Source organism: Pan troglodytes, chromosome 11 (assembly GCF_028858775.2).
Source record: "Pan troglodytes isolate AG18354 chromosome 11, NHGRI_mPanTro3-v2.0_pri, whole genome shotgun sequence".
In the NCBI taxonomy this organism is placed as follows: domain Eukaryota; kingdom Metazoa; phylum Chordata; class Mammalia; order Primates; family Hominidae; genus Pan; species Pan troglodytes.
This window is the reverse complement of record NC_072409.2, coordinates 65198788-65421357: the sequence shown is the minus strand read 5'-3', so window position 1 is coordinate 65421357 and position 222570 is coordinate 65198788. Positions and strand designations below refer to the sequence as shown.

At 40.5% G+C, this 222570-nt stretch overlaps 1 protein-coding gene and 1 non-coding gene across 9 annotated transcripts; one reads left to right on the top strand and one right to left on the bottom strand.

Annotated features, from left to right (window-relative positions):
* The first annotated feature begins 48060 nt into the window (after positions 1-48060).
* On the top strand, positions 48061-211798 carry TRPM6 (transient receptor potential cation channel subfamily M member 6). 8 transcript variants are annotated; one of them, XM_063787773.1, is made up of 39 exons: positions 48061-48163; positions 77268-77347; positions 80462-80500; positions 93651-93828; positions 95764-95977; positions 101838-101962; positions 108008-108179; positions 114085-114253; positions 115494-115617; positions 118960-119032; positions 119155-119255; positions 123483-123617; positions 125048-125101; positions 127746-127886; positions 132037-132129; positions 133751-134028; positions 135438-135666; positions 139016-139168; positions 143152-143298; positions 147177-147305; positions 149797-150048; positions 153071-153245; positions 153448-153562; positions 159846-160039; positions 164097-164229; positions 172854-173989; positions 174180-174292; positions 180524-180644; positions 183631-183722; positions 185277-185335; positions 188075-188100; positions 191844-191894; positions 193363-193428; positions 195979-196262; positions 196536-196618; positions 197373-197578; positions 203247-203298; positions 207614-207720; positions 211214-211798. In XM_063787773.1, exons 1-39 carry the CDS (start codon positions 48131-48133, stop codon positions 211345-211347), a joined length of 6066 nt encoding a protein of 2021 aa, XP_063643843.1. In that variant the 5' UTR covers positions 48061-48130; the 3' UTR covers positions 211348-211798. The 8 variants fall into 8 exon arrangements, with proteins under 8 accessions (XP_063643843.1, XP_003312158.2, XP_009455011.2 ...); XM_003312110.7 differs by having other exon boundaries at positions 195976-196262; XM_003312111.6 differs by lacking the exon at positions 48061-48163 and adding an exon at positions 48268-48356 and having other exon boundaries at positions 195976-196262.
* LOC112204524 (U6 spliceosomal RNA) lies at positions 78251-78357 on the bottom strand. The gene has a single exon (XR_002938156.1). It is a non-coding gene; the product is annotated as a U6 spliceosomal RNA (small nuclear RNA).
* Positions 211799-222570: the final 10772 nt, after the last annotated feature.

Below are 222570 nucleotides of genomic sequence, written 5' to 3'. Positions count from 1 at the left end.
TGGTATTCCATGGTGTATATGTACCACATTTTCTTTATCCAAGTCACTATTGATGGGCACCTAGGTTGATTCTGTGTCTTTGCTATTGTGAATAGTCCTGCAAAGAACATGCAAGTGTATGTGTCTGTTTGGTAGACAGATTTGTTTTCTTTTGGATATATACCCTAATGAGATTGCTCGGCTGATTGGTAGTTTCGAGTTCTTTGAGAAATCTCCAAATTGCTTTCTACACTGGCTGAACTAATTTACATTCCCACCAGCAATGTATATGTGTTCCTTTTTCTTTGCAGCCTTGCCAAGCATCTGTTGTTTTTTGACTTTGTGTGTGTGTGTGTGTGTGTGTGTGTGTGTGTAGACAGAGTCTCGCTCTGTCTGTCGCCCAGGCTGGAGTGCAGTGGCACGATCTCAGCTCACTGTAACCTCCCAGGTTCAAGCAGTTCTTGTGCCTCAGCCTCCCGAGTAGCTGGGACTACAGGCATGTGCCACTATGCCTGCCTAATTTTTTGTATTTTTAGTAGAGACAGGGTTTCGCCATGTTGCCCAGGCTAGTCTCAAACTCCTGAGCTCAGGCAATCCACCCACCTTGGCCTCCTGAAGTGCTAGGATTACAGGCGTGAGCCACTGCGCCAGGTCGTTTTTTGACTTTTTTTTTTTTTTTTTTTTTTTGAGACGGAGTCTCTGTGTCGCCAGGCTGGAGTACAGTGGTGTGCTCTCGGCTCACTGCAACCTGTGCCTCCCAGCTTCAAGTGATTCTCCTGCCTCAGCCTCCCAAGTAGCTGGGACTACAGCTGCGTGCCACCACACCCAGCTAATTTTTGTATTTTTAGTAGAGACAGGGTTTCACCATGTTGGCCAGGATGGTCTCGATCTCTTGACCTCGTGATCCACCTGCCTTGGCCTCCCAAAGTGCTGGGACTACAGGTGTGAGCCACTGAACTTGACCTTGACTTTTTAATAGTAGCCATACTGACTGGCATGAGATGGTATCTCATTGTGGTTTTGATTTGAATTTCTCTGATGATTAGTGATGTGGAGCATTTTTTCATGTTTGTTGGCCACTTGTGTGTCTTCTTTTGAGAAACGTCTGTTCATGTCTTTTGCACATTTTTAAATGGGTTTATTTGTTTTTTGTTTGTTCAATTAAGTTCCTTATAGATTCTGGATATTACACCTCTGTTGGATGCATAGTTTGTGAATATTTTGTCCCATTCAGTAGGTTGTCTGTTTACTCTGTTGATAGCTTCTTTTGCTCTGCAGAAGCTCTTTAGTTTAATTAGGTTCCACCTGTCAATTTTTGTTTTTGTTGCAATTGCTTTTGAAGACTTAGTCACCATAAATTCTTTCCCAAGGCTGATGTCTAGAATGGTGTTTCCTATGTTTTTTTCTAGGATTCTTATAGTTTGAGGTCTTACATTTAAATCTTAATCTATCTTGAGTTAATTTTTGTATATGGTAAAAGGTAGGGGTCCAGTTTCATTCTGCATGTAGCTAGCCCACTATCCCAGCACCATTTATTAAATAGGAAGTCCTTTCCCCGTTGCTTATTTTGGTCAGCTTTATCAAAGATCCAATGTTGTGGCTTTATTTCTAGGTTTTCTATGCTGTTCAATTGGTCTATGTGTCTGTTTTTGTACCAGTACCACGCTGTTTTGTTTACCTAATCCTTATAGTGTACTTTGAAGATGGGTAATGTGATGCCTCCAGCTTTGTTCTTTTTGCTTAGGATTGCTATGGTTATTTGGGGACTTTTTTGGTTCCTTGTGAATTTGAGAATAGTTTTTTCTAGTTCTGCAAAAAGACGTTGGTAGTTTGACAGGAATAGTGTTGAATTTGTAGATTGCTCTGGGCAATACAGCTATTTTAATGATACTAATTCTTCCAATTCATTAGAAATGAAGTGTTTTTCCATTTGTTTATGCCACGTTTTACATCTTTCAGCAGTGTTTTCTAGTTCTCCTTGGAGAGATCTTTCACCTCCTTGGTTAGATGTGTCCCTAGGTATTTTATTTTGTGCCTGTGGCTATTTTAAATGGGATTGCATTCTTCCTCTTGCTCTCAGCTTGAATGTAACTGGTATATAGAAATGCTATTTATTTTGTACATTGATTTTGTATCCTGAAACTTTACTGAAGTTTTTTTCAGTTCCAGGAGCCTTTTGGCAGAATCTTCAGGATTTTCTAGTTATAGGATCACATTTTCCATAAAGAGAGATGGTTTGACTTCTTTTCCTATTTGAATGCCTTTTATCTTTCTCTTGCCTTATTGCTCTGGCTAGCACTTCTAGTACTACTTGAAATAGGAGTGATGAGAGTGGGCATCCTTGCCTTGTTCCAGTTCTCAGGTGGAATGCTTCCAGTTTTTGCCTGTTCAGTATGACGTTGTTTAGAACACTCTTGTATTGTTTTAACATACTCTTGTGACCTTTTGTGAGCTTGAAATCTCTTAATATTTTAAAATAAAATGGCTTTGACTTTACTGAAAAGAAACATACTTGTAAAAATTTAAGCAACACAGATAAATACAAAAAAGAATTTTATGATATCACTGTAATTTAGAAGTAATGTTTAGTAACACTAGATGAGCATCACATCTAGAACTTCTTGATGGACAGAGGGATTGGTGAATTGAAATATATAGATGCATAGAGGAAAGGTACATAGAAAGAATTTTGTAAAATGCTTATTGGCTTATCATGCAATAAGCCACTTAAAATAAAAGGTATTACATGCAATTTTACTTGAATTTAATAGAAGGTAAGAAATTGAAATAAAATAGAAGAAACTGCTAAACCTCAAGATGTTTCTCTTTTAAATTTGTATTTATTTCTTATTTTCCAATGCCCTCTAGTGTTCCAAGGATGTTTCTTTTTTTTTGTGTGTGTATAGTGTCATTCTTTATTGATGATTGTAAGTTTTTTTTTTAATTTATTTATTTTTATTGATCATTCTTGGGTGTTTCTCACAGGGGGGGATTTGGCAGGGTCATAGGACAATAGTGGAGGGAGGGTCAGCAGATAAACAAGTGAACAAAGGTCTCTGGTTTTCCTATGCAGAGGACCCTGCGGCCTTCCGTAGTGTTTGTGTCCCTGGGTACTTGAGATTAGGGAGTGGTGATGACTCTTAACGAGCATGCTGCCTTCAAGCATTTGTTTAACAAAGCACATCTTGCACCACCCTTAATCCATTTAACCCTGAGTGGACACAGCACATGTTTCAGAGAGCACAGAGTTGGGGGTAAGGTCACCGATCAACAGGATCACAAGGCAGAAGAATTTTTCCTAGTACAGAACAAAATGAAAAGTCTCCCGTGTCTACCTCCCTCTACACAGACATGGCAACCATCCGATCTCTCAATCCCTTCCCCGCCTTTCCCGCCTTTCTATTCCACAAAACCGCCATTGTCATCATGGCCCATTCCCAGTGAGCTGCCGGGTACACCTCCCAGACGGGGCGGTGGCCGGGCAGAGGGGCTCCTCACTTCCCAGTAGGGGCGGCCGGGCAGAGGCGCCCCTCATCTCCCGGACCGGGCGGCTGGCCGGGCGGAGGGCTGACCCCCCCACCTCCCTCCCAGACAGGGCGGCTGGCCAGGCAGAGGGGCTCCTCACTTCCCAGTAGGGGCGGCCGGGCAGAGGCGCCCCTCACCTCCCAGACGGGGCGGCTGGCCGGGCGGGGGGCTGACCCCCCCACCTCCCTCCTGGACAGGGCGGCTGGCCAGGCGGGGGGCTGACCCCCCCATCTCCCTCCCGGATGGGGCGGCTGGCCGGGCGGGGGGCTGACCCCCCACCTCCCTCCTGGACCGGGCGGCTGGCCGGGCAGAGGGGCTCCTCACTTCCCAGTAGGGGCGGCCGGGCAGAGGCGCCCCTCACCTCCCGGATGGGGCGGCTGGCCGGGTGGGGGGCTGACCCCCCCACCTCCCTCCCGGTCGGGGCGGTTGCCCTGGCGGGGGGCTGACGCCCCCACCTCCCTCCCGGACAGGGCAGCGGGCCAGGCGGGGGGCTGATCCCCCCACCTCCCTCCCGGATGGGGCGGCTGGCCGGGCGGGGGGCTGACCCCCCCACCTCCTTCCCGGACGGGGCGGCTGGCCGGGCAGAGGGCCTCCTCACTTCCCAGTAGGGGCGGCCAGGCAGAGGCGCCCCTCACCTCCCGGATGGGGCGGCTGGCCGGGCAGGGGGCTGACCCCCCCACCTCCCTCCCGGATGGGGCGGCTGGCCGGGCAGAGGGGCTCCTCACTTCCCAGTAGGGGCGGCCGGGCAGAGGCGCCCCTCACCTCCCGGACGGGGCGGCTGGCCTGGCGGGGGACTGACTCCCCCACCTCCCTCCCGGATGGGGCGGCTGGCCAGGTGGGGGGCTGACCCCCCCACCTCCCTCCCGGACGGGGTGGCTGGCCGGGCGGGGGGCTGACCCCCCCCACCTCCTTCCCGGATGGGGCGGCTGGCTGGGCAGAGGGGCTCCTCACTTCCCAGTAGGGGCGGCCGGGCAGAGGCGCCCCTCACCTCCCAGACGGGGCGGCTGGCCGGGCAGGGGGCTGACCCCCCCCACCTCTCTCCCAGATGGGGCGGCTGGCCAGGTGGGGGGCTGACCCCCCCACCTCCCTCCCGGACGGGGCGGCTGGCCGGGCGGGGGGCTGACCCCCCCCACCTCCCTCCCGGACGGGGCGGCTGGCCTGGTGGGGGCTCACCCCCACCTCCCTCCTGGATGGGGTGGCTGCCGGGCAGAGACGCTCCTCACTTCCCAGACGGGGTGGCTGCCGGGCGGAGGGGCTCCTCACTTCTCATATGGGGTGGTTGCCAGGCGGAGGGTCTCCTCACTTCTCAGACGGGGCGGCTGGGCAGAGATGCTCCTTACCTCTCAGACGGAGTTGCGGCCGGGCAGAGGCGCTCCTCACTTCCCAGACGGGGCGGCGGGGCAGAGGCGCTCCCCACATCTCAGACGATGGGCGGCTGGGCAGAGACGCTCCTCACCTCCTAGATGGGATGGTGGCCGGGAAGAGGCGCTCCTCACTTCCTAGATGGGATGGCGGCCGGGCAGAGACGCTCCTCACTTTCCAGACTGGGTAGCCAGGCAGAGGGGCTCTTCACGTCCCAGATGATGGGCGGCCAGGCAGAGACGCTCCTCACTTCCCAGACTGGGTGGCGGCAGGGCAGAGGCTGCAATCTCGGCACTTTGGGAGGCCAAGGCAGGCGGCATGCTTCGCCGGGTGGTCAGAGCTATTTGCCCATAGTCCGTAGCCCGGAGCCGGGGCTGCTCGGGTCTCTGTCCCGGGGGGCCGGGGCCGGGCTGGAGGCGTGCGAGCCTCTCACCGCCGCCTCCCAGCGCAGCCACCCGAGCCGCCGCCGCCGCCGCCGCCGCCGCCGCCTCCCTCCATGGCTGCGGCCTAGATTGTTCATTAACATTTGACAAGGATGTTTCTTTTTTAAACACCTTTTTTTTTTTTTTTTTTTTTTTTTTGAGACAGAGTCTTACTCTGTCGCCCAGGCTGGAGTGCAGCGGTGTGATCTTGGCTCACTGCAACCTCCTCCTCCTGGGTTCAAATCATTCTCCTGCCTCAGCCTCCCGAGTAGCTGGGATTACAGGCATGCACCACCATGCCTGACTAATTTTGTATTTTTAGTAAAGATGGGATTTCTCCATGTTGGTCAGACTGGTCTCAAACTCCTGATCTCAGATGATCCACCCACCTTGGCCTCCCAAAGTGCTGGGATTACAGGCGTGAGCCACCACACCCGGCCCACAATTTTAAAAAATTCATCTCCTGGCTGGCTGATTTCATTGCTGTGTAGTTTTTTTTTGTTTGTTTGTTTTTTGAGACGGAGTCTCACTCTGTCACCAGGCTGGAGTGCAGTGGTGCAATCTTGGCTCACTGCAATCTCTGCCTCCCGGGTTCAAGTGATTCTCCTGCCTCAGCTTCCCGAGTAGCTGGGACTACAGGCACTTGCCACCACGCCCGGCTAATTTTTGTGTTTTCAGTAGAGACGGGGTTTCACCATTTTGGCCAGGATGGTCTCAATCTCTTGACCTCGTGATCCACTTGCCTCAGCCTCCCAAAGTGCTGGGATTACAGGCGTGAGCCACTGCACCCGGCCCACTGTTATTTTTTAAAGTTCATTTTTATATGTGTTGCTTGGCTTGTTCAAGGTTCAATTCCTTCAGCTGATTATTTTATTTTATGGCTCTATATCCCTCAATAACATGTTTTTATTGTTATTTCTTGGTTAGCTTTAGGTATTTTGTTTTGATAACTCACCATGGAAGCTGAGAATTTAGCTCCTTTTGCCACCCCCACCACACATACGCACACATACATTTCTCCATATAGATATATTGTAGCCTTGGCTAGTTCCGTATTCAGGATTTTCAGTATTATGAAAATGCTACTCACAGGAGAATATGTAGTATACTAAGATTCCTTATCTGCACAGAATAGGAAATTGTAATATACTATGTGTATTAGTCTGTTATCATGCTGTTACAGACATACCTGAGGCTGGGTAATTTATAAAAGAAAGAGGTTTAATTGACTCACAGTTCCACAGAGCTGGGGAGGTCTCAGGAAACTCACTATCATGGTGGAAGGGAAGCAAACATGTCCTTCTTCACATGGTGGCAGCAAGAAGTGCCAAGCAAAAGAGGGGAAAACCCTTATAAAACCATCAGATCTTGTGAGAACCCACTCACTCTCACAAGAACACCATGGAGGTAACCGACCCCGTAATTCAATTATCTCCCACTGTGTCCCTCCCACGATATGTGGGGATTATGGGAACTACAATTCAAGATGAGATTTGGGTGGGGACACAGCCAATCCATATCACCATGATTATTCCTTTCCTGGAATTAGTTTTTTTTTTTTAACTTGCTTAGTTGTCTATGTATTTTCTAGTATTTCAAGCCCAATCTCCCCCCATCCCGATTAGTAAATTATTTTCAACATGTTCTAGGTATTTTATCATTTGCAACTTATTGAAGAAAATCTCCCCACATTCTCCATGCCTGCTCAATTCTGTCTAGTTGCTCATTGCACCTACTGCACAGCCCTTGTTTTGGGGCCTCCTTTCCCTCTCACCCTGTGGATTCTTTTTACTTTTTCTCATATTGGCTCCCCTGTTCCCTGAACACCATACTTTCCATTTTCAGTTTATTCCATTGTTTTTGTGGAGCCAGTCCTCTAGTAGCTCTTAAGAGGTGAGCATGTTAGGAAAATCTCAGGTTCTGAACACCTGAAAATATTTTTATTCACTTTTGCATTTTATTGTCTAGCTGAATGTGTTACTCTACATTGGAAATAATTTTTCCTCAAACTTTTGATGCCACTGGACCATTGTCTCCTAGTTTCCAATGTTGCCATTGAGTTATCCAATACTTTTCTGATTCTTCAGTTTTGTATGACATTTTTATCACAAAAGCTTATAGGGGCTTTTATTTTTTTCCCACTGTTGTAGACTTTCACAATAATTTGAATTCCTTTTCATCCATTGTGATGGATGCTCAATTTAGAATTTAGACTTATATGCTGGGAAATTTTCTTGAATCAATTTACTGATAATATCCTTGACTCTGTTTTTTCCCTTCTCTCTATCTTAGGACTCTTGGGCTGGTCTACAAGTTTTCATAGCTTTTCCATTTATTTTTCAAATTATTGTCTTTTGCCCTACTTTCTGGAAGATTTTTCTGGAAGATTAATTAATTAAATTAATTAATTTTTTTTTAAGACAGGGTCATGCCATCACCCAGGCTAAAGTGCAATGGCACAATCATAGCTCACGGCAACCTTGAACTCCTGGACTCAAGCAGTCCTCCTGCCTCAGCCTGCTGAGTAGCTAGGACTACAGGTGCAAACCACCATGTCTGGCTAATTTTTTCATTATCTGTGGAGACAGGAGTCTCGCTATGTTGCCCAGGCTAGTCTCGAATTCCTGGCCTCAAGTAAGCCTTTCACCTTGGCCTCCCAAAGCACTGGGAATACAGGTGCAAGCCACTGTGCAGCTCACAGAACTTAAACACTGCAATTACTTTTGCACCAGCCTAATATGTATATATGTTTTCATCCACAGTTTCTGGCTCATAACTCCCATAGCCCTTGTTACAGTCTTTTGTTAAGACTCAGAAGTAGGCCTCAAGTGACAGAATCACTCCCTCTGACCTTCTCCTGCCCTCTTTTCATTAGAGTCCCAAGGCAGCACTCGAATCTGATTGTGGGTCGTAAGACCCTCATTCCAGATACGGTCTTGCTGCATACTCTGGAGGAAGGAATGCTGCACGGAGAGCAAGAAGAATCTGAACTGAACAGACAGACCTTGCTGGGTTTAGATCACACCCTTTTTGTGCAATCAATTATTTTTATTTTTTAATTTTTTTTTTTTTTTAGACGAAATCTTGCTTTGTTGCTGGGCTGGAGTGCAGTGGCGTGGTCTCAGCTCACTACAACCTCTGCTTCCCGGGTTCAAGCGATTCTCCTGCCTCAGCCTCCCGAGTAGCTGGGATTACAGGCGCCAGCCACTATGCCCAGCTAATTTTTATATTTTTAGTTGAGACAGGGTTTCACCATGTTAGGCCAGTTTCAAACTACTCACCTCAAGCAATCCACCCGCCTCGGCCTCACAAAGTGCTGGGATTACAGGCCTGAGCCACCGCGCCCGGCTATCCAATCACATTTCGCCACGATTGTTCGTGCTTCAACCATGAACAACCAATGAAGTCTCCGTAATAGGCCCAAACGAGGGAGTTCAGAGAGCTTCCGAGGAACTGAACACTTGGAGGCCAACAGGAAGGTGAAGAAGAACTCATTCGTGTGCTGGGAGGGTGGCACACCCCAACTCCACAGGGACAGAAGCTCTTGCACTCAGGACCCTTTCAGAGCTGGCCCTGTGTATGTCGTTATCTGGCTGTTTATTTGTATCTTTTAAAATCTACTTTGTAATAAACTGGTGAAGGTAAGTGTTTCCCTGAGTTCTGTGAGTCGCTCTAGCAAATTAACCCAAAGAGGGACTCATAGGAACTCCAACTTGAAGCTAGTCAGTCAGAAGTTCCGAAGGCCCGGACTTGTAACTGGAGGGAAGGAGGGGACGGACAGTCTTGCGGGGAGAGCCCTCAACCTGTGGGATCTGACGCTATCTCCAGGAAGACCGTGTCAGAACTCAACTGGGGGACACCCAGCTGGTGTCTGCTGCTGAAATGATTGCTTGCTTGCTTGCTTGCTTCCTTGCTTGCTTGCTTGCTTGCAGGTGGGGAGAAATCTCCGCATGTTTTGGGGTCACAGAACTCGTCTGTGTTGATCGTTGTCGGGGGAGAGCAGAGGGAAAACCGGTTCGGGAGTGTTTTCAAAACAATCGACATCACCCTATTTCCAGTCTACCTCCTCTGCCCCTGGGAACCACCGTTCTACTCTGTGTTTCTATGTATTCAACTCTTTTAAGATTCCACACAGGCTGAGCACTTGGCTCATGCCTCCAATCCTAACACGTTGGGATGCAGAAGTGAGAAGATCCCTTGAGGACGGGAGTTTGAAACAAGCCTGGGCAACATAGTGAGATCGAGTCTCTACAAAACTACTTAAAAATTTACATTTTTACATTTTTATGTAAAATGTAAAAATTTACATTTTTACAGTTTACATTCTTATCAACAGTGTGGAAGCGGTCCCTTACTTCCTCATCCTCACCAACACTTGTTATCTTTTGCCTTTTTGGTAATGACCATCTTAACAGGTGTGAAGTGATATCTCATTGTGGTTTTGATTTGCATTTTCCTACCTGTTGGACATTTTTACGTCTTCATTGGAGAAATGTCTATTCAGGTCTTTGCCCATTTTTAAATTAGGTTATGATTATTATTATTTTGCTATTGAGTTGTGTGGGTTCCTTATATATTTTGGATATTAACTCATCAGATATATGGTTCACACATATTTTCTCCTGATCAATAGGTTACCTTTTCATTTTGTTGATTGTTTCCTTTGCTCTGCAGAAGCTTTTTGTTTGATGTAGTCTCACAGGAATGATGTATTTTTTGACAATTTTTTCCTCCCTGCTTTGTTTTCTTTACTTCATATTAAATTTTTTCTAAAATATCCAGTAGCCTTTGGCTATCTGAGCATGTTTAAGATTTGCACATTAAAAAGCAAATTATTTGGAAGGCCAAGGTGGGTGGATCACTTGAGGCCAGGAGTTCGAGACCAGCCTGGCCAACATTGCAAAACCCCGTCTCTACTAAAAATACAAAAAAAAAAAAAAAAAAATTAGCCCGGTGTGGTGGTGCATTCCTATAGTCCTAGCTACTCCGGAGGCTGAGGCACAAGACTCACCTGGACCTGGGAGACAGAGGTTGCATTAAGCTGAGATCACCCCACTCAAGCACTCCAGCCTGGGCAACAGAGTGAGTCTGTGTCAAAAAAGCAAAAACAGAAAACAAAAAACAAAAGCTAATTAATGCTGTGTGCATGTGTGAGGCTTGTCAGCTGGAGCCTTCATTACAGAGTGATCTGCTAAGCCTTATGTTGGAGAACTCCTCTCCTAATATCAAGTCTTTTTATTTTTTTTTTTGAGACAGAGTCTTGCTCTTGTTGCCCAGGCTGGAGTGCAATGGCGCGATCTCAGCTCACTGCAACCTCTGCCTCCTGGGTTCAAGCAATTCTCCTGTCTCAGCCTCCCGAGTAGCTGGGATTATAGGTGCCTGCCACCATGCCTGACTAATGTTTGTATTTTTAGTAGAGATGGGGTTTCACCATGTTGGCTGAGTTGGTCTCAAACTCCTGACCTCAGGTGATCCGCCCACCTCGGCCTCCCAAAGCGCTGGGATTACAGGTGTGAGCCACAGCGCCTGACCGTAATATCAAGTCTTTTTTCCTAGTTTGTCAAAGTCTCCAGAGAAGAATCACCTAACCTGTCTGGAGGGGAAAGCCCTGGCTGACTAAGTTCTGGGATTCAAGTAAAAGGAAGCCTGGGCCGGGCGCGGTGGCTCACGCCTGTAATCCCTGCACTTTGGGAGGCTGAGGCGGGCAGATCACGAGGTCAGGAAATCAAGACCATCCTGACTAACATGGTGAAACCTCGTCTCCACTAAAAATACAAAAAATTAGCTGGGCGTAATGGCATGCGCCTGTGTCCCAGCTACTCGGGAGGCTGAAGCAGGAGGATCTCTTGAACCCAGGAGGCGGAGGTTGCAGTGAGCCAAGATTGCACCGCTGCACCCCAGCCTGGGTAACAGGGTGAGACTCCATTTAAAGAAAAAAAAAAAAAGGAAGACTGGTAGTTTTGACATTTATTACATAAACTTTCAATTAATTTCTCTCTCCTCAATTATGCTTAGTGCTTCCTAGCATAAAGACCATTTTCTCATTTTTAAAGAAAACATTTTAATTGAAATATAATGTATACACAAAAAGCATACAAATCATGGGTATATAATTCAATGAATTCTTAAGCAGTGAAAATGTTGTGTAAGCACCACCCAGATTAAGTAATTGAACATTTGAGCACCCCAGATGCCGGCTTCGTGCATTCTCTCACTCTCCTCCCACCTACAAAGGTAATTAATATTCTGATGTCCATTGGTCTAGATTAGTTTTTGTGTGTTAAATATATACATATACTCATACACACACACAAATATATATATATAATTTTATTTTGCATTGCTTCTTTTACCCAACATTATGTTACTGAGATGTATCCATATTAATTCACATAAATATTTATTTCCACGGCTTCATAGAATTCTACAGTATGAATTTACCACAATGTATTCATCCATCTTATTATTGAAAAATAACTAAATTAGAATCAAATAATTTTGGTGCTTTATTTAAAGTACTGTGTTAAATGCTTTATGTGTGCTATCTTATTATCCTCATAATAATCATTTGAGGTAGGTATTATTCTTCATTTATTTCTCAGTTAACAAACATTTATTTATGTACCAGGCACTTTTCTAGTTCTTGAGGGATCAGCTAAATAAAACAAATGGAAATGTATGAATAACTAAATGAAACAAGAATCTGTGCCCTCCTGGAGCTTACATTCTCTAAGCAAAATATTTGCTATATTGGATATGGATAAATGTTACCGAGAAAAATAAAGCAAGGAAGAGGATGTGAGGACCTGGTGGTGAAGGAGGGATGTTTGCAGTTTTAGATAGCATGGCTAAGGAAGATATGACTGAGAAAATGACCTTCAAGTCCAAGTTTAAAGAAAGTGAGGGAGCATACCATGCAACTATCTGGAGGAAGAGCATTTTAGACATAATAAAAGGCAAGAGGAAACCCTAAAGGAAGAAGCTTGTTGTTGTTTTAAAAACAGCAAAGAAGGCAGTGAGGGTGGAGTGGAATAAGCAAGAAGGAGGATGTTAGGAGTTGCAGTCAGGGAGGTAAAGGATAGATCAGATCGTATAGGCCTTGCAGGCCAAAGTACTTCGCTTTACTTGAGTGAGAATGAAGGCACTGGGAGTCTTTGATCAGAGGAGGGACATGACCAGACTTACACATTAACAAAATCATTCTATCTGCTATATTGAGAATAGATTGAATGACAGCAAAGGTGAGGGCAAGAGGCCTGTTATCAGCTATTGTTCTCCCCATTTGATAGATGAGGAAAACGAGACTTGAACATGACCAAGGTCATAAATCTTCAACACGTGGCCCATAACCAGCAGTAGCAACATCACCCCCACCCCCCACCCCCATGGAGCTGGGAATGCAGACCCTCAGGACTCACCACAGGCCAGTGGAATCCCAATCTGCATTTTAGGAAGAGCCCCAGCTGACTTGTATCCGTGTTAAAATGTGAGAAGCCCCAGTCTAAACCTTTATGATAATACTGTCGTTGAAGCTTATGGATCAGAGGAAGGATACTATCAAAGTGGTGCTCTAAGGAAATTGCATTTGGTAACAACAAACAAACAAAAAAAATAGAGAAAAGCAAAGGATGCCATCTACGAGAAAATAATGGTAACCCAGAAATTTTGGGCTGAATGGCAGAAGTAGGATAACTAGAATAGGAATGAAAAAAAAAATGAAAATGAAGGAATGCAAGAAAAGCCTTTTTTTTTTCTTTTCTTTTTGTTTCTCCTTCTCCTTCTCCTTTGGCAGGGTCTCTTGTCACTCGGGCTGGAGTGCAGTGGTGCAATCTTGGCTCACTGTAACCTCCGCCTCCCAGGCTTAAGTGTTCCTCGTGTCTCAGCCTCCCCACTAGCTGGGACCACGGGCACATAACACCATGCTCTGCTAATTTTTTAAGGTTTTTGTGGAGACAAGGTCTCACTATATTGCCCAGGCTGTATCTTGAACTCCTGGGCTCAAGAGATCCTCCTGCTTCTCCCTCCCAAAGTGCTGGGATTACAGGTGTGAATCACCATGCCTGGCAAGAAAAGGCTTTCTAATGCAGGAAAAAAAAACATTGAAGTTTGGCAATGATTATTAGTAGATATACTAGGAAGGGTGTGATGGCTCTCACCTGTAATCCCAGCACTTTGGGAGGTCAAGGCTGGCGGATCACCTGAGGTCAGGAGTTCGAGACCAGCCTGACCAACATGGCGAAAACCCATCTCTACTAAAAACATAAAAATTAGCCAGGTGTGGTGGTGGGCGCCTGTAATTCCACCTACTCGGGAGGCTGAGGCAGGGGAATCGCTTGAACCTGGGAGGTGGAGGTTACAGTGAGCTGAGATCGTGCCATTGCACTCCAGCCTGGGCGACAGCGTGAGACTCCGTCTAAAAAAAAAAAAAGATATGCTAGTGATTGGGAAGGGGCCATGACACAGAGAGTTGAATAAAATATGATATTGAAGTTTCAAGTTTTGGTAAGATGGTGGGTAATTGGATCATTACTAGAAATAGGGACACGAGAATGGGAAGATAATTTGGTGAGAATAATCATAGGCAAGCTTAGAATTATTGAACTGGACTCAGTGGTTGTTGCAAATGTTTAGCACATAGGACTCTCAGGCTGGAGAAGTCTTGGGGCTGAAATAATATATTTATTTTAGAGTTATTAGCCTGGACATGTCCACTGAAGCAAGGGGAGTTTTTGAGTTATTAAAGGAGAAGAGAGAAAGAAAACTATTATCACATACCTAGGACCAATACCTCATTTAAGTTACAGAAATGGTAGGAGGCAGAAGAGTGGTCAGAGAGGAAAGAAGAGAGGGCAGCATCTCTAAAACCAAGGTGCGGGGGTGCAGGGGGAGAATTTCTACTTGGACACATGTCATAGAGGTCAAGAGAAATCAAGGAAGATTGGAAAGATTTGTCCTAGCAAAAGTCAAATTAAGTTATTGATTTTAAGAATGACTTTTCTGTATTTCAATAATGATTTTTTCTTTTTTCTTTATTTGTTTTTATTGGCTTATTTCTCCAAGAAAAAAAGGAATGATTTTTTTTTTTTTTTTTTTTTTTCTAGAATGAAAGCCAGAGGTTCATAGAGATAGGTGATCAGGAAACAGAATCCTCACTCTTAGGTATGTCTCAACCACCGATTCATATTCGTTTTTGTGTTTAACCCATCAACATATTATATTGATATATGCATGGTTCTAAGATTTGAAAATTCTAGAGAAAAGTCAAACTTGAGACCAGATATAGTCCTATTTGTTTTTTTCACAAAATATTATGAGAATTTTATTTGTCACATTTTCTCTGACCTGTGCACAATGTTGCTATGGATCTTGTTTTATTATTTTAATTGCTGGTCATTAAGTGTAAGAGAATTTTTTTAAAGCTCATCTTTGCTGTTTATCAAGTGTTACTCCGCCTATGACTCCATTACTGTGGAGTACTGATAGTGCTATGAAACAAACTATCCCTCAGAAAATGGCCATCACATGACAGTGTTTATGGCCTCATTGGACCAAATGTCACTCAGTGATGCCAAGTCATAAGAAGGCTTCTAGAGCAGTCTTCCTGGCAGGAAAAATCACTCATGTGTTACAGTCAGCCATAATCACAATCATAGTAGATTTAAGTTATTCTAAGTAAGTAGTTGACAACATTCAATGTGTTCTAAAGATTAAACATGCCAAAACACATTTTCCCTTTTAAAAACCTGAAAATTTGACTGAAAATATGAATGAAGCATGAGTATTAGAGTGTTCTCAATCCCAGTTTTTTGTATTAAGCTACAGAAGTGTTTGTTTTTGTCTACTCCAACCCCTTGCAGCAGTGGTGAGGCCTCTAGGCTGGCTCACCTTATGCTTCAGTGGCTCTGTGTGGAGGATGAGGATGAATTGGATGTACATGATGGAGGATAGAAGACCAGGTAGGCACAGTCTAGTAGTTCAGAAGTGAAGAAATAAAGATTTACACCAAAGGAGGATAAATAAGAACTTATAGATGAGTCATTAAGATTGACTCATAAAAATTACAGAGCTCTAGTGTAGTTCTCTTCAAACTGCACTACTTTTGAGCCTGAGAAGATACAGCCTATTAAATGGGAATAATCATAGTGCCTACCTTATAGTGTTGTTGTGAGGATTAAATAAGAAAACGAAGGTAAAGCAAGTGCCCCATGTTTACTAGCTGCTCAATAAATGATGGTGATTAGGCTCTTCATACAGATTCTCCCCTTTGCAACATGTGCTGGGGAGGACCACACCTGCTTTCTTTTCTGTTGGAGGAATTTTGGGTGTGTGCAGGTAGGTGGAAGCTGATAAACCTGATGGAGTCTCTCTAGGAAGGGAGGGAGGACATGAGAGAAGAAACACTCCCTACCCTCTTCCAGACACCCCGTTCCACAAGGATCTGTGGTTACCCAGCCACTGTAGGGGTACATGGAGCAGTGTTTGTTCTAGCACAAGACATTCCCTGCTTAAGTTTTGTCTGCCAGCTCCAGGCCTCCATTCCCTGTCCTGATGTTCTGCCCTCCCTGGATAATCTTTTGGACCCGGAAGGAATTCCTTCCTCTCCTTAAATACCAGGTATATAGAGTTCTTTTCTTTGGGACTTCTCTGCTCCCTGACACCAATTTCCCTGTCTGGGTGAGGACAACATCATCTTAGGTAGGACTGTTGGCATTAGGGTTACCTGCAGCTATTACAAAAATTAAAGTATGAAGAGCGATATCTGATTCGACCATGTAAAAGTAACAGAGGTTTCAGGCATTTACATTTTATTATCCTCTCTGTCTAATTACCTTGTAACACTGTGAGTGTGGCTATCATTAATTGACTCTGATTCAGTTAAACATGCACCACGATCATCTGTTCATGTGTGTTTATTATGCTATAACACTAGTCACCTTATAATGTTTGTAATTGGAAAAAAAAAAAAACAGGCCATGCGCGGTGGCTCACGCCTGTAATCCCCAGCACTTTGGGAGGCCGAGGCGGCCAGATCACCTGAGGTCAGGAGTTCAAGACCAGCCTGACCAACGTGGTGAAACTCTGTCTCTACTAAAAATACAAAATTAGCCGGGCTTGGTGGCACAAGCCTGTAATCCCAGCTATTCCGGAGGCTGAGGCAGGAGAATCGCTTGAATCCTGGAGGCAGAGGTTGCAGTGAGCCGAGATCGCGCCATTGCACTCCGGCCTAGGCAGCAAGAGTGAAACTCCATCTCAAAACAAAACAAAACAAAACAAAAAGCAGAAGAGTAATATTGCACTCAAAATAGTTAATATTGATCTTTGCCATATTATGGAGATAATATATAATCTTTCCCTGAAAGTTGCAATCCAAGTCTAGAGTGTACTTCCCAAGCTTATCCCCAGGGACTACATAATTTTTTAAAATTTAAAAAAAATTTTTTTTTCTTGAGACGGAGTCTCGCTCTGTCACCCAGGCTGGAGTGCAGTGGCTCAATCTCAGCTCACTGTAACCTCCACCTCCCGGGTTCCAGACATTCTTCTGCCTCAGCCTCCCAAGTAGCTGGGACTACAGGCTTGCACCACCACATCCAGCTAATTTTTATATTTTTAGTAGAGACAGGGTTTCACCATGTTGGCCAGGCTGATCTGGAACTCCTGGCCTCAAGTGATCTGCCCACCTCGGCCTCCGAAAGTGTTGGGATTACAGGTGTGAGCCACCGCACTTGGCCACAAGCACATATTTTACATACAATTTCAGGGTGTTCACAGAACCCTTGGTCCCCTTAAAATCTAGATTGAAAACTCCCTTTCCAGAAAATTTTATTTTTTTGCTTTTTTTCATGTGCTTATGTAGACACCAACCTTTAGATAACTGAATAATTAAATTGGCCCTCCGTATCCACAGGATCCTTGTTCATAGATTCAACCAATCACAGATTGAAAATGTTAAAAAAAGAAAAAATAAGACAAAAAATAGTACAGATAACACAGTATAACAACTACTACATAGCACTTACATTGTATTAAGTATTATAAGTAATCTAGAGATAATTTAAAGTATATGGGCAAATGTGCATGGATTTTATGCAAACACAATGCCGTTTTATATAGGGGACCTTAGCATAAAAGGATTTTGGTATCCGTGGGAGTTCCTGTAACTTATCCCTTGTAGATTTGGAGGGACAACTGTAATGGAAACTGATTATTCAGTGCCTACAATGTGCCAGACACTTATAACGTTGAACAATGAGGTTGACTTAAAGCTCCTGTGTGTGTGTGTGTGTGTGTGACTTTTCTCAAACTTTTTAGCTAATTGACGTAGCCCAACAAAAAGAAATGAGAACATAGTTACATGTATAAAGTACCCCCGTTTTTATTGATACATAATAATTGTACATATTTTGGGGTCCATATGATATTTTGATACATGCATCTGATGTGTATTGCTCAAACCAGAGTAATTAGGATATACATCACCTCAAACATCTATTACTTTTTTTGTATTAGGAACATTTCAAATATTTTTTCTTGTTCTATTAATATACACAAGAAATTACTTTCGTCATCTTACTGTGTTAACAAATGCCAGAATGTATTTCTTCTATTTAACCGTATTTTTGTACCCATTAACCAACTTCCCCCTCTCTCTCTCTTTTTTTTTTTTTTTTTTGTTTCTTTTTTGTTTGAGACAGGGTCTCTCTCTGTCGCCCAGGGTGGAGTGCAGTGGCGCCATCTTGGCTCACTGGAACCTCCACCTCCTGGGCTCAAGTGATTATCTTACCTCAGCCTGCCAAGTAGCCGGGATTACAGGTACACACCACCATGCCAAGCTAATTTTTGTATTTTTTTGTAGACATAGGGTTTTGCCATGTTGTCTAGGCTGGTCTCAAACTGCTGAGCTCAAGTGATCCACCCACCTTGGTCTCAAAAAGTGCTGGGATTACAGGCGTGAGCCACTGCTTCCAGCCAACCAGCCTCTCTTCACCCTCTCCCCACCTACCTTTCCAAGCCTCTGATAACCACCATTCTACTCTCTATCTCCATGAGATCAGCTTTTTAATGAAATTGATGTGAGTGAGAACATGTGATATTTGCCTAGCTTATTTCACTATATAATGACCTCTGATTCCATCCACGTTGTGGCAAATGACAGGATTTCATTTTTGCGAATTAATTCATGACTGAATTAATCTGTCGATGGACACTTAGTTTGATTTGGCTATTGTGAATGGTGCTGCAATAAACATGGTTGTGCAGATATCTCTTCAATATACTGATTTCCGTTCTTTTGGATATAACCCAGTAGTGGATTGCTAGATCATGTAATAGATTTATTGTCAGGTTTTTTTTTTTTGTTTTTTTTTTTTTTCCGAGACTGAGTCTTGCTCTATCGCCCAGGCTGGAGTCCGGTGGTGCGATCTTGGCTCACTGCAACCTCCCGCCTCCCAGGTTCAAGTGATTCCCCTGCCTCAGCCTCCTGAGTAGCTGGGATCACAGGCATGCACCACCACACCCAGCTAACTTTTTTTTTTTTTCTATATTTAGTAGAGACAAGGTTTCACCATGTTGGCCAGGCTGGTGTCGAACTCCCGACCTCAGATGATCTGCCTGCCTCTGCCTCCCAGAGTGCTGGGATTACAGGCATAAGCCATCGCCCCCGGCCCTATTTTTAGTTTTTTGGGGAACCTCCATACTATTTTCCATAGTGGCTATACTAATTTATCTTCCCATCAGCAGTGAATGGGGGTTCCCCTTTCTCTGCAGTATTTATTTTTTGTCATTTTTGTTTGGTTTTAGTTTATTTATTTAGATATTGCAGTGAAATGCATACTTTTTGTCTTTTTGATGATAGCTATTTTAACTGGAGTGAGATAATATCTCATTGTGGTTTTGATTTGCATTTCCCTGATGATTATTGATGTTGAGCATTTTTTCATAGGCCTATTGGCCATTTGTATGTCTTTTGAGAAATGTCTGTTGAGATCATTTGCCCATTAATTTTTTTTAATTTTAAAAATTTATTTAAAAGACAGGGTCTCGCTCTGTTGCCTAGGTTGGAGTGCAGTGGTGTGATCATGGCTCACTGCAACCTCGAACTCATTGGCTCAAGTGATCCTGCCACCTCAGCCTCCTGAGTAGTTGGGACTACAGGCACTTGCCACCATGCCTGACTAATTTTTTAATTTTAATTTTTAGTAGAGACAAAGCCTCATTATGTTGCCCTAGGCTGGTCTCAAACCCCTGGGCTCAAGCAGTCTTCCCTCTTTGGCCTCCCAAATTCTTGGGATCACAGGTGTGAGCCAGTGAGACTGACCTTTTGCCTGTTTTTAAATTGAATTGTTTTCCTAATGAGTTGAGTTCTTTATATTTTCTGGTTATTAATCCCCTGTTGGATAGATAGTTTACATACATTTTCTCCCATTCTGTAGGTTGTCTCTTCACTCTCCTTTGTGGTGCATAAGCTTTTTAGCCTGATGTAATCCCATTTGTCTATTTTTGCTTTTGTTGCCATGCTTTTCAGCTATTACCCAAAAATCTTTGCCCAGATCAAAGTCTTGAAGCATTTCCTTGATGTTTTCTTCTAGTAGTTTCACAGTTTCAGGTCTTACATATAAGTGTTTTATTTCATTTTTGTATATGGTGAGAGATAGGAATCTAGTTTCATTTTTCTGCATATGGCCATCCAGTTTTCCTGGCACCATTTATTGAAGAAACTATCCCTTACCACTGAATGTTCTTGGCACCTTTGTCGAAAATCAGTTGGCTGTAAATATGTGAATTTATTTATGTGTCTTTTATCTTGTTCCACTGGTCTATGTGTCTGTTTTTATGCCAGTAAGATGCTGTTTTGGCTACTATGCCTTTCTCATGTATTTTGAAGTCAAGTAGTGTGATGCTCCCAGATTTGTTCTTTTGCTCAGTATTTCTTTGGCTGTTCAGGGGTCTTCTATAATTCCATTTGAATTTCAGGATTTTTTTTTATATTCTTGTGAAGAATATCACTGATATTTTGATAGGAATTACATTGAATCCATAGATTGCTTTTGGTAGTATGGTCACTTTCATAACATTAATTATTTCAAGCTATGAACATGGAACATCTTCATTTTTTTGTGAACTCTTCAATTTCTTTCATCAGTGTCTTATAGTTTTCCTCATAGAGATTTTTCACCTCCTTGGTTAAATTTATTCCAAGGTATTTTTTTTTAAGCTATCACAAATGGGATTGCTTTCTTGATTTATTTTTCCAGTAGTTCATTGTTGATGTATAAATATGCTACTGATTTTTCAATTTGTTTGTAGAGATGTGATCTCATTATGTTGCCCAGCCTGGTCTCAAACTTCTGGCCTCAAGTGATCCTCCTCCTTTGGCCTCCCAAAGTACTGGGGTTACATAAGTAAGCCACTGTGCCCAGCCAGATGCTACTAATTTTTGCATGTTTATTTTGTACCCTGAAACTTTACTAAATTTCTTTATCAGTTCTAAGAGTTTTTTGATGGTGCTTTTAGAGTTTTCTACATATAAGAGCATGCCATATGCAAATAGGGACATATGCAAATACGACTTCTTCCTATCCAATTTGGAGCCCCTTTTTTTCTTTCTCTTGCCTAATTACTCTGGCTAGAACTTCCAGTACTATGTTGAATAAAAGCGGTGGAAGTGGGCATCCTTCTCTTGTTCCAGTTCTTAGAGGAAAAGCTTTTAGCTTTCCCACATTTAGTATAATGCTAGCTAGCTGAGGGTTTGTCCTACATGGCTTTTATTGTGTTGAGGTATGTTCCTTCTATACCTAGTTGGTGAAGACATTTTATCATGAAGGTATGTTGAATTGTATCAAATGCTTTTTCTGTGTTTGTTGACATGATCATGTGGTTTTTGTCCTTCGTTCTGTTGTTGTGATGTATCACATTTTTTGATTTGTGTGTGTTATACCATTCTTGCATCTCTGAGATAAATCCCACTTGACCATGGTGAGTGATCTTTTTAATGTGCTGCTGGATTTGATTTGCTAGTATGTTTTTGTGGATTTTTTTTTCAATCTATGTTCACCAGGAATATTGACCTATAGATTTCTCTTTTTGTTATGTCCTTATCTGGTTTTGGTATCAGGGTTATGCTGGCCTTGTAGAATGAGTATAGAAGAATTCCCGCCGGGTGTGGTGGCTCATGCCTGTAATCCCAGCACTCTGGGAGGCCGAGGCGGGCGGATCACGAGGCCAAGAGATCGAGACCATCCTGGCTAACACGGTGAAACCCCATCTCTACTAAAAATATTTAAAAATTAGCCGGGCGTGGTGGCTGGCGCCTGTAGTCCTAGCTACCCAGGAGGCTGAGGCAGGAGAATGGCGTGAACCCGGGAGGCGGAGCTTGCAGTGAGCCGAGATCGCGCCATTGCACTCCAGCCTGGGCGAGAGAGCAAGACTCTCTCTCAGAAAAAAGAATCCTCTCTTCTTCAATTTCCTGGGAGAGTTTGAGACTAATTGGTATTAATAGTTATTTTTAAAATGTTTGGCAGTTAAACCATCAGGTCCTGGGTTTTAAAAAAAAATTATGGGAGACTTTTCATTACTGATTCAATTTTTTTACTCATTATTTGTCTGTTCTGGTTTTCTACTTTTTCTTGGCTCAATCTTGGTAGGTTGTATATGTCTGGGAATTTATCTATTACCACTAAGTTTTCCAATTTGTTGGCATATAGTTGTTCGTAATAGTCTCTAATGAATCTTTGTATGTCTGTGGTATCAGTTGCAATGTCTACTTTTTCATATCTGATTTTATTTACTCGGATTTTTTTCTTGGTTAGTCCAGCTAATGGTTTGTTTTGATTATCTTTTCAAAAAACTAACTTTTCATTTCATTGTTTTTTTTCTGCTCTTATCTTTATTATTTCTTTCCTTTTACTGATTTTGGGTTTGATTTGTTCTTGCTTTCCTAGTTCCTTGAGATGCATTTTTATGTTGCTTATTTGAAATCTTTTTTTTTTTTGAGATGGAGTTTCACTCTTGTTGCCCACGCTGGAGTACAGTGGTGTGATCTCAGCTCACTGCAACCTCCGCCTCCAGGGTTCAAGCGATTCTCCTGCCTCAGCCTCCCGAGTAGCTGGGATTACAGGCATGTGCTACCACCCCCGACTAATTTTTGTATTTTTAGTAGAGACAGGGTTTCTTCGTGTTGGTCAGGCTGGGAACTCCTGACCTCAGGAGATCCGCCCGCCTTTGTCTCCCAAAGTGCTGGGATTACGGGTGTAAGCCACCACGCCCAGACTTGAATATTTTTCATGTAGGTATTTATTGCTGTAAACTTCTCTCTAATACTGCTTTTGCTGTATCCCATAACTTTTGGTAGGCTGTGTTTCTATTTTCGTTTAAGAAATTTTTAAATCTCCTTCTTATTTTTATTTTTGAGTCAGAGGTGCACCCTGTCGCCCATGCTGGAGTGCTGTGGCATGATCAGGGTTCACTGTGGCCTCAACCTCCTAGGCTCAAGTGATCCTCCCACTTCAGCCCTTCAAGTAGCTGGGACCACAGGCTTGCACCACCACACTTGGCTAAATTTTTTTGAATTTTAGTACAGATGAGGTCTCATTATGTTTCCCAGGCTATTCTCGAACGTCTGAGCTCAAGCAATTTTCTTGCCTTGGCCTCCCAAAGTGCTGGGATTACAAGTGTGAGCCACCACACCTGGCCAAAATTTCCTTCTTAATGTTTTCATTGATTCATTGGTTGTTCAAAAACATGATGTTTAATTTTTATGTGTTTGTACCATTTCAAAACTTTTTCTTGTTGTTTATTTCTAGTATTATTCCAGTAAGAATAAGAATTCCTTTCTAGTCAGAAAAAATACTTGATGTGATATTAATTATATTAAATTTGATGAGTCTTATTTTGTGGCCTAACATGATCTATCCCAGAGAATGTCTCATGTGCTACTGAAAAGAATATGTATTCTGCAGCTGTCAGATGAAATGTTCTATAAATGTTTGTTAGGTCAATTTGTTCTAAAGTGCAGTTTAAATCCAATGGTTTTTGCTGATTTTTCTGTCTAGATAATCTGTTAAATGTTGAGAGTAGGGTGTTAAAGTGTCCAACTATTGGTGTATTGGAGTCTATACTTCCCTTTAAATATAATAATATTGGCTTTTCTATATGTGGGTGCTCCAACGTTGGGTCATATATGTTTACAATTGTTATATCCTATTGCTGAATTTATGCCTTTATCATTATAATGGCCTTATTTGTCTCTTTTTACAATTTTTGACTTAAAGTCTGTTTTATCTGATATAAATATAGTTATTCCTGCTTGCTTTTGGTTTCTGTTTGTGTGGAATTTCTTTTTCCCATCCCTCCACTTTCAGTCTATATGTCTTTAAAAGTGAAAAATTAGTTTCTTGTAGACAGCAAGTAGTTGGGTTATTTAAAAAAAAATCTATTCAGCCAGTCTATATCTTTTTATTAAATTAATTAATTGATTGATTAATTTGGAGACAGGATCTTGCTATGTTGCCCAAGCTGGCCTCAAACTCCTGGGCTCAAGAAATCCTCCTGCCTCAGTCTCCCAAGTAGCTGGGACTACAGGCATGCAACACTGTACCTTGATTAGGCTATATCTTTTAAATGGAGAATCTAATCCACTTCCATTCAAAGTTGTTTATTATTATTATTATTTTGAGATGGGATCTCAGTCTGCCACTCAGGCTGAAGTGCAGTGGTGCAGTCTTGGCTTACTGCAACCTCTGCATCTCAGGCTCAATCGATCCTCCCATTTCAGCCTCCTGTGTAGCTGGGACTACAGGCACACACTACCACATCTGGCTAATTTTTGTATTTTTAGTAGAAATGGGGTTTTGCCATGTTTCCAGGCTGGTTTCAAACTCTTAGGCTCAAGCAATTCACCCACCTTGGCTTCCCAAAGTGCTGGGATTACAGGCGTGAGCCACTGCACCTGGCCCAAGGTTATTATTGAGAGGTAAATACTTATTTCATTTTGTTAATTGTTTTCTAGTTGTTTTGTATATTCTTTGTTTCTTTCTTCCTCTCTTAATTTTTATAATTTCAGTTTGGTAGTTTTCTACAGTGATAAGGTTTGATTCTTTTCTCTTTCTCCTTTGTGTATTGACTCTACCAGTGAGTTTTATACTTTTTCACATTTTTATGATGGTTATTATCTTTTTACTTCTAGATGCAGGCCTCCCTTGAACATTTGTCGTAAGTCCAATCTAGTGGTGATGAATTCTCTCAGTTCTTGCTTATGTGGGAAAGAGTATTTCTCCCCAATTTCTGAAGAGTAGCTTTGCTGGGTATAGTATTCATGACTAGCAAAGTTTTTCTTTCAATACTTTGAATATCTCTCTTTTTTGCCTGGCCTGAAGGTTTCTGCTGAGAATTCTGCTGTTAGTTGAATGGGAATTCTCTCATATGTGATTTAACACTTTCCTATTGCTGTTTTTAGAATTACCTCCTTGTCTTTGACTTTTAACCACTGACTATTAATATGTCTGAAGTTGGGGGACCCTTTGAGTTGAATTTATTTGAGACTTTTTAGATTTCTGGATGTAGACATCCATATTGTTCCCTAGACTTGGGAAGTGTTCAGCTATTAATTCTTTAAATTGGTTTTCTATGGCTTTTCCCATATTTTCTCCCTCTGGAATACACAAAATTTGAATATTTGTTCACTTAATAATAGTGTCCTATAAGTCCTATAAGTAGCCTTTCTTCACTCTCTTTTTCTCTTATTTCTTTTTTGATTCTCTAACTGGATAATTTTATTTTATTTATTTATTTTTTAGAGATGAGGTCTCATTATATTGCCCAGGCTGATCTTGAACTCCTGGGCTCAAGCAATCCTCTCACCTTGGTCTCCCAAAGTGCCGGTATTACAGGTGTGAACCACTGCGCCCAGTAATTTTAAACAACCCATCTTCAAATTCAGAGATTCTTTCTTCTCCTTGATTAGGTCTGCTATTGGAGCTCTGTATTGTATTTTTATTTCATTCATTGAATTCTTCAGTTACAGGATTTCTGAGGTTTTTTTTTTTAATGATATCTATCTCTTTGCTGAATTTCTCATTCATACCCATGAATTGTTTTCCAGATTTCATTGAATTGTCTATCTGTATTTCCTTGTATTACATTGATTTTCCTCAAGACCATTACTTTGAGTTCCTTTTGTAGCAATTTATTGATTTCCATTTCATTGGGATCTGTAACTAGAGAGTTATTATGTTCCCTTGGTAGTGTCACATTTCCTTGCTTTTTTATGTTTCTTGTGTTCCTGAATCGATGGCTGTGCATCTGGTGGAAGAATTACTTCTTCCCAACTTTCCAGAGTGGCTTTTGTAGGGGAAGAGTTTCACCTGCAATTGGGTCTCAGTGTGTCAGTTGGGAAGGGTGTGGTGACTCTGTTTATGGGTAGGTGCAGTGGTATAGTCTCCATGCAGATTTTCAGCTGCATTCAATGTCACTAACAACTGTGGGTGCCTCTGAAGACTAGGCTGCAGAAGTTTTTGTAGGGTAATCATTATCATCACTATAGGTAGTTAATGTCCTTGGTGGCAAGGACTTTTGGGATTCTCCTATTCTCATTTTCCCCACAATAGGGAGATTTAGCTAAGGCGATCCCTCTTGGTATTAGGTCTGCCATTGTTTACAAGCAGCTGCTGTGGCGCTCTGTTCTAGGTGCAAGGTGCTTAGGGTGGCTGTGGGGTCCTAGACTCAGGGTCTCATGAACCTATTGTGTCACCTGGGTCTTGGTAGGTTTGTGTTCTGTGCAGGGTTGGATGTAGGTAAACAGCACCAGGATCTATGTCTTTGAGGCACATCCCCTTGTTGGGCATCCCAACAAGGAAAACTGTAGGTATCCAAGATATTGGTGAGAGCTACTGGGATCCTCTTGCCTCCCTTTTTGCTTTAGGGAGAAGTTCCTCCTGATTCCTGGCTGATCCTGGCTGGAGAATGGGGTGGTGGGGTCCAGTGCATCCTTCCATTCTCTATGTGGATATCATGAGCTTCTATGCTCTCCAAGGTTTCTCTTGCTGTTTTGACATATTCCAGCACGCTCCTTTGATTATTTTTCTTAAAATGTAGTTGTTTATTTGTTGTTTTGTCTCTCTTTGTGGAAGGGATGAATGCTAGGGGCTTCTAGTCAGTCATATCACTCAGTTTCTCCTTCTAGTGCCCACCATTTTAGGCACTGCATAGAACATTGGAAACTGACCCAGAACACTTGTTGTATTTTACAGACAAAAGCAGTATGTGGGTGTAGAGAGAGGAACTAGCTGATTTACTTAGAATAGTTTTACAACACTAAAATAGTTAAAATTTGTTTTCTTTGATGAGGGGAGGTGAGGTAGGGAAGGAAAGATCCATTGATTTTTTTCTTTTTCTTCTTTTTTTTGGGGGGAGACAGAATCTTGCTCTATTGCACAGGCTGGAGTGCAGTGGCGTGATCTCAGCTCACTGCAACCTCCGCCTTCCAGGTTCAAGCGATTCTCATGTCTCAGCCTCCTGAGTAGTTGGGATTAAAGGCACATACCACCATGCCCAGCTAATTTTTGTATTTTTAGTTGAGACGGGGTTTCACCATGTTGGCCAGGATAGTCTTGAACTTCTGGCCTCAAGTGATTTGCCTGCATTGGCCTCCCAAAGTGCCCCAAAGTGCTGGGAATACAGGCATGAGCCACCGCACCTGCCACACATTGATTTCTTAAAATTAACTTGGCAATTCATGGTGAATATCTCAGGAAGGATGATAAGAACTCTGAATCATCAATCTACTTCTAAACTAGCAATCTAAGGGCGATCAGGAAAGTGATGTTTAAAAGTTTATAGCATAATAAACACAACTGACAACTAGCTCTTAAGTTCTTTTTACAGCACAGTATTTTAGACCTAGTTTTGACTCTCATTGGCTGCTTGGCAGGAAATGCACAATCCACTTCACCCTATTGGTGGCGTGGAACGCCACGGTATGTCCTAAGATAAGCCATGTATTTACAATATCATCTCAAGCTCCTGTTCACAGGGTGCTAGACAGAAATTTATCTAAATACAATAAATCTGCCATTCCTCTGTCCTGGGTGAGTTTTCTTTTCTTTGAGATGCATTTATGAAGAACTGATGGTGTAGTATAATAATTGCTATTCATAACAACCATTTAAAGAAAAAATAATAATCCTTTGATGACTTTTTAGTGCCTCCAAGTTATGTATACCCATTAATTTGTCCTTCCCCTTTTTTTCATACCCTTGGTCTGCAGAAGAGTACTTACTCGCAATTCAAAAGAGCATTGAAGTTTTTAGAAATGAGCATAGTTGGGAAGACAAAGAAGGCTGAGGGAACACAGAGATCCTGCTAATATTACTTATAAACCTCTGGAATTTTAAGAAAGTGTGTAAGTGATAATCCATCTTTTAATGTGAGGCTCAGAAGTGAAAGGTAAAAATAGAACATTTTATGACAAAATATTCTGCAACACATGAGCCCCACATGAGGTGAAGGTGTTGTTTGGTGAAATGGGAATTGTTCCTGCTTGGCAGGGATGGATACTGACATTCAAGAAGGTTAGGAATGTGCTAAAGGTTGCATGAATCCTAAAGTCAGTTCTCAAATTCAGATCTTGATTTGTTTATTTATTTATTTATTTGAGATGGAGTCTCACTCTGTTGCTCAGGCTGGAATGCAGTGGCACAATCTTGGCTCACTGCAACCTCCACCTCGTGGGTTCAAGTGATTCTCGTGCTTCAGCCTCCCGAATAGCTGGGACTACAGGTGCGCACCACCACCCCCGGCTAATTTTTTTGGTATTTTTAGTAGAGATGGAGTTTCACCATGTTGGCCAGGCTGGTCTCAAACTCCTGACCTCAGGAGAGGTGGCTCACGCCTGTAATCCTGGGCGCGGTGGCTCACGCCTGTAATCCCAGCACTTTGCAAGGCAGATGGATCATCTGAGGTGAGGAGTTCGAGACCAGCCTGGCCAACATGGTGAAACCCTGTCTCTACTTTTTGCAACATGTTCCCTCCCTTTTCTTTCTTTTTTCTTTCTTTGTCTCGTTTTTTTTTTTTTTTTTTTTTTTTGAGGCAGAGTCTCCCTCTGTCGCCCAGGCTGGAGTGCAGTGGCGCAATCTCGGCTCACTGTAACCTCACCTCCCAGGTTCAAGTGATTCTCTTGTCTCAGCCTCTTGAGTAGCTGGGATTACAGGCACCCGCCACCATGCCTGCCTAATGTTTCTATTTTTAGTAGAGACGAGGTTTCACCATGTTGGCCAGTCTGGTCTCGAACTCCTAACCTCAGGTGATCCACCCGCCTCGGCCTCCCAAAGTGCTGGGATTACAGTTGTGAGCCACTGAGCTTGGCCCATCCACTTTTTTTAGACATGGAATCAATGCTGCCTCGGACGATTTTGAAATGTTTCCTGGATTAATGCTTTGCATCCACCGTTACATTGTAGGTTCCCAGAAATAGGGATCATAAGACATTTCCTTCATATCCTCTTAGTCCCCAGAATAATACTTTATGTACACTTAATATTTGAGTAAACACTTAAGCACTTATTGAATAAATGAATGAATGAGTCAGATGAATAAAATGTTATAAGATTGAAAACACTGCTGAAAAAGGAAGTCAGAAAATGGAAAATAAATAGAGAAGATGCTAATAGGACAGGGAAGATAATTTTCACTTTGCAGTTAGAGATATTCCAAAAAGTTAAGTTTTAAGGAAAATATTTAAAGTAGGAACTCAGATGTGGACAAGTGAGTTAACTACTTCTGAGTTTAGGGCACTTCATGTTCATTGATCTTTGCAATTTATCTTCTTGATCTTTGCAATTTATCTTCTTGTTTTTATTTGTGTATCTTTTTGTTCATTTGTTTATAAAATCCTCTTTATCTTTATTCTCTATTGTCATTCCTTCTTATTCCCACAGCAACCATTCTAATGTGGTTAATGTGCATCCTCTTCGTGTATGTGGTTTTGTAAAATCTGTAGCTTTGTTTTTTTAGCAGGTATTGTACAATTTGTATAAATATGTTCATATGTTATAGATCTTAATCTGCTTTTTACTTTTTTCACTAAACATTAAGGATTTTAGGATCTATATATATTGCTGTGGTATAGATCTATTATTTTGAATTGCTACATAATGTATACACTCCACGGTGTGAATTCATTCATTGTACCTATTTACACCTCCAGTGATAGAAATTAATATTACCTCCACTTCCCTGTACTACAAACTATGATGAACTTCCTCATACTGTCTCTTCATAGATCTAGTGTGAGAATTTATTTGGACTCTAGATCCAGGAATGGCATTGCTGGATCACAGAGCATATGTTTGTTTACTATGAGTAAGAGGTACCATGTTCCTCTGCTGAATGGAAGTGCTAGTCTACACACATATTTTACTTCTCTGCTCCCCAACCCCTGCAACCAACCAAAAAGTGCCTATAAACTACAATCACCAACGATCACAGGCTGAATGTTATTATCATCTATTTGGGACACAGCAGAAGGAAGCAATGGGGTGTCAGGTGGACTGAGAACAGGAGAGACTCAAAGGGGCCAACAGGTGGCTAGCTCCTCCTGCACCCTGGAGTGGAATCTGAGAGCCTGGAGGCTCTGGCTTTGCAAGGTAAGGGTGGGCCAGGGCTGGGCAGCAGGAGACCCCAGACCTGACCATGGGAGCTTACCTGAGCCGTGGCTCAGACACCCAACAGGTGTGCTTTCCTCACTGCCTGCACTTACCAGTGCTGACCCGGCCGCCTTCCAGGGTATCCTGCCACCCAGCGGCTGCCTCCTGCTCTTCTTATCCATGTTGGCCTAGTGGGGCCCTCCTGTCTCCAGGTCCCTTTGTCTCCCTTACACCGCTCCTCCCCTAACCTGGTGACACAGAGACTACCAGAATTTGAATAGATTGCAAGGAAACTGGAGGGAAGTCCAGGCAGGGCCACCTCCCCAGATTCTCCATGGGGCACCATCTTGCCCCCATTTCGGAATCTGTTCACTCCCAGCCTGCATCCAACCCCAGCTCAGACCCTTGTGCTCAGCCCCACGCACTTCTCCAGCTCTCTGGGTCCTGGGGCAGCCCTCTTTGTCACTGGCATCCAGAACCAGGCCAGGTCTTCTGGTAAGACCCTAAGGCTGGTGACCTGTTGACCTCGCTTGTCCTTTATTGCTGAGAACTGAGCTCTTGACTGTGACAATGTCATGGCGCCATATTCTTTGACCTCTGAGAAGTCCTTGCCACAGTGACTCTCTCCATGCTCCCTTGAGGGGAGTTGCTCTGCCATTCGGGATGGCAAGAGGCACCATCAGGTTGTATTCCTGAGACCTCAGTACCACTGGGCCTCCAGGGCCAGCCACTTCGCCCAGCCTCAGAAGACAATTTGAAAAGGCTCCCACTGACCAGAGATGGGACAAATCACATTTCAATAACAATGAGAATTGCAACAGACTGTCAATTAGTTATCTATTGCTGTATAACAAATTACCACAGGGCTTTGCTTAAAGCCAGCAACACGTTTATTGTATTACACAGTTTCTGAGAATCAGGAACCTAGGAGCAGCTTAACTGGTGGTTCTGTCTCAAGGTCTCTAATGACACTGTAGTTAGGCTGCCAGCTGGGGATACATTAATCTGAATCTGGGTCTGAAAGATCTGCTTTCAAACTCACTTATGTAGCTTTTGGCAGGAGACTTTGGTTCCTTATGATGTGTGCTTCTTCACATGGCTGTTTATAACATGGTTCCCCGCAGAGTGGGTATACAGAGAAAGTGGGAGTTGTCCAGCGAGTGCGCACCTAATCTCAGAAGTGACACGCCATCATTTCTGCTATATTTTACTGGTTATACAGACCAATGCTTGTACAATGTGGGAGGGAACTCTATAACTGTGAATATTATAAGACAGGGGTCACTGGGGACCATCTTGGAAACTGACTCTCACAGTCCGAAACCCTTCAGATATGCTTTAATCTATGAGTTCACAATAATATTTAAAACAAACAGCTGGGCACGGTGGCCAGCGCCTATAGTCCCAGCTATTCAGGAGGTTGAGGAAGGAGGATTCTTTGAGCCCAGGGGTTTGGGGCTGTAGTGTGCTATGATGGTGCCTGTAAATAGCCATTGCACTCCTGCCTGGGCAATATAGCAGACTCCATCTCTAAAAACAAACAAACAAACAAACAAGCAAAGTTGTTCTTCTAACGATGACAGAGAACCATATGTTATCTTAAAAACTGGGGAAATAGTGCGGTGGCTCACGCCTGTAATCCCAGCACTTTGGGAGGCCGAGGCGGGCGGATCACGAGGTCAGGAGAATGAGACCATCCTAGCTAACACGGTGAAACCCCGTCTCTACTAAAAATACAAAAATATTAGCCAGGCGTGGTGGTGGGCGCCTGTAATCCCAGCTACTCGGGAGGCTGAGGCAGGAGAATGGCGTGAATCCGGGAGGCAGAGCTTGCAGTGAGCTGAGATCGTGCCACCGCACTCCAGCCTGGGAGACTGAGCAAGACTCCGTCTCAAACAAACAAACAAACAAACAAAAAACCTGGGGAAATAGGCTGGGCGCAGCTTACGCCTGTAATCTCAGCACTTTGGGCAGGCAGATCATGAGGTCAGGAGTTCAAGACCAGCCTGACCAACATGGTGAAATCCCATCTGTAGTAAAGATACAAAAAATTAGCCAGGCATGATGGTGCGCACCTGTGATCCCAGCTCCTCGGGAGGCTGAGGCAAGAGAATCGCTTGAACCCGGGAGGCGGAGGTTGCAGTGAGCCGAGATTGTGCCATTGCACTCCAGCCTGGGCAACGGAGTGAGACTTCGTCTCAAAAAAACAAAAACAAAAAAAACCAACAACAGCAAAAACCAAAGAATAGATGAGTAAAAGTTTCTCTTGGTAAAATTATTTCAGCTAGGCTGGGCACGGTGGCTCACACCTGTAATCTCAGCACTTTGGGAGGCCGAGGTGGGTAGATCACGAGGTCAGGAGATGGAGACCATCCTGGCTAACACGCTGAAACCCTGTCTCTACTAAAAATACAAAAAATGAGCTGGGCATGGTGGCATGCACCTGTAGTCCCAGCTACCCAGGAGGCTGAGGCAGGAGAATCGCTTGAACCTGGGAGGCGGAGGTTGCAGTGAGCCAAAATTGTGCCATTGCACTCCAGCCTGGGCAACAGAGTGAGACTTTATCTCAAAAAAACAAAAAACAAAACAACAACAGCAAAAACCAAATAATAGATGAGTAAACGTTTCTCTTTATAAAATTATCTCAGCTGGGCCAGGCATGGTGGCTCACGCCTGTAATCTCAGCACTTTGGGAGGCCGAGGTGGGCAGATCACAAGGTAAGGAGATTGAGATCATCCTGGCTAACACGGTGAAACCCCATCTCTACTTAAAAAAAAATACAAAAACAAAACAAAACAAAAAATTAGCTGGGCATGGTGGCATGCACCTGCAGTCCCAGCTACCTGGGAGGCTGAGGCAGGAGAATCGCTTGAACCCGGGAGGCAGAGGTTGCAGTGAGCCGAGATTGCACCACTGCACTCCAGCCTGGGTGACAGAGTGAGATTCCATCTCAAAAAAAAAAAAAAAAAAAAAAAAAAAAAAAAAAAAAGGCTGTCCTCGTTAGTATGGTGGTGAGTATCCCTGCCTGTCACGCGGGAGACCGGGGTTCGATTCCCCAACGGGGAGGCTAATAATGTTTGGCCAGGTACGGTGGCTCACGCCTGTAATCCCAGCACTTTGGGAGGCTGAGGTGGGTGGATCACGAGGTCAGGAGATCGAGACCATCCTGGCTAACACGGTGAAACCCCTGTCTCTACTAAAAATACAAAAAAATTAGCTGGGCCTGGTGGCAGGCGCCTGTAGTCCCAGTTACTTGGGAGACTGAGGCAGGAGAATGGTGTGAACCCGGGAGGCGGAGCTTGCAGTGAGCCGAGATCGCGCCACTGCACTCCAGCCTGGGTGACAGAGCAAGACTCCGTCTCAAAAAAAAAAAAAAAAAAATTATTTCAGCTAATGAAAATTAAATAACAGTATTAGAATTTCCTATTACAAGCCACCTATAAATTAATGAATCTAGGTACTAAGCATCAAATGTTGTTGATAATGATAAGGAACAGAAACCAGACATTAAGTGCCATCTGATGAAAGAACAGATCACCCACTAGATCCTGCCAAACAGACTGAACTTGTCTGATGAAGCCTCTGGATTCAGTTGTCAACTTGCAGGAAGAGAGGTAGGAGGAACGTATTGCACTATTCCCCAAATGTGCAATCAGCAAAATCCATACTGGAGAGAATCTCTATAGGCCAAATGGCTTGGGTTATTCAATAGAAAAAGTGTAAGGATGGAGGGAACCCGGACATTAAAAGAAACAGAAAAGACCAATTTTTTTCTTTTCTTTTTTTTTTTCTTTTTAGATGGAGTCTCACTCTATTGCCCAGGCTGGAGTGCAGTGGCGCTATCTCGGCTCACTGCAACCTCTGCTGCCGGGGTTCAAGCAATTCTCCTGCCTCAGCCTCCTGGGTAGCCCGGATTACAGGCGCTTGCCACTGCGCGTGGCTAATTTTTGCAGTTCTTAGCAAAGACAGGGTTTCACCATCTTGGCCAGGCTGGTCTTGAACTCCTGAACTCGTGATCCACCTGCCTCGGCTTCCCAAAGTGCTGGGATTACAGGCGTGAACCACTGCGCCTGGCCCCAATTAAAAAAAAAAAATAGTCAAGACTAATTCCAGAAGCGAGGAGTGTACACTTGGTTGATACAATCATAAAGAAATGCAAGGAAGGTATAAAAGTCTGAATAGTGGAAGGAAATTATTTCTATAAAAGTCAAGATCATGGTTACTTTTTGAGGGATGGACAAGACAGTGATTGAGATGTGGCACATGGAGAGAGGCTTCTGGGTGGCTGGCAGTTTTATTTCTCGGCCTGGTAGATAGTTACAAGAGTGTTTACCTGGCAATAATTCACTAAGACGTTAATTAGAATTATGGGATTTTTCTGGATCTGTGTTTTAGTTTTACAATAAAAAATAAAAAACAACATATCTGAAGATAATACATGAATGTAGTAAAATATTCAAGGTGTGTGTGTATAAAATTCCCTCTCTCATTTCAAAAGCATGAATGGTAGAATTACAATACCATGCATATAGTCTGTTCTTTGCTTATTTTACTGAATATTTTATTTTGTAGATCATTCTGTACCAAATAGGGCCAAATGGGATAAGAATTCAGTCTCAATTTCTAGGTTAAAACCAATATATTTTAACTTACATCTAACAGTTTAAATAAGTGGGTACTTTTTCCTAAGAATATATTCCATTAAATCAGAAGATGTCTCAATATAGAGATAGCATGCACGTTCATTTTGAAGGTACCCATTTCTCATAAAATTTAAAATTTACCTGTTCTTTTTCCTCCCCAAGTTCTCAGCTTAAACAAACCTGCTCACACTTTGATTCAGACAAGATTACCTGGGGGAAGGGTGGATGGTAGAGTTAGTAAACTGCTTTTTCAGCATTTCCCTGGATGAACTCTTAGAGATATTTTATGGCAAGTGTTAAAACAACACACTGGTGACTAACCTTTGTGCTTCTTTGTTGATAATGGCCTGTTTCTGATAATAATTAGGATTAAAGGAGACACATGTACAGGCTTCTACAGCCTTTAAACTGTAATCTTGGGCCAGTAAATATTTTCTAGGCACCAGATTATATTGAGTTTTTTTAAAAAACCAACTTGGCCAAGTGTTTTAACTATCTCTTTATTTCCTTTAATATTGCTTACTTTTTCAGGTACCTGAATAGTATTTTCTGAGTACCTACCAGGAGTTAGCAATGCTCAGTGCCCTGGGATACAAAGGAAGGAAGTACAAAGATTTAGTGCTTACAGTCTTAGGAGATTCAACATATGTACCCATATCACACAGTTAGAAAACAAGACAGTATTATATATGTCTGTGGGTTTAAGTCACAATGTATGTAGAACATATATTGACTGGGGGTGAGGGATAAAAGACTACCAGTCGGGTTAAGTGTATACTGCTTGTGTGATGGGTGCACCAAAACCTCACAAATCACCACTAAAGAACTTACTCAGCTGGGCACGATGGCTCACATCTGTAATCCCAGCACTTTGGGAGGCCGAGGCAGGCAGATCACCTGATGTTGGGAGTTTGAGACCAGCCTGACCAATATGGAGAAACTCCGTCTCTACTAAAAATACAAAATTAGCTGGGCATGGTGGCACATGCCTGTAATCCCAGCTCCTCGGGAGGCTGAGGGAGGAGAATCGCTTGAACCTGGGAGGTGGAAGTTGTGGTGAGCCGAGATTGCGCCATTGCACTCCAGCGTGGGCAACAAGAGTGAAACTCTCTGTCTCAAAAAAAAAAAGAAAAGAAAGAAAGAACTTACTTGTGTAACCAAATACCACCTGTTCCCCGAAAAGCCTATGGAAAAAACAACAACAACATTTATTGACATATGCAATATATATATATAAATACACCAGCCGTGGCGAGACCTCCCGTGCCTTTAATCCCAGCTACTCGGGAGGCTGAGGCAGGAGAATTGCTTGAACCCAGGAGGCAGAGGCTGTAGTGAACCAAGACCATGCCACTGCACTCCAGCCTGAGTGACAGAGACTCTGTTTCAAAAACAAACAAACAAAAAACCCAAAAAATAAAGTGACTTTCCTTGTAAAGTTAAAGCAGAAGAAACATCCTTATCATGCCCACTAAAATTGGCTTGTTTGGGGATTTGGCTATTATCTTTCACTGTCCTAATTTCTTGGAAGGAAGGATAAACAACTTAGTTTCAGCTTGGTGGTATGGAACTTTAGCATGAGTGACTCGATTTTGGTTTGGTCTATTAGGTCTAGTGCAGGAGCTCAGTCCAAACCAATGGCCTCCTATACATTTCATTTAACATCACAAAATAAAATTTCTCCCAATTAAAGCATTTACATATTTAACTATCAATTCTATTAAAAACATGACATTAAAAGTGCAAGACAGGGAACCGATGAGAAGTGGGCAAAGAAATACTGAAAAGAGAGCTTCTAGAAGGAAATACACTAGAATAATGACAGTTGTTATCTGGAAGAGGCAGAATTACCAGTGATTCACTTTCTCTCTCTCTCCCTCTGTGGTGGGAGGCCACTCTTTCTCCCTTTCCCGTGTACCCTTTTGAATTTCCCCAGTTCTCTACAACCAAGGTGTACTTATTTATTTATTCTTTTAGAGACAGAGTCTTGCTTTGTTGTCCAGGCTGGTGTGCAGTGCCATGATTATAGCTCACTGCAGCCTCAAACTCTTGGGCTCCTGAAATCCTCCTGCCGCATCCTCCTGAGTAGCTAGGACTAGAGGTGCGTACCACCATTCCAGCTTTTTTTTTTTTTTTTTTTTTTTTTTTTTTTTTGCAGAGATGGGAGTCTTGCTATGTTGCCCAGGCTGAACTGTTGCCCTGGTCTTGAACTCCTGGCCTCAAGCAATCCTCCTGCCTTAGCCTCGTAAACTGTTGGCATTACAGGCATGATCTACCACGTGGGGGCATTTTGCTTTTTTTTTTTTTTTTTGAGATGGAGTTTCACTCTTGTTACTTTTTGCTTTTTGCTGGTCCATTTTGCTTTTATAATCAGAAAAATAAGAATGCTGGCTGGGAGTGGTGGCTCACGCTTGTAATGCCAGCACTTTGGGAGACTGAGGCAGGCGGATCACCTGAAGTCAGGAGTTCGAGACCAGCCTGGCCGACATGGTGAAACCCCTTCTCTACTAAACATAGAAAAATTAGCCCGGCGTAGTGGCAGCCCCCTGTAATCCCAGGTACCTGGGAGGCTGAGGCAGGAGAATTGCTTGAACCTCCTAGGAGGTGGAGGTTGCAGTGAGCTGAGATGACGCCACTGCACTCCAGCCTGGGTGACAGAGTGAGACTGTGTCTCAAAACAAACAAACAAAGAAATAAAAAACAAAAAAAGAAAAATAAGAATGCTTCTGGAATGACGGAGACACATGCAACTTTGCAACTTTTTGGAAGCAGTTTCTAGTACTAGTTGAAGGCGGGGAGGTGGAATATGGAGCAATGTGCTCCTTCACAGTAGAGGTGAGGTTGTTGCTAGGTCCAGCAGCATCATAGGAGAACCTTCTGAGTGCAGCAGACACACACGCACACATTCAGAACTTCACAGAGAAGGAGTATCTATGTAGCGACAGAACCAATTCTGCCCTTTGCTTGTTTCCCGCAAAGTCACCACTGACACCCTCAGACAGTGTCTTGCCAGAGTCAAAAAAAGAACCCAATTCCTTATGGACCACAAATCCTTTAAACTCTTGGATTATATTACTATTCCAGAAGAAGTTATACTGAAAACTTTGCCCTCTGTTAAGGGAATGATGACAAATATCCAGTTCTCCTCCTTCTTGAACCAGACCTGATATTAAATGCTCATTCTCAACAAGGGGAAAAAGAAGGGAAGTATCCGGATATCTCTGAATAATGTCTTCCTGAAATACATTTGCTTTCCTAGTGGTACTGATTGTGAACTTGGTCCTATGATCATAGTCACAGAACCATTTCCATTTCTGTCCTGAGCTTGACACAGCAGTGACTTGGTTTCCTGGGTCCTGTGTTGTTCTAGGTGGGACTTTAAGACTATAAATACTTACAAATACTTACTCTGTGTCATTTAGATAGCGTTTACAGCCCAAATAAGAGTGTTTGTCTTCTAATCTCTGCTTATCTTGATCATGAGTTGCATTATTTGCAGTAATCATTTTCTCCTTTTGTGGTTTTTGATTTTCCCATGCTATACAACTTTGTAAAATACTTTAGAGAAATTTGATACGAATCCATGTGCAATATGTCCTTTTTCTCCCTGTAGATACAATCATGCTGGCCTAAGTGTACTAATGCCATAGAAAACTACAATGCTTCAGATTGCTTATTCTTCATGCTTTTTTTTTTTTTTTAAATAAGAATTTCTGGCAGGGCATGGTGGCTCATGCCTGTATCCCAGCACTTTGGGAGGCTGAGGTGAGAGGATCATTTGAGCATAGGAGTTCTAGACCAGACTGGGCAACATGGAGACACCCCTCATCTCTACAAAAAATTAAAGAAAAATTAGCCAGCCATGGTGGTGAGTGCCTGTAGTACCAGCTACTTGGGAGCCTGAGGTGGGGGGATCATATGAGCCCAGGAAGCTGAAGCTGCCATGACCCGTGTTCACACCTCTGCACTCCAGCCTTGGTGACAGAGCGAGACCTTGTTTCAAAATAAATAAATAAATAAATTCCTGAGCTCTATTAAATATAAATGCTTAGCACTTTGCCTCCATTTTTGGTAACTTTTTTTTTTAATTTTAATTTTTTTTTGAGATGGAGTCTTGCTCTGTCACCCAGGCTGGAGTGCAGTGGCATGATCTCAGCTCACTGCAACCTCTGCCTCCCAGGTTCAAGTGATTCTTCTGCCTCAGCCTCCTGAGTAGCTGGGACTACAGGCGAGCACCACCACACCTGGCTAATTTTTGTATTATTATTATTTTTTTTTAGTAGAGATGGGGTTTCACCATATTGGCCAGGCTGGTCTTGAACTCCTGACCTCATGATCTGCCCGCCTTGGCCTCCCAAACTGCTGGGATTACAGGCATAAGCCACCATGCCCGACCCATTTTTGGTAACTTTTAAAGTAAGAGATTATAATTTTGAACAGGTATGATAGTTCGTTAAAGATAAAGATATCAAGGTTTTTAGAATTTGGGGAGAAAAATGTAAAGATAATAAGGCTACTACTTCAATTTAATTGGGCTTAGTAAACATTTCTTGCATGCTGGACCTTGTAAATGCTGGGTAAGGCAAAAATGGGAAATGGAAGGAAGGCTGAAGCTGCAGGGGCTGCCTGAGGTTTAGGCTCAGAAACTTAAACCATGTCACTTTTGCCAGTTTTATTGGCCACAAATCCAGCTGAGGCTCAAGTGAGTGAATAGAAACTCTGCCTTTGCATGGGAGGGCTGTTGCAAATTGGTGTGCCAACTGGCATGGGAAAAGTTTGTGGCCATTAAACAATCTACATTGTCAATTTTGATTTAAAAGAGCTGAAGAAGATGGTTATCTATCAGCTTGTCTAGCGCTTTGTTGGTGGCAGTTATCTAATTTTAATGACCCTCCTTTCTGCCCTTTAGGAATCATTCAAAGCTGAATATGGGCTGGGCACAGTGGCTCACGCCTGTAATCCCAGCAGTTTGGGAGGCTGAGGCAGGGGAATTGCTTGAACCTGGGAGGCGAAGTTTGCGGTGAGCCGAGATCACGCCACTGCACTCCAGCCTGGCTGACAGAGCGAGACTCCATTTCAAAAAATAAATAAATAAATAAATAAATAAATAAAATAAAGAAGCTTAGGTTTGGTGTCAAAGCAAAGCACCCACAGCTGTCTGAAGCTACCAATCTAGGCTTGCATAACAATCTTGTGTGACCGGGATGTGAAATTTGGGGCTGGATTAAAAAAAAAAAAGACAAGATGCTCCGTTAAATTTGAATTGCAGATAAGCAACAAATAATGTATTTATTATAAGTATGTCTTCCCTTGTTAACAGTTCAATTCTGCATATTTTCTTCTACAACCTTCCTGTGAATATTCCATCCTACATATGTAAATTTTTAAAAATGGGATTGTATTTACTTTTACTAGTTGCTATTTTCCCCTTTCCATGTCAGTAAATTTCAATCTAACTCATTTATCTCTGCTGTGATCTTTATTATTTCTTTTCTTCTACTAATTTCGGGTTTGGTTTGCTCTTACTTTTCTAGTTCTTTAGATGCATCATCAGGCTGTTTATGTGAAGTGTTTCTCTTTTCTGATACAGAAGCTTATAGCTATAAACTTCCCTCTTAGTACCTCTTTTGCTGTATCCCATAGGTTTTGGTATGTTATGTTTCCATGATCATTTGTTTCAAGAAATTTTTCAATTGTTTTTCTTAATGTTTTCATTGACTCACTAGTCATTCAGGAGCATATTGTTTAATCTCCATGTGTTTGTATAGTTTCCAAAATTCCTCGTTTATTGATTTCTAGTTTTATTCCACTGTGGCCAGAGAAGATGCTTAATTCAGTTTTTTGAATGTTTGAAGACTTGCTTTGTGACCGAACATATGATCTATCCCTGAGAATAATCCATATGCTGAAGAAAAGAATGTGTATTGTGTAGCTGTTGGATGAAATGTTCTGTAAATATCTACTAGGTCCATTTGGTTTATACTGTGGATTAAGTCTGATGTTTCCTTGATGAATTTCTGTCTGGAATATCTTTCCAGTGCTGAAAGTGGGGTGTTAAAGTCTCCAGCTATTATTGTATTGGAGTCTAAGTCTTTCATTAGCTCTAATAATATTTGCTTTATGTATCTGGATGCTCCAGTGTTGAGTGCATATATATTTACAACTGTTATATCCTCTTGCTGAGTTGACTCTTTTATTATTATATAATGACTTTCTTTGTATCTTCTTGTAGTTTCTTTCTTGAAGTCTATTTGTTCTAATATAAGTATAGCTACTCTTGCTCTTTTTTTGTATCCATTGGCGTGGGATATTTTCAGTCTATGTGTGTCTTTATGGGTGAAGTTTGCTTCTTGGAGGCAACAAATCCTTGAGTCTTTTTGTTTTATCCATTCAGCCACTCTAAGTCTTTTAATGGGGGAGTTTAGTTCATTTACAGCCAATGTGATTGTTGATATGTAAGGACTTACTCCTTCCATTTTGTTATTTATTTTCTGGTCTTCTTTTCTTTCCTTCCTGTCCTCCTTTTAGTGAAGGTGATTTTCTCTGGTGGTATAATTTAATTTCTTGCTTTTTGTTTTTTGTGTACCATATACACACACATATATATATGTACACTTTTTTTTTTTTTTTTTGAGACATAGTCTCACTCTGTTGCCAAGGCTGGAGTGCAATGGTGCAATCGTGGCTTACTGCAACCTCCATCTCCCAGATTCAAGCAATTCTCATGGCTCAGCCTTCCAAGTAGCTGGGATTACAGGCATGTGCCACCATGTCTGGCTAATTTTTGTATTTTTGTAGAGATTGGAGATTGGGTTTCGCTATGTTCGCCAGGCTGGTCTCGTACTTCTGACCTCAGGAGATCCACCCACCTTGGCCTCCCAAAGCGCTGGGATTACAGGCGTGCGCCACCATGCCTGGCCTGCTTTTACACTTTTTGTTGTTTCTGTTTATATGTTATTGTACTGACTATGTCTTGAAAAGTTGTTGTAGTTAATATTTTGAATGGGTTCACTTTCAGTGTTTCTACTTAAGAAAGGGTAGTTTGTACACCACAATTACAGTAATACAATATTCTGTGTTTTTCTGTATACTTTCTATTGCCAATGAGTTTTGTACCTTCAGATGATGTCTTATTGCACGTTAATGTCCTTTTCTTTCTGATTGAAGTACTCCTTTTACCATTTCTTGTAGGACAAACCTGATGTTGATGAAATTCCTCTGCTATTGTTTGGGAATGTCTTCATTTCTCCTTTTTGCTAGATATACTATCATAGAGTAAAAGTTTTTTCCTTCAGCACTTTCAATATGTCATGACTCTCTTTCCCAATCTCTAAGGTTTCCACTGAAAAGTCTACTGCCCGATGTATTGGAGCTCCATAGTATGTTATTTGTTTCTTTTCTCTGGCTGCTTTTAGGATCCTTTCTTTATCTTTCACTTTTGGGAGCTTGCTTATTAAATGCCTTGTGGTAGTCTTGTTTGGGTTAAATCTGCTTGGTGCTCTATAACCTTCTTGTACTTGGATACTGATATCTTTCTCTAGGTTTGGGAAGTTCTCTAATATTATTCCTTTTAATAAACTTTTTACCCACATCTCTTTCTCTACCTTCTCTTCACGTCAAATAACTCTTAGATTTACCCTTCTGAGGCTATTTTCTAGATCTTGTAGGCATGCTTCATTGTTTTTTATTCTTATTTCTTTTGTCTTCTCTGACTGTATTTTCAAGTAGTCTGTCTTCAAGCTCACTAATTTTTCTGCTTAATCAGTTCTGCTATTAAGTGATTTTCGTGCATTCTTCAGTATGTCAATTGCATTTTCAACTTCACAATTTCTGCTTTTTTTTGAGACAAGGTGTCATGTTGTCATTCAGGCTGGAGTGCAGTGGTATGATCGCAGCTCACTGCAGCCTTGACTTCCCAGGCTCAGGCAATCTCCCACCTCAGCCTCCTGGGTAGCTGGGACTACAGGCATGCACACTATGCCTGGCTAATTTCTTGCATTTATTGTAGAGACAGGGTTTTGTTATGTTGCCCAGGCTAGTCTCGAACTCCTGAGCTCAAGCAATATGTCCATCTTGGCCTCTCAAAGTGCTAGAATTACAGGCATGAGCTACTGCAGTCAGTGATTTTTTAAAAATTATTTCAATCTCTTTGTTAAATTTATCTGACAGAATTCTAAATTACTTCTGTGTGTTATCTTGAATTTCTTTGAGTTTCCCAGAATAGCTATTTTGAATTCTCTGTCTGAAAACTCACATATCTCTGTTTTCCCAGGATTGGTTGTTGGTGCCTTAGTTAATTTGGTGAGGTCATGTTTTCCTGGATGGTCTTGATGCCTGTGGATGATATTCGTCAGTGTCTGGGCATTGAAGAGTTAAGTATTTATTGTAGTCTTCACAGTCTGGGCTTGTTTGTATTTGTCCTTGGGAAGGCTTTCCAGGAATTCAAAAGGATTTGGGTGTTATAATCTAAGCTGTATTTGCATTAGGGGGCACTCAAGGCCCAGTAATGCTGTGGTTCTTGCAGACTCCTAACAGTACTGCCTTGGTGGTCTTGGATAAGATCTGGAAGAATTCTCTGGATTACCAGGTAGAGACTCCTGTTAGCTTCTCTTACTTTCTCCCAAAGAAATGGAGTCTCTCTATCTCTGTGCTGAGCTACCTGGAGCTGGGTATGGAGTGATGTAAGCACCCTTGTGGCCACCACCACTGGGACTGCTCTGGGTCAGACCAGAAGCCAGCACAGCACTGGGTCTTGCCCGAGTCCCACTGTAACCACTACCTGGCTACTGCTTATGTTTACTCATGATCCTAGGGCTGTGCAATCAGCAGGTGATGAAGCCAGCCAGGGTTGTGTCCTTCCTTTCAGGGTGGTGAATTCCCCCAGGCCTTGGGTGGGTCCAGAGATGCTGACTGGCAGCTAGAGACTAGAGTCGAAAACCTTAGAAGTTTACCTGGTGTTCTATTCTACTGTGGCTAAGCTGGGCCTCAAACCATGAGACACAGTCCTTCTCATTCTTCCTTCACCTTGCCACAGGCAGAGGAGCTTCATCCCATGGCCACCACCACCGCAAGCCCATGAGGAGTATTGCCAGGTTACTGCTGATGTTCACTTAAGGCCCAAGGTCTCTGAAGTCAGCTTGTGGTGAATGCTGCCAGGCCTGGGACTCATACTTCAGGGCAGTGGGCTCTCCTCTGGTCCAGGGCAGGTCCAGAAATGCTGTCCAAGAGCCAAGGTCTGGAATTAGGGACCCCAAGAGCCTGCCTGGTGCTCTACCCTACTGTGGCTAGCTGGTGCCTAAGGTGCAAGACAAAGTCCCCTTTACTTTTCCCTCTGCTTTTCTCAAGTAGATGGAGTCTCTCACTGTAGCCACCAGAGCTGGGAATGTGCTGGATCTCACCTGAAGCCAGCACCTCTCAGAGTCTCACCCAAGGTCCATGGCATACTGCCTAGGTATCATTGCTGGCTACTCAGGACCCAAACACTCTTTAGCCAGCAGGTGATGGTTCCTGCCAGGATTGGGTCCCTCCCTTCAAGGGAGTAGGTTCCTTTCTGGCCCAGGGTGTGTCTGGAAATGTCATCTGGGACCTAGGGCCCGGAATGGGGGCCTCATGACTCTGACCAGTGCCCTGTCTTACTGTGGTTGAGCTGGTATCCAAGGTGCAAGACAAAGCCCTCTTTACTCTTCCTTCTCCTCTCCTCAAGTGGAAGAAGGAGGTCTCTTTTGGCAGGAGCTGTGTTGCCTGGGGATGGGGGAGGGGTGGCGCAAGCACCCCCTTAGCTGTCCTAGCTTGTGTCTCAGTAGGTAACACGCCCCCCAAGTCCACTTGGTCTGAGCCTAGCTCAGCACTAGGATTTACAGTTCCCGTGGCCTAAACTGCCTTTCAAGAATATTTAGAGCCTCAGAGCACTCCAGTCTGTGGTGTGGCGAGGCTTGCTGGAACTTGAGTTCTGACTGCTGAGATGGATGATTCCTCTCTATCTAGAGCTGGTCTAAATGTTCTCTCAGTGGGCAGGCGTTGGCTGAGTTCAGCCTGGTTTTGCTTTCTGCTGTGACAAGGCAGCACTGAGTTCAATGCAAAGCCTCACAACCGCTGCTTTCTCCCTCTCCCAATCACACAGATTTCTCCATGCCAAGTGGCTGCTGTGGATGGGTGGGGAAGGGGTAGCATCCACAATTCAATACTGTCTTTCCTCTTATAGACTGTTGGTAGGAGTGTAAATTAGTTCAGCCATTGTGGAAAGCAGTGTGGTGGTTCCTCAAAGAGCTAAAAACAGAACAATCACTAAACCCAGCAATCCCATTACTGGGTATATATCCAAAGAAACATAAATTGTTGTGCCATAAAGACACAAGCACACGTATGTTCACTCCAGCATTATTCACAATAGCAAAGACATAGAATCAACCTAAATCTCATCAATGGCAGATTGGATTTAAAAAGTGTGGTACATATACACCAGGGAATACCATACAGCCATAAAAAAGAACAAGATCATATATTTTGCAAGAAATGGATGGAGCTGGAGGCCATTATCCTTAGCAAATGCAGGAACAGAAAACCAGATATGGCATGTTCTCACTTACAAGCTCACTGTGAGCTAAATGATGAGAACACATGGACACAAAGAGGGAAGAACAGACCCTAGGGCCTCCTTGAGAGTGGAGGGTGGGATGAGGGAGAGGATCAGAAAAAATAACTATTGGCTATTGTTATGACATGACTTTACCTATAAAACAAACCTGCACTGTACCCCTGAACCTGAAATAAAAGTTAAAAATAAAAAAGACTCTCTTTCCTACCTCTTCAGTGCCTCTTCCAGTAATATGAAGTTAAAACCAGTTACTGTGAGTGCTCACCTGATTTTTGGTTCTTAGAAAGGTGCTTTTTTTGTGCGTACATAGTTGTTGAATTTGGTTTTCCTACAGAGGGGATGATCGGGGCCTTCTATTCCACCTTCTTGCTCCACCTCTTCCCAGTTTCATTTTTTATTGTTCATCTTCCTCTTATAAACTTGAGCTACTTGTAGACTGGACAATGTCTTATTCATCTTTGTTTTCCTGGTGCCCAGCATGATGCCTGACAAACAGTCTATGTTCAGGAAATATTTGTTGGCCTGAATCAAACCACACTAGACTACTAATGAATATTTTAAAATTTAATTTTCACAGCTACCCTGGGCATAGGTATGTTTGTGCCCAGAATAGTTTTCTTTTTATTTATTTATTTTTTGAGATATGTTCTTACTCTGTTGCCCAATCTGGAGTGCAGTGGTGCCATTATAGCTCACTGCAGCCCCGACCTCCTGGGCTCAAGCAATCCTCTCACCTCAGCCATCCAAGTAGCTGGCACCACAAGTGTAAGCCACCACGCCTGGCTAATTTTTGTATTTTTTTTTGTACAGATGGGGTTTTGCCATGTTGACCAGGCTGGTCTCGAAATCATGAGTTCAAGTGATTCTCCTGCCTCGGCCTCCCTAAATGCTGGGATTACAGGCATGAGCCACCATGCCCGGACAAGAAGTTTTATATACAAGTTTGACAACTGATTAAAGTGCTTGTGAAAGATACAGATTCCTGGGCCCCACCCTATAAATCCTGATATAAGAGATCTGGGTAGGGTGGTTGGTGCCTGGGAATCTGCACTTTTGACAAATGCCTCAGGTGTTTCTGATACAGCTTGGGAACCAAAGGCAGCTTGTAAACTAGTGCATTCAATGCTTTAAGCACTTCACATTGCCCTTGTATTTCAGGCTCTAAATGCCTTGAAGCTTGATCTGAAAAGAATATATGATCATCCTAACATGTAGGTTTACCAAAGATGGTAAACTAGAAGATGGTAGACTTCTTACAAATCTTGGGTTCCAAATGGCTACTCTTCTTGGTGGGTCTGAAGATTTCTGAGAACTCTCTGACCCAGTCACTGTAAGAGACCTAACAAAGAAATTGTATGGAAGACAGAGATCGAGAAGGATTTACTTGCCTTAGAAGAGCTTTCAGAACCTGTTAACTGTTTACAGATTAACGCTTTAAAGAAGATGGGTTAAGGAGAGGAAAGGAGATTAAATGTGTTTATAGAAGAACAACAAATGCCTAGCACTTAGGGAGGCTGAAGTGGGTGGATTGCTTGAGTTCAGAAGATCGAGACCAGCCTGGGCAACATGGTGAAACTCCGTATCTACAAAAATTACAAAAATTAGCCAGGTGTAGTGGCTTGCACATGTAGTCCTAGCTACTTGCGGGGGCTGAGGCTGGAGGATTGCTTGAGCCCAGGAGGTGGAGGTTGCAGTGAGCCGACATAGTGCCACTGCACTCCAGCCTGGGTGACAGAGCGAGACCCTGGCTCAACAACAACAGCAACAACAACAAAAAGAAAAACAACAAAATGCCAATACACATATGAGAGATTACAATTTTCCAATAAACAAAGAAATGCTCATTAAAACCACATTGAGAAATGAGGGGAAAAAACCTGTAAACTGTCTGCAAATGTGAATTCACCAGGCAAAAATTCATAATAAACTAAATGAGTAGGTGTCCCTAATTTTAAGTCGGTTGTCAGGGATGAATGACTAGCATTGTTAATTACACTTGTAATAATGTGAGCATCATTTTGCCTGTGTGCTTTGTGCCACCTCTGCCAACACCCTGGGATCCACCCCAAATCACTGACCACAACCTTAATCAAGACTGCCTAGGCCGGGCATGGTGGCTCACGCCTGTAATCCTAGCACTCTGGAAGGCTAAGGCATGAAGATCGCTTGAGTCCAGAGTTTGAGACCAGCCTGGGCAACATAGTGAGACCCCATTTCTAAAATAAATAAATAAATAAATAAATAAAATTAGCCAGGCACTGTGGTGTGTGCCTGTAGTCCCAACTACTCTCTGGAGCCTGAAGTGGAAGGATCACTTGAGCCTGGGAGGTCAAGGATGCAGTGAGCCATGATCCTGCCACTGCACTCCAGCCTGGGCAACAGAGCAAGACTCCATCTCTAAAAAAAGAAGAAAGAAAGAAAGAAAGAAAAAAAAAAGATGCCTATCCAGAGGAATCCACCAAAACAAAACAAAACAAACAAAAAAATGAAAAAAAACCCAGAAATAACAAAACATTTATATTGTATGTTACACATGAAGCACATTAAGTGATTTCCTTTGTTCATTGTAACCTTGTGAGGGAACTGGATTTTTGTCCCTATTATTCCCATTGCATAGATAAATAAACTGAGGCTTGACATGCCCAATAAGTCACAGGTAGTAAAAGCAGTGCGTTAGCTTAAATCTCTGATCTCCTCACGCCCCACACTGACTCAACAGTAACAATACATTACTACAAAGGATGTCTGTGATGACAGTGGCCATCCCATTTGATCCTCGTTATTCTTCTTTTATCGAAGGAACGTGGGAGTCACCTTCTTTTCTAGGCAGTTAGGTAACTGAAGCCGAAAGGTATTGTGACAGATCCACTGGGCTGTAAAAGGCAGCGTGTGGAGGTGGAGCCCAGAGTTTCTGCCTCCACAGTTAAAAGCTCAGACAGGGCTTTGGGAGCAGGGCCTGCAAATCAAAGATGAAAGAACAACCTGTCTTGGAGCGCTTGCAGGTAAGCTCAGGCTGCTCGACTGGCGGGGAACAAGGACCTTAGGCGATTCGCTAGATCTGCGCCCCAGGCCTTAGATAGAAGTGGGTGGGGCCAGGGACACTACATCTAACGAGGATCTAGAATAGCTAGGATTTATGAAACACCGGCTTTCAAGTTCTCTGGTCTCCACCCAAAGATGATTATCCTATCTAAGGTAGTGTACGCTACTACAGGGCAGGTCCCGCAGCCCCCGTTTCAAGAGCTGGGATGCGGCCATAGCGGAGGTGGTGTCAGAGCGGAAACCTAGCGGGGGTCGGGGGTTCAGCTCGGGGCAGTGGGAAACACCCCGGGAGAGGAGGCAGCTCTGTGGTTCCGCTCCGGGCCGGAGGGAGAGGAGTTCGGAGGTGGCTTGAGCTGAGAATCCGGAGGAGAGAAGGCGCATTTTGAGCTGCCACGGGCACAGATCTCAGACCCAGACGCTGACTAGCCGGGGGTCGCGGCTTTCCGAGGCGGCTGGAGAAGTGCCCAGACGGCCGTCCCTCCGCGCCCCTGCGCGTCCCCGTGCGCCCAGTGTTCCCCGTGCCGGAGTCCCGGAGCGATGACAGCGCCGGTTACGGTAAACGCCCGCCCCGCCGCAGTCCGCTTCCTTCCCCAACGCGGCGCCGCCCGGACTTGCAACCTCAGGAGTCCCCGCTGGCTCCTCTCCACCGCTGGCATATGGCGCAACAGGAAGTTCTGGGGGCTTGGAGAGGGAGGGTGCTCCTGGCTGTTGGGAGAGCACTGGAGACGCTTGGGAGAGTAGTGGAGATCCTGGTAATTTCTTGGTCTCGCCTATTTTGTCTGGACTTTCTCACACTGTGTATGAAAAATAAGTATCATTGAGCACATTGTATTTCAGGAATAGTCCAGGCAGCTTAGCAAACGTTAGCTCATTTCAGCCTGCTCTGATAAGAACATATGTTCTGGAGCCAGGTAGCCTGAATTAGCATCCCAGCTGCATCACTACCTGTGATTTTGGGCGAGTTAACATCTGTTCTTCGGCTTTCTCATCTGGAAAATGGGATAATACGATTTGTAGTTTCAAGATGAAATGAAATGCTACATGCCATTTGCACTTAGAATAATGCCTGACGTATTTAGCAGGTTGTAAGAGTTTGGGATTCTTAACTATTTCATCCTGGCAGTAATCCTATAAAGTCCAAGTATCCTGTCTCTCCCATCCCCACCGGTTTACAGGTGAGGAAAATGAAACCAAAGGAGAAAAGCAGATTTGAGATTTGAACTCAGGTCAGTGCTTTAAGACACGGAGAACATAAAAAAGAAAAAAAAAGACACTGAGAACATAGATGTTCTAGTCATACACATCATTTGTGATTATTTGTTCTAGGGAGAAATGATCACCTTTAATTGTTAAAGTGGGAAACGAGTTATTCAATTTCTTTCCCCCTGTATACCGATTTTGATGTTTCACTGTCATCTGCTTTGGGTTCTTACAGGACTGATAAAGCGTTAGCTATTTTGGCCAGACTGGAATCTGGGCTTGACTTTAAGAATCTGGTTGTTTCTTATGTTTCCCACCAGGAGTGGTAACCATCTAGGGTAGGAGTTAGCATGAGTTTTGTTTTTTGGGCCAAAACTGGAGACTAGTACCCTTTGGTAGTGTTAAACTTGTCTTGATAGACAAGGGCATGAATAGCATTTGAGATCATTATACCAGAGATGAAGGGAAAGAATCGTGCAATATGTTGCAATTTGTCACAAATTTTGGTCTTATCTTGCCTGTTTACAATTATCTATCATAGTTAATTTTTTGGATAGGACATCTATGCCAAAACTATCAAGCATTTGGTAAATACTGTGCCTGAAATATGGCTTCTCTCTTTTTCCTTCTTTTTCAAATTTCTCACTTTTTATTTTATTTTATTTTTTTGAGACAGAGTCTCGCTGTGTTGCCCAGACTGGTCTTGAACTCCTGGGCTCAAGCAATCCTCTTTGGCCTCCCAAAGTGCCAAGATTACAGGCCTGAGCCACTGTGCCTGGCCTCACTGTGTTTTAAATCATGAGTTTTCAGTATAAACAGCCCAAATAATCTGAGTGATTTTCATTATACTTCTGGTAGAATCAATACCATGCTGGAACTGAAAGTGACCATCCTACCTATAACTCAGTTATTCCTTTGTGACACATCAGAAGTCTACATGGCAACTATTTTCTGTAAAATCCATCACTGTTAGGTAAGATATTATGATGTGAGTCTCACTAGTGCCTTTTTTCTTTACTTCTTAGTTTTATTGAAGTTTTACGTTCTCATTGTTCAGAATCAATTAATTCCATAGGGTTAATATCTATGGAATTATTAACAGTAGAACCCTCCATCACTTCCTGCTTTTTAAGAGAAGTAATCATGTTCATCTCTTTTAACTAGTTACTATTTGTCTGTATCTGTAGATATTCCTTATAATTGCTCCTTCTTGGTTTTTGAGGTTTAGTCATCATGCATTGACTTTCCTGCAAGAAATGTGTGGATTTAACTCTTTTCTGTTTTCCTGCCACTACCACTTACATGCATCCTACCTATTCCTTCCATAGATCCTCTGAATATAGTTATCTCATAATTTTTGGTTAGGTCAATATTTAGTTAGGTCAACATTATTATGCCTCCCTACATGCTATTAAAAGCTTTCTTCCTTGTTTTTTTCCAGAGTTGTCTCTCTGTGTTTGCAAAGTTTTCACCAATTTAACCACAAGTTCTTTGCTAGTTGTCTAAATCTTCCCTCAAGATGTCCAATGCAACAGCTATTTGAATCAATTTTATTTCTATCACAGCTTTCTTACCTGCTTTGCCAGTCCAGACTGGTTGCTCTTGATGTTTGATGCACAGCTATTACCTTGGGCTCTCTCTTCACCATCATTTGGGGACTGATTCACTTTGCATCTCTGTTATGCTGGCTCCTGTTTCCTATATCCCACACCTTAGTCTTTTTTGATTTCTTCTATCATTTTGATGGAGCACATTCTCCAGTAGCTTTCTAAGAAAAGGTACATGTAAGGTAAACAGAATTGAATATGTTTTTTTCCTTGATTGTGTATCACAGAAAATAATTCTCCAGATGTTTTTCCCTTAAAAACTTTGTCACTAACAATATAAAAATAATTTCTTGTTGTAAATAATTCAAATACTACAAATAGAAATCCAAATAGAAAGTTCCCTTTCTACCCCTCAACTACTCCCCCTCTGACCCAGAGGTAATCAAACTGTTGATTTGGAGCATATTATTTAGATGTGCTTTTATATACGTATGTATGTATGTATGTATGTATGTATGTATGTATTTATTTATTTATTTTTGAGACAGAGTCTCGCTCTGTCTCCCAGGCTGGAGTGCAGTGGCACGATCTCAGCTCACTGCAAGCTCCGCCTGCCGGGTTCACACCATTCTCCTGCCTCAGCCTCCCGAGTAGCTGGGACTACAGGCACCCGCCACCATGCCCAGCTCATTTTTTGTATTTTTAGTAGAGACGGGGTTTCACCGTGTTATGCAGGATGGTCTTGATTTCTTGACCTCATGATCTGCCCGCCTCAGCCTCCCAGAGTGCTGGGATTATAGGCGTGAGCCACTGTGCCTGGCCATACATATGTATTTATTATTTTGATTTGTGCATTTATTTATTTATGTACTTTATTTTTTGAGATGGAGTTTTGCTCTTGTTGCCCAGGCTGGAGTGCAATGGCACAATCTTGGCTCACCACAACCTCTGCGTCCCAGGTTCAAGCGATTCTCCTGCCTCAGCCTCCCAAGTAGCTGGGATTACAGGCATGTGCCACCATGCCCAGCTAATTTTGTACTTTTAGTAGAGACAGGGTTTCTCCATGTTGGTGAGGATGGTCTCGAACTCCCGACCTCAGGTGATCCACCCACCTCGGCCTTCCAAAGTGCTGGGATTACAGGCATGAGCCACTGCACCCGATCTATTTATTTTAATTTAATTTTATTTTATTGAGATGGAATCTTACTATGTTGCCCACGCTAGTCTTGAACTCCTGAGCTCAAAGGATCCTCTTACCTCAACCTCTCAAGTATCTGGGATTACAGGCACATGACACCGTGCCTGGCTTTGCATGTGTTTTTAAATAAATTGAATCATATTGTATATATTGAACTGTAACTTGTTTCACTTAACAGTTGTTCCCGTAGATTTTTCCATGTCAATACACATTAGTGCCTTCTTGAATAGTATGTTCAGATGAACTGGAGTGATCAAGATCATAGGTATAGCATTTTCTCTTCACAATCAGTCACAAATACTGACCGAGTGTTATGTGCCAAACTGTGTTCCAGAATCTGGGAATATACAGTGAATAAAACTTTTATTTTTGAGATAGAAAGGGATAGTGAGATGCTTCTCGATGAAACTGAGCTCAGTTTCAGCTTTAGTTTGGTTTTCCTTTCCTAGAGTGCAAATATACAATCACATCTCTTTTTCTCTTGGTATAAAATCACAATCATTAAAAATTGAGCTAAATACCTGTTGTGCCACCAGACCAACAGAACAGTACCACTGACGTAGAAATAGATTTTCTGGATGGATAAACAAAATATGGCATATATACACAAGGGAATATTATTCAGCCTTAAAATGGAGGGAAATTCTGACACATGCTACAACATGGATGAACCTTGAGGACATAATGCTAAGTAAAATAAACCAGTCACAAAAAGATAAATACTGTATGATTCCACTTATGAGGCATCTATAGAAATCAAATTCATACAAACAAAAAGTGGAATTATGGTTGGCAGGGCTAGGGGAGGGGAAATGTTTAGTTGTTTAATGGGTATAGAGTTTCAGTTTTTCAAGATGAAAAAGTTCTGGAGATCGGCCGCACAACAATGTGAATATACTTAGCAAAACTGAGCTACACACTTAAAAATGGTTAGGATGGTAAATTTTACATTATATATTTTACCACAATTAAAACAAAAATGGAAAAAGAGATTCTCACACAGACTCCTTTGTAGTGGGCTTTGTCTTATACTTTGAATAGGTGGTTGAATCTGCTTTCAGCTGGATGAATACTCAGTAGTGGGATTGCAGAATTGAATGGTAATTCCATTTTTAGTTTTTGGAGGAACCTCCATTACTGTTTTCCATAATGGCTGTACTAAATTACATTCCTATCAACAGTGTACGAGGGTCTCCTTTCTCTGCATCCTTGCCAGTATTTGTTAATTTTTGTCTTCTTTATGATAACCATTTTAACTGGAGCGAGATGATATCTCACTGTGGTTTTGATTTGCATTTTACTGCTGATTAGTGATGTTGAGCATATTTTCATATGCATGTTGGCTGTTTGTATGTATTCGTTTGAGAAACGTTGATTCATGTCCTTTGCCCACTCTTCAGTGGGCTTATTTGTTTTGTGTTTACTGTTGAGTTGTTTGAGTTCTTTTAATATTCTGGAGATTAGTCCCCTGTCAAATAAATAGTTTGCAGATATTTTCTCCAACTCAACAGATTGTCTCTTCATTTTATGGATTGTTTCCTTCACTGTGCAGAAACTTTTTAGTTTAACATGGTCTCATTTGTGTATTTTTGTTTCTCTTTTTTCTTTTTAACCAACCAAGAAGCACTGAATCAGTTGTGTACTTTTGTTTTTGTTGTCTGTGCTTATGAGGTCTTAGCTGCAAAATCTTTGCTTAGATCAATGTCCTGAAGTGTTTCCGTTATATTTTCTTCTAGTATCTTTATCTTTATAGTTGAAGTCTTGCATTTATGTCTTTAATGCATCTTGAGTTGATTTTTGTATATGGTGAGAGATAGGAGTTCAGTTTCATTCTGCTGCATATAAATATCCAGTTTTCCCAGCATGATTTATTGAAGATGATGTCCTGTAACCAATGTATGTTCTTGATACCTTTGTCAAAATTCAGTTAGCTGTAAAAATGTGGAATTACTTCTGTGTTCTCTATTTTGTTCAATGGTCTATGTGTCTTTTTATACCAATAGCATGCTGTTTTGGTTACTATAGCTATAAGAATACTTTTGTACAGTTTCCAAAGTTCCTCTTATTATTGATTTCTAGTTTTACTTTATCTTGTGGTCTGAGAAGATACATGATATGATTTTGATTTTTAAAAATTAGTTGAGATGTGTTTTGTGTTTTACCATATAGTCTATTCTGGAGAATGTTCCACATGCTGATAAAAATGTGTATTCTGGAACTGTTGGATGAGATGTTCTGTCAATATTTATTAGGTCCATTTGGTCTAAAGTACAATTTAAATATTATTTTAATTTTCTGTTTAGATAATCTGTGTAATGCTGAGAGTGGGGTGTTGAAGTCCCCAACCGTTACTGTATTGGAGTCTATTTGTCCTGTTTGATCGAATAATATTTGCTTTATATATTGGGGTGCATGCTTTGTTAGGTGCATATATGTTTAGAATTGTTATACTTTCTTGCTGAATTGATTGCCTTATATAATTATAATTATATAATTACATTTTTTGTCTCTTTTAACTTTTTTTTTACTTAAAGTTTGTTTCATCTGATATAAGTATAGTTATTTATGCTTGCGTTTGGTTTCTGTTTGCATGGAATATCTTTTTCCATTCCTTTACTTTCAGTCTATATCTGTCTTTATAGGTGAGATGAGTTTCTTACAGGTAGCATATAGTTGGGTCTTTTTTTTTAATTAAAAAAATTTTTTTATAGAGATGGGATCTCGCTGCGTTGACCAGGCTGGTCTTGAACTCCTGGCCTCAAGTGTTCCTCCCATTTGGGCCTCCCAAAGTGCTAGGATTACAGGTGCAAGCTACCACGCCCGGCCAGGGTCATTGTTTTTTTCCAATCCATTCAGCCAATCTATATGTTTTAAGTAGAAAATTTAATCCATTTAGTTTCACGGTTATTATTGATCTGGGAGCACTTATTCTTGCCATTTTATTAATTGATGTCTGGTTGTTTTGTATATCCTTGGTTCTTTTCTTTCTCTCTTATTGTTTATCATTGTGGTTTGGTGGTATTCTGTAGTGGTAACATTTAAGCACTTTTACTTCCTTATTTTTGTGTTTGTCCTATTAGTGGGTTTTATACTTTTGTGTATTTTCATGATGGTAGATACTGTCTTTTTGCTTCTATGTGCAGGACTTGCTGAAACATTTCTTATAGGACTGGTTTAGTGGTGATGAATTTCTTCAGCTTTTGCTTCTCTGGGAAAGACTTCACTTCTCATTTATTTATGAAGGATAACATTGCTAGGAATAGTATCCTTGGATGGCAGTGCTTTTTTTTTTCGGTATTTTGAATATATCATTGCATTCTCTCCTGGCTTGTAAAGTTTCTGTTGAGAAATTTGCTGTTAGTCTGACGGAGGTTCCTGTATAAATCACTGGACATTTTTCTTTTGCTGTTTTTAGAATTTAGAATTCTTTCAGTTTGACTATAATGTGCTCTGGAAAAGATCTTTTTGAATTGTATCTTTCTGGCAATCTCTGAGCTTCCTGTTTCCGGATGTCTACATCTCTTGCTAGACCTGGGAGGTTTTCAGTTATTATTTCATTAAATAGGTTTTCTGTTCCTTTTGTTTTCTCTTCACCTTCCAGAGCACCAAAATTTTGAATATTTGGCTTCTTTATGGTGCCTCATATGTCACGTAGACTTTATTCTTTAAATTATTTTTTCTTTATTTTTGTCTGTGTCAGGAAAAATCCTCATTTCTCCTCTACTTTTACACCACAACAATCAGCACAGAGGACTCCTGTGACAAATATGTGTGTGGGAGTTTTCCCATCACATCAAGCAGCGGATGCCAGGTAGGTGTCTTCCAATTCAGTTCTGACACTATCTACCTGAAGATAGTGCCAGATCACACAAGTTGGGGACTCATTCCCCAAGACTACACCTGCCTCCTTCAGATGGAACTTCTAACTGACTGGCTTCAAGTTGGGGTTCCCATGACCTCCTCTTTGGATTTCATTAATTTTGCTGGGGCGGCTCACAGAACTTAGGGAAACACATTTGCTGGTTAATTATAAAGGATACTACAAAGGATATAGATGAAGAGATGCACAGGGCTAGGTATGGGGGAAGGGTTGCACAGCTTCCATGCCTCCCTGGGCATATCACCCTTCAGGAACCTCTATGTGTTCAGCTATCCAGGAACTCACCAAACCTGGTCCTCTTGGATTTTTATGGAAGCTTCATGATGTCAGAATTTCTTCTCCCAGGGTATAGGGTGGGACCCTCTCTGGGAAGGGACTTAAGGCCCACAATCAGAAAGGAGCAGAAAGATTAGAATCCTGCATTGGGCCAGGTATAAGAAAGGCAGGAGACAAATTCTGTTTCCTCAGAACTTCCCCTGAGGCCTAACACACCTGACATTATAACAAAAGACTCAAAGAAAGGATATGGGAGTTATTAACAAGGAACCATGGGTAAAACCCTATATATATCCATGGTTCCTTTATATATATAAAATGGTTCCTTGTTATATATATATATGTATATATGTATATAAATCATATATATATAAATCATATACAAATATATGTATTTAAATCATTACACCACATTGACTGGGTTATTTCATCACACTTGTTTTCAAGTTCTCAAATTCTTTCTGCTTGATTGAGTCTATTGTTGAAGCTTTCTAATATATTTTGTATTTCATTCAGAGAATTCTTTAATTCTAGAATTTCTTTTGGTTCTTTTTTAATGATATTTATGTCTTTTGTCAATTTTTCATTTGTATCCTGAATTTTCTGATTTCTTTGTATTGTATTTTCAAGTTCTCTTGTATCTCACTGAGCTTTTTAAATAAAACTTTTTTAAAATTAAAAAGAAATTTTTTTTGAGATGAGGTTTCACTCTGTTGCCAAGGCTGGATTCCAGTGGTACAATCATAGCTCAATGGCAGATTGAACTCCTGAACTCCTGAGGTTGAGTGGTCCTCCTGCATCAGCTTCTCAAGTAACTAAGATTACAGGAATGAGCCACCACACCTGGCTGAGCTTCTTTAATGTCATTAGTTTGATTTCTTTTTTCTGGGTTTTATGAATTTCTTCATTGAAATCTATTGCTGGAGAATTATTATGTTCCTTTGGAGGTATCATATTTCCTTGCTTTTTCATGTTTCTCGTGTCCTTACATTGATATCTGTGCATGTGGCATAACCATTGCTTCTTCCAATCTTTTGAATTTGCTTGCACGGGCGGGATTGTATTCTGAAGACGTTTATGTGGCGGTGTTTAGGTAGGGCACTTTGGCTTTGATTCTGGGTGTGTGCAGTAGTATAGTCTCGTTATGATTTCTTCAGCTATAAACAGTGTCAGTAGTGTCTGAGATTTGCTCAGTGGCTTCAGGTGTGATTGTTAGTGGAGGCTTTGGTGAGGTTTTGCTGGGGATGGGGACATAAGATGGGCCAGTCCTTGGGCCCTAGTGGTGATAGCAGTGAGCTGAATGTGCCAGTCTTTGGGCCCTTGGGTGGCATATGCTGACACTGGTGTTAGTAGGGCCAGGTGAGCTGATTCTTGGGCCTGCAGGTGACTTTCTTGGGTGCTGTCAGTGGCAATGGTGGGAAGGGCAGGCAGGTGTGTCCTTGAGCCCCTGGACAGTGGGTGTGGTGTGAATGATGACAGTAGCAGTGGTGAGACAATCCTCTGGTTCCCAAGTGATCCATGCTGGTGTTGAAATTGGCTGTGATGGACTAGGTGGTTCAGTCCCCAGGCCTGCAGGTGGTGTGCGTGTGGGTGCCAGCTGTGGTGTTGGTGGCAGGTTGGGTGAGCCCATTCTCAGGTTTCTGGGAGGAGTGCTCAGGTGCCAACTGTGGTGGGTGGGGCAGGTGATCCCTAGGCCCCTGGATGGTGTGCTCCAGCACTGGGTGGGATGGAGTTGGACAGGGTGGGCTTCTCCTCAGGCCTCTCATGGTGCATGTAGCCACTGGCTGTGGTAGGAGGGGTGAGGTGATCCCCAGGCCCCTGGTGGAATGCCTGAGTTGGAGTGGCAGCGGCTGCATTGTGGCCCTGCTGCTGGGGAGGGCAGAGTTGTTTCAGTGGCAGAAGCTGTAAACAGGCAGCAGGGGAAAGCTAGCTTGGCTCCAGCTGGTGGCTTTAAATGAGGCTGCCTTTCCTCAGGGCATTTTTAAATGTGTGGTGACCCCAATATGGAGCACGGTGGGGTCACTGCCAATGGCTCATGGTTTGGCCCTGTAGGCAGCAGCAAACAGTGGAGGTGGGCTGTGGGCAGGGGATATCAATGGGACTCCAGGGATATGGAGATGTGGGGCTGTTGGGTCCCAGGATAGGATGCAGTCTGGTGGGGGCTGGGCTCTAAAAATGGCACCTTGCTGTAGCTGCTTAGAATTCATAGTGTGCGTGGAACTCAGTGTGAGCTCCCTCCCTGGAGCAATGCCATCACATGGTCTCCAGGGAGCTCCCTGTTAGTCTCAGGGCCCACTGGAGTCCAGGTGCTTTTTTCCTGTGGCTGCATTGTATATTATTTGTCCATTAATCAGTTGATGGATATTTGTGTTGTTTCTACTTTTTGACAATTATGAATAATGCTGGTATGAACATTTGTATACAAGTTTTTGTATAGACATATGTTTTCATTTCTTTTGGGGCGATACCTAGGAGTGGAATTTCTGGGTCATATGATAACTCTTGTGTTTGTCCTTTTGAGGAACTGCCAGAATTTGTTTCAAAGCAACTGTATCATTTTACATAATCACCAGCAATCCATGATAATTCCAGTTTCTCCCTATTTTTTTATTGTCTGACTTTTTGATTGCAGCCATCCTAGCGGGTATGAAGACTGCATGGTTTTGCATTTCCCTTATGACTAATGATTTTGAGCATCTTTTCATGGGTTTATTCGACATTTGTTCTTTGGAGGACTATTTAGATCCTTTGTGTGGCACTTATTTTTGATCCAGTGCTTCAGATTTTCTTCCGGAAAATGTGCACATCCACACAAAAGTTAGTATACAGTTTCTAAGGGTTCATGACCCTCCCAGTATCTGTAAGGGCCTGAGGCTTCTCACATGCTATGTGGCAGATGTTTTTCAGGGTGTTTTATATGCTTAGTCTCACCCATAATTATTATGTACCAGATTTGTGTGATGATCAGATATTCAGGAAAGTGACTGGCCAGCCCTAAAACACTATAGTGCTTCAGGGATTGGTATAAGCACAAGTGTTGTGGGTAAGCGATAGTAAAGTGAAGTTGCTAAGGGAATGAACTCAAGTCAGACTGCCTGTATATGAATCCTAGTGTCACTTTTATGAGCTGTTGTGTTCCTTAGGGAAATGACTCAGCCTCTCTAAGATTCAGTATCCTCTTTCATAAAATGAGTTTAATAACTGCACCCAGGTACTCTTGAGCAATTTAAGTGAGTTAATAAACAAAATGTTTTGCATTGTCCAGGTGGGCACACAGAAAGTGCTGAATAAATTGTTACCCTGGCTGGGTGCGGTGGCTCACACCTGTAATCCCAGCACTTGGGAGGCTGAGGTGGGTGGATCACGTGAGGTCAGGAGTTTGAGACCAGCCTGACCAGCATGATGAAACCCCGTCTCTACTAAAAATATGAAATTTGACCAGGCATGGTGGCGCATGCCTGTAATTCCAACTACTTGGGAAGCTGAGGCAAGAGAATTGCTTGAACCTGAGAGGTGGAGGTTGCAGTGAGCTGTGATCATGCCATTGCATTCCAGCCTGGGCGACAAGAGCGAAAATCCATCTCCAAAAATAAGTAAATAAATAAATTGTTACCCTGCAGTTAATATTATATGACAGACCAGGTTGACCTTTGAATATGAAAACATCTTTCTTTTCTTGGGGGATGTAGATATCTTCTATTGATCTTTAAAAGGGCCAAGAAGTTTCTGCAAATTGAATCTTGTAATCTTCTCAGGAAAGAGAATTATCTTCTTAGATAAGCTTAAGTTTACAGGGTACTTTACAGATCCTTGGCCTGTTTAAGTTAATCCTTTCTAACCTTTGTCACCACTGTTAGTGTCTGCTTTAGAGGGATTTTAAAACAAAAGAAAACATATTTTAGCCTTTGTCCTTATCTGGCCCAGAGAAACAACCTTCCAAATAGGCAGTTTTTGCTCTTTCACCCCAAGGTCAAGCAAGGGGAGAGAATGGGGTCCAAAGTCCTCAAATTTTAAAATCTTTCTAAAATTAACTATCATTTTTAGGACAGCCTTAAGAAAGGCAAACTAGGAGGGAATAATGAATTGACATAAGGCTTTATAGACTGCATCTTTATTATTATTATTATTTTTTTAAATTTTTTGAGGTGGAGTCAAGCTCTGTCGCCCAGGCTGGAGTGCAGTGGCACGATCTTGGCTCACTGCAACCTCCACTTCCCAGGTTTGAGCAATTCTCCTGCCTCAGCCTCCTGAGTAGTTGTAACTATAGGCGTGCGCCACCACGTCTGGCTAATTTTTGTATTTTTAGTAGAGACAGGGTTTTACCTTGTTGGCCAGGCTGGTCTCGAACTCCTGACCTGAGGCGATCCACCCACCTCGGTCTCCCAAACTGCTGGGATTATAGGCGTGAGTCACCACACCCAGCCCTCCTTCAAGTTTAATGGAATGGAAGAGTTGCTGTAAGGTGCAGGCCAACATCTCTGAATTCCAGTGTTTTATCAGTTTTGTTGTCTGACCTGCAGATGATGATGGTGGTTTTAAAAATTATTTACTTATTTGGTGGCCTGGGTTTGCAACTGGAAGAGGCTAAGATAAAATATTCCTTCTTATAATACAATTACAGGCCAGGCATGGTGGCTTATGCCTGTAATCCCAGCATTTTGGGAGGCTGAGGTGGGCAGATCACCTGAGGTCAGGAGTTTGAGACCAGCCTGGCCAATATGGCAAAACTTGTCTCTACTAAAAGTAGCAAAAAAAAAAAAAAATTAGCTGGGCATGGTGGTGCATGCCTGTAATCCCAGCTACTCTGGAGGCTGAGGCAGGAGAATCACTTGAACTCGGGAGGTGGAGGTTGCAGTGAGCTAAGATTGCACCACTACACTCTGGCCTGGGTGACACAGTGAGACATTGTCTCAAAAAAAAAAAAAAAATACAATTACAAAATGTTATGAGCATTTGAGTGACACATTCTTAAAAAAAAAAGAAAAAGAAAAACTGCTTTGCTTTTGTTTAATCCCTCTTTTATGATTGCCTTTTTGGGTCATTTCAAAGTCTCTTTCTATGGATAAAATATATTTCTTCTCACTTTACAATATCAGAAGAAATTAAATACTGAAGAAACATCTTCAGCATCAAAACCCAGTGAAAATGGAAACCTGTTCCGGAGTTGCGGTCCTCAGTGACTTAAAGAAAGGCATTATATGGGTAACTGTGCTCTCCTTTCCTTCCTGAATTGCACTGAAAGTACAGGCAGTCTCTAAACAACAACGCTGGAACTTTTAATATCATGTGTTCCAGCAAGAAAGAGAAGTTGGGAAATTTCAGCCTAGCAAATGATAGTGTCCTATCTGCCAACCTCTGTTAACTCGTAAGATTCTTGGTATCCCACTGACAGACTTCTGAGTCTCAATTTCCTGGACAACTCTAATTCTTGTTTTTTTTTTTTTTGTTTTTAAGACAGATTCTCACTCTGTCACCCAGGCTGGAGTGCAGTGGCACAATCTCAGCTAATGGCAATCTCTGCCTCCTAGGTTCAAGTGATTCTTCTCACTCAGCCTTCTGAGTAGCTGGAATTACAGGCATATACCACCATGCCCGGCTAATTTTTGTATTTTTAGTAGAGGCAGGGTTTCTCCATGTTGTCCAGGCTGGTCTTGAACCCCTGACCTCAGGTGATCTGCCTGCCCCAGCCTCCCAACGTGCTAGCATTACAGTTGTGAGCCACCATGCCCAGCCTGGACTGCCCTAATTCTATTAAAACATCTTTTTCCTCCTAAAAATTTTAGGGGAATCAGTTATTTTGAATGTGAGGGTTTTTTTTTTTTCTGAATAAAAAACTTGTCTGTACCCTACCCTAAATCTTTAAGTTACAGTAAAAGTCTCAAAGATTTTTAAGATCTTTTAAATTAAAAGATTTTTTTCTGTTAAAAAGTTAAAAATTCTAAATGTTAAGGTAAAAAATCTTTATAATTTAAGATGAGTCCCTCAAAGATTAAAATAAGAATCTTAAGGTAAATGATTTAGGGGAGGGGATATTCTTAATTGATAATTGTTGGAAATCTCTTAGAAAAGAGTCTCCCGAAATTGCATCCTGTGGAAACAAGTCTGTAATATCCTCAGAGAAAATTCTTGATCAAATATATTTTGGGAAACAGACAGTGTTTCCCTTCTGGACAATCATAATTCTCGTATGTGCTTATACAGCCACAAAACATTTTCCTTTCCAATTTTAGTATATGTGCTGCCCAGGAAAGCACATTTTGTTTTTCTTCCATGAAATACAGTATCTTCTTCAGGCTGTACTTCAGACAGTTCCCTGTCTTTGGAGACATAGAGTACAGTGGGTCTAACTAGGTCATGATAGTACAGTGCAGGGGATAAGCACAGAAGGCTCAGGCTGAGAGAGCATGGGGAAGGAGGTCCTCATTCAGACTTGAGAGTTTCCAGAAGTTTTCTAGGAGGCATGATGTCTAAGTTGGCGGAGAAAGGAAGGGAGTGGAGAGTATTCTAGGTGGAGAGAACAGTGTGTAGAGAATACCTGTAGGTGAATTCAGACAATTCAAAATTGCTCAGTATATTTAGAATGTAGAGATGGAGGCAGGGAGGGGCAAGAGATCAGGTAGGAGCTGGAGCACCCAAGATGTGGCAGGCAATGCTCTGTAAAGCATGTGAAGGACTTTACAACTTTATCTTGAGGATAATGACGAGCCCTTGGAAGGTTTTATGTGATAATGACTTGTTCAGTTTATTTATTTTAAAAGATTATAAGCTTTATTATAGAGAATGGATTGAAGAGAAAATTAGAGGTAGAAAGGCCTGGGAGGCAATGTAGGCAAAAGTTTATGGTGACTTTAACTAGGGCAGTGGCAATATAGATGCAGAGAGGTAGGCAGATACAAGAGATGTTTAAGAGATAGAATCAGGTTCCGCGCAGTGGCTCACGCCTGTAATTCCAGCACTTTGAGAGGCTGAGGCTGGCGGATCACTTGAGGTCAGGAGTTTGAAATCAGCCTGGCCAACACAGGGAAACCCTGTCTCTGCAAAACATGTACACACGTGCGCGCATGCATGCACACACACACACACACACACAAAATTTGCTGGGCGCGGTGGTGTGCACCTGTGGTCCCAGCTACTTGGGAGGATAAGGCAGGAGAATTGCTTGAGCATTGCGAGGCGGAGGTTGCAGTAAGCCAAGATTGTGCCACTGCACTCCAGCTTGGGCACAGGAATGAGAAACCCTGTCTCAAAAAGAGCTCACAGGCATGGCAGCTCATGCCTGCAACCCCAGCTACTTGGGAGGCTGCAGTGGGAGGATTGCTTGAGGCCAGGGGTTTGAGAACAGCCTGGCCAACAAAGCAAGATCCCATCTCAGTGTATTCCTTAATGCTTAAAAACTGCTACTGTTGGCTGAGTGTGGTGGCTCATGCCTGTAATTCCAGCACTTTGGGAGGACAAGGCAGGATGATTGCTTGAGGCCAGGAGTTCAAGGCTACCCTGGCCAACATAACAAGACTCTGTCACTATTTTTAAAAAGTTGCAGCCAGGCATGGTGGCTGACACCTGTAATCCTAGCACTTTAGGAGGCCAGGGCAGGTGGATCACTTGAGGTCAGGAGTTTGAGATCAGCCTGGCCAACATAGTGAAACTCTGTCTCTACTAAAAATACAAAAATTAGCTGGGCATGGTGGCGCACACCAGTAATCCCAGCTACTCAGGAGGCTGAGGCAGGAGAATTGCTGGAACCCAGGAGGCAGAGGTTGCAGTGAGCCGAGATTGTGCCACTTCACTCCAGTCTGGGCAAAAGAGCAAAACTCTGTCTCAAAAAAAAAAAAAAAAGTTACTACTGAGTTGGGTATGGTCGCACATGCTTGTAATCCCAGATACTCGGGAGGTGAGGGTGGGAGGGCTGCTTGAGCCCAAGAGTTCAAGGCCAACCTGGGCAATATAGTGAGACCCCCTCTCAAAAAAAAAGTTGCTCGTAAGTCATCTATTGTGCTTATAAATTGGTACCTCTCTATGGAGGGGAATGTGGAAATCTGAGTTGACTTAGAAATTTTACTTGCAGGTGTATATTCTGAAGATCTACATGAACATGAAAGCTATGCTGTATGTATGTTGTGTAAGATGAAAAAATAACATATATATACATGACCAGGTGCTTAGCTAAGTCAATTATGGGACTTCCATATTAGGGAATACTGGTCAGCCTCATAAAATGAAGCAATTCTATATATAAGGTTATTACATATCATTATTAATCAGAATAAAAACAAGGTGCAGAACAGCATGTATAATTTCCCTATATCTATGTAAGAATTTTTTGGGGGATATACCTGTAAACACATTGACTATCTTTAGAGGAATGCACAACAAACTGTAATAGAGGTTAACTTTTGAGAGGGAAACTGGATGGCTGGGGAACAGGGGTGGGAGGGAAATTTAACTTTTCCCTGTATCACCTGATGTACTTCCCGGATTTTATACCATTTGCAATATTATCTATTAGAAAAAAATTGCCAGGAGCTGGTTTAGCATATCCCATGGATGATACAGTGAGGACCTAGATAAGAACTAAGTGCAGCTTTGTCACAGTTATAACATTGTAACTATCTGTTTTGGTTGTTTTTTGCTATTTGGCAATTTAGGCACACAGTTATAGAGGGTTTACTTGAAGCTATTGTAATTATTATTATTTTTTAAAAATAGAAGTGGAATGCCTATTTCTTTTCTTTTCTTTTTCTTTTTCTTTTTTTTTTTTTTTGAGATGGAGTATCTCTCTGTCACCTAGGCTGGAGTGCCGTGGCACGATCTTGGCTCACTGCAACCTCCCAAATTCAAGCCTCCCGAATTCAAGCAAGTCTCCTGCCTCAGCCTCCTGAGTAGCTGGGATTACAGGCACACACCACCACACCCAGCTAATTTTTGTATTTTTAGTAGAGATGGGGTTTCACCATGTTGGCCAGGCTTGTCTTGAACTCCTGACCTCAGGTGATCCACCCACCTCGGCCTCCCAAAGTGCAGGAATTACAGGCGTGAGCCACTGCGCCCCGCCCGTGGAGTGCCTATTTCTAAGTGCAGCTAAAGGAATGTTCATGAAACTTTATAGCTGGACAGCTGGAAATTAACAATTCCTGGGGTCACTCACCCAGGGAGAACAAGATTTCTCTAGTTTGCTGGTAGAGATTACCTACAGGCTACAGAAGAAAACAGTGTTATCTTGTTTTTCCTCCCTTTCTTTTTTCCTTTCATTATAGCTTGACATGATTTATTGAATGCCCATGATCCCCAGTTACATTTACTCTTATCCTTTATCCCAAACTCCTATTCCCTTAGTGTAGATGTCTGCAGACCCACGTATTCAAAGGTACATGTTTTTAGGTTATTAGCTTATTAGGGAAATTCCTGCAATGTTGTGTTTTAGGAATATTATATTCCCCATGGGGCATCCAATGAGATACTATAGGTGTATCCTAGGTATTTAATTGAATTCATTATTTTTTTCAACTATTTTAAATTTAGCAGATACTTTGGTGAGAGAGGATTTCATATGCTTTGTGATCCGTAGAACCTACTTTGGGAAATGTCCTATACTGTGCTGCTATACTGAGAAGTGTGGGTAATAAAAAGGGGGTCTGTGAATGCACATGGGTGTTTCCTACCATCCTTTCTCTCTGGGTAAGAGGGGCAAAAATAAATGCTGAAGTTGGCAACCTCCAGAGCTAAACGGGCTATCAGTTTCTATAGAACATGGATAATAAGGTCTTGGGCAAAATTACCAAGAAGGAAAATTTGTCATTCTTTCTGATATCTATCAGAGATATAAGATTACTTCAAGGCAGAGCCTTCCTCTTCAGCTGTCCATACCATTTCCTTCCTTCCTTCCCTCCCCACCGCTCTCCGAGATCTCTACAGTCATTTCCATTCGCTCATTGCATCTTCATTCTCTCTCTTTTTGTTGACTTCTCCCTTAGTCTACAAAGTCCTGTTTTCTCAACATAAAATAAATTGTGCCTATAAAACGTCATGTAAAAGATCTCTGGCACTAGCATTAGAACCTGCTCCTTCTCGGTGAAGAGGGAATAAATAGTACTGTGATGAGCCACAGAATTGTGAATATTGCTTTAGCTAAAGCACCTAAGACATTTAGCCCTCCCAGCCTTTGGCAGATACGACAGACTACTTTAGTGTTGGCTTTTGCTTTATATCGTCCATTTATGACAGTTTTTTTTTTTTTTTTGAGATGGAGTCTCACTCTGTTGCCCAGGCTGGAGTGCAGTGGCGTTATCTCGGTTCACTGCAACCTCTGCCTCCTGGGTTCAAGTGATTCTCCTGCCTCAGCCTCCCGAGTAGCTGGGACTACAGGTGCGTGCCACCACACCTGGCTAATTTTTTGTATTTTTAGTAGTGACGGGGTTTCACCATGTTAGTCAGGATGGTCTCGATCTCCTGACCTTGTGATCTGCCTGCCTTGGCCTCCCAAAGTGCTGGGATTACAGGCCGGCCCTGACTGTTGTTTTTAGTATTGCCTCTCTGAAGAGAATCTTACACTAACTACCTATCTCCTCTGTTTTACAACCTTTTTCCTGAATCTCTTGAAATTGATTTGTTCATCGTGGACAAAATTGCCATTCTTCTTATCTTCTTTTTAGTATTAAGTATGTCTTATCAGTTTGTCTCTGAAATTTTCTACTTTGGTAATGATGCAAACATTTTACTAAACTGAGAAACTTTCTCCCTTCCCTAATTCAGGTATCAAACCACCATCCTGGCTAGTAAGTCTCTATTCTCTATCCCCCAAACTCTTTCTTCTGCATCCTTGTTTAGATGTTTCTGAAAGTTCTTGACCCTTTGATCGTCTCTATTATCTGTCCTTCAGTGACCTCATGGCTTTTGTCATCACCTTAAAGTGAACCTCTTCTAAATTTTCCTCTAGGCTGAAATCTCCACATTTCTAACCACCATGGACACCCTCGCCACCTTTTAAAACCTTTGTTGTCTTTCAAGAACTTTCATAAATTCCATGTCTTCCATGAAAACATCTCAAGTATCTACAGGCAGAAGGAATTTCTCCTTCACTAGTGTCCTGTTGCCTACGATTGTGACATTTATGACCCACTTCCTTACTTAGTATCCATTTGTTAACATAAGTGCTTCTCATTTGCTGGTGGCATTTGGGACACTTTTTATTTTATTTTATTTTATTTTATTTTTTGAGATGGAGTCTCGCTCTGTCAACCAGGCTGGAGTGCAGTGGCATGATCTCAGCTCACTGCAACCTCCACCTCCTGGGTTCAAATGATTCTTCTGCCTCAGCCTCCCGAGTAGCTGGGATTACAGGCATGCACCACCATGCCCAGCTAATTTTTGTATTTTCAGTAGAGATGGGGTTTCATCATGTTGACCAGGCTGGTCTCAAACTCCTGACCTCAGGTGATCCACCTGCCTCGGCCTCCCTAAGTGTTGGGATTACAGGCGTGAGCCACCACACCCGGCGGGACACTTTTTTGTTTTATTTATTTTAATTAGAATAACATGAGGTGTCAAAGTTTTTTTTTTTTTTTTGTGGAGTCTCGCTCTGTCAGGCTGGAGTACAGGGGCGCAATCTCAGCCTACTGCAACCTCTGTCTCCCGGATTCAAGTGATTCTCCTGCCTCAGCCTCCTGAGTAGCTGGGATTACAGGCCTGTGCCACCATGCCCAGCTAATTTTTTTTTGTTTTTAATAGAGTTGGGGTTTCGCCATGTTGGCCAGGCTGGTCTGGAACTCCTGACCTCACGTGACCCTGTGCATCGGCCTCCCAAAGTGCTGGGATTACAGGCGTGAGCCACTGCATCTGGCCATCAAAGTATTTTATTTTTAAATGAATGAATAAACCTATTATTCTTAGAGGTATCAATTTTTCTTTTCATTTGTTTCTTCCTTTCGAGGTTTCAATGTTTTAAAAGAGGTGGATAAACTGATAGGATGTATCCTGCCTATGGATTGTAAAAGGCTGGTTCCACACTTCGCAAGCTTCCCAAGGTCACTGAATTTAACGACATCTTCCGGAGGGTGGGTGTGGTAGGCATTAAAGTTGGCTGTAAGTTTAGAAATTGAATGCATTCCAAACTACCCTTGAAAAGTCCCTTTCATTGAGCATAAAATACAGTACATGAAGATTTTATCTTGTGTTGGAACTTTCTTCAGTTGAGTACCAGATTAAACAGGGGATCTAGAATCTACTCATTAAGATGAGGTATGCAGACTAAGATATGCATGTGGGAACTGAGACCATCTGGGGAATGGTATATTCTTGCTCTCACAGACTCCACTCTAGTGTCTACACACAGTCACTTGTGTGCAGTAGTTCTCTGTATGTGGTCCAAGGACTCCTAGAGGTCTCTAAGACCTTTTCAGAGGGTCCTCAGAGTCAAAATTATTTTCATAATGGTACTAAGATGCTATTTGCCCTTTTGACATATTCTCTCATGAGTGTACAGTGGAGTTTTCCCAAAGGTACATGATGAATACACAATGATCTAAAAAGGCCATTAAAATACTCTCCCTTTTCAACTACATGTCTCTGTGAGGCAGATTTTCTTTGTATACTTCAAGCAAAACCACTTATTGCAAAGGATTGAGTGCAGAAGCAAACATGAGAATCTAGCCATCTTTAGCCAGACATGAAAGAGATTTGCAAAAACATAAGACAGTGCTCTGTTTATGAACTTTTTTGGAAAATTTTTGTGTTAGCATGTAACAGGTTAAAATGAACTAATGAGTAAATATTTTTAAATGTCTCAGTTTTAATTTCATATGTGGTAAATATTGGTAGACATAATTTAAATAAACAAAATACTTTTTGGAGTACTTGGTAGTTTTTATGATTATGAAAGGATCCTAAGCTCAAGAAGTTTCAGAACTGCTGCTTTTGGAAATAAGATACTCCTGAGGCTGGATGCGGTGGCTCACGCCTGTAATCCCTGCACTTTGGGAGACTGAGGTGGGTGTATCACCTGAGGTCAGGAGTTCAAGACCAGCCTGGCCAACATGGTAAAACCCTGTCTCTACTGAAAATACAAAATTAGCCGGGTGTGGTGGGGCATGCCTGTAATCCCAGCTACTCAAGAGGCTGAGGCAGGAGAATCGCTTGAATCTGGGAGGTTGAGGTTGCAGTGAGCCGAGATCACGCCATTGCACTCTAGCCTGGGCAACAAGAGTGAAACTCTGTCTCAAAAACAAAAAAACAAAAAACCCCCCCAAAAAAATCAAACCTACTGATAGTGGAATGACAGTGAAAGTGCCCACACTATTAAAACTGTTTTTCTCTCTGTCTTATTTTTCACCTTCTAGCCTTCTCTCATTCTTTTAGCAAAGCTTTTGAATTTGTCTAAGTTACACATGCGGTATGAGTGTCCACCAAATTTTAAGGAGCAAAATCCAGTTGTGTCTTCTTTGTGCTGTGCTATACTGAAAAAAATAAGACAAATAATCTCCATTGTCTATATAAACCTTACTATGAATGTCATAAATAAAATTTAACCTGTAACTTCTTTTTAAAAATGTTTCTATTTTTTATATTATTGGACGTAGACACGGAGTCTCGATATGTTGCCCAGGCTGGCCTTGATCTCCTGGGCTCAATGATTCTCTAGCCATGGCCTCCCAAAGTGCTGGGATTCTAGGCATGAGCCACCATGCCTGGCCAAACATGTAACTTCTAATAAAGGCTTTATTGTCTGAGAGGTTGGTAAGTTTCCTAAAAGTCAATTATTTAACAGTATATTTTCCCCAGTCATGGTGGTACATATCTGTAGTCCCAGATTCTCAGGGGGCTGAGGCAGGAGTATCACTTGATCCTAGGAGTTCAAGGCCACAGTGTGCTGTGATTACGCCTGTGAATAGCCACTGCACTTCAGCCTGGGCAACATAGCAAGACTCTGTATTAAAACAAAAATAAAAGCATAGTTTCATGAGCCACTCCAAAAAAGACTTTATTTTAGGTCATGTAGTTCATTTGCATGTAGTACTAGTAAAGTTTTGGATAATTTAACAAGATATTTGGAGCATAAATGAAGACCATCTGTGTACATAGATAACAAATTTGTGAGCATTTTGGAGCTTGGAAATTGGAGAGAATTGAGTGCATGTAGGTGGAAAATCTAACCAGATTAGAGTGGTTGTACTACAAATAGGCCCAGCATTTGGTTAAATCTCTGTATTTTACTATCGAGGGACAGTTGTAAAGTACACTCATAAAGGAGGCTTCCATTTCCTCTTCCCTTTTTATCAGAATGATTTAACAAGATCTGAAATTACAAATGTTTCATTTGCATGTTTTATTCCCCAGGAGACTGGTTAAACCCTGAAGCGTGAGTGACAACTGAGGAAAAGGATGTCTTTTGCTGCTATTTTGAAATTGGGTTTTGGGGCTGAAATAATGAGGGCTTCAACCAATTTGGAAAGAGGAAGGAAGGGGTATGATATCACTTCACTTTTCACCTTTCTGATGCACTTTACTTGGAAGGTTACTGTTGAGTTCCTCTAATCCCCTATTTGGCTCCAGGAAGATTTATAAATGTTTTACTCCTTTACTCTTGAGTTTATATAATCTAGAAATTCATTCTGACGTTCCATTTTTTTTTTTTTTTGAGAGGGAATTTCTCTCTCGTTGCCCAGGCTGGAGTGCAGTGGCACGATCTCAGCCCACTGCAACTTCCACCTCCTGGGTTCAAGCGATTCTCTTGCCTCAGCCTCCTGAGTAGTGGGATTACAGGCGCCCACCACTGCGCGTGGCTAATTTTTTGTATTTTTAGTAGAGACAGGGTTTCATCATGTTGGCCAGGCTGGTCTCGAACTCCTGACCTCAGGTGATCCACCCACCTCGGCCTCCCAAAGTACAGGGATTCAGGCATGAGCCACTGCACCAGGCCTCATTCCAAGGTTCTAAATGCCTTTGCTTAGCAAAGCACTATGTGAAAATGTTAGTAAAATTTCTCAACTACTCAGGAGAAATGGCGTTTTAGGGAATTGTGAATTATTTAGTTGACATTCAATTTTTAGAGATGTTACCAAAAATAAATTACTACCAGCTAAATAGTGCTCACCTTTTACCACCAAAGTGAGATGAAGGTGTAAGGTTACTTTGTGTTCTCTGCCTCCTGGACAGAGTATTTAGTGGAAAATCAGTCAACACACTTTCTGGTAGTGTTGGTGGAACAGGAACTTGGTTTTTAGATATTTTTAGCTTGGATGCTGTTTTTCTGAGACTGCCCCTCTTGGATCAAGTGTCAGGTAGGTATCCTTGCAGAATTTGGACAGAACCTGATAGAAGGCCCTGAGCTGACACTTGAAAGTGGATGGGCTGGCTTTGCACTGATGGATTCCCTGAGCCAACAGATTGATTGATGGTACATCCTGATGTCCATCTACCTGGCACTTTGAAGGGATTCTTGCTTCAAGGGAGGCACTCTGAAGAAAAAATAACAAATGTTGATCTGGAGTCTGAAAATATTGTCTATTTGACCCATTCTAGTGTTGTGAATTCCAAGATAAATAAAATAATGCCCTCTTTTGAAGTGGATTACAATAAGGTTAAGAGAGAGAGAGAGATGGTCCAGTGAATGCAAGCAAACATTATTAGTGCTGTGATGTGTGTAAGAGAGAATGCAGGAAATCAAAATGGGAGTCAGTTATCAGTTCCACTGAAGAAGTAGTTGTTAGATGATAGATTTTTTTTAAGGTGCAAAAAAGTTGTAGAAAGAAAACAAATGACCTGTTATCTTTGTCTCCCTTTACCTCCAATCATGCAAACTTGTGGATGTTTTTAAAAAAAAAAAAAGGTTGCCGGGCGCGGTGGCTCATGCCTGTAATCCCAGCACTTTGGGAGGCCGAGGTGGGCGGATCACAAGGTCAGGAGTTCGAGACCACCCTGGCTAACACGGTGAAACCCCATCTCTACCAAAAATACAAAAAAAAATTAGCCGGGCGTAGGTGGTGCATGCCTGTAGTCCCAGCTACTCGGGAGGCTGAGGCAGGAGAATGGCGTAAAACCCGGGAGGCGGAGCTCGCAGTGAGCCGAGATCGCGCCATTGCACTCCAGCCTGGGAGACAGAGCGAGACTCCGTCTCAAAAAAAAAAGTCACTTTTTTGAAGATTAAGGAACATCTGTGAAATTATGCCTTCTCAGAGAGTACCCCAAGATAATTTATCTGGGAACCCTAAAAAGCCATAAAGCGGAAATACAGTTTGAACATCCCCAATCTGAAAATCTGAAATGTGAAATGCTCTAAAATCTGAAACTTTTTGAGTGCCATGAGTGGGAAATTTCACATCTGACTTCATGTGGCAGGTGGCAGTTGAAATGCAGTTAAAACTTTGTTTCAGTCATGCACAGTGGCTCACACCTGTAATCCTAGCACTTTGGGAGGCCGAGGCGGGTGGATCACTTGAGGTCAGGAGTTTGAGACCAGCCTGGCCAACATGGTGAAACCCCATCTCTACTAAAAATACAAAAATTAGCTCGATGTGATGGCAGGAACCTGTAATCCCAGCTACCTGGGAGACTGAGGCAGGAGAATCACTTGAACCTGGGAGGCAGAGGTTGCAGTGAGCCGAGATCGTGCCATTGCACTCCAGTCTGGGTAACGAGAGAAACTCCGTCTCAAAAAAACAAAACAAAACCAAACAAAAAACAAAACAAAACAAAAAAACTTTGTTTCACACATAAAACTATTTATTTATTTATTTAGAGACAGAGTCCTGTTCTGTCACCCAGGCTGGAGTGCAGTGGCATGATCTCGGCTCACTGCAACCTCTGCCTCCTGGGTTCAAGTGATTCTCATGCCTCAGCCTCCTGAGTAACTGGGACTATAGGCGCCCGCCACCACGTCAGCTAATTTTTGTATCTTTAGTAGAGATGGGGTTTTGCCATGTTGTCCGGGCTGGTCTCGAACTCCTGACCTCAAGTGACTTGCTCGCCTTGGCCTCCCAAAGTGCTGGGATTATAGGCGTTAGCCACCACACCCGGACAATTTTATGTATAAATTTTTAAAAAATATTGTGTAAAATTACCTTTTGTCTGTGCATATAAGATGTATATGAAACATAAATGAATTTCACATTCAGACTTGGATCCCTCCCCAAGATATCTCACTATGTTAGTCTGTGAACATTTCTTTGCAATTCCCCAGCCTGACCTCAGGCCAAAGATTAGATATAAAATCTGATTATGTTTTAGGATGACACAAATTGAGACCAACACACCATTTCCCTTCTTTCTCCTTTGCCTTTCCCTCCCCTAAATCACAACAATTAAAAAGCAAAAAACATCCAGTCGATGAAGACTGCCATGATAGCTGCAGAAATGTCAAAATCCTTACTCTCAACTACCACGACCACAACAAATTTGCTGCTCTAGTGGCAGAAGCTAGCACACTTGGTGTTTGTCCTATCAGAACCAACAAACATTTGGTTCTCTGTTGAACTGAACATGGAGGCCTCTCGGAAGTGTGCTGGAGAGTATATTGCAAAGGAACTATTACGAGGTTGGCAGGGTGGGAAGTAAAGTTCTAAATTGAGAATTATTTGAAACATTTTCAAGCTAAAGGCTGCTTTTTTTTTTTTTTTTTTTTTTCTGGTAGTTTTGAGATAAGATAACCGGAGTTGAAGGAGGAAAGTTTCCACATTCTTGTTATGACACGGGCTTCCTGTTTACACCTTTGGAGGGAAAATGGTATACATGGGTTCCTGAAGTTCTATTTTCAGCATGTTTGTTGCTCATTCAACAATCATTGGGTTAGGCCCTGGGGCAATAGAAATGACTGGCATGGGGCCTATAGGAGTTGGAGTCCAGGGAAGATGTGAGCCTGTAAAGGTCATTAAATCATAGTATGAGAGGAACTGTGAGGGAAATTTGGAGGTCAGGAGGCATTATTCTATGAAAAAAAAAAAAAAACATCAAAGTTAAGTTCCCAGACCATTAACCCAAAGCCAGTTTTTACTTTTAATATTGCTAGTAATAATACCTGAGCTTTATTCAGACTTAATAAGTCCCAGGAAGAATTCTAAACCTTTATCTAATCCTTTCAATAGTTCTATGAGGTACTATTATTATCCCCATTTTGATAGACAAACAGGCATGAAGAAATCGAATAATTTGTTCAGGTAGTCCTACTACAAAGCTGCCATTCAGCATTTTGAAAGAAGTGAATGGTTGAGCACAGCTTGCCTATTTTGTCTATACAGGCTTCTACATTAGATACCCTTTTAGCATCTGTTTTTAATAGTTAATTGGCCTTGAACTTGTCTCAGAGGCATGAAAAATACAAAAAATTAAAAAAATAGTTAATTGGTGCACATAAAGTTTAATGATATCAGTTTCTTATCTGTTTCCTCCTTTTTATTCTAACTTCCTTGAGAGCAGGAACTTTGTCTCGTTTGCAATAGAAGTCCCAGCATGCAGCGTGGGGGCCTATTCAAAATATTTGTTGAATGAATTCATAGATTCAGGTATTTTGAAATTCAGAATGAAGAATTCTTTGAGGACATACTGACTTTTTGTAACATGTTTGTCAGTGCTTTGCAAAAATTAGGTATTTAATAAATGTTTGGAGAATGAATAAATGAAATTGTTAACGTTTTTGAATAGGGGACAGGGCTGACTGATTCAAAAAGACAGTGTCATTTCTTTCTTTCTTTCTTTTTTTTGTGACAAGGTCTCACTCTGTCGCCCAGGCTAGAGTGCAGTGGCACAATCATGGCTCACTGCAGCCTCGACTTCCCTGGGCTTAAGCAATCCTCCCACCTCAGCCTTCTGGGTTGCTGGGAATTATAGGCACATGCCACCATGCACGGCTGTTTTTATTCCTGTATTTTGCAGAGACAGGGTTTCACCATGTTGCCCAGGCTGGTCTGGAAGTCCTGGGCTCAAGTGATCCACCTGCCTCGGCCTCACAAAGTGCTGGGATTACAGGTGTGGGCCACTGCGCTCAGCCAGATTGTGTCATTTCTTATTGAAATATAGATTTTGAATTCCCTGTTCATTTAGTTCCTTTTAAATTCTATGATTCTGGGTTGGGTGTGGTGGCTCATGCCTGTTATCCCAGCACTTTGGGAGGCCAAGGCAAGCAGACAACTTGAGTTCAGGAGTTTGAGACCAGTCTGACCAACGTGGTGAAACCCTGTTGCTACTAAAAATACAAAAATTAGCCAGGCATGCTGGTGCACGCCTATCATCCCACCTACTCAGAAGGCTGAGGCAGGAGAATCGCTTGAAACCTAGAGGCAGTGGTTTCAGTGAGCTGAGATTGCGCCAGATTGCAGTGAGCCAGGCTGGAATGCCTGGGCAACAGAGCAAGACTCCGTCTCAAAAAAAATTAAAAAAAAATAATAAATAAATAAATAATTAAATTGTATGATTCTGGGTTTTCCCAAGTTTTTTAGTGTTTTGCCAATTTAGTGAATGTCTTTTAATACATAGAAAATGCTGCTGAGCATGCAAAAAGAATAAGAGAGTAAAATGATTTAAGATGACTCTGGCCTTGATCTGGGAAGTTTTCCTTGTTTATAGATAAGATTTAAATACACAGGAACCCATCAACTAATCTCTGTTTTTCTCCTTTCTATTTTACTTAAAAAAGTCTGGACTTCCATTATCTACAGTTCTGTTCAGTGATGAACACTTACGTTTAGGATTGGTGCATGTTGGACAAGATCCACTGAGCTTTTTTTGAGGATAGTGTGATAATGAGGTACCACAGCTGGATTTGTAGCATATTTTCTGGCCCAGTGCATTTCCTTCCACAGTAGAATGGGAGTAGATATAAGAGTGAGGTGGGGACTGCACTGATGTGGAGTTTGAAAAAGCTCCCTTTTAGAAAGCCTTCCTTTCATCTCTGTTCTAATATCTATGTGTGTATAAAGTAATATGGACACATATTCTTTTTTTTTTTTTTTTTTTGAGACAGAGTCTCGCTCTGCCACCCAGGCCAGAGTGCAGTGGTGCAATCTCGGCTCACTGCAATCTCTGCCTGCCAGGTTCAAGCGATTCTCATGCCTCAGCCTCCTGAGTAGCTGGGATTATAGTTGCCTGCCACCATGCCCAGCTAATTTTTTGTATTTTTAGTAGAGACGGGGTTTCACTATGTTGGCCAGGCTGGTCTCGAACTCCTGACTTCAAGTGGTCCACCCGCCTTGGCCTCCCAAAGTGTTGGGATTTACAGGCATGAGCCACCGCGCCCGGCTAGGACACGTATTCTTATACCATTTACAGCCAAAATATTTTTATATTAGAACTACTCACAAGTAGCTGGGATGTATAGTCCATCCAGTGTCCTCTGCCACTGGACTTGTAACATAGCTTATGGAGGAGCTTGGCTATGATATGGATTCTGTAGAATGGGAGAGAGTTTATTAGGAGGAAGAGTGAGTATCAACATCTCACTTGGATTTAGGGACAGTTCTAGGCTGTGCAACCTGAAACAACACACCCAGTGGTAAAACTATGCTTGCAGAATGTGTATCGAATCTTGCTGAGTCACATCTCTTCTCTGACACTCTTTCCAGCTTCCTGTGAAATCTTGTCAAAATGGGACTTGATGGGTAAAAATTTTGAAGTTTTGGTAGCTTGGTATTTATTCCATAGGATTATGGTACAAGATATAAAAGTGACTTTTGGCAGATTTAAGAGGATATATCAGTTACATCTTTACTTCCTTGCTAGGGGTTTGTTCATGTAGGGCTTTTGTTACTCAAAGTGAGATTATGGGCATATTCACTTTGCGTGTTGTTTAATGTTCACATTTGGCTTATTTGTGCCTATGTTATCTGTAATAGAAACTGGTAAATGCTTAGCCTGTGTGGGGTTGGTCTTGGCATTTTAATTAGCATTTATGATACTTGAGTATTTCCTACCTGCGGGAACTACTATGGTTACATCGTTTTGTCACATAATTAGAGTATAAAATAATGACACTTTCTTTTTAGTCCCAGAAATCCTGGATTAAAGGAGTATTTGACAAGAGAGAATGTAGCACAATCATACCCAGCTCAAAAAATCCTCACAGGTAAAATTTTCAATTACATTCTTCTTTTAAAAGCAACACTACCTGATGGACTATTTATAGAAACTTAGAAATATGACTTGTTTCGAAGTTTTGATCATATCTATAAAGTTAGAATTTTCAATGTTTATTTCTTTCACTTTATAAAAATAATACATGATTATTGTAGAAAATCTGGGAAGAACAGGGACCTTGTCAATTTTTACCTTACTCTTACTCCAGTGTCTGTGACAGTGCCTGCCACATAGTAGGCTCTTGATAAATATCTGTGTTTTTGTTTTTGTTTTTTTTTGTTTTTTTGAGACGAAGTCTCGCTCTTGTCCTCCAGGCTGGAGTGCAATGGCGCAATCTCAGCTCACTGCAACCTCCACCTCCTGGGTTCAAGCGATTCTCCTGCCTCAGCCTCCCGAGTAGCTGGGATTACAGGCACCTGCCACCACGTCCTTCTAATTTTAGTATTTTTAGTAGAGACAGGGTTTCACCGTGTTAGCCAGGATGGTCTCAATCTCCTGACCTCGTGATCCACCCACCTCGGCCTCCCAAAGTGCTGGGATTACAGGCGTGAGCCACCGAGCGATAAACATCTGTTTAAGGAATTTAATGAAGTATAAAGAAGTTATTCTTAATGCCGTCACTGTTAATATTGTCGTGGATTTCATTCTACTTGATTCTTCTGTTCCTCTTGATGGGGGGATAGACGTTACAGAAATATCTAGTGTTACATCCATTTCACTGGGTTGGAATCAATAAATTACATTTTCTGAATACTGAATATTCAAAATATTGTGAATGTTTCTCATCCCCAACTAAAGTATCTGTGGAAAATAGTGACTGGTATATTTCAGTACACTGTGCCCAGATTAGATGAACAGGTAATTTCAGTTCCGTTTTCCTTCCATAGACTTTATTTTTATGGAATGCTTTATGAATTTGCATGTCATCCTTGAGCAGGGGCCATGCTAATCTTCTCTGTATCATTCCAATTTTAGTATGTGTGCTGCCGAAGCGAGCGCCCATAGGCTTTTGGATTGAGCAGATAATCGGTAGCAGAATGGAATAATTTGAGTTTGACTACTGAGTTCTTGACAATGCTTTGAAAGCTCTACTTGTAAAACAAAGGTCAAAAAAGCAACTAGTGAAAGATAGGGGAAGAAAGGGCTACGGAAAATTCCTCTGGGTAATCAGGTCTGTGAAATTAAGATTGACATTGCCCTTGGAAAAATAAATTAAAAGGAAAATAGTAGAGTAATATTTTAAGTAAAGGAACCAACCTATTTTTAGATTTTTTTGGGCATTTGTCCTTATATGCCTTTAAGGTTTAGAACTCATAACTATGTGTTATGAAGGGTAGCATGGTAAGGTTTTTGAAATTCTAGTTCTTTGGAGATGACTGAAATAGTGTTCCTTGCCTTTGTTAAATATTTACTAGTCCCACCCTTATTGAATTACCTATGATTTGTAAGTCTTGTGATTGGAAATTCTCTTTTTACCTGCTTAAGAAAGGTTTATAGTATGCCAAGATAACCTTGTTTTTCCCCTTCATTTTTTATGACATCATGTGGTGGTGACTGCAATGGAATGCAAGTTGATTCAGGTGGCTCATTTTGTGTCTGTGAATAAAAAAATCATTTTTACAATAATCTTGAATCTCAAAAAAAAGTGATGAAATTACTGAGTCTTTTACTAGCCCATAGACTCAAGAAGAGTATCAACGATTGTAATTCCATGAATGTTCCAAGGCATGATGTACTTTTAGCAAGTGAAAAAACTGTCTCTATATTGTGGGATTGTAGATAAAAGTTAATGTATGATTATGGCTATTTCTTCTAGCCAGCCTTTTTTTTAGATCCTAGTAAAATTCTCAGAATTGAGGCTTTTTTGCAGTTTTCTTCATTATTGGTGCACAGGAAGTGGGTGATAATTCACTTTTTAAAATATCGATAAAAGTTTGTTTTATTATTTTTGTAGCTCCCAATAAGAAACAAATCTGATACACTTGATTATAACATCTTTTTCCTTCTCATTTTCAATTTACTGTTGAAGGAAAGCTTCTGAGAAAAGGCATTCCCAAAAGGCTGGGACAGGAAGAAATAAAAGTCCTGAATATTAGTTTCTGAATAACTTAGAGCGGCCCTTATTTTAGGAACATTACCTTTTCTTCCATTATTTTAACCAGACTTCCCTGTTAATACTTCTTCACACACACACACACACACACAGACACACATACACACACATATTTTGAGACAGGATCTTGCTGTGTCTCCCACGTTGCCGTACAGTGGCATGATCTTGGCTTACTGAAGCCTCGACCTCCTGGACTCAAACAACCCTCCCATCTTAGCCTCCCAAGTAGCTGGGACCACAGGCACATATCAGCACACAGGGCTAATTTTTTGAATTTTTATAAGAGTCAAGGTCTCATTATGTTGCCCAGGCTAGTCTTGGACTCCTGAACTCAAGCAATCCTCTCACCTCAGCCTCACAAAGTGCTGGGATTACAGGCATAAGCCACTGTGCCTGGCCCAAAAATATAATTGATGACAACAGTGCTAACCCCTAAATCTATAAGGTTCTTCTGAATAATAAAAAAGAAAGATTAATAAAGGATAATTTGTAATTATACCAAATGTCCCTTATTTGATAGTGCTTTATGGTTTTAAAGTGGTTTACATATATCTATTTTCTTGATTCTCAAGAAATCTGTGTTATCTTCATAGTTTAATAATAATAGTAGCTACCATTATTGTACACACTGTCTTTACCAGGTACCATAAGACACATTACATATTATTATCTCTGATAATTATTTTAATAACCTTATGAAGCAGATATTATTTTCAGATATAAAAACTGGGGCTTAGAGTAATTGTTAAATCAATGAGATTTAAATTGAGGTATTTTGGTTCTAAACTGAATGTTGTATTAATTAGATCACAGTTTCTGCAGTAATTATATGTGGTAAATGCCATAATGGAATATTTGGAACATGATATATGAATTTCAGCAAACCTTGATTTCTAGATCACGGAAAATAATAGATATTTACTGTACAAGCATTAAATGTATTTTCAGATACACCAACAAACTAACAGAGGTTTTATTTCTTTAATTTAGATGTACTCCAGTATGCCAAGTCTGCCAGAATTTAATCAGGTAAGACTTAGATAAGCAAGATTCCTTTTAGCTTTTAGGCACCCTATTTAAAATTCACTGGGACAGTTTCCTCATATCTTGAATGTACTCAGTAAATGGTGCATGCCATTTACCTTTCCAAGGGAAGTTTTAAAAAGATGTTTTTGATGGAGAGTAAGTATTCGAACGTAATAGACTACTTGAATTACTGAGACATGTAAATTGGCTAAGGGCCTTCGACAAGAATTTCTACCAAGGGAAACACTTGTAAAGCATTACATTTTAGTTTTATGATCACATTTGGATAATGAAGACGCTGCATGTGCATACGGGACTGTAATTGATGTATGACTTGCAGGTACCTTGTATGCATACTAAGCTTATGGGCAAAAAGCTGTTTAGTGCAATACAAATTTTAACAGTGATTTGCATTTTAAACTATGTGACCGTTTTTACCTTTCTCTTTTGTAAGTAGAAGGAAATGAAATTTTCTTAATTCTGATCATAGCCTGAAGTTTATATAATGGATTGAACCAAAGTTAAATTTATTCTTGGAAAAAAACATTTGGGACTAGGCACGGTCACTCACACCTGTTATCCCAGGATTCTGGGAGGCCAAGGCGGATGGACTGCTTGAGCTCTGATTTGAGACCAGTTTGGACAACATGGTAAAACCCTGTCTCGACGTACAAAAGCAAAAACAAAACCCCAAAAATTGTAGCGGGACTTGTTGGTGTGTGCCTGTATACTCAGCTACTCGGAAAGCTGAGGTGAGAGGATTGCTTGAACTTGGGAGGTCAAGGCTTCAGTGAGCTGTGATTACGCCACTGCACTCCCACCTGGGTGGCAGAGTAGGACCCTGTCTCAAATAAAAAATAAAATAAAATAAAAAATTGGAACCCTCAGTTTAGCAAATCATGGGGAGAGGAAACCAGCATCCACAGATATGGAACGAGAAGAAGGAGGAGGTTGCTGGAGGAAGAGTTTCTACTTGGCTGACCTCTCACTTTTTCCTCAATTTTTTTCTTTCCTTTTAGTAATTATTTAAAATTTTGCTCTTAGCTTGGTGCAAACGTAATTGCGGTGTTTGCTACTGAAAGTAATGGTGAAGACCACAATTAATTTTGCATAAACCTAATAAAATGCAAAGCAAAATAAGAATATAATGAAAAGACCTCATATATTCTACCTAGTTTCTACTATATTCTTTAGAAACTCTCCTTCTCAATGTCCTCCAAAATCTTAACCCCACAACCTTCAGAGACAACTAACGTGAACATATTGGAAAAGCATCTACTTTTATACCTCTCAGAAATTAAAAATGGTTAAAAACTAGTCATTTTTGCACATAGATGAGACTAGTTTTATTTTTTTGATAGGGAGAGCCAAATGTCCTAATACGAGTTACTGAGCAGTCTCTCCTAGTCTCACTCATTTCTGATGCTGTCTGTGTTATATACCACATTTCCATCCATCTATAGCTTTGTTTCTGAGCTTTCTTTTCAGTATTTTGATCTACTTCTATGCTTGTCAAATGCCACTCTGTTTCATTATTATAGTTTTGTAATATATGTCTTGATATCTGATAGGGTAAGTTTCCTATACTTTATTTATCTTTTAAAAATTGTTTTTACTTTTCAAAACACTTTTATGCATTTATTTTATTTTATTTATTTTATTTTTTTTAGTATTTATTGATCATTCTTGGGTGTTTCTCGGAGAGGGGGATTTGGCAGGGTCATAGGACAATAGTGGAGGGAAGCTCAGCAGATAAACATGTGAACAAGGGTCTCTGGTTTTCCTAGGCAGAGGACCCTGCGGCCTTCCGCAGTGTTTGTGTCCCTGGGTACTTGAGATTAGGGAGTGGTGATGACTCTTAACGAGCATACTGCCTTCAAGCATCTGTTTAACAAAGCACATCTTGCACCGCCCTTAATCCATTTAACCCTGAGTGGACACAGCACATGTTTCAGAGAGCACGGGGTTGGGGGTAAGGTTATAGATTAACAGCATCCCAAGGCAGAAGAATTTTTCTTAGTACAGAACAAAATGGAGTCTCCTATGTCTACTTATTTCCGCACAGACACGGTAACAATCTGATTTCTCTTCCTTTTCCCCACATTTCCCCCTTTTTCTATTTGACAAAACCGCCATCGTCATCATGGCCCGCCCTCAATGAGCTGTTGGGTACGCCTCCCAGACGGGGTGGCGGCTGGGCAGAGGCGCCCCCCACCTCCCGGACGGGGCGGCTGCCAGGCGGAGATGCTCCTCACTTCCCGGACGGGGCGGCTGCCGGGCGGAGGGGCTCCTCACTTCCCCGACAGGGCGGCCGGGCAGAGACGCTGCTCACCTCCCAGATGGGGTGGCGGTCGAGCAGAGACACTCCTCAGTTCCCAGACGGGGTCGCGGCGGGGCAGAGGCGCTCCTCACATCCCAGACGGGGTGGCGGGGCAGAGGCGCTCCCCACATCTCAGACGACGGGTGGCCAGGCAGAGACGCTCCTCACTTCCCAGACTGGGCCGCCGGGCAGAGGGGCTTCTCACATCCCAGATGATGGGCGGCCAGGCAGAGACGCTCCTCACTTCCCAGACGGGGTGGCGGCTGGGCAGAGGCTGCAATCTCGGCACTTTGGGAGGCCAAGGCAGGCGGCTGGGAGGTGGAGGTTGTAGCGAGCCGAGATCACGCCACTGCACTCCAGCCTGGGCAACGTTGAGCACTGAGTGAGCGAGACTCCGTCTGCAATCCCGGCACCTCGGGAGGCCGAGGCGGGCAGATCACTCACGGTCAGGAGCTGGAGACAAGTCCGGCCAACACTGCGAAACCCCGTCTCCACCAAAAAATACAAAAACCAGTCAGGCTTGGCGGCGCGCACCTGCAATCCCAGGCACTCGGCAGGCTGAGGCAGGAGAATCAGGCAGGGAGGTTGCAGTGAGCCGAGATGGCGGCGGCACAGTCCAGCCTTGGCTAGGCATCAGAGGGAGACCGTGGAGAGAGGGGGAGAGGGAGACCGTGGAGACGGAGAGGGAGTGGGAGAGGGAGGAGGGGGAGCGGGAGCGGGAGAGGGAGCGGGACACTTTTATGCATTTATACAAGTTTTTTTTTTTTTTAATTGAAAGAAAATTTTAGCCAAGTGTGGTGGGCACATGCTTGTAGTCCTAGCTACTCAGGAGATTGAGGATGGGGGATAGCTTGCGCCAAGGAGTTCACATTCAGCCTGGGCAACGCAGCAAGATCCTGCTCAAAAAGAAAAAGAAAAAGTAAACATTTTCTTTAAAATAGTATGTTTTAAAAAGTAGTTCCGCTACATTGCAATGCTATCATTAAAAAAAAAAATTCTAATTTTTAAAGGCAAGGTCTTGCTCCTTCTCCCAGGCTGAAGTGCGGTGGTACAGTCATAGCTCATTGCAACCTCAAACTCTTGGATTCAAGTGATCCCCACTCTTCAGCCTCCTGAGTAGCTACCCCCCTCCTGGCATGTACCACTGTGTCTGGCTGATTTTTTTTGTTTTTTATTTTTTATAGAGATGGGTTCTTGCTATGTTGCCCAGGCTGTTCTAGAACTCCTGGCCTTGAGTGATCCTCCTGCCTCGGCCTCCCAAAGTGCTGGGAGCCACCGCACCTGGACTGTATTGCAATACTTAAAAATAATCCTAAATCTCCTTGTCAATAAGTGACTGTAATATATATATAATATATATATGTATTATATATATAATACATATATATATATTTTTGAGACAGAGTCTAGCTCTGTCACCCAAGCTGGAGCGCAGTGGCGCAATCTTGGCTCACCACAACCTCCACCTCCCAGGTTCAAGCGATTCTCGTGCCTCAGCCTCCCGAGTAGCTGGGATTACAGGCGCCCACCACCACGCCTGGCTAATTTGTTGTATTTTTAGCAGAGATGGGGTTTCACCATGTTGGTCAGTGTGATTTTGAACTCCCGACCTTAAATGTTCCGCCCTCCTCGGCCTCCCAAAGTGCTGGGATTACAGGCGTGAACCACCGTGCCCGGCCGATTTAATATAAATTTTAGAATCACATTGTCGTGTTCCCTGAAATATATTTTGAGATTTTGATTTTTTTTTCTTTTTAAATTTATTTTATTCTTTGTTTCTAACATGGCTGTGAAATGCTCTGAGTGATGGGTATTTTACTGAATTTATAAAACAATTTGAGAGGGAATTGACATTTTTTTAACCCCCCTGCTGGAATTGACATTTATATAAAGTGAGCTTTTAGTACTTGTTAGTGATATGTTCTTTGAGACTTCAAAAGTTGTAATTAAAGAGACAAACATGAATATATATTTTTTAATTTTGGAGGTCTGTTTCTTCTATGGGACCTTGCTACAATTTAATGAACTAGAAAAAAAAAGAATAAAATGTCAACTCAAATCAAATAGATAATCAGAATAGAAATATACTTAAGCTGAACGTTGGTTTGCACTAAAGAACTGCCTTATAAAAGCATAATGAGTTATCTCTCCAGATGAGGTTACCTCAATTTATGTTCTGTGTAGAAAAAGCCAGGCAGATGAATCATTATTTGTCTTGTGTTTGAATAGATGCTGCTTCATTTTGAAGGGTGACCCTTGTTCCAAAAGATGATCAGATGTCACCATTCTAACTAGTAGATCCTGATTATGTATATTTGGTACATTTGGGATTACTGTGCCTCCCTTTACATTAAGAACCTTTCCATATGGAACCCCAATATTCTTACTTTGTCTTTTTTTTGTTTGTTTTTTTGTTTTTTTTTGAGACGAAGTTTTGCTCTTGTTACCCAGGGTGAAGTGCAATGGTGTGATCTCGGCTCACAGTAACCTCTGCCTTCTAGGTTCAAGCAATTCTCCTTCCTCAGCCTCCCGAGAAGCTGGGATTACAGGCACTTGCCACCACACCTGGATAATTTTTGTATTTTTAGTGGAGACAGGGTTTCACCATGTTGGCCAGGCTGGTCTTGAACTCCCGACCTCATGTGATCCACCCACCTCAGCCTCCCAAAGTGGTGGGAATACAGGCGTGAGCCACCGCGCCCGGCCTTACGTTGGTTTTTACATACACAGAAGTTTTCATCACCTGCGCTTGTTCTGGTTATCTTTTTTTTTGAGACAGAGTCTCCCTCTGTCGCCCAGGCTGGAGCGCAATGGCTCAATCTCGCCTCACTATAACTTCCGCTTCCCGGGTTCAAGCGATTCTCGTGCTTCAGCCTCCTGAGTAACTGAGATTACAGGCACGTGCCACCACGCTCAGCTGATTTTTGTATTTTTAGTAGAGATGGGGTTTCACCATGTTGGCCAGGCTGGTCTTGAATGCCTGACCTCAAGTGATCCGCCCGCCTTGGCCTCCCAAAGTGCTGGCATTACAGGCGTGAGCCACCGCGCCCAGCCCTGTTCTAGTTCTCTGAAGAGATTGTAAGTTGTAGACACTTCTGTTTCCCCTGTAACTTCTCACCATGTGCTACCTGACATGCTGCTCAATACAGTAGATGCACAATAAGTATCCTTAGCCCACTGATCACCTCTTTCAGAGCAGGGTCCTGCAACACTGAGCATTGCTACAGGTTCTCAGTTACACAATGAAAGGAAATGGAAGGCATTAGAGACCACCTTGTCCAACCAATCCTTACATTACTGCAGTTGAAGAAATAGAGGCTTTGGGAGAGTAGAGATTTGCATGGCGTTGGCCATCTCCTGGTCCAGTGCTTTTGCTCCAGGACACATCACTTCCTAGATGCTTCCTGTTTATGGCCTAGGCTGCCTGCACTTCAGCTCTTGTTTTTGGTTCCCCTGCTTGTCAGGTACAATCCACTGTTCTATAGCCAGGATTTTAGTCATCTAGAGCTACCATAACAAAATACCACAAACTAGGTGGCTTAAACAACAGAAATGAACTTTTCACAGTTCTGGAGGTCAGAAATCCAAGACCAAGTTGTTTGCAGGGTTGGTTTCTCTTGTGATCTCTCCTTGGCTTGCAGATGGCCACCTTCTTATTGTGTCTTCAGATGGTTTTTCTCTGTGTGCACACATCCTGGGGATCTCTCCTTCTTCTAAGGACATCATTTCTATCAAATTAATCCTTCATCCTTATGACTTAATTTAACTTTTTTTTTTTTTTTTTTTTTGAGATGAAGTTTCACTCTTATTTCCCAGGCTGGAGTGCAATGGTGCAATCTCAGTTCACTGCAACCTCCGCCTCCTGGGTTCAAGCGATTCTCCTGTGTTAGCCTCCCGAGTAGCTGGGATTACAGGCACCTGCCACCACACCTGGCTAATTTTTTGTATTTTTAGTAGAGATGAGGTTTCACCATGTTGGCCAGGCTGGTCTCGAACTCCTGACCTCAGGTGATCTGCCCACCTCGGCCTCCCGAAGTGCTGGGATGAAAGGCGTGAGACACTGTGCCCTGCTGAATTTAACTAAACTTTAAGGAGGTAATTAATGCAGTCACATTAGGGGTCAGAGCTTCAGCATATGAATTTTGTCGGAAAACAATTCAGTCCATAACAGCTAGCCACATTTCTCCACCATGTACTCAAATGTATTTGTCTCTATTGTCTCTTTGGAACATTTTGGAAATTGAGCTCTGGCCCTGTCTAGATTTCTTTACGTTTTTTTCTTCTCACTGTATGTATTTGTCATCAGATAAGCAGATATATAGAAGTTAAATATAACATTTACTAATGTATACTGCACCTTACGTAGTCCATGGAATTAATTGTGCATCAGAATATAGACACAGAAATTTAGAATGAAAAGCTGTCAAGAAGAATATTGACTCTTTCAGGCGGGGCATTGCAGGCATTACTATCTAGCTGGAGGCAGGGCAGTTGAGGAAAACTGTGGACCAGGATGCAATTTTTAATTAAAGAAGGTTTAGAAATTTGGAAGGAGTAGTCCCCCCTTTTCTGCCATTTTACCTTCCATTGTTTCAGTTTCTCATGGGCCAAAAAGATGAAATAGAAAATCCCAGAAAAAAAGCAATTTATGGGTTTAAAATTGCGTGCCATTCAGAGTGGCATGATAAAATCTCTTGCCATTTGCTTTGTCCAACCTAGGACATGAATCATTCCTTTGTCCAGCCTAGCCATGCTACAGACGCTCCCCACCCGTTAGTGGCTTAGTAGCTGTCAGGGTTATCTGATTGACTGTCTTGGTATTGCAGTACTTGAATCCAAGTAACCCTTCATAATGGCTCCAAAGTGCAAGAGTAGTGATGCAGGCAATTTGGACATGCCAAAGAGCCATAAAGTGCTTTCTTTAAGTGAAAAGGTGAAAGTTCTCAGCTTAATAAGCTAAGAATAAAAGTTAGCTGAGGTTGCTAAGATCTGTGGTACAAATCCATCTTCTATCCATGAAATTGTGAAGAAAGAAAAAGAAATTCATGCCAGTTTTACTGCTGTACCTTCAGTTGCAAAATTATGGCCACAGGGCCATAATTTTGATAAATGCTTAGTTAAAATGAAACAGTCGTTGCATTCGTGGGTGGAAGACATGAACAGAAACCTGTTCTGACTGACAGCAATTAGGTTTGGTACTATCTGCGGTTTTGGGCACCCGCTGGAGGTCTTGGAACATATGCCCTGAAGGTAAGGGAGAACTACTGCTACATATATATTTTTTCTTGAGACGGGCTTCATAACTTCATTATTTATCTATTTTTCAGAATTCCTGAGTGTAGGCTTCATAACTTTAATCAGAGACACAAAGTTACTTATGGGTCTTAAAATCAAGAATGACAATGGTTTAGAGTATACTTTGTCTTTGACTATATATGACTATATATATATAACTTTGACTATATATGACTATATATATGACTATATATATGACTATATATGACTATATATGACTGTATATGACTATACATATGACTGTATATATGACTATATATATATTAAAGCCAGTCAAATTTAGCAGTGGGGGGTTGTATACCAACTTTAGTGACACTAATGTTAGTAAGTTGTGATAACCTACTACCATCAGAGCAGCCTGCCTTTGGCAATATTGAATGCAAATTAACATCTTAAAATAATGATTAAAAATCCCAGCACTTTAGGAGACTGAGGGAGAAGGATTGCTGGAGCCCAGGAGTTCAAGACCAGCTTGGGCAACATGGCAAAACCCCAAATTAGCCGGACGTGATAGTCGTTGCCTGTAATTCCAGCTGCATGGGAGGCTGAGGTGGGAGAATTGATTGAGCACGGGAAGTTGAGGCTGCAGTGAGCCATGGTCACACCACTGCACTCCAGCCTGGGTGACAGAGTAAGACCTTATCTCAAACTAAACAGTGAAAAAAGTGAGAATGTTATAATAATTTAAAAAAATTTTTTTACAAAGGAAATGTGTCCTTGCTAGTACTTGACATTGTCAGCCATTTTCAGTTAAAACTTGATGGTGTGTGAATAGCAGCACCTAATTGTGAAAAGACCATTGTTGGCTTGCAGAACACCTCGTCTGTGTACTCAAGGTAGCAAAGGAATAACGTCATGGTGGATTAGTGCATGGAGCCATGTGTGGTTTGTAGACTCATAGGACTGATGACTAGGCTTTTTGGAACGTGTAAACAAACCCAAGTCTGAAGATTTTAATAGATGAAGATAATTTCTTAAAAGTGTGCATTTTAGAAAAATATTGTAAAATAGCCGGGAGCAGTGGCTCACGACTGTAATCCCAGCACGTTGGAAGGCCGAAGTGGGTGGATCACCTGAGGTCAGCAGTTCAAGGCCAGCCTGGGCAACATGGTGAAACCCTGTCTCTACTAAAAATACAAACAAGTTATCCAGGCGTGGTGACACACCCCTGTAATCCCAGCTACTTGGGAGGCTGAGGCAGGAGAATTGCTTGAATCCAGGAGGTGGAGGTGGCAGTGAGCAGAGATCGTGTCACACTGCATTCCAGCCTGGGCAACACAGAGAGAGACTCTGTTTCAAAAAAAAAAAAAAAAAAAAAAAAAAATTCTAAAATATCGATAAGAAAAATGTTTTCAGTTTTTAAAGTTCCTGCTATACCTATCTAATTCTCATATAAAATGTGTCACTGAAGTTCATACCAGAAAACAATATAATTGTTTTAAATGAGAATTAGGTATAGCAAGAACTTTAAAATAATATGATAGGGCCCTTCTTGCAAAGGAGGTACATAAATGTAGAAATATGAATTTCCCTTTAAGAAGAGAATAAGCTTTAATTATAGGGGAAAAAAAGAAGCAAACAATTTGCGCCTTAAATGTCTGTTCATGTACTGGGCCATAAATTGACTTGTTTGTATTGACAAGAAATCTAAAGAAAACAGAAATTTAATATCTAGGCAGCTAAGCAGAATCAACTTACCTGATCAACTTATCTGTTGATTAATCAAGGTTAGGTGAAAGTCACAGTAGGAACTGTACTCAATTATTTATAATAAATGACAAATTTTCTCTGCTTCTTGATATTCATTTTGAAGAGATAAGAACTCTCTTGATGTCAAATTGATTTCCTAGGGAGGATCTTTTTGTTTATTTTTTACGTAAATTTTTTTAAAATCATCCATCCCAAAATGTCAGAGAGGCTCTTATTACTCATCTAAATTATAACTCTTTCCCTCTACATTTGTATTTTTGTTAATTTTATTCAACATGTTGTAGATAATGCATAAAATGATAAATTATTCTTACTTTTTGTTTTGTTTTGAGACAGAGTTTTGCTTTGTTGCCCAGGCTGGAGTGCAGTGATGTAATTTCGGCTCACTGCAGCCTCTGCCTCCCAGGCTCAAGTGATTTTCCTGCCTCCCTAGTAGCTGAGATTACAGACTTGCTCCACCACACGGGGCTAATTTTTATATTTTTTTGTAGAGACAGGGTTTTGCTATGTTGCCCAGGCTGGTCATGAACTCTTGGCCTCAAGCGATTCTCCCACCTCACCCTCCCAATGTGCTGGAATTACGGGCGTGAGCCACTACCCTTGGCCTGTTTATCTTTTTGTGATTGGCTTCTTTTAATTAGCATAATGTCTTCAATGTTTTTCCATGTTATAGCATATGTCAGAATTTTCTTCCTTTTTAAGGCTGAATCATATACCATGGTATTTATATACCACATTTTGTTTGTCCACTTCTCCACTGATGCACATTTGGGTTGCTTCCACTTTGTGGATATTCAGAATAATGCTGCTATGAACATGAGTATGCAAGAGATTTTTAGTACAGGCATACCTCATGTGTGTTACTTTATTGTGCTTTACTGATACTGCATTTTTTATAATGTGGAGGTTTGTGGGAACCTTGCATTAAGCAAGTCTGTCAGTGCCATTTTTCCAGTGGCACATGTTCATTTCTTGTCTCTGCATCACATTTTAATAATTCTCGCAATATTTCAAACTTTTTTATTTTATCATTATTGTATCTGTTATGACAATCTTTAATCGGCGATCTTTGATGTCACTATTGTAATTGTTTTGGAGTGTCATGAACTGCACCCATATAAGATGGGGCAAACCAATTAGATAAATGTTATATATGTTCTGACTATTCCACTGACCGATCCTGTCTCTCTCCCTCTCCTTGTGCCTCCCTCTACCTTGAGATGCCACAGTGTTGAAATTAGGCCAATTAATAATCCTATAATGGCCACTTAGTGAAACAAAATGAAATAAAGAGTCTTGCATATCTCAGTTTAAATCAAAAGCTAGAAATAATTAAGCTTAGTGAGGAAGGCATGTTGAAAGCTGAGATAGGTTGAAAGCTAGGCCTCTTGTGCCAAACAGTTAGCCAAATTGTGAATGCAAAGGAAAGGTGCTTGATGGAAATTATAAGTGCTACTCCAGTGAACACACAAATGATAAAAAAAGAAACAGCTTTATTGCTGATATGAAGAAAGTTTGAGTGGTCTGGATAGAAGATCAAACCAGCCACAGCATTCCCCTAAATGAAAGACTAATCCAGAATAAGGTCCTAACTCTTTTCAATTATATGAAGTCTGAGAGAGGTGAGAAAGCTTCAGAAGAAAAGTTTGAACCTAGCAGATGTTGGTTCATGAGGTTTAAAGAAAGAAGCAGTCTCTGTAATATAAAAGTTCAGGGTGAAGCAATAAATGCTAACAGAGGAGCTGCAGCAAGTTATTTAGAAGATCTAGCTAAGATTATTGATGAGGTACCTACACTAAACAAAGATTTTCAATGTAGACCAACAGCCTTATGTTGGAAGAAGATGCCATCTGAGACTTTCATAGCTAGAGAGAAGTCAATGTCTGGCTTCAAAACTTCAAAGGACAGGCTGACTCTCTTGTTAGGAGACAGTTGGAGGTTTGTGGGAACCTTGGATCGAGCAAGTCTATCAGTATCTGTGCTGGTGACTTTGTGTTAAAGCCAGCCCTCATTTACCATGCCAAAATTTTAGGTCCCTTAATAATTATGCTAAATGTACTCCACTTGTGCTCTATAAATAGAACAACAAAGCCTGAATCTCAGTACATTTGTCTTTAGTATGGTTTACTGAATATTTTAAGCCCACTGTTGAGATCTACTGCTTTAAAAAAGAAAGATTCCTTTAAACTTATTTCTGCTCATTGACCACACACCTGGTCACCCAAGAGCTCTTATGGAAATATTACAAGGAGATGAATGTTGTTTTCATGCCTGCTAACACAACATCCATTCTGCAGCCCCAGCCCATGGATCAAGAAATAACTTTAAATTTCAACTCTTTTTTTTTTTTTTTTTTTGAGACGAAGTCTTGCTTTGTCGCCCAGGCTGAAGTGCAGTGGCGCTATCTCGGCTCACTGCAAGCTCCACCTCCTGAGTTCATGCCATTTTCCCGCCTCAGCCTCCCAAGTAGCTGGGATTACAGGCGCCTGCCACCATGCCCGGCTAATTTTTTTTTTTTGTATTTTTTAGTAGAGACGGGGTTTCACCATGTTAGCCAGGATGGTCTCGATCTCCTGACCTCATGATCCACCCACCTCGGCCTCCCAAAGTGCTGGGATTACAGGCGTGAGCCACCGCACCTGGCCTTCAACTCTTATTATTTAAGAAATACATTTGGTATGACTTTAGCTGCTGTAGGTAGTGATTCCTCTGATGGATCTGGACAAAGTAAACTGAAAACTTTCTGGAAAGGATTCACCATTCTAGATGCCATTAAGAACATTCATGATTCATGGGAGGAGGTCAAAATGCAACATTAATGAGAGTTTTAGAGACGCTGATCCCAACTTTCATGGATGACTTTGAGGGGTTCAAGACTTCAGTGGAGGAAGTCACTGTAGAAGGTGCTGGAAATAGCAAGACATCTAGGATTAAAACTGGAGCTTGAAGGGTGTGACTGAATCTCATTAAAAAACTTGATTAGATGAGGAGGTGCTTCTTATGGATGAATAAAGAAAATGGTTCATTGAAATGGAATCTACTGGTGAAGATAGACCATTATAGAAATGACAACAAAGGATTTAGAATATGACATAAACCTAGTTGATAAAACAGTGGCAGAGTTTGAGAGGATTGACTCCAGTTTTGAAAGTAGTTCTACTGTGGGTAAAATGCTATCAAATAGCATCACATGCTACAGAGAAATCTCTTGTGAAACGAAGAGTTAATCAATGTGGCAAACTTCATCATTGTCTTATTTTAAGACATAGCCCCAGCCACCTTAACCTTCAGCAACCACCATTCTGATCAGTTAGCAACCATCAACATTGAGAGAAGACCCTTCACCAGCACATAGATTACAACTCACTGAAGGCTCAGATGGTTGGTAGCGTTTTTTAGCAATAAATTATTTTAATTAAGTTATGTACGTTGTTTTTTAGATGTAATGCTATTGAACACTTAATACACTTAATAGTGTCAGCATAACTACTATATGCATTAGGAAACCAAACTATTTGTGTGACTAGCTTTATTGCCATATTCACTTTATTGTAGTGGACTGGAACCAAACTTTCAATGTCTCCAAGGTATTCCTGCCTTTAAAGAAAAAATATTCTCCAAATTATCCTAATGTGCAGCCAAGAGAGAGAACCACTAATAGTGTTTCTAAACTTAGAAGACAGTCCTATGTTAGAAATTTAATATAAACCTTAATGTGAAGTTTTAAGAAATAGTATATGGCATCTATACATTACTTTAGAAAAAGGTAGACATATTGCACCTATTTTCTATTTTGAAGTTGAGTTTTTTTTTGGTCTTGAATTTAAGGTGTTACTGTGGCCGACTGATTGGAGACCATGCTGGGATAGATTATTCCTGGACCATCTCAGCTGCCAAGGGTAAAGAAAGTGAACAATGGTCTGTTGAAAAGCACACAACGAAAAGCCCAACAGATACTTTTGGCACGATTAATTTCCAAGATGGAGAGCACACCCATCATGCCAAGGTTTGCTAGTAACCCAAATTGTTTTGCTGGTTTCTTTCTTTTTTTTTTTTTTTGAGACGGGGTTTTGCTCTTGTTGCCCAGGCTGGAGTGCAATGGCACAATCTCGGCGCACTGCAACCTCTGCCTCCCGGGTTCAAGTGATTCTCCTGCCTCAACCTCCTGAGTAGCTGGGACTACAGGCATGGGCCACCACTCCTGGCTAATTTTGTATTTTTAGTAGAGACGGGGTTTCTACTAACAGGTTTCTGCCTGTTTGAAGTATTTGTGCCTTCACATTTTTCAATAGCTGCACCGTTCCTGATGTTCAGAAATTTTAATATTTTAATTTTGGAATAAAGGAATTATGTATCAAGAAGTTCAGGCTGGGCACGTTGGCTCACACCTGTAACCCCAGAACTCTGGGAGGCCAAGGCAGGTGGATCACCTGAGGTCAGGAGTTTGAGACCAGCCTGGCCAACATGGCGAAACCCCATCTCTACTAAAAAATACAAAATTTAGCTGGTGTGGTGGCACAGGCCTGTAATCCCAGCTACTTGGGAGGCTGAGGCTGGAGAATCACTTGAACCTGGGAGGCAGAGGTTGCAGTGAGCCAAGATTGCACCACTGCACTCCAGCCTGGGCGACAGCATAAGACTTCATCTCAAAAAGAAAAAAAAAAAGAAGTTCAAAGATGAATTGGAAATTGTTTTAAATTACTGTCATGTTCTGGAGGATCATGTGTTAACTCCTATTTGCATGTATGGAGATCTTTGCCTGTGGTTTTGTTTCATAATTCATGGTTTCTTATTGTCCTTACTTCTTCCTATAAATCCGGCTTATTCTTGCTGTTGGTTCGCGTAAGTTTGAGGGAGGCAAATTCATCTCAATATCCTTTGAGTGATCTGCATTTGCTGGAAAAAGCCAGCCAGCTGTGCAATACAATATTAGGTAAAATAAAAAATGATTCTGGGGCTACCTGCTGGCTTTGATTTCCCTCATCTTTTCTTTTGCTTACATTGACGATTAAAGAGATGACTGTTTTTGTGAAAAGTATTTGTTTCAGAACAAAAGTGTTTTCAGAGGGATAATGGTTAGAAGGTAAAATTTACAATTTTAATTAGAAGGTAAAATTTACAATAAATTAAATGTCCATGCTCTAGAATCTTAATTTAAATTATGCAAATCTGTGAAATGATTAAGTAAACAGAAAGCCATAGCATTTATGAAAAATCCCATTTCACCTATTTGTTATAGCTTCTGATGAAAAGGTTTGCTGACATAGTGATTTTGGCCAGTTGTTCGAAATATTTCTTTTTCTTTTCTTTTTTTTTTTTCTTTCTTTCTTTCTTTTTCTTTTTTTTTTTGAGACAGAGTCCTGCTCTGTCACCCAGGCTGGAGTGCAGTGGCGTGAGTGGAGTGAATGATCTCAGCTCACTGCAACCTCCGCCTCCTGGGCTCAAGCAATTCTCCTGCCTCAGTCACCTGGGTAGCTGGGATTACAGACGTGTGCCACCATGCCTGGCTAATTTTTTTGTATTTTTAGTAGAGATGGGGTTTCACCATGTTGGCCAGGCTGGTCTTGAACTCCTGACCTCAGGTGTTCCGCCCGCCTCGGCCTCCCGAAGTGCTGGAATTACAGGCGTGAGCCACCGCACCCTGCCTGTTTGAAGTATTTCTGCCTCACCCCAGGTTCTCTGGAGAGCATTGGTGGGCCAGCCTTGAAAACCAGAGGAAGCTTTCCTACAGTGACTTGTAATTCCCAGAAGGAACTTAATGGGAGTGTGGAATCTTTTAAAAGTAAATATTTCCATTACATGAAGATGAACTTTAAAGAGATCCCACATACTTCCTTTTAGATTTTGGCCATTTTAGTTGCCCTGCTGTGTGCTCATTGTTTCTGTGCCTGGCATAACTTTTTTACAATGTTCTATTCACCTACATGTGCTTTTCTTGCAGTATATTAGAACTTCTTATGATACAAAACTGGATCATCTGTTACATTTAATGTTGAAAGAGTGGAAAATGGAACTGCCCAAGCTTGTGATCTCAGTCCATGGGGGCATCCAGAACTTTACTATGCCCTCTAAATTTAAAGAGATTTTCAGCCAAGGTTTGGTTAAAGCTGCAGAGACAACAGGAGCGTGGATAATAACTGAAGGCATCAATACAGGTAAAGCTCCCTCCCTCCGTTTCTCCCACCCTCTCTTCCACCCTCCCTCTCTCCCTCTTTTCTTTTTTCCTTTCTCTTTCTTTTCTTTTCTTTCCCTCCCTCCCTCTCTCCCTCCCTCCTTCCTTCCTTCCTTCCTTCCTCTCTCTCTTCTCTTTTTCTTTTTTCTTTCTAACTGTGAATCAGGTAGTGTGCCACATAATCTCTGCTCTGTAGCATTCCTAGGATATGTGGTGCTGTGAGGAAGAAAGATGAAAATCCTAGTGACTAGAAAATAAACCCAGAAGAATCATAGGTTTTTCCTGGAATGTGTTTTTACCATTGTCAGAATATACTATTTTAATGTAACTTCAGATAAACCTCTGGAAAAGAAAATAGTCTTTCCTGAGCTCCCAACTACAGCAAGGCTAGAAGGGACATCGAATCCATGCAAGTGCGTAGTGTGTGTGGGCCTGGACTTTCACTAAACTCATATAATCATTGTCAGATTCTCAGATTTGGGAAATCAGTGATGTGGGTAAAACTTGCATTGCGTGTTTTGGGCATGAGTAGATACTTTTTTTTTTTTAACTACATGATTGCCAAAACACTCACCGTCTCAATCACTGACTCTTCTACACTTCTTAAAATCTGAAATTCCAGAATTGTATATGGTGGGCTCTGACCTTATTTCTTTGCTTCAGTGTTTGTGAACTGTCTGCACATAAGGACAACCTGGGGAGCTTTTAAAATACAAATGTACAGGCTCTTCCCCAGATGAATTAGAAGCTTTTAGTCCGGAGCTTCTGAAGTATGTCAGCCAGGATTGAGAACTAGTGATTCCATAAACTCTTGTCTCTTACCAGTTTGTTACTAACCTGTGGTTTTCTTTTTCTTTTTCTTTTTTTTTTTTTGAGATGAAGTCTCGCTCTTGTCACCCAGGCTGGAGTGCAATGGTGCAATCTTGGCTCACTGCGACCTCCGCCTCCCAGGTTCAAGCGATTCTCCTGCCTCAGCCTCCCAAGTAGCTGGGATTACAGGTGCCTGTCACCACACCTGGCTAATTTTTGTATTTTTAGTAGAGACCGGGTTTCACCATATTGGCCAGGCTGGCCTCGAACTCCTGACCTCAGGCGATCTGCCCACCTTGGCCTCCCAAAGTGCTGGGATTACAGGCATGAGCCACCGTGTCTGGCCTAACCTGTGGTTTTCTATCTTCCCTTTACTTTTCTCTCTTTTGATTTGGCATGCCCTGCCCAGTGTCTCCTATCAAATTTTGCCCATGTTTTAAGATCTACACGAGATGCCAACGCACTCATCAAACAGCTTCTTGAATATCTCAACTAGAGCTACTCACTTTTGTCTTTTAATTTCTACAGCATTTACTGCCTGTAGCACTTGTAGAATGTTGGTATTTTGCCTTACAGGCTAGGATGAGTCAGTGTGTTAGCTCTCCTTCTGGTTGTGTACTAGAGGCAAGGGCCTGAGCATCTGCCTAAGCATTTAGCACCTTGTACTGACATAACAAAGTTCCTTTTGACTGAAAAGGAATGAAGGAAGTGAATGACTGAAAAAACAAAGTAAAATAAAACCAAGGGATTTGGCCCATCACAAATAGGTAACGCACACTTTATCATACATATTTTATAGAGATTGTTTCACATTCTTGGAAGAAACTGAAGTTGGCAGAGTTCTAAGTCCATTGTATAGTTCTTATTTGATTTCCAGTGAAGTGGGTGGGTAGGGAAGTTTCACATCATTCATTGAAAAGACAGGCTTGGGCAAGGCTTTTTCTTTGAATAACTAACTGCATGTCATGCTTCATTTTACTTAATGCCTTAAAAAGATCACTGAGTTTATGGCCAGTTAACCTAAAGAAACACAAATAGAGTAGTGTGGAGATGATTGAAATACTTCATATAAACAAAAGAAATGGGACATGAGAAATACTTGGATCTCCACTAAACAACAGTCAGGCCAGATGCAGTGGTTCATGCCTATAATCCCAGGCTTTCGGGAAGCTGAGGGCTGGTGAATTGCCTGAGCTCAGGAGTTCGAGACCACCCTGGGCAATGTGGCAAAACCCTATCTCTAAAAAATTGCAGAAATTAGCTGGATGTGGTGGTGTGCACCTGTAGACCCAGCTACTGGGGAGGCTGAGGTGGGAGGTTTACTTGAGCCTGGGAGGTCAAGGCTGCAATGAGCTATGATCATGTCACTCTACCCAGCCTGGGTGGCAAAGCAAGACCCTGTCTTAAAAAAAAAAAAAAAAAGGGCCGGGCGTGGTGGCTCACGCCTGTAATCCCAACACTTTGGGAGCCCGAGGTGGGTGGATCACAAGGTCAGGAGATCGAGACCAACCTGGCCAACACGGTGAAACCCCGTCTCTACTAAAAATACAAAAAATTAGCTGGGTGTGGTGGCGGGCACCTGTAGTCCCAGCTTCTTGGGAGGCTGAGGCAGGAGAATGGCATGAACCCAGGAGGCGGAGGTTGCAGCGAGCCGAGATCGTGCCACTGCACTCCAGCCTGGGCTACGAGCGAGACTCCGTCTCAAAAAAAAAAAAAGAAAACAACAACAACATAAAACAATCAGGCTAACCTGATTCAACCACAGCTCCTCTATGGCCTGGCTACTTAAGGATTAGTCCCTGGACCAGCAGCATCAGCATCAGCTGAGAGCTTGCTGAAAGTGCCTATTTCAGGCCCCACCCCAGACCTGCAGAATCAGAACCTGCATTTTAACAACATCCCCAGATGATTCCCGTGCACATTTAAATTTGAACTCTGCTTATGAGCTCCCGTCTATTCTTGACAGGCTTCTCAACCATAGTTGAATATAATTTCGCATGAATCTTTGACATTTACTTAAATTGAATGCCACAAGCCTTAAGAATCTACTATGTGAAAAGCATTTGGATAGGTGTTAGGAATGAAAGAGGAGTAACACGGACCCTGAATTTAGTGATGGGTTGGGCTGTGACAGACAAAAAGCAACTAGTGAGAAATTGATGCTGAGTGGGTTATAGTTGAGATTCAAAGGAAGTGTTTTGAGAATACAAGGAAGAGGGACATGAATTCTAGTTTCAACTGAGGGCACCTTGGAAGTCTTGGGAAGGATATAGCACTTGGCATTGGTGTTGTGGTAAAGGTAGGAAGCGGCATTAGTAAGAAGTGGCAGCTCAGGGTTAGGCACACAGCTAGAGGTGAAGGCATGTGTAGAAAGAAGTGATAAAGCTCCTGGCTGGAGTGTGTGCCATGTGGCAGGGGACAGGGACTGCAAAGGAGACTGGAGCCAGATTGGGTGCCATGCTGAAGTCTTATTCTCTACATAGCAAGGAGCCCTGAAAGGAATTTGAACAGCAGGATGAATAGGGGAATAACATGGTCAAATTGGGTTTTACGGAGAGTCTCAAACAACGATATGTGTTAGGATCACATGTAAGGTGCTTAAAACAACAACAGTGTTGGCACACCATGCCAAACCATGGAATCAGAATCTCTACTGGGGTGGATGGCTCCACACTTGATATTGATGTGTGCCTGTGATCCAGATCCCAGGTTCTAGAGATGGCTCTGGGAGAGGGTCAGAAAATGAGTTGGAAGGGAAGATGCCAGGAACGAGGAAGTGATTTAGCTGCTAAGCCTCAGATCCATGCCATATGCAGGTTATTTTTCCTTCTGTGCTAATGACACATATAAGGTCAGTACCACACATAGGAAGAATAGGAAGAATAAGTCTTACAATGCAGTATTGTGATTTAAAGGTCAGATCAAGCCAATCTCAAAGGCTACTTACTGTATGATTCCAACTACAGTATATGACATTCTGGATAAGGCAAATCTATGGAGACAGTAGAAAGATCAGCAGTTGCCAGGAGCTGAGGGGAGAGAGGGATGAGTAGGCAGAGCACAGAATATTTTCAGGGCAGTGATACTAACATGGTGGATATACATCATTGTATCTTTGTCAAAACTCATAGAATGTACAGCAGCAAGAGTGAACCCTAATGTAAACTGATGTAAACTGTGGACTATGGAGAATAGTGATATTCTATTGTCATGACCCTATAATGTAGGGTCATCAATTGTAACAGATGTACCAGTCTCCTGGGGGATGCTGATAGTCGGGGAGGCTGTGTTTGTGTGGGAGCAGGGCATGGCGTGGGAACTTTCTGTACTTTTCATTCAATTTTGCTGTGAACCCAAAACTACTCTAAAAAATAAAGTCTATTCTTGAAAAAGGTCAAATTGCCTAAATTGGAATCCAATCTCTACAAAATCCAAGCTCTAAATAAATTGTCCAAAGCTCTACAAACCTTGGACAATTTATTTAAACTCCCAGTGCCACAATTTTTTGCCTATAAAGTGGACTAAAAACATTCCTACTTAAAGTGTAAATACATACAAAGGTAGCCAACACTTACTGAAATCTTACTGTAGGCCAGTAAGTGTTGGCTACTGTACTAATTACTAGTATTAATTCCAGAAGGGCGAACATTAACATATTACTCCTCAATGTATTAGCTTTGAAATATTTGTGCATATAAAGCTATTAAATTAGTTTGCCTTAATGAGCAAGGGACATATCTGCAGGATGTTGTGCTGGGACATTGGGTAAGATTAGGGATAAAAAAAACATTCATAATAGGAGAAAATTTTTGCAGTCTACCCATCTGTCAAAGGGCTAATATCCAAACTCTACAAAGAACTTAAACAAATTTACAAGAAGAAATCAAACAACCCCATCAAAAAGTGGGCAAAGTATGAACAGACACTTTTCATTAGAAGACATTTATGCAGCCAACAGACACATGAAAAAATGCTCATCAGCACTGGCCATCAGAGAAATGCAAATCAAAACCACAATGAGATACCATCTCATACCAGTTAGAATGGTGATTATTAAAAAGTCAGGAAACAAGTGCTGGAGAGGACGTGGAGAAATAGGAACACTTTTACACTGTTGGTGGGACTGTAAACTAGTTCAACCATTGTGGAAGACAGTGTGGCGATTCCTCAAGGATCTAGTACTGGAAATACCATTTGACCCAGCAATCCTATTACTGGGTATATACCCAAAGGATTATAAATCATGCTACTATAAAGACACATGCACACGTACGTTTATTGCGGCACTATTCACAATAGCAAAGACTTGGAACCAACCCAAATGTCCATCAGGGATAGATTGGATTAAGAAAATGTGGCACATATACACCATGGAATACTATGCAGCCATAAAAGGGATGAGTTCATGTCCCTTGTAGGGACATAGATGAGCAAACTATCGCAAGGACAGAAAACCAGACACCGCATGTTCTCACTCATAGGTGGGAATTGAACAATGAGAACACTTGGACATAGGGTGGGGAACATCACACACCAGGGCCTGTCAGGGGGTGGGGGGCTGGGGGAGGGCTAACATTAGGAGAAATACCTAAAGGAGGAGTTAATGGGTGCAGCAAACCAACATGGCACATGTATACATATGTAACAAACCCACTCATTGTGCGCATGTACCCTAGAACTTAAAGTATAATAATAATAAGCATTCATAATGTTAGGGCTGGGCTTGCTGAGGAAGGACAGTGCACAGCATTTTGCTTAGGCAAGAGTAGGATCGGATCTGAAGTTGTAGGCAGAAATTGCCCAAAGGGCTCAGAGGAACATTGTTCAGGTAGAGAGAGGTAATGATAAGAGGAAGATGTGTCTAGAAAGAATAGAGGAAGCCAAGGTATCAGAAACTAATTCGACTGTGCCAGCAACTCTCCCTAAGAATAGCCCTTGCATATGCTTGCCTATTTATTTGTCTGTTTCTGGCAGTCTCTTTGTTTTGCACGATTTGTGAATTAAAGTTTGACTTCTAAACTGGTTGTTCATAGGAGTGTCCAAGCATGTTGGGGATGCCTTGAAATCCCATTCCTCTCATTCCTTGAGAAAAATCTGGACAGTTGGAATCCCTCCTTGGGGTGTCATTGAGAACCAGAGAGACCTTATTGGAAAAGATGTAAGTAGACAATCCTTTCATAACAAAAGCAAATGAACACGTGTGCAAATTGCCAGCTTAACACTGTACCTGGATGTCTAATGAATGAACATTACAGATGTAATATATTCACTACCAAATCCTGACTCTCTGCTGCTTCCCTCACCCTGTCTTAGAAGATGACAGTCCCACCCTTGCAGTTGCTCAAGTCAAAAGCCTTGGACTAATCCTGGAATGATCTCTTTGTCTCACACTCAAACTTGATCTATCAGTTCCACTTTAAAAATATATCTAAAATCTGATTTCTTCTTCTCACTGCCCTTACTGTTACTGAGTGAATCCGAGCCACCATTATCTGTTGCCTGAATGATTGCAATAGCCATCTTTACTCTTACCTTTGTCTCCTAACAGCATAGTCTCAACATAGTAGCCAGAATGATTCTTTAAAAATATACAAATCAGATCATGCCATTCCTCTGTGTAAAACACTTCAAGGACTTCTGTCTCACTTAAGGTAGTAGCCAAGGTTCTTGAAGTGGTTTGCCCGTAGTGAAACAAGGGACATTCTTAATTTGGCCCTCCTAGTTCTCATCTGTTATCTTGTATTACTCTGCTTCATTCCTTCTTGTGTATTGATTCTTTGTTCTTATGTATTCTTTCAAAGGGAACGGACTTGTCTCAGTCTCTTTGTAAGACTAATATAATTTTTTGGTAAAATATTAGATATAAGAAAATGTTCTAAAGAAGAAAGATGACTACTGTTAATATTTCTGTCAGGATCATTTCAGAATTTTTTCTATGTATGTGTGTATATGTACAGCAAAAAAAGTGTGTATTTTAAAATAGTAACAGAACTGATTGCTATAAATGTGCTTTTTTTCAGCTTACCTATTTGCCGTAGTTATTTCTCCATGTCGATTAATACAGACATGATTATGGGTTGTTTAAAATTTTTTTTTTTTCCTGAGACGGAGTCTCGCTCTCTTGCCCAGGCTGGTGTGTAGTGGCGCAGTCTCGGCTCACTGCAATCTCCACCTCCTGGGTTCAAGCAATTCTCTTGCCTTAGCCTCCCAAGTAGCTGGGATTACAGGCACCCACCACCAGGCCCGGCAAATTTTTGTATTTTTAGTAGAGACAGGGTTTCACCATGTTGGCTAGGCTGGTCTCAAACTCCTGACCTCAGATGATCTGCCTGCCTCGGCTTCCCAAAGTGCTGGGATTACAGGCGTGAGCCACTGCACCCAGCCTGTTTTAACTTTGATTTTGGAAAACTTGCAACATATTAGGCAGTAGAGAAGTTAGAAAAATGAACTCTTTTCTATGTACCTATCTCCAGCTTCAACAGTTACCAGCTCATAGCCAATTTTGTTTCGCCTCTTCCCTTATCCATTCAGCCGACACCCTCCGTTATTTTGAAGCAAATTTGAGACATCAAATAATTTCATCTATAAATATTTTAGTAGTTCTTTCTAAAATATATGGACAATGAAAATATATAATCACAATGAAGTTATTATATCTAAAAAATTACCAGGAATTTCTGAGTATCACTGACTATCCAGTCTAGTCAAGTTTTTCATTGCCTCATAATGTTTTTTTCAAAAACAGGATTTCTTAAGTCTTCATTATTTAGTGATTTGATTTCATTATCCAAAAAAGTTTCATATATTGTGATGTGTTGTTATATCTCTTGACTTGCTTTTATTTTTGTCACTTTTAATCTATGGATTTTACCTCCATCTCATTTTTTTATGTGTGTGTAATTTATTTATTGAGGAAACTGGGTCATTTGTTCTGAAGAGTTTCCTCCAGCTTGGATTTTCCAGATTTAATCTTTTGTAGTGGTGTTTAGCATGTTTCTTTGCTTCTTTTCTGTAAATTGGTAGTTTGATTGAGAGGTATGATCAGGTTCAGGTTTTCTGTGTAAGTTTATGCCATAGGAGGAGGTATGTCTTTCCCTTGTAATATATGGGGGTCTCTCTTTTTATAATGTTAGCAGTCGTTGCATAGATTCATTATTTCAACAGAGTTCCAACATGATGACATTTAATTATAATGTCCTTTGTTTATTAGTTTACATGCTCTATGTACTTAACACTCTAATACTTAAATACTCCATATAGATAAACGTTTTCTCACCAATCACTTGGTTTACCTTGTGGTACAGTTGTATAGGAAGGGCTGAATAAATGCTTGACTCTTTTCTTTTTATTTGCCAGTTTTCAAAATAATGAAAGGTGAATGATGAGTTTTCTTAACTCATAAATGTAAACATCTTTGTCATATTTCAATCCATTAATCAATACAGTTATTATTCTTAATAATGTTCAAATTATCCCATTTTGGCCGGTGGAGTGTTTTCAAGATGTCTCCTCCTCTTTTCATACAATTCCATTGTCTATCATGACTTCCTTGCTTTTTAGTATGAAAAAATATTCCAGGCTCATTGTGTATATTTTTTGTTTCCCAGAGTAAAGGCTGTTTGCTTTTAGTGGGACATAGCTTTTTATTTTTATTTTTTTCCCAGAGATGGAGTCTTGCTGTGTTGCCCAGGCTGGAGTGTGGTGGCACGATCTCAGCTCACTGCAACCTCCGCCTCCTGGGTTCAAGCGATTCTCCTGCCTCAGCCTCCCAAGTAGCTGGGATAACAGGCACCCGCTACCACACCCAGCTAATTTTTTTATTGTTGGTAAAGATGGGGTTTCACCATATTGGCCGGGCTGGTCTCGAATTCATGACCTTGTGATCCACCCACTTCGGCCTCCCAAAGTGCTGGGATTACAGGCGGGAGCCACTGTGCCTGGTCAGTGGGACATAGTATTAGCAGAGCACATCTGGAGGCCAAGGAAACATTTTGATTTTTCATGTCAGCTAGTATCATACTGTACTGTATTGAATCAATGATTCCTCTATTATTGTCCATTTAGGTCATGTTCTGTTTTTCACTTTTGAGGATAATAATAATAATATTGTGATAAGATATGTAAATCTTTGATACTAGCTTGCTTATTTCCCTAGAATTAATTCTCAAAGTGGAATGCTTGGACCAGTCTGTATAACTGTTTAAAATGTGACACATTGCCTCTGGAAGGGTGGTAACAATTCACATTCTTGGCTGGGCATGGTGGCTCATGCCTATAACCCCAGTACTTTGGGAGGCCGAGGCCGAGGCTGGCGGATTGCTTGAGCTCACGAGTTTGAGACTAGCCTGAGGAACATGGTGAAACCCTTGTCTACAAAAAAAAAAACAAAAACAAAAAAACAAAAATTAGCTGGGCATGGTGGTGCGCGCCTATAGTCTCAGCTACTTGGGGGGCTGAGGTGGAAGGATTGCTTGAACCTGGGAAGTTGAGGTTGTGGTGAGCTGTGATTGCACCACTGCACTCCAGCCTGGGCAACAGAGTGAGACCCTGTCTCAAACAAACAAACCAAACAACAACAAAAACAAAAATAGCCAGCATGGCAGCATGTGCCTGTGATCTTAGCTACTCAGGAGGCTGAGGTGGGAGGATCGCTTGAGCCCGGGAGGCAGAGGTTGCAGTGATCCCAGATGGGCACTACTGTACTCCAGCCTGGGTGACAGAATTAGACCTTGTCTAAAAGAAAAAAACAAAACAAACAAACAAACAAAAAAACCCCAAAACAAAACAATTCATATTATTTTCAATGGGGTATGTGGATGCCCATTGAGTTCTGAGTATTCTGTTTTTTTTTCACGCTATACCCTTCTGTTAAGATATAAAATAATACCTAATTTTTCTTATTTACATTTCCCTGATTGCTAGTGAGGTTCAACATCTCTTCATCTGGTTTTTGTACATTTTCAAGCAGGGATTTTAGACTTCTTAACCTTCAAGTTTTTTTTGTTTTGTTTTGTTTTTTTAAGATAAAATTTGCTCTGTTGCCAAGGCTGAAGTACAATGGCATGATCATAGCTCACTGCAGTCTTGAACTCTTGGGCTCAAGTGATCCTCCCATGTCAGCCTCCAGAGTAGTTGGTACTACATGCATGCACCGCCACACCCAACTAATTCTTAAAAATTTTTTTCTTTTAGAGATGGGGCCTTGCTGTGTTGCTCAGACTGGTCTTGAACCCTTGGCCTCAAGTGATCTTCCTGCCTTGGCCTCCCAAAGTGTTGGGATTATAGGAATGAGCCTCTCTCTGTGCCTAGCCTTGAAAGATCCTATAATTCAGCCTAGTAACAATTTTGTTTGTCAAGTATGCTGCATTTCTCATAGTTTTTATTTTATATTATTTCTTATCTTTTTAAAATAAATACAAAATATGTATTAAATCTCTCAATTATTTTCCTTTTGGTTTCTTGCCTCAGTGTCATGCTTCGAAATTATAAAGGTAACATTTAAAGCCTAATGTTTATAAAGTTCATAGTGCCTTTTGCATCCATTATTTCTTTGAAGCCTCACAACAACCCTCTGAATAAAAATTATCAGTATCATCATCCTTACTTATACCTGAGGAAAATAAGCCTGAGAAAGAAAGCAAGAATTACTCAGAGTTAAGGTTAGTAAGTAGAAGAGCCTTGACTTAAACTTGGGCTTTCTTACTCTAAATATTGTGCTTTTGCCTCTAAAAGCAAATACGAAGTGGAGCAGCTTAAGAAAATGTCCATTAATGTAATAAAGATTTTGATGTTTTATAATGAATGAAATGCTGTTTGGCTGGTTGGCTGTTCCACTGTTTTATTTATTTATTTATTTTTGAGACGGGGTCTCACTATGTCGCCCAGGCTGGAGTGCAGTGGCGAGATCTTGGCTCACTGCAACCTCCACCTCCCAGGTTCAAGTGATTCTTGTGCTTCAGCCTTCTGAGTAGCTGGACTACAGGCGCATGCCACCATGCCTGGCTAATTTTTGTATTTTTGGTAGAGATAGGGTTTTACCATGTTGGCCAGGCTGGTTTCGAACTCCTAACCTCAACTGATCCACTAGCTTCGGCCTCCTAAAGTGCTGGTATTACAGGCGTAACCGCTCCTGGCCAGCTGTTACTCTTTATTTTGTTTGAAATACTAGAGAAAAGTCAGTGTCAAAATATTATTCTGGAATAAATCTATAAAAAGACACTATTTTTGAATAATGGTGTGGTCTATGTACTGGTGCCAGTCCTTGAACTGTTTTTTAATGATTTGAAACAAGGTAAGCACAGAAATGAAAATGAAGGCTGGGCGTGAAACCCCGTCTCTACTAAAAATACAAAAATTAGCCAAGCGTGGAGATGTGTGCCTGTAGTCCCAGCTACTCGGGAGGCTGAAGCAGGAGAATCGCTTGAATTTGGGAGGCTAAGATTGCAGTGAGCTGAGATCATGCCACTGCACTCCAGCCTGGGCAATAGAGCAAGACTCCATCTCAAAAAAAAAAAAAAAAAAGAAAGAAAGGAAAAAAAAATATTTAGAACCACTGCCAGCAATGTGACCATGCTGTGTCATTCAAGCACGTGGAAAGCAGGCTAATCTTGCTGAACAGGGTTTGTTTCAATACTGTTGAACTTGTGTTGTGAATCTCATGTACCACAAGCTGCCTACTAGTTATTCATAGTAGGATCACATATCGGTCCATTAAAACATGGGAAATTTAAAAAATTGATACCACAGATAGTTTGAGAAGCACTGCTCTAAATTGCAAGTAATACTTTTTTTTTTTCTTTTTGAGATGGAGTCTCGTTTTGTTGCACTGGAGTGCAGTGGCGCGATCTCACCTCACTGCAACCTCTGCCTGCCGGGTTCAAGCAATTCTCCTGCCTCAGCCTCCCAAGTAGCTGGGACTACAGGCACCCGCCACCATGCCTGGCCAATTTTTTTGTGTATTTTTAGTAGAGATGGGGTTTCACCGTGTTAGTAAGGATGGTCTCTATCTCCTGACCTTGTGATCCGCCCACCTTGGCTTCCCAAAGTGCTGGGATTACAGGCATGAGCCACCATGCCTGGCCGCAAGTAGTACTTTTTAAACTAGACAGGAACTCTGTTAGCACATAAAGATAGGCCTTTGGAGCAGGTGAGCCTGGGGAAGGATCTAGAGCTCTGACCCTCCCTTGTCCTTGCTGTCTCTCAGGTGGTGTGCCTGTACCAGACTCTGGATAACCCCCTCAGCAAGCTCACAACACTCAACAGCATGCACTCGCACTTCATCCTGTCTGATGACGGGACCGTGGGCAAGTATGGAAATGAAATGAAGCTCAGAAGGAACCTGGAGAAGTACCTCTCTCTGCAGAAAATACACTGCCGTGAGTATCACAGGGGCTCAGTCACCCAGTCTGGTTGCAGGCCTGCTGAGGTCTTTCATGGTCTTCCCTGACCATCAAAGCTCACACCCCTAGTCCCCTCAAGCTAGCCTCCTTAATACTCTTCAGCCACCCCCCTTCCCACATGGGTATCTCCCCTCCTCTCTCCCTCCATGTATCCAATCCAAATGACACTTCGAGGATCCACTAAAGTCTTCATCCTTCCATGATCCCCCCAAAGATTTCTTCCTCTCTCTCAACTGTCATCCACAAGTCTGCACCGTCTGATATCCTGTGTTCTTCCGGCTGTGGGTTCACCGTGGTCAAGGTGCTCACTTATCACCTGCACAGAGTAGAGGCCGAAGTTGGCCCCTGCCTTAGAGCAGCCAGAGGGATTAAGTTAACATAGTGAACCCGAAGCCAGAAGAAAGCAGGATATAAGACCGTGCAGACTTGTGGGTGACAGTTGAGAGAGAGGAAGAAATGTTTGGGGGATGATGGAGGGATGAAGACTTTAGTGGATCCTCAAAGAGTCATTTGGGTTGGATAGATGGAGGGAGAGAGGAGGGGAGATACCCATGTGGGAAGGGGGGTGGCTGAAGAGCATTAAGGAGGCTAGCTTGAGGGGACTAGGGGTGTGAGCTTTGATGGTCAGGGAAGATGACATTTCATGTGTGGGTGGGGTGGCCCTAGGCAGGGAAGGGGTTAAGACCAGACAGGATTTTTAGAAATAGGGACCTTGGGGCTGGGTGTGGTGGCTCACGCCTGTAATCCCAGCACTTTGGGAGGCCGAGGCGGGTGGATCACCTGAAGTCAGGAGTCGAGACCAGCCTGGCCAACATGGTGAAACCCTGTCTCTGCTAAAAATACAAAAATTAGCCAGGTGTGGTGGTGCATGCCTGTAATCCCAGCTACTCAGGAGGCTGAGGCAGGAGAATGACTTGAACCTGGGATGTAGAGGTTACAGTGAGCTGAGATCGCACCACTGCACTTCAGCCCGGGTGACAGAGCAAGACTCTGTCTCAAAAAAAAAAAAAAAAAGAAAAAGAAAAAGAAATAGGGACCTTGGAAAGTGTCAAGTTTGTGTCATGCTCACAGTGGTGCTTCAAGAGGGCCATTTTGGTAGTTTTATCTGGAGGAGGGCAAGGAGAAGGGAGGGCCAGAATCAGCATGCACCACTGGGCAGGGAAGTGTGAATCCTTTACAGAGAGCAGGAGGGCTGAGTGCTGCCTGGAAAACTGTAGACTTTTGGTTCAAGGCAACAGAAAGTCGATCCCTGCCTCTTGTGCCAAATTAAATCTTCCACAAAATACTTCCTTGGGACAAAGCGCCAGGGAGTGGGAATGCCTTCAGGAGGCTCAAGTCCTCTTCAGCCTTTGAGCATTGGGCTGAAAAAATGAAAGACTGGAAGTCCATTTAGTTTTTGGCCTTGATCCCTGGAGGCAGCAGAATGTAGTGAGGTCAGACAGATTGAAGCGCTGTCATTTTGTGCCTGTGACCTTGGCCAGATGGCATTAACATCTGTCAACTGTTTTCTTATTATAAAATGGAAAGAACTATCTACGTCTAACGTTTGTTGTGACAATTAATTGAGAAGATGTATATTAGGGATGTCTAGAATTGTGTTGGGTGCACGGTGTGTCTTTAATAAATGTCTGTTTCTTTCCTTCCTTTTTCCCTCCTTTGGTACAGTGATCATCTCATGGTTGTAGGGTAGGAGGACGGGAGGGACTCTGGGGATTGTGGTCGTTCACTTAACTCTTAGTGTGAATAAGGATTCTAAGGCTTATGCAGGTCAGGAAAAGGGGAGAGAGGATCAGATATGTGGTCTTCTGCAGGGTAGGAATGGCTGGGAGAAGGGAGACCAGCAGAGCAGAGGGAAGGAAGAGAGGTCAGAGAAGGACCTTGAAGAAGAATCCGTATAGAGAGGGATCCATTAGGGGCCTGAAATATTACCTGAAATGTCCTGTTGCCTCTGTTGACCTTCGCCCACCACCTAAATTGCGTGGGGTTCTGTGCAGCGCTATAATGTATGCTCCACGGGAGGTATGAGAGTCTTTGTCTTTCTTATTCCCTGCTGATTGCCCATTTTAGTAAGAATGCAACAACCCTGAGCTTGCTTATAGTAGCAGATGACATTTCTACTTTCAAAGACCTTGAAACCTAGGATTTATCTGGAGGCTTTTGCTGACTATGGAGTCAATTCCAGTGGACTGGTAACATTTATTATTCTAAGGAGAACCCATATAAAAACAGCAAAAACAAGAAGCCACCTATACACACACACACACACACACACACACACGGAAGAAAGAGAAGACATGCCCTCAAGAAACTCAAAATTCTTATGTATCAAGCTGATCTTCATACCTAACATACTTATGAGGGAGGTTGGCTACCATATTTGTATTTGTTGTTGATTTGATCAAAAAGGGATTTATTTTTGATGGCATGAAAATACTTAACTAGTGGTTGATTTATTTGACTTTTTTGTTTTTTCTGGAGACTGAGTCTCACTTTGTCACCCAGGCTGGAGTGCAATGGCGTGATATCAGTTCACTGCAACCTCTGCCTCCCTGGTTCAAACAATTCTCCTGCCCCAGCCTCCTGAGTAGCTGGGATTACAAGCACCTGCCACCACACCCGGCTAATTTTTTTCTATTTTTGGTAGTGACAGGATTTTACCATGTTGGCCAGGCTGGTCTCGAACTCCTGACCTCAAGTAATCCACCTGCCTTGGCCTCCCAAAGTGCTGGAATTACAGGTGTGAGCCACCGTGCCCAGCCTGTGGTTGATTTATTTTATTGCTTTTCAGCCAGTCTTCTTGGCGACTCTGGCAAACCCTTGTTGTTGGCAGAGAATACTTTAAAAAAAAAAAAAAAAAGACTCACATTATAAAGTTGCTGTAGGAATCCTTGGCTTTCAGCCATTTGAAATGTGGCCAATGTCAGCTTCTGTTTTGTAAGACTCTAAGGATGTGATTTCAAGATAGGAAACATAGGCTCTGATGCCTCTGTATCTTTTCGTAATCCAAATCTCAAGGGAGAAGAGTGCTCTTTCCTGGAATGTCTGTTCTAGGAACTTTTAATTTGGAGGTCTAATATTGTATTCCTGCCTCACCCTGGGACCTTACAGTAGAAGCAGATCTCTAGTGAGATTTCTCAGCAAGAATTTTACATTTTTTTCTTTTTAAACCAATTTTTATTAGTGTATCAGTAAGATTTTTTTTTCAGAAAAAGCCATAAATATATTTGATTTTGTGGGAATAAGTTATTATTTCAAGAGAAGTGGGCCAGGTGTGGTGGCTCACCCCTGTAGTCCCAGCACTTTGGGAGGCTGAGGTGGATGGATCACCTGAGGTCAGGAGTTCAAGTCCAGCCTGGCTAACATGGTGAAACCCCGTCTCTACTAAAAATACGAAAAAGCAGCCGGGCATGATGGCACGCACCTGTAATCCCAGCTATTCAGGGGGCTGAGGCAGGAGAATCACTTGAACCCAGGAGGCAGAGGTTGCAATGAGCTAAGATGGTGCCACTGCACTCCAGCCTGGGCAACAAAGTGAGACTCCATAAAAAAAAAAAAAAAAGTGTACCTAACAGAAATTGAATTCTCTTCCTCTTCCACAAAAATGCCCATATTAATTTTTTTTTCTTTTTCGGATGGTAAAAGTATTATATACTTCCACATTCAAGTAATGCAAAGAAAGCATATAACAGAAGAAAGGGACAGTTTTCTGTAATCTCACTATCAAAACTAACCATTCTTAACCTTTTCATATGTATATTTTCACAAATTTTCTACACACACATGCAGACGCACACACACACACACAAGCAACATCTTTTAAGCAAAAACTGGGGTGATTTCATAATGCTTCTTTTGTAGTTTTTCCCCTGCCCCACTAAACACGGTCCTATTTCCATGTCAATGAGTATAACTTAGTACATTTTAATGGCTGAATAACGTTTTATTGCACAAGATACAAAAAATTCACTTACAAGTGTTTTTATTCCAAAATCAATAAAATATTAATCGAAAATTTTCTTCTATTACTTTTGTGCTTTATACTATTTTTGCCGCCTCATTTGGCTTTTATAAGACTATTTAGAGAAACCCTATGTCTATTAGTTGGTACATCATAGATATGCTTTTTAGTGATATGGAGAAAATAATGAGGTGGAGGTGTATGGAAAAGGAGTAGAATGTCAAAGCAACTAAATCGATGGAGTGAAGTTTTTGGATGGTTGCTAACTGACCCATCCCTAACATTTGAGAGCCTGACACAGGATACACATGGAAGACCACATACTATACGTCTAGATATTTAAATGCCTTAAATCTAGATAACTGTATAAAATATGTCCTAGCCTTTTATCTTGACACATATAGCTGGAAGGTCAGACTCGAGTTTGGAAACCTTGGATTTTGGGAAGTACTGAGCAACGTGGTGTTCTTTGGGCATCCTAGTAAGCTGGGGAGGGAGCACAGGCTTCCCTTGACCCTTGACCCTGTAGATGTCTCACCATGAGGGCAGGGTTGTGGCCAGAGGAAGGCCAGTGTGTGCCCCTGAAAACATGGGGCTCAGAGTAAAGTCCTCTTTTGCTCAGGGGTGAGTGTGGCATTGCTTGCCAAATTTTCTTCTTTTGGAAAATAAAATAAAATACAGTGATTTAAATGTAGTATATCAATATATGTGTGGTGTGAAAACATAAAGCAAATAAGAAATCTACAGAATAAATAGACAAGGTCCCTTTTCAACATTTTCCTAAACCTTCCCTTCTCTTTTCCACTGTTCATAGTGTGATGTGTATCCTTCCAGAATTTTCTGATCATTTATATAACATGCTATACATACAGGTATGTGCATATATACATATAAAATATGTATGTATGTATATTTTTAAAAAATATACATAGGATAATACTGTGCATATTATTCTGTAAGCTTTTTTGCTTACATCTTTTTTAAAGGAATGACTCTGCAGTTATTCCTTTCTGTTCTTTCTCCCTTACTTTAAGAAAGTAATATATATATAGGCTTGGGTCACGTAGTCTGCAAGAAAAAAAGGTAATATATAGTCATGATAAAAAATTCAAACAATAAAAAATGAAATAAATGGCAATGCAAAAGTCTTTGAGGGTTGTCATCCTACCTTGTTCCTAGAAATAACCACCATTAAAAGTTTATAGAGTCTAGGTGTGGTGGCTCACACCTGTAATTCCAAGACTTTGGGAGGCTGAGGCAGGAAGATCACTTGAGACCAGGAGCTTGAGATCAACCTGAGCAACATAGGGAGACCCCATCTCTACAAATAACTGAAAAAAAAAAAAAGCTAGGTGTGGTGGTACATACCTGTGGTCCCATCTACTCAGGAGGCTGAGACAGGAGGATTGCGTGAGCCTGGTAAGTCGAGGCTGCAGTGAGCTGTGATCACACCACTGCATTCCAGCCTAGCTGACAGAGTGAGACCTTGTCTTATATAAAATAAATAAATAAGTAATAATTAAAATGTTTGTTGAACTGGTTAAGGTTGTTCATTTTTGGAGATGAGTGATGAACACATTGGGATCTATTACATTGTTCTGTTTACTTTTAGATACTTTGGGAGTTTCCCGTAATGGAATACTTATTTCTTAAGCAATACTTATTTTTTTGAAAAATTATTGAAAGCCTTTTTACCTGGTAAAAGCTTGAAGATGCTGTCACCATATTTATGCCACATTTTATTTGAAGTCCAAGTTTCTGGCTTGGTCTTGATCTAAGCAAACCAGGGTAAAATGAGAGAGGGGCCAGTGCAAGGAATGAACATAGGTGGTAATTGAGAGACTTGTGTCTGGAAGTCAAAACGGCCAACTGGCTGAGCTAGGGATTCTCTAACAGTGTGGTATTGTTTGTGGTCTGGAATAGGCTCAAGACAAGGCGTGCCGGTGGTGGGGCTGGTGGTGGAAGGCGGTCCCAACGTCATCCTGTCAGTGTGGGAGACTGTCAAGGACAAGGACCCAGTGGTGGTGTGTGAGGGCACAGGTAGGGCGGCTGACCTCCTGGCCTTCACACACAAACACCTGGCAGATGAAGGGTGAGTTGTTGGCTCTTCTTTTCTGAAACTATAGGGGCTGTTTATTCCTCCATTTTAGTTCTTTTGGCTGTGCATTTATGTGAGCCAGATATTCTTGGATTATAGAAGTTGAGACTGGATTTCATTTCTCAGTGACTGTGTTTGTTGTTCAACATCAAAATGCCCTTCAGCGATGAGAGTTGCTATTTTCTTAGCTGAAGAATGGCCTGCCTTTAAAGGGAAGCTTGAGTCTTGCTTGAACTTTGGGGAAAAGGTGTTTGCAGGGGGAGTGAGGGAGGTGTGGCTTGAGCAATTGGCCATTACAGCCGTAAGGACCTTGTAAGGGAGGTGGCCAGTGTTGGGCCCAGAGCACCTTCAAATTCATTTGCCCTTAATGGAAATAGCAGAAATTGGGAAGGTCTACATCCTGACATTTTCATAGCATATGTCGTGCTTATTTCAGGCTTTAATTCTTTCCCCTTCTCAAATAAGAAGATAATTTTTCTCTTGCCATCCCTCTAGCCAGTGTGATTCTTCCAATTTCAAAAGCATGATATTTCTACTGTATAAATAAGTACAGTGCCTAAGAACTAAAATGTTGACCCCACTAATTTATTTAGTAAACAGTTATTTGCTGCTTATGCTGTAACAGCTCTGGAGTGCCTTTGCTTATGATTGCTCTCCCTGTTCATTTCTCCTGCCTCCACTTCCGCCCTCTACCATCTCCCTCTGCTTTCACTCCTCTCCCTTTTCTAAAATCATCCTGGATGTGTGGTTATTAAACCTTTTAGGGTTTCAGATCCTTTAGAGAATATAATACCTATAATTTCTGGAGATTCCCAGCCCTCTGGAAATCTACCAGCTTCAGAACTCCACTTCAGAGTATATTCTTTTCAGGATGTGGCAGATCAACCCATTCTCACTTTCTTTCTTCTTTTATAAATGTAAAAATAGAGGCAGGGTCTTGCTATGTTGCCCAGGCTGGCCTCGAACTCCTGGCCTCAAGTGATCCTCCACCTGGGACTCCCAAAGTGCTGGGATTACAGGTGTGAGCCATCATGCCCGGCTCCATTCCCACTTTCAAATTCAGCTTTCTTCTTGAGCTCCTGCTTCCGTTTGCTCCCCCTCATTTGCTCTTCTGGCAGAACTGTCCATAGACACCTTTTCAGTCTGGGGAGCTGATGGGGGTGTTTTCTTGTACTGATGTTGCCGGCTCATTCCCCTCTCTGGGTTGTGTCAAGACCATTTATTTCTCTTCCAGGATGCTGCGACCTCAGGTGAAAGAGGAGATCATCTGCATGATTCAGAACACTTTCAACTTTAGTCTTAAACAGTCCAAGCACCTTTTCCAAATTCTAATGGAGTGTATGGTTCACAGGGATTGTGTGAGTATGACGAGTTGATGATTCAACTGACTTAAGAACTGCTAATTTATAAACACTGTAATATTTATTTTCACAATTAAAAAAAAACATGATGGACACAGGAAGGGGAACAACATACAGGGGCCTGTCAGGGTGGAGGGGGGAGGGAGAAAATCAGGATAAATAGCTAATGCATGGAGATCTTAATACCTAAGTGATGGGTTGATAGGTGCAGCAAACCACCATGGCACACATTTACCTGTGTAACAAACCTGCACATCCTGCACATGTATCCCAGAACTTAAAATAAAGTAAAATTATTTAAAATTAAAATAATAAAAAATAAAAAATGTGGATTTTTCATTTTGATTTTGAGTGTATCTAGCTCTACAGAATTTGATTCTTCGTTGAGTAAACTTGACTTCTTACTGTCACTGCTGTCCGCACTCTCCATGCTTCAAATACTAGACTCTACTACAGAAAAAGCACTTAGTACAACAATGTTCCAGAAAAGTTATCAGATTTAGTGAAAATTACACAGAAGTATTTTCAGAGGGTAAAGGAACAGCTCCATGTCTTCAATGAACACAGCTTCATGGTGCTGAGTTACGTGACTGCCTCACAGCGTCCTGAGTAAATCCTGCAGGAAATCATTGGGAATGTACTGGACAATGGGAAAAGTGAGAATAAACTCTGGGATAAAAAATGGAGCCCACAAACTATGGGCTATTACCATAATGTAGACTCAGGAAAAGTTTTTAGTATTTTAGGGTACTGTGATAAAAAGATTAATTAATTTAATTAATTTATTTGGTAAAGACAAGGTCTTGCTCTTTTGCCCAGGCTGGAATGCAGTGGTGCAGTCATAGCTCACTGCAGCCTTGAATTTCTGGGCTCAAGTGATCCTCTTGCCTTGGTCTCCTAAAGTGCTGGGATTATAGGCATGAGCCACCATGGCCAGCCTATGAACAAAATGACTTGGATGATATGAATTATCAATTCTTTTTTTTTTTTTTTTTTTTGAGACAGGGCCTCACTCTGTCACCTAGGCTGGAGTGCAGTGGCGAGATCTTGGCTCGCTGCAACCTCCACCTCCTAGGCTCAAGTGATTCTCATGCTTCAGCCTCCTGAGTAGCTTGGACTACAGGTGCATGCCACCATGCCTGGCTAATTTTTGTATTTTTTGGTAGAGATGGGGTTTCACCATGTTGGCCAAGCTGGTCTCGAACTCCTGGCCTCAAGCGATCTGCCTGTCTCGGCCTCCCAAAGTGCTGGGATTGCAGGCATAAGCCACTGTGCCCGGCCGAATTATCAATTCATATCAATGACTCAGATGATATCAAGCTGACAATTACAGTAAATATACAGATATGTCATGATTCAAGGTGATCTTTCTAGAATCTGAAGGCTGGACCAAATTGTATAAGAATTTTGGTAATATTTAAGTACCTGGCCTCAAAAAAAAACCAACTGAAATGTTCTGGCTAGAGGAAGCATGACGAAATCTATGTGGAAAACTCTTTGGGGTTTTAGTTGGCCCAATAACAACAATAATAGCAACCATGTTTCTAATTAGCAGCGTGCTTCTAAATGTATTCTTTTCATTTGAAATAGCCCTGTGAGTGAGTTCAGTATGGCAGTGATTATTTCCAGTTTGGAAATGATGAAGCAGAAGGCTAGAGAATTTAAGGGATCTGCAGTCATGCAGTTAAGAAATGACAGATATGCTCGGACACGTTGGCTCACGCCTATAATCCCAGCACTTTGGGAGGCCGAAGTGGGTGGATCACCTGAGATCAGGAGTTCGAGACCAGCCTGGCCAACATGGTGAAACCCTGTCTCTACCAAAAATGCAAAAATTAGCCAGGCATGGTGGCGGGTGCCTATAATCCCAGCTACTTGGGAGGCTTAGGCAGGAGAATCGCTTGAACCCGGGAGGCAGAGGTTGCAGTGCGCCGAAATCGCACCATTGCACTCCAGCCTGGGCAACAAGAGCAAAACCCTGTCTCAAAAAAAAAAAAAAAAAAAAAAAAAAAGAAATGATAGATCTGAAACGTGAGTTTCAGAAGAGTTGAAATCTTCTTAGTCTATTACACTTTCTATTTGCCACAGTAATCAGTAAGTTAAGAAAAGGACAGGTAAAGGGATTGCCCTTATGTTTGCCTCTTCTTGCCATCAAGCAGAATAATTAATAAGCAATGTAATGACCAAGAGGGTCAAGAGAAGGCAGCAAAGGGCTTGCAGGTGATAGGAATTGGGTTGTACAATTGAGGACTGATTTTATTCATGCACATAGAGGGCGTGTCAGGTGAAAGGAAACAATGTGTGAAGTTATAGAAGCATAGTTTTTTATCTTTATGATACCTTAGAGATATTCAACAGGTTCCTCTCATTTTATGGATGAGGAGCCTGAGATTCAGCAGCAGCCTCAAGATATTTACCTAGGACTAGCTTGTTAGTGGCATACTTGGGACTAGGTCTTGCCAATCTTGGCTTTTTCATTAAAATAGCTCCTTCTACTATATGAAATGTATTTTAATTTAAAAAGACTGAGATATAGTCATTAATAACAGGTGACTCCCCCCCCTTTTTTTGAAGCAACAAAAGCAGAGATTTATTGAAAATGAAAGCACACCCCACAGGGTGGGAACGGGTGAGCAAGTGCCTCAAGGGCCCATAGGTGACCCTTTGGAACCATAAGTAACGAACTTACTTGTCTTTAAAAGAGTCAAAGACCGTCTGTGTTGCCCAGGGTACTTGCTCATTGGGTCCACTGTAATTACCTCAGTTATTTTATGACAAACCCTTGAGGATTCATTTCTCGTAAAAAAGCAAGTCTGGCTGGGCGTGGTGACTTGCCTGTAATCCCAGCACTTTGGGAGGCTGAGACCGGAGGATCGCCTGAGCCCAGGAAATTCAAGACCAGCTTGGGCAATATAGTGAGACCTTGTCTCTACAAAAAATTAAGAAAAGAGAAAAAAAAGCAAAAGTCTTAGTTTCCAAGGCTAGGTGAATGAAGGATTTCATTCGTTGTCTCTTTGAAAGGAGACATGATTTTATTTACATCAGAAATTAACATTGAGGTTCTTTTTGTTGTAGCATGTACATAGTAAATTCATGTAATAACATTCCTTCATAAATGTTTCCTCTGGATATGTGGAATTTTTAGTTTTTTTCCCCCCAAGTGCCCATAATTCTTTGTTACCCTATTTAAAAGTTTTCTCTCCTATAAGTAAAAAAAGGTTTTAAAGAAGAATGTTTTCCTCAATTCATTAGCTCCAGTCTGAATTCTGTGGGTACTCTTTGAAAGCATTTATTTGGTAGTTCCCCAAATGTATGGCTCTCTGTTTTTCACTGTTGTAGATTACCGTATTTGATGCTGACTCTGAAGAGCAGCAAGACCTGGACTTAGCAATCCTAACAGCTTTGCTGAAGGGTGAGTATCTGGATGGGGTTGCAATTGTTCCTCATTTACGCTTCTCATGTTCCACAGTACTTTGTGCTTCTTGCGTAGATATCTTGAAAAGAATATATGATTGTTCCTTTCTTTTACCCTAGGCACAAATTTATCAGCGTCAGAGCAATTAAATCTGGCAATGGCTTGGGACAGGGTGGACATTGCCAAGAAACATATCCTAATTTATGAACAACACTGGAAGGTATAGTGAAAATGAAGTTATTCGGAGAAAATATTTTGTGTGATGGTCTGTTAGGAAGGGGCAAAAGAGAAAATGAGAGGAGATATTGATTGGTTTGGTAGAAGTGTGGGGTAGCATCTCTGTAGCTGGGATAGCTAAGACACTTTTCCCATCGACTTTGCCTTCCTGAAAACCGTCTGTTTTTTTTTTTTTTTTCCCCTGGCTCTGCAATCTAACTGAAGCTGAAAAGGGAAGTTGAGTGAAAGACAGAATGGAAGGTTTTTATTTTAATATATTTATGTTATTTTATTTTTAGACACAAGTTCTCACTCTGTTGCCCAGGATGTCATGCAATGGTATGATCATAGCTCACTGTAACCTTTAACTCCTGGGGTCAGGTAATCCTCCCCCATTAGCCTCCTGAGTAGCTGGGACCACAGGCGCATGCCACCATGCCCAACTAATTTCTTTGGAAATTGTATTTTATTTTATTATTTGAGACAACGACTTGTTATATTGCCCAGGCTGGTCTTGAACTCCTGGCCTCAAATGATCTTGCTACCTTGGTCTCCCAAAGTGCCAGAATTACAGGCATGAGCCACTGTGCCTGGCGTACAATTTTTAATTTATTTTTGGGTAGATTTCTATCTTGTTATTTAAAACTCAAAGTTTACTTTTTGCTTTAAAATGTAGTAAGTGCTCACATTAGAAATTAGTGAAAACATAAAAAAGAAGAAAGATTACCCATAATGCTAATGATAATCACTATTAACATTCATTTTAAAAGATTATAGTTGTGGCTGTATTACAGGTATATTATTTTTGGGCCAAGCTAATACATGCACATTGTTTAAAATATCAAATGATATTAAAAGGCAATTTTAAAAGATGGTAGTTCTCTGCCCCGCTAATCACAAGAGCTAGTACTTAAGATGTTTTTTATTTTTCTAACACTTATAAATCTCCATATTTCTAAATAATGTCATATTGCTATATTTTGGTTCATTTAGTTTCAGAAATTTTTCAACACTTCTGTCTTGTGGGCCTCACGGCTGCAATGTGGACCAGTTTCCTTCTCCTCCTGGTGCACAGCTGTCATCCCGGGATGCACCCTCATCATCTTGGGGATTCCCTTGCCTCTTTCCCATGTTAGAGGGCATGTCTTCTATGTCCCTTGTCTTCCTCTTTGTTTACTCATTTATTTTGATGGTATACATGTTTCAATAAGTTCCTGAGAAAGGGAGTATGAGAGATACATATTTTGAGGACTTACATGTTTGGGTGTATTTTAATTCATGATTTAAACTATTTTTTCCTACAGAAATTTGAATGCCTAGTTTCCAGCACCCAGAATTTCTATTGAGAAGTAAACACTTCTTTTTTGTTTTCAGATTCTTTGTCACCATTTTTTTTTCCTATCTGGAAGTTAAAAAAATCTTTCTTTTCCAGTGTTATGCTGTGTGTTGTTGTGAGTCTCTGTATCCATTTTGTTGGGCACATGATTTCAACTTGGCAATCATATGTTTTCATTGCATTCCATTCCGTTCTCTTCCGTAACACCCCCAACCTTTGTTCTCTTTTGTAATTCCTATTATTTGAATATTGGACCTTATGGACTGCTCCTCTAATATTCTTATCTCTTTCCTCCCATGTTCCCTATCTTTCCTTTGGTAGCTTTGCTGGACTTTATTTTTTTATTTTAATTTTAATAATCAATTAACTAATTTATTTATTTTTGAGATAGGGTCTCACTCTGTCACCTATACTGGAGTGCAGTTGCATGATCTCGGCTCACTTCAACCTCCATCTCCCACACCAAGCAATCCTCCCACCTCAGCCTCCTGAGTAGCTGGGACCACAGGTGTGTGCCACTACGCCAGGCTAATTTTTGTATTTTTAGTAGAGACAGGGGTTTGCCATGTTGGCTAAGCTGGTCGAACTCCTAGGCTCAAGCAATCCACCTGCCTCAGCCTCCCAAAGTGCTGGGATTATAGGCTGAGCCTCAACTTTAATTTTCAAGCCTTCTATGAAGCTTTTCTTTTCTGGTAGCATACTATGAATCTATTAATTTCTTCTTTTTTTAGTTTTTAATTTTTGTGTGCTCACAGTGGGTGTATATATTTATGGGGTGTCTGGGATATTTTGATACAGGCGTACAATGTATAATAATCACATCAAAGTAAATGAGGTATCCATCCCCTCAAGCATTTATCCTTTGTTACAAACAATCCAATTATAATCCTTAATTATTTTAAAATGTACAATTAAATTATTATTGACTATAGTCATTCTGTTGTGCTATCAAATACTAGATCTTATTCATTCTTTCTAACTATTTTTTGGTACCTATTAATTATCCCCCTTATCCCCCTCAGTACTCTTCCCAGCTTCTGGTAACCATCCTTCTGCTCTCCATCTCCATGGATTCAAATGTTTTCATTTTCAGCTCCTACGAATTATTGAGCACATGTAAATTTGTCTTTCTATGCCTGGCAGTCTATTAATTTGTGACAGCAAACTTGCTCCCTGATTGCACCCTCCCCTATGTTTTTCATTAGCATCCAGAATCCAATATTTTCTTTTTCTTTGAGATGGAGTCTCACTCTGTGGCCCAGGCTGGAGTGCAGTGGTGCAATCTTGGCTTATTGCAATGTCCACCTCTCAGATTCAAGCAATTCTCCTGCCTCAGCTTCCCGAGTAGCTGGGATTACAGGTTCCTGCCACCACACCTGGCTAATTTTTGTATTTTTAGTAGAGATGGAGTTTCACCATGTTGGCCAGGCTGGTTTCGAACTCCTGACTGCAGGTGATATGCCTGCCTCAGCCTCCCAAAGTGCTGGGATTATAGGCTTGAGCCCCTGTGCCCGGCCCAGAATACAATATCTTCTTTTACCTTTTTGAGGATATGAATGAGAGCTCTTTTGAAGTTTTCTTCTTCTTGGATTGTCTGCTTCCTGCTAGTTGATGTTTTTTGATCTGTTTGTTTTGGTCTTTTTGTTTAAGTGTAGGGGATAAAAAACTCTTTGGAAATTCCGAGCCTGTAGTTGGAGGTTGCCTATAGGTTTGAGTTTCACAGTAGGGTGATCTGACTGCCATTAGTTCAGGGGCCCCCAGATACCAACATATTCATGTCTTTTCTCTTGTATTGGTGACATTACCAGAAAAGAATCCTCTAGTTCCCTGATTGGAAGGTGTAAACCTTGTTGCTAGTGTTATGGGACTCAAAGGGGAAAGATGACTGGAAAGACCCCAACATTAGGGATTCTGCATGTATACATGTGTTTTGTTGCTGTTGGAATTCTGTAGTATAAATCTGTTTGTCTCTTGACATTTTCCACTTCTACTATTTGGTTTTCTGGTGACTGCTCAGTCAATTATGACTTGACCATCTGCTTTCCAGCTTCCAAAATGTTGCATTCTTGTCTCCACTCTTGTCCTCCTTGTCCTTGTAGATTTATTTTGTAACAAAAATCCCTTTACTGTAGTTTTAATGAAGTTTTGAGTGGGAGAAAAATTAGATGAGCATGTTCAACTTGCCATTTGTGCCTAGAAACCAGGTAGAGTTTAAATGGACACATGACAAGTAACAAAAACAAAAGAAGAAGAAGAAACCTTGAATGTCTATCAGAATTGCATTAAGCCTGTACATTCATTCATTTGGGAAGCTTTGAGATCTTTACAATAATCAGTTTTCCCATCCAAGTACATGGAATGTTCTTTGATTTATTCCAGATGTCTTCACTTAAGTCCTGCACATTTCTTAGTAAGACTATTTATTCATTCATTCATTCATTCAAGACAGGGTCTTGCCCTGTTGCCCTGGCTGGAGTGTAGTGATGCATTCATGGCTTACTGCAGCCTTGACCCCTTGGGCTCAATTGGTCCTCCCACCTCAGCCTCCCAATTAGCTGGGACCACAGGTGCATGCCACTATGCCTGGCTAATTTTTGTATTTTTGGTAGAGACAGGGTTTTGCTGTGTTGCCAAGGCTGGTTTGGAACACCTAAACTCAAGCAATCCACCTGCCTCAGCCTCCAAGGGTGCTAGGATTACAGGTGTGCGCCACTGAGCCTGGCCTAGTAAGACTGTATTTAAATTTTTTCCTTTTTTTTTTTCTGTACCCACTGATGGCAGGATTTTATTTTAAAATTATTGTGTTTGTGTAATTTTGAGTTCAAAAACATGTAATTCTTTAGTTATTTCTACTTTCTTAATTGTCTTTACATTTCTTATTTGTGCTTTCTGAAGCCTGATGCCCTGGAACAAGCAATGTCAGATGCTTTAGTGATGGATCGGGTGGATTTTGTGAAGCTCTTAATAGAATATGGAGTGAACCTCCATCGCTTTCTTACCATCCCTCGACTGGAAGAGCTCTACAATACAGTGAGTATGGAACATTTCATCAATCATTTCCCTCCAGATTCGAGAAGAGCAAAGATCATCAAGCAGCCCATGCAGAGGCAAAACTCCTTATCTGAGGAAATTAGAAGTAGCTGGACTTCCCTATTATCTGAAGCTGGATCTAGTTCCAGGCTTCTTTCCCCAACATTTATAAGTAACTAGAATTTCTGTACATCTTCAAAATGCATACATGTTAAAACTCATTGTGCAACCCTTCCTGACATGAAGGCACCAAAATGGCTACAAATGCAATCATTTATCATGACCTACATGGCTAACATGGTTCAAATTACCCTTAAGCTCCCACTTTAAGGTCCATAAATACTCCTGAGGAAAATCCACTGCTGTAAGCTCAGTTCTCTCTTGCTGAAGCTCCCTTCTGCACTCTTCTCCAGCATTCTTTCCTTCTAATAAAACGTTCCTTTTTCAAAACCTATACTGTTGTCAGTAAATTATTCTTACTACCTGCAAGCCAGTCACTTTCCATTGCCGGGGTCTGACACCTTGCCTGGTAATTATTTATTAATCAGCTTAAGACTTATTTATCTCCTTGAATATTCTTGTACAAAGATAGTTTATAGATAGACTCTTCAACCAAAGGAGAAACATTCTTACCAATTCTATTTTATCCTAGTAAAAACATAGTTAAAGACTAAATTGTGAATAAGAACAAATTACCTTTTATTGAGTTATTGGAAGTATCTCAACCTAAGGCCACTATTAAAATACTGTTCCTATACCTTTCCCATGTAAACCCTTTGTTGAAACTAGCCTGACTTACACACTGTGAAAACACCAATTGCTCAAGCCATGGACACTTCTTGAAATAGCCTTCCTTGTCCTTTAAATCTTATTCTTTCTTCAATGATTTATTCAAGTCTTGTCTTCTTGATTACTGAAGTTAGTTCACAGTGATTTGTTCCTAGAGTACCAATTATTTGTAACTCTTTTTGAGCCCACACATATTGTTGGTTATTTTTTAGTGTAAGTAGCCACTCTTTTCTATTATTATAAACACTCCAGGAAAATAGTGCTTATATTTGTCATTGAATCCCTGATTGAATATAGTAAGTTTTCAATAAATATTTGTTGCTGGAATGTGCTCGTGTGATAGGATTTGTAATTGTATGATAAAGGATAGTAATAGATTACCTAAGATTCATTTCTATCTCTTATCACATAAAGTCTTTATTATCTACATATTTGCATCTTGCTTTGAAAAATATTTCATATAAATACATCTTCTCTTGGAAAACACCTTCTTTAGAATTAATTGGCTTAAGCGTTGTTACTAAAAATATTGAACACAATTTTCAGTATTCTGAGTTACTTATGCATTCTGAAGTAAAGGTTTTACCCCCCAGCACATGGTAATTAAAGAGAATAATTCTTCCTTTTGTTCTTTATTTCAGAAACAAGGACCTACTAATACACTCCTGCATCATCTCGTCCAAGATGTGAAACAGGTAACCTAATTAAGAAGGCGTGAACATGTCTTTGTGTATTGCCTTAGCTTTGTGTTGGAGGAGTCACTGAATTTTGCTTTGTAAAATGCAGATTTGGATTGTTTTGTTAATTACCTATCTTCTTTACCTTGATTTGAACAAGTTCATCAACAAACCACATTCGTACACTTTTTTCCTTAATTTACTTTATGTTTTAAAAGACTTGATCCATCAGTTAGGTGATATTTGCTAATAAAAAGCCATGAATCATAGACATGCAATGCTTCTAATCAGAACTTCAGCTTACCCCGATACCGTGGTGGTGCCTATGATGATGATACCAGCTGGAAATAAAGAACTTTGTGGTTGTGTTATCCTTATTGGAGGACTAATATGTGATTTCCATTGTTTTTGATATCAGTGATAGTTCCGGCACTCTTGCTGCTTTTGTGAGTCTGCATTGTTCTAGGCAGTCAGGTGGTTCCCCTCCCTGTTCTATACTCTTGGTCATGTTTTGCTCATGGTGTTCTCACTGAACTGTGAGTTAGGTCAAACTTAAAGTATTTGATTTCCCATTAGTTACCAAAGCCTTCCAACTTTAACAAACTTTTATACCTCAGTTTCTTCTCTTTCCATTACCAGTGACTTTTATCCACATCCCCTGAAAATTGGGAGTACTTTTTATTTATTTGTCACTATGGTTAAAATCCAAGGCACATTTTTAAAATTCTCTTGTTTTTCCAAAGTCTGATATCTTGTTAGAAGGAATGTGAGCTTTCAGTTTATGTTGACGTGGAGAGAGAGAGAGCCAGAGTGAAAGGAAGACATATCCTTGTTTTTTTTTTTTTTTTTTTTTTTGAGATGGAGTTTTGCTCTTGCCCAGGCTGGAGTGCAATGATGCGATCTTGGCTCACTGCAACCTCCGCCTCTTGGTTCAAGCGATTCTCCTGCCTCAGCCTCCTGAATAGCTGGGACTACAGATGCCTGCCACCACACCCGGCTACTTTTCTGTATTTTTGGTAGACATGGGGTTTCACCATGTTGGCCAGGCTGGTCTCGAACTCCTGACCTCAGGTGATCCACCCGCCTTGGTCTCCCAAAGTGCTGGGATTACAGGCATGGGCCATCGTGCTCCACCTATTCCTTGGCAAATTAGCAGTAAGCAAAAGTGTCCGTGCTCATGTAAATTTAGTTTGTATTGATTTATGCAATATAAAAATGATTTTATTTTTTTAAACTGTGCCACAGTAAACTGAAAAAAAGTGATGAACTAGGTTAAATATGTTCTAACTAGCAGCAATAAGAGCATTACTTTTGGCATTCCTTGAAAAAAGTAAATTATGCATGTGAAAAAGAAAAATTAAATTATTTACATTCATTCATATATAACTTTATTTCTTGTTCCAAGCTTTGTGAATATTAGTCACAATCTTCATTTCAGAGACCTTGTTCAACACTCTGTGTGCCTTTAAAAATTTACTATAAATGGGCAGTTCAAAAGTGAACAGTTATGAAGAGGTAGTAAGGTGCAATTTAAGTAGTCAAAATAATTTTCATTTAGACTAAGACCCGCATACTTGGAAATCTACCACTCAGCCCTCCTGCCAACCAATCATAACACTTGTCTTGGCACAGCCTCATGGTTTTGTTTGTTTGTTTGTTTGTTTTGCTTTATTGCAATATTCTCTTTATTGTGGTGGTCTCGAACTGAACCCGCAATATCTCTAAGGTATGCCTGTATGGAGTTTCACATAGTTACTCAGCTTGGCCAAGTGCATATGCTAAACTCTGGGTAGACAAAGACAGACCCTTTCACACAGTCTGTAAAGGAAGACAGACATGCAAGCTGACAGCTTCAATACCCTTGTATTGAATACCTGTGGGATTTTGGACCATAGGGAAAGTGGATTATAGACACAAAGACCCCCAAATATGCCCTGAAATATAGAAAACACTATACTGTCTATACTGGATTAAGTTCAATTCAAGGAAGAACGTGGCTGCATAAGCCTCATGTTTTGGTATCGAATTTGACTTTGTCATTCTATATTCCTTGTTTTCATTTGTTCTACTTCCTCCCATATTCTTGTTTTACATATGATGTAGTCAACGCAGTGCAAAGTGTTATATCCATTTCAACAAAGATAGCTGAAAAGCTAACCCAATGTTAATTTTGGATCACACACATTCAGTGTAGACTTTAAGATTTTACTTCTGTTGGAGTAGCTATATTATTTCTAGTTAAAAAACTCTCTATATACATATTTATTTGTTTGTTTTTCTACTTGTTTAATATTTTTCTCTTCCAATTAGGAACTCAATATGGAATAAAAAATATTTAAATGTATTTTACTCAAACGTGTGTGTATATATGTTTGTGTGCATGATAAGGAGAGTGAGAGCAAGAGTAAGAGAGAGAGAGCACGCATAGATGGAAGCACACATTTAATGTCTATGAAATGAGAAAACATTAAGGCTAAGATATTTTTCCTTCTGAACTAGCAGATTGTATCAATGGCTGGTCACTTAAATTAATCAGTTTGTAAAGATATTTAAAAGGTATGTCTACCTTCTTGCAATTAATTTGATTATGTTCTAATGGCATGGCAAGAGAAATGAAAGAAGATAACTAAAAGTTAAAAGTCGTTGCATGTTTTTGTTGCAGCATACCCTTCTTTCAGGCTACCGAATAACCTTGATTGACATTGGATTAGTAGTAGAATACCTCATTGGTAGAGCATATCGCAGCAACTACACTAGAAAACATTTCAGAGCCCTCTACAACAACCTCTACAGAAAATACAAGGTAGAGTAATTGAAAAGTGCCCAAGTAAAATTGAGAATGATTAGGAATTGTTGTTTTGGAAAAATGGCCTTGGAAGTTCAGACAAAAATAGCTCCTAAAATGGTCATTTTATTTATGGACATTTGTTATCTGCTGTATGTGAAGTATACTGTACTAAGTGTTGCAGTGTTGGCTTGGGATGCGTAAGGATCAGAAGTTTAGAAACTCTTAAACAGATTTATGAGTAACTAGCCATAATACAAAACAGTATATAATACATGCTATAGTGACATAGAAGTAATGTGATGAGGCAGGTTAGAGGGAGACATGACTAGTTCTTTTTTTTCTTTTCTTTTTTTCTTCCGAAAATACTGATATCAAAAGCTTAATCAGATTAGATATGTAAACTCATCCTAGTCCATAGTCTGGAGATAACAAACTTGGTATAAGCATGTAGTGATTATATTGAAAGATGCGTGTAGAATATCCTTAAAAACATAAGTGATACATATTTTATTTTCCATGATAGTTTTGAGAATCTAGGAATGTAAAATTAGAGTTGTTGGTTAGTAGTTAGCAGAGGAAACATTGCCTATTTCTTGAAATTGCCATTATGGATTAGCAACCTGAGGAGACTCATTCTTATTAGAAGATGAGGGGAGGATTAGAAAATGTAGTTTTGGGTATTTTTGTTGAGAGAAGAGAAGGAGCAGTAAAGGGCACAGCCTTTGGATATTCAGGTATGTTTCTGCTGTGACAAGGAGACCTTTGTTGCTGGAGAATCAGTGTCATGTGGTTTTAAGGGAGGAGACTGGAAAGGCAGTTTGGGGTAAGATTCCATAAACAGCCTAGAATATCAAGCTACTTGGGATCCTTTATAAAGAATCAAGTGACGTGAAAGCCCAGCTTGGCTTTCAGAAATGAAAAAGCAAAACAGGAAAGCCAAATCTGACACAGAAAAATGTTCTTTATTAAGATTTCAAAGGCATAAGGATACACTTAAGGAGGTATCAGCTACTTCATTTAAACAGAACAGACATTGCTGTGAGGTTCCCAGTGACAAGTAGGAGGACTGACTGTGGCGCTGGTGCAGCCCAGTGTGGAGCTTGCTAGGGAAGTTCCCTTAGTGCCCTTTCTTTAAATGGCCTGCCAGTACGAAGTCACCCATTTCTTGGATTGTCTTCCAGTGGAGTGCAGAGTTTATTGTGTGTCATATTAAACTAGACTGTAGTAGTTACAAGCACATGATTTTGGAGTCAAGAGACATCTGGCTAGGACTGCCTCCAATTTTGCTCTTTAGTAGCTGTGTAATCTTGAACAATAAGCTTAACTTCTCTGTGCATGTTTCCTCATCTATAAATGGGAATAGTAATGACCCTTTTATAAATTTGTCAGAAGGATTAAATAATATATGAAAAATCCATGTTCCTGGTACACAGAGGGTGCAGAGTCATCGTTAGTAATAATGGTCATTATGATAATTACTATAATGACACTATTAATTCTATATTACAATAGTAATAATAATTTGGGTGTTGCCTTTAAAAAGTCTTCACCTCATCATTTCTATGTTCAATTTTTATCAACAAAACAGAAACTTAAATAAAGCAGTTCAAAGCCTGTAGTTTGGGCTGGGCATGGTGGCTCACGCCTGTAATCCCAAGACTTTGGGAGGCCAAGGCAGGAGGATTGCTTGAGCCCAGGAATTCGAGACCAGCCTGGGCAACACGGTGAGATCCAGTCTCTAAATAAATAAATAAATAAATAAATAAATACAATAAATTTTTAAAAAGCCTATGGTTTTTTTTCTCAGTTGTATTTTTTAATGGAAAATTTTAAACATACAAAAATAGAGAATAGTATAATGAATCCACATGTACCTATCACTCAGTTTCAATAACAGCAACAATGGCCAACCTCCTGCCCCCAGATTATTTAAGATCAAATCTTACATCATATCATTTCATTCATAAATTCTTGTGAATATCTCTAAATGAAATGTACTTAGGAAAATGTAATTATGATGCCATTACCATACATAAAAAATGAATAATTCCTTAATATAATCAATGAATAATTCCTTAATATAATGAAATATCCAATCAACATTCACAATGCTTTCTGATTCAGCTGTGAGGGTTTCAATTTAAGCAGTTCCAGCTTTTCTGAACTGGTCTAACTACTGCTTGCTTGCATTTGACTCTTTGTGTTTTCTGTATTAAGACTTCCAACCTCAAAATAGGCAGGCACTTTTTTTTTTTCCAGTCGTCTTTTCGATACTTAAGAAAAACCAACTAGGGCTCTCCTCACCTCCTCCTCATCCCCAAGTCATTATACCACCCTAATGCCTGCCTGGGGCTCCTGGGCATCCCTGCCACAGTCACCCAGGTATAGTTTGCTTTAAGGACACCAATGATCTTAAACTTCAACTTTCAAATTTTCGTCCAGGTGAAAATGTGAAAAATTCACATTCACAGATAGCACGTATTTGTCACATTCTGAGACATATTACTTAAGCAACATCTCAGTTCTATGGCCTCCTCATTTGGTTCTGGAGTAGCATTGTCTGAAAATTGTTTCTATTTTCTTTATAAGTTTCCTCAGTAATGAGGGAGTAATTTCTGGGATTAGCGGCCAGAGCCACTCTTTACTGAACCTGTGGGCTCTTAGTGTGGGCAGATTATCTAGTGGTAAGCATTCTCCCTCAACAAGTGAAGACATTCCTTTTTAAGAAATTGCATTAGGGAGCATAGGTTTGCGGATGATCTTCCAAATCAATAGCAAGGTGAAAATGAATCTGTATTTCTTCCTAGGAGAATGACTTAAGTATCAAAAACTAAGAGAGGCCTTAGGAAAAATGGAAACATTCATGCCAAAAGCATCCTGTTTGTGGTTTTGCCTCTAAAGTTAACCACAAATTAGGATTGGAGATTTTATCCAATTATGTTAGAAAAATTACTTGATTCAGTCTTTGCTCATTTGAAGGAGTTGTGCTCAGTTGCAATGATCATTTAACCTTTGTTACAGCTAATGTAAAATTAAACTAATTTTAATTAGTCTTTAATTGTTTAAGATGACATTTCAAACAAAATTTTTATTATTTTTCTATTAAAAAGTTCTCCCTCTTTAAACTTTATTTTCCATAAATATTTATAATCATTCATTTGCTATGTGCATATTTTGGGATTTTTTGTGCTTCGGACTTTTCTTTTTTTAGAAACTGATGTTTATTTTACATTAAGCTTATTTCCATGTTGCTTACGAGCCCGTGCAAGGGCAGCTTAAGACCATTCAGTGGTTGCTTCTACCCATTCAGTGGCCTGAGCAGTGGGAGCTGCAGACCGGTCTTCCATGGCAGGCTGAGCGCTCCAGTCTTCAGTAGGGAACTGCTGAATAGTCACAGAGGGCACCTGCATGCCTTCAGACCAGTTTGTAACCTCAGGCTGAGTAGCAGTGAACTCAGGAGCTGAAGCAGTCCATTCACCCTGAAATTCCTCCTTGGTCACCGCGTTTGCAGCAGCAGCCTGCTCTTCTTTTTCAATCTCTTCAGGATCTCTGTAGAAATAGAGATCAGGCAAGCTTATGGTTTTTATCATATTTTATGTTAGTCCCTTTAAGAATGCTTCTTTTTGTTTTTGTATCTCGTTGATGAAAACTTCCTGCTAATGGCAATGAGTTGCGTTGTTACTGGGCCTGGCCACTGGAGTTCCAGTGGAGATATTATATAATACCTGAGAAATTCCATAACTTTCTGACTTAACCTTAACCTTGGAACTGCTTGTGAATGGGAATTTTTTCTTATCAGAACTGTAAATCTTTATTGCCTATTTTGAACTCATTCCAGGGAGAGAACATCCATTCATTCTAATGGAATTTCCACGTAGTGAAGGTATGCAGATATATAATAGGGAACAAAAGAGTGTGTTCTCTAAGATGTTAGGAAATAACAAAATGCACAATGAGATCATTAGAGGCTCTTGTTGGGTGCTAATCATGGATGAGAAACAGAGGCATGGATATTTGGTAGGACACAACATTATATTTGGTTTTCATTATTGTCTAGAAATAAAATATTGTTACCACTATAATCTCCCCTCCTTTTGTTTTATTTTAAAAATAAAATAATAACATGTGCCAGAGAGTGACCAGCTTTGTTCAAAACCTTTCCCAGCACCAGAGACACTCCTCAGGAAATAGAAATGAGTCTGCAGAAAGTACGCTGCACTCCCAGTTCATTAGAACTGCACAGCCATACAAATTCAAGGTACCATTTACTTGTTTTTCGACTTGAAAGGAAAATGTTTTTTGCAGCTCGAGACTGTTTCTTCATTTACATCAAAGAAAGGGAGGTGCAAATAGAGGGACCATTTATAAGTGCCATAAACAGATGGTGCAAGTCAAAAGCATAACACAGCTGTCCGGTAACAACAGTAAGCAAAGGCACAGTGATTCTCTGGACTTGCACTTTAGCCTCTCTTCCTTGCTGCTATCCCTGCTGTGTCTAGGCAGTGACTCAGTCAGGTGATCTATGGGATGGTACTTAAAAAATGTGATCATTAACCCAACACCATACTCTTATGTGCTGTTCCCTAAGGCCAGTTGGATGTGAAGTCTGTTTCCTTCTTTTCCTTCGCTTCTCTGTCGCATTGACTTTTTGCATCTTTTTTTTTAAATTTTTTCCTTTTTGAGGCTTTCTTGAAATTATTATGAATCTAATATTACAGTATGACAATGATGATGAGTGTGTGTGTGTGTGTTTGTGTGTACAACATTGTTATTCCTCCTAGTCTCATACTCCTCCAGTCCCACTTTACTCTGAGAATAAATGCTTTTGCTCAAGAATTTCCATGCAAATGGTTATTATGTTAGCTGAAAGAGGTTTGCTTTCCATAGCTCCTGGTATGAAAGAGGTATTTTATAAAATTACTCTTGGTCATCATCAATGAACATGAATTCCTTTTATTTATAGAAATAGAGGAAATGGATTATAATTTTTTGCTAAGACCTCTCAAATTAAAAGGAGCAATTATTGAATCTTTAGTATTTGCCAGGCATTATACTGAGTGCTTGGTTGAACTTGGAAGGTGGGTGGGGAGGGGAGGATATAATTGTGTCCGAGAAATGGTCTCATCTTCCTCAAAGTCATAACCGTAGTGCAGTATGATGAGCCCAGAGATAAAGACACACAAAGTGATGATACAGGATTATGTGAGGAGGTAGAATGGCATGATGAATGGGGATTTATCAGGTGGAGAATGGTATTTCATGATCACCTATTACCTTTGCTGATAAATATAATCAGAATAAAGGAAAAGAAACTTCAAATCAATCTATTTGGATACATGTTGGCTACACTAGGGATGTTTTCCCAAAGGGAAGATAATGAATCTATTTGCTAAGTGAGGTTAGAGCTTTTTAAAAATACATCACTCCCATGTATCCAATACGCTATTTCGACCCATTTCCTTGAGAAACTAAAAGTTGTCATGTAGTCTCTATTTCAGCACTCATCGTACTGCTCTGTGGTTATTACTTTGAGGAAGATGGAACCATTTCTCAGGCATTATTATATCTCCCCCTACCCACCCATCTTTCAAATTCAATTAAGCACTCTGGGTATATCCTAAAGAGGCACTGCTTTAAGTTATGCTAAATGACCTTAAGATATATCAGTTCAGGGACTCTGGATCTGTTAAATGCAACAAGAAGTAGATTACCTTTTATGGTCTAAATTTTGCTTGCTGGCTTGTAAAATCTTATTATTATTTCCATCTCTTTTTTAGTAGTGATTAAAAAAAATCTCTAGGACACCTGCTGTGTTGAATTAGGTAAAACATCATACATCTGAGTATTTGAAAACTCATTTCTATTTTATTTTCCAACAGGAAAAGTCTATAGTCCTTCATAAATCAAGGAAGAAGTCAAAAGAACAAAATGTATCAGATGACCCTGAGTCTACTGGCTTTCTTTACCCTTACAATGACCTGCTGGTTTGGGCTGTGCTGATGAAAAGGCAGAAGATGGCCATGTTCTTCTGGCAGCATGGAGAGGAGGCCACGGTTAAAGCCGTGATTGCGTGTATCCTCTACCGGGCAATGGCCCATGAAGCTAAGGAGAGTCACATGGTGGATGATGCCTCAGAAGAGTTGAAGAATTACTCAAAGTAAGTGTTCTCTCTTCACTTCATACTAAACATCAACACTTCTTAGAATGGTTAGACACTTTTATCTCTCTCATCTTTAAACTTGTAGGACAAATGGACTTACCGCCATGCATTTTATGGACTCTCCTGTTAAAAGGGTCTTCAGGTATTCTAAGGAGCTTTGTGAAGTAAAGAAAAGAGAGGTGACCTTCAAGTCAGGGGACTTGGGTTCTAGTCCAGCTGTTGACTAATTAGACAAGTCAGTTGACCAGATTTCGGGGCTTTAGTTTCCTAACTATGAAATGTTCAATTAATGATTTTGAAAGCTCCCCCTAACTCTAGAAGTCTTTGATGCTAAATTAAATTAAGACATTGTTTTCATTAAGTGTCTCTCAGGTGGGAAAACAAATAAATGCATTGTCTTAAAGAGCCAGAGAGTAATGGTGGAAAATAGAAGTTAAAAATGCTTTTGGTTTTGAAGTTACTAAAGTGTTATAGTAATGAAGAAAGAATGAAAGCTAGAATCAATGGAAACTAATTTATAATTTTGATGTAAAAATTCCCAGGCTGGAGGCAGAGGTTGCAGTGAACTGAGATCGTGCCACTGCACTCCAGCCTGGCGACAGAGTGAGACTCCGTCAATAAAAAAAAAAAAAAAAAAAAAATTCCCAGGCTGGGTGCAGTGGCTCACACCTTTAATCTCAGCACTTTGGGACACCAAGGTGGGAGGATTGATTGAGGCCAGGAGTTCAAGACCAGCCTGGGCAACACAGCAAGACCCTGTCTCTACCAAAAAGACAAATTCCAGAGCATGACAATGTCTACCTTTCAGAGGAAACATTCTCCTCGAAAATCACATGGGGGTGTCTCTAGGTCTAGGTCTATAGCTTTCTTAAGTCATGTAGATATTTTATAAAATCTTAAAAAAACAAGTGACTCCACAGCTTTCCTTACTTGCTAGTTGGGTTCTGAATAGTTTTTTTTGTCAAAAAAACAAAAAACAAAAAACACTTTATTAGGTTTTATCAGGGAGTCCCATACAAACCAAGCTATGTATAAGCCTATGTATAAGTCCCAAACCAAGCTATGTCCAATAGTGTGGAGTGGCTACTCCCTATGAATAGCTCAGGTGTAAATTAAATTCTGTATGCTACAATGTAAACCTCCTAGTTCTGTTCCTTCAGGAAAGGGAGAAAAATCCCTTTCCTGAGCTGTAATTCCTTTCAAATAGTTTCTGGAAACTAAGATTATTAAGTTGCTGTTTGGTGTTGTTGGCTTTTTTTTTTTTTTTTTTAAGGAAGCCTTATGAATTGATATTTTCTGAGCCTCACATCCAATCTTTTACAATGTTTCTAAATGTTCTAAAATGTTTCTAATAATGCAGCTCTCTCACCTGCCTTTGTTTTCTTAATTGGCCACCGTCATGGCAGACAGTTTGGCCAGCTGGCTCTGGACTTGTTGGAGAAGGCATTCAAGCAGAATGAGCGCATGGCCATGACGCTGTTGACGTATGAACTCAGGAACTGGAGCAATTCGACCTGCCTGAAACTGGCCGTGTCGGGAGGATTACGACCCTTTGTTTCACATACTTGTACCCAGATGCTACTGACAGACATGTGGATGGGGAGGCTGAAAATGAGGAAAAACTCTTGGTTAAAGGTAAATTTACTTTACTTGTCTTATGGAGTTTAATGTTAGTCTTGTATAAAATTCTGTACTCGAGTTACATTTTGTTCCAGAATTGTGTCTTCAGGAAAACCAGTTAATATATTTGAGAGCTCATTTGGAGGTTCTAGCAGGGGACTGCAGCTACTCGTATACCCTTGACGGAAGATTGGTCTTCCTCTATCGGGGATGGTCGTCTTCTGCGACTGAGCGACAGAGCACGCAGCTTTGGGAGGGATGCACATGGAGTGGTGAGGGAGGAAGGGGACACCTGCCTAGCCAGCCAGATCAGCTGAATCAACCCTGGCGATCAATGGGGTGACAGATGTCACAGCCAGATCGCCCTCACATCCCAGTTGATATATTTGATTCTCACAGAAGATCTGGGGTCTTCCCAGAGGAATCTGTGAAGATGACTTTTATCTCCCATGGCCACAGTTTCCTTTTGAAAAATGGGTATAATTTTACCTGCCCTGTCCACCACAAAGGTGAGGGTGCTTACACGTTAAAAGCATAGACAAACATGCAAGATTTCATTATTACTAGTTGCTATTGCCTCCAATAATTACAACAAAAGTCAATGAGACTTTTTACTGAATTTTTTTCTCAGTGTAAGAATACTAACAGATAATAAACTAAATAGAATTAATAACTTCTGTTGTTCTGCTCACCCAATGTGTGTGTGTGTATGTGTGTGTGTTTTTTTTTTTTGAGAGAATAAGTGACTGTTTCATAAGGCTGCCCTCCAATACATTTGTTCATATGACTAACCATCTCAAATTTCTCAGCCTCATCTATTATCTTAAATTATCAAGAATAATTTAGTTGACTGCTAAGGACATTTAATCTTTGACATCAAACCTAAGTCTAAAGGCTTTAGGTTATGGACAAGCTTAAGGAGTACATATACTTATGAAACCAAATAAATAAAAGGAGACAAAGAGTGACTATTAAGAACTACATAAGTCTGTATTTTATATTTTAATTTTATTTTTCCTAGAGTTCTTAAAAATATGATGTGTCCCAAACATGACTATTTTTCCACTGATGAAATTATAGAAATAAGAGAAATGTCAACCAAAAAGGATCTCAACATAAATCCTTTTAAAGAAAATATCAGAAACAATAATTGTTTTCAGAAGTTCTCCAATGATTTGCTTTGATTGCACCCTTGGAACTGAGGAATCAGAGATGTGAATGGGTTCACCTCTAGCTACATAAGTTCAATGTTCAGGGAGTGAGATAAGATATAGATAGCTGGTAGTTTGAGAAATAATTTTCCTATGTTTCTGTCCTGTATATACTCTAGTTTACTAGAAATCCTTATTTCTGAGAACTTAATGAATTCTTGTTCTTCATATACTTCATACCAAAAAGGAGACTTGTGAAGTAAGACTAAATGTTTTGCCCCAAAACATAGAGTGAGTTAATAATAAAAAAGGCTGAGTTAGCTACTTAAAGTCTCTAAGCTGCAGTAAACATTCTTCTCCAGTGTTTAGATGCTACTTTATCAGTGCTTGGTTGGTGAGTTTTAGAAACACATTTGCAAATAATTGTGAGATGTCCTGGCTAGGCTAATTCCAAGTAGAAGAATACTGTAGGAAAACCATGTAGAGAGATGTGGATGGGAAAACTCATTGTAATGCTCCATCAAATCCCTTAGAGATGGGATACTGATGTTGTCAAATACTATTTCATAAGCCAGCTGTTCTGCAATGCACAAGGGCAACAGAATGTGGGGCCTCTTCAGGAAGTTGTCTAGAGATTAATTAGTACAATATTACCACTGGGCATGGTAACTGCGATTTTTCCAGACCTAGAAGATTGCATGTATTTTGGGTTGTACATCTGGACAAAAAACAAACGCACAAATAAAATCCTATTAGAACTGGAGAAAGTCCAGAGAATCTTCATAGGAGATCAAGCTTTAAAACAGGATGACAAAAGATAATTTCATCATGAAAAAAAAAAGAAGGTTGACAAGGATATGACTTCGGTTTACCATACTTAATAATGAATGCCAACTAGTCAATTTAAATCTTCTTTTTCATCACTGAATACTAGAATACTAAGGCCTACTTTTAGCTTGAAAGAAGTAGTGTTCATCAAGTTGATATCAGAGCATTTAGTAAATCTTTTAAACTCTTTACCTTGGAAGGCCATACAAGTTGAACTTAAAATTTTTTTTTGAAAAGACTGTTAGTAATTAATGAATAATAGCAATATAATGAAAAAAACTTGTGGATGTCTGGATCTATACCCTCCTTGGGTTTTACTAGTAGAGAAAAGATACGTGTGGGATGGGAGATGGATCTAACAGAAGGTGACGGTATACTTTTAGATTCTTGATTTTATAATATCAACTAATTTTAATGTGTTTTATGTAGTCATAGCTACTTAATGGCTTTAAAATATTATTAAAGCAGTGTGCTCATTGAAAAATAATACCTGTCACTGCCCTGTCCTGCTACTCCTAGAGATAAATAATTACAGTGTAGTATACATATTTTTAAACTTTTAAATGCATATTTATATGCATATAAATAGCTAAGATTTTTAATTTTATTTTTTAACAAAAATGGGATCACTCTATGTTCTTCTATACAGTTGGCTCTTCATATCCATGGGTTCCACATCTGCAGATTTAATCAACTTCAGATAAAAAGTATTTGGAAAAACACCCCCAAATAAATAACAATACAATAAAAGTTATACAAATGAAAAATCAATACAGTACAACTATTTATATAGCATTTACATTGTATTAGGTATTATAAGTAATTTAGAGATGCTTTAAAGTATAGGGTAGGATGTGCATAGGTTATATGGAAATACAACACCATTTTATGTCAGGGACTTGAGCAGCCTCAGATTTTGGTATCCTTGGGGTTGGGGGTCAGGGGTGTCCTGGCTCCAATCCCCTTTGGACACCAAGAGGTAACTGTAATTTGATCTTTTCACTTAACAATATAGCGTGGCTACGTTTTCATTATATTCAACATTGCCTTGGTCTTTTTAATGGTTGCACAGTATTCCACTATTAGGTTATTCCAGACCAGCTGTCCCTCTCTAGATAGACATTTAGGTTGACACCAGTGTTTTGCTTTTCCAAATAGTCCTGCAATGAAGATTCTTATCTGCAAATGCTTGTACTCATGAGTATTTCTGAGAGAAACACTAGAACTGAAGTTGCTGAGTCAAAAAATTATTTATAGAAACGCGATGAAAATTGACTGGGATGGGTCTGGCATTTTATATACACTGAAATTCTTAATTTTGTTATTTGTCTAGTATGTGCTTTTGTAGTCCCTACTACTTTGTTTTGCTTTTTTTTCTTTTACAGATTATTATAAGCATTATTTTACCACCCACCATTTTGACACTGGAATTTAAAAGCAAAGCTGAGATGTCACATGTTCCCCAGTCCCAGGACTTCCAATTTATGTGGTATTACAGTGACCAGAACGCCAGCAGTTCCAAAGAAAGTGCTTCTGTGGTTAGTGCAAAATCATAATGAACTGAATTTTCATTGTATTGACTGCACGCAAATATACACATCCTTAAAGTTTACTTATATAGCCATCTATTAAACAAAAGTTATGTTGCCTGTATTTCAGGCCTGTGATGACATATGGTCCTGGGGTTATACATTATTTTAAAATGCCTCTGACCAATCAAGCATTTAGTTCTCTTAATCTTAATCATATTATGCTATGGTCAGGTATACTATGTACGATAGACCTAATTAAGCCCTGTACACAATTAAGCAAAATATTCTATTTCTACTTCAAAGCCAAAATCAAAGACGTGGTTTGGACATAGCCATATACCAATTTATTAATTCAATGACTCATTTGTGGCCACTTTACATGTGCTAGAGGTTCTGTGGACACTGAATTAATTAAGGCAGATGCAGCCTTTTCAACTGTGGGGCTTATAATCAGACAGAATATCCACAATATCTCACCATTGTTCAATTAAAACAGGTATTGAAAAAGTGTTTCAAGTCTGTTCACTATAAATGGCTTACAATCATAACAACAATCTTTCTTTTGCCTTTGAATTTAACTTAAGCAGTAATTATTAATAAGCTGCTATGTTTTTAGAATTTTCTAGGCATGGTGTAAGGGGTGGAGGCAGCACTTTTGATGGGGTAGATAAGATTTCATAACACTGATTAAGTAATGCAATTTATTAGTTGAGGAACATAATTTGCATTATGTATTGTGGCAGGAAACTGAAGGCAGGTGATACTTAGATGCTCTTTAGAGTGTCACTGTGTTGTCTTCTTGTGGTAATAGTGGGTAATAATGAATATAAAGAAGGCACTTCTGGTAATTAGAGAAGGAAAGCCATTATTCTGGAGCTGAAGCTGTGTAGCATCAAATGCTGCATTTACTCACTGAGGTTTTATAAAACTCCTTACTGAAATTTCTACAGGCAGAATAACTTTGCCATGTGAAATTTAGATCTTTTTAGCTGATAACCTCTTGAAAACATGACCTGTGATGACTTGAGTTTTCTTAGGACTAAATTACAGTAAGATGGCAGAATGGGTTAACCAACAGCAGAAGAAGACTCTTCCCATTAGGAGTCAGTAGGTAAGGATTAGGGGTTAGTGACAGTTTTATGATTGGGTTGGTGTTTGAGCTTGACTTGACGATGTGGTGAGGGAAAAGAGCATATCAGTGAGAAGGAGACTATCAACAGGGTCATGGAGTTGGGAAGTGGCAAGGTATATGTAAAGCATCGCAAGTGGTATGGTTCGGCTGGAATCTAGGTTATGAAGGTTATGTGACAAGCTGGGAGTACTTGTAGGAATGGCTGGAAAGGAGATTGAGGCTAGATCATGTAGAATCTTGTATATCCTGTGAAGGAGTATGATTTTTATTCTGTAGGTTACGGACAGCCAGTGAATGTGTATGCCAGAGTAGTGAGATGATCTGACTATTAGAGAAATTATTCTGCCTCCAGGGCATAGGATGGTTTAGCAAGAAGACTGGCTGGAAGCAGGGTAGGCCAGGGTAGCCATCCAGGTGAGAAACAATAAGTCCTTTAACGAGAGTCAGTAGCAATGGACATGGAGAGGAAGAGGGTCTTTTAAACAAGGCCGTGTTGAAGGGACACAAGGATAACTGGAGAAGGAGTGGGTTCGGAAGGGGAAAGATGAGCTCGGTCTTAGACAGGTCGATAAATCACAGTGAAATAATACTAAGAAAGTTGTATAACAAAATCTATTCTATCAGAGCATAATTAAGTGGGAAAGATGACTGCAAAACAGATATGGGGGGAAGACTTATTGTTGTAGTCATAATTTTAATCTGTGTATCAGATTACAATTAGAAAAAAAGTGTGGGGTGGTCAGGGGGTGTGGGGGGTGAGGGAGCTATATATGTAATAAAAGTTATTCAAGTCATATGTTTTTGTCTTTACCTTCTTCTCAGTAAAAAAAAAAAAATCTGAATTTACGTTCTCAGGTTGTCTTCATCATAGCAATTGGTGTCTTTGAATTCAACTCAGAGACAGGCCCGATCAGCACTTTATAATCCACTCCAAACTGTCAAGAGCAATTAAGAGCTAATGAAACACTCCTAGAAAAATAATAAGAGAAGTTATTTAATAATAAAGTCATTACTTAAATTGCTTTCTGGGGTCTTTCTGATGTGGTGTTGATGTCATTAAAAGCTCATAAATGATGACTTTTCTAATTGGTTTTACACCATTTTAATTCTAGGCTGGTTCAAACCTGCTAGGAACTGGGCCAATTCCTACATTTCTAAGTCAATCCTAACCTCACTGCCCAAAGTGAAATAAATGACTGAATAATTAATTAGGCACTGACGATAACCCATCTAGATGCCCGAGGCCTTAAAAGTCACATTTTTCTGCAATTATATGGACAACTCAAGCAAAATTTGATTCATTCCTTGGCTTAAAAAATTTTGCTAATCTTGCAGGTCTGACATTAAAGAGATAACTTTTGTGGCTACGTTGCAAGAATGGACTAGTTTGAGAGGCAGCAGAGAACATTCTTTTCTTTTAATATTACTTTAAAAAATTAAAAATTACATGTGTTTCCTATTAAAAAACTAAAACCACCTAGAAATCTACACAGTAGAGTGATATCACTTTTGCTTTCCTTTTGCTACCCTTACATTGCTGCTGCTTAAAGGTAGCCAGGCTATAAATGCTTCTTTTCTTGTCTTGTCTTGTCTTTTCTTTTCCTTTTTCTCTTTTCTTTTCTCTTCCTTTCCTTCCTCTTTTCAAAGCTCATGCTGCGTGGGTGTTTGTATAGTCACATTCAGGCAACTCCTGCTCTGCCTTACATATACTCATTGCTAATTCTCTACATGAGTTAATTCCCTTGGACTGACACATACCTTTTTGGTAGTTGATGAAAAATCTGATTCTTTCCCCAGAAAAATGCATGTACAACACAAATACTTGCACATGGTTGCAGGGTGTTCAAGGAACTCTGGAAGCTCAGAGAGCACATGAACTGCAGGCAAACAGACCCTCTGCTATAAATCAGTGGGGATGCTATCGAAGGTCAGAATCCTAAAACTAATGCAGTGCCTGAATTTCCTATGACAAGGAATGGCCATGCATCATCAATGTATGCTCAATTTCTTCTGTGTTAAGGAAATAATTGTATTGTTCATTACTTATTTCACAGGGATTTTAGGAGTATCCTTAGGTTCCAAAATTTAAAAACATACAAAAATTAGCCAGGTGTGGTGGCGGGTGACTGTAAGCCCAGCTACTTGGGAGGCTGAGGTATGAGAATCTCTTGAACCTGGGAGGCGGAGTTTGGTTGCAGGGAGCCGAGACCACGCCATTGCACCCCAGCCTGGGCGACAAGAGCAAGACTTCATCTCAAAAAAAAGGATATTGGGAACAGGGACCAATTTTTAAATCCTTGGAACTATTCTTACTTTGGGTTTGATTACTACAGAGTCAGCTTGCATTTCAGAAATACCTCATGTGTTTTAACTGGTCAATAATTTATACAGTACATGCAGTTTTCTCTCCCTTCAAAGGTAAGATTATAATTTGGCATGTGGGTGCCCAATTATTATTATTATTATTTTTTGAGACAGAGTCTCACTCTGTCACCCAGGCTGGAGTGCGGTGGCATGATATCGGCTCACTGTAACCTCTGCCTCCCGGGTTCAAGCGATTCTTTTGCCTCAGCCTCCCAAGTAGTTGGGATTGCAGATATGTGCCACCACACTCTACTTATTTTTATATTTTTAGTAGAGGCAGGGTTTCTCCATGCTGGCCAGGCTAGTCTCGAACTCCTGACCTCAGATGATCTGCCCACCTTGGCCTCCCAAAGTGCTGGGATTACAGGTGTGAGCCACCGCCCCCAGCCAACTAATTTCTAATATATTATTTATGATATTTTTTGGATGTTCATGCTTGTCACTATTTTAGTTAAGCTGCTGACAAGAAAATGATTATTTGTTTATTTTATAGAAAGAGTATGATTTGGAAAGGGGCCATGATGAGAAACTGGATGAAAATCAGCATTTTGGTTTGGAAAGTGGGCACCAACACCTTCCGTGGACCAGGAAAGTCTATGAGTTCTACAGTGCTCCAATTGTCAAGTTTTGGTTTTATACGGTTGGTCTCATTGCAACAATATATGTCGGATTAATGATGATTGATAGCTAGTGATGATGTTGATAATATGCCTGATTTGCCACTTTGCAATAAAAATGTAGAAACCTAGTTAAAAAAAAAGTGAGGGCATGACAAAGTAGGTAACAAAGAGGACTGGAGGAAGGCAGGGAGAAGTTAGGGTGGAGCTCACCTACTTTTTGGAGTTTGATAACAAGCATTTTCTTCTCTCTTTGAGTGCTAAGAGTTAGCACTGTTATTGTGGGAAGATCTAGCTGGCTTTGCCCTATTGCTTAGCTTTGCTCCTGTCTCTAAAAACTCCTGAGCTAGAAATTTCCACGGAAAGAAACACTGGAATATTCTTTTCTTAACAGTGTGACTGTGGTTAAAACTCTCTCGGCACTCCTATCAGAGTCCCTCAAATATGTTGTTGCACATTCCACAAAAGTGGTAAAACCTCACCATTTGAAGGGAGACAGCATTCAAAGATTTGTGGAACAACCAAATTAATAGCAGTGTTTGTAGAATTAAGCAATAGGTGGGTGGATTCTTCTTAGAAAATCAGCAATTGAGGCCAGGCGTGGTGGCTCACGCCTGTAATTCCAGCACTTTGGGAGGCTGAGGCGGGCGGATCACAAGGTCAGGAGATCGAGACCATCCTGGCTAACATGGTGAAACCCCGTCTCTACTAAAAATACAAAAAAAGTAGCTGGGCGTGATGGCGGGCGCCTGTAGTCCCAGCTACTCAGGAGGCTGAGGCAGGAGAATGGCGAGAACCCCAGGGGGCGGAGCCTGCAGTGAGCCGAGATCGCACCGCTACACTCCAGCCTGGGCAACAGAGCGAGACCCCATCTCAAAAAAAAGAAAATCAGCAATTGAATCAGCTTTTTGTTTGTAGGAATGTGTTATATAGGTAGAAAATGATGCAAGTGTTTGTTTTTTTTTTTGCCTTCAGTAGTATATGTTTATAAATATAGAGAGAAAATGAAAAATGTTAGAAGCTGAACTGTGTGAACAAATACTAAATCTATTATGGATAGTAGAGCTACAGAGAAAGCATGAGCTGTGCTTTAGATGTGTTTGGTGCTTTTCACATTTATTTCATAGAATTTTCTTTTCTTTTTTTTTTAAATATTTTTTTCCGTAACACAGCCCTCAGGAGATCTGAGAACATGTGCTCCCATAGCATTTATTTTTCTAATGCTTATCTATACTTAAATAGCTCATGGCCAAGAGTTTGTATATCTAAAACATTTGAAGTGTGACTATAAAAGGATATTTATCTAAATGTGTTGTATTTCCAAATATTTACCTGGCCAACCACACACTTATTTCCTATACTTATTGAATAAGTACGTAGCTGTGTATGATTTTTATCTGTTTCCAAAAATCACATCTGCTTTCAAACAATGAGGTTTTGCTATTTTTGTAATGCGCAACAACATATACGAAAGACTCTGACAGGAGTGCTGGGAGAGTTTTAACCATAGTCATACCATTGGGAAAAGCGTATTTAGGCATTTCTTCCCTTGGAAATTTCTAGCTCAGGAGCTTTAAGAAACAGGAACAAAGCTAAGCAATAGCACAAAACCAGCCAGATCTGCCCACCATGGTGTTTTTAATAATTGGAAAGAAACAAAAAGAGTCAGAAGCAATACTGCCAATGTCCAGAGTGTTTAGTGCTTAATTTTACCTAGGTGTGAGTACTTTGGTTGCCTGTAGCCTTTATGTGATGCCACTTTGGACTAAAGAGTAAGTGGACTTAACATAGCCTTTAGGAATCCAACCTGTTCTCAAGTAGAGGAATTGTGCTGCTTTCTCAGTCTGAATATCTACTTATCGAATATGTTTGTAGTCTTTCGCTTATAAATCTTCCAGATTCGTATAGTTGTACACTATATAGAAAGAAAGTTATGGCTGAGGGTAACCTAAGATTCAGGTCATTCAATTCGATTTTACTGAGACCTAACTGCTGTCTTTAAGACATAGTATACTAGGCAGCAGAGGGGCGGTGAGAAGAAGACGTTGCCAAACATCAATACTGACCTCAAACAGCTTACAGTTATGTAGGGGAGACCATTAATGTACGTAAATGAGTCCAGTATAAGGAATCAGTATAAGGAGATAACAAAATACAAATAATAAAATATATACAGACAAATGGGCTAAGGTCTGAACCTCAGAGTAAAAGTTAAGGAGTAAATTGTCTAACTATGCTGAAACCAATGACAAAAAAACTTTTAAGTTGCTTGAAAGAACAAATTAACTTAAAGTGTGTCCCTAAGGAGTCATCAAAAAAACTCAGACTTTGAGATATAGACCAAGAGAAGTATAGAATTATTGAAATTTACCTTTACTTTCTTATATGCTTCTCTTCTACACTTCCTTAAATCATAGGCACTAATATCCATTATGACTGCCTAAAAGACCACCTATTGCCAATAATACCATTCTTACATAGTTAGAAATGGTTTAAGCTATTCTCTATGTTATCTGTGCAGAACTAAAGTTAGAAGCAGACTTATCCATTTAGGTAGATAAAAATGTATGAGAAATAGGAATCAAGGTTAAAATAATATGACTTGTGAGAATGAACACACACACACACACACACACACACACATTTTTCTCTCAACTGATTTTCTTTTTTTCTTTTTTTTTTTGAGATGGAGTCTTGCTCTGTCACCCAGGCTGGAGTGCAATAGTGCGATCTCAGCTCACTGCAACCTCGGCCTTCTGGGTTCAAGAGATGCTCCTGCCTCAGCCTCCTGAGTAACTGGGATTACAGGTGCACACCACCATGCCCAGCTAATTTTTTGTATTTTTAGTAGAGACGGGGTTTCACCATGTTGGCCAGGCTGGTCTCGAACTCCTAACCTCAGGTGATCCACCCGCCTTGGCCTCCCAAAGGGCTGGGATTATAGGCATGAGCCACCGCATCCAGCCGATACAAGGTTTTTAAATGCAAGTATTGATCAGTGAGCACTGGGTGTTATCTCTGAGGCTATTTAGAGGACTGCAGTCTCATACATTGTTGATAATAGTGTAATTTGGTAAAGCCCTTCTGTCAGAAAATTTAGTAATATTTGTCACAGTTTTCAATGTGCATGGACAGATATTCTGCTTCTGGGACTATATCTTAAGAAGATAAGAATATTAGGTAAGATTACAAAGCTATTAATCACTATGTACCTATATGTGTGATCACTATGTCTTAATTCTTTCAAGACTTTGGAAATCTAGGCATACATATATATACACAGTAATTAGACAAACATTTATTGAATGTCTATCATGTGTCAAGCAGAGTGCTGAGTGCTGAGTGCTGAAGATATAAATATTGACAAACGGTCCTTAATTAAAAGGGCTCACAGTTGGACACAACTTTTCTATTAAACAGAGTATTTTAATCAACATAAAATAGAACTCCCAGCAGTGGTAAATGCCACAGTTCATTGTATTTGAAAATAAGCATCTATTGCCACTGCGGATCTGGCATGCTTCACACGTTTTCTTTCTGTGTTTAAGATGGAGGGGAAGACCTGTGATTCCTCCTGGGCTTGCTGTTAGCTTGCCAGTGCCCCTGTTGGATGTGCAGGGTCCTGGAAATGCCAGTCACGAGCCAGCAGAAAGACACAATGTGTCCTTCCATGCATCTGAGAACAGTGATTTCATTCCTGCCTCTAAATCCTAGACTAGAACACCATGGATTGTTGTGCTTTCCTTGATAGTAGGTCATCAATAACCCGAAGGTGGTCCTAGTTCTGTGTTCGTGTTATCATGTTGAAGTTCATGCCTGGGTTTCTGCTCCATCTGCGTCTCCTTGGCATGCTCCATGCTTGCTCTCACTCACATCTGGGGAATGTGTGTCCCCCTCACAGATGGCGTATTTGGCATTCCTCATGCTGTTCACTTACACCGTGTTGGTGGAGATGCAGCCCCAGCCCAGCGTGCAGGAGTGGCTTGTTAGCATTTACATCTTCACCAATGCTATTGAGGTGGTCAGGGAGGTGAGTTATGACATCTACCTTTATCTTCTGCATATGTCCTCAGCTTCTGTAGGTGTCCACTGAAAGACTCGTTGGCTCTGGTGATGAAAATGGACATGTCAAGGGTGGGGGAAGACAGGACACACTGACCTTGACTTACATGCTGCATAAAGGTTATTTGGGGGAGAATCCTTGATTCCAGCCCTTTATCCTTGTCAGCTGCTTTCTGCTGGTTGGTGCACTTTGGAAGCAGTTATCTTTGAAGTGGATATCTTGGTGTGTTTACCAATCCTAAAGGATAGATGATGCCATAGAATTGTATTAAACCCTCCAACTATTTGATTTCCCCAAGTTTTTTTGTTTATTTGTTTTTGTTTGGTGGGGTTGATTTTTGTTGCCTAGCATTATTTTCATATTATCAATTTCATCTAATGAGTGGCATAAATGGCTGAAGTTGTGCAATATGTAAGGAATATGTTTATAGTTTTTGAAAGCTCCTACCAAACACTTTGAAAATTGAAGCTGGAAATCTCTCTGAGGCAAATAGTCCAAGAAGCAAAAAACCAAAACTTTTAAAAATTTCTAGTTCGTAATGAGTTACTTTAAAAAAAAAAAAAGGAGGGGGCCAGGCGTGGTGGCTTATGTTTGTAATCCCAGCACTTTGGGAGGCCGAGGCAGGCAGATCATGAGGTCAGGAGATCGAGACCATCTTGGCTAACATGGTGAAACCCCGTCTCTACTAAAAATACAAAAAATTAGCCGGGCATGGTGGCATGCACCTGTAATCCCAGCTACTTGGGAGGCTAAGGCAGGAGAATTGCTTGAATCCAGGAGGTGGAGGTTGCAGTGAGCCAAGATCGCACCACTGCACTCCAGCCTGTGTGACAGAGCGAGACTCCGTCTCAAACAAAAACAAAAACAAAAACAAAAATTAGCATTCCTATCAGTTATAACTGTAATCATAAATATTTGTGACTCAGACTGTTTTAGATGTCAATGTATGCCTCTGTGTCTGTGTATTTACCTATATTTATTTTGTCTTAGAGGTAATATAACCAACATTATATACTTCTTTGTAATTATACCTATGTTGCCTGCTAATTCCTATGTGGAGTTTATAGATTATAGAAAATCAGGAGAGAAACAGATAGTTATCTGAATTGTACCCTTTTTTTTAATGCTTCAGGGAAAATCGATGTACTATTTTACATTTCTGTTTGTCTGACACGGTGTTTCAGGGGTATTTTCTTATCTTAGTGAGTTCCAATATCACATTCTTTTTTTTTCTTTTTTTTTTTCTTTTGAGATAGAGTCTTGCTCTGTCACCCAGGCTGGAGTGCAGTGGTGAGATCTCGGCTCACTGCAACCTCTGCCTCCCAGGTTCAAGCAGTTCTCCTGCCTTAGCCTCCGGAGTAGCTGGGATTACAGGTGCCTGCCACCACACCCAGCTAATTTTTGTATTTTTAGCAGAGACAGGGTTTCACCATGTTGGCCAGGCTGGTCTTGAACTCCTGACCTCAAGTGATCCACCTGCCTCGGCCTCCCAAAGTGTCGGGATTACAGGCGTGAGCCACTGCACCCAGCCTAATTTTTGTATTTTTAGTAGAGACGGGGTTTCATCATGTTGGCCAGGCTGGTCTCGAACTCCTGACCTCAAGTGATCCACCTGCCTCGGCCTCCCAAAGTGTTGGGATTACAGGCGTGAGCCACTGCACCTGGCCCAATATCATATTCTTAGTAGTTTGTCAACAACTCACTAAATAGCAGTAGTCGGACTGGATTACAGGATTCCTTGCTCCATCCAGTGTTCTTTGCACCCTGCTGTGCCTCCTGAAATGAAATCGTAGCTATACAGATCCACAGGAGTATTGAGTTTTATTTATTTATTTATTTATTTTGAGACAGAGCCTCGCTCTGTCACCCAGGCTGGAGTGCGGTGGTGCGATTTCAGCTCACTGCAAGCTCCACCTCCCGGGTTCATGCCATTCTCCTGCCTCAGACTCCCGAGTAGCTGGGACTACAGGCACCCGCAACCACGCCCGGCTAATTTTTTGTATTTTTAGTAGAGATGGGCTTTCACCGTTTTAGCCAGGATGATCTCGATCTCCTGACCTCCGTGATCCACCCGCCTCGGCCTCCCAAAGTGCTGGGATTACAGGCATGAGCCACCGCGCCCAGCCTGCAGTATTGAGTTTTAAAATGTCTTGGTGTTTTCTCATGCTATTTCAGGATTATTGAAAGCTAGAAAAAGTGCTTTCTATTTTTTTGACTTCTAGTTGGAGTTTCAAGTGACAATCTGGCATTATCAAATGACTTAAATTATATCTGTATAGCATTGTTTAAATAATTCATTACTGATGATAACTTAAGTCTCTGAAATCCGCAAGTGATTTAAGGTTTGGCAGGTTTTAGATTACTCTTTCAGTGAATGGTTTGTGTATTTAAGAAGATCATATTGATGGGATTCTTTGGTTGTACCTCCTTTTTAAAGTTTCCTTCTTCCTTCTTTTAGATCTGTATTTCAGAACCTGGGAAGTTTACTCAAAAGGTGAAGGTATGGATTAGTGAGTACTGGAACTTAACAGAAACTGTGGCCATTGGCCTGTTTTCAGTTGGCTTCGTCCTTCGATGGGGTGACCCTCCTTTTCACACAGCGGGAAGACTGATCTACTGCATAGACATCATATTCTGGTTCTCACGGCTCCTGGACTTCTTTGCTGTGAATCAACATGCAGGTCCATATGTGACCATGATTGCAAAAATGGTGAGTACAGTCTAGTTTTATATCCTGGTATTCTTTTTTAAAATTATTTTTAGCCAGGTGTGGTGGCTCACACCTGTAATCCCAGCACTTTGGGAGGCCAAGGCGGGCGGATCACAAGGTCAGGAGATCAAGACCATCCTGGCTAACAGGGTGAAACCCCGTCTCTACTAAAAATACAAAAAATTAGCCGGGCATGGTGGTGGGCACCTGTAGTCCCAGCTACTCAGGAGGCTGAGGTGGGAGAATAGCGCGAACCCGGGAGGTGGAGCTTGCAGTGAGCCGAGATTGTGCCACTGCACTCCAGCCTGAGCGACAGAGCGAGACTCCATCTCAAAAAAAAAAAAAAGTTTTTAAAAGAATTCTTGTGGGTACATAAGTAAGTGTATGTATTTATGGGGTATATGGAATATTTTGATATAGGCATACAATGCATAATAATCACATCAGGGTAAATGGGGTATTCATCACCTCGAGCATTAATCCTTTGTATTACAAACAACTCACTTATACTCTTTTAGTTATTTTTAAATGTACAATTAATTATTATTAACTATAGTCACCCTGTTGTTCTAGTGTTCTTTGTAAAGATGCTATGTTGTGCAGGCTAGATTTGACTGTTGGGCTCAAGGGATCCTCCCATCTCAGTGTCCTGAGTAGCTGGGACTATAGGCATGCACCATCACGCCTGGCTTCTTTTTAATGGTTCTTCATCGTTTATATCCGATAGTTTAACTTTCGAAATTATTATTATTATCATCATCATTATGTGAGACAGGGTCTCGCTCTGTCACCTAGGCTGGAGTGCAGTGGTGCGATCACGGCTCACTGCACCCTCACCCTCCCAGGCTCAAGAAATCCTCAACCACCTGAGTAACTGGGACCACAGGCACACACCATCATGCCAAGCTAATTATTTTTTATTATTTATATAGACAGGGTCCCACTATGTTGCCCAGGCTGGTCTCAAACTCCTGAGCTCAAATGATCCTCCTGCCTCAGCCTCCCAAAATGCTGGGATTACAGGCATGAGCCATTGTGCCTCACTATCTTGGAATTATTTATAGAAGCACAGCGAGCAAGATCATGTCACCACTGCCTTCCATATAACCACAAACTAGTATTAGCAAATGACCTTGGATAGTATATTGCATAGTTAGTTGGTTGGGACACTCAGCTTACCCTTTTGATTAGGACCAGATGGTATGGGATTGAGTCAAATCTGTCTCTGAGCACAGTAATTCCCAAGGACGAGATTCATGTGAGGCTACCACCAATGGTATTTTCTGCTAAAATATCCGTTTATTCTTGTATCACTCACTGACTCTCCCCTACCATCACACTCTTAAATCGTGCTTACTATAGGCCACACACTGGTCTAGGTAATTAGTATGTATTAACTCATTTAATCTTAGTAACAACTTTAGGAGATAGGTAGTGTTATTATACACATTTACATACAAGGAAATGGAGGTTAAGCAAATTCCTCAAAGGAATATATGGGGAGCCAGGATTCAAAATTGGGCCACCTAGCTCCAGTCTGTCACCTGAGCTTGCCGTACAGTTGTGTCAGCTTTTTCTTTTTTTCTTTTTCTTTCTTTCTTTTTTTTTTTCTGAGATGGAGTCTTGCTCTGTTGTCCAGGCTGGAGTGCAGTGGCGCAATCTCTGCTCACTGCAACCTCCACTTCCTGTGTTCAAGCGATTCTCCTGCCTCAGCTTCCTGAGTAGCCTATAATAGGGACTACAGGCGCTTGCCACTATGCCCGGCTAATTTTTTATTTTTTAGTAGAGACGGGGTTTCACCATGTTGGCCAAGCTAGTCTCAAACTCTTGACCTCAAGTGATCCGCTCGCCTCGGCCTCCCAAAGTGCTGGGATTACAGGCATGAGCTACTGAGCCCGGCCGGCTTTTTCCATCTGGCTGTTCACAAGGACCTAAGACCTACGCTTTAATAAGTACAGTGTCTCAAGATCATCTTTGGCTTTTCCTTCTAGGATACTTACTGGCAGGGAAGGGGCAAGTTCTGGAGATTGAAGGGTAGTGCTGAGACAAACAAACAAAGAGGACAGAAAACAGACAACCTCCAGGACTCCAAAGATTTTTCCTATTTGACATTTTTCTCTTAGACCAGAAATGTTTTCTCTTGTCTTGGTGACATTAGTCTTTATGAGATAGGCTATGCCGAGATAACCAATATATTTCAATGACTTAGCACAAGGGTATTTCTCCCTAATGCAAGGTTTGGTGAGTGCTCATGGGGGCTGTCCTCTATGCAGTGACTCAGGAATCTGGGATCCCTTTGTCTTGTGACATAGCTATGTGAACATTTAGCTCCTAAGGTCTATGGTAGGGAGTGAGAGGGATGGAGAAAGTCTAATGGCTTTTAACTGCTCTGGACAAGAAGTGCCCAAGTCACCATCAAACCACAGCCCACTGGCTTGAATAGGTTTCACAGCCCCAGCCTAATGGAAGGAAAGCTAAGAGATGTAGAGTAGCTCTTGAAATAATGATGGGAATTGTGGTGAGTGCTCTGTCTGTTACAGTAAACTAATGGACTGAGTTGATGTACATTTAGTAGATGGAATTAAACTGGCTTGATCAGTTTCTTAGACTCTAATCAATTCCTGAAGACAATTCTGGGAATAAGGAGCCATTGGACTAATTCAACAATACCCTATTTTTTTTATTTTTATTTTCCTAACCTATGGTCCAACTGGAGGCAAACTTAGATATTAGCTAATCAAAAAGTGTTCACAATTCATTACTGCTTAAACAAAGAAGCACAGATTCTCTCCTCTCAGCACATTTATATTATTCCATAGACCAAGTTGACTTGAAATGCATACTGTGTGAGAAAACAAGAGTTTAGCCAAAGAAAGTCTAGCTGTTCCTGCACAAGGGTGTTTTAGTCAATGACTAGACAATCTTATTATTTGCAGGTATAGTTATGATGGCTGCTGGTGTGTGGTTTCTTTTGAACTTCAAATCTGTGGTAAAATTCTGGTTGTACTATGCTCTTTTGCAGACAGCAAACATGTTCTATATTGTGATCATCATGGCCATAGTCCTGCTGAGCTTTGGAGTGGCACGCAAGGCCATCCTTTCGCCAAAGGAGCCACCATCTTGGAGTCTAGCTCGAGATATTGTATTTGAGCCATACTGGATGATATACGGAGAAGTCTATGCTGGAGAAATAGATGGTGTGTATGGGATTTTACCGTCATGCAGAAATTGTGCCTTCATAGTTAACAAGAGTAAAATAAATCTGAAAAACAATCATCTAAATCTTAAAAATGTTTGAATTTATGGTATTCTGTGCAGTTAATGTGCTAAATGTGTGTCTAGAGTGGCAGGACTGTGATTCATCTTATCTTTCATTCTTTTAAAATTCTTTATTTGTAGTTTGTTCAAGCCAGCCATCCTGCCCTCCTGGTTCTTTTCTTACTCCATTCTTGCAAGCTGTCTACCTCTTCGTGCAATATATCATCATGGTGAACCTGTTGATTGCTTTCTTCAAGTAGGTTATTTCAATTAAATATGATTATTTAAATAACAAATGTGGGCAGATATGTTGAGTAGATTCACATGTACTTTGAGAATGTAACCTTTGATTTTTGTGTGTTCTATGTTTATTATTATTGTTTTGAAATATGCACATAAAACTACTGATAAGAAGGACATGGAGCATGGGAAACGGTGAAATAATAAATGCAGTCATCCATCGTTATCTGTGGAGGACTTGTTCTAGGACCCCCTGCAGATACCAAACTCTATGGATGCTCCAGTCCCTTATAGAAAATGGTGTAGTATTTCATATAACCTAGGCACATCCTCCTGTATACTTTAAAGCATCTCTAAATTCTCTATAATACCTAATATAGTATTAATGCGATGTAAATGGTTGCTATACTGTATTGTTGAGGGAATAATGACAAAGATAAAATGTCTCTGCATGTTCAGCACAGACACAATCATCCTTTTCTTTTCCCCAAATATTTTCAATCTGTGGTTATTTGAATCCACAGATGTAGAACCTGCAGATATGGAGAACTGACTGTGGGGGGAAAGTACAATGTAACAACATCAAAATGCAAGGAGATCTTGAGTTGTGATTAGGCAGTAAGTTCCAATTATGAAAGGATAGCAAGTGATGGAATTGCAAGTTGGTTAAGGAGTTCTTGATATGCTTTCTTCACTTTCTCCCAGCTTCCCCTGTTCTCTGTTTTCTCTCTTTCTCTCTCTCTCTTTCTTCCTCTCCTTTCCTCTCCTCTCCTTTCGTTTCCTTTTCTTTTCTTTTCCTTTCTTTCTTTTTCTTCTTTTTTTTTTTTTTTTTTTTTTGAGATAGAGTCTTGCTCTGTTACCCAGGCTGGAGTGCAGTTGGTGTGACCCCAGCTCACTGCAACCTCTGCCTCCTGGGTTCAAGCAATTCTCCTGCCTCAGCCTCCCAAGTAGATGGGATTACAGGCACCTGCCACCATGCCTGGCTAATTTTTGTATTTTTAGTAGAGACGGGGTTTCACCATGTTGACCAGGCTGGTCTCAAATTCCTGACCTCAAGTGATCCACCTGCCTCTGCCTCCCTAAGTGCTGGGATTATAGGAGTGAGCCACTGCACCAGGCCCTCTGTTTTCTTCTCTGTCGCTTCTCACTACTTCTCAATCTTCTTTTCTGGATCATCTTCTCCCCAACCTTTTAACATTGGAATGTCCCTGAGCCCGGACCTGCCTCTTCCTTTATTTATGCTTTTTGTGATCTCTTTCAGTTTCCTGTATATCCTGAGCACACCCAATTTATATCCCCAGCCCAGTTCTCTTTCTTAAACTCCAGCCATGGAGATCCAACTGGCCCCTTCCTTCACCAGTTAGAAATTTTATAGATTTCTAAAATTTAAAATACCCAAACTCTTCATCTCCCCTCTTTCCCAACATACTTTTATTTATAATATTTAATGTAGTCTTTCCCAAATCTGTGAGGAAGAACACGAGTTTTTGTTGATGTTCCAGCTTTTCAGTTGTTTACACCAAAAACTAAGTAGTCCTTCTTACTTTTTCTCTGCTCTACACCATGATTCTGTACATGGAGTCATTCTTAATGTCTCTTGAACCTCTACCTCTAAACTCTCAGGAACTTCTGTTAACTCAACCTTCAAATAGATAACTGATTTAATGACCTCTCACTACCCCACTGTTACCACAGAGCCTCTAATTTATCTCTCTGCTTCTGTCTTTGACTCCCTATATTCTTTTCTCAACACAGTAGTCCAAATGACCCTTTAAAAGAAGACATCAGAGGATATTACTCTTCTGCTCCAAACTCTTCAGTGCCTCCCATTTTACTTCTGGGTAAAAGTTTAAGTCACTACAATGACTTATATGGCCCCATGTGAGTTGGCTTTTCTGTCACTTCGTTTTTTTTTTTTTTTGAGACGGAGTTTCACTTTTGTCACCCAGGCTAGAGTGCAACGGCACGATCTCAGCTCACTGCAACCTCTGCCTCCCAGGTTCAAGCAGGTGTCCTACCTCAGCCTCCCAAGTGGCTGGGATTGCAGGTGTGTGCCACGCACCTGGCTAATTTTTGTATTTCTAGTAGAGACAGGGTTTCACCCTGTTGGCCAGGCTGGTCTCAAATTCCTGCACCCACCTCGGCCTCCCAAAGTGCTGGGATTACAGGTGTGAGCCACCATGCCTGGCCCCTGTCACTTTTTTTTTTTTTTTTGAGTCTCTCTCTGTTGTCCAGGCTGGACTGCAGTGGTGTTATCTCGGCTCACTGCAACCTTTGCCTCCGGTTTCAAGTGATTCTTCTGCCTCAGCCTCCCAAGTAGCTGGGACTACAGGTGCATGCCACCACACCCGGCTAATTTTTGTATTTTTAGTAGAGACAGAGTTTCACCATATTGGCCAGGCTGGTCTTGAACTCCTGACCTTGTGATCCTCCCACCTTGGCCTCCCAAAGTGCTGGGATTACAGGTGTGAGCCACTGCGCCCAGCCGTCACTTCTTAAATCATGCATCACACTAGTCTTCCCCTGACCCATTCCTCTCCAGCCACATTGGCCCCTCAGTTTTTCAGACCATACAGGTGCCTTTGCACTTGCTATACCCTCTGCCTAGAATGCTCTTCCTGCAGCTACCAGTATGGGCCACTTCCTCACCTCTTCTCGTCTTGCTCAGAAGCAAGCAATTTACCTCAAACACTGAAAAGAGTGCCTGACACATATTTGTTTCCTAGACAAAAGAAACCAAGTGAAGTAATGGGAAGAAACTCATATTTTCTAGATGCCTCTTAACTGTCAGGCACTGTGCTAGGTATTTGATTCCTTGCTTATCTTACTGAAGAGGAAAATATAACAAGTAACAAAAGTAGGGAAGACAGGGGTTGAGAGTCAGCAAAGTAAATCAAAATTCTTTAAAAAAAACAAGTGACTGCTGTGTTGTTACCTAAACATGGGAAGACATACCTTCCTGCTTGTTATATGATAGTCATCATCTCTCTTAGCCCAACCATTTTAGGAACTTGGAATATTTGCTGGTGTTTAGTTATAATAGCTATTTTTATAGATCAGATAATAAAAGGGTCTGAGTTTTTTGTGGGGGCATGGGGAGAGATAGGGATTCACTCTGTCACTCAGGCTGGAGTGGTGCAGTGGTGTGATCTCAGTTCACTGCAACCTCCGCCTCCCTGGTTCAAGCAATCCTCCCACCTCAACCTCCCGAGTAGCTGGGACCACAGGTGCATGCCACTATGTCCAGCTAAATTTTGTATTTTTGGTAGAGACAGGGTTTCACCATGTTGCCCAGGCTGGTAGTCTGAGATTTTTGTTTATTAAAAATGTCCAGTGTCTCACTGCCCGTTTGCTCTCAGGGGAAAGGCTCACACCCCGCATCTTAGCCCCAGGAAGGTAAGTGGGGGCTGTTGATGGGATGGCGTGATGCTCCTGCTGTGGGTGTCACCAGGAGGCTCTTTGGACTCTTTGGGAAGGAGTGTTGCCTGGTGAGGTGGTGCACTCCCAGTCACTAGGGGTGTACACTCGAGGTTGGGTGAACACCTGCTGCTCATGGTACCCAGTGAGTCTTGCCCAAGCAGGCAGCTGGGCAGAGGCCCTTCTGGGTCTTGGAGTCCAAAGAACTGTAGAGCAGCCCAAGGGGTGTGGGTCAATTTTGAGTGGGAGCCAAGTCTGGGAGCCCGTGTGCATCATGTTTGGGTCTGGTTGGCTTGGCCACCACTGAAAGAAGCGATAAGTACGGGCTCCTGGTACCTGCAGATCTCCTGCAAATGGCCCAGAGAACAGCCTTGAAGCCACCTTTCCCCTCCAGGGGACTGACCCTGTCCCTAATGCTGCAGTGGCGTCCAGGGATCAGTGGAACATTGCTTTGAGAACTCTCCTGCCTGTTACGGAGGCAGCACAAAGCTGGTGCCCCCTGAGCCAACATGGCACTGGGATGGCTTTTTAGGACAGAATTCTGTTGGTGACAGTCACATCTCAAACATAATAGCTGATTTTAAAAGCCAGCAGCAGCAAAGCCATATACCTGAGTATAGGTGGCAGTTGCAGAGAGCCATGGGCTGGAGAGGGTCAGATGGGGCCTCCCACAGGGGGATCCTGCGGGGGCTGCAGCTCAGAGTGACTCCCAGCTCTGTCACTAGCAGGGCGACCCCTTCCTTCTGGAGCCTTAGCTCTGAAAAGCCCCTGGTGGGGGTGCCCTTTCAGATGCCCCCTTTCCATTTCAAAGGCTCTGATTCTCGATCTTGAAGCCAAATGCAGCACCGACACTCGGCTTCAGTTTCCACTGGGACAGCTGGAGGTCTCCTTTCTAGCCCCAGCCCAGGCGGCCAAGCCCATCCTGGCATCAGAATATGCTGAGCGCATTTTGTAGGGTGGCACCTTTTTATCCAAGTTGCTAGCTACACATCAGTGTTTAAAGAGAAAAGAGTGACCTTTCATTTTTTTTCTTGAAACTTGAGGAAACAGGATACATAACTACTGATTTGTTTGTTCTTAAAGAAAACTAAATGCACGACTGCAGAGTGCTAGAGGTGTCTATTTTTCATACTGTGGGGGAAAGTATTTGTGCTGCTTTTTGGAGATATACTGGGATGTCTGGTTTCTGTCCCCGGGCCTGGCAGCTACGTCTATTTTCTGTAGAAGGTGCCACAGTGAGACCTGGAGCCACCCCTTCCTGCCCTGGCACTGTTTAGAGCTGGGAGCCTATGGACTCTTGGCCTGTTTCTACCTTCTATTCAACCACTCTGATGTGGGGAGACAAAAAGAAATATAACTTTTTGATAGTGTGGTAGAAACATTGATTTGAACTATTTTAGTAGAAGGAGTAGCAAACAAGACTGTGGTAGTGTATACTTTGAACTAGATAAATAAAGGCCTCTTTGTGAGCCTCCTGGCCAACAACAACAAATGTCCAGTGTCAAAAAAGAAGTTGAGAAATCCTCGCATAGGACAAATTTCTCACGTTAGAGATGAACACACTGAAGACCATACAAAGTGACCAAACCCAGATCTGACTACTTGTCCAGGAGCCGGTTACAGACAATTCTTTATAAAATAATTGAAAAAAACAAAAACAAACCAACCAACCCCCAAAATTTAAATACACTGTTAAGTCGCCACCTGCTGGTGGAAGGCTGTTGTCACGTTGGAGTGAAACTGCTATTAATAGCATGTGCAACCCTAGAGTTTCCCACTCATTGACCAGGCCCCAAAAATGTGCATTTCTGACATGTTCTCAGGTGATGCTGCTGCTGCTGGTTCAGAAAACATGCTTGAGAACTCCTGATATAACCCAGTCATCTATGTTTCAATCACCTTCTTTATGGATTCTGAGAAACTTCTATTCTTACCCAAAGATGGCTTTCTCCAGGATAATCCTGGTTCCTTTTCTTTATCACTGTTCAAGTTTAGGGTTATCTGTGTTTTTATTTGCTAAATTTGGCTGCCTTCCTCCAGTTCTACTCTGCTATCTTTCTCTAAATAAACTAAAATTTTGACACTGCAAGAAGAAGAATTGTTTTAAAAAGAAACTAAATTTTGTTAGTCTATGCAAAATATTAAGATGGACATCTTATTTTGTTCCTCTTATATCATATTATATACTTAAAGTTAAGTAGTTAAGGATGGTATATTGTTTCAGAATAACTGTACCTCCAATCATTACCCCCATGGCAAGTTCTATAATATCAACATTCACCATCCTATCTCCATGTTACAACTACAAAGTGACCTACCAATAAGGAGTTACTTTTATTGTAAAGTTAATGTAAATAATTTGTCTGGATTTTAATAGAAGCTCTGCTTTTTAAGATGAATTGATTCTTCTTCCATTTCTTCACTAACACTGTTCTGTTTGCATATTTTAACTGGGATTTTTCTAGCAGTTCTCACATTTGACATTAGGTAGATGATACAGAGGAACATTAAAGCTGTTTCCCATAAACGATGAATTATGGACTGAAAAAGAGCTTCTTATGTGAGAAGAGATGGTGACTTGAGAATAGTGTTGAGTTCCAGAATGGATTTTCTGTTCATTACACTGAAAATGTTGGCATTTTCTTTTCTCTGATTGTAATGTCTGCCTTCTGCTTGTTATTCTGATTAGCATGTTTCACTGTAGAAGGTAGCTAATATATTTTGTTTGGTGGAAGAAGAATTGTAAACACGTGGATAGTATTTGTATTGGGTAACTGCCGGTAATGTCAGGTGAGCCAATCATAAATGTTGGAAAATATAGACTCTGTTACCTTTCAAGACTTCATATTAAAACATTGTCCCTCTCTTACTTCATCTTACAGCAACGTTTACTTAGATATGGAATCCATTTCAAATAATCTGTGGAAATACAACCGCTATCGCTACATCATGACCTACCACGAGAAGCCCTGGCTGCCCCCACCTCTCATCCTGCTGAGCCACGTGGGCCTTCTCCTCCGCCGCCTGTGCTGTCATCGAGCTCCTCACGACCAAGAAGAGGGTGACGTTGGATTAAGTAAGTTGTTCTATGTGAGGCAGGAGAAAGAGAGCAAAAAGTAGGATTCAAGGCAAAGATGCACTGGAGTATTATAAATTAAGTTCAGGGCACTGTGGGGCTCTGGGAGTTCCCTGACAATAGATTATCAGCTGATGCTCTGGGTCTAAGTAAATATATTGACCTCATTATAAGGTCGCAGTGCCTTTTGCCAAGATGAACGGATACTTAGAAAGGGATAGGTAGGAAGAGAATCTCTGCTTGATTGTGTAAAGGCTTTATGTCACATGGAAAACTTGTGTTTTCTCTGCTGACCGGAGAACTCATCAGAATAACTCCTAGAGTGTGGTCATGTGATGTGTACTGTTCTCCTTGTTGTGGAAGATGGAATTCAGACAGAATGGAGTTACAGAAGGCCTTGGGGTCTAAGAGAAAAGATAAGCAAAGCTGGGCTTTAACCAGAGTCACGATCCTCTGGTTCTCTAATCTACTGAGCATGGAGATGATTCTGAAATGGATGTTTCTTATTTTCAAGAACCTCAACTCAGAAACTGGGTGCGGTAGTGCATGCCTGTAGTCCTAGCTACTCAGGAGGTTGAGGCACAAGAATTGCTTGAGCTCAGAAGTTTAAAGCTGGGGTGCACCATGATCATGCCTGTGAATAGCCACTTCCGCCTGGGCAACACTGTGAGTCAGGATGCGGAAATAGGGGTTCTCACTTGTGTTTTTTCATAAGCTTATATATTTTGAGGTTTTTCTAATTCATCTTGTTTAGCCAGATCTTCACTGCATGATATGACTATCGTACTAATTGTTGTCAGAGAACATTGCGTTTGGTGGTTTTATTCTGTAGTTCCTGTCAAGCAGTTCCACAATTGGTACCAGGCCCATTTCTAGATAGTTCCCAGAAATACAGGAAGCAGGGGGCATAAATGCACAATCCTCTTCCCAATTCCTAAATCTAAAATACCTCTGAAAACTGAAAGCCTTTTTTCTTCACAAATTGGGGAAAGACTCATTTGGCCAAAAAAGGCTGATGAGAATTGATGTGAAGCCATTTATTCTCTTTATTTCTTGTAGTATGAATATTCATTGATGTTGGCTGCAGAAAATAGCAATATGTTTGATTTTAGGGATTGCTTTAATCTTAACTAGGGATTTCACTTCATTTATGACATACTCACTATATTAATTTTCTGAAACTAGAAAAAAACAGTTCTGAATTCTAAAATACTCTGGACTCCAGGAGTTTCAGCTAAGGGGACAGCGGGCTATTTATGTGTTTAGGTAGGTCCTTAGGGGGACAGGTCATCCCCTGCAGTATATTATGGGGTTGACAGGGTGATATGCTTTTGCTGGTGGTAGGTGACTCTGTGAAGTATTTTTTCTCCTCCTAAGTCACTTTAAAGATTTTTTTTTCTTTTTCATACCCTGCTCCCTGACCAAGAGATTCAGCCTTTGTACGAAAGCCAAAGCATACCTGAAGTTAACTTGAAGGCTTATAATTATACTGTAAATTTCAGGCTGCTAATAGAGAGACGTCCCAGGCTTTGGCTGCAGAACCATTGCAACCTAATAGCAGAATGTGAATCGCTTGATAAATCCTGGAATTGACTAGGACTTGCCCAGACTTCCTAGTACCACATGAAAGAACGTTTCCTGGGTTCACCTTGGTCTGTGCTTATAGGATGATTCATATAAAACTCAAGTAAAGTTTAAAATGAATTCACCCTGAGCTTTCTGGAACATTGTTGAATTTTCATAACATTGCTTCTGATCCTTTATATTGAGGATAAAGACATTTACACAAGGGGCAGCAGTGCCACCTTGCGGACAATTACAGGAAAGCACCACATACTGCAAGCTGCGCCTGTCATTGGAATTACTCTGGATTGTTTGCTCTCAGGGATCCACATACGGTTCACATCATGACACCTGTAAAGTTTCTTGCTCATAGGAGATTCTTTAGTGAAAGAAGACATTAGAGTTGGGTAGGGGATGGGAGATACCGAATCTTTTCAGTGTCTGAGAATTTTTTTCCTGCCATTTAAATCAGAAAGCACTGTATACCTGAGTTGTGAATACATTTTACAGCTGAATAATACTTTTAGCCATGTTTTCAATTTAAAATTCAGATTTTTTGTCATTAATTTTAACAGAAAATAATGTAACAATTGCATTTTAAATAAATTCTGGAGAATCGTATTAGTTCTTTTTCTCCTAATGTAAGCAAAACCATTCAAGAAAGAGAACTTTCCAATTTAATCCTTTTAGCAGCATCACTTCATTTATATATTTTCTAAGTATTATAAACTTGCTTAAAAGATGGTATATTATTCTATTAGGCAACAGTGAAAGCCAAGGTAATAGACCAAATGTGAATGCTGGAGTTTGATGAAGAATTGTGTTAGCCTTATAATATCACTTAGTGATGTGTCTTTTTAATGAGTTATTTATAATTGTGTCAGAGAAGGTATACAGCTGTGACTGGCCATTGAATGGTAATAATAACATCTCATTCTTCAGTAGAAGGATTTAGTATGCACAAACTCTGCGTAACAAGGTAAAACTTTCTTATACTTACTGGATTAATTTCAATAGACTGCCTTCTTCTAATCTTGCATTTAACCTATTGGTTATTTACTGTCATTGTAATAGCTAAAAGAGTTGGAAGACAGGTTGATTAATGAGCACAAATATACACTTTGATAGAAGAAATAAGACCTAGTGTTCAATAGATCGGTAGGGTTTTTGTTGTTGTTGTTGTTGTTGTTGTTGTTGTTTGAGATGGAGTCTCGCTCTGTTGCCCAGGCTGGAGTGCAGTGGAGCGATCTCGGCTCACTGTAGCCTCTGCCTCCTGGGTTCAAATGTTTCTCCCACCTCAGCCTCCTGAGTAGCTGGGATTACAGGCATGGACCACCACACCCAGCTAATTTTGTTTGTTTGTTTGTTTTAAGGAGCTGAGAGTTTAATAGGCAAATAAGAAGGAAGAAGCTCCCCGGTACAGAGATAGAGGGAGGGGGGCTCCAAAGCCGAGAGAGGAAACCCCCAATTTTTGTATTTTTACTAGAGGTGGGGTTTCACCATGTTGGCCAGGCTGGTCTTGAACTCCTGATCTCAAGTTATCCACCTGCCTCGGCCTCCCAAAGTGCTGGGATTACAGGTGTGAGCCACCATGCCCTGCCATCAGTAGGTTGACTACAGTTAAAATTAATTGATTATACATTTCAAAATAGCTAGAAGAGAATAATTCAAATGTGTCTATCTTAAAGGACAGGTAAATATTTAAGGTGATCTGCCTCAGCCTCCTGAGTAGCTGTGACTACAGGCTCGTGCCACCAATTACCCTGATGTGATTATATGAATGTATCAAATTATCACATGTATCTCAAAAATATGTACATCTAATATGAATCAATTAAAATTTAATTAATTTTAGAAAGTGTTGGCAGAGAGAAAAGAAGACAGATTCCCCATTTTCATATAAACGCAGTGAATTTTTGTTAAATGTGAAAGCATTCTAACCTGTGAAAATATTGAAGAGAAAGAATTCTATATATGAGTCATTTTCAAAGAATGAGTAGGAGAGACCCAGGCTGGTGTTTCCAGTTCTTTCTTTTCTTTTCCTTTTTTGAGACAGGGTCTCGCTTTTTAGCCCATGCTGGAGTGTAGTGGCGTGATCACAGCTCCTGCAGCCTTGACCTCCCAGGCTCAAGCCATCCTTCTGCCTCAGTTTCCTGCGTAGCTGGGACCACAGGCGCCTAGCTAATATTGAAATTTTTTTTGTAGAGAGAGGGTCTGCCTGTGTTGCCCAGGCTGGTTTCTAATTCCTGAGCTCAAGCGATCCACCCCTGCTCAGCCTCCAAAAGTGTTGGGATTACAAGCGTGAGCCACTGCGCCCAGCTCCTAGTTGTTTACTGGTGCTGTTTCTGCATTAATATTAGAAATAGTTTGACAAGGTGACAAACTTTTATCACAACAGGCTATAGTTTCTCATTTTCAATACAAGTGGAAGAAAAGCCACTCATGCCCTGAGGTGAATAATGATTCTTTCTGTGTTTCATACTTATTTCTATAGAACTCTACCTCAGTAAGGAGGATCTGAAAAAACTTCATGATTTTGAGGAGCAGTGCGTGGAAAAATACTTCCATGAGAAGATGGAAGATGTGAATTGTAGTTGTGAGGAACGAATCCGAGTGACATCAGAAAGGTAAAAGATATAAATCTTTTCCATTCTGAAACCACTAACACAACGTGATTCTGCTAGAATATCTAAAGGTGTAGAAAGATCTACTTTCAAATCCCAGAGGTTTGAGTTCTTTATAATTTGAAACATTTAATAACATATAATATTCATGTAATCAAAGTATATTTATTAAGCATCTACTATATTCCAGGCACTCTTTTAGTTACTAGGAATAAGTGGTTAATAAGACATAAGAATCCTTGTCCTCATGGGACTTACATTCATGCGCGCGCGCGCGTGTGTGTGTGCGCGCATGTGTGTAGGTGGTGAGAGAAATGAAGTGGATGGAGAACAAAACCTAAGTAAGGAACCACAAAAATAGATTTGTAATTGATTATCAGGCAGTAAAAGAGCTATGAAGAAAAATAAAGTAGCTGGAGAGAACAGGAAATGATGGTGGCGTGAAATCTAGCGGAGCTGGGGGTTGAGTGGACTGTTTAGATGGTCTGGTCCTAGAAGTCGCTCTGAGGGCATTGAGTGGAGGCCTGAAGGAAGTGAGGCAGTGGGCGAGGCAGGGGCGTCTGGTGGAATAGCGCCCCTGGCGGAAGGAACAGCAAGCGCAGCCGCCTGAGGCCACATGGTGTGTCTGGCAGCAGCCAGAGGGGAGGAGGAGGTAGATGGAGGGTGCTGGTTGGATGGGGAGTGGGGTTCTCAGGGCGTCTGACCGGCGGTTGTTGTGCAGTGGAGTTGGCGGCTGCTTCACTGAAGTGGGTGAAGACAGAATAGGAGAAGCAGAGACTGCAATTACAGGTGGCTTTTGGGAGAAGTATTACGGTGCAGGGAAGCTTGGTATGGGGACACGGTAAGGTTTTTTTGTTGGATTTTGCTTAATGTGGCAATAAATAAAACAGCATGGTCCTGAAAATGATCCACCAGCAAGGGAGAAACTCAGGAGTGGAGGGAGGAGGCCATTTGCTGAAGAGAAGTCCCTAAGAAGCTGGGAAAATGGAGGGTCTGGCTTTTTCCCCGAAGCAGGGGAACGGGACAGGATATGGCCAGAGTAGACGGGAAGGCAGACAAGGTTGGTGGGGACCCAGGTCTTGAGGCAGAGTCGTCGGCTGGGTGTGCCTGTGTGTGGGATTTTGAGGGAGGCAGGCGGTATGGGGGACATTCAGAGGTTTGAGGAAAGAGGAGGAGACATATTGGAGAGACTGAACATATTAGGAAGCTATAATGTGATCTGAGTTACTGTGGATTTATTACTAATTGTGGGTGCATGGCATCGTGTGAAAATATGGAAGGCTATATGTGATGAAATGCATTTTTTTAAAACATAGAATTGTTCTTGTAAATGGAAGCAAATTGACAGAAGTTAAATGTGTTCCTCTATTTTTGAACATACATGGAACTGACTATGATGTATTATATCTAATTATGCATGTTTTTTTCTGATGTCCAAATATCAGATAGAGAGATATGAATCCTTAAATATGGCTTTACTTAAACTGAATCTCATGAAGAACTTTCTAAATGGTTCACTATAGGCATAAGTCATGTTTATATAAATCTGGACTTCTCTATTGGTACCATATTTATATAAATCTGTGTTTCTGTGCCTGATTGAATTTCAGATTAAATTTAATATGGAGAAAAAATTGAATATCAAAGATTGAGTCCACAAAAATTGATTTCACCTACATAATATCTTTAGTCCATAGTTATATGAATTTCTCTTTCCTTCTTCTACACGTTCTGCGCCCCTTTATAGCTATGCTCATTGAGTCCGACGGGCAAGCTTTGTTCTCCGTTTTGTATGAAGCATAGACTCGTATTAGGAGCTTACGGAGCTGGGATGAAGTCCTGCTTCAGGCACTTACTAGTTATATGGACACAGGCAAATTTACTGAACCTCCTTGGTTTCCTTCCTTCCTCCCTTCCTTCCTTCCTTCCTTCTTTCCTTCCTTCCTTCCTTCCTTCCTTCCTTCCTTCCTTCCTTCCTTCCTTCCTTCCTTCCTTTCTTTCAACGGAGTCTCACTCTGTCACCAGGCTGGAGTGCCACGGCGTGATCTCGGCTCACTGCAACTTCTGCCTCCCGGGTTCAAGCAATTCTCCTGCCTCAGCCTCCCGAGTAGCTGGGATTACAGGTGTGTGCCACCACACCCGGCTAATTTTTTGTATTTTTAGTAGAGACGGGGTTTCACCGTGTTAGCCAGGATGCTCTGGATCTCCTGACCTCATGATCCGCCCCCCTCGACCTCCCACAGTGCTGGTATTACAGGCGTGAGCCACCATGCCAGGCTGTTTTCTTATTTGTAAAATAGACATGGAGGCCGGGCAAGGTGGCTCACTCCTGTAATCCCAACACTTTTGGAGGCTGAGGCAAGTGGATCACTTGACATCAGGAACTCAACACTAGCCTGGCTAACATGGCAAAACCCCGTCTCTACTAAAAATACAAAGAAAATTAGCTGGGAGTGGTGGCACATGCCTGTAGTCCCAGCTACTCAGGATGCTGAGGCAGAAGAATCACATGAACCCAGGAGGCAGAGGTTGCAGTGAGCTGAAATCGCACCACTGCACTCCAGCCTGGGCAAGAGAATGAGACTGCGTCTCAAGCAAACAAACAAACCCCAGAAATAGCCCTACTTCTTAGAGATGCTGTGAGGATTAAATGAGATAATATAGATGAACTGTGTGGCAGAGTGCTGACTCATAGTAAGAGTACAATGAAAGTTATCTATTATTAAGTAAAAATGGGCCCCTCAAAATTGTTAGTATAATTTCTTTTTAAATACAAATTCCCCTCCAACCCTTAAGGAAAGGGGGATGAACAGATGAGATGTGGACAGGATAGCCTCCCTGCCTCCCCAAGATTATGAACTGGGATAAGTTTATGGAGAGCCGTTTACTCTAAACTATAAACTAAGGAAGGATTTTAGGTGGACAAAGATATGGACAGATTTACCTTCAGTAATGGTGTGGATTTGAGGGGGTCAGAATAAGAACCAGGAAGACCATTTGAGAGAATAGTGCAGTGCACTGATGTGTCCACAGCCTCGCCAAGGGTGGTGGTGGTGGGATTGAAAGGAAGGGGTGAATATGACATTTAGAAAGAACAATTCATTAGGCATGTTAAGGATCAGATGTGGAGCTAAGGGAGAGCATAGAGTCCAGCACGACTTTCAGAAAAGAGTGGGGTAATCAGGTGAAAGGTGGCACCACCGAAATAAAGAAGGCACAGTAGGTGTGAGGAGAAAGCAATAAGTTTTAGATTTCTTGACCTTGAGATTCTTGTAGTATATTTAGCCAGAGATGTTCAGGAGGCTTTGGATGTGTGCATCTGAAGCCCCTGGGGAGCATTTGAACTGGTGGAGGAGCTCATCTGCTTATTGGGACAGTCAACTGTAGGAGTCATCTGCCTATTGTAGGAAACTAAAAGTATGACAGAGGAAGCGATTATGCCCAGGAAGCAAGAGTGAGGGAACCTAGTGAGCTGAGAGTTAAATCCTGGGAGGTGCCAACACCTGTAATGGGCAAAGAGAAACTCATGGAGAAGACCATAAATAACCATTCAGAGGAGTATAAAGAGAACTAGAAGAAGGCGGTATCATAAACTAAGGGAACATAGAGTGAAAATTGAGAAGCAGACATTTATAAACAATTCAATGATAAAATCCTAAAAACATTAACCATCATAAAGCATTGTCTTTCTCTTGGATTCTTTTCTTGGGATTTGAGTAGAGGGTTAGAAATTAAATGGATATGTACCGTCTGAAAATTATGGGTACTTCCAAGAGATTTAGAATTTGGTTATGAAGCTCTAATTTATTATTATTATTATTTAGATAGAGTGATCAGAGCTCATGCACCCTTGAAATCCTGGGCTCAAGCGATCCTCTTGCCTCAGCCTTACAAGTAGCTAGGACTACAGGCACATGCTACCATGCTGAGCTAACTTTTAATTTTTCATTTTTATAGAGGCAGGGTCTTGCTAATGTTGCCCAGGCTGGTCTTGAACTCCTGGCCTCAAGCAACCCTTCTGCCTCAGTCTCCCAAAGTGCTGGGATTACAGGCGTGAGTTACCGCATCTGAGCCTGCAGCTCTAATTAAACTTCAAAATAGAATCTATTTTCCCTCTTGATGGAGCTATCTCAGTGGCACTGTTCTTATACTGTCATCTTTGTTGAGGTCATTTATGGGGACCTCATAAATGAGGTATGGGAAAGAGGGGAGAATATTTCCTGAGGTAACTGAGCAATAGTTTGAAGAGGGAAGGGAAAAAGATTCAGAGGATTTTGCACGTTAGCCTACTTCTGAAGAAGAGATTGCTATATCCTTCTCGAATCAAGTGAGTTGTGACAGTGGAAAAAGAGAACATAGCAAGGCTGTTTTAAATCTTACTTTCCCTATTTGGGACTCTAACTTCTTTTTTGATTCTAGTAGTGTAAGTCAGCTTTTCCCTTTCTCTGTTCTGTGGAGTAAGATGCTTTTAGGTGTTTTTCCACATTAAGCATGTTTGGTACATTATATTTCGGAAATGCTGTGGTTTTAAAAAATATTTAACATAATGTGCATTGTAATTCATCAGTACAGTTATAGCTTAAGCAGGTCCCACCACTATTTGACCATGAAACCTTACTGAGGAACATCTGTGACACCTCCCAGCATGAGAATTGTTGTTCATTTAGTACTTCATGGTACTCTAGGAACCCCCAAAAGAAATTGCCTAGATCCTAGGTGAGTTGCTGAGAGGTACCAGAAGGCAGTGGTCAATGCCACTGAATATGGAGTCGGCCTGTCTAGGTTTGATGCCTGACATTTTCATGGGCCATGTGACTCTGGCTATGTGACCTAATCTCTCTTTTTTTTTGAGACGGAGTTTCGCTCTTGTTGCCTAGGCTGGAGTGCAATGGCATGATCTCAGCTCACTGCAACCTCCGCTCCCTGGGTTCAGGTGATTCTCCTACCTCAGCCTCCCCAGTAGCTGGGATTACAGGTGTCTGCCACCACGCCCGGCTATTTTTTTTTTTAGTAGAGATGGAGTTTCACCATATCGGCCCTGCTGGTCTTGATCTCCTGACCTTAGATGATCCACCTGCCTCAGCCTCCCAAAGTGCTGGGATTACAGGCATGAGCCACTGTGCCCGGCTGACCCAGGCTCTTTTCTATGAAAGGATAATAGTAATGCCTACCTTATAGGGTTGTTACATGGATTAAATAAAACAGTACAGGTAGAACCTTTATAAAATGCTTGGCACATAGTGAGCACTCAGTGAATATGGTGATTTTCATGATGATTGTAATTATACTTGCCGTTATCTCATTTTAAGGCATCTTGCCTAAAGGCCCATAATAAAACAATTACCATTCTCATCTTTCTTCCATCCTCGTACCTTGCATGGAGGAAACTAAAATTATAAATTTTATGTGTCAGAATGACTGAAAGGCTAAATTAATGTCGTTGGTGGTCCAGCAATATAATTAAAATATGTTTCATGGGACATCAAGTTTTAGAAAATAAGTCTATAAAAGCAAGGGACCTGATTTGAGGGTGACCAGGTTGTTTGTCTAACAGGTTTCTATTGTAGCATGTTACCTGTGGCTGTGAATAGTTGCTGGTTTCTATTGTATCCATTCGATGTGACTGCTGCTAATGGAACTTAATGAGTCTCCATTACTGGTGTTCAGACTGTACTGTTTTTGAATTAGATGAAACAGTTCACTGGTTGGAGAGGCTCTAATTAAGCATATTTGGAAGGGAATATACATATATTTTGTGCTGTTTCCCACATCATCCTTGCCAGTTCTAATTTTGCAGATTCCAGAAGGTCAGGAAGCATTTGTTAAGCCTCTATTGAGTTATAGAAGTTGAATTCTATAGCAGAAGCAAGAAAGAGAGGGTTCTACTCACATAGAATATAATAAAAATGGAAGGTGCCACTCTTTTTATCTTTAATTTCTATTTACAAAGCTCCCAGAAAGAGGAAGTGGAAGATCTTTCTTTCAATCCCTGTGACTTGAGATGTGTTCTAAAGATGGGAAGTCTAACACTATTTTGGGAAGTGCTTGTTACAGCTGAGTGTTAAACTCTTCATGGCGTAATCACGACTTCTCCCTGCCCCCAGATAAGAGCGGGAATCATGTTTCATTTCTGCAATGGTCATGTCAGTCATGACACAATTGGTTAGGTTCCTTCCCATGCTGTTTCTTTATTTTAATCTTGTTTATTGAAGATTTTCATTATTGAGAAACTGAAACTATACCTCCTCTCCCCCAAATAATAGAACGAAACAAGGGAAGAAAAGAAAGAAAAAACAATGTGATATGCCAGAGTTCACTGTGAAAATTTTGGCTTTTTAAAATTTAGTCTTCCACATATTTCCAGTTAAAATGATACTATTTTGTATCCTGTTTTTTTTTTTTTTTTTGCTCTTAACACATCAAAAATATTTTCTCCAATTAATTACATATACTTTGTAAATATATTTTAACTATTGTTTCTGAACTTAAAATTTTATACCAAATTTGAAAACATAATGCCGAACATAATAGACATCCCCAGCCCTGCCTCTACCACTAGAAATAGCCCAAGAAAATAATTATCAACAATGTATGATTTTTAATGGATGCATAATATTCTATCTCACAATATAACAAACATATCTGTCTGCTTTAGCATAGTAAGATTATGTTTCCTTTATAATATTGTGTCCCTATGTTCCATCCTTGCTACCACTGAGTTGTTTCACTTTTTCTTTTTTTAATTTGCTAGGTTAAAACAAATGCTGTTATGATATAGATGAACTCATTATTATCTTAATTTTCATCTCTGATTACCTAATGAGGTTGACTATTTTACTGGGTTTCCTTACCTTTTGTATTGTATCCTTTCATCTGTTCATGTCCTTGGGAGTCTTTGTAATTTTTTTTCCTCAATAAATTGTGAAAGTTTTTGCTTAATCAAGAGATATCAATGCCTCATCAAATTTATTAGAATACAGTTTTCCAATTTATTTTTGTTTTAAACCTTTGTATTCTATTTTTGCATACAAGTTTCTTTTTATGTAATCAACTCATACATGTTGTAATTTATTCCATCACTCATGAAGTTTAGATAGCTGCATTAGTTTCCCAGGGCTGCTGCAGCAAAATACCAAAAACTATGTGTCTTCTAACAGAACTTTATTGTCTCAGACTTCTGGAAGCTAGAAGTCCAAAATCAAGGTGTTGGCAGGGCCGTGCTTTCTCCGATGTTGCTATCCTTCCTTGCCTCTTCTAGCTTCTGGTGTTTGCTGGCAACCGTGGATGTTCCTTGGCTTGTAGATGCATCATTCTAGTCAATGGCCATTTTGTCCCTGTGTGTCTTCATATCGTCTTCCCTCTGTGTGTGTGTATCAGGATTTCACATTATAAGGACACCAGTCATATTGGATTAGGATTCAGCCTGATGATCACATTTTAACTTGATTACTCTATCAATATCTGATTTCCAAATCAGGTCACATTCTATGGTTCTGGGGTTAAGGCTTCAACATATCCTTTTAGGGGGATACAAAACCAACCTCATCCACATACAGAGATAATTACAAAGAAATGTACAGACAAATAGTAACCATCTCTCAATTAAATTAATTTTTACTTTTTTTTTTTTTTTTTGAGATGGAGTCTTACTCTGTCGCCCAGGCTGGAGTGCAGTGGCGTGATCTTGGCTCACTGCAACCTCCGCCTCAGTCTCCTGAGTAGCAGGGATTACAGGTGCCTGCCACCATGCCCAGCTAATTTTTGTATTTTTTAGTAGAGATGGGGTTTCACCATGTTGGCCAGGTTGGTCACAAACTCTTGACTTCAAGTGATCCACCTGCCTCCCACAGTGCTGGGATTACAGGCCTGAGCCGTTGCACTTGGACTAATTGTTACATTTAATTCAATTTACTTGCAACTTACATTTACATTTGAAAGGTGAACATGTGTTGTGTTGCTTTTACATGAATCAATGACTGAACATCATAATCTTGGGTTAAAGTATTCAAAACAACTTTAAAAATTTGCATTAGGCTTTTTCTGAATATAAGTCTTCTAAAATGGATTTTGTTTGAAACTTGGGAAGCCTGTTTGAACAGTAGAGTTAGAGTTTTTTTTTTTTTTAATTTTAAAGATCTGTGTTTTTTTTCTTTTTCTTAATTACATATTTGATTATTGATTCTGTTTCTGTCATTCTTATTTCTTCCTCAGGATCTCCTACATGCATTAAAATTGTACGGTGCTTGCTGTTAGGAAGTATTCAAGTGTTTGTCATGTAAATGAATAAATATATTAATGAGTAAAAATGGGATGATTGATCACACAATTGAAGGAATCATTAGCTGGAACTGGAAATGTGGTTCTGAAATATTAAAAAGAAATAAGGGCTGGAAATGTAGATATGTAAGTTTTTCCTCTCCTGTGGGTAGTAGTGGGCATTATAGGAATGGATGAGATCACCTGAGTTGAGAGTTATGTATTGGGCAAAGAAGAAGGCAAAAGACAGACTTAACCTAGGGAAGCAGCTGAGGCTCAGGAGCCATTTAAGGATGGAAGTAAGGTAGGAAGAGAGCAAATTCCCACTGGCTTAATGTGCTTGTTGGTTTTCTCCCTTCCTTCACCACTAGGGTTACAGAGATGTACTTCCAGCTGAAAGAAATGAATGAAAAGGTGTCTTTTATAAAGGACTCCTTACTGTCTTTGGACAGCCAGGTGGGACACCTGCAGGATCTCTCTGCCCTGACTGTGGATACCCTAAAAGTCCTTTCTGCTGTTGACACTTTGCAAGAGGATGAGGCTCTCCTGGCCAAGAGAAAGCATTCTACTTGCAAAAAACTTCCCCACAGCTGGAGCAATGTCATCTGTGCAGAGGTTCTAGGCAGCATGGAGATCGCTGGAGAGAAGAAATACCAGTATTATAGCATGCCCTCTTCTTTGCTGAGGAGCCTGGCTGGAGGCCGGCATCCCCCAAGAGTGCAGAGGGGGGCGCTTCTTGAGATTACAAACAGTAAAAGAGAGGCTACAAATGTAAGAAACGACCAGGAAAGGCAAGAAACACAAAGTAGTATAGTGGTTTCTGGGGTGTCTCCTAACAGGCAAGCACACTCAAAGTATGGCCAGTTTCTTCTGGTCCCCTCTAATCTAAAGCGAGTTCCTTTTTCAGCAGAAACTGTCTTGCCTCTGTCCAGACCCTCTGTGCCAGATGTGCTGGCAACTGAACAGGACATCCAGACTGAGGTTCTTGTTCATCTGACTGGGCAGACCCCAATTGTCTCTGACTGGGCATCAGTGGATGAACCCAAGGAAAAGCACGAGCCTATTGCTCACTTACTGGATGGACAAGACAAGGCGGAGCAAGTGCTACCCACTTTGAGTTGCACACCTGAACCCATGACAATGAGCTCCCCTCTTTCCCAAGCCAAGATCATGCAAACTGGAGGTGGATATGTAAACTGGGCATTTTCAGAAGGTGATGAAACTGGTGTGTTTAGCATCAAGAAAAAGTGGCAAACCTGCTTGCCCTCCACTTGTGACAGTGATTCCTCTCGGAGTGAACAGCACCAGAAGCAGGCCCAGGACAGCTCCCTATCTGATAACTCAACAAGATCGGCCCAGAGTAGTGAATGCTCAGAGGTGGGACCATGGCTTCAGCCAAACACATCCTTTTGGATCAATCCTCTCCGCAGATACAGGCCCTTCGCTAGGAGTCATAGTTTTAGATTCCATAAGGAGGAGAAATTGATGAAGATCTGTAAGATTAAAAGTAAGGAATAAACATTTAAAATATCAGCATTAAGTCCTTTGCATTGCTACTGGTTTTGTTTTGTTTTGTTTTTTAAATCTGTGACTCTTAACCACATTGTCATTCTCCCCATTCTCTCAGCTTTTTCTGTAAAACAAAATGTTCCCCACTTACTGTTGTCAACTTTCTCATGTAGACCATTTCCTTGCAGATCTTTCAGGCTCTTCAGAAATAGGGCAGGGAGCATGGGTCAAAGCGAAAATGCTAACCAAAGACAGGAGACTGTCAAAGAAAAAGAAGAATACTCAAGGACTCCAGGTGCCAGTAAGTGTACTGTTATTCTGTCTTTTAGGTTTTGAGCAGTCAAGGTAGTGGCCTATCTTAGTTTGATTTATCTTTACTGTAAAGTGCCATCTACACAAAATAACATTGTGTTGAAAGGATTGAAGATATAATTTGTTCCTCTTTTTAAGAGATGAGGTCTTGCTATGTTGTCCAGGCTGACCTTGAACCTCTGGGCACATGTAGTCCTACCACCTCAGCCTCCCAAGTAGCTGGGACTACAGGCATACACAACCACACCCAGATATAAATTTAAGAGTCATTAGAGTGGATATACTGCAATTTACTTGTCTGCTAACATGTTGAAGGACATTTGGGTTGTTTTCAATTTTTGGCTATTCCAAAAAAGCTGTTATGAACATTTGTGTACAAGTCTTTTTGTGGACATATGTTTTAATTTCTCCTTGGTAAATACTTAGGAACGGAATGTCAGAGTCATATGGTAAGTGTTTTTTAATTTTTGAAGAAACTTCCAAACTGCTTTCCAAGGTAAACGTAACATTTTACATGCCCACCAGTAATTTATGAGCATTTCAGCTGTTCTACATCCTCACTGTCTTAGTTTGTTTTGTGTTGCTATAATAGAAATCTAAGACTGGGTGATTAATAAAGAAAAGAAGTTTATTTCTTACAGTTCTGGAGGCTGGGAAGTCCAGGGTGGAGGGAACATATCTGGTAGGGACTTCTTGCTGGTAGACACTCTCTGCAAAATCCTAGGTGGCACAGGGCATCACATGGCAAGGGAGGCTCCTGAGAGAGCCAAACAGGCTTTCATAACAGATCCACTCTCATGATAAATAACCTATCCCCTCCATAATCCATTAGTCCATTAACTCATGAATGAATTAATCTATTCATGAGCCAGAGCCCTCATGATCCACTCACCTCTTAAAGGCTCCATCTCTTAATATGATTACACTGGGAATTAAGTTTTAACATGAGTTTTGGAAGGAACAAACGTTCAAATCATAGCACTCGCGAATTCAGTATACTCAAATCTTTTAAATTTTAGCCATATTAGTGAATGTGTAGTGGTATCTCATGGTACAATTTCATTTGTATTTCCATAGTGACTAATGCTACTAGGCATCTTTTCATATGTTTATTTGCCCTCTGTACAGTCATGCATTGCTTAATGATGGGGATACTTTCTGAGAAATGTGTCATTAGGTGATTCCATCATGGCACAAACATCATGGAATGTACTTACACAAACCTAGATGGTCTAACCTACCACATGCCTAGTCTGTATGATGTAGCCTGTTGCTCCTAGGCTATAAACTTGTACAGCATGTTACTGTACTGAACACTTTAGGTAATTGTAACACAATGGTATTTGTGTATCTAAGCATATCTAAACATAGAAAGGGTCAGTAAAAGTACAGTATAAAAGATAAAAATTGGTACACCTATATAGGGCACTTACTTGCAGGACTTGGAAGTTGTTCTAGGAGTGTCAGTGAGTGAGCGGTGAGTGAATGCAAAGGCCTAGGACATTACTGTATACTACTGTAGACTTTATAAACACTGTACATTTAGGCTACACTAAATTTATAAAAAACAAAATGTGCTACGATGTTATCACAGCTGTAATGTCACTAGGTGACAGGCATTTTTCAGTTGCATTATAATCTTATGGGACCACCGTTGTATTAGTGGTCTGTCATTGACTGAAATATTGTTATGTGGGGCATGACGGTATTTTTGGTGACATGTTTGTTCAGATCTTTGCCCATTTAAAAAATTGGGTTGTTGTCTTATTATAAAGTTGTGAGCATTTAAAAATATATGTTCGATATAAATCCTTTTTCGAGTAGATGTTTTTGCAAATATTTTGTCTCAGTGGTTTGCCTTTTAATTTTCATAAACGTCCTTTGAAACCATAATTTTTTTGATTAAGTGTTTGATTCTTTTCTTTTATAGTCTATGATTTTTTGTATCACATTTAAAATATTTTTGCCAAGATCACTAAGACTTATTCTCATGTTTTCTTCTAGGAATTTTATAGTTTTAGTTCTTGCTTGTAGGTCTATAATCCATTTTGAGGTAATTTTTGTATATGAAGATAGCTAAGAATTGAGTTTCTTCTGCCCTTCTCTTTCTTTCTTGAATATGAATATCAAAATTTTCTACCATTTTTTGGTTAAAAGATATCTTTTTCAATTCTGTTCTTGACCATATTAACAATAATAGAAGATATCTTTTTTCTGTTGTTGCCTTGACATCTTTGTCAAAAATTAATTGACCATATAGGTCACAATATGTATGGATCAATTTCTATCTCTATGCCAATATTATGTTATCTTGAATACCACTTTATAATAAATTTTTAGCCATATATTAAAGGTCAATTTTCTTTCTTTTTCAAAAAGTGTGGCTATTTTGTGTTCTTTGCATTTCCATATAAATTTAGAATCAGCTTGTCAATTTTTATAGAGAAGTGGACTGGGATTATGAATAGAATTGCCATAGATCTATATGTCGATGTGGGAAAAGTTGACATCTTAACAATAATGAGTCTTCTGATTCACGAACATGATGTATTTCTCCATTTAGGTCTTCTTTGACTTCTTGAAGTAACGTTTTATAGCTTTTAGAGTACTGATCTTGCACATATTTTGTTAAATGCATCCCTATTTCATATTTTTGAATTTTATTATAACTGCCATTAGTTAACAATTTTAATATCCGATTATTTGTTTATGGTATATAGAAATTTTTTAATACTGGTCCTATATTTTGCAACCTTGCTAAACTTCTTTACTTGAGTAGATATTGTGTAGCTTTTTAAGAATTTTCTGTATACATGACCATGTCATCTACAAACATAGATAGTTTTACTTCTTCCTTTCAATCTGGACATGTTGTATTTCCTTTTCTTGCCTGATTACACTCAACAGAACCTCTGGTATAATATTGACTAGAAGTGATAAAAGCAGATATCTTTTCCTGTGTCTGTTCTTAGGGGAAAAGCATTTAATCCTTTACCATTAAGAATGAGGTTAGCTATAGGTTTTTCTATAGATGCCCCTTATCAGGGTGAAAACTTTCCTTCTGTTTTTAGTTTTCAGAGAATTTTTATCATTCATGGATATTAGCCTTTGTCAAATGCTTTTTCTGTATCTACTTAGGTGATCAGATATTTCTCCTTTTGATTTTGTTATTTTACAGTGAATTTCATTCATTAATTTTATAATGTTAGAATTCTTAGAATATTAAATTACCTTACTGGGATAAACCCCACTTGGTCATGATGTATTTTTTTCATATTGTATTCATTTTGCTAAACTTTTCATTAGTTTTTTTGCATCAGAATTATTGAGGGATAGTTGTCTTTAGTTCACTTTTATTGTAATATCTTTGTCTGGTTTTGGTATCAGGATGATGCTTGGTTTATTTAGTGAGTTGGGAAGTATTCCCTCCTCTTCAGTTTTCTGGGTGAATTTGTAAGGAATTGATATTATTTCAGTCTGAAGTATTCGGTAGAATTAACCAATGAAACCATCTTTGTGGGAAAGCTTTTAACTACAAATTCAATTTCTGTAATAGATATAGAGCTATTTAGGTTATGTAATTCTTCTTGAATGAGGTTTTTTTGTGTATGTCAAAGAATTTATTCATTTTGTTTAAGTTGTTTAATTTATTGGCATAATGTTCATAATCTTCTCTTATTATTCATTTATTGTCTTTGAGATCTGTGGTTAGTGACATCACTTCTTTTGTTCCTAACATTTTATTTTATTTATTCATTTATTTATTTTTGAGATGGAGTATCGCTCTGTCGCCTAGGCTGGAGTGCAGTGGCTTGATCTTGGATCACTGCAACCTCTGCCTCCCAGGTTCAAGCGATTCTCCCACCTCAGCCTCCCAAGTAGCTGGGATTACAGGTGCCCACCACCATGCCTGGCTAACTTTTGTATTTTTAATAGAGATGGAGTTTGACCATGTTGACCAGGCTGATCTCGAACTCCTGACCTCAGGTGACCCACTCGCCTTGGTTTCCCGAGTGCTGGGATTACAGGGGTGAGCCACCATGCCCGGCTGGCCTGTTCCTAACATTTTAAATTTGGGTTTTCCCCTTCCCTCCTCTCCTTTTTTTTTTTTTTGACAGGGTCTGTCTCTGTCGCCCAGGCTGGAGTGCAGTGGTGCAATCTCAGCTCACTGCAAACTCTACTTCCCAGGGTCAAGTGATTCTCCTGCCTCAGCCTCCTGAGTAGCTAGGATTACAGGCCTGTGCCACCCCGCCCAGCTGATTTTTGTATTTTTAGTAGAGACAGGTTTTCGACATGTTGGCCAGGCTGGCCTCAATTGATCCGCCTGCCTCAGCCTCCCAAAGTGCTGGGATTACAGGCATGAGCCACCATGCCCAGCCTCTGATTTCTGTTTCATTCATGCTTGCTCCTATCTTTATTATTTCTTTTGTTCTATTTACTTTGGGTTTAACTCTGGTCTTCTCTTTCTAGGTTTTTTTTTGTTAGTTAGTTTGTTTTTTTAGACAAAGTCTTTCTCTGTCGTGTAGGCTGGAGTGCAGTGGCACCATGTTGGCTCATGCATCCTCCGCCTCCCGGGTTCAAGTGATTCTCCTGCCTCAGCCTCCCAAGTAGCTGGGACTATAGGCATACACTACCACACCCAGCTAACTTTTGTATTTTCAGTTTTGGCCAGGCTAGTCTTGAACTCCTGACCTCAGGTGATCTGCCCACCTCACCTCCCAAAGTACTGAGATTACAGGTGTGAACCACCACGCCCAGCCTCTAGTTTGTTAAGGTAGAAACTTTGGTCATTGATTTCAGACTTCCTTCTTAATTTTTTTTTTTTTCTTTTGAGGCAGGGTTTCACTCTGTCACCCAGGCTGGAGTGCAGTTGTCATCTCAGCTTATTGCAACCTCTGTCTCCCAGTCTCAAGTGATCCTCCCACCTCAGCCCCTTGAGTACCTGGGACCACAGGTGTGCCACCACACCTGGCTAATTTTTTTTTTTTTTTTTTTTTTTTTTTTTTTTTTTTTTGTAGAGACGGGGTTTCTTCATGTTGTCCAGGCTGGTTCTTAAACTCCTAAGCTCAAGCTATTCACCTGCCTCAGCCTCCCAAAAGTGCTGGAATTACAAGTGTGAACCACTGTGCCTGGCCTTCTTTTCTAATGTAGTCATTTAGTGCTATCAAATTCCCTCTAACCACTGTTTTAGCTCTTTCCTACAAATTTTGATGTGTTGTTTTTATTTTCATTCAGTGAGTCTTTTTATATTTCGTTTGGAAGTTTTAGATCTCAAGTAGCAATTCTGTAAGAATTCACCTTTCATGATCTTAATGCTCTGCCTTATTTAAAAAATGTTTACACTTATTTTTCCAAATAATAATCTGGATGCATTAAAAAAATACCTCAGCCTTTCTTAGAATGAGAAGCAGAAGCAAAGAAATTAGTATTGAGACAATTATGTAAAAGAACCTTTTAGGGGAGAGATAAGAAAGGCTGTTCTTTCAGGAAAAATGCCATGAGTTTCTGGAATCCCAAGAAATATGCACTTAAGTAGATTTATTTTTGGAATAGTTCAAATGTCCAGAGTTAAACTAGAAATTGCAACTGAGTTCAATAATTCAAGCTTGCATTTATTTATTTATTGCTTTTGAGTTACCAATTTACCGCATTTGTTCTGCAGCTCGGAAGTATATAGGACAGATATTATTGGCTATCTATTATTTTAGTAATGAAGGAAAAGGGGCTCAGAGACATTAAGTGATTTTCCCAAATTCACATGGCTTCTAAATGACAGGGCTAGAATTCCAACACAAATTCTTTGGATTCTAATATTTCCTCAAAATATGATCTCCTATTAGCAGCATGAGCATCACCTGGGAACTTAATAGAGATTCAAATTCTTCCTCCTTCCAGACCTGCTGCATTAGAGATTCCAGAGGTGGGACCCAGTGACCTGTGGCTTAAACCAGCCCCCAAGTCCTTGGTGATTCTGATGTGCACTCAAGATTAAGAACCAAGGTGTGGAGCAGGGGTTCTCAGTCATGACTGCAAAGAGAAATCACATGGATGCTTGTGTCCTGCCAGCCTAAGTGATGGGATTTGTCAGCACTTCCCAGGCAATTGTCATATGCAGCCAGTGTTAACAGACACTGCCCTTCACCGTGGTGCTTCTGTTAGTGTGACTCACAGTGCTTTTGAATTAATGTCACTGTGTTCCAACAAGTGTCTTTCTCTCCAGATCATAACAGTCAATGCCTGCTCTCAGAGTGACCAGTTGAATCCAGAGCCAGGAGAAAACAGCATCTCTGAAGAGGAGTACAGCAAGAACTGGTTCACAGTGTCCAAATTTAGTCACACAGGTATGTAACATCTACAATTTTGGATCCCAAAAACCCTGGTGGGGTTTTCTCAGGGTACAGTCTTTAGACCATTGGCGGTTCCTCCTGTTCTTTCACATGGAGATGAGGGAAAGAGAAGATGGCTACACTCTGTAAGGAAAATAGCATTTTTCTGTTTTTCATTTTTATGAAAGGGACAAAATTTTGTTTGTCTAAAGGACTCCAGAAAAGAAAAATTAAGATTTAGATAGTCTCTTGTATTCAAAGCTGTTGAACCTGACTCAGAGTGTTTTATCGAGACAGCATTCATTTAGTCTGATTTATGGATAGGGGATTGTCTAATTTTATAAATTCTTAAAGTACACATGACACTGATATGGACTGCTACACAGAATTCAGTGGGTTAAGTTATATTTGGTTATTTACTACTGTCTACATTTAGTGTTTATTCTGTGGGCAATTATCTCTTAATAAGCTTAATAATGGTGTTTGTAGAGGAGAGAAGATGGATCAACCAGCTAGGAATGAATACTATGAGCTAGGCCTGGACGGTGAAATAGGTCTGGACAGGTAAGATGAGGGCAGATTGTGAACAGAAAAGATAGCAATGATAGGAACTTTGGGCTTCTTGCATTAGATAAGAGACATTTACCAATTTTTAAACAGAAAGGACTAAGTGATTAAGTAGTCATAAGGTTTTAAAAATATTTAAAATACTAAGTTTAAGGTACAAGTAGACATTGTATTGAAATTTAGGCTGTCAGACTTTTCTAAAAATCTGCTTGTTCATATGGTAAATGGTTCTCAACCAAGGGGTGATTTTACACGTTCCCTTCACTTTCCCCATGGGACACTTGGGAATATCTGGAGATATTTTTGTTGTCATAACTAAAGTGGGGGGAATGCTCTTGCCACCTAGTGAGTAGAGGCCAGGGATGCTGTTAAACATCTTACAATGAACGGGATAGATAGGTCCTCATGACAATTATCCAGCCCAAAATGTCATTGCTAAGGTGGAGAAACCCTGATTTTGTGTTTAAAAATACTCAGTTGTCTGTTAAATCACTGAGAATCAAGTGGTCTCTAAGCTGAAAGAGACATTTAGAGATTAAATTAGTCAGCACCCCCTCAATTTATAGATATAGCGTGAGAGCTTAATTTACCTTGACTTTAATCATACCATTTACTAGAGACCATAAATTTGGATAAATTAAATCCCACACCTAAAGACATGACTCCAGGACCAATTATAAATAGATTGATTTTATTTATAAATGTCATATATTTATATTATATATATTAGGTATTATATTTTTTATAAATAGTATAATTTATGTTTAGGATGTTATATATCATTCTTAAATCATTTAAGTTCTTTCCAATGAATTTCAAACATCGAGAGATACAAGTGGCAGGAGGTTTCTGGGAAAGAATCTCATTAAGTCAGATGATCAGAGGGGGAGGTAAAGCTAGGGAAATAGGTTGATCCGAGTGCCCGGCTAATCTGAGTGAGTAATGAGGCCCACTGTCTTTCTTGAACCACATCCAGAGTTGAGAAGCTTGTTTTTTTGAAACGTGTCTGAGTTAATAATTAATTGAAAAAGAATTAAAAAAATAAAAGTCTGTGAATAGGCAGATGCCCTATCAGGTAGCATTCTCTCTCTCTGTTTTTATTTTAAAGACAGGGTCTGGCTCCATCACCCAAGCTGGAGTATAGTTACGTGATCACAGCTCACTGCAGCCTTGACCTCCTGGGCTCAAGCGATCCTTCCACCTCAGCCTCCCGAGTAGCTGGGACTATAGCATGTGCCACCATGCTTGGCTAATTTTGTTTATTTTTTGTAGAGATGGGGGTCTCACTATGTTACCCAGGCTGGTCTCAAACTCCTGTCCTCAAGTGATGCTCCTGTCTTGGCTTCCTAAAGTGCTAGGATTACAGGCATGAGCCGGCTACTCCACTTGGCCTTCAAATAGTATTTTTTATACTTCTTGTATACTTTTTTTTTCCAGCACAAAATCATTAGGAAAAATGCAACCGTTATCTCCTATTTTTAGTCAGGACTCCTAATAAGTATTATTCTCAGAATTAATCCAACCAAGTATTCACTAAATATTTATTATGCATCTACTATATGTAGTAACTCTGTAGGTACCAGCTACAAAAAGAATAACAGTAATGAACCTCATCATCCTTTTTAATAAAAGGCTAAAAATTAAATCTATTTATTTGATGGCATTCCTTTCTTTTTTTTTTTTTTTTTTTTGAGACAGTCTCACTCTGTCGCTCAGGCTGGAGTGCAGTGGCACAATCTTGGCTCACTGCAACCTCCGCCTTCGGGTTTCAAGCGATTCTCTTGCCTCAGCCTCCTGAGTAGCTGGGATTACAGGTATGCACCACCACACCTGGTTCATTTTTATATTTTTAGTAGAGACAGGGTTTCTCCATGTTGGTCAGGCTGGTTTTGAACTCCTGACCTCAGGTGATCCACCCGCCTTGGCCTCCCAAAGTGTTGGGATTACAGGTGTGAGCCACGGCGCCTGGCCTCTATTATTCTTTTGTTGTTCTTTTTAAGTAGCCTACTATGATGTTTGATGCAGTTGCTAAGGAAGGATTCCTAACTAGACTAGGAATGGAATTAAATTTCACATATTTTAAATAAAGCATGTGCAATAGTGTGCAGGATAAGGTAGATATAAAAAATTGCTAAAGGTGTTGTCTTATAAGAGGACAGTTTATGGATCATTTAATTCTTGACTTCAATAGAGAAGTGTAAGTTGTTATAAATGTGAAAGTAACTATAGAAGAATAGAAATAGAATATATAGTTTTCAACCTCTTGAGAAAAAAAGGATAAAGGAAACTTGGTAAAACTTGCTAAAAACAGAAAGGGAAAACTATATCCAAGTTTAAATGAATGTACTGTGTTCAGATTTTTCTATTTGGGAACTGTGATTTGAATGTAACACATTTTCATGTATTTTCTAATCTTTCTCTTCCTCTTTACAAGGTGTAGAACCTTACATACATCAGAAAATGAAAACTAAAGAAATTGGACAATGTGCTATACAAATCAGTGATTACCTAAAGCAGTCTCAAGAGGTAAAAATATTTTAGGAGTTAAAAAAAAAAGCATTCGAGCATGCAGTGCTACTCTTGACTACGCCCATTTTACCTTTATGTCCCTTAATTGGCTTCTACTTTTTATTGACAGTCTGCTTAATCTTTGTTTTGAAGCTATGCTCAGTTGAATTTCTGTTCTATTTTTTCAATCCCCTCCACATTATTCTTTCTTTGACATTTTTCTTTATGCAATTTACCTATCCACTCAATAATTTATCCTGGGGATGTTCAGCATGAGAGAGAAAGAATTCAGGAGTTTTCAAAACTGTTTTCAAATATATGAAAGTTGTCATGTGGAAGAAAAATAAGCTATTTTCTATACACTTTTAAGAGGTAGATCTAGAATCAACATATAGAAGCTACTGGGAGACAGATTTCAGCCCAATCTGAGGAGAAATTTTTAGCAATTGGAGCTTTCCAAGCATGGAATGATTTATTTCTGGAAGTAGTGAGTCCCTCACTAGTGCGATCAGTCAAGCATAGGCTGAACAAACCTCTTTGCAGGCATGATGGAGGGGATTCAAGCCTTGCAGGGTAAAGACCCTTAGTGTTTCTTCAATGCTGAGATTCTCTGGTTTTGCAGTCTGTTTTTCTTGCTGTCTAAAAATATGGGCCTTGTTTTGTGCCATCCGCCACGTGGGAAGTGTGAATAGTTAGCTTAACCCAAGAAACCTAATTTTAAGTCTTTGTTTGAATATTACCTGTTTGAACTTGAGAACTGTTGAGACATGACCTTTATGGCTAACAACCTCAGATATTCTTGTAGGAATAGCATCTGTGAAAGATTTTCAAAGTAAAGTGTCAGACTACTTGAGGGTGATTGGAAGCAGGGACCTGTGTTCAAATTCTGGCTCTGCCACTTTCTACGTTTCAAAGCTATGTACATCAGTTAACCTACGAGCTTCATTACCTGTATCTCTAAAGTGGGACTAATGCCATCCTTATAAGATTACTGCTAATGGACAGCAAAAATAACAACTATGAAAAGGCCTACCTAGAGTAATGCCTGGAGTATACTAAGTCTCAGGAAATAATTGAATTTGAGTAGGAAATCAAATGAGGTAAATCCAAGGTAATGTTATTTTAAATAATCATCATGACCTGAGATGAGAATCTTTTCATAAGACATAACAATGTGATGATCCGTGTTGTCTGTCAACTTGTACTTTCATTTTTCTCCATGTCATTAGCTGATTGTGTATGTTCAGTCCGGATTAACTGATTGTGTATGTTTAGTCCTGATTTTCTATGTTCAGTCTGTAAAAAATTTCATATATTACATTTTCTGTTTGATATCTCCTTAAAGGTAATTTCATTCTGTTAAAGTCCATCAACACACTGAGTAACTCTGACATTGCTCTAACATTATGCATCTTTCTAGCTTGGGTTTAGTATGGTTTTTAAAAGAAGAATATTCAGGTAGATGAAGAAAAAAGAAGGATTCTCCAAGGAGTGTGTTTGGCAGATCATTCCTAGAAACTTGGGGTGGGACTATGTTGAGCACACACGTAACGGCCTTTCCCTTCTGCTCAGGATCTCAGCAAAAACTCTTTGTGGAATTCCAGGAGCACCAACCTCAATAGGAACTCCCTGTGAGTATTTCTAAATGTTTATGTTTAAGAATCTTTGGCTTCTATTTTTTTAACTTGGTTAGGAACAAAGGTTTAATTTAGTCAGAAAGGGAGAGAAAAGAAGTGTGTGTCAAATGACAATACTTTTGTTAGCAGAATGAAAATGATTTCTTCTCCAAGTTTTCCTGTTTCTGGCAACAAGATCTCACCTGAGTTCCTTTTAAGAATATAACGAAACACATACTCCTACAACAAATTAAACATTTGCCTTTTCAGTGTCAAAACACACATAGAATAATGATTATATCTTTTTGGATAGATAAGATTGTGAATTTGCATAAAAGAGTAGAAATAAGTCTGTCTTGCTTAAAGAAACAGACTTAGACTGAACACCTGATTACGTTTATTCTTTAATTTTAAAAATAATTATTTTTTCCTTTTAGTTTATAAGGCATATCTTTTTTGTTTTTGGTTTCTCAGTAGCATGCTAATCATCAAAGCAATAACTCTGAGAAAGATTGAGACAGAGAGGGAGAGGAAGACGGGTTGGAGAGAGAAAGAAGATAGAGAACTCACTTGAGTATCTTCCTGGAATTTTATTAGTATATATCTAGAGAAATAAAAGTTGTAAATCAACCAAGCAAAGATTATTCTATTTTATTTGTAGTATTTTCTGGACTTTCCTAGTTGCATCATCACATTAACTATTCATACAGGTAGAATTCAAAACCATCTACTCTATGGAAGTGCCAGTTGATACCCAGCAGGTAGAAGGTGACTTTCAGTTTGCAGTCAGCTCTGTTTAGAGATGGTCTTTCTCTAGGGCTCCCATCATGGACCCTGTGCAAGCCTGCCTCCAGACTTAAAGGACACATGACTTTCTTCTCCCAAAGGTTCAGTAGTTTGTGCTCATGCAGAGTAGGGGTTTATTGCAGCATGAAATTGAACAATAATAGTAATTGTACTTTCTTTCTTAAGGACCTTAAATGCTGAAGATATTATTTGAATGTATTTATTCAGACTCGCCTGTGGCCACTTGTGCATTTGAGCAGGGCAAGTAACAGTTTAAAGAGAACTAATTTCAGCCTGTGAACATTTAGCAGCCACGTGGGCTAATGAAACTGATTTGTAGGCTTGTCCAGAGACATTCACAGACTCATTTGTAGGCATCTGCTTTGCATAGTTCAGGAATCCTTTAGTTTAATTGATCCAGAAGAACACAAACACAGTTACATCTTATATATATTGTGTGATCACAAAGCTAATTAAAAAACAACAACTGCTTTTCAATTAGCTTAGGATGTACACAGTAAATGACTTACATACATATCTGGTGCTCATTTTTCTATAAAAACACTTGCAGCGCTGAAAAGTTACTTCTTTATTGATACGATAGGGATTAGATGTAACTAATACTTCTCTTTCAAATATATATACAGTCATGCATCAATTAACGACAGGATACATTCTGAGAAATGTGTCATTAGGTGATTTCATCGTTGTACAAATATCGTAGAGTGCATTTACACACACCTAGATGGTCTAACCTACTACACACCTAGGCTATATGGTTTAGCTTATTGTTCCTAAGCTACAAACCTGTACAGTATGTTACTGTACTGACTACTGTAAGCTATGGTATTTGTGTAACTAAACACAAAAAAAGTACAGTAAAAATACAGTATAAAAGATAAAAAATGGTACACCTGTATAGGATGCTTACAATGAATGGAGCTTGCAGGACTGGAAGCTTGCTCTGGGTGTCAGAGTGAGTGAGTGCTGAAAGAATGTGAAGGCCCAGGACATTACTCTACACGACCGGAGACTTTATGTGTACACTTAGGCTACACTAAATTTCTATAATTTTTTTCTTTTTTAAATAACCAATTAACCTTAGCTTTACCGTAACTTTTTTACTTGATAAACTGTAAAACATTTAAAAATCTTTTTGACTCTTTTACAGTAACACTTAAAACACAAATACATTGTATGGTTGTACAAAAATATGTTCTTTCTTTATATCCTTATTCTAGAAGCCATTTTCTGTTTTTAAATTATTTATTTATTTTCACTTCTTGAACTTTTTAAAAATATGAAGACACAAATACACACATTAGCCTAGACCTACACAGGATCAGGATCATCAATATCACTGTCTCCTGCCTCCTCATCTTGTCCCACTGGAAGGTCTTCAGGGGCAATAACACACATGGAGCTGTCACCTCCTATGATAACAATGCCTTCTTCTGGATACCTCCTGAATGACCTGCCAGAGGCTGTTTACAGTTAACTTAAAAAGAAAACATAAATATAAGGAGTACATGCTAAAAGAATGAAAAAGAGCATAATATAATAAATACATAAACCCGTAACATAGTCATCCATCATGATCATCAAGTATTATGTGCTGTACATAGTTGTATGTACTATATTTTTATATGACTGGCAGCACAGTAGGCTTACTTACACCAGCATAATTACAAACACATAAGTAATGCATTGCGCCGTGACATTATGATGGCTAAGACATCACTAGGTGTTGGGAATTTTTCAGCTCCGTTATAATCTATGGGACCATTGTAATACATGCTGTCTGTCGTTGACCAAAACATTAGGCAGTGCATGACTGTTTATGTATTTCACATGTATATAAAATATATACTTTGTGTTGTTACTGTTCCATGTGCTGTTTCCTTTTTTTTGATAACTGTAAGATTTAAGGCAGCATTATCTAAACAACTTCATTTTTTTTTCAAACAGGCTGAAAAGTTCAATTGGAGTTGACAGTAAGTTTTTCTATTTAAACATTTTATTTTTTATTTTTTCATCTTTTTAATGCTGAGGTTCACTGTCCTGCTGATATTTTTGTCATTCTTGAAATTGTATTTATGATTTTTGTCCATCATGCAATGTAGAAAGTTCAGTAGAAGAGTAGAAAGTTGAATATCTTTCTTCAGACAAATTGGGATTGATGTCTGGTTTAAAACTTTTTGAATGACTGTTTCTGACTGTTATTTCTCCATTTTCTGTGTGAATGAGAGTATAACCACTGAGCTCATTTTGCTCACCAACTCTTACTGTCCTTTTGTTTTTTCACACATTACTCATTAAGAGCCATTTATAAGATTGTTATATGGGTGCCTTTTCCTGTAGGGTTTTAGTAAGATCTGGGGCCCCAAATGGCTAAATAGGATTAGGTCATGTGAGACAGCTCCCTGGTAAAGCCACTATAATTACTCTCAAACTTGACTACAATTTACAAACTCCTTTCCATATTCTTGACTCCTTGATGTAAAGGCACCTTCATCTTCTGTGTTCTTGTTCCATCACACTTTCTTGGGTTTCCAGTACTCCCCAACCTCCTTTGCAGTTGATTCCTTCTCCTCAGCCTACTAACAAATTTAGGTTGTTTCTATACAAAGGAAACAAATAGTCTTTTTCTTGATTTACCTAGCTTTCAAGCTGCCACTCCAACCCTTCACCTCCAAATTAATTGAAAGAGCAATTAACATTTGATCTTTAGCCCATGGGGTGTGCCCCATCACTTTTCTGAAACTCCACTACAACTGCTAACTCACATGACTCTTCTCAGTTCTTGTTGAACTCATGGCATTTGATATTGGCCATTTTTCCTTCATGGCACCCTCTCTTTTCTATGTTTCCTTGAGGCTCTTCTTCTTTGGCTGTTCTACTTCTTTGTCGACTTATTTTGGTCTTTCTGAGAGCCTCTTGTTCCTTCATGCAAGCTGGAAATCTTAAGTCATTTACAATCTCCTTCCCACCCCATTGCTCTTAGCTATTAACCTTGCCTTCTAACTCCGTCCCTCCCCCGCCACTCCCCACCCCCTCATCTTCAGAGTGATCTGTTTGATCTACCCTACTGCTCCTGCCTTAAAGCCACCATTATTTATTTTCCAAAACAAAAGTGTATACTTTCATTTGTCCTTGAGTTTGTCTTAGCAGTCTGATTGGTTTGTCTCCTTTTAAACTTTCCTATGTTTCTATCAGAATTATCTTTATGAATGCTAAATCATCACTCAGGTAGAAGCCTTCAATGGCTCCCTGTTACCCAAAGGTAGACTGCAAACCCCTGAGTTTTTCCTCAATGCTCTTGAAAGCTGGATCTCAATTCAAATTTCCAGGCCCATAGGCATGATCCCTTTTATTCATTATTTCTGCCTTGCAGAATATGACTGACCACATAGTAACACCTCCATGTGGAGGTCTAAAAGGTGTCTCAAACAAAATGTTCCAACACTGTCCTCTCTCATCTCAGGAAATGGCAACTCTATCCTCCCAGTTCCTGAGGCCAAAGTCTTGCAATACTTGTCTTCCATTTTTTCACATCCCTACATCCCATCTATCAGTAAATCTTTCAAAATATATCAAGACTCTGATAATGTTTTGCCATTTCCACATAACACCATTTTTTTTTTTTTTTTTTGAGATGGAGTCTCACTTTGTCGCCCAGGCTGCAGTGCAGTGGCGCGATCTCAGCTCACTGCAAGCTCTGCCTCCTGGGTTCATGCCATTCTCCTGCCTCAGCCTCCTGAGTAGCTGGGACTACAGGCACCCACCACACCCGGCTAATTTTTTGTATCTTTAGTGGAGATGGGGTTTCACCGTGTTAGCCAGGATGGTCTCAATCTTCTGACCTCGTGATCCGCTCGCCTCGGCCTCCCAAAGTGCTGGGATTACAGGCGTGGGCCCCCGCGCCTGGCCATAACACCATTTTTAAGCAATCGTAATCTCTTCCTTGGATTATAGTATGGCCTCCAAACTATTGTTCTCTAGTAGTCTTTTTTCCAGAAACAGCCAGAATAATCCTTTTAAACTGAAAGTTGAACTGAGTCACTCTTGCTCAAATGGCATTCCTCCTCACTTTGCAAAAGCAAAGTCCAAACAGAGTCTACAATACTCTGTTCTGCTTTCCAGCCACCCCTCAACCTCATTTCTGTCAGTGCATTTCACTGTGGCTACACTCTCCTTAAACATGACAAGCATGGACCTGCCCCAGGGCATTCGCACTTGCTGTTACTTATCACTGGAATACTCTTCGTTTATTCATATTGCCGCCCCTCTCTTCCTTCACCTCTGTGCTCAAATTTCACCTTATGAGAGAGGCTTTGCCTAACCACCCTATATAAAACAGCAACTTTCCTTTCCCCATGCTTTCTAACTCTCTTAAGTTGATGCATACACACACACACACACACACACACACACACTATACTGTATGCATTATATATTTATTTTCTATTTCCTTTTACTAGAATGTAACTAGAGACTTTATCTGTTTTGATTACTGCTCTTCCTCTTGAGCATAGACCAGTGCCTGGCACATAGTAGGTACTCAATAAATGTATATTGAATAAATACGAATGTGGTCTCACAGCTGCTTAAGCAGTGAAGCCAGGACTGAAACTCAGTTTTATCAGACTCAGATGCCCATACACTTTAAGCATTTCACACTGTTTATGAAGGCCCTACCTTCCAGGTGGAATTAATGTGTTCCATAAACCTCTGTATATACCTTTATTACGTATATTACTTTAACTGTATTGTGATTATAGTTACCTGTCTCTCTCTCCTAATACATTTGCTTTTCGGTAGGGTGGGAACCACACCTTACCCATATCTCTCATGCCTAGTATGATCCATAGTGGGAGAGGAATACTTTTTGTTTTTATTGATGACTTCAGAAAGAAACAGTCTTTTCTGCTGATCTTACTTTTTGCCAACACTCCCTAAAGGAAGTGATTCTCGTTCCTTTCCTTATCCAGCAACAAAAACCCAGAGAGATCTGCGAAATTGGGCTCATTATGCTGCTTACTCTGCGAGGTATAAAACAGTTGCCATCATGAGACCAAAGTTCTCCACTTTAATTTTGATTTTATGAAATAGCAAAACTGTTGCAAGGGATTTCTCTAGAGCTTTGTAATTTAGGACTGGAGCAGACAGAAGAGAATGAGTTAAACTTGGAAGAGGTGTTCCCAACACATAGTCCTTGTATAACCAAACAAATCTCTTGGTGCTATATTATCCACCCTCTTCTTTGTTTCCAGTATATAGCTTTTAATGTGTTTTCAGCATTTTGTTGTTATTTTAGGTCAGTGAAGTAGTCTGTTAATAACTTGGTATTAATACTGTCTTTCTACGGGTACTGCATCTTGGTAGGGAGCTCAGAGAATCATGCTTCTGGGATGTCGTGAAGTATGATGGGCAGCTGAGTGCCTTCTGCAACCCAGAGGTGTAATTGATTCAGAGGAAATACATCTTTGAGGCTAATATTACCTGCCTTTCTTCAATTCCCTATATAAATATGTTTGGAGATATTACATTGATGATTGGAAGCTGTCAGGATACCATGCGCAATACTGTGGTTAAAAAATATTAGGCAAGCTTTTTCGAATACTGAGAAGCCATTCTGATTAACCTGTTCAATAATAACTTTGAAGGCAATATATTCATAAACATGTATTTATCTCCAGCCACGTAATTAAAATGCCAATCTCCTCTCTAATTTCAGAGATCTCAGCCTCCTTAAAAAGCCCTCAAGAGCCTCACCATCATTATTCAGGTAGGATGCATATGCACATAGACATGTCAGCTGAGCTAAATGTCTGTGCTTCTGCATTTGTAAACAGAAACATTGACAAATTCTGTGTTACTGACATGGCTCGCGACTTGAAAAGTTATTGTTCACTTTGATGGGAAGAACATTCCAATTTCTAACTTTGCCATTGACTTGGGAAAACAAGTTTTCAGAATTTAAGAGAATTTGCATTTTTGCAAAATGTTTGCATTCTCAAGTTCCAGATTGCAAAGTAGAAAGATGACCTTGAGATCTAAAAATTCTTTGCACGCTCAAAGCAGCCCCAAGCCAGAGATCTCAATGTTTTGGACCGGGGAAAAGGCAGACCTGAAAGTAGTTCCTTGAGGGAGGGTTTTGTACCCTCAATGGGGCCTCAGTGAGTATGATCACTGAATGAAGGCCAACCCCACAAAGTGAGTTCAACAAAGATGTTATTAAACAAAGATGTCAAGGGTCTTGACTCTCTTAAGCAACATCACTTCACAGTGCTTCAGTTGTCTTTCTTTCAAAGTGGGAATAATTGTACTTGCCCTTCCTGAGGAACAGTCTGCCAAAGGGCTAGTTGAGAATTAAGAGGAAAACACTTTGAAATGCAAAGCAATATAAAAACCAGCTGGACTTGTGCCATTGGATGGTTTCTTGGGAGTCATTGCTCTCAGCATTGGATGAGATAATACATGGGCAAGCCTTTTACAAATATAAAGCTCAATACATGAGTAAGAGCTTATTGGTGCGATAATTACTGTTATAATTATATGAGGTTGTTTGTTCAGGGTCTAGTAATAGATTGCCTTATCCTGAATTCTCCTTTGTAGTGAATAGAGTTGCAGTGGATTCCAGACTCCTCAACCCAGGCTCTTACAACTGAGTCTTTCAGCTCGGCAGTAATCTATTATTTTGACTCCAGCTGTCAACTTAAGAAAGTCTGTAGTGAGGAATACTGTAACTCATATTGACTCTGATCTGTTAGGCTATAGCTCTTAACAGGAAAATGCAGATCACTCGCTTCTAATTAAAATCGGTCTTCAGCTCTCTCTGGAAAAAGAAGATGAACTGTGCAAAGTGAACAGTAGGTGTCCCCACAGCCCACTGTGCTTTGGATTTGCTTCGGAAAGGAAAACCAAAGTCCACGGATTAAAATGCCATTTAAAAGAAAGTTCCACATATGTATGGATTAGTATGTGATTTGGTATTCAGGAGAGTGGAGGTGATAGTCGTACCTCAGACCATGTGACATAATCTCATATTAAATGCCTCTAAAATTGGGATTTCTTTCCTGTTTAAGGCATAGTTTATTTTTAAGACTGTATTATAGATTATATTTTTGATAATGGCAAAAATAAGAGGTCTTTGAAATTAAATAGCATTATATGAATATATTGATGTGGAGAGGCTTTCTGTAAATTCAGCCACTGATGCATACTTAAAATAGAAAATCTGTTTTTGTTTGCAGCCATTGAAAGGAATAATTTAATGAGGCTTTCTCAGACCATACCATTTACACCAGTCCAACTGTTTGGTGAGTAGCATTTCTACCTTCTTGAGTTTATGCCAGGACAGAGGCATAAAATCTGAGTGAATCAAAGGAGAAACCACATTGCATTATTTTAGTTGAAAATTTTGTTTTGTTGATAGTTGTAGTTTAGTGAGATTCATTTCCTAAAATGGAAATTCTTGTTAACTGTCATGGCCAGCATTCAGTGACAAAAGCTAATACTATGGGAATAAGACCTATAATGAGCAGCAGTTGGGAAGAAAGCAATAATATTGCACCTGGCATTCACTGACTCAAGGCTGGAAGTAAGTAGGAAAGAAAAGAACAAACCAACCATTTATAATAAGCACAGGAGAAAGCGATAAATGTCAATATGGTGAAAGCCAACAGGCATCTGAAGAGAAATGCTTTGTGTATTGTTTTTTGTTTATTTTGTTTTGTGTACACTAATTGCTCTTACCTCAGACTGCAAATGTCATTTTAAAAGTCTGGAGTAGTAAAGAAAAACAATCTCACCCTGGCTAAAGCTACCAAAATTTCTCTGTCTGGCAGGATAAGGCATGAGCAAGTTGACAATATAGCAAGGGTCCCCAAAGTGTCCTTGATCTTGATTCTTCTCACACTGTTCACATGGGGGCAGACCAGGTTGGCTTCTGATTGTTTTTATTTATTTACTTTTTATGTTTTTTTGAGATGGAGTTTCACTCTTGTTGCCCAGGCTGGAGTGCAATGGCGGGATCTTGGCTCACTCTAACCTCTGCCTCCTGGGTTCAAGTGATTCTCCTGCCTCAGCCTCTCATGCAGCTGGGATTAGAGGCGTGCACCACCACGCCCAGCTAATTTTTGTATTTTTAGTAGAGATGGGGTTTCACCATGTTACTAAGGCTGGTCTCAAACTCCTAACCTCAGGTGATCTACCCGCCCCAGACTCCCAAAGTGCTGGGATTACAGAATCACCGCACCGGCCTGGCTTCTGATTGTTAATGCAGATGCCTTCCCCTTCCATTTGGCCCCATGGCTGGCTTTGCAAATCAATAGCTCTGCTCTAAAGCCTCTAGGGATTTAGAACTCCAAAGAGATCTTCAGTGGCATTTATCTGGGCACCAAGAATAAATATTTGAAAGGTTTGAAAAGTTGTTACTGAGCATTACTTAGATGTGTTTATTGGTGAGGAATTAGATGCAAGAGGGAGAGAATGGATTCCTTTCTTGGTAAACCAGTACCGTGTTCATATATATATATATATGCTTCTATATATATATAGAAGCAAAGGTGTAAGGGGGAAATGAAACACCAGCTGGGGCTGGACAGAAGTTGTATATAGATTATGTTGCTCTGTTAAGAAACATTAAACACTGACTTGGTAGCGTTTAGTTCAACAGGAATTTTTCCCTCTTCAACAGCCTAAAAGTGGAATCTATGTAGCAGTTAAGTAGTATTTTGTGTCTAAAATCCTTTAAGTGGGATTGAGTTTGTATCTGAGGTTGTAATTCACTTTAGACATGTTAGCCTATTTAACCTTTACAACAGCCCAATGAGAACAGTATTTTCATCCCCATTTTTCTGATGGGGAAATTGAGGCTTTAAGTAACTTGTCCAAAGACACAAGGGAAGGAAGGAGAGGCTCTGGGATATGACATTGGTACTGTTTGACTCCAGCTGAGTTAAACCATGCATTTTCAATGAAGTAATATCACCCCTAGAAAAAAATAAGTTTTTTTATGATATAAAGCACAGATCTACAGAGTACACATAAACAGATATACAGAATATTTTTAATACAAGTTGAGCTTGTATTAAATTCAAGCTGAAATCCACCTGAAATCCAAAATGCTCCAAAGGCTGAAACTTTTTGAGTGCTAATGTGATGCCACAAGTGGAAAACTCCCACAACTGACCTCATGTGACAGGTCAGAGTCAAGACACTGTCAAAACTTTGTTTTGTGCACAAGATTATTAAAAATATTGTATACAATTACTATGAGGCTATATGTATAAGGTGTATATGAAAAAGATGAATTTTGTGTTTGTGCTTGGGTCCCATCCCCAAGATATGTCATTATGTATATGCACATATTCCAAAAATCTGAAAAAATCTAAAATTTGAAACACTTCTGGTCCTAAGCATTTTGGATAAGGGATATGCAACCTGTATTAATAGGTCGTGAGAAGAACAATTAGAAAAGAATGTCTAATTAGGCTCTTAGGAGGATGATAATAAGCAACACCATCAGGTTAAACCGTCTCTTTAGAAGTATTTGTCTTTAACAAAAGAAGCATATCCTTACCACTTTGTTTTTGTCCAGTTATAGTCTACAGTAAGAACAGCTTAATTCTTTTGTATCCTCTGATATTTGTCCCTTCTCCCCTTCCCCACATCTACTAGACAATAAATAACATGGAAACATGGCCAGCCTGATATATGTCCTTATTCTGTTCTGTTCCCTGCTAGTCCCATTCTCCTCTGGTCATTTGGGTAACTGAACTGATTCTGCATTGATATTTAGGATACTATCCATGTCACAGACATGGCAATCTTATTGAATTCCTAGCCTTCACTTCTCTTTGCAGCAGGAGAAGAAATAACTGTCTACAGGTTGGAGGAGAGTTCCCCTTTAAACCTTGATAAAAGCATGTCCTCTTGGTCTCAGCGTGGGAGAGCGGCAATGATCCAGGTATTGTCCCGAGAGGAGATGGATGGGGGCCTCCGTAAAGCTATGAGAGTCGTCAGCACTTGGTCTGAGGATGACATTCTCAAGCCGGGACAAGTTTTCATTGTCAAGTCCTTTCTTCCTGAGGTTGTGCGGACATGGCATAAAATCTTCCAGGAGAGCACTGTGCTTCATCTTTGCCTCAGGGTAAGTCTGAAACTCAGAGACCCATAGCCCAGAGGGACAAGTCAAAGAAAAGAGATCTGGCTACATCCTTATCTAAGGCCATTATCCTCAACCCAAAGGGGAGCCTATTATTTTTTAGAGGTAGTATTGCTTTGTAGGACTTTTGCTTTTGGGGCAGGCAGTGGTGGGAGTTGAATAAGGCTAAAAATCACATTGGGGTAGCCTATAGTAATTTCATGATCATAGCTGTACAACAGTAAATCAGTATTTTTATCAGTGCTCCCTATTTTGTAGGAAATTCAACAACAAAGAGCTGCTCAAAAATTGATCTATACCTTCAACCAAGTGAAACCACAAACCATACCCTACACACCAAGGTAAGAAAATCTTGGCACCTTGGCCCTTTGTTTCAAGTAGGAATTTCTATCATGTCTTCTCAGCCCATTACTCATGAGAAATCTTATCCATGGGGAAATTCCCCATGATCTTATTTTTGGATTCTTCCTTCCATAATTTCGGAGACTGGCAAAAGGAGAATTAGAGACCCCAGAGATACCTTGGTGTTAATCACTGGACTTAAACATGAGTGGAAAAAAGAGGTTCAGAGGCTGTAACTAAGATTTCAGTTATGGGAAACAGACAGATCTTGGGTGTTATTAATGTCCAGGGGCATTATGGTAGAAAAATTATTCTTATTGTAAGCATGGTCTCTTCCCCCAATATCTTATAGAAAGTAGGAGTTTTGTAAGAATAAACTCTTGTTACTTTCACTTGAGTGTCTTCATACACTTGCATTCATTTATTGAGACACAGAACATAATTTGGTGCTGGACAGAGTAAAGCTTCATTCTTTCATTTACAAGGAACTTTATAGAGCACAGCAAGAAGAGTTGGGTCTGGTACTCATAAAAGAGTTGGAAAGTTACCTCAAAGCAAAGGGAGGTGGGTAAGCATGGAAAGAAAAATTCCCAATATTTGCATCCTATCCCTTCCATAGAAAGGGCAAGGGCATGTGCATTGAGGCTGCATCATACCAGAGTTAGGTAATCTTCCCTGCTGATGACTGCTCAGTAAGGTAAGTCCCACTTTTGCTGTATTGTGGGGGATCAATGGCCTCTTTTTCCCTAACAGGTTCCTGGAAGTTTTCTTAATCTACTGCCATTCAGCCAACCAGTGGTTGACCATTGAGAAGTATATGACAGGGGAGTTCCGGAAGTACAACAACAACAATGGTGATGAAATCACCCCCACCAACACCCTGGAGGAGCTGATGTTGGCTTTCTCTCACTGGACCTATGAGTACACTCGGGGAGAGCTGCTGGTTTTAGATTTGCAAGGTGATTGATGATGTAGGATTTGATACAACAAGCATGAGGCAAAGTGTAAAGAGATCTTGCAAGAACCAGGATGGGTAATATATGGAGTTGCTCTATTTAGCTTTGAAGGGAGGTGGGCACATTTATTTCAGAGACATTGTACAGTGATAATCATGGAATCTGCTATGTTATTTCCCACTTAGGTAGGGGGAAAAATGTAGGCAGATGATTATCTATTTAAAATGTAAAGACATCTAAATTTTTGAGCAAAATGGGGAATGATTTTTGTAACAAATTTTTCAGTTTTATGACTTCACTTAGCCTTATGTTAATATTTAGGCATGCATTTATACACATAGGAACATTTAAATTCTGGGTGTTTTTCATGATTTTGAGCTCATTGCTTTAGCAATTTATAATTTGGCTTGCTCTCTTTGCTGTGTCCCTTGTTACAACAGTTCATGAAAATACACAGACTGAGAGAGGCAACACAGCACACTCTTATTTAATGGAAGCCTTTGGTCAGCACATCTCCTGGCTATCAACACCTCACATGTGACTTATAATCCTGCGGCACAAAACAGAGTATCTCCAGCAGGCTTTCCTTGCAGGGACAGAACAAAATATGTATTGAGGTCAACGTTTAGTCCTTAGGCTCACTGACTAGGGCTTTGGTTTTAAATAAGAGATTTAGTCCAGGAAGTTCATAGAAGTTACCTCATTTAATCCTAGAAGCAGCACCTTGAGGTAAATATTATAGGAATTTAGGCCCAGAAAGTTTAATAACTTGCCCAGAGTTGCACAGCTACTTAAGAGGGAGCCAGGATGCAGACTTAAGCTGTTCTTAAGACATCCCTGTTCTTTTCTTTTCACTGTTCTTTTATTTCTTTTAAGAGTTTCATATGTAGAGGGTATAACCATCTTATGGTTTGTTTAAACAACTTGGGCCTTTTTCTTGTCCTGTCTGACTTTCCCAGCTCTCTGGTTCTGGGATTCTATGCTGAAAGCCAGGCTTGGAGGTTGGAGAATGTAGAGATAAGCAGACAGTCCTGGGGCATCATGAGCAATGTCCGGTAAGACTGCAAAGTCACTTTGATTGAAACCTGTGTCACATGCTCAAGGATGTGACACAAATTTTTAAACTACATATAAGTGCATTTTTTAAATGACATATAGGTGCTTCTGTCCTTTCAGATTTATGCTGCTCACAGAGTAGAATTATATTTCTAATTCAATTCAAACCCAATATTTTAGGAAACAATATAAACAAAGTTAAAATGACCAAGTTGATTCAGCTTTTAGACCAGCAAGTATCTGATCCCTATAAACCCAGAGCATTGATGCCCAAGGCATCTATTTTTGTAGCTCAAATTGGAGAGAGGTTGATTGTTTTCATCTGTATTTGACTGTTTGTGCTTTGAGTTTTGGGTGGAGTTGTTTAAAAAGGAAAAACAGAAACACACACACACACAAAAAACAACGAAAGAAAAACTTTAAGGAATTAATGATGACTCTTCAGTGTGTTTTGTATTCCACTTGAATAGGTTTTTGTTTAATGATGTTTATGTTTGGGGATTTTTATGTCTCTTAGTAATCCAAAGTAACATTAAACAGAACAAATGCTGCGTTGACAGTCTTGAGGGAAAAAGAGAATTAACTTTATTCTTTTAATGGGCAATTATGTGAATTGCAGAAATAGGCCGCTCCAAATAAATGATGTCAAAACATTGACCTTCAAAGAAGGAAAGAGTGGACATCATAGAATGAATGTTATGAAATTTGAGATACTTATCAGAGAGTTTTGGCCAATTGGTTAGACCTGGATTTATGGAAGAATGTGAATCCTATAATAGTAATTATGAACAGTTACACCACTACTACTAGCTAACATTTACTACGTTTGTGCCAGGCACTTGGCTAAAGGTTTACGTGCATTATTATATTTAATCCAAACCATGTTGGAAAGGGAAAATAGAAAGTATTTTTAAAATCTCTTAATGGTTTTAGTTCAGTTTTATATTGTATTTAATTTATTTGTATTTCTAGTCTTTGGAGAGATAATGCACATTGTCTGGGTGGTGGAAGTGGAGACAGAGGCTCACCAGCAGCAGTTAGGAGGAGGAACTCTGGAGTTGCAATGCCGGAGTCTGACTTCTGGTTCCACTGTGAATTAGCTGCATAACACGGAGGAGCAACCACCTTGAGTCCCACTTCCCTCATTTGTAAATGGGGAAAATAGTATTAGGCACTTAAGCCATAGAGTTGTTAAGGGCAAGAATTGAGACAAGTTCCTGATACACCGCCTTCAGTAAATGTTAGTAATTGTTGCTGTAAGCATTAATCTCTGTGTGACTCTTTAATATGGAGGTTAATCTGCAGTTGCAGGGAGTCCGCCCTCAGCTGTGTGGTCCTATTGGTGCTGCAGAGAGACTGCAGCTTCAGCTTCTATAGAAGAAGGCCCTGCTCAGTGTGCTGTGGTTCCCTACCGCTTTGAGAGAAAGAAGGAGTGTGAAATACTCGAGCAGTTTATTCTTTCAGTTTCTTTTCTTCTTCTCTTTGCTTTCTTCCAAGGGAGTGCCAATAACTAACCCCAGAAGCTGCCACACCAGGTCAGAAACTGTACTCTAAGGAGAGACCTGACCAATTTCCAATCACTTGTAATTATGCTGAAGTTTTTTGCTCTCTTTCCACTTAAAAAATCCTACATGTGAGGGCCTGAATCATCATCATTAAAATCCAACCTTTAGTTCCCAGCAACAGAAATTAAAAACAGTTGTCTTTCAAATTACAGTGGTTTATAGCATTTTTTTAGCTCATTGTATTTTTCAACATTAATTTGGAGATATTAATATTAATTTTTAGAGATATTAATTTTTTATTCAACAAAGCAGATTCCAGAATGTCAGCATCGACATCATCATCATCATCAATTCTGCTACTACATAAAAAAATTTCCACCAAGCTACATAAATTGGTAGCTTCTTTCCACCAATGTACAAGTTCATTGATGTACTCAATGATCGTTGGGATCAGAATGTCAATCTTGAGTTCCTCATAAAGGGTTGCTGCATATTACCTGACATGAGCATTTACTCTCTTGAAGTCAGATTGGTACTTGGGGCTGCTCTTTTCTCCTTTTCTTTTCTTTTCTTTTCCCTCTCCTCTGCTCTCCTCTCCTCTCCAATTCTTTCTTTTTTGTTTTTTTTTTGAGACAAGGTCTCACTGTGTAGCCAAGGCTGGCTGGAATGCAGTGGCAGTCATGGCTCACTGCAGCCTCAACCTCCTGGGCTCTAACGATCCTCCTACCTCAGCTTCCCGAGTTAACTGGGACCACAGGCACACGCCACCACACCTGGCTAATTTTTGTATTTGTTTGTAGTGATAGTGATGGGGTTTCACCATGTTGGCCAGGCCAGTCTCAAACTCCTGGGCTCAAGAGATCCGCCTGCCTCGGCCTCCCAAAGTGCTGGGATTACAGGTGTGAGCCACCGTGCCTGGCCTATTCTCTATTTTCACACACTGAAAGGTCCTTCTGCCGTTTGTGTGCCCCAAAATATGTATTTATTAGTTAATCTTTGGATTGTCAGATTGGGTTTAGGGGTATAAAGTTTTGTGGATACTCTTTACCCTCATTCTTATAAGGAGTTCTGTTCCTTAGGGAACATAGCACTTTAGGGAAATGAGATAATCAATCAGAAACATGATTTTACTAGTGATAAGGAAATAAAATTTCACTTCACAAGAAGTTCTTGATAGGAGAAAAATAATACAAGTAACAGTGAACATTTTTTCAGCTTCCTAGGGGGCAGACACTTTGCTAAGCAGTTTGTGTCCAGTAGTTAATTTAATCCTCCCAGTAACCCTGTAAGATTAGGCCCATTATTATTCACAATTTCAGATGATAAAAGTGAGGTTCAAAGAGATTAAGGGAGGTATCCAGGTCACCCAATTTCAAGCTCTAGGTTATTTTTCTAAGGAAGTCAGTTTCATAGGGTGAAAGTCTATAAGGATTACATTTTCTTATGAAAGGTTTAGCATATTGTAAAACCTACAGACGATAGCAAAAATCTTTTTAAAACATACCAGCTAGAAAACATGAGTTTTCTCAACAAGTAGAAATACACTAAAATTTACAAATTTTATATAATTTTAAAATAATCTTCCCACAAGGTTAGTTGCTTTCAAGCAAACAGAAGCATGGTTGATTAGAGAATGATCTCAGAAATCGCTGGATTGTGCCCATATCTTACTGGCTGGCCTGGAACATTTCCACCAGTGGAAATCAGCCTCCTCACCACTTGTATTTTATAAGAGATTCACTTTAGGTGCTGATTCCTGTTTTGATAAATTTTAGTTTTACATTGCACCTATGTTACCTTTTTAGGCTTTAGTGTCATCTTTTTTTCAAAGGTAAATTTTATTGAAGACTTATATACGTTTAGAAAATTCACATACCATAAGCATACATCTCAAAGAATTTTCACAACTGAATACACAGGTGTAACCATCACCCAGATCAAGAATTTGGTGGTTTCTATTCTACTGTTTATAAGTAGAATAAAAGTATAAGTATGTGGCCGGGCATGGTGGCTCACGCCTGTAATCCCAGCACTTTGGGAGGCTGAGGTGGGCAGATCATCTAAGGTCGGGAGATGGAGACCAGCCTGACCAACATGGAGAAACCCGGTCTCTACTAAAAGTGCAAAATTAGCCGGGCGTGGTGGCACATGCCTGTAGTCCAGCTAGTAGGAACACAAACTTTGGCTCAGCATTAATCCTGTTTTGACCATGTATGGACTGTGCAAACTCTGACAGATGACATAATTGGTTTGAACATCAGTGTACTCATTGATGTAAATGAGGATAAAATGTAAAACGAGGCTACGAGGATAACACTTTTCTTTTATAATTGCTGAGAATTACAGAAAATAAAATTAGAATATCTGCTATATACAAGTGGTAAATGAATGACAGATGCCACTATCAGTAACTGTGAACACACCACTAAAACAATCATTTGAGGCCTAGAAGTTTATTATAACAGAGGGTTTGTGGGAAACAGTGCATTAACTAAAATTTTCAAACATTTCTGAACAATTTTTATAGTGCATTTAATTTACATGATTTTTTGAGAATTAAAATATTTAATTTTTTTATATTTAGTTTTTATATATCTTCATATATTTGGGGGTACAAGTACAGATTTTTTTTACGTGCTTTTTTTTTTTCTTTGAGATAGAGTTAAGCTCTGTTGCCCAGGCTTGAGTGCAGTGGCGTGATCTCGGCTCACTGCAACCTCTGCCTCTCAGGTTCAAACGATTCTTCTGCCTCAGCCTCCCGAGTAGCTGAGATTACAGGCATGCACCACCAAACCTGGCTAATTTTTGTATTTTTAGTAGAGATGGGATTTCACCGTGTTGGCCAGGCTGGTCTCGAACTCTTAATCTCAGGTCATCTGCCCACCTCCACCCCCCAAAGAGCTGGGATTACAGGCGTGAGCCACCGCGCCCAGCCAGATTTTTTACTTGCCAGTATTGCTTAGTGGTGAAGTATGGGCTCATGACGTTTAATTTACTACAGAGTGACTGTGAGTTTTAAATTAAGAAATTAGAATTTAATTATTATTTTCTTGAATTTCTAAGAAAATGAAATCTCCATTTGCTAAACGAATTTTGTTTCTTCTTTTGAGGTGTTGGAGAAAATTTGACAGATCCATCTGTTATAAAACCTGAAGTCAAACAGTAAGTTAATTTATGTGTTATCATTTAGAAAATTGCATTTAACACATAGTAAATGGTTTTAAAAATAATTTACAAACATATATGTTCCCTGCCTAGATCCTAGAAAGGTTTTTAGGTAGCTTATGTATATAGACCAAAAACAATAAGATTATAAAAAAGCATAGGTTAGGAAATGGGAAAATATGGAAATATGTAAAATGATATTAAATCTGCAGTTAGATTTGTACACATAAATGGAAATTATAAGGACTAATGCAAATTTGACTGAGTTCCCAATGTGTAAGTTTAGCCTCTGTGGCTTTGATATGAGAGCAGTGTCATAGGAGAAGCACAGTTTCCTTTTTTGTCTTCACAATGGAGTCATTGCATCTTATCATGGGCAGCATCTTCCATCATATGCTTATAAAATGAAAGCTAGGGGCATAAAGTGTGCTATTTAGTAACAGCAAATCTTATGAGAGGACAAAACAATGGAGCTTAAATATGAAGCATCAGATTATCTGACTTAAATAAGAGCTGAAGTTTAAATTCTATAGAGAGATGACTCATCAACCTGTCCCTTGAATTCCCATGGATATTTTATCCCAGAAGCAGGTTTTTGGGAAGACTTGGCAGTAAAGGATCTCAGGTTGTATTCTTCTGTTAAAGGTGGGGTAGAAAGAAGTGATAGTGAGGGTTAAACACTGATCAATATGGCTGGCAACAATGGTTCTCAAATAAGAGCTTACATCACAATCACCAGGAGAGCCTGTTAAAACACAGATTGCTGGGCCCCACTCCCAGAGTTTCTGCTTCAGTAGGTTTGGGGTAGGGCCAAATAATCTGCATTTCTTACAAGTTCCCAGGGAATTATGATGCTGCTGGTCCAGAGACCACTCTTGAGAACTGCCAGCATACATTTTTACTTCTTAATTGTCATAATTGTCTATACTTGACCCCTGGGTGGTAGTTTTATATATATATTATATATATAACTACATAAGTGGGCAATCAATAAAATCTGAAATTTTTACTTTCCCTCCCCAGGAACTCATAAATATTCACTGCTTTAGTGCTGTGTTATTTTACTGAGTGATTTAATCTAAACATGTAGGCTTCTATGCAAAGAGGCCCATCTAAAAGTGTATTAGATATTTAATTGGACTAGGTGAACTAGAGAAAATAAAGGTGATCCATATTGAACATACACATCTAATTCCTATGATATTTATTTGACTGTGGAGACCGTGTTACCACTCTTATATACATAAAGACTTTATTATGTTTCACTTTAGCTCTGCTAAAGTGTTTTTAGCTAAGAATATTATTTCTTCAGTAGTCCTGTGTGCCTAAGGGTTAGTAGTAGGAATCTTGTACTAAAAGTACTTTATAATTTTGCAGTGGAAATTTTTTGCATATATAATGAACCAAGTTTATGTATACCCCATCTATCATTTATTAAATTTTGACCTTGGCATATGTCACTTAATATGACCTGAATATTCTATCATTTAGAATTCTAAGATTATATTATCCCACTTGACAGGTAGGTATTTAATTGCATGCCGTAGGCCAGTGGGCCTCAATTTCTATTAAAGTCACCTAGGGAACTTAAAAACAAAAGCCAAGGATTGGCATCAAATTGGAATCTCTGAAGATAGGGCCCTGATATCTGTATTTTTTTAAAGTTTCTCATGTGATTCTATGGGCAACCAGGGTTGAGAAACTCTGTCTTAGGGCAACTTTATTTTCTTATGACTTAAGGATAGGAACTCTGGAAACTGATAGGATGGCTTCATTGTGGCCTTCCTGGTTTTGTGGGGTTACCCAATTTTGGATGCAATTGGCCTTCATGGTCAAGATAACAAGAAGCACTATTTTCCCATGATCATGGGGAATTACGTCTGATTAGTTCAATGGGGCTCACATTTCGAATGCCTTACGTGTCTGAAGCACTTGCTACACGAAGCATGGGACATGGACCAACAAGGTCAGCATCACCGGGAAGATGGTTAGACATGCAAAATCTCAGGACCCTCTCCAGAAATACTGAACCAAGATCTGAATTTCCACAAGATCCTCAGGTGATCCGGTGTAAATTAAAGTTTGGGAAGCACTGATTTAAGCAAGTGCTTTCACGGGTTATTTATTTTAGCCTTTGCAACAACAATGAAAGGAAGCATTTTCAATCCCAGTTCAAAAACGAGAAAACTTAGGCTCAGTGAAGATGGTAACGTTCCTATGAGGAGAAGGGGTCAATGAAAGGATAACCCTCTACCAAAAGAGAAGATATTCTTGTGGTATAAATTCTCATATTGTTTCTAATGCTTATTGTCTCTTAACTTTCCCTAACCTTCTGCCTTGGTTATTGGTCATTTGGGATTACAGTTTTTTGGCTTGCTGCTTTGATAGTTTTGGGCATTTGACAAGTATGAAACGATGATGAGATGTTCTTTAGTAAATCTATGTATAGATGGCACTAATTAGCGTTTCCTCGCATGTGGAACCAAGCTACCACCTGCTTTTCCTGTGTTGTGAAAAATCTGGAAAACAGCTACTTGTATTTTTTTTGAAACCTGGTTATCTAAGACTGCAAGGCTCTAGGCGTGCTGTAGGGGGTAGATGCAAATGAATTTCCTTACAACTCTCCTTCATTCTCCCTACACTGGGAGTGGTCGAACTCCTGCTATATGCATTTGGTATTAATTTTGATTCTTTTGTCTTAACTTTCCCAAAGCTCATAGAGGGAAATCATTTAACTTACAGGTTTTATCTGAGATTCAGTGTTGCATCTCTAAGTTGGGGGTTTTTATGTTTTACTGGAAGGAAGAAATGGCAGGTATGGAAAGCAAATGAGTGAAATATTCTAACAGGGTCATGTTGGAGAGACTATGAAAAGGCATTCTTCAATTTAAATGACTAAAATAAACACTGTGTTTCACTTTATTGGCATCGTAGAATCCTGGTCTAAATGCTGAGTGCTTCGACTTTTTTTGCCACCTTCAGTTTCACCTTATTGAAGTGGTTCCTTACCAGATGGACAGAGAGAGAGGAATAGTTAACAAGAGGCAGCTTATGCAGCCGGGTAAATACCCCCAGAGCTGTACTCTGTAAGAGCGATTGAGTGACCAGGAAAGTTAATCCTGGGTGTCTGTTCACTTTGTCTTCCCAAGAGATTTCCTCCACCTACTCGCCTCGGAGCAAAGAGGCAATCTGAGATCAAACTGACATCAGCCCTCATTCTGAGCTTGGCACATCTTCAGAGCAGCTACTGTTATTCTGCCAAAAGGAAGTGGAAATTGAGATAAATGTTTCAATCCTTGGATGGAAAAAAGTCCATTTTTACACCACGTCCCTTTTGAAAAACCGCATTCCTTAGAAGCGAAGTTTATTGTTTCCTTTTGTGATAGTTTGCTTTTCTTTTTTCTTAAGACGTGGTATTTAAGAGCGGTAATTGAGTTCAGATTTTAAAATGTGCTGTTTCCACTCTGCATGTCATTAAAATAAAATATTAGCTTTCATAAAGTTTCTTGGGAAATGTTTCTGGTGTGCTCTGCTCTGTGGTGTGCAGTGTCAAAATCCAAAGAATGATGGTCGCCTTTGATATGATAACGGATGAACACTGATCTTAGAATCTGCTAGGGATTTGTTATGATTATAGAGTATTCAAAAGGTGCCTTATATATACTGATTCTATTTGTAACTCTGTCACCTACATCGAGCATATGTACTTTACTTCCACCAACACATTGTGTCATAGTCTTGTCTTTCCACAAAAAGCCCAGCTCTAGCAGTTTGCAGGAGAGCAAGTGGCTTTGAAAGAGCCATGAGTAAGGATCTAGGGTTTAGTCAGGAATTTGTTTTTGAGGACGGTTATTTTCAGAAAAGTATTTGGGTTTGAAACAATGTCTATGCATCGTTTTAGAAGGCGTGTCCCAAAAGCAAATGTATTTTACTTTATATCTTACCTTTGGGGTATTCTAGTAGAACATTTGGTAATGAATGTCACTCTTTCACCCCATATGCATTAAAAAGGATTTCGCTGTATTTTGTTTTAATGTGGTACATAGAAAATTCACTCTTCTATCAGATTAGCGTTGAAATGCCGTTGAAATGCGTTTCACAGTAGGTCTTGGAGTTGGGAACAAAGATTTAAGTGCATTTGAATTTTAAATTTGCAAACCTAACATTGTTGTTTCCCCAAAGTGCTCTGTTTTTTGTTGGCTCCTTCAAGTTTACTGGGTTACTATGGGATACTGTTCGGTATCTCGGAGAATCCTAGTTGAGCTCCTTTTTCTTAGCTGTGATCTAATTGATATTCTGATATTTCCTCTAGATCAAGAGGAATGGTGTTTGGACCGGCCAATTTGGGGGAAGATGCAATTAGAAACTTCATTGCAAAACATCGTTGTAACTCCTGCTGCCGGAAGCTCAAACTCCCGGGTATGCCACTAACAGTTCTATTTTTCTCTAAGTAAATCTCTCATAGAACAACATCCTTTGTAACCTGGGATAAAGTAGAAAATCGTAATCACATTTTTATCTCATTCACCGTCATTCGCAGAGCCTGACTTTCTGACTGCAAAATTTTCAAGTCTCTGAAGGGATTAAAAGGACAGGGATTTACTTTAGGTTCTGCCAAAATGTGATAAAACAACTTGGGGCCCAATACTTGTCACAGTCACTCCAAAAGAAAAGTTCCACCAACTTAAATGGGATGAAATCTGACCGTGGCAGGTCTTTGCCCCCGCCCCACCCCCCACATTTGGGTCCTGCCAGCTGCCGATGGCCACAGGGTGTTGGCCACAGCATTTCTATTCTATTCTAATTTCGCCATTGGGTACTTGGGAGGGTGTGGTATGGAGGGAAATGACACCCTCAATTAAAGTAGTGCTTTTCACTGTAAAAATCTGCTACTTTGAACACACATTGCAACATATATTTTTTTAAATCTGATTTGATAATATGACATACTTAAAAATTCCTACTATAAAAGCAAGCAGCTGGAGGCCTGTGCCCTCCAAATGGGCAGTCCTGGCTCTGTTTCATTCCTTTCTTTTGTCCCAGAAGGGAAGCATCATGTGTGCCTCAGCTTGCCCACTACTTTTGGTCACACCGGACTTGTCCTTACAGTGGGATTTCACGTATCTTAAGCTGAGTAGCTCTTCTTGCCTTATAATAAATGATCATACCCCGAATTTGAAGTCAGTAAAAGAGCACCATCCATCGTAACCTGGGATGGGACAGGTGTAAATTTATAACAAACGAAGGAGATTTCTTTTTTTTTCTTTTTTTTTTTTGAGACGGAGTCTCACTCTGTCGCCCAGGCTGGAGCACAGTGGCGCAATTTCGGCTCACTACAACCTCCGCCTACCGGGTTCAAGCGATTCTCCTGCCTCAGCCTCCTGAGTAGCTGGGATTACAAGTGCTCACCACCATGCCCAGCTAATTTTTTGTGTTTTTTGTAGAGACAGGGTTTCACCATGTTGGCCAGGATGGTCTTGATCTCCTGACCTCATGATCCGCCCACCTCGGCCTCCCCAGAGTGCTGGGATTACAGGTTGGAGTTAGAGGTAGGGGGAGCTCTTGTGGTGAAGGCATAGAAAGACAGAGTTGGAGCAGGCTTCCAGTTCCACTGGGAATATAGTGGTCAGCCAGGGGTGGGGAGATCAAAATGCAGCAGTCAGAGAGCAGAGGGCCATAACTCTCACAACTGGCCAGGACTCACTCTCACAAATCACATACCTGATGTGAGCAAAGAGATTAGTGCACAGCCAAGCTGCCCACTGGCTTCTCTGGTCAAAAGTTGCTCAGGAAGGGGCTGAGACTGGACTGTGAGTCATCAGGACCTCCAGGTAAGGGCCCTCTGGAAGGCAGGAGCTGAGAACGATCAGAGTCATTCCATGATGGCAGGCTGGAGTCCGGCTCATTCACTCAACATCCTCCGATACTGTCCTTTTCCCAGGTCTGATTCATTCCTACCCTGGAAGGGCAGCCTGCATTCTCGAAGACACAAGTACTATATCTAAGGAGCCAGGACACAGGGAGACTTGAGACAGAACTCACTACTTCCAATCCTTGAGCTCAGTTAGTGGTCCTGTATGATTAAGGTTGAGATAATTTTTTTATACTACACTGGTAGGTGTTTTTTGTTTATTTGTTTGTTTTTTTGAGACAGAGTTTTGCTCTTGTCATCCAGGCTGGAGTGTAGTGGGGCAATCTCGGCTCACTGCAACCTCCATCTCCCGGGTTCAAGTGATTCTCCTGCCTCAGCCTCCCTAATAGCTGGGATTACAGGCGCCCGCCACCACGCCCAGCTAATTTTTGTATTTTTAGTAGAGATGGGGTTTCACCACATCGGCCAGCCTGGTCTCGAACTCTTGACCTCAGGTTATCCACCTGCCTTGGTCTCCCAAAGTGCTGGGATTACAGGTGTGATACACTGGTAGGTTTTGAGTAATTCAATAATTCCACCACATCTAGTCCTAATTCATGTTTTCTTTCAAAACCTTAGTTTTTGACCAACATTTAAGTGGAAATAAGAAATATCCTTGTTTATTCAGACATTTGGTAATCTAAATAAAAAGAGAGTTTTGTCTGGAAAATAGGATTAGAGGTGATTTTTCATTTTTGTTTGACTACGTTTCCCTTCATATTTTTTTATATGAGAGGCAGTTTAGGATAGTATAAAGGGCATAGGCTCTGTAGCCAGAGAGGCTGAACTCAAACATTTTAATTCTGCTTTTTACCAGCTATATGACCTTGGGCTTCAGTTTCCTTGTCTGTAAACCAGGCATAATAGCACCTGTTTCATAAAGTCTGTGTGAAGATTGAATTAGGTAGTATATGTATTAGTCTGTTTTCATGCTGCTGATAAAGAAAATACCTGAGACTGGGCAATTTATTTAAAAAAGAGGTTTAATGAGCTTACAGTTCCACATGGCTGGGGAGGCCTCACAATCATGGCAGAAGGCAAGGAGGAGCAAGTCACGTCTTACCTGGATGGCAGCAGGCAAAGAGAGAGCTTGTGTAGGGAAACTCTCGTTTTTAGAACGATCAGATCTTGTGAGACTCATTCACTATCACAAGAACAGTGCAAGAAAGATCCACCCCCATAATTCAGTCACCTCCCACTGGATTCCCCCCATGACACGTGGGAATTGTGGGAGTTACAATTCAAGATGAAATTTGGGGTGGGGACACAGCCAAACCATATCAATTTACATGTTCAATAAATGTTGATTGTTTTATTATTAATATATAATATGTATTAGTTTTATTTCCACATAATCATCATTTAACATTAAAAAAATAAGAAATACATGTTCTAGGCTAGCAAATACAATAAGTACAGCACAAAAAGGTCACAAACATTTTAACTCCATTTTCCTCCATACGTGTCTTACAAAGGTTATGCCTATTAATATTTTCTTTTAACTTTTTTCTTTTCAGATGGAAGGAGGGCTTAGGAAGCATAGGATCTGATAACTGGATGGAGCTTTTATTGGCTGTACCAAACCTGAGGTGGAGCTTTTGTCACAGAAAACTGACCACTGAGATGAGGAGTCAGCCTTCTTGGCTGACCTCTCTGCCTCTGCCTGTCATTCAGTAGTAAAATGCCCCATTTCCCATTTGGTCTTACTTAACTCTGGCCAGATTATGCCTTATAGGGCACTGTGTATTGAAGCAAGCAACCAAGTCTTTCTTCCCTGCTCCCATAAACAGCACCCAAACAGCATAGGGAAGGGAGAGGGGGTATTGGGGTGGGAAAGGAGGCTTAATCTAGACATGGTTGAGGGTTTGAGTTCCACATATCTATGGTCTGAGGAAGAGGAGATCTCTCTGAACACTTGGCAAAGCCTAAAGTCCCATTTGTCTTCATGAACAGTAGGTTCTTGGGGATCCACTATAACCTTTTTACTTGTCCTCCTTGCAGATTTAAAAAGAAATGACTATTCCCCTGAAAGGATAAATTCCACCTTTGGACTTGAGATAAAAATAGAATCAGCTGAGGAGCCTCCAGCAAGGGAGACGGGTAGAAATTCCCCAGAAGATGATATGCAACTATAAAAAGGGAGGAGCAAGAAGATCCCAGTGCTTGCCCTGCCTGCCAGGAACTCTGTGATAACATAGATTGATCAACGTGATGTTGATTACATCAGCGTCTCCTTGGGACACGCCTTCTGAGCCTCACATCTCCTTCTGTTCAAAGGCCTCATTGGTATATGATCAATGGGTTCTCCTAGACACTGACCTCTGTCTAGGGCACTTTGCAGCTCCATCTTCAAGTTCCACACGAAGATGCTTGGATGAGTCAGCTGGGAATATTGTTCTTGTGTACCTCATTGCTTTAGCTGGTCACTTGGAACTTTGGAGCAGAATCCTGCACATTAAAGGATGGGGTTGGGGGGGATACATTTATTTTATTTTCTCACTATGTATGCAGACTGGACCCCCTACTACTATTTGTCACCTCACCCACAGATTGTATTTATGTCTATATATATGTTCATAAAAAGTTATGTGATTTCCTCCTCTGTCTTTTCCACAACATAGGACTTTGAATAGCAATGATAGGAAAAACAATGGAACAAGGGTGGGTTTACACAGATTGGAGCACATTCCTGCACAAACTACCAAGTATACTGGTGAAATCTCGATGGGTTTCAGATATTGTCAGTGAATCATATGATGCCTGGATATTTCAGGTTTCTGTAAAAGAAAGGGAAACCTAAAACAAATACCCTTCCATATATAATATATATGGAATATGTATATTATATATATATATTTTATATATAATATATATGGAATATATATATTATATATATTTTATATATAATATATATGGAATATATATATTATATATATTTTATATATAATATATATGGAATATATATATTATATATATATATATTTTATATATAATATATATGGAATATATATATTATATATATATAATACATATGGAATATATATATTTTATATATATATATTTTTTATTTTTGAGATGGAGTTTCACTCTTTTTACCCAGGCTGGAGTGCAATGATGCGATCTCACTGCAACCTCTGCCTCCCGGGCTTGAGCGATTCTTGTGTCTGTCTTCCGGGTAGCTGGGACTACAGGTGTGCACCACTATGCCTGGCTAATTTTGTATTTTTAGTAGAGATGGGGTTTCACCATGTTGGCCAGGCTGGTCTCAAACTCCTGACCTCAGATGATCCACCCGCCTTGGCTTCCCAAAGTGCTGGGATTACAGGCGTGAGCCACTGCGCCTGGCCTTTTTTTTTTTTTTTAAACAAGAGAACAAGAATATGAAGAACTGGAAATCATTAAGAAAGGGTTTCCCTTCCTTAAAGCTCAGGGGTACTATTAGTTAGGAGTTGACTAACTCAACCTGTAAAACACCACTCCTCCTTCCAAAGTTGTATATATAATATTGCAGGTTAAATTACTTTATGTCAGGTCCTATGAAGAAAGATACGGTTTCAGACTGAAAACATGTTTCACAGGTGTTTGCTTCCTTCCAGAGCAGAGTTCCCTATTCCCCTGGCATAAAGAATGTATATATATTTTGAAATATGGCTGAGAACATGTCATTGGTTTGTGAGGCCTAAGGTGAAGCACTCCTGGCAGCCACACTGTGCAGTGTATTTGAGGGATCAGTCATCCCTCTTGTATGCTGGGCCTGGTTGCCCTACCTCGAACAAGCACCAGCTTTTCACACAAGGAGAGATGTGGGGCTGGGAGTCCTCTCCCCATCCTATTGCATCTCCTTTCTTATTATAAGGTGTTCCAGTTCACAGGCAGCAAACCTCCTGGGTTTGAAAAATTCCAACTTATTTTTATCTTTAATCCTGACATTAGCTGACTTGCTAGTGAGCTTGCTTTAAAAATCTACACTCTTGCATTCTTAGGCATACAGGGGAAATGTTGAATAGGAAGGTGGAAAACCAAGAATTTAGTTTGCCAATGATTGCCTCTGATTCTTGTAAGTTTGAGTTCCACAAGGGCTAATTTATTCCCCTTTTACTTGGGTTTTGGGGTCGTGGAAAGCGGGAAATTTGGGTGATTTGTTGATTGGCAATGAGGATAAAATGTTAATACTTTTTTGGGGACTTAACAACTTTATCCTATTCTACAAATCAGTAAAGGAACAATTGGTACTCACCTCAGTGCTGCACTCAACTATGGAAAGAGGCAGAGTTTGCTTGCCCAATGGCCAAACTAAAGACATCAGTTCATTGGTCAAATATTTGTTACCTGGAATGGAACTTGAAAGCAAATACATTTGGATTTCAAATTTCTGTGGTGTGCCTTTTCTTTTGTTTGTTTTAAGAAAAATCAACAGAATAACATTTTAAAAAGATGAACTGCTGAGCAAAAGTCGTGGGAATACTTGCATGCAAATACCAGTGTGGCAGTCTTGACTTTGAGTGATCCATGACCACAAAAGGGTGGAGTGTTCATTCAGTCGGTTGATTTTATTCAACAGATATTAAGTGCCTTCTCTGAACTGCCTTAGTGATGAGGATGTAGTGGTGCACATGGCATGTTTTTGCCCTCAGAAAGCTTTGTCTCATGTTTCTTTTTGTTTGTTTGTTTTGTTCCACGTTTGGATTTCTAGCTAATGCTAAAGAAATTTAACTTCTGGCCAAATGTCAAATTCAGAAATGTGTTTCATATCGTATCTGCCAGTGGGCAGTAGGATTGGACTGGGTAAGAGAATTAGGACAAATAAGAAGCCATGGCTGGGGCTGGTTTTAGGATCTACTGAGGAAAAGCAGACCGCATAATCCTTGTCTGAGCACAAAGACCATATCACAGACAGGATCTGAATTTGACTTTGGCAACCAGAGAAGCAGCCACATTCCAGAGAGACCTCTCCTGAAGGCATCCAGTGCATAGGATTTTCTTTGCTCAAGGCCATATGGTCCTGGAGTGACTCCTGCCCTATGCTATCTTAAAGCTTCTTAGAGCTCTGGGGAATGGAATCAGATACAATTTTGGATATTTTTGCCCTGTTGTTATTTTCTGCAGTTTTGCAAAACAAACACCGGGTGACTAAGAATTCCCAGCAACCATTTAGTCAATGCTTTCAAAGAATTTTTTTGAGTTGTTGTTGTTTGTTACTGTTGTTTTAGATGAGACCTATTGCTCTGGTTCTAGAAATCATGACACAGATTCCCTTGTCTCTCGTTGTCCTTCTCAATTAGTCACCAACATCTGACACAAAGGAAGGCACATAATATGCTTTCAACAATATTTGTTGAAAGAAAAAAATCTTCACATAATAGTGGATTTCATTCGCTAGGTAATAAATCAGATTTGAACTTTTAATCTAGAAGGAAATAATTACCAATTCCTTAAGACCCAACACAATTCTTTTGATCTTTCTCTGTTTTAATTTTCTAAGAAATAGCTTTTAACAACCTATACCTTGTCTATTGAATTCTCACCCACTTCTTGCCCTTATCACCCTTGGTGAGAATACCAGAGTGCAGTCCTTCACTGGTGACTATTGAAATGAGATGATAACTTCCCAGAAACTGCGTAGAAATAATCATCACTTTATTACCCTTTGAAAAGAAGATTGATAGAAAAGTCATTCGAAAGATGGTTCATTACCATGCCCTAGTACGATTTCTTTACTCACATCTCTCTAAAGCATGAGAAAGGGAGGATTATTCTCTAAGGTCGGAATTTGAAGGCTGTGTGTTTGCCTCTTTGAAGTCTCGGTATTTTAATTTTCTGTAGTCATTTCTTGGGCAATTTTCTAAGAAACTAGTTGAAGCTAATTTATCATAAGTTAAAGTCAAATGACAGAAAAGATTTTTCCCCCTTAACAGCATTTTATTCCACAGAGGTTAGCTTCTGAAGGAAAATGAGACTTAAATAGCATTTCGAATCTCCAGCCACATGGGTGGGTACACAGAACAGAAAGGATTCTGGAAACTACACTGATGTTTTATTTAGCATGGTTATTATTTTGTGACTTTTCTTTATAGACCATGATGTAGACATAAAATACCGTATTTTTGTGAAACACCCTCCTAAAAATAATTAGATAAGTTGCTTAATTTTTCTAAGAAAGACTTTTAGTTCTCAAGGGATAATAAAGCTTGGTCTCTATTGTTCGCAGGCACTTAATATAACTTTATATAATTCATTTAACCTTTCTGTTAACCCCTAATGCTGAAATGGGGATGAAAATACCTTTTCAAATGAAGGTGAGTGATAATGAGAGATTATTTATGAAGCTCTCTGAGACTCATATAAAAGGCTTCTTGTGAGCATGGAATTCAGTTGAATAAATAAATAATAAGGGGTTTTCATTTTTGATATTATGTGATAGTTATTTAATGTTTACAGAGGATGCTCAGTGGACCTGTTTCAGCATGAACACAAGTGATTTCTGCTATTTCTTCCTTTCCAAGGGGAAAGAGCTCATTGCTGCCTTTTTGTTTTAAAACTTAATTAAATAGTTCAAGATGAGAAAACTCACTATTTCACAGTATGTCTTATTTATTTTGCTTTTTGATGGATTTGGGTTTACTCAGCTAATTTATTTTGCCATCCTTTGCCCAAAGAAAGGGTTCCAGGAGAAAAAGTAAAGCGCCAAGCTGGCACCATCATTGGTGGCATTTTAAGGCATGAAAGGAGAGTAGATTTAGAATCTTGATACTTATAAAACTTGAAGGTTTAAAAAAATTTGGCTGGGTGTGGTGGCACACGCCACTTTGGGAGGCCGAGGCGGTCGGATCACGAGATCAGGAGATTGAGACCATCCTGGCCAACGTGGTGAAACCTGGTCTCCACCAAAAATACAAAAATTAGCTGGGTGTGGTGGCGGGCGCCTGTAATCCCAGCTACTTGGGAGGCTGAGGCAGGAGAATTGCTTGAACCCGGGAGGCAGAGGTTGCAGTGAGCCAAGATTGGACCAATGGACTCCAGCCTGGGCGACAGAGTGAGACTCTGTCTAAAAAAAAAAAAACCATTTAATTAATGATGATTTAAATTTTGTCAGTATTGGGCTGTTTAGGAATAAGAAAATTCTGGCCTATAACTTGCCAGCATCTGCTTTTAGCAACTGACTTTCTTTAGGATTTTCATCTTATAGTGAATTTTTTTATTGTAACTTTAAAAAATTCCATCTGCTAAATTAATCACAAAGTTCTTCCAAATATTATGGTGGAGACTCTTTTGCTAATGGCTATCCCAATATGGACATAACAATTGCCTTTGGTTGGAGGGATTTGGGGAAATCACCAATGATGTCACATGACTGCACTTTGGCTTTGAATAAATCTTTTGTTCTGTATCCTAATGGTCACCCCCCAACAGGTCACAGGACTTCAGGATGCTTTGGTAACAAAAAGAAACCCTTGGTATGTTGCCATGTTTTAGAATTCCCTAGTCACCCTGGAAATTTTGTTGATAAGGACTTGGGGAGCAGAGGTGCTGGTAAAAACAATGGAGAGGAGGAGGAGAAACGATCATTAGATGTGTGTGTCTGCTATGGGTGAGGTTACAGAATGTAACCTCAGGATTGGTGGCAGGATTGGTGAATTATTTTACTGAGAAAGTAGGGAGTGGTGTGTTCTGGAGGATCACATGTATCTTGCAGATGAAAACAAATATGGGCTGGGCTTCATGGGATTGGATGTTTGCCTACCACGAAAGGGCTTCTGGGGATGTCTTAGAAGGTAGAGTGGAAAGAAACTTGCGGTTGGGTCCTTAGTTTTGTGCAGCTGTTCACTGTATATCCTACTTAAGACATATTTTTAGAGCATTACCACATGTTATGCACTGACACTAAGATTAAATTTATTAAATAAGATCCATTTCTGTCTTTAAGGATCTCTAAAACAAATAAGGAGTTTACAATATGCTGATTCAGCATTGCTCAGCCATGATCATTATAATGATAACTTGTTATGATTGTAGGTAATATGTATCGAGCAGTCATTATGTCTTAAGCATTGTGCGTAATTTCATTTAATCTGAATAATGACTTAATGGGCTAGGTCTATTATTCCCATTATAAATATTTTAAAATACTGCTTATGAATTAAGTAACTTGACTAAATCAGCTACCAAAGAGAGAGCTGGGATTTGAAGCTAGATCAAACTGATGATGTAGAATTCTATGCAATGCTAGCCAGCACACTTAAAAGTACTAGAACATGAATCCCTATGATGGTTTGAAAGATAGATTTGAAAATCGGGACCTAACTTAGGCCATCAGAAGAGAAAAACTAAAATGAAGTCTATAGAATGTTCCCCGATGTCTTCTCTGCTCCTGTCATGTCAGGAAAATCTTTCTTGCACAGTTAATGGCCATCTGTGGACCCCGTGAGTCCATGGGAAAGCCAGCTCCTCTTGGCATGTCATGAGGGAATGGGTGGGTTCTTTTGAGTCTGGCACTGTCAGCCGGTGAATTTTTGTGCCTCCATTTGCATGTCTGCCCCTCCCCTCCTGTTTTTTGCTACTTAGACAATTTGTTGGTCAACACACAATACTTACCATTTGAAAGCATTTAGTGACCTGCAGCATATCAATTTGTAGTGAGAAATAGAACCTATGCAAGTTACAAAACTTTTATCAGCCTGACCATCACACGGTGTCCCTGGAGGCCATGGAAGCTGGATTATAATCAAGAGGTTGCTTGAAGTGCATGGAATCAGAACAAAGAGAGGTAGATAAATCAAATTTTTAATGGTGTCAGGCTAAGACATCCTGTTTCATCTCATCTTCTCTGGAGGGACGGGCCTGCCAGTGGGAGTGGAATACTCTAAGTTTGAAATGCTTCAGACTGATTCCAAAGGATGCAACAGAATTTCAAGCAACTCTTAGACCAGCCTTGAGAAACATGGACCATGATGAGAAAATATTTATTTTCTCTTCTTCTACCCTCTCTCACCTTTCTCCCTCTCTCTCGCTCTTTCTCTCTTTTTTGTCTCTTTCTCCTCCTTCCTTCTTTATTCCTTTTTTCTTTCTCTGATGCCCTCTTTGTGTTACCTCTTTTTACACTACATTGGCTACAAATGTGGATCACTAAACATCACTGATTTTAAGAGATACCAATTTTCTGAGAAATGTAAAATTAGAAAATGTGAGAGCTAAAAGGATAAATAAGAACGATTAAATCCAAAGAAATTGTGCTTCACCCGAAGTTAATTTGTATAACTATTGTTAGAAGAGAGACTATAAGTCAGGCCTCCTAAGTCACCCTTATTTAGTCTAATAATGGCCTCATTTGTATGTTAAAGCAAATAATTTTCTCTTGTGTTAAAATTTTTGTTTTCCTGAAAAATATTCAGATATGTATGCAGTTAAATTTTAAACTTGGAAATCTTTATAAGACTGTCATTAAGATGGGCCAAGTGAGATTTTAATTGTCTATGTGTTTTAATGAAGATAATTCATTAGATACGTGATTTCAGAACTCTAGTTGCAAAATGATATTACAAATTAATGATTTTTACCAATTGTCTTCACTTATTTGTATGTGCATCTGTGTCTCTCTCTCTGTGTATGTGTGTGTGTGTGTGTGTGTGTGTGTGTGTAAATAAAAGGTAAGCTATTTGGGTGATTTTTCAAGTGAAAAAACCCTGTAAGATTTGGATTTCAAATATTTCATCTCATTTAAATCATTTATAATTATTTTCCATTGTCATTAAAAAAAACCTCTTAGGCCTGTGGTGCCTTGGGTTTTTCTGGGAAAAACTGGGATTATAGAAAATTCTCTAGGCCTTGGAGCCAGATGGATTTGGGTTTGAAATGAAGCTCTGCTGCTGAGTAGTTTGTGGTCTTGGGCAACTCATTTGACCTCTCTGAACCTCAATCTGTTATCTGAACATGGCCGGAAAATCTGTAAATATACCGAACTCTTATTCCTTCTTGCTGTTTTCTATCCCAACAAGGTAGGTGGATGGTCATGCCTCAGGACGTTAATGGCATACCACAGAGGTGGCAAGGTCCCAGTATGACAACCTCCCTCCAAGACTTCTGGAAATGGATGGGAGCTGTTATTGGAGTTGCTGAGGCAGAAGGTGCCCTCCTGTGGGAAAGAGAAGAGAGATTCATTTATGGGGATAGGGAAGATGGTGATGTTCTTGGTGAGAAGTGTAGGCTAGTTCATAGATATCAGGAGGACTGACTATAGCTATAGCCTAAGAAGTCATAGGAAGCAATAATGTCCATGCCAATCATGGAGCAGTTGGAGTCACTTGCCTGGGAATCAACTACAGGGCCCTGAACAGTGGGCCTGATGACTTAAAGGTGAGAAGCCCTCCCATATCTTTCAGGCCTCCGGTGAATTACCTTTGTCCTCACATATTTTTGAATACCCAAATTTGACTGGCAGTAACTCTCTCACCATTTAGAGAGGGGACATATGTCTAGATTTAGAAAAATAAGGTAGTGTGCCATTTCTTGTGACTGAGTGTTATAAAGCAAATTCATCTCTGTAACCTAATGTCTAACAAGCAGGATTATTGCTAGAATTAGGGGTGATGTACATAAGGTACTTGGTACAGTGTCTGGCACACAAATAGGCATGATGGGAAATTATTAAAATGTCATAATGAATAATTTTATTTCCAAATTATGAATTATTATTTATTTTTTTAATCACCAAAGCTATCTCAAATCCAAGATTGGTAAAGCTGGAGCTGCTTCTTTTTTTCAAAGACTAAATAGCTCATGACATAGATATTAGAATGTCAGTATTGAAATTGTTCTCTATGATGTGGGCTAGGCAACAATAATAAATAGGCACCGAAATGTGAAGACTTAACACAGTGAATAGTTATTTCTTGCCTACTGAAAAGTCCAGGGCAGTGGCAAGTCACTGGGTTCTCTGCTTCACACAGTCTTTCTGGGATCCAGGCTGACAGGGTTCTGTCATCTTCAACAGATGGATCTCAAAGTAGCCCTGGGGTTTCTCAGCCCAGTCATCTGAAGAGGAAAAGAACATGGAGGAACACACACGGAAATTTTCGGGGCCAGCCCTAGAAGTGGTACACATCCTTTCGTTCACATACCACTGGCTAGAACTCAATCAGAAGGCCATGTCCACCCACAAAAAATGCAGTCTAGCAGTATGTCCAAGAAAAAGAGAAAAGTAATTTTAATGAACAGTTAGAAATCTCTGTCAAATTAAGGATTATCTATCTTGGTCTAATTCTTCATTTAATTGTGTGTGGCTCTGGAAGTTGGAGTGTTCTTTGGTATGGCTTTTCCAAGTGGGTTTTTTCTTTATACAGAAGTACCTAATACAGAGTTTTTCTTATTTAGAACATGGTACCTTTTCGACTAGCTCTCCATGTCTTCTTGCACCAGGCATCTTCAAAATCTCATCAGACATATTCCCTTTTATTTTCTCATAATTCATTTATAATGGCCAAATCTGTTGCATCCAGGAAGTAAAATCTAATTGTAATGAGAATGGCTTTATTGAGCACTGTTGGTTTTTGACAGCTATAAAATATTCCCATTGTAACTCTCCTGTTGCTGCTTGACCCCTATCTGTTCCCTCTGCCTCCCCATCCCTCTAAGCAACATCATGTGAAATCAAATATTTCTTGTCCGCCTTTCTAAATTGCATACAACCAGCTAGCAGGCAAATAGGCAGTGAGGTAAAAGCAGAAATTTACATGAGGATCCTATTAATATACCATACAAATGAGGGTCCCATGGAGAATGTTAATTCATTTCCTATATTGAATGGCCATGATCACTGTAAATTTTCACCATGGCAAGACCTAATATGGAAATGGAAAGCTTGGATATACATAAGAGATGGGAATTGACTAAATTTTATAAAGAGAGCCTTTTTGTTTTTTGGGGTTTTTTTGAAATGGAGTCTCACTCTGTTGCCCAGGCTGGAGTGCAGTGGTGTCATTTCAGCTCACTTCAACCTCTGTTTCCTGGGTTCAAGTGATCCTCCTGCCTCAGCCTCCCAAGTAGCTGGAATCACAGGTATGCACCACCATACCCAGCTAATTTTTGTATTTTTAGTAGAGATGGGGTTTCACCATGTTGGCCAGGCTGGTCTTGAACTCCTGACCTCAGGTGATCTGCCCACCTCGTCCTCTCAAAGTGCTGGGATTACAGGTGTAAGCCATCACACCCTGCCAAAGAGAGTTAATTATCATGTACCTTTTCCACACAGTAGAGGACTTTAAAGAGTGCTCCAACTTTAAAGGTTGTATTTATAGCTTGAAAATGATTTTTAAGCTTAGATCATTTCTTGAAGGACAATGGTTGGGGAATTGAAATCTTGTAACGAAATGTTATAATTCATCGAATTTTAAAATTGAAGACATTTCTAGAGTACTACTGTGAAAATTCATGATCTACGTTTTTTTTAATCCCCAAGAACCACAGATGACAGAACATAGCTAAGACAGAGCATGTGATCTTTTCATAACTCCCTGGTGGCTGCTTGGTTTTTATTTGTTCAATCATTGACTTATGATTTAACTAAGATCAATTTCATGCCTAGTATTTGCAAGGCACTCTGCCCCAATTAGTAAGGTGGGCACTCATAGGTTCATGAGAAGACAGACATAAAATAATCTTCTTGCACCAAGAGCTACAGTTGAGGCATTTGCAAAATGCTATTGGAGTTTAGCTAAGGAGAGACTTTCTTTTTCGAGTGGGAAGGGAGGGCTTCACAAAGAATGACAAGCAGTTTACCTGGTAGAGGAAACAACATCTGGGGGAGATGTTTAGGCAATGGTGAATAATTGTGTTGCTAGTTCATAGGGCATACATTGGGATAAGGTAGAGAAGATAGCAAAAGATGAAGGTGGAAAGAATGGGTAAATGTGTTAAAAGCCTTTTATATAATTATAAGGAGTTAAGTTTTATCATGCAGGTTAGAGAAATTAGCAAATGTTTTAAGCATAATTAATTCTAGGTCAATTTACTAATTAATTACTTCTGCAAACATTTATGAATCATCCACTGAGTGCAAACTACTTGGCCTTAGAAGTGTGATAGTGAATAAGATGTGGACTCTGCCCATGGGGACTTATAGTTTGGTGAATGATTACAACCAGTAGAGATGGTTCTAAGGTTTTTTGGGAAGAGGATTAATTGCTCATGTCATCAACCTCTTCCAAATTCATTTCATTTCACCATTAATCTCATTATTAACTTTTATGTGGCTGACGGAAGTTTCCTCAATCTTTGTCAAGTGCGTTTTTGAAAATACTGCTATCTTATTGATTTATAATGTAAACCCTGTGTGAAAACAATGTGCTTCATGTACAAGCAAGAAA

What these genes read in the sequence shown, in the direction of transcription:
- TRPM6 (XM_003312110.7), top strand. Translation starts at nt 48,131, where the DNA reads ATGAAAGAACAACCTGTCTTGGAGCGCTTGCAG. An exon ending in GAGACCTTATTGGAAAAGAT is followed by an intron (nt 101,963 to 108,007) that starts GTAAGTAGACAA and finishes GCTGTCTCTCAG; the next exon opens with GTGGTGTGCCTGTACCAGAC. An exon ending in GAAGATCTGTAAGATTAAAA is followed by an intron (nt 173,990 to 174,179) that starts GTAAGGAATAAA and finishes ATTTCCTTGCAG; the next exon opens with ATCTTTCAGGCTCTTCAGAA.